Below are 288,358 nucleotides of genomic sequence, written 5' to 3' on the forward strand. Positions count from 1 at the left end.
TTCCGGCTCCATCAACTCTGGCTCCAATTAACTTCCTTTTGAAAAAACTGTGGCCCTTCTCTCTGTAACTGCTGCTGTCAGACTCGTCATTTTGGTCTTAAAATGTTCGTATTAACCCGCTCTACATGATCCTGGTGTTTTTATTTCACTATTGTGTCCGTAAATGAAGACATGAACATTAATAAGAGACAAATCAGGTGCCTTCTTTCTCTGAGGTTGCTCCCGCTATCGTTAGCAACAGACTGACAGCGTTGCTAAGTGCCTAAAATCTGCTAAACCAGCGATACGGGCGGGAAGGGGCGTGACCGTAGTCCACTTCTTTATACAGCCTTTGGTTCACTAGTGCACAGGTTTACTATCACTACAAGGCAGACTGCTGACTATACTACTTCATTGGTTGATTTCAGTTCAGTTTTTCCTATCGGCTTCATTTTCATAAAATGTAAGATCTAAAAGGTGAATATTTAAATGTTGAAGCTGATTGTTTCGATCACACAGTCACTAACTCACTGTACTACAACAAATCAGCAGTTTAACCCTACTGATTTTAGCTGACCTCATCTGTATTCAAAACTATGGGTCTGTGGAATGTTGTGATGTCACCAGAAAACACAGGACTTTGCCTAAATATCAAAAGTACTTCTTAAGTTCATATACAGCTGTTATGAGGCTAAAGGTTACAGCACTAAGGGTCCATTACTTTGTATTGTGATTTTAATGTAATGTATTTGTTCTGTTTATTACTATTTGTATTATTATTTCTATAGCACATTTAAAACCCTTCAGCTGACCAAAACGCTTCACATAAAAGTAAAAATGTCTGTCTGTAAAGTACTTAAACACTTAAACAAGTCATTTTAGCCTCCCTCGTCAGGTTTTATAGTGCTGTGATTAAAATATGCTTTAGGATGCGGCTGCAAAGGGTTAACCTCTACTAATGAAAGTAAACTACAGTCTGATCACTCCCACAACATATTGTCTATTACCAGCAGTGGAATGTAAAAAAGTAAAAGCAGTAAAGTACTGTATATACTTAATTTATACTTAAGAATACATTTTAGGTATCTGTACTTTATTTATATACATTTTAAAGTGGATATGTTTTACTTTTTATTCACTATATTTTAAAGCAGTTTCTGTACTTTCTACTCCACTACATTTTTTAACTGGACTGAAAAGTAAAAGTATTTTTTTATTATTGTCTGAGACCTGCTGAAAAGGCTGAGGGTTTATTTTTAACATAATTCGATCAAACAAAAATATACAAATAAAAACAGATAGAAAAACTACACAATTCAGCTCAAACCTTTATCAAAATCACAACATTTGAAGGTTTATAAGACTCAAAATCTGCAGAAATACTTTTACTTGTACACTTTAAGTACATTTTAAACAACTACTTTAAAACTGATGTAGATTTTTATGTGATACTTTTACTTTTATCTGAGTATTTTTCTTTGCTCTGGTATCTGTACTTTAGTTAAGTGACAGAACTGAGTACTTCCTCCACCACTGCAGACTACTCTTACCTAACTGTAACAAACACATTGTTGGTAAATGATGATTGATATCACAGTTTGAGGATAATATTTAAACTCAAAGGCTTCATAATCTCCTGCTTGGATGTTTTATAGAACATTTTATACAAAGGATACTTAAGATTTAACTTTAGCTCAGACTTTGAATATTTCCTTCAGTAAAAAAACAAACGTCACTGACAAAATGGAGCCAGATTAGAGCCGCTGCAGCTTCAATAAACGAGTGGATTTAAACCAAACATGCGACCTCATCTGGCTCCCATCCCCCCACCACAAAACCACCAACAAGAATCAACCATAAGGACGCTAAAATATAAAAATAAAACTTAATGCAAACCTATGACTCATGCTTTTACGTGATGAATAATTTGGCTGGTCGTAAAATGGACTGAAAGACGCAATAAATCACTGGTATTTTCCCAAAACGTTTTAGCAGATTAAAATACGTAACTTTCACTTTAATAAACTAAAATATAATGCAGATTAATATGACAAAATGATAGGATTGTATTAGTTAAGGGTTGGGTGCAAAGTAAAGTTGGTTTGCATGTGTTTTGTTAGTGAATATTGTGCAAAAAGTGCGTAAAAGGCGCTGGTACTCACATGTTTAGCGCGGATGTTGCAGATTATAATCCAGATAAGCAGATTCAGTGATGGAGCAGAGATAGAGGAGGAAGAGGAGGAGGAGGAGGGATGGAGGGATGAAACACAAGGATGAGAGAGAGAGAGAGAGGCCACGCCCACACGAACCACCGAGCAGTGAGGCTGCCATAGGTTCAACAGTTGTATGTCTTTTTAGATGAAATATATGATTATTTAGCCTATGTTTTTTAATGATTTAAGTTTAAAACTTTGCTTGTTTGTTTGTTTGCTTGTTCTGTATGTATTAATTTGTGTACAAATTGTGTTGTTCTTATGAAAATATCGTATAACTATTGATTAACTTTGCTATTAGATTATTGTTGGGTTTCAGCTGACATCACCACATTGTATAGGCCATCCATCCATCCATTTTCTTCCGCTTATCCAGGGCCGGGTTGCGGGGATAGCAGTCTAAGCAGGGACTCCCAGACTTCCCTCACCCCAGACACGTCCTCCAGCTCCTCTGGTGGGACCCTAAGACCTTCACAGGCCAGCCGAGAGACATAGTCCCTCGGGAGGGGTCCAAGAGGCATCCTGAGCAGATGCCTGAGCCACCTCAACTGGTTCGTCTCAACGTGTAGGAGCAGCGGCTCTACTCCGAGCTCCTCCCGTGTGACCAGGCTCCTCACTCTATCTCTGTGGGTGTGCCAGGCCATCCTACGGAGGAAACCCATTTCGGTCTCTTGTTTGTGCGATCTTGTCCTTTTGGTCATTACTCAAATCTCATGACCATAGGTAAGGATAGGAACATAGATTGAGCGGTAATCGAGTTTTGCCTTTCGATTCAGCTCTGTCTTTACCACAACATTTTGGTGGTGAGTTTCTGCCTCAAGTAGAGGAGTTCAAGTATCTCGGGGTCTTGTTTAGGTCAATAATACCTAATGCATGCAATATTGTTAAACTCTGATTTTCTTTGTAATACAGTGAGGTCTTGGGTCTAGTCACTGATAGAAATGATCAAGTTCAACATTTGTGAGTTTACTTTTTGAATATCGCACAGCAAAATACAGTGTAATCAATAGGGAAGTCTGGCTCTTGCCCCAACCGTACTCTGACAGTACGACAACATCACATTCAAGAATCTGAAAACCACCAGTAACATTACACCTGTCCCTGCAGTTTGAAGGGTACTCTGACCTCTCTCACCCCCAGACCCTCTCAGTCCCAGACCCACAGACCTGCCGTCCTGTCTCTGATATATGGTGTGCTGTGGACGAGTTTGTTCCTCGTCACTGAATCTGCTGTGGTGGTTAATTTATTCACTGCTGTGTCAGAGGAACACACAGGAACACACGGGAACAGAGGGAGGAGGGCCAAAACAAGAGGGAAAGACACAATGATAGTATTTATCTGTAGGAGCAGGAATCACACCACTAACCTGTGGGTCAACGGACAAACACCCAACTGTGCTACTGATTTATATTTTGGGCTTTAAAACAATATAGTATATTTGAAAACTACTTGTACTTCTACTACTTCTAATTCCATGCACTTGGAGTCTCTTCATTGAGAATCTTTTTTTTTTTTTTTTGAAAAAAGAAATGAAAGAAAACAGCGAGATTTTGTAAAACCTTTTATTAAATGTAGCTTAAACTTACAGCAGCACAAGAACTTGAAATAAATGTTACAAATCAGATGAATACAGACCGTTCCCTTGGGCCAACTGTTATAACGTCACATTCAGAGCATATGGCTAACTGCTTTACATAGACCTATAATTGTTTTATATATGGACAATTTAGCATGTCCAATATAGTTGCAATTAAAATAATTCAGTTTGTCATAATATTACATTGGCATTTAACAGCATACACCTTTGTCTACTTAACAAGATCAACATTTTTCAAACCAGTCTCTACAAATTGTCAATGAGGACGATAAGATGCAGCAGTAATAATCCATAACAAACACTTTTGAAAATATAAAGAAAAAAAGGATGTTTAAAATACTTATTCAAGAGTAGCCTACAGCCTATTGTCCATTTTAATTACAACCTGTTGTATCTATAGGTTTCAGAAAGATGAAAAGTTAGAACAGTTGCCATAGTGATTAACAATTTAAAACAAAATCCCACAAAGAGGTTTACCTCTACAACTCTAAGCATGAGACGAGTTTTCAACAAAAATGTATTTACAAATGATTCACTGGCATCAAACATATTGGCGAAATGTGTAGCTAACAGCTCATATACAGTATTTACAAGAATTTAACAGCTATGTACATAATAATAATCTATATTATCAACAGGACGTTACATTCATCTGACACTGACCATTCTTTAAATGATAATATATAAAAAAAATATATATATATATTTTTTAAATTTCAATTTTCCTTCCAAATGGGGCAGTTGTCTCTGTCGACAACAGCAGCCGTCTAGTTCCATTCAGAGGGACAGTCGGCATGACCATGACCTTTGTAATGTAATGTTTATGAATTTTTTGCTGAATCTTGCTAAAATGAATAAATATTTGAAGCTCAGGCAGTGGACAGGGAGCAGCAGGTGGGTTACGGGTCAGAGGTCAGAGGTTAGGGGGTTAGGGTCAGACAGTGGACAGGGAGCTGCAGGTGGATGTCACTGACAACATGTTGAACACTACACAAACAAAATAAATACTTCACTAGAGACACTTCTGAGTTTACAAAGAGACATGTTTGTGTCTCAATGCTAATGCTAATGCTAATTTTGAGGCATAATAAATATTAAAACACGACACACTGAAGTTTTCTACATATAAAAATAATCAAAATGTGTAGCTAACAGCTACAATTAAATGTTTTATTTTAATTCATTTGAATTTTAATGGGTTGTTTATTTTATGTTTTCTGATTTTAATAAAAGTGACTGTTAGCTTTGAGACACAGTGAGCTAGCTAGCGTGCTACTGTGCACAGAGCCTACACTACGACTCAAAAATCTCAAAAATACCTCACAATTGTTTTTAATGTCCCTTTAGTAAATAAATGTAAACCAGGACTATTATATATATATATATTTTTTTTTTTAAATCCTCACCTATAGACTGGCAGCAGCTAATTTAATGTAATGGCATATAGTACATTTGAAAACTACTTCTACTGTCAAACTTAACTTATATTTTGTGCCCATAACTTCATGCACTGGCGTCTCTTCACTGAGAATAAGGCAAGTCAACTCTCCAGCTTATTATAACTGCTGTACAAAAATAAATACATTTATTTAATATGGCAAGCATTTGTACTATGAACTTAATTTAAATTTGCCCTTTCAGTACTATAATGTGCAAAATTATTCTTGTGCAAATTATTTGTTTTATAACCTGTTTTTAAGCAGTAAAAGCAGATAAAACGGCTTTATCAAGAACTGTGTGCAAAATAGAATTAACTTTTTGTGTTAAATCTTACATGCAAAAAAATCAAGTATTTCTCCATCGATTCAAGTTTAGGAAAGGAAATTTAGAAGTATTTGCAGCATTTGGCCACAGGAGGGTGCTTCATAGCTCTACAGTAGGTCTTGAAAATGCCCTTTAACCTTACCTATAATCATTTCTATCTAAGTATTTGAAAGTATCTGTACATAAATATATCTTTAAAGACTTAAGTTGCAAAATTAATATGTTGAAATTATAACTAGATTTCATATCAACCACTGTGCACATTTACATTGGATTGTGTTATATTGAGTATTATAATTTGGTGGTTATTAATTTGACTTGGGACAGACTGGCAAAAGTGTGGCTGTCGATCTGCACAAGGGATGCACCGATACCGATTCTGGTATCAGATATCAGCACCGATTCAGGTTCAGTCGATATCCTGGTTGGGTCTTTAATTTGATGTAACAAGACTAATTACTGTCTGATGTAGGCCTACGACGTCTCATAATGACATTTATTCATCCAAAGCTGTTCAGTAGTTCAAGATAAATTGCAGTTACATACCATAGTTGAATTGGAATAATTTTGTAATAAGTTCACTCTGTTTCTTTGGGGAAAAGGTCTTTCTCAGTCTCTACACTGGTATCATTGATATCGGGAATTGGCAGATACTCAAAGTAAAAGTATCGATATTGGTATCAAAGCTGAAAACACTAGGTCGGTGCATCCCTAATCTGCACCTAGGACCCCTCCAACCACAACACAAACAGTACATTTTTACATAGGTAAGGTGGGCGAATTGTCTTGCCCAATGGCACAATCAGATATTGTCATACTACTCTTTACTTTTACCTTAATCAAGACATTTAGAGGTATGTTTTAGTACATTTATGCAAAAATAGGATTTGATTATTTGGAGAATTTAAATATTTTAAGGATTTATCATTGTCAATTTTGCCAGGTCCCATTGTAAACTGTTGCAGTGTAGCACCATTAAACAAGAGGAGTAACTCAAACAGGGTCTGTCCTGTTGAGAGTTTAAAAGTTTAAAATGTGTTTAGATAGTTAATAATAATAAACACATAAATAAAAGTCTAAGTGCTTTGTTGGAGCTTTTGGACATACTTCAATGATGAACGTTAAAGATACTCATTAGGCAGTGCTAGGGTTTCCTCCAGGCCAGAGGAGGCGCGTCACTGTTGCCTTCACACATACAGTCACTGTTTGGTGAGTCCTCATCGGGAGGTTTCTTCTTCTCTCTGTTGTCTGTGTCAGAGTCTTCAGTCGTGGCCAGGAGGACCATGGACGGGGACTTCCTGTGGCAAAAGGAAACTGGATCAAAACAGGGTCAAATGTCGCCTGTTTTTTTCAGCTCCTCCAGTTTATGTTGACAAAATGTGAACGTTCTAAAGGCTGGTTCTGGATGGACTGGTTCATAGCTTATTGCACCACAATAAAACATTAAAATGGCATTAAACACCTAAACTCTGCCCACAACCACTTTTCAAATAGAGCTGCTAAACTGGGCCTGGAGGACTAAAGGGGAGAGTAAGGGGGGAGGAGGGACGGGGCCTGGAGGTAAAAAGAACAGTGTAATTGGTTTAACAGGTACCCACACTTCAAACTCTGCTCCTGCAGCCTGGTGTTTGTTATTCAAAAACCCCTAGACTCCGCTCACTAAACCAATCAGAGCTCTCTGCTTTCTCTCATTGCGCCCAGAGATTATAGATATAAATATAAAACAATAGTCATTTCAGTGAAACAGTACTACTTAAAAGTAAAAGTATAAAATGTCTGACCTGTTCCCAGTCTGAGTGATGAGCCTCCTACAGGTCTCCATCTGCACGTCCAGGCCTCGCTTCATGGAGCACATCTCCATGTACTCGTGAAGGTGTCGGTTCATATCGCTCTTCGCTGTCGCCAACTCCAACTGAGACAGAGAGAGGGAGGGGTTTATTATAATGAAAGAACTCCAAATGATACAGAGAAAGAGTTTATTATAATGATACAGAGAGGGAGGAGTTTATTATGATGAAATAAGTCCAAATGAGACTCATAGATTGATTTATTATAATGAAATCTGCGTCTCACCTCGATCTGGTCTATAGTCTCCTGATATTCTTTCTCTCTAGATTGAAACAAAGACTCAGTGTCGTTGATCACTTTCTCAATGGACTCTTCCGACTGCTGCAGCTGAACACACAAAACAAACACCACCATTTAATGAATGGAGTTGTACTGTATATCAATATAAAACTCATATTTCTTATACACAGGGTTGTGCAATTGTGGTAAAAATAAAAATTTTGCCATATATGTCTAAAAAGAAGTTTACATTTTCTGAGTGCATAATGTAAACAACTCCAGGAGGGTTCACATATTACAGAAGATTGAAATATGAACTGATAAACTAATGCAAGTATACGCCCCATGGACTGGTTTGTAAAAGTGCTGGAGGTACACTACGATTTTTCTATAAAGACAAGATATTTTGTGACTGCAGCTTTTGTAATAACTCAAATTGTGATTTTGATTCTATTGCCATATTTACCATATTGTGTACAAATAAAGTCAGGACTCCTCACCTCTGCCTGAGTATCGGCCAGTGAGTACCCTGGAAAATCCTCCCACAGCAGCAGAGTCTCCTCAGTTTCCTCCCAGGCCAAACTGTCACAGTCGTCCTCAAAATCACACTCCCTCCTGAAACAAAGACACATGTCTAAGGTTCCACAGCTCAAAACAGTCTTATGTATTTATACCAATGTGTTTACTAACTACTATAAACACACATACACAGAGGGTTATCCAGAAATATCACCTCAGTAAAACAATACACTACTTAAATCTGCACTAATTCTCAGGTGACTTGTTTGCCTCCATGGAGATGTTAGTGATGTTCCGCAGTATGGCATTAAACTTATCTATTGTGCATTTCTTCAATTACAGTTGTTCTTACAGTGAGCAGGGTTGCTTCTCCACAGATATGACCTGTAACTTGTCACAGACTCTCTACCAGAAACGTTACAATGTGCACATTTAAAGTAACTACAAGCAATTACTTCTACTGCTACTAGTACTACTACCAAAAATAATATTAATGCAACTACTACTAATATTACTAGTTTTTTGGTTTTGGTTTAGTAAAAGGCTTTACGTACAGTTGGTTGAGCATCCTGTGCACCTGCTCGTTGATCTGATTGGCGGAAGTGCTGGACTCCTCGTCTTTGGCCCCACCTCCCTCGCTCTCTGATAGGCTGCTGACTTCATCCCCATCGCTGCCCGTCTTCACTGATTGGCCGCTCAACTTCCGGGTTCGACGGGTGAGAGTGGAGGGAGGGGTGGACACCTGACAAGTGAGACAAAATAATTCTGTAATTTAGAATAAGGTGGTTAGACTCCTGATCTCTCTGAGTGGAGTGTGTTTGTCCTCTCTGTTACTGTGGCAAAGTGGTTAACCTGTCTCCTCCCGTTCACCAGGAGGTTGGGGGTTAGACTCTTGCTCTCTTGTACTGGCAGAGTGGTTAGCGTGTGCACACACCTGAAACATAGAGCTCATGTCTTCGCTGTTTCTCTGCTGAGCGACGTCGCACAGTTTGGCCGTGATGTCGATCCGTCTGCAGATGTCCATGTCCACCTTCATGGCCTTCTCCTGGATCTTACTGTCCAAGTCTGACAGATTCTGGAGAGAAAAAACATATATAATCATCAACTCAATATTCTTTTTAGTACAATGTGATTCTGTGTTTTTGAATTTCTATATGCATGAATAACGCCTCTCTCCGACAGCACCCGGTCCAGCTGCCACTCCAGTGTCAGAGCGTTTTTTGTGGTGTGAGACACTCAGAGCGGTGCCCTGCTGTTGTGTCACAGCCTTTTAAGTGGACCACGTGTTCATACCATAACTATCCAGCATCCAACAAAAATAGGCTCTCAATGGAAATAATCGCCAGTACTACTTTTAATAATACGGAAACTTGCAGCCTGGCCTGGGGTTACTCACAAAATAAATAAAACTAAGGCAGTTGGTTAGTTGGTTTCTGCCAGCTAATGTAACTTGGGGCAGTTACCGCAGATATCAGAGCATTCAGCACCAATCATCTTTTCCATGGCTTCATGTGGACATTAAATGGGAGAGAGACAGTTCAGTTTTCAGTATTAAATGAGCCTGCAGGTCAGAGTAAGGGTCTCACTTACATTACTGACCAGTCCTTTAAACAGGACGAGCTCGGCCTTCAGATGTTTCACTGTGAGAGACAGTTTGTCCTGAACCACCTCACTCTCCTGCAGCTCCTGGACAAACAAAACAAAACATTTATTATGGTGAAAACACAGGTCTGGGAAATTATTACAAATACTAGAAAGATACAGTGTATTTTTAGTGTGTTAGAGATAATCTTTTTTTTGTAGGATTAAAGTGGAGCTAAGGACTAAATCAACTTTTTATACTAAACTGTATAGAATTATCTACTGTTCCTAGTCATTTTTTTTCCACAATTTCAGTGCAAACTCGATATATCTGAAAACTTTCTGGTCAAAAATAGTTGAGTGTGTGCTGCCTCCACTAGCCGTTGCAATTACAAGTACTATGTGACATCACACAGCACTGCACTGATTACAGCAAGGGGTTTCTGATTCCAAACACCTGGCTCCAGAAGCCGGAGTTTGAAGTGCGGATACTTGTTAAACCAATCGGGCTGTTCCTTATACCCCCAGACCCCGCCCCTCCCCCTCCCCTCTCACTCTCCCCTTTAGTCCTCCAGGCCCAGATTAGAAGCTCTATTTGAAATGTGGTTGTGGGCGGAGTTTATGTGTTTAGTCCCACTTTAACAAACCCAGGCATCTAGCCACAACCTCGTCAAGGAGTGATAACCAACCACACTACCAGGGAAATTACTTTTTACAGTCTGTGGATATTACTATTGTGTGAAGTGTGAATTTTGTCAGTCTAAATTCTGCATAAACAACATAATGTTACATAAAACATACAGGACATGTATTAACTGGGTTTTGCAGATGTACATATTTTTCTTTTTGACTCTTACATCGTCGAGTTCTGCCACTTTGTCCTGCAGGTCCATTCTGGCCGTGTACTCCTCCTCCCATCTGAAACACATGAGATCCAGTAACTCAAACACATTAAAATGAATCAACCCTCCGTCGGATCTTTAAATATAAATGCCATTATAATTCATGAACTTGCAGCGGTGGATTATGTGGGACTATATTTGTGAGATAAATGGTGGTTTCTATTCTTGCTGCGGCTCCTCTGTCCTTCACTGTGGGTTACGTAACAGAGACACAGACTCAGAGGAGAGACAGAGCCATAGATTATACAGTCTATGGACGCGACTCTAGAGCAGATCACCGTCTATGAGCCTCATGTGTCTCATTAGAAGTACATCAGGCTAAAATTTCAAACTCCATTTCGATATTAAGGAATCGACTCCATACATGATACCAATTCTGATACCATGATGATAATAAAAACACTATTTCTTTAGACAATAGAATGAGATTTCAATATTAGTATTAATACCTGCAAAAAATCTATCTAGTATCTAGTTTCGTTACTAGTTTTAGTATTAATTAGTATCTGATTGTCGATACTTTTGAACAATTAAACAATACTAGAGACAAAAGAGCATCTCTGGTGTGAAATTTTTTGGGTAAAGAAATTCATAAAGCGCATTCATCTAGTGGAGGGTTCTACCACCTGCTTGTCTCCCTGGAAATGTAATTGCTTTGCCTGGAATGTTCCACTCTATGGCATTAAATTAATTTTCAAACACTGACCTTGAAAAACATATACTTTTACTGTGAGTGGATGACCTCTCCACAGATCTGACTTGAAGACTGATGATTACACTGGGTTACAAAAAAAAACATTTTTGAAAGTTGTCTGTGTTTTTTCAACTGAATTAGGACCATTTAGCACCGCTGAATCCAAAAATGATATCCATTTTTCTCAGTCAGGTCAGGTTTTTATGCTAATTTGATTTTGAAAAATCCGATCTTCTGACTAAATTGATTACAATTTTGTGACATTATCAGTTGATTTTCTTTAATATTTCTCATCCAAAAAATAGATAAAAAGAGATAAAAAATAGTTTTCTAACAGAATGTGTTAATTAAATGTTACGTTATGTTAATTGATAAAGGTAAGTACATGTAAATTGGAACGTTACGTTATCATTGTGCAAAATTCAGGACATGAACTTCTGTTTCTATGAACCCCTTGAATGCTCAGCAGCAGGGATGTCTCTCTTCAGAGTCCAACAGTAATCAGCCATCATGACTGCATCCCAGCGTCCCTGATACCTGGTCTCCATCTCTTTTATGTTCTGATGGAATCGCTCCACCTGCTCATCACTCAGTGATCCCAGATTCTCAGGAAACCTGAAAATTTAGCTCCTTTTGGGGAAAAGGATGTGGAGCATCATCATTAAAACCACACTGGAGGAATCTTTGTCACTGATGTCAGGAACTTCTACAAAGACAGGTACTGGAATTTCATCACAGTGAGCTACAGGACGACGTGCTGATTCACGGTCAGGATACTTGAGGCTGCTTCGGTTCTTTCTGTTGATCCCAGTCACATCAATAGCCCAGAAGTAGCTATTGATGTCGGCTCCCTCCAAACCATGGGAATTCCAAACTTCAGACAACTCTTCTTGCCTTTAGTCCACTGACGCAGATACTCGGTGCATGAGTTGCATGCCATGTGTGGCACCCAAGCTTCATCTTGGTCACCAAGTTTAATACCAAAATAAGCATGGTAAGCACGCTTTATGAAACTTGTGACTTGATTCCTGTTAGGAACATTGGTGTATTCACCGCAGATGTAGCAGAATATGTCAGGCTTATTTTTGCAAGATCTTCTAGTCGAAGCCATTTCATTCACTTGTAATATAAAAAAAAAACAATTAGTCATAAGTTGGCACATGCAAAATCTTCAGAATTTGTTTATTGCGAGAAATATAACAGAATTTTGCATCATATGACATGAAAATACTCATACATGTAAACAAAATCGTCCAAAAACAAATATGTAGCTTAGTTCAGAACGTTGACCTGATTGAGCAAAACCAATGTGATTTTTGGATTCAGCACATCAAAATTATCATAAATCACCTAAAAAATCTTAGACAATAAATTTAGTGTTGACCAGTGTTATTTATGTTTTGATTTGTTGTATTGTGATTTTAATGTTTGTCTTATTCTGTAAAACACTTAAATTACTATAAACTGTGTTATACAAATACATTTGCCTTGTCTTTAATGAGCATGTATTTTATTGTTAACTTGCACTGATTAAAAAGTCTACAAACAATAACAACACTTGTAAATGAATTAAATGAGAAAGAAAAGTTTAATGCCATACTGTGGAAAATTTCAGGCAGTGTAAAAACCTCCTGAAAAGTTCCACATTGCCCCTTTAAACATCATAGCATCATTTGGTCATCTTTCCATGTTATATTAGATTTGCAATTAACATTTCAAAGTGTTTCTTGCATCTTTTGTTTGTAATTCAAAACTCCAGTCTGAGTCTTTAAACCAGGAGTGGATCAATCAATCGATATATAAATCCAGAATTTCATATTTCCAGGAATCCAGCCTCTCAAATCCGGTCTGGACATGGGAAGTTTTGTGATCACATTTCTATCTGATCCTAAAATCAAACATCAGAAGAGTTTTAAAGATTACACAGCAGAAACAATGGGCTGTGATGTAAATATTGACGTCATCGTGACGCAGCAGAGGCTCATGGGAAGTGTAGGATTACAAAGACGAAGAGGAGATTTTATAAAAAGGTACAAAGGGAGGAGTGACAATGAAGTGACATCAGCGCGGGACAAGAGGGCTGTGTGTGGCGCAATGCAGTGACGAGAGAGAGAGAAAGACAGAGGGGGAGAAGAGAGACAGAGGGGAGGAAAGAGAGGGAGGGAGAGAAGGGAGAGAAGAAGAGGGGAGGGCGAGGGAGGGAGAGAGAGAGGATGAAAGAGAGAGCAAAGGGGAGGGGTGAGAGAGGAGGAGGAGGAGAGCAGGAGAGGGGGAAATGGGGAAGGAGGAGAGGAAATAAAGACAGGGAGAGGGAGAGAGAAGGAGAGGAAAGGATAGGGGAAAGGGAAGAATGAGAAGAGAGGTATGGGAAGAGGGAGGGAAAGGAAAGGAGGAGAGAGGGAGAGATGAGCAAAAAGAGAGAAGGGAGAGATGAGAGAGAGAAGAAGAGACAGAGGAGGAGAAAAGAGAGAAGAGAGGGGAAGAAGCGAGAGGAGAGGGGGGAAGAGAGCAAGGGAGAGGGGAGGAGAGAGTGAGTAAGGAGGGAAGAGGGAGGAAAGAGAGAGATAGGGAAGGAGATTAAAGAGGGCAGGAGAGAGGAAGAGCGGAAAGAAGAATTGATTAGTTATTTTAACATCGCCAAATGAACTAAGGAACTGTCTGTATCCTGACTCTTACAGTTTGAAAAAAGCTGCTGCTCTCCACCCTCCCATCTGCCCCTGTGTGTCCAGAGTCTTCACCTGCAGATAGAGACACATACGACTGTGTCTCATTCTCAGTTTATGGACAGGCCTCATGTGAAAGAACCTCCAGAACTCACTCACTAAGCTGCAAAGGCTGCACTAGCACTGAGTCATGAGGCTGCAGGTGCTGGGGTTTAGGTAGTGACCATTCAGATCAGAGAGAGGCATTTTAGGTTTAAACCAACTGGATTTAGACACTGGAACTGGTAAACCAAATGAGAGTCATGTGAGGCTCATTCTGCTTTCTAATTGGATAAAAGTCTGGGACCATTATAACAAACAACCATGTCCAATGTTTTTCTAATTAAAAATAAATCAGCGTTACAGTTGTTAACAGTAAAAGTCATATTTAATTTGAACATGTCTACCTTGTAACTCGGGACACAAGATCATGAAATTTGAAATCAAACTCTTACATAAGGTTCATTTGAAAGGTAGAGATTAACCTATATAAAAGTCATTCAATGCATGCACTCTCAGGACAACACCATCATGTGTCTAAGAATAAACGCCATTGAAAAGTATCAGTAGAACTGAAGCTGGAGCCGAGTCCTGACTCCACAGACTAAGAGCTGGAGCCGAGTCCTGACTCCACAGACTAAGAGCTGGAGCCGAGTCCTGACTCCACAGACTAAGAGCTGGAGCCGAGTCCTGAACACTAAATCACTCCTTCAGAATAGCTGTGACTCCAGTGGCTGACATGAACGAGCTCATAAAGACGTGAGAGTTTAATTCACTACAGACGGAGGCCGCAGATAATCAAGGAACATGAAGTCTAAGATTATTACTCAGAATGGAGCATCATCCCATAAATCCAAACCCCAATCTATACTGTTACTGAGCAAGACATTGCATAAACTTTGTCTTTATAAACTGTTTCATTGATATTTATCCTTGTCTGCCTGACAAATCCAGACTGATATCTCTCTGTGTTTTTATACAGTTTGATATCAGTCTGGTCCCCAGATTTTATATCATATTTTAGTGGCAAAACTTTTCTCAAATTCTCCATTGAAATGAATGGGATTCCTGCTTAACCGGACGTCCCACCATGAAGAAAGTGCAGTTTAGTCACATTTAGAGACAAATGAGGGCGGAATAAGGTCAATAATGGTTCTTCTTTTTTAAAGCTTATTTTAAAATGGCTGCTTATGTTGTTTGGTTTATATTGTGATTTTAAAGCATCTTCGCTTTTGTTCTGTAAAGCATTTTGAATTACTTTGTGTATGGACTGTGCTCTATAATAAACCCGCCTTGCCAAAGGTTAAAGGGCCCATATTACCCTGTTTTTTTTGTTTGTTTGTTTTTTATCTCTTTTCTAATGTTGTTCCCTCATCACAACAACAGATCTGGAGTTGTGTTTTGTTTCATTCACACATGTTTAACACACAAACTTGCATATTTAGGCTGAGTTCTCAAATGGAAAACACATGTGGTATGATATCATGTGGTAATACAGGAAGTGCTCCCATGTGTTTTTGAATTCCACACACCTTCAATAGAATCATTTGGAACATTTCAGCCCTGGAATTGTCAAGCTCTACTGAATTAAAGGTAAAAGGAGCTGTTGACTTGAAAAATACCACTTCATGACATCACCAGGTGGAACAGAGCATTTTGAGTTGTGGAGATGTAGACAAACTAACAATAAAGTATATGAATAAGACAAAACAGGTATGTTTTTGAGGAACATAACATTATAATATGGCTAAAAACTGACTAGAGTCAACTCTCTGTAATATAGGACCTTTAAAAGTTTAAAATCTCATAATTTAAAGGCCCTGTGTCCAGTTATTTCCCATGTATTTAAGCAAAATTTGTCACCAGTACAGATATATTGTATAGTAGTTCTTGAGGTCAAAATAAGCATTCTAGTTGTTATTAGCTTTACTGTCACGACAAAACTCCACTCTGGTCTCAGAGTTGTGAAAAGCACTTAGAAACTCATCATGGTGAATAATTAGAATGCTCTGAATGCATAAGGTAAATGAGGAATAACTTTGGACCAATGTAAACTGTTTAAAATGAACTAGTTCTGTTTTTCATGATTTTAAGACGGTAAAAATCATGTACAGACTTTAACCTTATCTCATAGTATAGTTGCTCCTTGTTGTACCGCTCTCTGCCCTGTCTCTCCACCCCCTCTCTCCTCCTCCCCTCTCCCTCTCTCCTGGGTGTGATCCATTGATCCATGTGAAGGTTAGACTCAGCGTTTCGGAGCTCAGGGCCATGTGCATAAATCTGTACACCACTGTGATACTGTGATAATGGTTTATCTCAGGCGCTAAAACATCGATGACAAGGTTCAGGGGGGAAAACGCCACATCTGTGTACTACTGTGCTACTGCGAAATAAATGTACACAAGTAGAAGTACAGGTGTTGTTTTTAGAATATACAGAGATAAAGGAATACGGATCTCAGTATACCTTTATCTCTGTATATTTACGGCTTTAGCTTTGATTACGGCACACATTCACTGTGGTTTCAATAAGCTTCTGTAATGTCAAAAGATTTATTTCCATCCAGTGTTGCATAAATCTTTCTGACGCTGCACAAAGCTTCTCCAGCACATCCCAAAGATTCTCAATGGGGTTAAGGTCTGGACTCTGTGGTGGACAATCCATGTGTGAAAATGATGTCTCATGCTCCTGAACCACTCTGTCACAATTTGAGCCCGATGAATCCTGGCATTGTCATCTTGGAATATGCCCGTGACATCAGGGAAGAAAAAATCCACTGATGGAATAACCTGGTCATTCAGTATATTCAGGTGTCAGCTGACCTCATTGTTTGAGCACAGACTGTTGCTGAACCGAGTACTTATTTGCTTAGTTAAATCCAGGTGGCAACTTTTTTTTTGGCCAGGCTGTGTATTTTTGCAAGAAACTCACATGAAATCACACAATTTTTTGAGAGTAAAAGTAGGGCTTTGCAGTAATCAAATTTTAATTCTAGCACATTTAATTTCTATCAGTCAATGATCAGCTTGAGTGTTTTTAATGGAGAGGCTCAGAGCCAATCCAAAAAGCATGTGCTGTGGGGCACAATTTTTGCTTTAAATTACAATAATAAAATATTTTAAAAGAATAGGAACATAATAGGGAATAGGAAAGTAAAATGTTTAATTCTGATTGACTGATATGAGAAAAAATGTCTTCATTTATTAAAAAAACTGAGCCCCCTCTCTCTGTAACTGCTGCAACAAGCCTCGTCATTTTGGTCTTAAAATGTTCATATTAACCCACTCTACATGATCCTAGTATTTTTATTTTGCTGTTGTTTCTGTAAATTACAATATGGACATTAATAACAAACAAATCAGGTGCCTTCTTTCCAAGGATGCTCCCACTAATGTTAACAACAGGTCTGACTGACAGCATTTGCTAAGCACCCGCTCCCTGCTAAACCAGCGGTGCGGGTGGGAAGGGGTGTTACTTTCAACAGCCTCTCTCTGTATTGGCTCTTTGGTTCCTATGATACTTGTGCTCACAATTTGAAACATGGAACTTGGCTCCAAATTCACCCCTTTAATTGCTAGCAACAATCAGCTTCATTTGACTGGAGCCTAATGCTGTGGGTGACATCACACTCACTTAGTCCACTTCTTTATATAGACTATTAAGATTAAGAGTCAAATACCTAGTTAAAAGAAAGTCTGTAGTAACATTCTACTTCTGCACATAGAGAAGGCAACTGTAAAAAAAATGTAAAATTGCAATAAATATCAGAATATCTAATCTAAATGGAAAATAGTCACATTTTTATATAGTGTTTTTCCGCGTTCAAGTCACTCACAGCGCTTTACATCAAGGAACCACTCACCCGTTCACACACACACACACACACATTCACACACCAGTGCACACAGACACTGGAGGTGAGGTGGGTTAAGTGTCTTGCCCAAGGACACAATGACAATATTCATCTGTTATAGCTGGAATCACACCGCCAACCTGTGGGTCAGTGGATATGACCGCTCAACCAATGATATTTTTTTATGTTCAGAATGGGATTTGAACTGCCAACCTTTGGGTCAGTGGGCAAACACTGAGCTACTCCTATAGGTTTAGGTAAACCTCTCCCTGACAGTTTTCTTGCAGGCTCCACATCTCAGAGGAAAATAGATCCACAAAACCATAACCGCGGCTCTAATGGGCCTGGGCCAAAAGTCAATATGAAGATTGATCAGATTACAGAGACGCCACAGAGTGAGCAGAGCCCAGTGATGTTTCTATCAAAGACATACAAACTGTACGGCTATTTCAGGACCAGGGGTTTGTCTGCTCATCTCTTTAATATTATCATTTCATCTGGACATGGTCCAAGATCTAAATTTGAACTAGGCTTAAAGACAAACCCATTTAAAGTGGCACTATGTAACTTTTCTGATTCAGGGATTGCCACCTGATTGATTCAATACAGATGTTCCACATTAAACTTATTCATCTTGAAGGGGACAAGCGAGTGTCATCACCAGGCCAAGTTACATGCCATATCTGTGGAGAGGAGAGATCCCTTCTCATAGTAAACTATCCATGTTTTTCAATGTATTGCCATGATGTTCCACAGTAAGGCATTAAACATATCAATGATTTACTCAACTACAGGTGTTTTACTGCTAAAAAAAAGAAGAAAGAAACATTGAAAAACAAGCATTCTTATCGACAGTGGGCTTGCCTCTCCACAGATAGAGACAAGCAGGACTATTCATCAGAAAAGTTACATAGTGCAACTTTAATGATCTATTATTTAAAATATATACATAATTAAAACATCCAAATTCTTACCTTTTCTTGTATTCATCCCTCTCTCTTTTCACTTTGGCGAGCACATTGTACAGTGCCCTGATCTCCGGCGTGATGGTGTCTATCTGCACCCCCACTCCATCGGGACAGGCCCAGGGAAGCCCAGACCCAAGACCAAGTCCAGACCCCGAAATCCCGGTCGAGTCCCTGCTGAACCTCCTACTATGATTAAATGACCACATAGTCCCGGGCAAGAACCGCGGAGGAGGGGGTAGGGGACACTTCTCATTCATGTTACTACCAGGACTTTGCAACGGGCTTGTGATATTTAAATTACTGTCAGTAGATAAGTATCGATTTGATTCTAGCAAAGGTGGAGGGTTCAAAGTTGGAGACAGGATGCCCCCGGGTAAGTAGGCGGGGTTGTTGGCGTTTTGTAGCGGGATGTACCCTGGGCGCGTTTGGATAGGGCTAATAAAACCAGTTTGAACGCCCATATCTTTAGTAAGCAACTTCTGCATGTTTTCAATCTTGTTATTGTCTAGCGCCTGTTGCAACTGCTTCTCCAACTGTTTATTTCGACGCTCCAATTCGTGTACTTTGGCCAAGAAACATCTAAAACGTAAATTTAATGTTTTGAGAACACTAATATTGGAACCTAAGTCGTTTCGTAGCGCGGTGGCAGCAGGGGGCGCTCTATGCAAAGGATTGTTAAAATGCAGATAGGCCAAACCGGATGGAGGAAGCGAGTTCAAATCTAGACCGGATAAGTATTCAGGGGCAAAGCTAGAGCTGTCCCCTAAAAAGTAGCTTGGATCTGGGCTAGAGTCGGGTGGTCCTGGTAGGGAGTGGTGGTGCAACGGAGGTGGAGGGGTGAAAAAGTTGCTCTCCCCCAAAATAGGATTCATATTTGAGTAGGAAAATCGGAAGTGCTCAAAATCCGGCATGAACCCTGACGATTGTGTATTCTGCTCCTAAGGTAAAAATTGTATTGGGAATTCTATTTAGAATAGTGAAAAAAAAAAAAAAAAGGGGATTGTTCAGCAGCTTTCTGAAGTTGTAGAGACGAGACTTTGGTGAGTTGCTCGTTTGAAGATCTAAAAACAAGAAGACAACATTGAGTTATTTTATATGTGGTAGAGTACGCTCAGACCCTCACCTCTGCATCTTCTACTCCTCTGACCCTCTCCTCTGAATCCTCTGCACCATTTGACCCTCTCCTCTGCATCTCCTGCTCCATCTGACCTTTTCTTCTGCATCATCTGCTCTGCCTACATTCACCGTCCCTCTTCTGTACCATAGATTCACTCTCCTACCTCTGTACCTAAACTCAAACATCACATTTCATTAAATTAATACTTAACACCTGTTTTAGCAAAGCAATGCATTTCCAAACTACATTTAAGCCAGGTTAAACCCCAGCTCGTATTCCTACTGAGTCACCTCCTCTTCCCTCTTTACAGTTCCATTCAAATTATGACTTTCTTTTATTACCAATAAAACAGCCTCTCTATCCATTAGCCATGCACTCAAGAACCCTGAGCATTTTTACGTTGTCTCTACACTTAAAAATATGAGATACTTCACTGTCACTGCATTTTATAATGAAAAAAAAAAAATGCAAACACTGATGTATAGACCCGTTTATGTTAAAGATGCATGGTGATGTGAGCCAAAATGTTTAGACTTGGATCTTTCACAGTAGATATCACGAAATCAGACACTTGTGTAGGACAGAATGCACTATTTTTGCAACACGAGATTCCACATGATAATCAATATTTGTGCAATAGTGGGCTACTTTGAATAACTCTGCAGCAGCCTGTTCTCTTCAGGATAAGCCAAGCCATTTCTGTGCACACGCTATTTAAGACTACTTTTATGCATATTATAGTGGGGCAAAACAAAATACATTTAGGTGTTTCGTGTTTGCATAAATCTGCCTTAGAATAAATGCAGATGTAAATAACTAACGCAAAAGATCACGTCATTTCAATAGGCTTCCTCAAGGTGACTTCATAAAACCACATCAGCATTTTGTCTGCGGTTTTGTGCACTGAAACGTGAGTCGTATTTGTAAAGAAAAATTCAAAATGAGAAGTTTACCTGTGAGTTTTTGCAAAAAGGCTGAAGTTGTGCGGGAGAAACGTGACGCTCTGTGGGCCTGCGGAGTCCAGCAGCAGTGCAGCAGTGAGGCATAAACACTGCGGCTTTTGAGTTACCGCAATGACCAGAGAAGAGGCGCACTCACTTTAGAGCCGTAATGAACAAAGGAAAGGCGCATTTAGATCTTGGAGAGTTTGCACCAGAACAGGCTTTAGATCCCCGAATGTTTAAAATTGTACTTAAAACTTCAATCCATTTTCCATTGCCATTTTTGAAGCATTGTTATTATTCTACTAATCCAGCCATTCCTAAAGTCTGCTGTGCCATGGCCCCCTATGAATGCAAAGACCACAAGGGGACCCTCTAATAATTTTCACACTATATATATATATATATATATTTAAAAAAAATGTACATGTTAAAACAATATATTCATATGGGCTTAAAACTAATGTAAAGAAATATAAACAAATGTAAGCTTTGAGACCCCTCCAGTGTTCACCAGGGAAATACTGCACTAGTTTAACTGCACTGTATTCTACTTATCTTTATTTTTGTGTCGTAAACTATTCAAAGTTTTTCCTGATATTCTAGTTCTAGGTGATTGATCGAATCAGTCATTCATCTAAAATTTTGCTTGCCCATTTTTGTCCTGTTGGAGCTGAAACACTGGAATTTCCTCATTGTGGTTCAAATAAAGTGCTCTTATCAAATTGTCCAGGGACTGATGTAGTTTCTGCTTAAAAAAAAAGGCAATTTCCAGTTTTCCATTCCTTTCAAAATATTAAGACCAATCTGAAAATGAGAAAAATGTGAATCAACTTTTAATTTAAATAAGCACTAATATGAAATGTATTGAAGATTTTTGGGTTATTATTCTCTCCATTTGATCCATCCTTCAATGCCACTGGGAAAACCAATCAGGAGCAGTCTCCATCTCCAGATCTTGAACTCAACTTGGTCAGGACTACCTCAGCTTGAAGATTTTAAGTTCATAGGGAGGCAGAGGGAGAGCACGCACCTGAGTTGTGTTTTGTTTTTAGTTGAACTTTATTTAAGTGCAAATCTACATAGTAGTTTTAGACTCTGGAACGTTACAGTAGACAGCATGAACTCTAAAGTTAATTGCTTTAATTTGAATTCTTGAACAGCAAACACAGATCTGAAGGTTTTTTTTTTTTTTTCACTCCTTTGATGACATGTACTGCAGCAGGTCACACACACGGTTACTGTAGCCAAACTCGTTATCGTACCTGTGAAGAAATAAAACTAAAATCAGTCTGGATCCAATTTGTACATTTATTAGATCATTTAAAATTTAGTTTTCAAATGCAGTACCATGAGACGAGTTTGACAAAGTTGTCGTTGAGGGCGATTCCAGCTCCAGCATCAAAGGTTGAGGAGTGAGGATCACTGTTGAAGTCTGTGGACACAACCTAAAACAGAAAGACCAAGTTTAATCATGTAGTCGGTTTTAAAAGAGTAGTACAGCGGTCCTTCGCTATATTGCAGTTCAGCTTTTGCGGTCTTGCAGATTTTTTTGATGCAATTTTGCATGCTTTTAGAGCGTATGAATGCGCATTGTGTTCTACGTCCTGATTGACAATGGTCTACAGTCCCTTAGCCAATCTCCGTGCAGTGTTTCCTGTACAGTAGAGAATGCCTTTAGCTTGTTGAATTTACGTAAATGTTCCATCAGCGCCAGGACGAAGAGGCACGGTCATAGGCACTGAAATGCGAACAAGTCACTATTAAACAAGAGAAATGTGAGAAAATGTTAATGCCTGTCTGAGAAAAGTGTATAAAGTGTGTGGTGAGGGGTTTTACAGCCTTAAAACAATTGTAAAAAATAAAGCGGACTACTTTGGATTATTTTTAGAACGTAACCCCCACAATAAACGAGGGACCACTGAACAGTATTGTTGAAACTGTAAGAGCAGATATTACAGTGAAGGCTTCAGCCACACTCATTTTTATATTCTACTTTTCAAACTAACAAATGTTACATACAACCTCCAGACCTGGTGCCCAAAGGTTTCCAGGGGTTCTTAAAAAGTGTTTAAAAAGTTATAATTTAACATGCCATCATTTCATTATACTTGATGGAAGCAATTATCATTGCTAAAGAGTGAAAATGATAAGACCCACTCTCCAATAAAGGTTCATCTGGTCTTCTGATCATTTAAATATTTTTCCAGACCGAGGTTTAATGGGGGTTTTTTTTTTTTTTTCATACCTGACAGTTTGGACTGCTCACTAGAGCTCTTCCTCAGGGTGGTCCGGTGTCCGAGCAACCGATTTAAACAGGTTTTGGCACCATCTGCAGTAACTTCATGACAGTGTCCCAGGTATGAGTGAGCAAAAAGGCCCCCCTTGTCCTGGTTTAAAGTCACACACACGGGATACTGTCCCAGTCAAACTGCAGATGGCGCCGTCATCCTGCCTCCACTAGTAGAAAGACAGTGCCAAAACCTGTTTTAAATCAGACTACCGGACACGTCACAGCAACATCGCGTTCTGAGGAAGAGCGCTAGTGAGCAGTGTAAACTGTCAGATTGTTTTGTTTGTTTTCATACGCATTAACATAATTCAGGACCCACAGACTACTGAAGAGGCTACAGTAAAGTCAGTCAAAAGTCTTAGTTACTGAACAAACCTCTACTCTCAAATGTTTCCATCTAAGAAAAAAGGTAGAAAATGTACCAAGCCCCTACAGACCTGTTCCTCTGTGTATCCCAGGATTCCCTTCATGGGGCCCTCAGAGGCGGCCTTCATTACCCTCTTAATGTCGTCATACTTGGCCTGAAAATGGGAGAATTTATAAGAAACCAAAAAGTCTCCAAAATGATCATATTAATTTGATCCTCACCGGCTTCTCCAGGCGCACAGTGAGATCGACCACAGACACATTGGGAGTGGGGACACGGAAAGCCATTCCAGTCAGTTTACTGTGAGAAGCACATTCCAGGTTTAGCACAAATGCTACAATTCTCATCCCTCTAGATTTGTTATTAACCATTATGAAATACTGGACGAAGTGTTTTGAGTGAAGGAAATCTGGGAATCCCTGCTTAGACTGCTGCCCCCGAGACCCAACCCCGGATAAGGGAGGGGGCGGGGAACTTTAAGTGGCAGTTAATATCATTAATAACTGTCATTTAAAGTTTCATATTATTTTTATTAAGAGGAACTTTAAATGATAACATAAAACATTTCATGATGGTTCACGTGTGGGATTACACATTCTAGTTAATAGAACCTTTATGTCTTGGGAGCATATGAAGCTCAACAGTGCCCATGTTTACACACACCCACCAAAATCGATTTAAATCTTGGGAGGTCCAGAAATCGGATTATAGTCAAATGCAACCCACAAAATCTGATGCGATTAATCAGAGGCATCATTATCAGAAAAATTATTAAAATGACATGTAAAGGGCAAAAAAATGTGTTGAAAGAACAGATTAGAGCATTGGAATGTTTAAAAAGGTCCTATATGGCACTAAATTGACTGAGCTTTGTTCTAATGCTGTTACCTCCTCAAAAACATACCTGGTGTTTCGTTTCATTCACAAATGTTTGAGTAACCCTACATTAGTCTGTCTACATCTTCAAAGCTCAAAACACTGTTCCAATAGAGATTGGATGATTTCAGCCCTGAAATTGTCAAATGATTCTAGTGAAGGTGTATGGAGTTTAACGGTAGGCACTTCCTGTATTACCACATGACATCACAAGGTGGAAGAGACGGTTTTCTACTTAAGAACTCAACCTAAATATGTAGGGTTTGAGAGTTAAACACGCCAAAAAAACCCAGGAATGTTTGTGATGAGAAAACAGATCAGAAAACTAATACGGGCCCTTTAACCCTTTAAGGACTGAGCACACTATGGGTCACCTAGACTTTTATATTTTTGTTAGCCATAAAAATCATATTAAAGGAAGTATCAGAATTTACTGCATTTTTTCACACATCTACTTCTATTTTACACTTTCACGCATCGAATAAATGACTGGGAAAATCCCCGCTGCACCCGCGCTCTCTTTCGTCACCTTCGGAGCAACAGAGGCAGATTACTGCAACTCACGGAAAAATATTTAAATAGCCCCGTGCCTCCGCTTTGAGACGCCGTTTGAATTTACATGAGCACAACTAGTTGTGGAGTTGCGCTGCTGGAAAGTCCGCATCCGCGCGCTATCGCCGACGATAGGATCCAACGCTATAGGGTTAAGCCTCATTCATTGATATTGTGAGGCCTCATACCCGTTGAGTTCTGGGATGACTTTGCCCACAGCTTTGGCGGCTCCAGTTGAAGCAGGGATAATGTTCTGAGCGGCTCCTCGTCCGTCTCTCCACATTTTGCCGGAAGGCCCGTCCACTGTCTTCTGCGTGGCTGTAACTGCGTGCACCGTGCTCTGACACAAGAAACATCAACAATTCAGTCTCATCGTTTAGCATCTATATTTTCTTCACCCACATATCTTACTTCAAAATGTATCATCGTGACAGGCCACACACTTAATACAGAATCAGTATTTTCAAAATGCTTTTTCCACTCACCATGAGTCCCTCCACGATGCCGAAGTTGTCGTTGATGACTTTGGCGATAGGAGCCAGGCAGTTGGTCGTACAGGAGGCGTTACTATGGAAACCAGAGGAAAGTATAATTGTTTAAATGTTTTTTTAAAATACCTTTTTATTAAATGACCCTGATAAAAATAAGCATTCAGACTAGATGGCAAATGAAATAAAATAAAACAGCCCATCTACAATTTAAAAAACACATTTGAGTCTCACCTGACGATTTTCATGGAGGGGTCGTACTTTTCGTGGTTCACTCCCATCACAAACATGGGAGCGTCAGCGCTGGGGGCAGAGATCACCACATGCTTAGCGCCGCCCTTCAGGTGAGCCTAGGAAACAAATGGTTATGCATTTTAAGTGTCAAAGCATTTACAGGATTGAATTGTAAAATAATTTTGAGTGCAATAAGACTTCAAGTGTTTTATAATAACCTTAAATGAATGACATTTTCGTTGCGTCATAACAAAGTGCTAGAATATAACAAAAGCATAAACATGCTCCTACAATGATATCCGGCCTTACAGACTTACAGAGGCCTTCTCGATGGTGGTGAAAACTCCAGTTGACTCCACCACGTACTCTGCTCCAGCCTCGCCCCATTTAATGTTTGCTGGGTCCCTCCTGTGGAAGAGGTGAAGCACTGCATGTAGGTTTATGGTAGATATGCCAAAGTTCTAATCAGAGGTGGGTGGAGTGGACAGCCCAAAAGATCATACTTGAGAGCAACTCGACATCAAAATATTTTGTTTGGATAAACAGTACTCTTGAACACAGTGAGAATAACAAGCGTTTACTCGAAAGTAGGCCTATCATGATAAATTTTGAATCTCGTCACATCGCTGCAGAGAAGAACCAATTTATGCCTCTAATAATTAATATAAAACAGGATAATCCCAGCAAAAGCAGTGAGCTGAAACCAATAGAAAACCTATAATTGGCCATTGAAGTGACTTACTCAACTCCATAGCTGAAATCTTTTTGTATTACAACAACTACAAAAATCTCACGTTTGCAAAGAAAATGTTCCCACGATAAATACTGAGCCCCAAAATATCGACTTGTTCAATAAATGAAAGCTGGAACAATATATAGTAATTATCATTACAGGCCTAAGTACTGCAATGTTTACTTGAATAAACTTTTACAGAAATTCTGAGTATTAAACTTACTCTTGGAAGACCGTGATGGTCATGTCTCCAATGATGAGTTTACCATTCTCTGCCTTCACCTCTCCTTTCCACCTTCCGTGAGTGGAGTCGAATTTGAACATGTACACCTAAGAAACAAGGGTAAAAGTCATTAAAACAATTGCACATTAGCTCAAACGTTTCAAGTTTTCAGCAATTTTGAACCACCATTTTGCAAATATACAATTTGTTACGTTTCCTCATCAGGAAAGAGGAAAAAAAAACATTTTCTTTCATTCACAAGCCCTGCATATTTACACAGAGTTCTTCTCAAGCTAAAAAACATTCTCTTTCTATATTACATGACATCACAAGGTGGAAGTGCTCCACTATGTTTAAACTTTATACACCTTCACCCAAAGTATTTGAAATTTCAACCCTGGAATTGCCAGGTTATACCGAACAAAAGGTAAAAGGATCTGTTAACTTGAATACACAAGTTAACAGATCACAAAAATGGAACAGAGCATTTTGAGTTGGAGATTTAGACAAAGAGTTACTCAAACGGGTGTGAACGAAACAAAAACTCCAGGTATGTTTTCAAAAGGAGGTAACATTATAACCTGGCTTAAAGCTCACAATAGTCAATTTAGCATAATATCGGACCTTTGTAGACAACTCGGATTTCTCAAAATGGTTGTCAAATTCAGCACAGCAGGAGTGTGTAGAAACCATTTAGTGAGCAGAATACAGGATTTACTCAAACATGTATGAATCAACTGAAACAGGACAATGATCTGACCAGTTAAACTCTAAACAAATTGTAATTTTAGAGGATTCTAAAACTTTCCAGTATCACTTTTTTATGCAGCATTTAATCTGACGCTGAGCCCATCCTCACCATGTAGTCCAGGCTGATGAAGGGGTCGTTGATGGCCACCACTGTAACCTTCTTATTTTGGGCAGCAGCCCGGGTCACCAGGCGCCCGATGCGACCAAAACTGAAACACATATGGAATTAAAACTATACATATTAAAAGGCCATAGAAGTCACATTAAAACAACTGCAATTTGAATCAAAATTGTGATTTTTTTTTTCAAAGTACCACCATTTTCTCCAGTTTTTTTTTTTTAATTTTAACCATGAAAAACAAACTGCCAACCCTCTAGTTTATTGAAGTTCAATATATTTCAGTAAATATACACAATGATTATATTGAAACTCATTTTGCATTTTTGTCAGTGGCACAAATTAAATATTTCAGTCATTAGTGTGAAACTAAGGTTTAAGCTGTAAAAGGTTGAATAAATGACTTGTATGACTCATTATATAGCCAAAAATCTCCCAGTCGTGCAAAGAAAATATAACGAGAAATATTGACCCCAAAAACATTGTTCCAACTTTTAGATAGAAAGATAAGTCTATGTGTCAAAACTAGGCCAGTCATGTGACTGGAAATGTTGCGTAGTAATTATTGTAACAATTTCATTCACGTCATTATGTAAATGACTTGAGTGAAGGTGCCAGGACAAGTGTCTGGACATCCCCAAATTATGTATCCAACCACATTATATACAAGCAGTACTGCAGAATGTCCACCAGATGGCAGTATATGATCACATTCCCTCCTGTCTGCTACAGCACATCCACAGAGTCCATAGAAGGTCTGACAGGGAACAGTGTCTAGCAGTAGTGTCCAACCCAAATACGGACCAGGACTTACAAGGAGCACAAGACATTTAGAGGGCTTTGGGAAGAGGTCATGTGGAGCTGGAACAAAATTTAGTAAGTGATTGAAATGTAAAAGGATGTGAGGGGAATGGTCTCTGGGCTTAAAAAAAAAACAAAAAAAAATTAAATTAATCACATCTAGAAATTTTATGTAAGAGTTACTGTAGCAACAAGTCACTTTGGGTGCACTTCCTGCCAAAGTCTTCCGTGACTTCCTAGTTCTTCCTGAAATTAAGCCCCTCCTCCTTCTATTGTTCTGTTTGAGGCAGAGCCTGAGGCCTCCAGGTCAGACATGCGCAAAAATGTTCCAAGTGTATCCAAGTTTTTTTTTCCTGTGTGCAACTAGTATAGACAAACACCATGGCTTTATTTAAAAAGGTGACAGTCCATCAGCAGCCACTCCTCAAACTGAACAGTGCACATGTATTAGCCATTATAGAGCATAAGGCATTTCAAAATACAACTTTTTTACTTTTAATACAAAAAAAAAAAAAAAATGTAGTGAATGGTATTCACTTCATTGTGACAAGCCTAGGCTAGCCACCACAAACACTATATGGACTTGTACCATCTGTCATGTGTTGAGTGATAACTTGGGGAATCTCTTTATACCATTAGAGATTTTAGCTGTAGAAAGTTTAATTATGACCCATGATGTCTGCGGCCAAATCTCCTGGTCAAAGCCTGAACTCTTCACATCTCAGAAGCTAAACAGAGCCGGGCCTGTTCAGTAACTGTATGGGAGACCGCTGGGAATTTCAGGTGCTACAGGGCCAGTGTTGTAAAGAGACCGTCTGGAAAAGCACTATACAATTTAAGGAGGCATTATAACCCAGTTATTGGCATCAGTACTGGTAGTTTCCAAGTAGTGCATTCTGTCATTTATTGCAGCTTTTTAAATATTGTACATTTAGACTAGTCTTTGGGGATAATTCTGTTTTTGTTTCATTCTTATCGTTTCTCACCTATATTCAGCAATATATTGCACTTCAAAATTTGTCATCGTGACAGGCCTATGCAAGACATTTTCTATAGCCACAGCTGCCCTGGGGAAGACTGGTGGAAGAGAGGCTCTGACTATACAGTATACTTCCAAACCACTACCAATCGCTTCCACCCAACCTCATTCATACAGAGGCAAAGTGGGTGAAGTGTCTGACCAACGACAAAAAAGGTGCACTGGTCTGAGCGAGATTCAAACCACAGACTTTAGGGTTTGCACATGTACATCCTTTGACCTTGATTGACCTTGCCTGTAATCTGCAACTTTGAAGCAGTAGTTGGCCTAAACCTGGCCTCTTCTAAAGTTAAAATGTTTGGATCAAAACCAATTTGCGGCTCAATGTTAATCTTGGGTTTTGAAATGGAAACTTAAACTAGACCAAAATTCTCAACTCATGTCCTCCTCATGCCTGGTGTCTCAGCTGATGGTTCTGAGAGCAAAGATCTAAAACTCTTAAAACAGCTGTTTAACCTCTGCATATGGCCCCAGCCGTGGACCATCTGACCATTCAAAGTGTCTCTTCAGCTGCCACATTCCTCTTGAGTAAAAATAGAACAGAACAAGAGGGTCAAGGGGTGTCATAACATAGAAATCTGAATATACAAGACACTTTGTACAAAATGATGATCCTCACTGTACAGTGGGTAAAACTTGGCCTGTATCCAAACATCAGTGTCATCTTGAAAACTGATGGTGAAAAAGTGAAGACCTGAGACTAAAGCCTGTTCTGTAGGCCGCTGCAGAGGTCAAACTGGGGAATGCATTTTAATTATCACCAAATATGTTTAATATGTTAATACATTTTAAAAGGTCGAGAGAAAAGAAGCATTCTTACTTTTTAAATTCATAAAATGTATGTAGCAGTTTAAAAATGCAATGACTTTAGCAATACGTTAGTCGACTGGTCCATTCCTAGAACGTAATATTGGATGGGTCAAATGCAGTGGAGTCATTAAATCTGCTGCCCAACACTCTAGTTTTGCTGGGACAACATTTCAGAAGCAGCAGACCCATGTCCAGATCTTGTGGTAGGATTAGACACATGAACCTTGGCTACAGGACTGGCCCATTGTGCACATTTTGGACTGATTTAGTACCGCGAATGTATAACCTCTAAAGCTTCAAGTCTTCAAGTCTCATTGCAAACACTGCTTTTCATCAGTTGCTTAATTAAAATTTTCTAAAAGTCACAGAAGGTCAAATCAGTTTCACACAAATTCTTGACATTTAAATACTCAACTTTCACAATAAATATTTTGATTTAGGAACAGGGTAAGACAGCAGCGTCCAACCCAAATATGGACCAGGGCTCTGAATGGGACTCAGGGTTACGAGGAGCGGAGGACGGGGACATTTATAGGGCTTTAGGAATGGGTTGTGTGGAGATGGAATAAAACTTTGTAAACCATAGAGAAGAATGGTCTTCCCAGGGGTTGAAAATATACAATTCTAGGAGATAACATTGTGTTACTGTATGAACATGTCGCTTTTAGGTTTAAATTATGCAAAATACTTTTCTTTGAACTAAGGAAAACCAGTACATTTTTGTAGCATGTCGACACTGAGCTGTCCAGGATTACATTTACAATTAAGGATAGTAATTAACTTAAGGGCTTCACTGATGCATTTTTCGCAGCTCATGGCACATTCACAATATACTTCGTCAATTTGGAAGGAGGATACAGGGATCCTTCTGGTTTAGGGTTTGTTGACTCATACTGAAGGTAAACCACTTTCTTCCACTGACTCATCAAGACTTCGAGAGACAGGGCTCTGCTATGAATCGCATTTTAGTCACAGCGACTACGTGCAGAGCAGCGCACAAGCCAGCTCGCTCAGTCTCAAAGCCAACAGACACTTTTATTAAAATCATAAAAAACAAACAACCTATTCAAATTCTAATTAAAATAAACTATACCCAACTATTTGGATAGGTAAAACACTTCAGTCTGTGGCATTTTAATATTTATCCTGTCTCTACATTAGCATTGGACAGGAGGTAGTGATGCAAACAGTGAGGTTGACAGCTGCTGATGTTCACAAAGCTTTGATCCACATGACTCATTTTAAACTTGCTGTGGAACTGAAGTCACGCAGGAATAAATAATTTAAAATGTGATCGCTGACTCAATTACAATAAGAATGGTGTTCAGTTTCAAATTGGCCCAATCTTGGTAACACTTTCCACTACCCTGCCCCACCGAGTTAACACTGTTTGACTCCTGATTTCCCATAACATTAATTTGGTTCTTTTTAAAAAAAAAAAAGATTTTTAGTTAAATCTTTCCTAATTTTCCATAGCTTGGCAATTTTGGTTTATAATCCTGCTTCCTCATTGGCGCTATAGATGTGAAGAAACCTGGAAACCATTTCATTCATTGTGTACACAAGGATTAGACATTAACAAACACTTCAATGCTAACGAAATTTACAGAATAGCAACGCAACATATTAAAAACCTTATGCATTTTAATATTTGAACTGATAGAAAATGTTTTTGCCTGATATAAACAGGAAATCCCACTTCCTGTGTCATCAAGTTTTATAGAATGCAACTTCCTGGATTATTCAACTTGGCGTTTTCCAAATGTTCTTCACAAACTGTCACCAATTTGGCAACACAAAACTAATCTTCATTTTAACCAAGGACAACTGCCACCAAATTAGCAAGACCTGAAAACTATATGCACGTTTTTAGCAAGGTTTTCTGCAAGTGGAAAAATACAAGCTAGCTATTCAGAATGATGAACAGTTAGGACCGTTGCCATAGCGATCAACAATTTAAAAGTAAATATTCTGATGCATTTTTTGAAAAAGAAACGGTCCAGAAAAACGTTATAACGGGCAACAGAAACCCATAAATACAAACTTTGTACGGACTTAAAGTTTGAATAGGCACCTTTACTAGCATCTCTTAATACAAAATATGGCAAAAAAATTACTTTACGCTTTACTCACCCATTGATTCCGACTTTCACCATTTTGTCAGATGAGTTTTAATCTGTAAAAAACAAAAACAAAATCCCTTTATCCTTTCAGACAAATTCTTTTCAAAACCCGGAAATTGAGTAGATGCAAAAGCACGAGGCTTCAATGAATCTTCATCTGTTGCATAGAAACTTCATGCGTAATTTCACGTTACGCACGTTACGCACGGAGCTTTTACTTCTGTCCAACTTTACCCAAACATTAAAAGTAGGAAAAAAAGTGCTAAAGTACCGTGTTGTGGAGGCACGTCGACACGCTGGTCCTGTCCGGAGGAGGAGACGCGAGAGCAGGGGAAGAGCCGAGCAGAGGCTGGGTTTTATCGCTTTGGAGTCGGACACGGCACGCCCATCGCCCCGCGCTCAAGGTCGGAGGAGCTGCTGCCACCAAGTTAAGGAAGAGGCATAACAACATGATTAAAATAGGTTTAATCATCTATAAATGTAATATTGAGCAACATAAAGTGCTTTTAACGGTAGAAAACATATTGTAATTTATGAAAAAAACTTTTTTTTTTTTGCTTTCTGTAGGCTTTTTGTCTCTATATCCATATGAGCGCGCCTCCTGGTGATGGTGGAGTGGTAGTGCGGATGCCCTTCCTAAACGCAGCCATCTTCACGTCTCCAGGTTTGGCCCATATTTTGATCAGCTCTTCTGAACCATGTGATTCGTTTATCCAAAAAAAAAAAAAAAAAAAGTTTTTTTTTTTTTTTTGTTTTTTTGTTTTTTTAGCAAACACTGTAATTAACTAAATGCAATATTGATAAGCGTAATGCCATACCACGGAACATTCCAAGCAAAGCAATACCAAACGGCAGACCTTCTACCAGAAATGTTACACCATGCAGCTTTAATATTTGCTGTTGTTGGATTGTGTAATGTTGTGGGATAGTGTGAATCCAGTCTGAATAAATGTAGAATAATACAGTTGTTTTTGTCTAAAAGATGTAAAATAAGCCACTCTGTGTACTGTTAAATATATGCTCTGCAGACAATTTTCCCATTTTCCTATTGTAAAACACCTACTGTTGTTGTACATTGGGTCATAGTATATTTAGTCATCAATAGAACCTTCTTCATTCATTTTATATGGAGCCTGGAGCCTACAGTTTTTGTTGAATGAGTGGCACTCAGTCCATGTTGTTCCTGGTCATTTTTCCACAGTCTCCATGGAGCAGATTAGATAAAAACCCCTCTTTTGTGTGAATTTGTGTGTGTTATGGTGAAACTCGCATCCAGACTGAACGGTGCATGCTCTATCAGACTCAGCAGAGATATGCAAGCCACTGTATTCGCTCCAGTGTTTATTTAAATATTACATAACAGGTGTAGAGCAGTTTATTGAGTTAAATTGTGAAAATCCTTTTGATTAATACAAACTAAGTTTAGAATTAGACAAAACCGTGAACAGTTGTTTGATGTTTTGATTTTATTACATTAAAAGAAAGTGTCCATGCATGTCATTGCTATCCCTGGAATGTTCCACCGTACAGCAACAAATGTATCTATTTCCATGGAGACAGGAAAGTGACAGCCAAGTTACAAGTTAGCTCTGGGAGAGGTGAGTCTGCTTATTGTAAGAATACATGTTTTCAAGGTAAAAACAACAAAATAACAGATCCATCTATTTTCTTCTGCCTATCCAAGGCCAGGTTGCTGAGGCAACAGTCTAAGCAGACTCCCAGACTTCCCACACCCCAGATACTTCCTTTAACTCCTCCGGTGGGACTCCAAGGCGTTCCCAGGCCAGCTGAAAGACATAGTCCCTTCAGCGTGTCCTGGGTCTTCCCCAGGGCCTCCTCCTGGTGAGCCATGCCTGGAATAGATGGCCAACCTCCTCCTGGCTTCTCACAACATGGAGGAGCAGAGCAACTTATTTAAATGCTTGTATTGGCGATCTTGTCCTTTTGGTCATTGTCCAAAGTTCATGACCATAAGTGAGGGTAGGAATGTAGACTGACCTGTAAATCGAGAGCTTTTCCTTTGGACTCAGCTCCTTCTTTACCACAATGGTCCAATACAGCGACATTGCAGACATTGCACTGATCCACCTGTCAATCTCACTTCATCCTCGTGAACAAGACCCCGAGAAACTTCAACTCCTCCACTTGAGCCAAGCCACCTTTTTTCCCGGTTGAGAACCATGGTGAAAATTAATAAATGCAAGATTAAGATGTCTGTTTAATGCAGTACTGTGGACCAAAGCAATGACATTCTCATATGAAAAACTACAGAGAGTACCTATAACTGCACACCTTGTTTACCTTGTTGCTATGGAATCAGGATCTGTCTGGCAGAGCTAAAGTCTGTGGCATTTCTGCCTTCAGCTCCATCTGCAGCGTCTGTGATGAGGCAGAAGGTTGTACAGAGACTGGTGTCAAAGGTCAAGAGAGGATTTAACTGAAAAAGGTGAGGAGAAAGAGGTTTATCAAAGCTCAGATTTAGGATTTCAGGGTAAAATCTATTCATGGAATATATGAAAGACTTTATGGTCAGTTGCAAAATTGGTTCTCAAAAATGATAAGAATAATAAGTATAGTGTAAAGTGTAAGGCATCTGGACCAGGCTCTGGAGGTGGCACCTGCATGATTCTATGGAAACAGAGTTAAAGCCATACTTTCTCCATGGAGACACCATAGAAAGTGGACGATGTCCCTCTTTCAGGCCAAATAAGAGTCAGGTCTGTGGAGATGCATGCCCGCTCGCAGGAAAGACACTTCTACATTCTACATTTTTCAGTACAATAAACATGCTTTTACTTTAGTCTATTTTTGTCTAAAAAGTTGCATACTGTGGCTTTAAGATGTGTTTAACTTTCATCCAGGACTTTCTGTCCCAGCGAGTCTCGACAGGTTCAGCATACGCCCAATTGAACAATCAGAGCTATGTGGTAGTAAAAATGCAGAAGAGAACACAGCAACTACTTTACAAAAGAATGTACCATCATTATAGAGTGAACAGCATGAGACTGCAGTTTGTGGTATGATCCAATGTGTGAACAGGCAAATAACATAATGTACAATATACAACACAGTGTTATGGCGTCCTCTAGTGGGGAGCAGATGAGAATACTGAAAACGTCACGATAACAGCTTATGGTAAATGGGTCACATTTTTCATATAGTGCTTTTCAACCTTCAAGGCACTCAAAACTCTTTACATCAAGGAACTACTCACCCATTCACACAGCAATGTACGCAGACACTGGGGGCGAGGTGGGTTAAATATCTTGCCCAAAGACACAATGACAGTATTCATCCGTGGAGCTAGAATCACACTGCTAACTTGTGGGCCAATGGATCTGACCCCTCAACTAATTATGTTTTATGTCCAAAGCAGGACTCAAACCTCCAACCTTTGTATCAGTGGACAAACATTCTACCAACTGAGCCACTGTCGCTTATCAACATTATGCCTAATACAAAGCTTTCCGTGATTCTCTTTACATTTCATTTATAGGCCATAAGGTGGATGATAATATGGTTCTGACATATGGAGTGCAGTTTTGCTTATTTTTGCTTTAGTTCTTCTGGACTGTGGCTTGATTTTATTTTAGTCAGATACACTGTTCTATGATGAGATGGTGCTGGACTGAACACAATTCTATACACAGCAATGACAATGATAGTTTACAAAACACATTTCTCAAACCACTAATTTGCACTTGTACTTGAGCAATATTTCTTTAAAGGTCCTATATTATGGCTTTAAACCATGCTATCTGTTACCTCCATAAAAACAGACCTGGAGTTGTGTTTTGTTTCATTCACACATATTTGGGTAACACTTTATTGTCAGTCTGTCTGCATCCTCAAACCTCAAAATGCTCTGTTCCACCTTGTGATGTCATGAAGTGGTAGTTTTCAAGTGAACAGCTCCTTTTACCTTTAGTTCAGTAGATATTGGTAATTCCAGGGCTGAAATTATCCAAATGATTCTAGTGAAGGTGTATGGAGTTTAAAAAACACAGTGGAGCACTTCCTGTATCACCACATGACATCACAAGGTGGAACAGAGTGTTTTCAGTTTGAGAGAAGAACTCAACCTAAATGTCAGGGTTTGTGTGTTAAACAAAACACAACTCCAGGTATGCTTGTGATGAGGGAACAACATTAGAACAGAGATCAGAACATAGTGTAATATGGGCCCTCTATGAGTACTCTTAATTTTGGATACTTAAAATATATAGACTATTGAACTGATGTATTTTATATTTAAAGCTGACATGCCTTCCCTCCTCTCTCCTCACCTCTCATTGTGATTGTGGCTTTTTTTTTTTTGTCCGAAGGGGGAGCCTTGTTCTTTCCTCTGGGACCCACTGGCCTCCACAGCCACAGCAAAGCATCATGGGAGATCTGGCAAGGGCGATCAGGTGAGTCTATGGGAGAGATGAGAACAGAGACAGAAACTGAGGGGGGCCAGTCCATTCATAATTCATGTGCTCTGACGCCCTTTCATTCAGGAGAGGTTTAAAAACACAGTCAGGGATCAGTTGTGATATTCTTAAAATAATAGAAACTAGGGTTGTTAAAAGTATCAAAAATTAGATATTAATCAATAATCATTTTTCACAGGTATTAGCACTAAACAAGTCTCATTCACAGGACAGAAATGAACCTTTCCTGAATATCTTTAGAATGATGTTGAGCTGTATCTTTCACAAGTATAAGACACATAGACTAGTATACACCCATGGACCACTATGAACCTACTGGACACTGAGGGATTACACAGATATAAGACACATGGGAATAGAAAAGAAAGAACTGCCATTTAATGGGGAAAATCACATTATATTGTCTAAAGAAAGTGTTTTATTATCACCGCGTTATCAGAATCGGTATTGAGTATCGAGTCTATTCCTTAGTATCGAAATCCATCCATCCATTTTCTTCCGCTTATCCAGAGCCGGGTCTAAGCAGGGACTCCCAAACTTCGCTTACCCCAGACACGTCCTCCAGCTCCTCCGGTGGGATCCCAAGGCGTTCCCAGGCCAGCCGAGAGACATAGTCCCTCCAGCGTGTCCTGGGTCTTCCCCGGGGCCTCCTCCTGGTGGGACATGACCAGAACACCTCCCTAGGGAGGCGCCCAGGAGGCATCCTGAGCAGATGCCTGAGCCACTGTGTAGGAGCAGTGGCTCTACTCCGAGCTCCTCCCGTGTGACTGAGCTCCTCACCCTATCCCTAAGGGTGCGCCTGGCCACTTTGCGGAGGAAACCCATTTCAGCCGTTGTATCCGCGAGTTTGTCCTTTCGGTCATTACCCAGCGCTCATGACCATAGGTGAGGGTAGGAACGTAGATTGACCGGTAAATCGAGAGCTTCGCCTTCCGGCTCAGCTCAACTGAACGCCAGCAGATTCAACTCACCACCAGGTAGTGATCGGTTGACAGCTCAGCCCCTCTCTTCACCCGAGTGTCCAAGACACGTGGTCGGAGATCAGATGACACGACAACAAAGTCGACCATCGACCTCCGACCTAGAGTGTCCTGGTGCCATGTGTACCGATGGACACCCTTGTGCTCGAACATGGTGTTCGTTATGGACAAACTGTGACTAGCACAGAAGTCCAATAACAAAACATCACTCCCAATCACGCCCCTCCAGGTGTCACTGTCGTTACCCACATGGGCGTTGAAGTCTGCCAGGAGAACAACGGAGTCCCCAGTCGGTGCACTGTCTAGTACCCTTCCCAGGGACTCCAAGAAGGCCGGGTACTCCGCACTGCTGCTTGGCCCGTAGGCCGACACAACAGTGAGAGACCTGTCCCCGACCCGAAGGCGCAGGGACGCGACCTTCTCGTTCACCGGAGTGAACCCCAACACGAAGCGGCTGAGCTGTGGGGCAATGGGCAAGCCCACACCAGCTCGCCGCCGCTCCCCGCGGGCAACGCCAGAGAAATGGAGAGTCCAACCCCTCTGTCCCCAGAGCTAGTCTCCATGTCCAGAGATCCGGTCGTCGAGGCCCCCACCTTCGACTGCCACCCAGATCTTCATGCACCGGCCCCTTACGGATCCTCTTGGGGGTGGTGGGTCCACATGAGGACGGCCCCACGTCACTCCTTCGGGCTGAGCCCGGCCGGGCCCTGTGGGGAAAAGCCTGGCCACCCCAGACCTTCATAAGGGGCTTCTGAACCGCTCTTCGTCTGACCCGTCCCCCTGGACCTGTTTGCCATGGGTGACCCTACCAGGGGCATGAAGCCCCCAACAACATAGCTCCCAGGATCATTCAGGCACTCAAACCCCTCCACCACGTTAAGGTGGCGGTTCAGGGAGGGGGTATCGAAATCGAATTTGAAATTGTCTCCATGGAGATGTTTATGTTTTGCCTGGAATGTTACACAATGTGGCATTTAACATGGCATTTCCCAGTGAGACAAGCAGGTGACGCCATGAGGCCAAGTTACAGGAAAAGCAGGAACACAGCAAGAATGCACAATTTGAAGAAGCCGTTATGTCAACAAAAATGTGTATTTGGATGCATGGTCGAGAATGCCATACTGTGGAACATTTCTGGCAAAGAAATATCATCTCGATAGCGGCAAGCGGGTGGTAGAAAAGTGACACAGTGCAAGGGATGTTTTACTTCTATGGGGTATTAACTGCTAACTCATAATATATTTAGATCACCATGTTTCCTTTTATTGTTTTGAAAATGATAAATGATAAAATAACGTATTAACATGTTTCGCTCTGAGTCCCCCCCTCCCTTTGCTCTCCGTGCTAAGTCACTCCTCCTTCAGAGTGCTATCACATCACAATCAGCTGCATCCCACTAATGAAACTACTGCACATCACAAGCTATAAGGAGGGTTTGCATAGGGCCCGGGAGAGTTTGCTACATTACTCAGACATGCATGGATGACATTTAAAACCACTTCAGACATGTTTTTGATCAGGGAACAATGTTAAAACGTGGGAGAAAGCTTCAAAAAGTTGATTTTCCATAAGACCCCCTCCCCTCTTTTAAGGCCCACAGATGTTAGGATACCCTCTATATAAAACAACAGCCTTGTCCTATTATCTGAATGTACTCTCCTCTCCATCATTTCTCTGTGTTCTTGGCAGAGTAATGCTGAAACACATAAGTCTTAAAAATAAAACTGGCCCCAAAGACCGGAGGAGAAGAGAGGAGAGAAGGAGGGATGAGGAAAAGAAAGTCTGAGTCATGAGCCAAGCAAATTTATGGGGATAGGACATAGCCGAGGAGGAATAAAAGGTATTAGTATGCAGCCCGCAAGGAAGGAAGCAAGGAGGGAGGAGAGGAGACGAGGAGGAGAGGAGACGAGGAGAGGATCTGACAGAGGGAGGAAAGGTGCGTGGACATATGGAGAGACAGGAACTATTTTTATCCCTGAGTGAAGGATAAAACTGGAGACTACATGGTTTGAGGGTCAGGTTTAGTTGTTCAAAATGATGATGAACAGGGGATATGGGGCTGTTAGTGGTAGAAATAATGACATCACGAGGTGGAACAGGTGAAGTGTTGAAGAACTCAGCCTAAATGCAGGGCTTGTGTGTTAAACGTGTGTGAATGAAACAAAACCCAACTCCAGGTCTGTTTGTGATGAGGAAATTATAACATAAATCAAATGATTGTAATAGGATCTATAAATGCACTTTCACATGAATCTGTTGCTTGTACCAGGGGAGTCAACAGGGGTGGACAAAGGGGTCTGTTGGGGCCCAAAATTGGACCCTCTTTCTATTAATTTATATTAGAGGGGGGCCCATGTGAGGTTTCTTGCTCCAGACTCCCACAATTCTGTCAATGAACCTGCTTGTAACAATACTTGTGAGAAAAAGTAAATTAAATTGATTTTATTATTAATGTCCAAGTTTGGAAACGGCTTAAACTTGTACTATGTAACTTTTCTGGTTAGCACTTATCTTTTGCATGTGCTCAACCCATATATAAGGCTGTGCACTATATCAAAACGATATCGAATTAAGATCCATTCATTTCTAATTGTCAATGATCAGTTTGGGTGTTTTCAATAGAGAGGCTGTACCAATCCTTTGTCAGTAAAAACATGTGGTTTAGAGCAGAGATCAGACTTTAGGGAATACGTTTGTCTGTTTATTGTGCTTAATGACATTGAATAAACCTCTGTCTTAAGATTCATTTTATTTAGTTTAAATAAGAAAATAAAACTGGGATTGATCATTGCATGGAAGAAAAAACATGTATTTTTGCTACATTGCCTAGCGCTTATTACTCGGTGAACAAAGGAGATGCTACATCCAGTTTTGTTTTGTCTTTTGTGTCAACGCTTTAAACACATGGGTCTTTTCCATTTCAGCGGGAAAAGGGCAGAAAAAACAAACATCGATCTGACGGAGTTCAGTCGATAAAGATGACATTTACTCTGGGTCCATACACTACACCCCCACTACAAAGAGAGGCTAACCACTCTGCCACAGGCACACAGGGAGAACATGCACACTCCACTCAGAGGAATCAGGAGTCTAACCCACAATCGTCTGGTGAGAGGGAGAAGACAGGACAACCACTCTGCCACATTAATGCAAACATTCTAACACGTATATCTGATTTGTGATGTAATTTTCCCTGGGTTTCGTCCCTCAGGCTCCTCCTGTGCTGTGAACTCTGAACACATGACTCACATTCACAGGAGCTGACAGCGTTTTACTGTTTAGAACCACTTAAACCTTCAGCAGAGGCTTAAAATAACCCCGGAATATTGGAATATTTTAGCATTTGCACATTTGAGTTCCCAAAAGCTGTTGCGCTCAAATCAGGATGTGTGCGTTTTGTGAAAGCAACAGCCGCCAACCTGTTAAAAGCTCCGTTCTGCTGAAGTGTCCCCATGTGACTCCTCTCATTCAGGCTTTAGAGGTGCTGCTTGTCACCATGAAGATGTTATTGCTTTGTCTAAAATGTTCCGTAGCATGGCCTTAAACTTGCCTATCTGTGGGTTTCAGAGTGGTGAGAAATCAGGACTGTTGCTATATTAATTCATTTATTATATCTTTTGAATGGGGAAAAGCACTAGTCTCTGCAAGTTGTGAAAAGCGCTTATAAACTCAATGTGGTGAATCATGAAGCAGTTCTGTTTGTCATGTTTTTAAGACAGTAAAAATCAGATATAGGTGTGAATGTAACTGAGTACCTCTCACTTCTGCTAACCGTTAACAGCTCCTTTTACATTTGTGAGCACATTAAAGCATAAATAAAAGTGTAATTCAGTCAGGAACACTGCGATCTCTGTTGCACACTTGGGTTCACCTCCATCTTGTATCTTATCTGAACATAATGTAAAAACGCTTCTCAAAATCTCTAAATGTTCTACATCCAATCACATTCTCATCTATATTCATGGTCTATTTGACGCTGTCCTTGAGAAAAAGCAGCGGTTCTTGTCATAACAGACAGCCTCCACAACACGGAATAAACAGACAGTAATGCATGCGGCCGGGTTGGGGTTTTCTGAGCTCTGACAGACGCAAACGCCAAAACACACCAAGTTTACAATGCTGGAGAAATATACAAGCATTTCATATCAAATACTGCAACTGTGTGATTAGTGCACATTTTAAATACATCCAGGTAGGCTTGTCAAAAGTATCAAAAATCAGATATTAATCCATACCGAAACTACTACAAGTATTGAAACTAGATACTCATCAATATATCAATATTTAAAAAGTCATATTTACAAGACAGAAATTAACCTTTCCTGAATATATTTAGAATAATCTTTAGCTGTATCAGAACAAGTATAAGACATACAGACTGCTACTTCTACTACTACTGCTACTCATACTACTGCTACTACTACATAGACTAGTATACTCCCATGGACCATTATGAAACCTATCTGGACCACTGAGGGATTACACAGATATAAGGAAACATGGGAATAAAAAACAAAGTACTACCATTTATTTGATTACTTGTGTTTTATGGCTAAAGAGATAACTTGAAAAACATGCATTCTTACTGTGAGCATGGTCGCCTCTCCACAGATCTGACTCACTGTCACTCGCCTGATGACGTCTCATACTTACATGGCAACTGATATCTTTAATGCCATGCTGAGAAACATTACAGGGAGGTGGTGGGGCCTGACCCTGAAAGGTTACACAGTGAGCCTTTAAATGTGACTTTAGTTTTGCTTTCTGTCTCAGCTCTCCGCTCCCATTAGTATTGTGGACTTGAGGAGGACTCTCAATCATGTAAAGTGGAGATGCTTTGGTCCCGGAGTGGAGAGTGAGTAATGCTTTTGAGTCTGACGTCACATCTGAGCCGCGCCGCAAAATGTCACAAATTATGGATTTAGTTTTTATTACTGGTGACACTGCATTTTCAGCCCCTTCAGGACTGACAGGAAAACAAGCTAAAAAAGATATTGGTACTTTGCTGCAAAATCACGCTGGTGGTGTACTACGTGGATGTCTATGGCAAAATGTTTAGCAGTTACCATGTTGACACAATGCACACAATAGCAAACATAAAAAAAAGTTTCAAGATGGTCTGAAAACCTACCAAAAATGACAAAATGGATTTATACAACACATTCTCAAGAGCCTGTGATCAATACGAGCGCTGAAACTGAAACACTGTCGGCTAATGCTATCTAGCTTGTGCCTGTAATGCTCATTATTAGAGAGGGACTTGTTTAGCAGCACACATCAGCTCACCTGTTGGAGTTCAGCTAAGTCAGTTCTCTCTGGTCAGATTGCGTTAAGTAAAAGCTCAGATTAATTAAAGCTCTAACAAGCCTCAGACAGAGCAGTGCCCATAGTTAGCATCACACCCCCAGGGAATGTTGATGACATCATTTGCAAAGTATCAATACGACAAAAAAGTACTTTCTGTTTTAAAGTGCATATGACTTTGACAAATGATTTTTTATGTTTTTCTAATTCTGATTTTGTTTTGTGGAGCCTGTGGAAAATATTTATCATAGTTTTACATCAGTGAAGTTCAAAAGTTAAAAATCCAGGAAGTAGCTCTGAGTTGCTCTGTCTACTGTATGTCCTCAGTACTCAAAAGTGGATCCTAAACCCAGTGACAATTTACGCACAAGGAACACATTTTTCTGACAGATTATACATTGATTTAACAAAATAAAGATGCTGTCGTACACTTTTATTTGTCAGATCATAACTATTGTGTAATTTAGACATGTTTTGACCCTGTGTTAACACGACAGCTGCTACGTGGGTCTTTGCTGGCTCAGTCTACTTAGCCTAAAACATCAAAATCATCTTAATGGCATCCTTAAAGAGTGTGGTGAAATGGTTGGCACACAGCTGAACAACCTTATGGACACTTTTAACTCAAGGTCGTTAAAAAAAACAAAAGACCCCACACATCCACTGCATGAGGTGTTTAAGCCCCGCCCCTCAGGCTGTAGACAAAAAGTGTGGTGTAGGACAAAAAGACTAAAGAACTCGTTTGTCTCTACTGTTATTGCATTTAAATAAACTATTAAGGGAGTGACATCCTGCTGCACCATATTATCCCATTGCACTTTAACTAACTTTAACTAAAAATGTAACTTAAAACATCAATTATCTTTTTACCACGTACCTTTTGTTTGTATTCTTATGTTCTAGTCCATAGACTATGTAAAGAAGTCATATAAAGTGAGTGTGACGTCACCCACAGAGTTCAGCTCCAGACAAATGAAGCTCATCAAGGTTAGAGCAGTTGTAGGGGCCAATTTGGAGCCGAGTTCCATATTTGGAATTCCGACTGCGAGTATCATAGCAACCAAAGAGCCAATCAGGAGCGAGGCTGCTGATGGTAACGCCCCTTCACACCTGCACCATTGGTTTAGCAGGGGGGCGGGCGCTTAAACCTCGGGGAAAGAAGGCACCTGATTTGACTGTTATTAATGTTCATATTTTGATTTATGGACACAATAGTGAAGTTACAGAGAGTGATGGCAGTTCTTCAATGTAAAGTGAATTGGGGCCAGAGTCGATGAAGCCAGAAGTGCGCCCATGATCACTTCCTGTTGCGGCGAGCAGGTTAGCTATGTCCATTTATATGTAGTGCATGGTGGGGACCTAATAAAGTGGTGAAGTTGAAGCTGAGGGTAACAGTTTTGGAATTACACCACATCTGCTGCCCATGTCCAACCAGGAAGTACAATTATAGACTTTACAATATTGTCAAAACTGAGCATTTTTCTTTCTTTTATCCGTCACAGTGGCTCAGGTGGTAGAGTGGCTATTGTCTCTCATGATGGAGGCTCAGCGCTGCAACCAGAGAATGTTGTTGTTGTGTCCTTTGGCAAGACACTTCACACGCCAAACCAAAGTAGCTATATGGTCCTTGTGTTCTCACATTAAACAGTGACCTTGAACGGTTCCGAGTGTGTCCTGTTTCTTTTTAAATAACTGCGTTTTTAGTCTAATCGATTTCATAGAGGTCAGTACATTCATCACGCTGTTTCCATTTCACACAGGTATAATGGCGCCTATAAGAAACGTCCCGTACAGATATTTCAAGGTTGTGAACAATTTATTCACTTTGGCATTCAGAGAGAGAGAGAGAGAGAGAGCAGGAGTCTAACCCACAACCTCCTGGTGAGAAGAGAAAAAGGATAATCACTTAAAAGGGAGGTTAAAGGTCACTTATTACACTATTTTATGATCTCTGTTATAGTGTTGTTTCCTCATCACAAACAGACCTGGAGTTTTGTTTTGTTTCATTCACATGTTTAACACACAAACACTGCATATTTGGACTTCTTTCAGACGGAAAACACTCTGTTCCACCTTGTGATGTCATCATGTGGTAATACAGGAAGTGCTCCACTGTGTTTTTAAACTCAATACACCTTCAATAGGATAATTTTAGCCCTGGAATTCCCAGTCTCTACTGAACTGAAAATAAAAGGTAACTGTTAACTTGAAACTACCACTTCATGACATCACAAGGTGGAACAGACCATTTTGAGCTTTGGAGATGTAGACAGACTAATAATAAAGTGTTACTCAAACATGTGTGAATGAAACAAAACACAACTCCAGGTCGGTTTTTGAGGAGTAACATGGCTTTATATTATGACTTTAAGCTCACAAGAGTCAGTTTAATGTAGACAGACAGACATGGGACTAAAATGTTAAGAGTAGGACCCACTTTCTTTGAGGATAGAACTTCCATGTAGGTTTCCCTGGATAAGTTGGCTTCACTTCTTAATAGCCATCGACCAGAATTAACTTTGCAATCTGAAGTGACACAAAAATGCATAACTCATAACTTGAACCTTATGTTATTGATTGACACACCACTAAACCAGCGCTGGTGGAGAGAGACATGAGGTCGCGCGCGCATTGGAGGAGAGAGACAGAGAATAGGGCGGGGATGCTCCTGCCTCTCCTCCTCTCCGCGCGTATCCACCGCCGACAACCTCACAGCGCGAAACCGCCACACCAGCGACCGACACGGAGCTCACGGAGCCCACGGCACCGGGGACACGGCACCGGGGACACGGCCGGGAGGAGGAGGAGACACCGCTGTACCCAAATATGCCCCGACGCGGGGACAGTATTCGCCCCGAGCTTTGCCAGTGTTTGTGAGAGACGACATGGGCTGCATAGGATCCCGAACCATCAGTAAGTCACTGCTGTAATGTTCCACCATGTGCTTTTTCATTTGCAACAACCTACATTTGACGCACGGGCGGAGGGCAGCGCGATAACGATTATTTTAGTAACCGACTAGTCTGCAAGTATTTTTTGGATTAGTCAACTAGTCAATTTATTTATTTTGCATATTGAGATTTTTGATACATTTAGAGCCAAGTAAAGGTTGAATTATGGGACTGGAGGCTCCTGCATAGAGAACATTTACAATTAAACTATTAAACTATTAAAGAAATAAATCCAGGTTCATTTTGACGTTTTGATCTAATAATGCCACCGTCTTGTTATAAACCGTCTCTTGGCACGTGTTTTAGAGTCTGTTTAATCCAGATAACGACTAACGATTATTAAAACAACCAACGATTATTGTAACAGTGAGTGATTAGTCACGTTTATTCCAATTAATCGTTACAGTTCTTAGTGGAAGGTCCCTGTCGCTTGTCGTACGGTGCTGCGTTTCTGTTTTAATGACAAAATGACTGTGGATCTTGACAGCTTGTGCGGGTGAGTGGAGACATGAGCCCGGCACAGGAGCGACTGGAGCGAGCGGAGCGCACAGGGATGGCGCTGGATACGAGGCGAAAACGTGGAGACGGGGGCGAATTGACACACGCCTTTTGACTTAAAACCTAAGGTCATTGGTGCCGGAGAATCTCCCCTCCATCTTCTCCTCTCGTGTCTGTCTCCCGTGCGTCACGCCGCGACGTAATAAATTGGGAATGCGCGAGGCACACGCCGGTTTCACACATGCGTTATGATAACACGTAAATTGAACAGGGACGTGTAGGCTATTTAGAGCGGGATCTGCGCTAAAACAAGGACAGAACGGCGTGCATAGACTGTCAGGACTAGAAAAGAATAACTTAAATCTCGTTAAATGCAGTGAAGACATTTTGGACATTATTGGACTAGTAAATATCCGGATGACTTTGCGCGTATAAAGCAACCAGCAGGAAATAGGGCAAAATGCGCACTATTTTAAGACATGCAAACCAATTTTCGTGCTCTTGGCTTACTGGTCTAAATATATAACAACAGGGGGTTCCACCAAGGACGTTGTAGCCGCGCAAACAGCGAGGAATGACCTTAAGGAGAGTAGGACTACCCCAGTTAAAGAATCATGTGGAGGAACATATGGATTATTGGGACTGACGGGGCAGAATGACACAGGAGTAGATGGAGGGAGATTTGGATAACGTGCTTTATGTTTGTCAAGACGTTTTTGGGCAGAATTAATTAAATTTACAATCAACAAATGGGCCAATAATTTAAATTAGAAAGAGTAACAAATTGCATTCAATGTTTAGGTTAGCAGCTTATAAAAGTTGGAACAACTTCATCCATATGTTTCTGCAGTTTTGGCCTAAATATCAAAGTAAATAGGAGGAAAATACTACTGGAAGTCTGCTTGGATGGGACTGAAGGCAGCATAGGACTATCTACGTATATATGCACATTTTTCTTATCCTATCTTAATTTGTACTGTGTTAAAGAGATTTTGCTTAGACAGTGCATTACTAAAAGAGCATGATTAACGTATAGTAGATTCTTATGGTTAATTGGCATTAAAGTGTCATTTTATAACTTTAAGATCCTCGCACTTGCGTTTACTCTTCTCTGATTGGTCGCTAGGCTCACTGATTGTTGAAGTACGTCCTTGGTTAAAAAGACCTTGACCCTCCCATTACCTCATTAGCCCTCCACTTGATTGGCTATATTTAGAACAATGTGACTGGATGTTTCATATATGGATGCATGTTCTCCCTGTGTCACTGTGGCAGAGTGGTTATCCTGTGTTCTCCTCTCAGTCAGGAGGTTGTTTGGTTCGACTCCTCATCAATTCGTACCATCTTTGTCCTTGGGAGATTACATAATTATGGAGTACTTTTACTTCAGTACTTCAGTGTTTTGATTACTTCTTTGCCAGAGCTGTAGTCCTTTTGTCCTTAAATCGATTTACGTCCAGTCAATAGTGTTTTAGATTAACCAAAATTTGTATTAATCTGATACATGGAGAGATTAAGTTTGAGGACGTCTAGCTTTTCTCTTATTAACGTCTCTGTACCTGATTTTCACTGTTTTAAAAAGGTGAAAAACAGGACTATATCATTTAAAACAGTTTGCAGTGGTCCAAAGTTATTCCTCATTTACCTTATGCATTCAGAGCATCCTAATTACTCACCATGATGAGTTTATAAGCACTTTTCACTACTTCCAGAGACCAGAGCAGAGTTTTGCTGTGACTTTAAAGCAAACAACACCTAGCAGGTCCTCATTATCAGACTTTAAAACACTTTATAATTAGATGCAGACAAAGCACAGTCAATTTATTTTGACCTCAAGATCTGTTTATGCAATACACAAGACACATTTTGGTCAAATACATGGAGAAAAATCAGGTACAGGAACAGACTCGATATGCGATATTGATTTCAATACCATGATGATAATCTTTCTTTAGACAATATACTGTGATTTTCCACATTAAATGGTAGTACTTTGTGTTCTTTTCTCATGTGTCCTTATATCAGTGTCCAGTAGGTTCATAGTGGTCCATGTGTGTATACTAGTCTATGTGTTTTGATACAGCTCAAGATCATTCTAAAGAGATTCAGGAAAGGTTCATTTCTGTTCTATCAATGGGACTTTTTTAGTATCGATACCTGTGAAAAAATGTGTATCTAGTTTCGATATTAGTTTTAGTTTTGATTTGCATCTGATTGTCGATACTGTTAACAAGGACTGATTTGGACAAGAGCGAATGACATATGCTAATGCTAAAAGTGCTAAAAGTGCCTTATAAGACAAAGAAATGTTACAATAAAACATTTAAGTATTTCTCTAACTGTGCAGTGAGTGAATGAAGTGAGGAGCCCGGAGGCAAGGGAGGGAAGAGAGAGGAGGAGAGAGGAGAGGGAGGAGAAGGGCAGAGAAAGGGACGGAGAGAGGAGAGAGGGCGAAGAGGAGCAAGTTAGAGAAGGGGGTAGAGGAGAGAAAGGGATGGAAAGAGAAGAGAGAGAGGGAGTTTAGATGAGAGAAGAGGAGCTGTGGGGAGGGGGTAGAGAAGAGAGGGAAGGAGCGGGAGAGAGAGGAGAAGGGCAGAGAAAAGGAAGGAGAGAGGATGAAAAGGAGAAGGGTAGAAAAGGGGATAGAGGAGAGAGAGGGATGGAGAGGGGAGAAGAGGGGAGAGAGAGGAGAAGGGGAGGGGGTATAGGAGAAAGAGGGATGGAGAGAGGATTGTTTGTTTATTATTTAATGAAGGGACAATGCATATTAAGAACAGAGGCATGGGGAACGAATCCCACACCTGTAAATATGCAGGATTATAGCCAGTGCTAATTTTCATCCTTTGTCCCTTATTACAAAAATTGGAGATTGGAGGAGGAGAGAGATGGGAGAAAGAGAGGGAGAGGAGAGACAACAGATTGAGAGAGAGGAGAAGGGGAGAGAGGACAGGAGAGAAAGAGATGATGCGAAATAGGGAACGGGAGGGGAGAAAAGAGGATCGGGAGAGAAGAGAGGGAGTGTTGGAGAGAAAGTGCAAATAGAGAGAAGAGGAGAGAAAGAAATAGAGGAGGAGGAATGAGGGAGAGAAACTAGGAATAGGGAAAAGAGAAGGAGAGGAGGGGAGAGAGGAGGAGCAAGGGAGTGGAAGGGAGAGATGGAGGGGAAAGGGAGCTGAGAAAGAAAGAATGGAGGGAACATGGGATGAGAGAGGGGTAAAGGGGGTAGGACAAAAGGAAGTGAGACAAGAGAGCAGGGATAGAGAGAAAGAGATGGAGGAGGAGAGAGAGAGGAGTGAAAGAGGAGAGGAAGGGACGAGAGAGAGAAGTGGGGGAGGGTAAGAGAGGGAAGGGAAAGAGTAAACAGTGGGAGAGAGAGGAGTGGGAAAGGAAGGGGAGGAGGATGGAAAGAAAACAGGAGAGAGAGCAAAAAAAGGAGAAAAAAGAAAGAGAGGAGAGAGATAAAAGAAGGAAGAAGAGTGATGGAGTTAGAGACAGGAGAGAGGAATGGAGAAGAGAAGAGAGGAGGAAAAAGATTGAGGGAGGGTGAGGAGGAGAGGGACAGATGAGAAGAAGGGAGGAGAGAAAGACAGAGGGGAGAGGAAAGAGAGACATGAGGTACAGTTGGGAGAGTGTAAAGGTTTTCTGACTGGCCATAGTGATACTGAGTCATGTGTGTGTTGTTTTAATGATTTTATTTACATAATTTAGACTGAGCCTTAATAAATTTTGAAGTATTGCCAGTTGAATAAAAGTATTACCTGATATAAAAAGTCCTATTTAAAAACAGCGCCATAATGTGTTAGAATATTGTAAAATAAAGTGTTAAACTGGTCCACAGCTGCTCAGAGACATGAGTGAGGGTTGAGCCTCTGTTTATAAAGACATTGTTTTTTCCATACTCTTCATGTTTGAGGCCTGTAAAAGACACTTCACATATTTAAACATGTTAGCACGTTTAGCTCTGCTCTTCCTCCCATTTGTCCAAAGTTTGATTTTCACGTTAAGGGTGACATCTGCGTGTGGAAGAAGCTATAGCTATATCATCCTGATCTATTCTCCAAATACTATGTGCTACGTTACTCCCCCTTCAGAGCGCTATCACATCACAATCAGCATGCATCCCACTAATGAAACTACTGCAGTTTTGTATCATGTTTTTGTATATTTATGGAGAATTGTCGTGTGGGAGCATGAGTGACATAGGCTTGTGGGCGGAGTGATCACTCAGTAGAGATCTCTAGATTACTCAAACATGCCTGAATGACATCTAAAACCTCTTCAGACATGTTTTTGATGAGGGAACAACATTATAACATAGGCTCTTGTATTTGTCCCTTACCCCGTCCTCTCTCTCTCCCTGTCTTCTCTCTCTCTCGCTTTCTCTCTCCTCTCCCACTTCTCTTCTCTCTCTTCCTCCCTCCTCTGTCTGTCTCTCTCTCTCTCTGTGTCTCTCTCTTTCTCTCTCCTCTCTTTCTCCTTTCTTTCCCCTCGATCACGTTTTTATGAAGACAAATGTTCAGAGACCCGATCTAAACCAGGAAGCAGAACGCGTGACCTCTGCGTGACCTTGAGCCTGCAGACGGTCAGCGAGGACAGAGCAGAGCAGAGGAGAGAAGGGCAAAGATGACATCACCGTTAGCAACAGGAAAAGGGCGTGTCCTCGGGATAATGTCAGGAGATGGTCATGTGATGTCAGAGGGCAGAAGTCTATCCACGGACTTCACCTTCCCGTTTGTAGGCGACATTTTGAGGACTTTTACCCAGGGCTCAACCATTTAGGGAAAATATCAAATTATGATTTTTTTCTGACAAGCATTTCGATTAAATTTGTGTTTTATGTTTTAATAGTGAGATTCTGTTCCAAATTCACATTTTAAACAAGTCCAGAAGAAGTGACAAAAAGACTGAAATCTGAAATGACAAATTAAAACAAGAAACACAGTTCAGAACATGGCAGAACATGAGCTAAACTACAGGGAGGGCATCTGACACACAGGGAGGGCATCTGACTCACAGGACATTTCAGAACATATTTGTACAGCTCTAAACAATTTTTGTGGAGGAACTTATTTTACTTCAAAAACTGCAGCGTTTGCGTTTTGCTAATCGTGTTCATTCATACTTCATTTTGATTCAGTTTTGATTATTCTTGCAGTTGCACTTTTACCCAAAATTCAACCAAATTCAAAAGATGTATTTTCATTCTTTGCTAATCGCTATGGCAATGGTGCAATGGTGCTATATTTTCCTCACTCTGCAGCCCCTGGATACAGTAGACGTGGCTGTCTGGCTCTCACAATGCAGATGTTTCACTTGGTTTATGCTGTGCGTTAATTTAAAACTAAATCATGAATGTGGTCGTCACGGTCATGATCAAAATGCTTATTATGTAAAACTGATCTATATGTAACGTCACTACAGAGGAAGACTACACTTTCTTTGTTATAATATTTTATGCTCTAGAGGCTTTGTTCCAGGCTTTAAAGGACAGAACAACAGTCCATATATCCACAGCAGAACACTACACTAGCTAGAGACAAATGTATCAACTCTAAACTTTAAAGCTGTCTGCCCAAAAGAAAACCAATGTAACTGTTGTAAATGAAGACAAGGTGTACGTTTCCGAAGTAGAAAGCTGCACTGTGGAACTTTTCTGTCACGAGAATCACTACTTTATATCGACTCGTTCAATAAATGAAGCTGGGACAATATATTTGGGGCTCTATATTAACACTGAGTACTTTTTCTTTGTAAAAGTGAGGACATTTTTTGTTATTTTAGTTGTAATGAGATAAGATTTGAGCTGTAGAGGGGTGAATAAGTTTCTTCTATGGTTAATTTAGCTTCTTTCTGCTTTTCATCTGTTGCAGCTCAGGCCTTTTAATGACACTGTTGATTTGAAAAGTGTTCACTGGGATGATTCTGCTTTATTTTAATTGTGTCATGAGCAAAAAGTATTTTCAATATTATGGTTTATTGTGATATTTACCTGTAGTGATATATCGAGCTTCGGAATGTGACAGGTCTACCCATGCTTGTCTCCATGGAGATGTTATTGGTTTGTCTAGAATGTTCCGCACACAGAATGGCGATAATCGTATCTATATCGATGGAGGGTCAGACTTGTAGAAAAGCGATTCTGCTCATAGAAAATAAGAAAATGAGAAAATGCTTTGTTTTTAAAGGCATTTTTGAGCAATAAAAATACATGTAATTCAATAAATGCAAGATTTTGTTTAATGCCATACTGTGGAATATTCCAGTCAAAGCAATAACATGGAGACAGATGGTGAACCCTCCACTGGAAAAGTTGGCTGTGCACTTTTAAGATTAAGATATAGAATAAAACACATGAATATTGAACTGATAGTGACAGATTAATAAAATAATGAATTATTTTATTTATTTGGGTTTTTTTTGGGAATCTTTTTCCAGACTAAGGTTTAGTTTGTTTTCATCCCTGACAGTTTGGACTAGCGCCTCAAAGTGGGTATGTGATGTTGTGACGTGTCTGGTCAGCTGGTTTAAACAGGTTTTGGCGCCGTCTTCTTACCAGTTGAGGCAGGGGAGGGCATCCAGTACACGGAAAAAAAACATAGGACAGAATGTGAAAAGGAAACAGCGAAGGCTGCACATGAGCAACAAAACAGCGCAGAACCAGAGCACCTCAAACTTAACTCAACTCAGCCATTTCTGACCACTGCATTACGGACTGGGACAAGCAAACATCATTGGGACAAAAGACGACAAACATCATCGCTGGATTAAATCTCCTGTACAAACACAACAACACACAAAATAGACTCTTGTGAGCATTAAGCCATGTTATAATGTTGTGACCTCCTCAAAAACAGACCTGGAGTTGTGTTTTGTTTCATTTCCACCTTGTGATGTCATGAAGTGGTAGTTTTCAAGTTAACAGCTCCTTTTACCTTTAGTTCAGTAGAGATTGACGATTCCAGATCTGAAACTATCCAGATGATTCTAGTGAAGGTGTGTGGAGTTTAAAAAGACAGTGGAGCACTTCCTGTATTACCTGTATTATTATCACAAGGTGGAGTTTTCTTTTCAAGAGAAGAACTCTTAAACATGCGGGGTTGTGTGTTAAACACGTATGAATGATACACAACACCAGGTCTGTTTGTGATGAGTAAATTACATTACAACTTAGATCAGAAAATAACGTAATATGGGCCTTTTAAGGAGGCAATCGAAACACAGAAACATGCCAATGAGACTTTAAACCGGGATGCGGGGGCCTCTTTACTCTCGCACACCTGGGATACTGTCCTGAAGAAATTAGACTGCAGATAGTGCCAAAACCTGTTTAAATCAGCTGACCAATCTCGGCACAGCAACATCACATGACCACTCTGAGGAAGAGCGCTGGTGAGCAGTCCAAACTTTCAGAGATGAAAACAAACTAAACCTTGGTCTGAACAAAGACCCTATTAGAATAAATGCTCAGACGACCAGATGAACCTCACTGGACTAATGTGATTCTCTGATTTGTCATATTGCTCGGTCGTGCCTGTTGTCAAAGCAGTGTTCTTGTATTTTTCCTATTAGCTCAAATGCTGATCTTGTCCCCTTTAAATACTTGTCCATGTGGATGAAACAGGAAGAGTACAGTTAGCATGATAGTTGTTGTTAGCATTATTGCTCTAGTGTCTGAGTGTTGTGAAAAATGCTTATAAATTCATCACTGTGAATAATTAGGATGCTCTGAATGTATAAGGTAAACAATAAAGTGAGGAATAACTTTGGGCCACTGTTTAAAATGGACTACTTCTGTTTTTCACACTTTTAGGACAGTAGGTAGAGAGCCTTTAAATTCATAGATGAAAACATTCTATTTCACCACTACTGTGTACACTGTCCCCATTTATGATAAACCCTTGAATTATTAAAACTTGAGTGTGTAGCCTGTAGCTTGAAGTTAGCTCACTCTCAAATTCATAGAAGTCAAGTGCATTTTGAGTAATTTTGAGGAGGTGTTGTTGAAGCAGTGAGCTGGGTCTAGACTCTATAAAATATGAAGTTGCTGCAGGAAAGGTTTTCAAAATGAGAAATTGATGATACACCAGAGCAGTTTTACCACAGCTGTTTGAGATTGTGTCTTTGTTTTGGTTATTTTAGGCACGTTTTGGTTGGACATTTATAAAACCAGACTTACAAATGCTTCTTATTGTGATGGAAAACAAAGACAATATTAGTAAAATGGAAGTTAGTGTTGTCCAAAGAATCGAAAAAGTCAAATCCTAATTGATACTAAAACTATATAGAAAATAGTCATTGTTCACTGGTATCGATACTAAAAAGTCCCATTGACAGGACAGAAATGAATCTTTCCTGAATATCTTTAGAATGACCTTGAGCTGGATCTTTCACAAGTATAAGACACAGACTATACACCCATGGACCACTATGAACCTACTGGACACTGAGGGATTACACAGATATAAGACACATTGGAATAGAAAAGAAAGTACGAACATTTAACGAAAATCACATTCTATTGTATTAAAAAAAAGAGTGTTTTTATTCTTATCCTGGTATCGAGTCTATTCCTTAGTATCAAATTGAGTTTGAAGTGTTAGTATCGTCACAACACTAGTGGAAGCAGTAGTAGACGAAATTATGACAGTAAATGCACTATAGAAGTTTAAAGGTCCACTATGTACCTTTTCTGGTTAGGATCTGCCACCTGTTTGTCTCTATGGAGATATTATTGCTTTGCGTGGAGTCTTCTGCAGTATAGTAACTTGTTTATCAGAGACAGCAGGTGGCACCACCAGGGGATGTTACAGGTCAGCCCTGTGGAGAGGAGAGCCTGCTCTTAGTAAGGATGTATGTTTTTCAGGGTATTTTCCAGTAATAAAAAACCCTGTTATTGAATAAATGTAATAAATGTATTAAATGGACATGCTTAATTTCATATTGTGGAACATTTTAAGCAAAGCAATAACATAACATCTGTATGGAGACGAGCAGGTGGTGGACCCATCAGCAAAGTTAGGATGCACTGGTTGGAGTAGATTGCAGCTGCCTCTAACCCGAAGATTGCTGGTTCAGTTCCATTTGGACATGTTGTGTTCTTATTGGATCATATTTCAGTCTAATGACCTTGGATGTGTTTACAGCTCGCTCTGTGAACAAATAGAAGAAGCAAACATCAGACTGTCAGAAGAATTGCTACATTAGTAAAGGAGTAGTTTTTGAACAGATTACCACAATAAGAAAAGAAAAAAAAAATAAATAAATAATAATAATCATTACAGTAAAGTAAGTAGATTTAGTAGTATTGTTTTTCTTAAGCCTACTTTTCAGCGAGTGAAGATTTGAGCATTTCTTCAACTTCTCATATTTGTAATTTGAAATCCTTAAACATCTTCATACTAAAATGTGAGAGTCCAGTTTAGTTCAAGTCTGGATTCTGGTCAGATCCAAGTCTCAGTCCAACGTGGACCCTGTAGAAACCAGCTGGATCTAAAAATAGAGCTGAGACATGGAGGTCAATGAGGAGAGAGAGAGTTACAGTAAATATGGGCCACTGCTTCAAACTTCAGCTCAATAAAAGTACTGCTCAGCTGTGTCTAAAGCTCCTACACATGCAGTGATCTGAAAGGAATGCCAGTGTATGAAAGATCACTGCAGTAGATCTGTGCAGGTCTAGTGTTTAAAGTCATTATTTCAAGTCTTTTCATTAGTGATGCACTGATACTCAAATATTAGCTGGACCAGATATCGGCTTCAAAGTATCGTTTCAGTTGATATCCCGGTTTGACACATACATCTATTTAATTAGACTATTCACTGGTCGTAGTTGGTCCAAAAGGTCTCAGAATGTTTGAACTTTTATTTATACAAAGTTGTTCTGTCATTACCTCAGAGATAAGTAACAGCTCTGTAACACATTTGGATCAGTTTTGTTTTATTTTATTTCAGTTTAAAGGAAATAAATGCTCTTTTCAGGCTCTGCTCTGGTATCGGTTGATGGTATCAGAATCGGAACTGAAAAAGCTGGATCAGCGCTAATTGAATTCTCTGATGCATTCAGGGTTGTTGGATTTCCCTATTCTACCCGTATAGACTAGTGCTTCTATAGTCTTATATTACTGAATACTGTGATGTGTTCATTATTGTCAGGAGCAGTGGGACTTCCCAGTGCTACCCTATAGTTCTTCTATAGTCATATTATTGAATACTGTGATGTGTTCAGGGTTGTAGGATTTCCCCGCACTGGCCTATAGTATAGTCTTATATTATTGAATACTGTGATGCGTTCGGGTTGTAGGATTTCTCAGTACTAGCCTATAGTACTTCTAGTCTCTTATTATTGACTACTGTTATGTGTTCAGGGTTGTAGGATTTCCCAAAACTGGCCTGTTTTTTTTCCCGTTAATCTGATTTTGCTGCAGAGACATTTATCTCCAGCAGGACGACACATGATTGTCCTCCATTACAGAGACGCCGCGGTCAATACAGTCCACTTACAAATGTCCAGGGACTGACCCAGAAACAAGGCTAACGAGGAAGTGAAATATGAACTCATCATTACTGAAGGCACCAGGATCTCACACATATGATGGACTGATGAGGTTTACCCAGGACTTTAATATGTTTTACGGGGCTTAGAAAGAGACAGGATTTACAAAAGTTTACAAATTTAAAGGTAGTGAATAAACCCGAAACTAAACCAGGACCAAAACAGGACCAGAACAGGACTAGAACTAGGACTAGGACTAAAACAGGACTAGGCCAGGACTGACGAAAGTTTATATCAGGATAATATTGGGTTCAATCCAGGGCCAATCCAGGGCCAAACCAGTGTGAAGGCATGCTAACCGGCGTGCTAATCAGTGTGCCAATCAGCGTGCTAATCGGCGTGAGTTCTGCTAATGAAACTACTGAACATCGCATCAGGTTTGTGTAGTTGTAGTGTATTGTTTTGCATCCTGTTTTTGTATATCTATGGAGAATTGTTGTGTCGGAGCATGGACGTAGAGAGGGTTTGAATAGGACCAATGAGACCAATGAGAGATCGCTAGATTACTCAAACATGAATGGATTAGGGATGCACCGATCCTGCTTTTTTAGTTTCAATATCAATTTCGATGCTATAGATTTAAGTATCTGCCAGTACCAGAAACTGAAATTAAACTAAAACTAAATAAGCCAGAACTAATCCTAATGTGTTGTAGCTGTTACTATCTCTGAATTAACGACAGAACAACCTCGTATACACAAAAATTCAAACATTAAGAGAGTTTATGGGCCAAATATGATCAGTAAATCGTCTTATTACATCAATGTCCAATCCGGATATTGACTGAACCGATATTTGGAGGTCAATATACGTATCGATGCCTCCCATGCAGGATGACACCTCAAACCTCTGCATGTTTTTGATGAATGAATCTGTGTGTGAATGGGGGAGTGGTTCCTTGGTGTAAAGTGCTTTGAGTGTCTTGAAAGTGGACATATACAAAAAAAAGCTCCAAAAGCTCCATTTTGCAGAATCCCCACTCTTTAAGTAAAGCACAAGCTGATGTTTTGTCAGATATGTCCTTCCTGACCCTGAAGGCGTCTCAGATGGTCAGTATATAGACGAGTCCATCTGCACATTTCTCTGCTGTTCGTCCAACCGGTTCAATATTTGAAGTGAGGATGGCTCCACTGTGGGAGGCCTTTTTCAATCATCTCCTAGAGTGACCTATATCCACGAGCAGAGCAGCGAACTGAGCAGAGAGCCGAACAGCGAGACGAGCAGGGAGCCGAACAGGGAGCCGAGCAGGGAGCCGAGCAGGGAGCCGAGCAGGGAGCCGAGCAGGGAGCGGAACAGGGAGCAGGGAGCCGAGCAGGGAGCCAAACAGGGAGCCGAGCACGGAGCCGAGCAAGGAGCCGAGCACGGAGCCGAACAGGGAGCCGAGCAGGGAGCCGAGCAGGGAGCCGAGCAGGGAGCCGAGCAGGGAGCCGAGCAGGGAGCCGAGCGAGAGCTGTCCATGCTCACCTCGGGTCCTCTGGGACTGCAGGACACCTCAAGGAGTCACACACATGGAAATAAACCACACCCAATATAACATTGTGAATTATAGATGTGACTAGAACAGCTCTGGACGCCATGTTTGGAAGGAAGAGTCAAATGGAAGTGAATCTCACTGCTAACTTTAGTAAAACGCTGATGACACAGAAACTAAACTATATTTTAACAGGCCCATTACAATGTATTCAGGATTTATCAACTATTTTGACCTACAGACAAATGTATGAAGGATTTTATTGCTTTGCCTGGAATGCCTCACAATGTGGCATTAAAACTGCAAATCTCCATGGACACAAGCAAACAGCACCAGGTTACAGGTCAGATCTGTGAAAAGGTGACCCAACTCACAGAAAGAATACATGTTTTTCAAGCTTTTTGAGCATTAACAACATGTGTAGTTAGAATAAATAAATTGAATAAGTGTAATGCTATACTATGGAACATCCCAGGCAAAGCAATAACATCCTTCATACATTTGTCATGGAAACAAACAGCAAATAGAAGCAAAATACAAATTAGAATTAAAGTATGAATTAAATTTAAAATTGAAATTACTCTGTGAAAAACAAAAGGGGATGTCACAGTTCCTGAGTGTAGAGACATTTTAACACCTGGTATGGTTAGAATATGTTCCACACTATGACATTATATTGCTCCATCACCATGGAGACAAACAGTGACATCACAAGGTTACCAAGTCACGGGTCATATCTGTGGAGAAGCAACTTTGCTTTCAGTAAGACTGCACATATTTGAGCAATAAAAACACCTGTGATTAAATAAATGCAAGACTGAGTTTAAAGCCATACTGCGGAACATTTCTGGCAAAGCCACTGAAATAACATCTCAGTGGAGGCAAGTGTTTAATAGACTCTCCAACAGAAAAGCTTCACACTGCTCCATTAAATTTCAAGTTCATTCAAATATTGAAAGCGTTTGTTTGTCAGATTTTATGACCTTTCCTACCACAAGTGTTTTATGTGGTTCAAAATCAGAACTTTCTTTTAAATATATTTCATTCAACAGGTCTGAATGTGAAATTCATTTTGTATGTTTGAGACTAGAACATGACAGACTCTTTTCAATCTGACTGGATGTAATAGGCCTGTGCACTTCCCTTTCACCGCTGTGCTTCCTGACAGCTGAGGAGGGCGCTCAAAAGCAGAGCGTCTATTTAAAACACTTTCTTAAATAATGAGAGAAAGTCTAAAGGGCCCAGGTGAAATGAACGGGGATTTTAGTCAATGTTTCTTTCACCGTTTGGACCAAAGCTTTTTTAAAACAAATTTTTAGCAACTAAATGCTCATTAAATGAAGGAGACAGCTCAACATGGGAAGAAAAGATTATTGTTCTTTCAAGTTTGCATAAATATTTGTCAAATCCTGTTTCTTACAATAAAAAAACCCAGTTTTTTACATTTTTACTTATTGATACTTTGCAGTGACATCACAAAGGGGTGCTCTGCATGTATGTCTATGGCCGAATGTTCAGCAGTTACCATGGTGACACGACGCACACATTAGCAAACACTTTTAGATTTTCTGAAAACTCAAGAAAAACATTAAAAAGCATATTTTCAGGAGCCTTTGATCAATCCAAGCGTTCATGGTCCTGTTTAGGTGTTTAATTTTCAACAAAAATGTGAGAGCGACTAACTGAAAAACTGCTGGCTAATGCTAGCTAGGTTATGACTGATGTTATTTGAGATAGATTTGTTTAACTGCACAAATCAGCTCACCTGTTGTAGTTCCACCTAAGTCAGTTCTTTATGATCAGATTGTGTTAAATTAAAACTCACATTAAAGTCTAACACAGCCTCAGACAGAGCACTGCCTCCAGTTAGCATCACACACCAAGGAATGTTGATGACATCGGCTGTAAAGTATCAATAGGCTACTAGGTTATGTGGTTCAATCTTATATTTTTGCCATTCATTCACTATTCCCCACACTTAAAGGCAGCCAGATACTACAGGGGCTGCTCATCTGTGCAGTGTCTTGCCCAAGGACACAACAACAGTAGACACTGGTTGGATTTGAGCTAGAACCGGCAACTTTTTAGCAGTAAGACCTGAACTATAGTTGGCCTAAGTAATAGAAGCCTGTAGCAGATTGTGACATATGAGATGTAATATGATTTTAAATGGAGTATCTGTTTGTCTTTGTTTTGACCAGAGGAAACAATAGAATGCACTGGAAACATGACACAGTGTATCACATGAACTCATATCTCACTCATGTTTACATCTTTCATTGTATATCTGTAAACAAAACAGTTAAAGCTGCACTACATAACTTTTTCTAGCAGAGGGTACGCCACCTGTTCGGCTTCATGCAGATGGTCATACTTTGCCTTGAATGCTCCATGTTATGGCGTTGAATGTATCGATCTCCATGGAGACAAGTTAAGCCACCGGGTCAAGTTACAGTGTTGGATTTTAGGAAAAAGGGTGACCCTGCTCATTGTATTTTTGAACAATAAAAACATGCATGATGGATACGTTTAATGCCACACTGTTGAGCATTTCAGGAAAAGCAGTCACATCTCCATGGAAACAGATCCCCATTAGGAAAAGTTACATAGTGCACCTTTAAGGGCCTATATATTACACTATTTTTCTGATAAATTCAGACCTAGAATTTCCAAACAAAAGTAAAAGGAGCTGTTAACTTGAAAACTACCACTTCATGACATCACAAGGTGGAACAGAGCATTTTGAGCTTTGGAAATGTAGACAGACTAATAAAAAAAAGTCACTTAAAAATGTGTGAATGAAACAAAACACAACTCCAGGTCTGTTTTTGAGGAGGAAACAACATTATAACATGTTTTAAAGCTCACAAGGACCTTTAAAACACAAATATAAGGAGCAATGTAGGTTATATTGGTAAAGATTCAATTATGAACACAATGCAACTGTTGAATATTGTCAAAGGTATTATCTGTAAAACTTAAGTAGCAGTTTTGTCTTTAGGGGGCGCTGTGCTCTTTTATGCCTCTTCATATAGTAGACCACTGACCACAAAACCAAAACTGTCCGGTCGTCTGCCTCTAAACCTGTAATAATCTCATCAGTATTATTTCTGTTCATGTCGCATTAGCTGCTCCACCTTTGTGTCTCCAGATCTGAGTCTGACACATCGGCTCTCCGGGGGGTCGAGGGGGCTGCGTGGGGGGGTGGGGTGGAAATTGGCTTTATATAATTCCCTATTGAACGGTGAGTAGCTCTTAGTCCACAGATTACACTCATTTAAACTAAAACCATAATGATGCAGGGATGAGTCAGTGTGGTTTTGGTCGAGCTCTCTATATTTCTGCATAAATGTGGTATTTTGGATTTACTGTAAGCTACGGCTGCAGCTAACCACTATGCTAGCGGTATAGCGATTACATTTTGGACAAGTAGTTCATTGACAAGTCAAATGATTATTTGTGTTGTGAATGTAGATTTTCAAAACACATTTTTAACAGATTTAACAGAGAATATTTTGAAATACCGGCAATAGAGGGCGACTGGCTCAGTTGGTAGAGCGTTTGTCCACTGATCCAAAGGCTAGACCTATCACTATATCGACTTGTCCTTCTATACATTAAAGATTTTTGGGATCAATGTTTAAATGTTACATTTTCTTTGCACTACTGGTAATTTTTGGGTAATTCTTGGCTATATGTTAAGATTTAAGTCATAAAAGGTTGAATTAATAACTGGTATGACTCATTACAGATGCAAACTAACAACTAAAGTGTTTCATTCTGCTATTTATATAATGCAGATCATGATTTTTAACAATATTGTAGATTTAGAATAGTTTTTGTGGTTTAAATCTGCTCTTGGGTTTTTGTGTCAGTGGCATAAATTAGTTTCAATATTATTGTTTATCATCTATATTTACTCCAGCGATATATCTAACTTCAGAATGTGTTATTGTGACAGGCCGAGTGAGTTCTGTATTTGTTTTTAGTGGACTTTTATGTGACGCTCTTTGGCCAGATGACGTTGTTTTAAATGTGCTATAGGAATAAACTTGAACTGAAAATTGGCACCAAACAAACATTCCAAGTCCTTACGGTGCCAGTTTTTAACGACTTGGAGCTGAATTTCGGTGCCCAGCTCTAGATTGGAGTGGCCATTGGTGCAGATTGACAGCCACGTCTCTGTCAGTCAGCCCCAGGGCAGCTGTGTGCAATTTAGAAGCCACAATGTAGATCAGTGCAATCGATCAAAATTTGAATCAAGATTAAGATTTAGTTTTATCTGATTGTCAAAGATGGAGATTTTAATGGAGTTTCCAGTCTTTGTCAGTAAAAACATTTGGTTTGAAGCAGATGGGAGACTTTACAAAATGGCACTGATTAAACATGTGTGCTGTTTGTGTTTATTTTGATTTATTTTTGACTCAACAAAATGAAAATTGAGATGGATCAATATGAGGAAAATAATCTTATATTTATATATAATGATATTGCACAGCCCTGCAGCCAGGCTCTCACTGCTCACCCTTTTATCCCACACGTCCCGCATTTGTTTTATCAGGATCATACCTGTGTTAGCTCTGTAAACCTGCAAAAATAATACAAAAAAAAAAATACCAGAATGGGTTATTTACCACTTCTAGCTTCTTATCTTCTTGCCATTTGCCATCATCTTTTCCCAGCAGCCTTTGCAGTTCCTCTTCCTCTTTGTGGGTTTGATATTTCATGTTTTCAGATTTCAATGACGTCGGGTTTTGAAGTGAAGTCTTCCTCAGATCTGCTCAAGTGGTAAAGATAGTATTGAAAAGGTGGCAGAGTCGTTAGTGCATCTCTAAGTGAGGAGGTTGTGGGTTAGACTCCTGATCTCTGACTGAAGTGTGCATGTTCTCCCTGGGTTACTGTGGCAGAGTGGTTATCTTGCCTCCTCCCTCTCACCAGGAGGTTGTGAGTTAGACTCCTGAAATCTGTTTGTCTCTGACTGACTGAAACTGTTTGATCAGCAGCTTGTTTCGATTCATTTTTGTTTTGAGGTTTGTCCAAAGTCTTTTTACAGTGAGGAAAATATAGCTCGATGGACAAAGCCAGACGCAGAGTGACCCTTAGCTTTAGCATCTGGTGCAAAATATGCTCCTCACACAAATCAGCACATGATTTATAACACGATCAAACCTCAAGCCTGGTTTTTCACAACGTTGATGTAAGACTGACTTTTCCAGTGTGTTCCGTCCAGTTTATGTTGAATAAAAGAGATTCAATCAGACGAGACGGATGTGTACGTTTTAATATGGGGCTATTAAAACATACACATTTCTCCTCTGCTCCATCTGACTTTCTCCTCTACATCCTCTGCTCCTCTGACCCTCTTCTCTGCCTCCTCTGCTCCATCTGACCCTCTCCTCTGGATTCTCTGCTCCTCTGACCCTCTTCTCTGCCTCCTCTGCTCCATCTGACCCTCTCCTCTGGATTCTCTGCTCCATCTGACCCTCTCCTCTGCATCCTCTGCTCCATCTGGCAAAAACAAACCTCAGTCTGGTTAAATGTGTGTGGATTTTCAGACCAGAGATGTGCTAAAATATCTAAAACAGTGCTATATGACAGAATATCATGCTGCTGTGTATGTGTGAGTGTCCCCATAATAAGTGTGGTATGATGTCATTTTAAAGCTTCCCTGACACATGTGAGGCTATGAAAGGGTTAACACAGCGCTGAACTGTCTCTTAGCGCCTTGCTGGAGGTCACATGGGAGCTGGACTTTTATCATAAATCTCACTTTGTCTCTGCGGCGACGGTGTCCTCTGACCCAACACTTAAAAAATCAATATCTAAAAATATCGGTCAGATCTGCGCCCGTTTCCCTGGCAACACAAGGCCATCGCTCATAAGTGTAATGTGACACTCAAGGACCCGGCGCTGTCACAATATTGAGTACAACAGAGTACTCAAACACTACAATACACATACAACTAAACGTAGGTCTTAAATAGGTTATTGGACACAGTGGCTTAGTGGTTAGAATGTTCGCCCACAAACCCAAAGGTTGTTAGTTCTATTCCAGTTCTCACTACACTGTCATGTTTTTGGGTTTGGGGCGGCAAGACTAATCTGAATCGAATCAAAATTTGAATAGACTGAATTAGCAAATCGCAGATACTGCAGTTTTTCAGTACCATCATTTCCCCCACAAACAACAAAATGTCCTGTTTTATTCTTCATGAAAACTGTTCACCCTGTAGTTTAGATCTGTACAAACATGTTTTGAAATGTCCCTGTGCGTCAGATGCCCTTCCCTGTGTCAGGTGCTCTCCCCGTGTCTCCATGGAGTCTTATAAAAACTGTTAAGCCTGTAGTTTAGACCTGTACAAACATGTTCTGAAATGAATTAGTTTAGTTTATTAAGACTAAACTAAAGTGTTTTTGTATTAGTTTGATTTCAGTATTCAGTAGATTTCAGTATTTTTGTCAGTTCTTCTGTACGTGTTTAAAACATGAACTCTGGACACAGTCCTAAAGATATTACATATTTTTCCCAAATGGTTCAGCTGTGGGTAAAAGTCCTCAAAATGTCGCCCATAAACCGAAAGCTGAGACCCACAGATCTGTGCCCTGCCCTGCAGTGTAATGTGACACTCAGGGAGCAGACGCTGTCACAATATAGAATCCACACAAAGCACTCACTCTACAGCGCACACAAAACACACCTCTGATACAAAGAGGCTGCAAATAACGATTATTTTAGTAGTCGACGAGGCAGACATTATGTTTGTACTAGTCAAACAATGAATTTGATTTTGAAATGAGATTTTCAGAACACAGTCTTAACCAGTCAGAAGTACAGTGACTGAGGCTTATAACGCAACAATATTTACAAATAAAGTATAGGATTATTAGGGATGCACCGATCCAGCTTTTTCGAGTCTTTCACTTAGTATCGATACCAACAGTTACCAGTGCAGGGACGGAAAATGGCTCTAATTTCCTTAAAAAACAATTCATTTATTACATTTATTTCATTTATTCTCATCACGACTCAACAGTTTTCTATGAAGAACAGTTCAAACATGAGACGTTCTATAGGATAAAATCAGTCTGTAAATATTATTACATTCAATTAAAGGCCCAACCAGAATCGACTTAACTGATATCATTGAATTGAGCCAGTATTGACGCCAATATTCAATGCTCGTATCAACATCGGTCCATCCCTAATTATTAGTGTTATCACAGAGAAGTACTAGCGAACAGTGTATTTATGTAAAAAATGGCAGATTAAACTTCACAACCAATGTCCATCCGGTCTACTCTCTACTGTTGTTCCACATAAACCTTTATAATCTAAATAAAATAACCAGTAGATTAATGCAAGTTTCAGTCGACTATAACACCATTGACCGATTAATTGAATAGACAGTAAAATATCGACAGCCCAAATCTGAAAACTGAACAAATGAACAAACGTTTGGGTTACGTTTTCAGATTGAGTGAAATACAGAGGCATGAAACTGCCAAAATAAGCAGCCCCAGATGGAAAAGTAAAGTGTTCTGAATGATTCAACCAAGGGAAATTGCTACTATAAAAATATAGTAGGTACTTTCAGAAGGGTGTAGTATCTGGAGGATGTACTTTCTGAAGGGTGTACTATCTGGAGGATGTACTTTCTGAAGGGTGTACCTTCTGAAAAATGTACTATCTGCAGGAGGTACTTTCTGCAGGTTTATTTTTGTTTGATACTGCAGTAGGGACAAGCAAACAGAAGAAAGACAAGACACTTCTCCCAGCTCGTGTGACTGTAGTGAGTGAGTGGTTGCCATGTTTGAGTCTGCAGAAGGAAACTACTTCACCTTACACAGACTGAAGACTTATTGAAGAATCGACGGTTGTGCTGTGAGAGTCATAATCACAACTGCAGCATGTTTTAAAAGTGACCAATGTGACTCATAGTAAGAATGCATGTTTTAACTATTAAAAACCCTGTAATTGAAATAAGATTGACATGTTTAATGCCATCTATCCATTTTCTTCAACTTATCCGGAGCCAGGTCGCTGGGGCAGCAGTCTAAGCCGGGACTTCCACACTCCCCTCACCCCAGACACTTCATCCAACCAGGACTAAACCAGGACTAGACCAGGACTAAACCAGTACTTAACCAGGGGCCATAGGTCAAGGTAGGAATGTAGATTGTTTAATGCGGAATATTCCAGACAAATCAAAATATCTCTTTGGAGAAAAGCAGGTGACAAAACTGCCACCACAAAAATTACATAGAGCCCCTTTCAATTCCACTTTTTACCAAAACCATTCAGCCCTCCACCTCTTTTCCACAGACTGTGCCCTTAAACGCTTGTTTTTAACCTGCATCGTCTTATTAATATAGATCTGATTTCATGTCCGCTCTGAAGTGAAATTATTTTTAGCCCGAGCTCCTTTGCGAAGCAGCAGGAGATATTGACGTAAGAGAAAATGCAATACATTAGAATGAGATGAGCTGTGTCTGTCACTCTGCACATGAGAACAACCCCTGAGCTGATGCACGCTGCCGTCAGCCCCAGCTCCTGACGTCTGGAGCTTTACCCAGACAAGACAGGACAAGGAAACAAAGAGAGGCCAAAGAAACAAGGAGAGGCCAAAGAAACAAAGAGAGGCCAAAGAAACAAGGAGAGGCCAAAGAAACAGCATTTGGTCTGATGTTTGGATTCTACTCAGTGTTTAGCCCATAGACTCTATATATAAATGGACATAGCTAACCTGCTAGCATTCCAAACAGGAAGTGAGCATGTGCGCACTTCCAGCTCCATCGACTCTGGCTCCAATTCACTTTCTATTGAAAAACCGTCACCCCTCTCACTGTAACCATTTTTTTGTTTTTAAAATGTTCATATTAAGCTGCTCTACATGATCGTGGTGTTTTTATTTCGCTATTGTGTGCGTGTGTGTTCTCAGAGACAGCCCCCCTCCTCCACCTTTTATCATTTTATTATGATATTCACATTAATATATACAAAATGAATCATTGCATTTATCTCCGCCTTGGACTAAATACTGTTATATTTTTTATTTGTTTTTTGCAGGATTTACTGTTGAATGTGAACTACACTACACTATTACAACACAGCCAGATAATACTATTGATTACATGTATTTTTTATTTTTAAACTGATACACTGATTATTACTCTGTTACAAAATAAAAAAGCTAAAATATAAAAGGTAATACGGCACAATGAAACCTACAATACAACACTGAAAAGTCTTGACACTGACCAGACTCACAGCAGATATATATTGATATAGATACCACAATGATTATTTTTAGACAAGAGATTTTCAACTCTAAAAACTACTACTACTACTTTCTTTATGGTATCATGTGTTTTTATGTAAATATAGCTCAGTATCTTTCTAAAACTGTCCAAGTTTTGTCTTGTTATGTCATTGTTTAGCATTGATACCTGCTCAAATGAATATCTAGTTTCAATTCTAGCTTTAGTATCAGTTAGTATCTGATCATCGATACTTTTGACAACTCCACTGTGATGTGAGGCAAACTGTATGTATGTTATGGTGAGTATACAGAACGCAGCAGTCAGAGAAGTTAAGCCTTTACCTGAGAATCTGATCTGTCTAATCCAGTTCTATCGTCACATGTGGATATAAACACACATGAAACCACAGGACTCATGACTGTGTTGCTGCGAGCGTTTGATTGGCTGGAGTAAAAGTCCACATTATCAGAGCGGCCGCTGTATCTGAGTGAGATATAAGGTTATAATTAGAGTGTTTGGACCTGTCTGAGCCCAAAGGTTAGCATCACTGGAAACATTGTTAAGTGGAAACGCAGTACCACATCTATCTGCACAACTTATACCAGGTGTGACACTGGAAGAATGAGCCAATATTTCTGTCAGTTTATATATTTTTAGTTTCAATAGTTTCAATCTTTTTCAGTGACATGTTGACGACCCTAACCCCCATTGCAAAACAAACAAAAAACAAATAAAAAACAAAAACCTGGCAACCTAAAGACCCTCATACAACATTTTGATAGTTAAATCCCCAATGTCTAACTTTTTAGCTAAATAATAAATGCTTTTTTAATTTTGGATGTTTTTATTGCACTGAAAAACATGCATGTTTTCTTTGAGCAGGCTTGCATCTCCACAGATCTTATTTGACCTGGAGGAGGGCTTCCTGCTGCTTGTTTCCATTGAAATGTTGTTCCTTTGGCTATTATTTTCCACAGTATGGCATTAAAATGTATCTATCACAATGGAAAATGTTCTGAAGTATGGTTTTGACTTTCTATGTCCTTGGAATCATGCAGGTGATCTGCCACCTCCAGAAAGTTTCACAGTGTTGCTTTAAAAGTATGCAGTATAAAAACCACTTGGGTTGCCAAATTGAACATGATTATTAGTTTTAAGTGCAGTATTCCTCTGCTATCCATGGGTTTAAGAATGATTAAAAAAAAATGAGGTCAGTTGCCATAGTGATTAACAACTAAAACTATCACAGTAGTTATGACTTTTGAATGTGAAAAAGTCCTGAAAATATAAACAAGAAGCTGAAAACTATGAGGAGCTGCTGCCAGTAAATACAGGACAAATCCACCTTAGACCTGCCCCTGTGTAGAGACCTGAGCGTGTGAGTGTAGGTGTGTGGGGGTGTGTCTGTGTGTGTGTGTGAATGAGTGACTGTGTGTGAGTGTGTGTGTGTAGGGGTGTGTGTGTGTGAGTGTAAGTGAGTGTGAGCGTGTGTGTGTGTAAGTGAGTAAGTGGGGGTGTGTTTGAGTGTGTGTGAGCATGTGAATGTGTGTGTGTGTAAGTGTGTGAGCATGTGAATGTGTGTGTGTAAGTGTGTGAGCATGTGAGTGAGTTTGTGATGATGTCGTCTGTTCATGCTTCATTAAGCGCAGTAGAGGGAGGAGGGGCGCAGAGACAGGGTGACACTTTGATTGACAGGTGTCCGTATCCCACAGCTCTTTTCAGCACCAGCCCGTCCACTCTCACATCGCGGCTCCATATTAGAATTTTATTATGTGGACTGGAACACACAATTATACCTTTGGAACAAAATTTAGGAGTGATTGCAGAATGTTTTTTTCCTAGTTGGTCCTACAGGGTTTGAGGCCTGATTTTGTGACTGTGCAGCTTTTGCAGAGGTGGGTCTACCAGCTGCCTGTCTCCATGGAGATGTTCTTGGTTTGCCTGAAATGTTGCACAGTGTTAAAAGGCCTGAGCTGCAACAAATAATCCAATATAATAATTATTGTGACAAGCCTATTAAAGGTCCCTGACTCTTGTGAGCTTTTACCTGTGTGAAAACAGACCTGGAGTGGTGTTTTGTTTCATTCACACATGTTTGAGTAACACTTTATTATTAGTTTGTAACATCTCCAAAACTCAAAATGCTCTGTTCCACCTTGTGATGTCATTCAATTCAATTCAATTCATTTTATTTTTGTAACGCCCAAAATCACAACAACAGTTGTCTCGAAGGACGTCATGAAGTGGTAGTTTTCAAGTTCACAGCTCCTTTTACCTTTAGTTCAGTAGATTGAAACTCCAAGTCTGAAATGATCCAAATGATTCTAGTGAAGGTGTGTGGAGTTTAAAAACACACTGGAGCCGTGGAAGATATTAGGATAAAGCAATACCTTTCCAGGAGATGAAAAGTTACTCAGTGTAGCTTTTAAATTAGACTGATTTTCAAGGTCAAATCCAAGGAGATTTTTTTAAATGTAACTCCCTCCATGTTTCTACTGCATTGACCTCTGTGTGGGCCGGCCCGTGTGAGCTGGCCCATGCGTTTATGTCGTGTCATCAGTTTGGGCGTATTTTAGGAGCGCTGGTCATGTGACTTCTCTCCCGTGTCCTCGCCTCCCGCAGATAATTAATCTAATTTTAGAACACAGTCTGAGTGAGTGAGAAAGAGAGGGAGGGAGACAGAGGGAGAGAGAGAGGGAAAGTTGGCGAGAGGGGGGCGTGGGAGGAGGAGATGGAGAGAAAGAGAGAGAAAGGAAGGGGTTATAAAATGGGAGGGAGGAAGAGAGAGAGAAAAGGGAAGGGGAAAAGAAAGAGAGGGATGGATGAGAGAGAGATGAGGGAGGGATGGAGTGAGTGCGAGGGATTAAGGGAGAGGGGGAGAAGGAGAGTGGAAGGAGTGAGAGATATAGAGAAGGAGAGAGATGTGGGACAGAGAGAGAGAGGGAGGATGGGGGATGAGAATGGAGAGAAAGGAAGAGGTTAGAAAATGAGAGTGAGGAAGAGAGAGAGGGAAGCAGAACTGTAGAGAAGTGATTTTTGCTCTGACAGCTCGACATAACACCACCATCATTAAATGGAGCCAGTTCACCCTGTTACTGTACATGCTGACAGTATTTGGGGTTTAAGACACTATTTGTGGTATATCGATTTTAGCCAGGAGAGATGGAAAGAAATGTACCTGAAAATCTGGAAGGGCATCTGACTCTCTCTGTAACTGCTGCTGTCAAACTTGTCACTTGTTTTTTATTAACCTGTTCTACATGATCGTGGTATTTTTATTTCACTATTGTGTGCGTAAATCAAAACATGAGGATTAATAACAGACAAATCAGATTCCTTCTTTCCCCAAAGTCGCTCCTGCTACAGGAGTAACAGTGACAGGTTTAATTGACAGTGTTGCTAAGTGCCTAATCCCTGTTAAACCAGAGGTGCAGGCGAAAAGGGATGTTACCTTCAACAGCTTCACTCCAGATTGGCTCGTTGGTTAGCTCCAGATTCACCCCTTTAACTGCTCTAGCCTCGATGAGCTTCATTTCACTGTGGGTGATGTCACACTCAGTCCACTTTTCTATACTATCTATGGACTAGACTAGAACTATATTTAAAACTAAAATTAAACTAGAGCAGGACTAGACCAGGACAAAAACAAGACCAAAAAATAAATCTACATCAGGACTAAAGTGGGCTCAAAGTAGGATCAAAGCAGAAGTTTGAATGCACCCTTTGGTAAAATAACAATTTGTTCTTCTCTTGTTTTGCAGCGGCCGACGCGGTGCCTGTGCGGAAAGACGGGGATCAGGTAAAATCACTTTAAATAACTACTCTATATATATACACCACTGGTTTTTGACATGATTTTAGAGAAACACTTTAACACAGAGAGCAGTGTCCTTGTGAAATCGGATGAGACAGAAGTTTGTGGGGTCAAACTGGACATTTTCTGAAAAGAGTCAGAGGCAGAGCAGCGTTTACAGAAGTTTACAGGTTTGGCCACTTCACAAATCACAATTTTTATATTTGGGGCCTTGAAGTGAATTGGTTTGAACCTTGTAGTCAGTGTTTTGGCTCTGGGTGGAAGTACCTGCAGGTGAAAGACTTGACCCTTTCAGACTAAAAGTTTGAATGTTTGAAAGAAAAGTGAATGTAGAATGTTTATTATGTTGTGTTTAGTAGTAATGGTAATGGTAGTAGTAGTATTAGTAGAAGTAGGAGTAGTAATATTAGTAGTAGCAGTAGTAGTAGTAGTGGTGGTAGCAGCAATAGCAGCAGTGCCATACCACTGGTATTCCAGATGTGTGTAGTAGTAGTAGTAGTAGTAGTAGTAGTAGTAGTAGTAGTAGTAGTAGTAGTAGTAGTAGTAGTGACCTCGTTGAGGGAGTTTTAAGAATACAAACCTCTAACTTTCAGTTAGTTGTGATTAATGTATTAATAGTATAGTCTCTTAAAGCTGCACTGTGTAATTTTTTTTGGAGGGGCAGCCATGTATTGTCTCCAAGGAGATGTTATTGCTTTGCCTGGAATGTTCCACAGTATGGCATTAAACCTATCCATTGCTATTATTTATTTCTTGAAAATGCCTTGTAAAACATGTAGGGTCACCACTTCACATTAAGAATCAAGGTTGTAACTTGTCAATGCCTTTTAATGCTATATTGTGAAACATTCTAGAGTAGACAAAGCAATAGTGCATAAAGGTTATAGCAGTTGAAGCGTGATTCAAGGCGAAATCATAGACCGTATATATAAATGGACACAGCTAATCTGCTAACCTGATCATGGGCATGCTTCCGGCTCAATCAACTCTAACTGCTGCTTTCAGACTCGTCATTTTGGTCTTAAAATGTTCGTATTAACCCGCTCTACACAATCCTGGTATTTTTATTTCCCTATTGTGTCTGTAAATCAATGAACATTAATTAGAGACAAATCAGCTGCCTTCTTTCTCTGAGGTTGCTCCTGCAACACTTAGTCCACTTCTCTATACAGTCTATGGGCGAAACAGAGGAGTAAAAATACACAGTCCTTCCTACACATCTCCAGTTCAGAGGAGCCCCTGTTCTGTTTCTCCCTCTGAGTTGAATCCCATTCGGTTGAGTTCACTTCCACATTCTGAGCTGCCAGTCAACATCATGTCAAATGTTTTCACTGTCTCATCAGTTACATAAGGCACAAGTCCTCAACAATTCTAATTAGAATCGCATTACAAAGAGAACACTTTGACACTTTGGCAGTTGTAGGTTTTAAAATTGGGTAACAGTGGGTAGGTCTGTCATGATAACACATTATGACGAGCAATATATTGCTGAAGTAAACGTAGACGATAAAAATATATATATGTATATATATATTTAAACCAAACCATAAAGCAGAAATATCCCCCAAAAATCTACAAAACTGTAAAAAAAAGTATTAGCAATAAGCAATAAATAAATAATAAAACGCAACACTTAAATAGTTAGTTTGTGTTTATCATAAATCATACCAGTTCATAAGTCATATTTCTACAGCTCAAATCTAATCGCAGAACAGAAAACCAAATATTTCCCACTTGTGAAAAAAAAGTGCCAATGATGAATATTGACCGCAAAAAATGATTGTTCCAAAACAGCAGGTCTTTTTACTGATTAAAAAATACCTTGGAAAAAATGCATTCTTTCTATGCGCTGATCTGACTTATAACCCTAACACTTGGTCTGGTGATTTGTCCATATGAAGATATGTTTAAGGGCAAATAGTGGTACATTCCTGACAACATCTCCATGGAGACAAAGAGAAAAGTATTGCGCTGGTTACTCTGGTGCGTCCCGAATGGACTGGTTACTCTGGTGTGATTGTTTTGAACGGACAAACTGACGGGTGTTTCTGTGTCTGTGTCAGATTCAGGGCTTTTCTGGAGCAAAGGCTTTTTAGTGAAACTGATCTGTGTGATCGATACTGAGCCGCTCTAATGTCCAGTATGAGCAGGGAGGGCCATACTTTACTATTCGATCGAGACAGCCCCCACAAACAAACAACACTCATTTATATCTGATGCTCTCACAGACAAGAAACACAATACAACTCAAACTATTATACAGCTTTGTCACTTCTACACTTTGACTTTGGTGGTTTTCAGATTCACTGCGATGATGTCATACATTGTCATTACATTGTATTCTCATAAAATTCTTCACACATTATGAACCTGATCACACACCCAGAGCTGTGCACAAGATCAGTCCAAAGTCTGAACTCACCTTCTCATTCAGTGCTTCATGTTTATGACTTTCTACACTAAAGATCTTGAATACATCAAATATACAGTGGGGCAAAAAAGCATTTAGTCAACCACCAATTGTGCAAGTTCTCCCACTTAAAAAGATGAGAGAGGCCTGTAATTTTCATCATTGGTACTATGAGAGTCAAAATGAGAAAAAAAAAATTCCAGAAAATCACATTGTCTGATTTTTAAAGAATTTATTTGCAAATTATGGTGGAAAATATGTGGTCAATAACAAAAGTTCATCCCTTTGTTGGCAATGACAGAGGTCAAACGTTTTCTGTAAGTCTCCACAAGGTTTTCACACACTGTTGCTGGTAGTTTGGCCCATTCCTCCTGCAGATCTTCTCTAGAGCAGTGATGTTTTGGGGCTGTCGCTGGGCAACAAGGACTTTCAACTCCCTCCAAAGAGTTTCTATGGGGTTGAGATCTGGAGACTGGCTAGGCCACTCCAGGACCTTGAAATGATTCTTACAAAGCCACTCCTTCATTGCCTGGGTGGTGTGTCTGGGATCATTGTCATGCTGAAAGACCCAGCCACGTTTCATTTTCAATGCCCTTGCTGATAGAAGGAGGTTTTCAGTCAAAATCTCACAATACATGGCCCCATTCATTCCTTCCTTTACACGGATCAGTCGTCCTGGTCCCTTTGTAGAAAAACAGCCCCAAAGCATGATGTTTCCACCCCTATGCTTCACAGTAGGTATGGTGTTCTTTGAATGCAACTCAGCATTCTTTCTCCTCCAAACACAACAACTTGAGTTTTTACCAAAAAATTCTATGATGGTTTCATCTGACCATATGAAATTCTCCGAATCCTCTTCTGGATCATCCAAATGTTCTCTAGCTAATTTCAGATGGGCCTAGACATGTACTGGCTTAAGCAGGGGGACACGTCTGGCACTGCAGGATTTGTGTCCCTGGCGGTGTAGTGTTACTGATCTATGGCAGAATGTTCAGCGGCTACCAGGGTGACACAATGAACACATTAATGAAACACAGCCTGATAAGTTTTAAGATCTAGTCTAAAAACTCAAGAAAAATACTAAATGAATTTAAACAACACATCAGGGGCCTGTGATCAATATGCGTGTTCGTGGTTCCATTTAGATAGATTTTCAACAAAAAGCTGAGAGTGACCAACTAAAAAACTGTTGGCTAATGCTAGCTAGCTTGTGACTGTAATAGTAAAAGAAAAATTCTAATCTGTCAACTGGACAAAAAATTTTAGAGTGAAGATGTTTCGCTGCTCATCCAAGCCACTCCTTCAGAATCAATTACACTGAAACTAAAAACACCTGTTTGTTTACAATTTCTGTTGGTTGGCTAGGTCTAATGAGCTAAGTGTGAACTGTGCCTGAGTCATGTTTTGATTATCGTTCAGGTCCCTAATGGGTGCTTTTACAGCTATTAGCATACTGGCTAACCCTATTGTTTTCCTTGTTTATATTTAGGTCTGAGGATGGAGGCATAAATAGGAGATAGATAATGTCTAAGATCCTCATTCCTGTTCAAAGATGGATTGTCTTTCTTAACAAAAATAGCTTCTTTAATTCCCTTCTCAAACCTTTTATTTTCTTTGGCCAAGATCTGTACCTCACTATCTTCAAAGGCGTGGTTAGTGGCTTTGAGATGGAGATGTACGGTGGACTGGGATCCCAAGGATCTCTTGCGATGGTGTTGGTACATTCTCTGTGACTGTAATGTCACTTGAGAGTAACTTGTTTAACTGCTTAAGCCAACTCAACTGTTGTAGTTCAGCTAAGTCATTTCTTTCTGGTCAGACTGAGCTAAAATAATGATCAGATTAAAGTCTAACTTGAGTAACAGAGCTTCAGACAGAGCAGAGCCCCCTAGGATGTTGATGATCAGCTGCACAGTATCAATAGAGGCTACACGTTAATCCTCCCTGTTGATTTTTCACTCTGAATATTGAGTCTGTTATTTCCCCTCCAAACTGGAGTCCGATTTGGTGCAGATTTGAGTCAGTTTGAATTGAGAGTGGAGGGAGCGTGTGTGCTCCTCTGCTTCATTAGGCTCAGATTAAATAAAACCGTTTGTATTAGTTCAGTTGAGTTCTCCTGTCAGCTCCAGACCGATGAGAGCGAGTGATGAAAGCGGGGATGAGAGGAAGAGGGTCTGTAGAGAACGACAGAATCAAATATAAAAGGCCACATAAGGGCAAAAGCATTAGGTTTGACATCATTGTTTTGTGCCCCTCTGTAGAAACTGCTAAAGGAATAAAGATGGTTAGATAAACTGCACTGGAAAATGGAAAAGTGATGAATTCTATCTAGTTCCTGATTGGTTGTTTTTGTCTTGTATGAGGTCATGTCTGAAGTGGAGCTGAACAACTATGGGCCTTAGGCGGAAGACTCACATAGGTTCACACATTCAATTTGATTTTGGAAGTTTCATTCTGCTAGAATAACCTGATCACAAACATAACTGTAGTTCTGTTTTGTTCATGTAAAAGTGAATAATCGTATTTAGTCCTTCTCAGCTCAATGTTATCGCTTTATCTTCATCTGACACATTCGGACAGTGTTACCACTAACAGGAACATACTTCACAACAGTTATATATATATATATATATATATATATATATATATATATATATATATATATATATATATATATATATATATATATATATATATATATATATATATATATATATATATATATTGAATTCATCTTAAATTAGTATACTTTTTTTTCAATTTGAACTGCTCCTCAGTGCACCAGCAGGTGGTGTAGCTGTGCCTTTGTGTTTTGTTTACTGAGAGTTACTACAGTCACACGGGAGGAGCTCGGTGTAGAGCCACTGCTCCTACACGTCGAGAGGAACCAGTTGAGGTGGCTCAGGCATCTGCTCAGGATGCCTCCTGGACGCCTCCCTAGGGAGGTGTTCTGGGCATGTCCCACTGGGAGGAGGCCCCGGGGAAGACCCAGGACACGCTGGAGGGACTATGTCTCTCGGCTGGCCTGGGAACGCCTTGGGGTCCCACCGGAGGAGCTGGAGGACATGTCCGGGGTGAGGGAAGTCTGGCAGTCCCTGCTTAGACTGCTGCCCCCGCGACCCGGCCCCGGATAAGTGGAAGAAAATGGATGGATGGATGGATGGAGTTACTATGGGAGATGCTTTGACTTGTCTGACTGCATGCGATGCCCCAGTGCAACTTAAAAAGGTGGAATGAAACTGGAATGAACCAAGTCTAAATAGGACAATAGGCCGACATCCAGACTGAAATACTGAAAAACAGAACTAGTCCATTTAAATGTTACTGTGATGGTTCATTCCATCCTAATTATTCATCGCGATGAGTTTATAAATGCTTTTCACAACTTTCAGAGACCATATCAGTGTTTTGCCACAATGGTAAAGCTAACAACAACTTGCATGCTAACAGTGCACTTCCTTATTATCGGACACTAAAACAGTAGATGCAGGCTGCACTGGGATCAATTTTACACAAATGTATGGGAAAAAATCAGGTACATGGCCTTAAACTGGGATAAGTACAAACTTTATATCTAATTAATTATATGTGCTAATGATCTATTCCCAAAAGTAAAAGGGCTAACCACTCTGCCACTGCACCTTCCATAATGAGCAGACCTCCCTGTGTTCCCTCTGTCTCTGATGAATCTATGTGTCTGAAATCTGACGTTATGGGTGTTGTTTTGTCTGCTCCATCAGTTCTGCTTATTAGCATGTTTATAACTGTGGGTATGAATCACTGTGTGACCTCCTCCACCCACTCACACAAGCACTGGATTTATTTGGAGTTTTTTTGTTTTTGTTTTTTTTTTGCTTTTTCTTCTGTTTTTTTAAATGTGCTGGTGTCTCAGATCTTCATGTTTTGGGTTCTTTTCTAAGGCAGGATCGTGCATCATATTTAAATGGCTGCACACAGTAAAAATAAATATCAACGAGACAAAAAGATATATTTTTAAACTGCAGTAATATTTAGATTGTTATATACTAGTAATAGGTTTAGCTGTAGAAGTGTTGGAAGGCTACAACAGGGTATTTAAAGTTGGGAAATTGATTTCATGATTTGTAGAAAAAACTCGGGGTATTGGTTTGAGCATAATAGTAGTTGTAGTTGTAGTTGTAGTAGTAGCTGTGGTAGTAGGAGTTGTAGTAGTAATCATAGCAGTAGTACTGGTTGTAGTAGTAGTAGTTGTAGTAGTAGTAGTAGTAGTAGTAGTAATACACAAAACATGTTACAACTAAAGTCCAGTTATCCAGTTACAGATTAGATTTTTCTTTTACTATGGATCATACCGGGACAACTGAGGGATTACACAGACTTTTACGAAAAGTTTAAGTAAAAGATAATATTGTAAAAGTGAAGTTAGAAAGTTTAGAACACAGAGCACTACCACAGAAAAATCAAAAGGATTTTTTTTTAGCTTCAGAGAGTGGTGGCATCACTCAAACCCAAAGACGTGAATGCCGTCAGTTGAAAGGACCTTAAACCATAAGCTTGTGGATTCAGTTTCAAACAAATTCAGAAATCTCCCAGAGTTATAAAGGTCTCTGTACTTTATCTGTATACCATCAAACTCTAAAATGTGACTCCACCTCCAGTTCTCCACCTTGTTTTTCAGGGGCTCTACAAAACGTGCATTAAATAAGGATCCAGTCAAAGTTCTGATATTTGGGCCCAAAGTCCAAAAACCTTTAGTGACTGAAGCATGTGTCAGGTCTGAGTCACCTCTGATAACGCGTGAACATGAACCCGCTTTGAGCTAGAGATGCAAATTAACCACATCATTAGACCAGCATCGCCACAGCAACAGAGGCGGTCGCCATGGGTTACACAAACAACCTTCATCCCGGGAAAACACTCAAAATGAACATGTGACCACTTAAAGATGTATTGTTTTTCAAATATCCAAATCACTGAAGTATCATTGTAGACAGGGCAGATAATGTCAATGTCATATTCAAACGCACAAAACCAGCTCTCACTACAGCAAAAACTGAAAGGGTGAAAAACTGCCACTAAACTATGAAAGCCAACGGCTGGAACTAAACCTGAAATTGACCAGAACAAACCAGGACTAGAACGTGACCGGCATCAGAGCTAAACTGGGCCCAAACCAGGACTCAACAAAGACAAGTAAGAAGTACTAATGTGGACAATTAGCAGAACCCCAAAAAGGTATAAAGAAAAGTCTAAAAACACACTTGGGATATTAATGCTTTCCCACAAATGTTCCGCAGTATGGCATTAAATGTATCTATTTGTCATCTCTTCAGTTAGCAGTATTCCCCCCCAAAAATAATGCTTGAAAAACATTGTTTCTATGAGTAGGTTTGACTCTCCACAGATCTGACCTGCAATTTTGCCTAGGGGGGTCATCTGCTTGTCTCCACAGAGAAGGATGTATATTGTGGAACATTTCCGGCAAAGAAATAACATATCCACAGGGTCAAGCAGGTAGTTTGCCTAGTTGCCAGAATCAGGAAAAAAGTTGTATAAAAGTTTTATAAAATGAGGAACTTGTTTTGGCAGTGGAATAAAAACTATATATGAGCAAAAGGTACATATTTGAAAAAGTAACAGAACCACTTAAAAGTTGGCCAGTTTTAATTGAGAAAGTAGACATTTCTTCAAACTATTAAAGCTGCCAATCATAAGTTTATTACATTTTTTGTTACCAACATATGTCAAATGTGAAACCTGCCCCCCCCACCCACCCCAGGCCCCTCCCTCCTCACCTCACCTGGCACCTCCCTTCACGTGGCCCATCCCTTTCCCCCTCACCTGACATGCCTCCTGACTCCTCCCCCCTTCCCTTCCCTGACCCCTCTCCTGACATGGCCCCTATCACCTTCACTCACTTAGCCCCTCCCTCTTTCTCTCACCTGGCCTGTCTCCCCTCGCCTTACCTGGCCCCCTTCCCTCACTTGGCCCCTCCCCTCACCTGGCCTCTCCCCTGTGCTTTATTCAGAGTCACCTGTGCTCTCTCGCCTTCTTCTGTCAAGCCAAATCTAGTACTTAGAGACAGCAGTAACATAGATAGCCTCTAGTGATCAAGTGAGAGAATACAAAAGGACGATAGGAAAATGTCATTACAATCTAATTTCAAATGGCAGTTTTAAGAGTAAGTGAAGAGACAGTCACCGCCAAGTGTCCACCTAAAAACTGAACAGCAGCTGAAGCCTTGAATAGTTTTAAGCTGATAGTTGATATACTTCAGAAAATCCACCATCTCTCCTTGCCTTTTGTTAACCCCTCTCTTTCTCTCCTGTCCCTCTCTCTCTTTCTCTCCCCCTCTGTCCCTCCCTCTCTTCTATCTAAAGCATGGCCGTGCTGAGTTTTCCTGGGAAGGCATCAATGTAAGTCTTTGTTTAATTCTCTTTGTCTCCCATCCCATTATCCCTCGCTCCTCATTGCACCTTTGACCATTTCAATCAATTTCTATGTAAATTTCAGCACAGGAAAACAATCTAAAGATAGACGTCCTTTCTATAGGCTTCATGCTTGCTCCTGTCTGCTCTTTCTTATCTCTCCTTCACACTCCTATGTCCCCATATGTTTTATTGGCCCTTTCCTTCATTTCCTCTTTGGGCACCTGCTAATCTACTGTACACTATCCACAGATAAACTGTTTGTAAGAGGCTTAGCTCGCTGCTGGACTCGGGTGTTGCACATTTTAAAGAGCTCTTCTACAAAAAGGTGAAAATATTTCTCAGTAGAGTGAGTTTGAGGAAAATTGAATTATCTCAAAATGGCAGGTGAATGGGATTAACTGAGTCTAATTGAAGGACTTTAACAAGGTGCAGTGCAGGTGGAATCTGGTACTTTTTCACATATTGTACAAATCTCCTATATAACTTAACCAATACTTATATTACTACAATTTTTGCTACTGCTTATAAAACTACTAGTACTACTACTACTACTGTTACTTCTACTACCTGTTACTTTTTGACATATACAAATCTCCTGTATACGTTAACCAATAGCTATATTACTGCTACTTTTTCCACTGTTCTTCTACTACGACCACTACTACTACTACTGTTACTTCTTCCTAACTACTACTACCTATTACTTTTTAATATGCTGTACAAATCTACTATATAAGTTTTCCAACACTCATATTACTACTACTTTTGCTGCTGCTTATACTACTACCACCACCACTACTACTACTGCATTACTTTCTGTGTATTTCTAGGTGCACAGGTCAAAACCTGTTTCATAATGTGTACACTAGTATTAACACAGCACTTTTTGAATGACTTCCACAGCAATGCATCATCTCTGCTTTCATTTTGGTCTGAGTCTTGTTGCTGTTGATGACAAATGAAATTACTATTAATATTTGAAAAAACGTTTTCAATATTAATTTGTAAAGATTTCTATAGCTTCATGTTTTGTACTGTATTTTTCTTATCATTTGTTTCATTGTCTCCCTGGTCTGGCTGTAGTTATCTCCTCAGTCCAGTGTAACTCAGAGTGGTAATGAGTCCCTCTCTTCTGTCTGCATCAGGGCTGTGGTTACTTATGCTGTAATTACTTGATTTCTGGACCTCATTAGGAGCTGGGTCTGCCTGAAGTTCATTTGTTTTGTGTTGAGACAAAACACTGGCTCCACAAACTGATGAACGAACGCAGCTCCCACCTGGAAACACAAAAGTCATTAAACACCTGGAAAAAGCCACACAAAACATAATTACACAGGATCAGATCTGCTTCTCTTAGATCTGCTTCTTCTGGAGATTGTGCTTAGAGTGAATCAGCACAGACAATCTGGGCCGGGTTGTATCATTTTTAAATAGCTTTGACTGATATGAAATGAACAAGATCAAATTCATTATTGAATTTACTGATTACATCATAATCTTGATTTATTCACTTTTTTTTTTTACAAGATTTGAAAGAGTGTTTACATTTTGTGTTTTGGTTCTTATCTAATCAGAAAGCAGAACAAGCTTATCACGCATTTAATGGTGCATTATGAAATTTTTTCTGGTGGAGGGTCTGCCTCCTGCTTGTCTTCATGTTAATGCTTTGCCAAGAATGTTCCACAGTATAGCATTAAACTTCATGTTACTGATTGCTTTTTTTTTTTTTTTTTACAATCTAAACAAAGTCTACAGATAAATTTAATTCCATACTGTGGAACAATCTAGGCAAAGCAATAATATCTCCATGGAGACAAGCAGATGACCCTCCACCAGAAAAGTTAAATAGTGCAGTTTTCATTCTTTATTACAGCTAAATTTGCTCTTATAACTGCTAGCCTCGATGAGCTTCATTTGACTGGAGCCAAACACCATGGGTGAAGTCACACTCCCTTATTCCACTTCTTTAAACAGTCTGTGGTTTAAAACATTCCTCCTTCATGTTCCCTCTGTTACCTCCTTAACTCTCTGTCTGTCCCTGCAGTTGTCGATGGAGGACACGACTTCGATCCTGCCACGTCTGAAGAGGAAGTCCGCTAACTCTTATGGCATCGGGGCGCTGGCTAAGTCCTCTCTGACAGGTGTGTCAGGTGTGTGTCGTGGTGTCGGTAAAGTCCCCATGCTGCCTCTACTGCTCTAGGCTCCATGACGACCAGAGGGGGCGCTGCTGTGGAGACAGGAACCAGAAACCAGGAACTGTGGAAGATAGTACTGTGGTCACATGGGAAGGTTTGGTGAAGAGGCAGTGTGCACATGTAATGGTGAAAAATTAGAAAAGTAACAAAATAAAAGACCTAATACTTAAAGAGTTATAACTAACTAAAGAACTAAAAACAGACTTGAATCATCAAAATATATATATCTTTTTTTATTCAAACATATGACCAAAATGTGAGGAAAAGTAATGTTTCTTTTGTACAGGTTTAGTATCTGAAGGAAGTAAAGAAGATTGAGGCTAAAGCTTCAAAACTAGTTAGTTAAAGCCCCACCCTAAAACGTTTTAGCGAGAAAAAAAGAAATTATCCTCATGGGCTTGCATTTCCACAAACATGACTCTTACTTGGCCTGGAGGTGGGCCTTCCTCCGCTTGTCTCCACAGAAATGTTGTTCCTTTGGCTATAATATTCCACAGTATGACATAAAGCTGAACTGTTTCCATGGTGAATGCCATAAAGTTTGGTTTTAACTTCATAGAATCATGCAGGTAATATGCCAACTTCAGAAAGTTACACAATGTTGCTTTAAGATGATCACTGTGGCCATTAGTATCTGCATTCAACACATACTATATAGAGCTAATGTATTAAATTTGTTTCATCTTCCTCACAAAACAACAACAACAAAAAACCTAAAATACATTTCCAAAAAAGTAAACTCTAAGCACTTCATCTCAAACCATTATGACGTGTTATTCTTGTTGTGGCTCAGTGGTAGAGCTGCAGCTCCTCTACCAGCCTCTGCGAGCCAGAGCCCCCTCTCTCCTCATTCGCTCCCTCATTTCTTGCTGTCCAGTCTAATAAAGCCGACAAGCTAAAAATGTCCCTAAAAATGAGATTTCCAGAGCTGTTTTCTAATTCCCGAGTTGCGCTGGTTAAATTCTAAATAAAATCCACAGACGAACCAAACATAATTCTTCCGTGCTTAGCTTCACCACAAAACACCACACATGTGAGCTCTTTCCAGGTAATTTCATCTGTGTCATTTCCACATCAATGCATTACTGACAGTTTAATAAAAATGCCCCAACAAAGAAACACACACTAAAGCCAAGTGAACCTGTTTTAATTTGAAAAAGCAACATTTCGATGGTTGTGTTTTGAAAATCCAATTTTCAAATAATTACAGCCAGTTTGATTATCATAATTATGTGAAGCAGCCTAAACGTTTCAGTAATCTTTTCAATCGCCGTGGCATCTGTGGCTCTTTTTATTGCCAACAATTCCCTCCAAAGAACAAAGAGGACAGGGGTTAAAACACTCATTGAAATAACTTTACTGCAGATAAACAAGGACATTTGGAGCTAATGGTTTTGTTCAAATGGATCATGAATGTTGTTTAGAGGCTGAAGATGTACTGCGCTTCGCCTTGCACATGATGTCATAGTAGTACTAGCTCTGTATTAGTATTAGGGCTGTACATTATGTGATAACTATGGAAATAATAATAATAGTGCTATAGAGATTTAATTTTATATAATTTTTATGCTGAAGGATTAGGAAAAAAATCTCTAAGCAACAAAGATGGTGAAACAGCTGGTCATTATTGGTGCATATTTAGTATATTGCACACAATTTAATCTATATATTGTGTAGGGTGGATGGTCAGAAATATACTCTTTCCTCTAATTCAACGGTTTATAAATTTGTGTTTTATTTATTTGATTTCTTTAGGGCAGTGGTCTTCACAGTGGGGTCACAGATAAATGGCTAATAGACCTTGGGATATTACTTTCAAGGAGGCTTTAGAACCCCAACCCGTGCTTTATGGGAATTGCAAGAGACACACATCAGCACACAAAAAATAATTACAAACTGCATAAAGGCATGAATTTTCCTGTTTGACAATGATATTCTAAAGCTCAATGTCTTATTCATTTGCGCACTGTCTCTCTACCAAATCATTTCACCATTAAAAACAATGATTATCTTTGGCCCTGAGTTTATAAAGTGGACCAAACCCACACGCAGCTTCAGTCTGGGGTCAGAGGAGACGACGAGCGTGGATCCAACATGGCTGCCCCTCCCCTGTGGGTGCCCCCCCCTCACCCCCCCTCCTCCATCCAGTCAACCGACGTCAATGAACGAACCACGAAGTCATTGATGGATTCGATCAGATTTGATTTGGAGCTAAAGTAAGCAAGCGGGCTTACTTTAAGAGGCCCCGAGCATCTCACAGGCGTGTTGGGACGTGCTGTTAACCGTGCAGTGCAGTATTGTGATTCTGTTGTGATTCTGTTGTGATTCTATTGTGATAATGTGTGATCGTTTGTGATCATAATAGAGTGGTGTGATGGTGTCTTGTGTAGTGCGGTGTTGTGCTTTGAGCTCTGTGCTTCGTCAGTGCAGAAAGAGTTGTTTATTTTTTGTGCTAAGATTAGTTTAAGTTTCTTTGCTATAGGATATCTCTGCAAAGCACATAAGCATGGAAAATAATGACACAAGTACAGTCGCTATGGTAACGGTACAAAATTTAAAAAGTTGGTGAATTTAGGCTATCAAATACGTCAGCCCGTAACTCCTCTTCTTTAGTTATACTATATTCACATGTTTCAGATTCCTGTTATAGAATACATTTTGAGGAATAGGATATTTAGTTTTAACTTGTAAATTGCTATAGTAAAGGTAAAAAATAAGAAGAAAAAGTCATCATTCTGAAGTCCATGGGTAGATTTTATTACTGTCCTTTTTACTTTTACTACAACAATCCATGCTACAGACTGTATAAAGAAGTGGACTAAGAGAGTGTGACGTCAACCACAGTGTTCAGCTCCAGTCAAATGAAGCTCATCGAGGCTAGAGCAGTTATAGGGGCAAATCCAGAGCCAAGTTCCACATTTGGAACTGCAAGTATCATAGCAACCAAAGAGCCAATCAGGAGCAAGGCTGTTGAAGGTAATGCCCTTTCCCGCCTGTACCGCTGGTTTACCAGGGAGCAGGTGTTTAGCAGTGCTGTTTAAAACAATGCTGTTTTTTATTAATTTTTTTTATATAAAGCGAATTGGAGCCAGAGTCGATGGAGCTGGAAGCGTGCCATGATCACTTCCTATTTGGAATGCAGTGGCTAGCGCATTATCTGGTTCCATTTATATGTACAATCTATGGTCCATGCTGTTTAAAATACTATAACAGAAGCTCTCTTGTCACTTAACACATAACATATTTGGGCAGTCTAAAATAATTTACATATTCAACTAAAACAGTGTTGTAAGGTTGTATTCTTTCACACAACAATCTTATATTTATTGTCATTTTGGCTTCATAAACTGGGGTTACACATGTGGCTAATTCACTGATAAAGACTGGAATAAGATGAAGGGAGCTTGGTTTGCATTAAAAATGACAAAACGAAATAAAACAAACTTACTCACATGAGCCACTTTAAGTCTATCAACAAATATATAGTAATAAGTAGAAAATAAATTGTAGTATTTACCATGTTAAAGTGCTTTGCAGAGACATCACAGACAGAGTAGAATTCTTCTGCTGTGTTTTTTTTGTTTGTTTTTTTGTTGAGCCTCTAATCGCTCAGACCCCAACACACCCCTCCATCCCTCACCTCACATCTTTGTCCATCCAACTCAGCGGGGAGCGTTCGATTTTAACACCAGCTTAGCCTCTGTCTCTTCCTGCTTTAAGATAAACTCCCTCTGTTAGCGTCTCCTTTGTTCATCCACAGCATAGACACACAATTAGAAGATGCTGCGCTATCCACCACATAGCAATTTAGCTAGTCTGGGAAGATTTTACAACTCTGGAGCCAGTATTTATTTTTTTTCCTATAGGCATTAGCGTTAACCCACAAAAATCACAAGTTATGAATAATACAGGGGGATAAAAATCACTGTTGAGTGTGTTGAGAGTGTTTTATTTCAGATAATAATTTGCGATAATAAGCAATATTAGATCATATTAGCAAAAGTCACATCAGAGCTAATTTCAGATATCCGACTTTCAGATGAGTTTTCTGAATTTTCGTGCTTTTGGTAAACATCTAGTGACACTAAACCTCCTCTTTTACATGTTAATGGTGAGGAACTCAGATAAATGACAGAAATATGAAATAAGCGCTATATACTTTAACATGGGGATTGGATTGGCCATTCATTCAATTTTATGTAATTCCGAGTAGCATCGGCGCCAAATGAGTTTTAGCAACGGGCAGAGATAGATTAGTCTATGATTTTAATAAATTTTTTATTGATCTTTCGGGACGGCTCTTGACTCCCTGAATATGGCTCTGATTTGAATATTTGCATCTTAATTGGGCCGAGGTTTGGCTCTGTTTACACTCAGTGATTACTTTCTATTTGTCTCTCGCATTCTGCTGTAACAAGGTTTTAATTACATAATGCTAATGAGCCTCATTTATTATGTTTACCAGCAGCAATGAGCAATGCCTCCAAACATTAATCTTTTGACTAATTATGAGAAATGTTATTTGGTTTAGGCCTTGCCATTGTCCAAGACCTTTTAAAGAGATTACTCATAGTGTTGGAGCAGTTGTTTGCACGCTCGCACTTCTTAGGTGGGAGACAGGACCAACTAATCTTTGGCTGAAATGAGGCCATTGGAGTTTCCTTTTTGGTCTGAGGAGGAAGTTTCCAGAAGATCTATTGCTGAGAATGTTCCATATTTGGTTTCATAGTAATTTAAGATGTGAACTGGGCTCTGCAAAGTTTGGGGTAGACTAAATAAGAAAGTGAATGTACCATCACTGTGAAAAATGTATTAAGAGCAGTTGTACTAGTTCATTTGGTGTTAGCGCAAATACTGTAGATAAGCCCATATTAAACCTCAGAAAGAGTAGCAGCTTTTTAAAGGGGATAGATAACAGAATGGATATAGTTATTTAATCAATGTCCATACAAAACTGTAAATGATATTCTAGTTTTATATGGATATGGATCATTTATGGATCTATATAACATTTATTCAGTTACAGGAGGGTTTTTTTTTTGCTCAAAAAGAGTACCTTAAAAAACATACATTCTTAATATGAATGGGCTTGGTATCACCTGGTTGTCATGATGGTAGGACATAAAACGAATGTTATACTGTGTTGAAACAAGCTGGTATCAAACCCTCCAACCTAGACCGAACCTTAAGCCTTTTTTGTTGTTTGTTGAGTAGTTCATGAATAGCATTGGCAATAGTTTTCAAAATATAAGACTCCATTGACTTTCTGTGTGGGTTCTTGCTCTGGTTTCCTCCATAAACCTAAAACATGCACAATAGACTAATCCTCCAGCTAGTTACTCCCGACCTCAGCCCTCGCTCAAAATGTCACTGCACCGGTGACCAATCCTCCAGACTGGTTGCCCCGAGCAACACCGAAAGAGGATCAAATAAACTGAACAAACTAGGAAGGTGCTGACAATGACCAACTATAGAAAAAACAACAACATACGTATCTCAAGAATTATTCTCACAAATCACTGTTCTACATACCAAGAAAAGAACATGCAGTATAATGGTAGTAAATCATCAGCATTACAGTTAACATGCCATAGCCCTATGTTTACACTGTGTTACATTCCTCAATACATAAATCAGAGTCCTTTCACCCAAGCTACAACCATTGCAAACTCTATATCAAATCCCTGTCACATTCATCTCAACAGCATTTCTACCCACATTCTCCCTCATCGTCTGCATCTGTCTGTACCATCTCCTCTCCTCGCCTCGCTGCCCCAGGACCTGAGAGCTTTTCATGTTTTGACTATATTTTGTGTTAACGGTCGGCTGCACAGGTGTGACCAGGTCTATGAAGGATAAGGTGACCAAGCCCACGGCCATGGCACAGGGGAGGGTGGCGCACATGATAGAATGGCAGAGCTGGAGCACGCCCTCCGCTGGACCGCTGGGGAAATCGAACGTCCAGAGAGAAAAGCAGAGACGACTGGAGAACGATGCCTACAGTGACCTGAGCGATGGGGAGAAGGAGGCGAGGTTTGCGGCAGGTAATTTCAACGGAGGGAATCTGCATGTATGTGTGTGGTGGAATGTTCAGCAGTTACCATGGTGACACAAGGCATGTATTAAGAAACAGCCTGATCAGTTTTTAGATTATCTCAAGAAAAAATAGATTTAAACAACCCATTTTCAAGAGTCTTTCATCGAAACGAGCGTCCATGGTCCTGTTTAAATGTTTGATTTTCAACAAAAAGGTGAGAGTGATTAACTGAAAAACTGTTGGCTAGTGCTAGCTAGTGGCCGTAATGTTATTTGAGAGGGACTTATTTAACAGCACTAATCAGCTCACCTGTTGTAGTCAGTTGTTTATGGTTAGATTGTGTTAAAATAAAACTCAGATTAAAGTCTAACAAAGCCTCAGACAGAGCAGTGCCCACAGTTAGCATCACACCCCCAGAGAATGTTGATGACATCAGCTGCAAATTATCAATAATACAATAGCAGAAAAATGTGTTGTGTGTCGCCCAGTTTTTCAATTCTAGATGATATCGCTTTCTCAAATGGGAAGCCAGTATTTTTGTATTGATTAATGTGGTATTTCAGTTTCTTTTTGTAAAACCCTGAATCACAAAACAGCAGCCGCCTCACATTTTTTTCACAAAATTGTCGATTTAACAAACAAAATCAAACAGTGAACCAGTAAGATTAACCAACATCCATAGGAAACAAGCAATGAGTTTATAAGCGCTTTTCACAACTTTAAGAGCCCAGAGTGGAGCTGTTACATAAAACTAACAACAACTAGCATGCTAACCGTACACTCGGGCAATAAAACACTTTACAATTAGATGCAGACAGTACACATCGGACTTATTTTGACCTCACGTTTTACTATATTTGACATAGTTGACATATTTTGTTTAATTTTATCCCTGTGCATAAACAAATAACTTAATCTTTTGGTGATTCTGTTTAGACCTATTCCAGCATTTAACATAACTATCTCTTTATATTACTTTTTTCTGTTCTGCTTCTGCTCTGACAGGAATCATGCAGCAGTTTGCGATCTCCGAGGCCACTCTGTTTGGCTGGAACTCTCTGGACGGGGATAGTGTGGGGGCGGAGTCAAACCACGGCAGTGTGGCCCATCTGAGTGAAGTCAACCAGGAGAGCATCACCAGCAGAGGTAACACAGACTAAGGTCACATGCACACCAAAAATATGAGCGCTATCAGATTTCCAAGTAATCAGATTATGGAAATGTCATGTAAACAGTACATCTGATGTGAGTAATCTGATTTCTGTGTGCTCTGTGTGCTGACTGCTCACACATGTGCAGGTTTTGGAAAGGAAAATGATGGAAAAAGGGCAAACTACAAAAACGAAAGAGAAAATGTTAAATATTGAAAGAGCTATTTTAAAAGTCAGTTAACACCATCCACAGATTCACTGACACGTGTCACCAGGTGCTGTGTAAACACACACCAATAATCACATGATTATTAACGATAATATCACGATAATGATTTAAGTTCCTGACAGTTTAAAAATGTTAAGGATATGAATAATTATACTTTTAATGTTATGAATAAGTTCCATGTTTAAACTTTAAACTTTTATATAATTGTACTTTGTTATAAGTGCAAACAACTTAAATCTAGCAGATCTCATCAGGGAGAAGTAGGTTTGTTCTGCACATTGATATAAAGGTGTTTATTTTTGTCACTGTTTATCACAATTATTTAAAATGTCCCACAAACGAGTCAACCATTTTTATCATGATAAACCATATTTCTGTTTACTGTCTCATCCCTAGTTCTCAGTTTTCTGTTGTCCATTTTCTGCTCTTGTAAAATGTACCCACTGACAGCACCATAGAGCTTAGCCTGGGTTTTTAATGGACCGATAATAGTGGGTTATATATATTATTTGATCAAAAACATCTGCTGTTGTATTTTATATTTACAAATGTGAAATTTGCTAAATTACATTGACATATGTACTGGAAATAGGTTACTTTGCTTTACACCCTCTCAGTATATTTAGACTCTAGTAGCGTGTCTGACTTAACGTACAAGATTGTGTGTAATGTCTTGGCTGTTTTATTGAGGTTTAGATATATAGATATATTTTTTGTAATCTGCATCACTAACATAAAGTGTACTTACTGTTAGGATCTGCTAATCTTCCCTCTGACCTTCTGTTCATCTGGGCTGTGTATCTTATTAACCCTTATCCATGCCTTATTGATGCTGTGGTCACGCTTTATCATGCGGGTTATAATGTTTCCCCCACTATCCCCCGAGGAGCTCTGAAGAAGCATCTTAGATTAATTTAACCACAGAACACACAGTACAGTGTTCATAAATATGTCTCAGGCTGGGGCTCTGTTGTGGTGTTGGGTGAGTCTGGGTGTTTCTTTTGTGGTGCTGGGTGGTTCTGTTGTGGGGCTGTGTGGTTCTGTGGTGGTGCTGGGGTCTATTGTGGTTCTGTGGTGGTGCTGGGTGGTTCTATTGAGGTTCTGGGTGGTTTTGTGTGGTTCAAAAAGGGTTCTTTTGTAGAGCTGGGGGGTTCTGGGTGGTTCTGTTGTGAAGCTGGTTGTGGTGCCTGCTGGTTCTGGGTGTTTCTGTAGAGCAGGGTGGTTTTGTTTTGGTACTAGGTGGTTCTGATGTGGCCCTAGGTCGTTCTGTGGTGAGGCTGGTTGTGGTGCTGGCTGGTTCTGGGTGTTTCTGTAGCGTTGGGCGGTTCTGTTGTGCTTACAGTGGAGGTTTGTGAATATTAGAGTCTTGTTTGCAGCTAAAAATAGCCGTGTCAGTTATGGAGGCGACCGGCTAGAAAGGACTTTTGGAGGACGGCCACCGATCGCAGCTGGGTTCACTGCCACGAGGCAGAAAAAACAATATCTCAAAAACAATAAGAGAGTTCTATGGGGAATAAATAATGTAAAGTGCGTCTTATGAAAGCACTGACCTCTTCATATAAATGTTTTAACAGATGAAACAGCAAGGTTACTGATGGTAAATGAATGTAGAGGGAACTGGTTTTGAAATGAGAAGTGAAAGCTGTAGGAAGTGTCTAGGGTGATGAAAGACTTGACATGAGTGCTTTAATACATTTTCATTTAATTGCTTGACTAGTGCTTCATACTTTTCTAAAGCTGTTGTTGTGTCCTGAGTGATTGGTAGTGGTCAGAGGGGCCAAATGTGCAAATTGACACCCTCACCTCTGTCAATCTGCCCCAGGGCAGCTGTGGCTACAATAGTAACTTACCATCACTGTACATCATTGTAAAGTGATTTTGAGCATCTGGAAAAACACTATAAAAGACTAATGCATTCTTATTTTTATTATTATTTTCTGTTTTAATACCTCCACCATGAGGTGCATTAAACAAACGTCCAGGCCAATCACAGCCGCGTAGCTGTTTATTTGTGCTCTGTGGTATTTTATTTTATTTTTGTTACTCGTCAGACAGCCACCACATTTCAGGAACGGACCATGTGTTTTTCTGACTGGTTAATAAACCTGTCAGTTATGGCTAGTGGAACTAATGGGGACAAGGGACAAGATACGGTTCCAAATGTCTTTGTAAAGATTTGTAAAAGCGTGTGATTTTGACTGGCCAGACAATCTCAACATGTTCAGCTGTGCTCCTCTCTAATACTCAGTGACAGTGCCCATTAACCATAGTGTAACTGGGGACATGCCGTTTTTAGTAACACCCTGGATTCTGTTGTTGTTTTGCAGCCTCAGGTGAGATGTGGGTGCTTGTTTAAGCTGCTCAGTGAATGATAAAACACAATGAAAGCACCAATTTGTAGAGACAAGATTAGACCACACTGTCTGACCCCAGTAGCACCAGAACACCAGGCACTGCTTCTGTTCAGCTTTGCACGAATCCTATCTGTACACCACAGGCTCCTGCTGAGGTGGAAGTGCAGCAAACACTTTTGTGCAGATAAACAAACACAGAGCTGCCCTTGTCGGTACAACTCAAGGACTTCTCTCATCTGGGGAAACACTGCTGCCGTTATTTTGGCCACTGCTCAAACAGTTGCCTGGCAAGTCCAGAATAATCTCACTGTTTGTTTTATATACAGACAGAGAGAGACGTCAGTCTGGTCACCACTCCCTCCATCATTCCTGAGCATAACAAGTCCCCTACATTAACTAGATCTACATTATACTAAAACAGACATAATCATGAACTTAAATAGACTTCAGACTATCTTCTCCTGGTTATTTATGATGCGATAGACCTAAATTATGAATAAAAAATAAATCCAGTGAAATAATGAGCCCATCCTTATGGTATTTACGGGTTTGTGAAGACCTGTTCCCATTCAAAAGGTAACATTGTTTTGAATAGAATTATTTCTATAATGACGACCATCACCAAATGCTTCAAATCTTGAAGGAATCCTTCTGGCTGAAACTCATGAAATGATACTCTCACACTTAATACCATGATATACTTTAGTACCAGTTATCGTCCCGTACATGAGAGCAAATTGTACACAAAACCCAAAAAATAATATGTAAAATACAACACTGTCCCTACAAATAAATCAATAAATAAATACAAAATCTATAGATACCTCAACCACCCCGCTCTGGTTACGCACTCCCCTCTCTCCTGGTTACTCACCTCCCTCTCATCCCTTTCTCCTAGTTACTCACCTCCCTCTCTCCTGGTTACTCACTTCCCTCTCATCCCTCTCTCCTCCTTCAGATCAGATCCTGCATCACTCGTCCGCAGATGTGTGGCCTCACTCGTACGTGTCCCAGGGCCTGTACTGTCTGTCCTCCTCCGATGCTTGGGACCCCATCACCAGCCAGCCTTCAGGCATGGCCTCCCCCGCAGCCAGCTCCTATATCATGGCCGGAGGTACGCACTGCTCGCTGGAGGAGACAAGTGCAGAAATGACATTAGATTATGACTGGGGTTTCAATCTTTAAGTATCTGATGTGTTGTTAAATATATGTCATAGATTTAAAGATAGAATATGTAACTTTCTTGATAGAATTAAACTTTATCTGGTATTTATTCAAATACAAATGTTTTTCTTGCTCAAAAATACCTTGCAAATGAATGAGGGATGCCTCTTTGCAGATCTGCTTGTCTCCATGGAGCCAGACAAGTTTAAAGCCAATAACTTCTCCATGGAGACAAGCAGGTGGCATATCTCTATCCCTAAAGTTACATAGTGTGGCTTTAGCAATAGATTTTAACAGAAGTATGTAATGGTTTGCTTAATAGTACTGATGTCTTGATGGGCTCAGTGTATGAGATTTACACCATATTTCAAAATTTCTTCCTACTGTTCTCAGGAGGCAGTGGAGCGTGTGGGACTCCGGGCGACGGCTTCGAGGGGACGGTCAACAGTTTCCTGGCTCAACATCAGGCTCAGCTCGTCCTCCAGCAGCAAACGCAGCTCCAACAACTCCAACAGCTGCACCAATACCAACAACAACAGTTTCTACTACAGCAACTACAGCAGCAACAGGTCACTCTATAATCTATATATCTTTATAACCATAACACAGATCACTCTAGAATATTTATGTCTAACATAACACAGGCCACTCTATAAGCTTTATATATTTCTAAGCATAACACAGGCCACGGTATGTGTCTATATATGTCTATAAAAACATAATTCACAACTCCAGCTGCTTAGATACCAAAAACAGCAGTTACTACAGCAAAAACAGCAGCAACAGGTCACTATAATTTATATATGACTATAATTATAACACATGTCACTCTATATGTCTATATATATGTCTATAATCATAACATAACAAGTCACTCTATAATCTGCATATCAATAACCATAACATAACTGGTATAAAATTACTATCTACAGCAGAAAAAGGTGACAAACGGGAAAAAAATCACTTCATATTTTCCCCTTCATATTTTGATTTGATTTATTCTAATAAAAAATTCTTATGTTAAGCATAACATACAGACTTTTAATAATAGCCATTTCAATAAAATAAAACAAAGGCAAAATTATTTCTCCAAAGTCTCCCGTCTGTTCCAAGCCACATCTTTTTGCTGACAATGTGATCTGATGTAAAAACAATATACCCACATACACCGACATACCGCAGTAAAGTAGGTTTAAAATGTCCCATCCAATTCAAAACCAAAATTGATTTTAATACACAAATGTTTTATAACTTCTGCTGTAGAATGACATTCCATAAAACAATGATTACATGAGAGTAGATATGAAATAAAACCTGGTACAAATCCATACACATCGAGACAGATACACATACAGGACAGATGACACAAGATCTATACTGTGTTTAAAAAGCCTTCTGTCTCTCCCAGCCCCGTTCTGTTGTGAGCTGCCACTGCTTTTGTTATTACACTCATCTTTCACCTTATGTCACAAACCCACTACAGCTGTATCGATCACGTTTCTGTGACAAATGATTTAATATGCCCTCCTCCGTCTTTTATTCATACACAAGAGAGATTCCTAGAAACGTTGAGTGTGTTTCAATCCCGCCTTGGTCTTAATATGCAGACGGTGTAGTATAAATCATTAGCGGGAGGATTTTTGTACAAATGAATGAAGTCTGGATGAACTGTGACACAGGGAGAGACGGAGGTTTGGTCTGACGCTGAGCTCGTTAAATACAGCAGGCTTATGAAATAATAACTGCAAAAGGTCAACCACAGTGTCTCCGGGAAGGGGCCGTGGTGCAAATGAGAACTACAACAGCGCACTATGCATTGTGGGTAATATATTTTTCATTCTGTCTTCTATTCAGTGGGTTTTAAAGTGTACATGACAGGGTTCATGTTTTCTAATTATGACTTGGTTTGGTGGGATAGTACCTGCACTAGATATTTAACATAGTTTTACATGAGTTAAGTGGCAGTTTGTGGGGAAAAAAGTTGAGAAGAAAAGCATAAAAATACAATACTCATGTATGGTGAGCTGTAAAACAGAATACTGCTACCCTGTCATGAACACAAAAAATTGCAACCAAAATACAGGGACAACTAACACACAAGGAAGTCATTTTTCTGACAGTTTAAACCTTCATTTAACAAAATAGAGGTATTTTCATCCATTTTCATTAGTCTAATCATAACTACTGTGTAATTTAGGCGTGTTTTGGCCCTTACGGGCTGCTACCAGTAGGAAGTAAATTTTTTAAAATCAATTCAATACACTCCGTCACCTGCTTGTCTCCATGAAGATGCTATTGCTTATAATTTTCCACAGTATGGCATTAAACTTAACAATCTCCATGGAGACAAGCAGGTAGTGTCAAGTCGAGGCCAAGTTACTGTATGTCAGACTGCTAACAGTAAGAATGTTTGTTCTTCAAGGTATTTTATAGCAGGAAAAACATTTGCAATGAAATGAATGGAAGATAAATAAGTTGAATGGAATACTGTGGAACATTCTAGGCAAAACAATAACATCTCCATGGAGACAAACCAGTGTCAGCTGCAACCCCACCAGAAGAGTTACATAAGGCACATAGTTAAATGACCTAAAGTAACTGCAGTTTTCGAGGTATTTTCCAGGCTGCTAAGCCAATATTGAAGAAACAACATACATTTCCCAGAGTAGGACCTTCCCTGAATAGTTTCAGAATGGTCTTAATGCTTATCAGAACTAGTATACATCAATGAAATTGAATAAATGATGTGTAGTATGGGTTGAATATTTCATATAAGTCTGACATTTTAGTACGATGACAACAATAGAACCAGTATATCTTTAGAATTCAGTAAGCTCTTGTGAGTTAGTGGCATAGCTGGCCGCACATTGGACAGTTACAATGGCTTTGTGTGTGTCATTGTTTTGGCAGCAGGAGATGTATTTTCTGCTCCTTATTGAGAATGAAAATGTCAGGAGCCCAGGGGAAGATATTGTTGAGCAAAGCTCCAGTGGGTGGTGTGTTTTAATAGGAACATTTTCAAAGCAAGAAGCACTTGAGTAGTTCTGTAGACGAATCATTTCACCAGACTCTGAGACAAGGGACTCAAAGCAACAGGAAAAATAACCACCTTTTCCTTGTTAACACATTAGTAATAGTCTTTGTATTAAGATAATAGTTTTACTGTGACTCATTTTATTTAATAGATCCAATAAAAAGTTTTTTTTTTTTTTTTACAATGTCTTGGAATTTCTGATGCTATTTCAATTAATATGTCAAATCACCAACTCATGCTAATCCATGGGTAAAGATGAATTAAAATGAAAAAAGGCTATATACCATCTCTTAATTAGCCTTAATAAAGTATGAACAAAGACTTAAGAAGAAACTTTTTATTAAGAATGATTGAGGCTAATTACTTAATTAAGACGTTAACTTCAAACCCCGTAAAGGATCCATATCATGCCATTTTCTGATCTATGTTTTTTCCTCATCACAAACATACCTGTGTTTTGTTTCATTCACACACATTTACTCACAAACCCTCTTCTTCTTTCAAATGGAGAATACTCTGTTTGACCTTGTGATGTCATCTTTATTTTATTTATCTTTATTTATACAGGAGGACCCAATGAGAGCACTTGGGCTCTCTTCTTCATGGGTGCCCTGTTTAAAATACAACACAAACTGAAAAAACAATCAAAACAAATAAGTCCATAAAAAACATCAATAACAAGTGCAGGTGTGTGTATGGACATGTGATAATACAGAGAGTGCTCCACTGTGTTTTAACTCCATACAGCCTTGTAACTGCCAATCTCTACTGAACTGAGGGTAAAAAAGTAGACGTTAACTTGAAAACTACCGCTTCATGATTACTCAAACGTGTGAAACAAAACACAACTCCAGGTATAGTTTGTTGATGGAACAACATTATAACATGGCTTGAAGCTCATAAGAGTCCATTTTGTGTAATATAGGACCTTTAATTAAGTAGTTACTAACTCGAAACATTCTTAATAAACCCTTTGTTCATTATTCAGCAGCTGTAAATAGTGCAAAAAAGTTCATAAGAAAATTATATTGAAAATGTATTATGTCTAAATCCATAACATTAAAACATGCCAATATAACCCAGATAACATGGTATTATAAATAGCTGCGCTCTAGACCTTGAACTTTGAATCTGGAGGTAGTATGTAGAGTCTATAATATAAAAAGTGGGTCGTTCTATTTATCTCCATCCAGTGCTAATGCTGCGGTTCAACAGTTTGAGGAATGTCTCCGCAACCTCCCTGTTTCTGCTGGATACTGGGTCACAAAGTGGGCTGGGCAATATAGGAAAAGAAGAATAATCTAAACAAAAGATTATTTTTCCCATATTGATCGATCTGGATTTTCGTTTCGATCTTCCATCTTATTAAAACATCGACAGGTGAACTTCAGGTACAGAGAGCAGGGTGTCAGGATCATTACTGTTTTATTTCGTGTTGATAGGACCAGTTATTCTAGAGAAATCCACATTGTACAACACATTAAGTCTAAAAGCATGTGCAAACACGTGTCAAGTCCTGCACTAAATTAGGTCTTAAGTTTGAATCATAAACAGTGAGAAAACAGCCCTTCACTTTCTGTAAGTTGGATTATAATGATGAGAAGCACCAGAGGAGAGAAAGAGGAGAAAAGGTGAGGAGCTGGATCAGAGAGAGGGAGAAGGAGCAGGGGAGACAGCACCGCACACACAGAGACAGAGACACACAGAGAGCCACATACACACAGAGATACACACAGAGACACACACAGAGGCAGAGACACACAGAGACACACACAGAGGCAGAGACACACAGAGGCAGAGACACACAGAGGCACACACAGACAGAGACACACAGAGGCAGAGACACACGGAGGCACACACAGACAGAGACACACAGAGGCAGAGACACACGGAGGCACACACAGAGACAGAGACACACAGAGGCAGAGACACACAGAGAGGCAGAGACACACAGAGAGGCAGATACACACAGAAGCACATGCAGAGACAGAGACACACAGAGAAGCACTCACAGAGACAGAGACACACACAGGGGCAGAGACACACACGGAGGCAGAGACACACAGAGGCAGAGACACACAGAGGCACACACAGACAGAGACACACAGAGGCAGAGACACACGGAGGCACACACAGAGACAGAGACACACAGAGGCAGAGACACACAGAGAGGCAGAGACACACAGAGAGGCAGATACACACAGAAGCACATGCAGAGACAGAGACACACACAGGGGCAGAGACACACACGGAGGCAGAGACACACAGAGGCAGAGACACACAGAGGCACACACAGAGACAGAGACACACAGAGGCAGAGACACACAGAGAGGCACTCACAGAGACAGGGACACACAAAGAGACAGAGACACACACAGGGGCAGAGACAAACAGTGAGGTAGAGACACACAGGGGCTGAGGGAAGGAGACTGGACTTTAAGTCAAACTGTGCAGATTTAAATCAAAACTTAACACAGACACAATAAACTGTGTCTGACTCAGAGCTTTCACCTAAACAAGAGAGCAGCTCTGCTGCAGGATTGGCTGTAAACCAAAATGCACTTGCCTTATCACTGAGATCACCCAAAGTTTGGATAGCGATCTATCAAACTTTTTATTTCTGGCAAAGCCCTATGTGTGTGTGCATGTTGATGGTGGTTGGAGGGGTTGATGACACAGATTGGCAGTCTCACTTCCGTCAGTCTGCCCCAGGGCAGTGCTTTAAGAAGCTTTGACGAGCCTGTAAAGAGCATTACAAGTGTAGGTCTAAGACTAATCTAAAAACATTTCTTGACAAGTGGTCTACTACAGTAATTGTTGCAGCTCCACACTGTGCTATACGACCTTACCGCCAAGTCATTTTGCAGCGCTACAGAACTGATGTTTACTAATAAAAGTTTCCCTGTGTTTTTCTGTAGATGCACAGTGCCTCTGCCTCACTGCAGGCCACGCCCAACAGCACCATCCACAGCCTGGGCCCGCCCACGCACCCGCGCCTCGCTGACCTGTGGGGGGCAGCGCAGGTCGAGCCGCATCAGGTGAGGGCATCTGAAACAAGGGGCAAGTAGGGATGGGGCAAGGTTTCATATCAGGGTGAGCACCACAGTGGCATCTTTAGGGAGAGAAAGAAAGTCAAGATATATATAGTTTTTTCTAATACTTTGGAATGCATTTTTGTCAAGTGTTAGGTGATTGTTAAAAGGCTTTTCATGTAATAAAGTAAAATAATAAAAACGTTTTGTTGTTTTAAAATAAGGACAGTGCATGCTCCATATATTAATAGATTTTTAGTTCACAACAGCCCCCAGTCCATATCCATTACTGAGAGCAGACATTAAATTAGATTATAGATGTTGTAGGTAATCCTCTCCTTCTCCATCTCTTTGTAATGACAGTATTACCACACCTTTAATACAGCCACGATGATCATAAATTACTGCCTATCCGCTCTGATCCCTCCTTGAGTCTCTTCTCAGCTCGGTTTCACAGAAAAGCCCCTTTTACCATAGAAATAACAGTGCTCGTGTACCTCTGCTTTGTATCTCACGGCCTTGGGCTCACAGCAGCGGACATATGTAGCGCACATCAGTTGGAGGAGGACAGGTAGGAGGATGGAGGTGCATGGAGCGCCCCCTGGAGTGTGCATGGGACACTGCCTGGAGAGGAGTAGGTGCTTGTGGGACAAAGATAAAACATAAGGGTCTATGAGAATGCAGAGGATTTTGTTGATGTTTTTCTAATCCAGTAACTCAGCAGATGGTTTTATATATACAGCATGTCCATTGAAAAAGCATGAAACCAAGGCATTTGGGTTCAATATTGATAGTTTCACTGTTCAAATGAGGGGAATAAAGATGGAATTGTTTATTACTTGTAGATAGTTAAAGTGGAACTAAACACTAAACCACCTTTTTTGCTACTAAACTGTGTATATGGTGTTATAAAAGAGTTAGTTTTTTGGCACCTCTTGCACAAACTAGATAAATTTGCAGCTTTCTGGTCAAAAAAGCCTATATCTAAGTGTTTGCTGCCTCCACTGGTCACCGCAATTTCAAGTACTATATGACATCACACAGCACTGCCCTGATTACAGCCAGGACCCACCCTTTCTCCCCCCTCACTCTCGCCTTGAGTCTTCTAGACCCCAACCATCCCTCCCCCCTCTTTCTCCTCTTTAGTCCTCCAGGTACTGCCCAGTTTAGCAGCTCTACTTGTAATGTGCTTGTGGGCAGAGTTTATGTGTTTAGTCCCACTTTAATGTTTATGTTTGAAAGACCATTTGAATAGATTTTCTTTAGTATTTTTCTGGTTAACAAATAATGAAACTAATGTGATTGCACCACAGCATGTCCACTGGAGAAGCATGGAACTAAAGCATTTGAACTTAACAAGAGCAGCTTGAGAGTCTTTTAGAGCCAACACGGTATTTTTATGCCTCTTTCTTCTACAAGTTTTTGTTGGATAAAGTCTTAAACAGTTTCAGACCCCTGGAGCGGCTGTAGAGAAACGATATGAGGACAATTTACACTTTGAGTAATGACTTAAAGGAGACATATTATGCAAATTCAACTTTAATGAGCTTTTAAACTTGTTAAACTTGCCTCCTCATCATTAGCTCACTCAAAGTTGTATTCTGATTGATTCATGAAAGTTTGAGTAATCCTGTAATTGTCCTGTATTTGAGGCTTGATGCTCAGAAAATTCCTATTTTCACTTACCCCCTGTCCACGCCCACAGCTCTGTACTTTGTTATCTGTCAGTTAGCTATCAGTTATTTGAAATACCAATATTACAGTTTATAATGAATAAAAAGTTAAATCTACTGATCTACTTATGTTATAGTCACATACTTAAGTACTCAAAAACAGCAAAATATGTCTTCTTTAATATTTGTCTTGTCATATAATTAAAGCAGACCATGACTGAATGCATCTTGTAAAGCATGTCTCCTGTGAATGATAAAACATGATGGAGTTGTTCTTAAAGGTCCTACATTACACGAAGTTGACTCTTGTGAGTCATGTTCTAATGCTGTTAGCTCTTCAAAAACAAACCTGGAGTTGTGTTTTGTTTCATTCACATGTTTGAGTAACACTTTATTATTCATCTGTCTACATCTCCAAAACCCAAAATGCTCTGTTCCATCTTGTGATGTCATGAAGTGGTAGTTTTAAGTGAACAGCTCCTTTTACCTTTAGTTCAGTAGAGATTGGCAATTCCTGGGCTGAAATTATCCAAATGATTCTAGTGAAGGTGTATGGAGTTTAAAAACATAGTGGAGCACTTCCTGTATCACCACATGACATCACAAGGTGGAAAAAGTGTTTTCTGTTTTAGAGAAGAACTCTAAGAATATGCAGGGTTTGGGTGTTAAACATGTGTGAAAGAAACAAAACACAACCCCAGGTCTGTTTGTGATGAGGAAACAACATTATAACATAGATCAGACAATAGTGTAATATGGGTCCTTTAAAATTCTCACCTGTGTGCAATAGCATGTTAAAGGTCCCGTCAGTGATTATTATTTATATAGTATTTGAGCAGAATTTTTCTTGCCCAGTACAGATATATCTGTGCTGTCTGCATCTAATTATTAAGCGTTTTCTTGTCTGAGAATCAGGAAGTGTGTCGTTAGCATGGTAGTTTTTGTTAGAAAACCTCCGCTCTGGCCTCTGAAAGCTGTGAAAATTGCTTATAAAATCACCGTGAATAATTAAGATGCTTAGAATGCATAAGGTCAGTGAGGAATAACTTCAGACCACTGCAAACCGTTTAAAATGAACTACTTATGTTTTTTTTGTTAAAAATCAAGTACAGTGCCTTTAAATGGAACAAAATAATACAGTGCTCTGAAGCCAGCATGTTTTATAAGAGGCCTGACCCAACCTGGTAATGACAAACATGAGTGCAGTGCGCTACATTTGAACAAAGGAACAACCTTGTGCACACTCAAATGTATTCGGGCTGAGAGAGTGAATAGTGGAAACACAGGGGTTTACAGCACCTGCTCTTACTGTTTATTCTGAAAAATCCGCAACCCAGAGAGATCTTAGCTTAGTTTTGTAACACTCATTTTAATGTTGTCTATTTTGGGCTGAGAAAACAAAGTGGTCCTACAGCTCATTAACTGTATTACATTACACAGATGACCTTTGGTTCAGCAGAGACGACTCTAATACAACTCCCACACACTGTAAGCATGCGAGCGCCAACAAGCCACTGATTTCAATTTGCACAAAGCACTAAAGGCAACAGACAAAGCCAAACCACCTACGCATCCATACAGTCTATCTATATCTGCATAATTCAATGTAGGATTATAGCTTGTGTGGTTGTGGTAAGTGAAGATAGTAACGCACCCTCTACTCGATCAATTTTTGAATTATTTAGTTGATATAGACATAGTAATTAACAACACAATAGGAGATGTGTTTGTCTTGTTGACATCAACTGTATCTATTGTATTGTCTGAAAAAAAGAACCCAAGTTGTTAATGCTAAGAATAATAATTGCATTCAATGAACCAGATGTATTGTTTTTATAGCAAAATATGATCATTTCCAACACCTGTTTATAGGAGGCGTTCAGAGCAGTTCTGACAGTATACAAAATTTTAAATTAGCTTAAATAGGTGTATTACATTATTAATAACTAGCAGTAGCAAATAGCATTAACAGTCCATTCCAGTAGACTTTAAAATAATATCACTCCACTAAGTTTGAGTAGTTTTAAGCAAATTACCACATAACATCAAATATTAATAATCATAATTAAATACTGTCATAGTACTATAGAACTGGGTATTGAATATCTAAACATTCAGAGAGATACATCTGCCAAAATTCAATTCTGTCAGGGGACAAAAAGGTTTTTGAGTGAAGACGTTTGGCTGGTCATCCAAGTTGCTTCTATTGTTCTGATGAGATAACTGGTGGACACTGCCTTATATATATCTGAACTAGACTGAAAACTAACACACCTTTTTGCTTACAGTTTCTGTTTGTTGGCTAGTTTTAATGAGCTACAGTAAGTGTGAACTGTGTCTGAGTCATATTTTGCATAATTGTTCAAGCCCCTAATGGTTGCTCTCACACCTATTAGCATACTGGCTAGCACTATTGTTTTCCTTGTTTAGATTTAGGTCTGAGGATGGAATTTAGTCCAAAATATGACTCAGGCACAGCTCTCAGTGTAGTGTGGTGTAGTTTATTATTGATCATACTTGACTGAGGGATTACACATCTGCAAAATAATGTTAAAAAGAGCAGTGGAATAACCCAATGCACACGCTACATTTAGTATTTAGTGTCTCCATCGCTTTAACATTGGACTAAATGAAAATTCCAAGATGAATGACACAATCACAAGCTTAATACAGTTTCTTTTTCATTACAGAGAAAGCATACGTTTCCATCATTAACTCAGTTTCAGTACTTAATAGTTTGTTTGTTTGTTTGTTTTTTAATAAAGGTAAAGATAAAAATACAACTAGCCCTCAAGCCTTTTTTTTCTCAGCCCTCAGGCATTACTGTTGCCTTGGATTTAAAATGCACACTTCTCCAATACTTTATGAAGATATGAGTCCGGTCACCATGGAATCTCCCTGAGTTCAGATGGGCATGACTGGACAGGTGGATTAGCAGGGACTCGCATGGTCTGTCTGTATCAAAACAACTATGGCTGCTTATAAGAGAAAAATAAAGGAAAAAAAAATCCCAGAGGACTGAAAAACATGTTTGGTTCTGTCTCGAGACGTGACAGAGCGAGTGGGGACCAGACTGATAATCCTGTGTATAAAAAAATAGAGAGATATATCAGCCTGAACAAACATTACTATATCTCTGCCACTCCAGGGCTGTGTTTGTGAATGCAGATGAGGCCACAGTGGTGATGCTGACTCCTCCATACCTTTGATAACACTGAGCTTCCTTATTGATGTTTGTTACTTGTTTCAGGCGGAGATTGTGGGGCAGCTGAGTGGACAGATGGTTGATTTGGTCGGAGGGATGGTGGAGACCGTTGGAGAGGAGCCAGAGCCAGAGTCTGAGGGATTCACCGAACCACACGAAGAGGACGAGGAGCTGACCAAGGTACTGAAAACACAAGCGCATGACAATCAAACAGCAGCAAGTCAATTCAAAACAAAACAACAGAGCTAGTTTAAATGGATGATAGTAGCTCATTTAGTGAAGTGCTTGTCATGCTCTGAAGGTTGGTGGTTCAAATCCCACTCCAGGCATAAGTGCTGTTAATAGGGTGTCAGATCGCCTGGTTTATAGGTTTTCAGTGCAATTCCAGTTCCCACAAATGAATATTATTGTTGTCTCCCCAGGCAAGACACTTAAACCGCTGTACCCCGAGTGTGTGAATGTGTATGTGAATGTGTAGAGGTTCTTTGATGTAAAGCGCTTCGACTGCCTTGAAGGTAGAAAAGGGCTATATAAATATGACTAGTTACCATTAAATCCAAACTGACAGAACTAGAGGCCATACCTTATTCACTCGCTCTTGGTTCTTTCCATTCTTTTGCTGTTTTAACTCTACCTCCTGACCTTGAAAATGAGAATCTGTATATGATTTTCAAGGTTGCGTAAATGTTAATTAACAAAAGAAATCATGGCAATTCCCCTCCCCGAACCGCCACCTTAACGTGGTGGAGGGGTTTGAGCACCCGAATGATCCTGGGAGCTATGTTGTCGGGGGCTTCATGCCCCTGGTAGGGTCACCCATGGCAAACAGGTCCTCGGAGACGGGTCTGACTAAGAGCGGTTCAGAAGCCCTTCATGAATAGAGTAACAACGAGGCCAGTTACGTCGCCCGGACTGGCGTTACCGGGGCCCCACCCTGGAGCCAGGCCTGGGGTGGGTGCTCGGCAGCGAGCGCCTGGTGGCCGGGCCTTTCCCCACGGGGCCCGGTCGGGCCCAGCCCGAAGAAACGACGTGGGGCCGTCCTCCCGTGGACCCACCACCTGCGGGAGGAGCCATGAGGGGCGGGTGCAGCAGTCGAAGGCAGGGACCTCGACGACCGGATCTCCGGACATGGAGACTAGCTCTGGGGACATGGAATGTCACCTCGCTGGGGGGGAAGGAGCCTGAGCTTGTGCGGGAGGTTGAGCGTTACCGGCTAGATATAGTCGGCCTCACCTCCACGCACAGCTTGGGCTCTGGAACCCAACTTCTTGAGAGGGGTTTGACTCTCCATTTCTCTGGCGTTGCCCGCGGGGAGCGGCGGCGAGCTGGTGTGGGCTTGCTCATTGCCCCACAGCTCAGCCGCTGCGTGTTGGGGTTCACTCCGGTGAACGAGAGGGTCGCGTCCCTGCGCCTTCGGGTCGGGGACAGGTCTCTCACTGTTGTGTCGGCCTACGGGCCAAACAGCAGTGCAGAGTACCCGGCCTTCTTGGAGTCCCTGGGAGGGGTACTAGACAGTGCACCAACCGGGGACTCCGTTGTTCTCCTGGGGGACTTCAACGCCCATGTGGGTAACGACAGTGACACTTGGAGGGGCGTGATTGGGAGGAACGGCCTCCCCGATCTGAACCCGAGCGGTGTTTTGTTATTGGACTTCTGTGCTAGTCACAGCTTGTCCATAACAAACACCATGTTCGAGCACAAGGGTGTCCATCGGTGCACATGGCACCAGGACACTCTAGGTCGGAGGTCGATGATCGACTTTGTTGTCGTGTCATCTGACCTTCGACCACGTGTCTTGGACACTCGGGTGAAGAGAGGGGCTGAGCTGTCAACTGATCACCACCTGGTGGTGAGTTGGATCCGCTGGCGGAGGAGGAAGCCAGACAGACCTGGCAGGCCCAAGCGCATTGTGAGGGTCTGCTGGGAACGTCTGGCGGAGCCCTCTGTCAGGGGGGTCTTCAACTCCCACCTCCGGGAGAGCTTCTCCCTGATCCCGGGGGAGGTTGGAGACATGGACTCCGAGTGGTCCATGTTCTCCACCTCTATTGCCGATGTGGCTGCTCGTAGCTGTGGTCGTAAGGTCTGTGGTGCTTGTCGCGGCGGCAATCCCCGAACCCGGTGGTGGACACCGGAAGTAAGGGATGCCGTCAAGCTGAAGAAGGAGTCCTATCGAGCCTTGTTGGCTCGTGGGACTCCTGAGGCAGCTGATGAGTACAGGCGGGCCAAGCGTGCCGCGGCTCGGGCAGTCACAGAGGCAAAAACTCGGGGTTGGGAGGAGTTCGGGGAGGCCATGGAGGAGGACTATCGGACGGCCTCAAAGAGATTCTGGCAAACCGTCCGACGCCTCAGGAGGGGAAAGCAGTGCTTCACCAACACTGTTTACAGTGCGGGTGGAGAGCTGCTGACTTCGACTGGGGATGTTGTCGGGCGGTGGAAGGAATACTTTGAGGATCTCCTCAATCCCACTGTCACGTCTTCCGAGGAGGAAGCAGAAACTGGGGACCCAGAGGCGGACTCGTCCATCACCCTGGCTGAAGTCACTGAGGTGGTTGGCAAGCTCCTCGGTGGCAAGGCTCCGGGGGTGGACGAGATCCGTCCTGAGTACCTCAAGTCTCTGGATGTTGTGGGACTGTCTTGGCTGACACGTCTCTGCAACATCGCGTGGCGGTCGGGGACAGTACCTGTGGAATGGCAGACCGGGGTGGTGGTCCCTCTGTATAAGAAGGGGGACCGGAGGGTGTGTTCCAATTACAGGGGAATCACACTCCTCAGCCTTCCCGGTAAGGTCTATTCCAGGGTACTGGAGAGGAGAATCCGACCGATAGTCGAACCTCGGATTCAGGAGGAGCAGTGTGGTTTTCGTCCTGGTCGTGGAACACTGGACCAGCTCTATACTCTTCATCGGGTCCTCGAGGGTTCATGGGAGTTTGCCCAACCAGTCCACATGTGTTTTGTGGATTTGGAGAAGGCATTCGACCGTGTCCCTCGTGGTGTCCTTTGGGGGGTGCTCTGGGAGTATGGGGTCCGGGGCTCTTTGCTAAGGGCTGTCCGGTCCCTGTATGACCGGAGCAGGAGCTGTGTTCGCATTGCCGGCAGTAAGTCAGACCTGTTCCCGGTGCATGTTGGACTCCGCCAGGGCTGCCCTTTGTCACCGGTTCTGTTCATTATATTTATGGACAGAATTTCTAGGCGCAGCCAGGGGCCGGAGGGGGTCTGGTTTGGGAACCACAGGATTTCATCTCTGCTGTTTGCAGATGATGTTGTCCTGATGGCTTCTTCGAGCCAGGACCTGCAGCAGGCACTGGGGCGGTTTGCAGCCGAGTGTGAAGCGGCTGGGATGAGAATCAGCTCCTCCAAATCCGAGGCCATGGTTCTCGACCGGAAAAAGGTGGTTTGCTCTCTCCGGGTGGGTGGTGAGTCTCTGCCCCAAGTGGAGGAGTTCAAGTATCTCGGGGTCTTGTTCACGAGTGAGGGAAGGATGGAGCGGGAGATTGACAGGCGGATCGGTGCAGCGTCTGCAGTGATGCGGTCGCTGTATCGGTCCGTTGTGGTAAAGAAGGAGCTGAGCCGGAAGGCGAAGCTCTCGATTTACCGGTCAATCTACGTTCCTACCCTCACCTATGGTCATGAGCTTTGGGTAATGACCGAAAGGACAAGATCGCGGATACAAGCGGCTGAAATGGGCTTCCTCCGCAGAGTGGCCGGGCGCACCCTTAGGGATAGGGTGAGGAGCTCGGTCACACGGGAGGAGCTCGGAGTAGAGCCGCTGCTCCTACACGTTGAGAGGAACCAGCTGAGGTGGCTCGGGCATCTGCTCAGGATGCCTCCTGGACGCCTCCCTAGGGAGGTGTTCTGGGCATGTCCCACCGGGAGGAGGCCCCGGGGAAGACCCAGGACACGCTGGAGGGACTATGTCTCTCGGCTGGCCTGGGAACGCCTTGGGGTCCCACCGGAGGAGCTGGAGGACGTGTCCGGGGTGAGGGAAGTCTGGGAGTCCCTGCTTAGACTGCTGCCCCCGTGACCCGGCCCCGGATAAGCGGAAGAAAATGGATGGATGGATGGATCATGGCAATTCGTTAAGCTTCATTAATTAGAGTTTATTTAACGATTATTGTATATCTGTTACTAAATCACTAGACTCATTTAAGGCAATGTCAGAGTTACTTTTTTAAATGACCAAGCTGTTTTGTGTGGAATTTACATGGTCTTGACTTATTTATTTATGTGTATATTAAAGGCCCCATATTACATTATTTTCTAATGTTGTTTCCTCATCACAAACAGACCTGGAGTTGTGTTTTGTTTAAATCACACACATTTAACACACAAACCCTGCATATTTAGGCTGAGTTCTTCTCTCAAATGAAAAATCATCTGTTCCACTTTGTGATGTCATGTGATAATACAATTTTAAACACAATTTTAAACATTTCAATTTCAGCCCTAGGATTGCCAACTCTCTACTGAATTAAAGGTAAAAAGTAGCAGCTAAAACTACCACTTCATGACATCACAATGTATAATGGAACATTTTGAGCTTTGACGATGTAGACAAACTAATAATAGAGTCAGTTTTTACAACAAATATTAAGCTATACTACTATATTTATTGCTAAAGTGTGGGTTTATACTTGTTAATGGTAAAAGTCTTTAAATCCCATTGTTCCCTCTCGTTCTGTGGAGGTGCAGCAGATGTAGGAGGACAGATGGCTGTAGGATGGACGGAGCAGATTTACATATTTATGGAAATGTGGCCCGACTTTTGAACGAGTCCCAAAACATTATCTCAGTGTTTTTATTTTCTTTTGTTACATGATTTTTTTTGTAATGACATGATAAAGGTTAAATAACAATAAAAGGAATGATACAATTCTGTGATTGTACTGGACTGGGCTGAACGATTTGGGAAAAATATAGAACATTTAAGTGTTTCTGACTGGCATTGCGATTACGATTAGATTGGTGATTTATGTTTTAATAAAAGAATTCTGTTTAAAGTTCACATTTTAAATACGTTCAGAAAAAATAACAAAGACTGAAATAGCAATTGACAAACTAATACAAGAATCACATTTCAGAACATGTTTGTCTGACACCAAAGTGTGTATTTTGTTTATGACAGAAATATTAGTACTTCTTAAATTACAGCATTTGTGATTTGCTAATTGTGTCCATTCCACATGCGATTTGAATGCGACTAATCTTGCAGCCCTGGTACTAGAGGTGTTAAGGCTGTGAGACATTTCTAAAGAGATTCAGAAAAGCCTAAAGCAGAATCCAGTGATGGATACTGACAAGCAGCACTGTCAACCTGTCAACTGTTCTGAAACTGCTAATTAGGAGCTCATCATCGACGTGACACGTTTTGGCAGCACAAAATCTTACTTTGAGGTGCAGATGTTGTGGGAAAATAACCAAAACTGTAACACTGCATTGCACAGTAGAAAATATGCTGGTATGAGATAAATGTGTGGTATGTTTTAGACCACTGCATTGTGAGGATGCTGATTTGTTCTATTTGTGGAGGGTCTGTTCTGTCTGCTGGACACATTTCTGCATGAATATAGTGGCAAAACACATTCACTGTCAAAAATGATTATTGTACATTTGACAGAATTCATCCATCTATTCAATACAGCTCAAGTTTATTAATATAGCACATTAAAACAACTTGACCAAAATGCTTCATAGAAAAGCAATTGCTCTATGTGTTCGGCATTTGTCTATAGGGTTGTTAAGTGTGCATCAGCTGATTGAACATAATAAATTATAACTACATGATTTACTTGATGAATAAAGAACAAAAACTAAGCTAAAAATTGCTATGAAGTTGCTGGTGACATCATTACTTACTAATCCAATACCATAATATTAAACTGTATTATTTGCTTCCTCTCCCTGAAGACCCCATGAACCTCAGAGTTAAATAACCTATTAAGCATCCATTCTGCAGTTATTCCACCATGTTGAATTTGCCACAATACAAAACAGGAAAGAAATGAGCCGTGAATCAACTCCCGAAAATGCTGTGTCACTGTTGTTGAATTTTTGAGATGGTACTAATCAAGCTAAAGCTAAACTCCAGATGTTTCTCTATAAAAACAAAAAAACACAAACACAAGGTTATTATGGTGATTCAAATTAGGGCTGTTTGATTCATCTCAGTTGGCAGATGTCACAGGCTGCAGTTTGATCATTCTTAGAAACAAGGAGGTATAGTCCCTCATTCGTCCAGGACTGGTTCAAGTCACAAGTCTAGACAGTATCTACAGACTGAAATTGACTCCTGGTGGAGATTGAAACATCTTGATTTCAGCAACATTGTCCAGATGACTCTGTTTGAAACCTTTATTACCATAGACCAGGAGTTCCCAACCTTTTCAGATTTAAACCCCCAAATAACTGACTGACTCACGACCCCCACAGCAGAATGAAACTTACAGCAGTAATTTGACAAAAAGTGTTCACTCTGGTTCAAGATTGTTTGTTTGAACGGTTTAGTGTGGTATTTGATGTAACTTCACCGAAATATACTGATTTAAATCAAATATTAGACCGCATGCAGTATCATATTTTTTCTGAATTATATCTTGAAATCATCTTGCAAACCACAGATAAGTGCTTTGCAACACCCCAGAGGGTCCTGACTCCTGACTGTTGGGAACCACTGCCATATATAATTTAATACCCTCTGCAAAGAACAAAATACACTGTCTATATGGAGTTTTCTTACATAACCAGCTGCACCCGAACTTTCACCCTCTATCGACATGTTCTGAAGTCTATAATTTATTGTTTTTTTAAGTTTAGCAGTTCATATTTCTTTGTACTTTTAAATGTTAATGCTCCTGGATAGAGCTGCAAAATTGATTGCAACTGAATCGAGTCAAGCTGTTTTTGAAGTACCATAATTTCCTCTACAAACAACAAAATATCCAGTCTTATTTTGCATCAAATCCTGTAGTTTAGGTCTGTACAAACATGTTTGAAATGACATTCTTGTGTTTGTCAGTTCAGATTTCAGATGTTTTGTCAGTTCTTCTAGATGTGTTTAAAATGTGAACTTGGAGAAGAATCATATATAAAACATAAATAAAAAATCCAATGCTTGTCAGTTAGATATTTTGTCCCAAATCGCTCAGTCCTGCTCCTGAACAGGTTTTAAAATGTGCACTGTCCAATCACAACTGCAATAGCATATTTTCTACATTGATCCATCACAATTGTAACTCCACCTGCTTTACGTCTATCTCAGGTGGAGGAGGTGACTTTGGCGTTGGAGCCAGAGCCCTGCTCCTTGACCCCTTCGCCGCTGAGGGAAGACTTGCCTTCAACACGCGGCTCTAGCCCAGGACTTTCCAATCAGAGCGCAGAGACAGGTGGGACTATCCAATCAGAGCGCTCGCCTTTTGAACCTGTGCCGTGTGTCGTCCAATCGCTGGAGGAGAAGGACGAGGAGGCGGGAGATGGTTCGATTGTGGTTGTTGTGACTAACTAACTCAAAAATACAAACTCAACAAACTCAATGGAAATACATCAATAACCAATCAAGGTATTCTATTACAAACCTGAATCCTCCCAAGTATTTACCACCTGGAGCGAGTGAGAAGGCATTTTTGTTTTTTCGCTTAAGGATTATTGTTGGATTATGAGGACAATACTTTGCTACTGCTGCAAACGAGGATGTACAAAAATCTGGACCAAAGAGAATCGAACCCATGGACAAAAGACGCAGGTGGATTCTCAAAAAATGGACAGAGAAAATGGACGGGGCCTATAGTTATAACTAAATTCAGTGCAATACAACTTACAACCACTATGTACACAACTGGATGAGAGTCTAACAGCATCTGCAAATCACTGTGAGTGCTCAGACCAGCAGCTTTGAGTGTCAGGAAATTTAAGATCAAATTAAATATAAGATAAGGGTGATTGTTAATATTGTTACTCAACTGTCGGTGCGATATATTTTACACACTTTAATCAAATTGAAAATCTCATCAAAGATTATGTGACATTTCTAATTCCTGATTTTAGGCTTGTGCTAACTAGAACTTGCTTACATGTTAATTTTGTCCATTGGTTAAAATCTTCTAGGTCAGTTATTATAAATTAAAGTGGGACTAAACACCTAAACTCTGCCCAAGACCACATTTCAAATACAGCTGCTAAATTGGTCAACACCTGGAGGACTAAAGGGGAGAGTGAGGAGTGAGGAGGGGCAGGGTCTGTACATATAAGGAACAGTGTGATTGGTCTAACAGGTATCCACACTTGAAAAATCCGCCTCTGCAGCTAGCTGTTTGTAATCAGAAACACCTGGCTGTAATCAAGGCAGTCCTATGTGATGTCACATAGTACCTACTTAAAACTAGGTAAATTTGCCAAAAAAGGAATAGAAACACAAGATAAAGCTATTTAAACACCATATACACAGTTTATACGCAGCCAAAAGTTCATTTAGTGTTTAGCTCCACTTTAAAATGACTATCTGCGTAATCCATCAGTTGCCCAGGTGTGATCCATAGTAAAAGAAAAAATCAATTCTGTCAACTGGACAAAAAGTTTTAATTGAACAGTGCCAATGCTTTTAAAAGCAATCAGAAAATACTTTGCAGATATGAATCATTTATTTTCCAATTTTGGTGGGCATATCAGGGACAGATTAAAATCCAGGGTTTAGATGGTACAGTACAAGAACTACTTAAGACACTATGGTCTCTCAGTAGAATTTCATTATGTCTTTAGTTAGGGGTTAGGGGTTAGGGGTGAGGGGTGAGGGGTGAGGGGTTATGGTTAGGGATTAGGAGGGTTTCTTCTTTTGTCCAGATGAATGTTTTTATGTGCATTGTCTTTGACCACCACCAACACTCAGACACACCACACATTCATACACAGGCAATGTGGGTTAAGTGCCTTGCCTAAGGACACAACAACGATATTTTGCCCCTGGTGCCCCACTGTGGCACCTGATATTACCAGTGGTCTCCCACTACTACTGGTACTAACCAGGCCCAGCTCTGCTTAGCTTCTGAGATCTGATGAGACCAGGATTTGACCAGTGTTTGACCAGGTTTGTTTGATATAAACAAAACAATGAGGCAATACATTTAGAAATTGTATTGTTTAACCATTGTAAGGCTTAATCGGTGTTACCATGGTCCCAGTTCACTTTTAAATCTGATAACCTTTTGTCTGTCCATAGATGTTCAAAGCATTAGTTATTTGTTTTAGATGAAGCTAATCCCTCTTAACAGTAGTTCATATGTTCACCTATTGCCATGGTGATGCTCACAGCGTAGTGATATAGCGCAGTGATTAACGGTTGCCAGAACTACCTGTGCAGTTATACAAAAATAATGCACAGCAGTTAGCATTAGAATTCTCATTGACCATGGTATAATTTAAGATGTATCAAGGCTCTACATACTGTAGAATACATATAATCCACAGTGTTGTACCTGGATTCTAATGATGTCTCCTCTGATATCTGACACTCAGAGCTACAGCACTCGCACTCATTTGCAAAACCTTCTTTCTGGACACAACCAAAAGAAAGTGCATGCTCTGACAGTGACCCTCACAATATAACACAGTATACAAAGTAATAATATCACATTTCTTTTATAATAAAAGGAAAAGCCGATAAACAACCTGTATTTGTATGGCTGTAGGGCTGACTGGGTCTGTATAGAGTGTATGTTTGAATGAATGTAGCTCTGTTTGTCTCTTAAATATATATATTCTGGAAAAAACACTTGTCTTGGTGCTCTTCTGTTCCAATGACAAATACAGACATAAACAAGGCAGGTCATTAAAACACACACACACACACACAAAAACTAAGTAATAATCAGCTTTGTGGGAACTACGACAAGACCTGTAATTGTATTTAAAATCTATTTCTTATTTTATTATTTTTATTTTATATGAATCTTGTGTTTTAAGCATGTTTTTGAACTTAAAACGATCATGTACAGTCAGCATGTAGTTAGCTGACTATAGCTCTGGTTAGCCTCCACAATGCCTTTCAGCTATTAATATTTAAATTTTTCAAAAAGTCTATAGGAAAAATGAATGGAAAATGTACTTTTAGAACCAGAGCGAAGTGGGTGGGACTGTTGCGCTCCATGAAGTTAATGTCGTACCGTGAGTCCATGTTGGTAAGTATAGCATAGATCAAATGTAGTATTTTCCAATAATGTGGCGTGACATCCTCTAAACCATTCAATGCCCTTTTACAACAACAGAATCAGTCTAGCTTGACCATGATGAGTGAGGCTGTTTAAAGTGCTCTAGCCTCTCTGCTGTACAGCGTTTTGTGAAGGTTAAAGACTTTAGTTCAAATGATGTCTAGTTTCTTTGTAGTCATCAGTTTGGCCCAGAACACAACCCTCTGAAAAACCCCTCTCATTTATTAAACTGGGCCGAGGCTTCATCACTGCCTGAAGAGCCCTTGTTCGCTCCAGGGTTGTTATCCTTAAGAGCTCTGTGAAAACTTAAGATAAGGAGTCAGTGTCTGTCCTGTGTGTGATGGGGTGAGATTTTAAGGGCTATTTAAGGACTAATGAATCCTGTTTTGTGATGTAGGGTTCATGTTTTTTATCCCTCAGCGGCCAAATAAAATTCACTTGCCGAAAACATTTGGAAAATATTATTGTTAATTTGCACTAAACCGCTACCAGCTACAGAAACTGAACATCTGGGTATTACTCTTTGTTTAATGCACTGATTTCCAACCAATGCTCCCGACTTACCTTGAATAAGATGTAATTAAATTATTAACAAATATATCTGTGTAGACCCTCAGTTGTCCAGGTCTGATCCATAGCAAAACTGGACATCTAAAGCCTTTAACCTTCACAAAAAGCTGTGTGGCAGAGAATAGCAGAGGCTAGAGCACTTTAAACAGCTATTTTAAATAAGATGGGTTAAAATTACACCCTTGCAAACCCATTATGTTTATACGATTTCAACTTTGTTTGTGTGTAAGTAAGCAGAGGCAGTTAAGAGTGAAGAGTTTTGTGAATCTCGACTCATCAGCGGCTCATCAGATTAATGTGACTAATGACTTGAGTCATCAATACATCATAAGTACTCATGTATTTATTTTGTCATTATCATTGATTATATTGGCATTATAATACCAAATTAATCAAAAATAATGACAAATGTAATATATTTATATGGCCAAAAAAATAAAATCTCTTTTTAATTATTATTTTTTTTTTGCAAACAGAGACACAAAGTCAAAGCAGGGACCTGGCCTTTGTTCTGGCTCACCTGTGCTCCCTGGTTTTCTTCTGTCAGGCTTAAGCTGGCACACTATCAGCCTGTAGTGATGTAGACAGCATCTAATGGTAATATGTGAGGATAAAACAGGGCTGGGTCAGCCAGTCTAACTACAGAAGGTTTAAAGGGCCTGCACCTGATTTTAAAACACAACTCAGGGAAATGTTTTACTTTGAACTGTTAGCCCCGCCCACTCAATCCTTTCTGCTTCTGTGATATTGCACCATGACCAGAAACAACTGTCTGCTATAGTGTCATGTGGTTGGTTTTCCATGTTTCTAAGTAACAATCTGCCTGATTGGATGAAAAAAGAGACCCTGTAGCTTCTGTGTTAATTATTATCATTATTGCATCAGAAAATGCAAAGTAAAAGGAATAGGTTACATTTTACAGTCTCTTTTTTTCTTTTTTCTTGCTTTTTCTACATAAAACATGATGTAAAGAACATTTATCTTGACATGAATAAATTAAAGGCACAGGTCCTTTATAGAGTGATAGAGATCTGTCCTCTGTGTGTCCTCTCCACATCACACCTGATCATCAGGGCCAAGGGACTACAACTATTAGATCATTAAAATGTGCATATGCACTGGAGGCACTGGTTGGTTTAGACATTCCTATGGGAAAAACTTTGAAATATTCAGGATTCAGACAAAATAACTTTATTTAGCTGCATAGTTCACAGTTTGATAACAATACATTTCAAAATGCATTGATAAGTATCTAAACTGGAGCAAGAACATAGAAATACTAAAGGTTTAAAGACTTTTAAGGTGGCACCTGAGAAAGCTAACAAAAAACCCCAACACATTTTCAAGACACCCCCAACCCTGGATCCGCTAGTAAAACAAGGATAGAATTTTAAAATAAGTTTAGGTAGTTTCATAATTACTCTACCGGCCTAATGTGAGACATGAGATGGGGAAAGTAAAAATATATACATGAATAATGTGTGTGTATCACATGGAACATAATGATCTTGTGGCTTATGTCATGAGCTTTTGCTTCTTGATGAATGAAAATTGTTCAAAGCTCAAAAGATTTCAGTCTTTGTCATGGCTTTGGAGATTTGAGGGTAAGATTTGGAATAAGAATATCATTATCTATTGAATTACAAAATCATTTTCCTAAATACATAGTTTTTTGTTATATATTTCTCAATTTAAAAGCAGCCAGGATAAAATTACTTTTTAAAAATCAGGCTGGACTTGAAGCACTAAAGCCTTTTCAGTGCATTTAGAGAAAACGCAGCATTTCTCCAAGACAATTAACTCCACTTTACACCTATAATACTGTATAAGATTTGGAAATTTCATATAAAATTTAATTTTAATATTTTATTTTACAGTGCAGCTTTAAGTAAATCCTCTCAACCTATATTATATATATATTGTAATTTTCATTTAGACAAACTTGATATGTCTTTTGTCCCACAATAAGAAACAAAAACATGTTTATAATAAATATAAAATAACTATAAAAAACAGGAGACATCACATATTGGAGTCAGACTTGTGTTGTTTCGTCGTCGCTATCTCCCTCCTCTCTCACAAACAGTCTCTGCAGTGACCGGGGCATAGGCGAGGGCGGGGAGGAGGAGGCGGAGGAGGGGATGAAGAGTGGTGGAGGACGGACAAGTGGAGGAGAGGGCGGTGTACTACTATCGCTACTACTACTATTACTTCTACTTCTACTATAGTCTGCTACTATAGACTCTCTTTCTATCCACACCTCTGCTTCGTTCTCAGAGCTGTGGGGTTGGTGGTCCGGAGGAGAGGGGGTTGATAGTGGGGGTTGTGGGGGCACAGGGGGACAGGGGAAGGTGGTAGTGGCAGTGTTGGAGGAGGGGGAGTTGGGGCCAGAAGAAGAGGTGGAGCCCGGGTGGGATTTGGGGGCAGATTTGTGGCTCACGTCCCTGAAACTGGCCAGAGGAGGACGGAGGCGCACGCCAGAGCGAGTGGAGCCTTCGATGGCCTTCTGAAGCTACAGGATTGGGCAGGTGGAGGAGGGAGAGAGGGAGGGAGGAGCAGGTAGAGGAGGGAGAGAGGAAGGTAGGGTGGGAGCACGTGGAGGAGGGAGAAATGGAGGGAGGAAAAGATGGAGGGTTAGGGCAGGTGGAAGAGAGAGAAACGAAGAGAGGGTGGGGGCAGGCGAAGGAGGCAGAGGGGGAGGAAGGGTGGTGACAGGCAGAGGGAGTGTGGGGGCAAGTCGAAGAGGGAGTGAGGGAGGGTGGGGGCAGGGTAGAGGAGGGAGAGGGAGCAAGGGAGGAAGGCAGGCGGAGGAGGGAACGAGGGAGAGAGGGAGGGTGAGGGCAGGTGGAGGAGGAAAAGAGGGAAGGAGGGAGTGAAAAAGATAAGGAGTCAAAGAAGTGCACAGTGTAAAAGCAGATGGGAGAAGTGTAATCAAAAGAGAACAACGTAGACTCTACAGAGTGGAGCAGATTATCGAAATTCTGACATTTTGTGAACGTTGTTTTGAAGATATATATATAGTTTGTAATAAAACTGCTGCTAAAAGAGCTTTAAGTTGAAATCACAATTAATTCTACTGCCACAAATGTAGAAAAAGCAGAGACCAATGATTTGTGACACTTTAAATGGAAGTGGCTTTACTCCAGTTTTGTACGGTTGAACAGCTGCACACATCACTTTGAACACAAGTTAATTAATTGTATTTTCAAAGACAACATTTTTGTAACTGACTAGAGCATGTGATCATGATTCTCACTTTGATTAACCGCTCAGCCTTAAGTGATAGCAGAGGTTGGTACTTTCTTCTTACGTAAATGCTACTCTCAAAAGACTCTTTGTTAGACTTACTTCACAAGTGTCCCTTACCTCTTTCAGAGCGACCACTCCCACTAGTTTGCCGATACTGGTGACGTAGGCGTTGCTTAGTCCCAGCAGAGAGAACAGAGTGTGGGTCTGTAAACAGGAGGAATGTAAGAGTTTAACACAGCCTGACTCTAACTCAGAATTTAACATGAGATAAACAGCCTGACTTTAACCCAGAGCTTACAGGCTGAGCTCAGGTTAAACAAACTCCAAACTCTGAGTCACACAGATAATTGGCTTGGGGGCAGCAGGTGAAGCAGCAGTCTGAGCTGATGATGACGCAGAGGGACGTCAGCACAGAAATATAAAACTTCTCAAATTAGACAGTTTAGATATAACTAGCAAAACTAACTTCTGGTATTATTTTCTCAGTACAACAAGAAAATTATATTCTAGGTAATGGATATCAAGTTTAAAATACCTTTCAACTAGAGCCTAAGCCAAGATATTATAGGGATTACTGTATCTGAAGGGGACATATTAAGTGAAATTTCCTTATATGAGCTTTTTATTATGTTATGACAGAGTTACATCATTATCTTACTCAAAGTTTTATTTCAGTTGATTCATGCATGTTTGATCACACATCCCCACATACTGCTCTGTATTTACTTATTCATAAAATTCAGCCTCCACGTCATACATGTAGGTAAAAAAATCACATAACCGTTTTTAAACAATAAAAACATGTAAGTGAAGATCTGCTGCTTACTACAGTGTGAAATGCAACTATGGAGAGGTGGGGCTGTCAGTTCTGCAGTTTTGAACGGGATTCAAATGGTCCCATTTCTATTATTAAGCTGTTTTAAATCAATAGTGCCCTTTTGGCATAATCCTGATCTGTGTATGCTATGTTTTAATACTTAACACTGCCCAAAATACATAATACATCTTCTTGAAATTACTACTCTGAAAAGCAGAAGTTCTCTGAGTTTTGCAGTAAAACAGTTTTATCGGGTGTCTGTTAATTGTAACCTTGTGCAGCGACGTCCGCTCCACGAGCTGGAAAGGTGAAGGGTCCACTCGAATCTCATCGATTTCCATGGGCTTGTCCATCTCGGCCTCTTCCCACGCTTTTATCTGCAACAGAAGAACCAAGGTCACACACAGAAAACAACACAACACAATACAGCCCAAGCAGAAACTATGGACGACACCAGGGGCAGAATGCAGACAGTTTGAAAAGAAAGCATATGATTACATTTACATGATTTCAGCCTAAAGCAAAAGCTATTTATAGAATCCATTTGAATTTTCCATACAGTGTCAAGGCAGATGGCTTCAAGAGACAGAAGCAAAAATGGTAATACTGTTTATAATTAAGCTAACACTTCATTTTACACTACAGTTCTTTACACTTCATTACGTTAACTGCAACTATAATAAAATGTCACCCTAGTAACATGTAATAACACACTATAACAGGCCGTTACATAGCCCACTTTACAGATGATGTCACAACCTTAGACAAACAAACCGTTACATTACATTTTACATTTAAACATTGGAAAAACGAAATGTATATGAAAATGTTGACTGTAAATGAAAACATTACAAAATGTTAGAACTGGACAGGAGAAGGTTGTTTTGACAGGGGAGGATATACTGGCTTTATTTTAGCATTTATTTGTCTAAGGGTGTATCCCATAATACTTTGTGACGTGATGTCACAGTCTATATTTAGCAACGGTGAAAAGTGTTAGACTACCACCAAGGCATTAGTTTGACTTTTCAAAAGGATACATGTGGCCATACTGGAAAAAACAGAAACTACAAATTAGATTTATTTTACAAATGTCTTCTTCCATTTTTAACTTGAATGAACATTATTTAAGCTAAAGGACTAACCCACCATAAAACTATCCTTTTTTTTTTAAATACCCCCTTGAATTCTAAACAAAATAATTATAATGCTTAACATGTATTAAAAACAATTACTTTGCTGTCTTAGATACAGTTTGGTAAAACACAGTGTCCTTGATGGTTGCTCTTGTCCTGTGCAGACTTAAAATATCTGACACTTTTACCTCTTCATGAATTTTAGTGCTAAGCCTCGGTCCAAAGGCAAACGTCCAGAGCAATTTACAGAGAAATGCAACAGGCAACCGAGAAGCCGTCCAGGACAGACCAAAGACATTACACCATGGAGGACTTTGGGGTTTAAACTTATTTTACTCAGCAAAATTGAAACTACAACCAATGTTTATGAGATCATTTTCATTTTAGTGATTAAGAATGCCTAATTGACTCCAGGAGAAGTATGAAGTATTGATAACCTCAGCTTCTTTACTTGGGCTTCATGCCAAAAGTTTTGTTATAAACGACTGACCTCTTCTGGAGTCATGGTGTCGGCCAGAGGAGGAGGACTTGGCTCCTGGAGAAACAGACAGAAGACTGGTGTTATGATGTATACAACAGTACATATTAACATAACACATTTTAAGATAAACATATAGTTTACCTCAAAATATGAAATTCATTTTAAAATCAAAATTTAGCTTTCTGCATTTGGCTCAGTTATCCCGACTGATGAGCGAGTGCATATTACAAAAACTGCATTTTCAGGAACTAATTGGACAATGTTTTGTGACTTAAATGTCGTCAGATTTCAGCATTGTCTTCCTTTATTTAGGTCTAGATTTGAACATATTCTTTACAAATAATTTAAGGCATTTTTATTTTACCTCAACTTTCCCAACACTGAAGATAGTTGTTGAATATCACTTTTCTTTCCATTGAATATGTCATTATTTTCTCATATCAGCCACATGGCCCAGTGGGTAGATTACAGTATAACTGCTTATCATTTACTAAAACTTTTCTGTGCTTAAATAAGACATCTGCCTAATTGGAAACCAGCCCAGGCAGCTGTAGAACAGATATAGATGAACACACACAGAATGAACAAGTGTGAATCAATATTTGGGAACAGAATAACATTGCTGGCATCCTACAGATTTAATCTAATCTCAAAACTGACAAGGAATTGTTTGACCACAAATGGGAAGGTCAATGTCTCGTATCTGTATCTAGCTTTTTAAGCAGCGGGTGGTGTATTCCTCCCCAGCGTCTAGTTGATATGCAGCTTTATCAGATGTAAGAGCCGTGCTGCAAAACCAATCTCCAGACAGATGGGAACGAACTGAAAATATAATACAAAATCTATGAGTTGTGCAGGATTGGGCACTTGTATAACAGTAATCCTTTTTTTTACAATATGTTTCCAATGCCACTTGTCTACATATATTTTGCACCTTTATGTTTCACCAGTTGTGTGAATTTGCAGATCTGATAAGTTAGTATTTGTCCAAACAGAAAACCACAAAAAAAAAGAGTTGGCCCAGTACAAAATCATGGATAAATTTGATATCCTTCTTGTGAGTGGGACGGAGGTGGCTGTGTGAAACAGAGTGGGAGAATTATTAGCATCTGAATGAATCATGACACCAAGGAAAATGACTTGGTTACTCCAACAAAACCAGGTCTCACAGAGCAGAGAGAGGCTGTTTACAAAGACGTCACAATAGGGACAGGGAAGAGGAGTGTATACAACATCAATATTTTTTAAAAGGGTTGGATAGTTTACATAATTTCAAAATGACAGAACAAGAAGACATAAAATCAATAAGTATAAGTATAGAGATAAACTACATTTTCCTATGGACCAACTGTTCCAATGCTGCAAAAGATGTTATACATACACACACACACAAAAAACATCATTATTTATGGGTAGTTTACCTTTTTGAACAGAAACTATGTAGTGGTATTAGTCAGAGCAGCAATTGAACTCCCAACCCTCAGGTGAGTGGGCTGCCTACTCCACCACCTGTGCCATTGTTGTGCTTTGTAGTGTGAAACCTCATCTGTTACTTTATACTTGAAACCACAACCACAATTACATTAGATGGATTCAATTGAGCAAACAGCTTTTCTCATGTTGTGCTTTGAATATTTCTACATTCATTGTGCTGTTTCCTAAAGCAAAACCAAAGACTATAAATTCATTCAAAGCAACAACCAACAACAGATGCCTCATATTTGATCAGGACCAGACCTCCAAATACATGAACATATGCTTTGCTTGTGCCTGTTAAATCCTCTGATAAAATACCAAAGATGAGTGTTTGCTGAAGTGCTGGGCTGTTGGGCCCTTAAAAATCTTGTTGGGCCCTTAAAAATCATGAAATACAAAAGTACACAACCTAAACTCACAAGCGGTCACACGTCGGGTTTCAATGGTTTTTGGGGGGATTACATTGACTTGCATTTATTTCCAGGAGACTGAGCCTAACCATAACCATATTTTTTTATTCCCCACAATGTGATAAATACTTGCCTGCACTTGACGACAAACTAAAAAAAAAACTATTCCAGAGACTAAACTTGAACTATACCAAATTAAACCAGGACTAGAACAGGACAAATGTAGAAAGGTATGACAAATTAGAATATAAGGTCTATGGAAAACTGTAAAAGGAGTGAAAACGGATAAACCAGCCAAGTAGTCTTTTAAGCATGTAAGAGTAATATTTCTGCATTTTAGTTTTTGATTTTCCTCTCTCATTTTGGTGCAGAACAAGAACAAGTTTTTAGTGGACTGCAGAAAATATAATCTGATTATTATTGACGAGAGGACTTGTGCTACAGTGCTGTCAAAAGCCTCGATAAAACACGCCCCAGATGCCCAGTATAAAGTATAGAAGCCTATTTTTATCCTCCCTGGTGCCTGGTGCAGAGATGTAAATGTAGAGAGTCTCACACACCTGGGACTGGCCCTCGGTCTGTTTGGGTCTAGAGGCAAAGACACTGCTCAGCGCACTCCTCATCGACTGCAGAGGGCCCGTGTCTGAAACAGAGAGACAACAACACAACCCACAATAAGGATCAGTAAGAATAATATGCAATCTTGTATTTTTTATTTTTAAGCAAATTTAAATATTTTATTTCTGTTCTAATCATTTTTTGTGAATTGAAAAATTTTGATTATCCAAATTAGGGGCAATTTTGTCAAAACTGTGTAGCTGCCTATTTTTGGGAAGATAATGTTAATAAAAATATGATGCAACAAAGACGATATTTTTGAAATACTTGTAAATGTAAGTGTCTTCGTTGAGTTTAGTATTACACGAATATGACTGGAGAATTTGACACAGAAGTATAGAAATGTCACTTTGTACCCGTTTTAAATTCAAAGTGACTTATTCGTCCCTGAGGAAATTCATCGTGGACTCACAGGCTGCTACACAGACACTGAAAAAGGCAGACATTAAACTAATACAGTAATGAATCAGATCACACAGCAAGATTCTGTTCTTTTTACAATCAAGTTTTGGCATTTTGACAGTGTTCATTTTTCTGACAATATATTTGATATTCTAATTATAATCCTAAAAATGTTGATATGTATAAATACTATATTGCCAACTTCTACCCAACATAACTGTATTACTATATATATTCCAATGTTTCCCATTAATACAGGAGACTATGGTGGCCCCCCAAAGTCTAAAATTCTTCCCCATAGTCTAACAAACGTGGATGACACTGGCATAACAAAACTACACTTTGCTGCTCACTGATCAAACTGACAAAGACAAAATACAGGCAGTAAGTTAAATTTATACTACACAAATTGAATTATAAAAAACACTCGAGTCATTAGTTTGTTTCAGCCATGCAAATATCCAAAGGCGTGGTTTAAGACAGCTAATACTTAACTGTCATCTTTTGTTGCCTGGAAACAATTTTAATAGAGACGTACACACCATCTGCTTCAGAGAAAAGAATATTTATGCCAATCGTTCCTCCCCTCAGTAATCACAGCCCAGACCAGAGCTTGTTTTGGAGGAGATATGTGCAATTACGCTCAGACAACACCCGGTTTGAAAGAATAAAATGCAGTTGTCTGAAAGTGGGAGTCAAGGATAAGAGCAGAGCTGCAGGGTACAGACACGATGCTATTCCTGGCATAAATACAATACAGCATGACAATGTGGTTTCAAATGGAAAAGGCACCTTGGATGGTTAATTCTGACTTTTAAATATAACTTACCATCCTGTTTCAGAAGTCGGATTGTGTTTTGTTGAACCCCAGAGTCGTAGTCTACTTTCATTTGCAGAGCACAGGAGTCTGACGCTCTGATTGACAGTTTTATTCATTCATGTTTTGTTTTATTAATGTCTGCACCTTATAGTTTATTTTGGCAACATCACAGTAGCTTTTGCACCTCTGAAGATGTGAACCCTCTGCTTGTGTCTGTACTGTCTATGGTTGTATCTACTGAACTGACACTGACAGATATGACACTGCACTGTATGTTTTGCTCATATTGTTGCACTGGTTGTGAATGGTTGTGTATTCTTACTCTACAGTTACTCTACTGAATAGTTGAAACCCAAGATGGAGCACAATACACTTTATAAATGCCTTTTGTAGCTATAAATATTTATAAAGAGACTAGTTTTGTTACTCATGTTGTAATAATGTGAGAAATTGTGTACATTTATGCATTGACCAGACCAAATATTAGATTTGCAAAATGTGGATATTTAGGAAAAACTGACAACAATTACTCAATAGTTTTTAAAAGCTCTACATATATATATATATATACATATATATATATATATATATATATATATACATATATATATATATATATATATATATATATATATATATATATATATATATATATATATATATATATATATATATATATATATATCTCAACCCTTAAAGAAATGGACAAAAATACAAAAAAGTTGCTCAGTAATGCAGTTTAATCATTACAACTTCATACTTTAAGATGCTCAAGGTCACTGCTCAATGTGATGTACTTTATACTTCAGAACACATCTGCTGCACAGTCCATAGATCTGGCAAATGTTCTAAGAAGTAGTTAGTGCCAAACTCCTGTTGTTATAGTTGCCAAGTTTGTCTCTCTGTATTGACTTTCAAACATAATATCATTGAAGAAAGTACAGAAAAGTATATGACATTACATTTTTAAATTGAATCTTGAAGTCTTTTATTTTAATTCTTCCATCTACTTTGGAAACTTTCTTTGTATGTCATTAAAATATAATATAAATCGTGGAATAAATCATAAACTTAATTTGGTCCCTGGCTCCTTTTCCTAATTTAAAATTTTCTTGTTGAGAGGCCAAATTACTTTTGTGTTCATTTTAAAAACAAGCAATAGATTCAACTCTGTCTTGATTGGTCACAGTGAGTTACATCAGTTTTAGTTACCGTAAATTTCGGATTATAAGCCGCTACTTTTTTTCCACGCTTTGAACCCTGCGGCTTTTACAGCAGTGCGGCTTATATATGGAATTTTACTGGATAACGGCCCCTGGGGGGCGCTCTCTAGCTGTAAACGTAAAAGTGAGACAGACGTGGGGAAAGATTCTGCTCTGAAGAATTCACTAGTTTTGATTTTGAACGATCATTTTGCGCATCATGAAATGGATATGATGCAGTTTTTAAGATAAAGAAACAGAAAGGAAACAGAGCAGGGGTCGGCCTTTAACACGCAAAGAGCCATTTGGACCCACTTTCCACATAAAATAAAACACTGGGAGCCGCAAATACTTTTTGACATCTAAAATGAAGATAACACTGTATAATAACAATAATGTAACGGAATAATGTAGGTTTTACTTTCACGGACAAGCCTTCTACACGTGGAAGATAAATATGGCAAAAACAACTTAAGTGCATTAAAAAAATACAACTCACCAAACCGCTGCATCATGCATCGCGCTGATTATGTGATTATGTCTACTCTACTCCGCAGTTTCTTTAAAAAAACAACAACAAAAAAACTCGTAGCGTATCGTTTAATCCCAGGTGCTTATTCTCCATGTGCCTAAGCAGTTTTGAAGGTTTCATTGCCGTATTTGCTTTTCCCGTATGTTACGTAGAGCGGACTCTGTGCGTGAGAGTCACCTGTAGCGACAAACCCAGATTTTAAGTAGGCATTGTCTGTTAAATTTATCTTTCTTTTTCTTGGAGGTCGTAGTCTCCTCTTCTGGCTCCTCAGTTGTCCTTTTCCCCTTTGTTAAAAAGATCTCCAAAGACTTTTGTTTTGGCTCATTTTCACTCGCTTGTGGCTCTACTTTTGTGCGTCGTGTCTGATGTGTTATACGTGATACGTCACCGCGGAGACAAGAGCAGATAATATACTTGCTACTACATCAAATAGATTTCTGTGGCGATTTCCAGCAGGATTTTCATGATTCATCTACGGACGAGCTTATTAGTGTGTCATTAGGGACGGGCCAAAGTTGCTCCTGACCCCTGTGCGCACAACGTCTGAAAATCAGGGCTCTTTACGCAGGACTGTGAGCTGTGTCTGTGTTAGTTCCCAAGCCACGCAGAGCCGCAGTATAAGGCTGAAAGAGGCGCATACGGCTCCGGAGCCGCGAGTTGCCGACCCCTGAAATAGAGCCACTGCACGTGAGCTCGACATCAATGAATCCAACTTGGTCAATGTAAAAAGACGACAAAAGTTTTCAGAGGAAATAAAAGCAGATTTTCCGTGTTGGTGCAGCTTTATTTTCTAAACCTGCAGATGTGTTCATCCCGTGTTGTTGTCGTGTTGGTTCCAATTTTCAGGCACAGTTTAAAAAAAGCGTGTCGGTGCACCGTCTTTCTGTGTAAATATCTCATGTTACAATATGAAAACCTGCGGCTTTTATTCAGGTGCGGCTTATATATGTACAAAATTGATTTTCTCTTCAAATTTAGCTGGTGCGGCTTATATCAAGGTGCGCTCTGTAGTCCGAAATTTACGGTAAGTTAAAATAACCAAATATGTTCAACTTGAAAACCCTTGAATATTATCTGTAAAACTAATGACCAGGAATCTACAAGTCACATCAAGTTATCCCATTTCAAGAAACTATTAGTATTAAAATGAACAACTCCTCACTGATTTATACATGACATCTTTTTCAAAATGTACTGGTGAAAAAGTTTAATACCTGTTACTTTCTAACTCTATGAAAATACTGATAGTAGTATACTAAAGTTTTTCTTCTCTGTCACAAACGCGTATGTTTTGAGCACTTATGGATTGTTCAGGTTGGTGTGGGGAATGTAAAAAGCCTTATATAGTTGGGCAATGTCTGGGCAATATGGGGGATTTTTCTCCTTGTATTGATCAATCACATTTTTTAAAAATGTATTTAATATGACAGATTAGACTAAAACCTAGCTAACATAATTATACTGAAGATTTTACTAAATACAAGGATTTCCACTGCATTAAAAAAGTATTATGTGCATAGCCTTAACAATAAATGTCTCAAACGTGTAAGCTTGTAACCTCTTCATGTCCTGTGCATGTGCGTGTGTTGGGACTGAGGGCAGTGAAGAATAACTGGTCTCACTGTGGAGCAGCTTCTGTCTGAGGACGTTTGTGTCACTATGACAACCTCACAAGACCCTGATGCCGCGTTGCACCGAATCTGCAGCTGAAACTGACTGAAACAGCTAGTGCTTTTACTGGGTTGATCTGTGTTTTTGTGGTGAACAGGTCTTTTTAGTCTTCATACTCTGCACAAGATGATGTGCTCTCACCTGTGGTGCTCGGTCTGTGGTCTGATGGATCTGGAGGTTTCGCTGGAGGTAGGGGCCCATTTCTCTCCTCTAGAATGTCCTGTACACAATGTGCATGATTAACTTAGTTTACAAACAATGTATTTAATTATCCTTAATATCCAACCATAAATAGGTCAGAATCATATCAGTAAATTCATACTTTAGTTACAGAATCTGACTGCACTTGTTTTTTCCATATCAGTGTTTCTAAAGCTAATTTTCAAAATACTTTATAATTCAAATCCTGCACTGGTTGTTACATGTTTGAGTAGTCTTGGCTTAAACTTGGTTTGGTTCTAGTTTAATCCAGTTTTAGGCATTGTCTTCTTCTGATGTAGTTCATTTCTCATGAAAGAATGAATGAAGAGCTGTATCAAACTTTTGTCTGGTTCTGTATTCAGACAGACACAGGCTGAATAGGTTTATGTCACCTTCTCTTTATCCTCCTCTTCTTCATCGACAAAGGCCAGAGTCTCCCAGTTGTGTCTTTGGCCCTGGCTCTGCTCCTGCAAACAGTCGCCCTGGAAAAACACAAGCTTTTACACCTCCAAGAAAATAAATGTGTTCTTAAAATATTTGTACTTGCATGAGCTAAAACTACTTTTATACAAACTGCTACTGTCCAATTAATCTACCTCTGCCTTCATCGTCATGTTGTTGTGTTACTGCCATAAGTACCTCAGTAGTGTATATGTTTACACTCTGAGTATTTGCACTTTATGAATTGAACTCATATTGTCTTGCACTACAGCCACACTTACTGTTTAATGCTCTGAATGTAATTTCGTTATTACAAGGACAATAAATCCTTGAATCCTACAACAATATTATGCAGATCAGATGGAGAGATATTATACTATGCAGACACAGGGAGAACATGCAAACTCCACAGAAAGCATATGTTTGGTCCAGGAAAGAAACCCAAGAGCACCTTGCTGCGAGAGTCTTAACCACTACACCGCTGTATCACTCTTATTTCATAAACAGTATCACTCACTTGCATTAGCAGCCGCCTCTCTGGGGACAGCCACCAATCACAGAGCGCCAAAAGCTCCACTCTATCGATGCTGCCCAGAAGAATCATAGAATCTGAAGAGACACAAGTTAAATAATGAAAGGATTAATGCTCTGGTTCAACAGTTATATTACCAGGAGCTGTGTGCATCAACACAACACATTTTCATTTAGAAACATCAAATTAAACTGATAAATAATGAGAACTTTGAATATTTAAGAGTTAATGGCTTTGACTGGAATGTTCCAAATCTGGCATTAAATCTATCTCCATGGAGGCAAGCAGGTCAAGTCAGATCTGCGGAGTTGAATGCCATACTGGACATTCAATATATCGAAGAAACAATATCTCCATGGAGACTCCTCAGCAAAAAAGTTAGTGCACCTTTAAGAAGACAAGGATTGACACAAAAGAGAACTGGATTATCATGCACATTTTTAAAGATGATTGTAAAGACCATTTTTGTCTCTACTAAGCATAAATGCCAACATCGTGACAAAAATGTTATGTTTTTGTAAGACGTGCAGTAGTTTTAAATGCTGTTGTTTTTGTTGTTTACCTTTTGAGTCGACCAGAGGTATTGTTTTCAGAGAGGTGGAGTCCAGCAGATGTTTGACCTCTCTGTATGTCGAATGAGAGGAGATAAACTTCACTTTTCTCACCATGATGTCTTCCACAAAGATATTGTACTGGCTGTGGGTGAAACACACACATTACCCTCAGAGTAATAATAGAAATCCACCCAGTTCTATTTAAATGTGAGCAGTTCAAGATGTCAAACGACTCGACTGGAGCCTCAGTCTGAGTGAATTACCTGGCGGCACTGAGCTGCAGTTTAATGACAGGTTTAAGATTTATGTGACAGAGCAGAGGGGCACGGCTCTCGGCTCAAACCACACAGCCATTTTTCACTTTAAATTCGGTTTAATTTTCTGTTATCAATCTTTTTTTTTTTTTTTTTTTTCAATAAAAGTTTGAGCATTTGTCATCATGCAGGGAGACAACATGTATGTCAAAGGTGGAATGTTTTGCAGTTACTATGGTGACACAATGAACACATTAACAAACACAGCCTGATATTCTGTTTTAGATTGTCTGAAACTCAAGAAAAAAAATACAAAATGGATTTAAACAACACATTTTCAGGGGTGTGTGATCAATACATTCATCGTCCCGTTTAGATGTTTGATTTTCAACACAAACGTGAGTGGCTGTGTGTCTGAATGTCCACACTATTCCCTACTTAGGCCACTATTTAGGGGTCGGGCCCTTTTTAGTGGTGTCCGAATGGCCAGTTGGTGAAAAATAGTGCGCTCAAAATGTCCTACAATGCACCAATGTATCAGCGGTCACTAGAGTGATAAATAAAGGCCGCAATGCATTGCAAGAGTCGGAAAAACAACGGCAGACAGTGACAACTCTTTAACTGGACACAACATGACTGAATGAAGCAGATAGAAGCGCTATTGATCACTGATTATGAATAAAACACTCATAAATAAACTGCTGCTGTGTAAAGTTGCCGGCGTTAGACACTTACAAACTCTCCTACACTCTGCTATCAATGTGAGCCAGTTCTGTAAGAGAGGTATCAAACTCTGCAAAACCATACAAACCTAATATGTCCAAAGCCAAGCTCGGGCAGGTAGGGCAGCTTCTTGACCTGGATGATGGAGTCGTAGAGGGACGGCTGCAGGCCCTGAGCCACCATGTTGGCCAAGATCACTGCTACCATCATGGGCAGGATGTGGGAGATCTGTCCTGTCAGCTCGAAGCAGATCACCGCAGTGGAGACGGTGTGCGTCACGGCTCCGGTCATAGCTGCTGCTCCTGGAACAGGGACAAGGGTGAAGGGGTGAGGGGTAGTGAGTGAGAGGAGGGGGACAGGAGGAGGAGAGTAAATGTTGAACCAAGCATAATAACTTTTTAACTACAAGTAAAATGATAGAATTAATATGTTCGTCTAATGTACTGTAAGAATACCCAATACTCAAAATAACACTTATCAATTATATATAGTTATTGTGGAGGAGAGAGACTAAGCATTTGGTCAAGAACCCCCACTTTCTCACAGATGGACTAAAGGAATCTATATCAAAAGGATTCTGTGTATTCTCAACAGGGCAGATGACACCCTGAAGCTGAATGCCCATTTTCCTTTTTCAGTACACCGCAGCTTCTTTTTCTTTGCATCCAAAATATTTTATTGCTGTGCTTTTTTAAACCTCTAATTACTTTTCTTTTGCTAAAGAAAGCGCGAGTAAACAATTTTGAGGGTTGCTCTCAAAGTGAAGTAAATTCCCTCTTAATTGCAGGCAGCCAGCCTTTCAACTCGCCGAAGACTGGAGCTGGGACCAAAGTGCCGTGACCGCAACCAGTTACAATTTACCCTTCATATTGAGAGGATGAATAGGTTTAATTCTTATAGTTTTGTTTTGAATTCATAGGAATTCTGATGCCCCACATTCATTAAAGTCACTATATTGAAAACCATTAAGTACTTGTCACAACCAAATCTGCAATTCTACAATAGACACACTGCATTATATAATCATTTTCACTGGAAAACACTGAACAAAAATATAACAAGTTAATAAAGGGCCATTGATACAGTAGTTTAAATCAAATATGAATGATTTGGGTTTGCCTTCTGGTCTCCATGGAGATGTTACTGCTTTGTCTGGAATGTTCCACAGTATGTTATTAAATCTCCATCTATCCATTTCCATGGAGACAAGGAGGCGAAATCACCAGGCCAAGTTACATGTCAGATCTCTGGACAGCACAATCCTGAAGAACAAGAATGGATATTTTTCACAATATTTTTTATTTTAGCAACACATCTAATTGAATACATGCAACACAGATATGTCTTTAATGCCAAACTGTGAAATATTCCAGGCAAAGCAAAAACATCTTCATGCAAAACAGCAAGTGGCGAACCCTCCAAAAGAAAATGTACATATTGAACTTTTAAAGAAATGTAAATATCAAGTGAATACGCAGTAAAAGGTCTCAACACTATGACTTATTAGATTATGAATTATTATGTTTTCAATATATTTTAATTCCCATTGATTACACATTTTACATGGCTACTGTTGAGTGTACATTATATCTCTGTACTGTGAAAATTCCTTTAGTCACATGGAGTCCTGAAAGCTCCTTGTGCCCACACAGATGAAAGAAAAGACAAGAAATCTCACAGAATGGAGGACAGAAATGGAAGACCAAAGTGATGTGGAGGAGGGAGAGAGGAATGGAGGGATAAAGGAGCAGAGGGAGGAAAAGATGGATGGGCTTTGTACAACGACATGAGAGGCACGGAGGGCGGCCATGTTTGTGGGTCAACGCCTGGGACAGTGAAGACGAGCCACATTGACATTTCACTGTCAGAGACGCAACTGAACTCTACAGGCTACAGCTGAGAGGGAGAGAGAAGTAATAGAGGAGAGGAGAGGGGGAGGGAAACGATGGAAAGAGGAGGGAGAGAGGGGCTACAGCTGAGAGAGGGGGAGAAGGAGGAGGAGAGCGGGAAGGAAAAGACCGGGAAAGGAGAGAGAAGCTACAGCTGAGGGGGGGTGGAGAAGGATGAGGGGGAGAAGACGGGGAGAGGAGGGAGAGAGGGGCTATAGCTGGGGGGGAGACGAGGGAAGAGAGGAGAGATAGGGGCTACAACTGAAGGAAGGAGAGAGAAGGAGGAGAGAAAGGAGAGCAAGCTACAGCTGAGCAAAAGAGAAAAAGGGAGAGGGGGGAGAGCTGATGGGGACAGAGAGAGGAAAGGGAGGATAGAGTTGTGGACGAGACAAAACAAGGAGAGGGGGAGAGAGGGGCTACAGCTGATGAGAGAAAGGGGGGAAAAGAAGAGGGAGGATAAGAGGGAATGAGCTACAGCTGAGAAGGGGAGAAACAGAGGAGGAGAGGAAAGGAAAGAGTGGGGGAGGCAGGAGAGGGAAGGGAGAAGGAGGAGAGGGAGCTACAGTTGAGAGCGAGAAAGAGAGAGTAGGGGAGAGATGGGATAGAAAAGAAAGAGAGGTCTACAGCTGAGGAAGAGACAAAGTAGAGGAAGGAGGGAGTGGAGAGATAGAGAGAGAAGGAGGGAGGTGAGAGAGAGCAGGTAGTGAAGAGAAGATGTGAAGGAGAGGGACAAGGAGGAGGCTGGCTTGACCACTATGACTCGAAAAAAGTTTGGAAAGTCACCACAGGTCACAGAGTATAAAGCCCAAAAAAGCAGGGATCACACTCAGTAAAGTTTGTACTTTTTACACTGAAGAATAGTCAGCTGCTTTGAAATAACTTCTCAATAGTTTTATTAATAATATTTTGGAGTAAATTGTAATATTTTCCTATTAAGACTTTAGCCAAATCATTACAGCTTCTTTACTTTTTTTGCTGGACGGCATCGTGTTGGATTTTGTGGAATAAGATAACACTTTGCCAGCACCATGAATAAATGTGAAATAGTGGACTAATTCTCAGAGTCATCCATGCAGTTTTCATTTTTTGTCTAGTATTTAGGCTGTGCGATAATCGAATTTTGATTGAGATCGAGTCATTTCTAATTGTCAATCATAATGAAGATGCTTGGGTCTATTCAATCGAGAGAAAGCGACAGAAAGAAAGCGATTCCTCTGTTTTATAAATATTCATATGTGTTAAACAAGTTGAGACTGAAGTGTGAAGTGTAGAGGAAGGGACTGACCAATGACTGCGTACCCTCCAGGGATGATCCGGTACAGTATCCCATCAAACACAATGCCGTGAGGAAACAGAGAGGCCATGATCTCTCCCACCAGGCGCCCAAACGCAGCCCCTTCACAGAAAAAAAAAGTACAGAACGAATATGCATATCTTGTGGTTGTGTTCTAGAGTTTGATGTGATGATGATCAATGATGGAGCCTACTGGTACTTTGCAGTGACAACACGCAGGGATGTAATGCATATATGTCTGTGGTGGAATGTTCAGCAGTTATCACGGTGGCATAAGGCAAACATTAGCAAACATAGCCAAAAAAGTTTTAAGATTGTCTGAAAATATCAAGTTTTCATGGTCCTGTTTAGGAGTTGTTGTGACTAATCAGCTCGACTTTTGTAATTCCAACTAACTCAGTTCTTTATGGTCAGATTGTGTTAAAAACAAAGCTCAGATTAAAGTCTAATTTGAGTAACAAAGCTTCAGACATCAGCTTCAAAGTATCAGTATAACTCTATGGGAGAATCACTGTTTTTGATTAACCTTGTTTGTTTGGCTTCTGGCTTCACAAATTTGTCATATTAATCTTAATGTTTAGTCCTTCCAACTGACAACAGTCATGTCTTTGAGGTTGAATAATGGCAGTCCTGTTTCATGTGGATAAGCCTAGTAATCACAGAAATATTTACCTTAAACCAGGTCAGCAAAAAAAAAAACTAACCAACATTAGGAACTGTAGACTGTTGTGTTTTCAGGTGAACATAACCTATTGCAATTACACAGCTCATTGGAAACATTTTCCTCTAAACAGTATGCAAATGAAAGTCTCATAATTCTAGATAAATTCAGCGAGTGGTCAAATTATAAGTCACAAAGCAGCAGTTGAAATGAAAACATGGTGAATATTTTAACTCAAAGCTCTGTAAAGGTCACGCTCCAAAACCAAAACAAGATGAAATGAACGCAGCAGCAGTAACAATGATTTATACACTGTTATGTGATCTTGTAATGAGGACATAAATTACCACTGGAGGTTGGGATGAATTATGCAAGAGTCTGTGTCCACAATATCAGTAACAAGAGTCTTCTATTAATTGAATTGAATTAAAATTTAGACTTTATTAAATTTATCAAGTATGGACTAACCGAGTATAAAGACAGGCATGAAGGCTCCTGAGGGAATGGGCATGGTGGTGGCCACTGCAGACATCCAGAACTAAAGAAAAAGAAAGATGAAAGAAGAATTAGCTGAAATGCATATTGGCACCATAGACTGTATAAAAAGTGGACTGAGTGAGTGTGATGTCATCCATAGCATTCAGCTCCAATCAAACGGATTTCATCAAGCCTAACAGTTATACGGGCAAATTTGGAGCCAAGTTTCATGTTAGGAATTCCAACCGTGAGTATCATAGCAACCAAAGTTGAATCCGCTCCCTGCTAAACTTGCACCGGTTAATAAAAACATCCTAAAACCAAAATTACAGGCTTGACAGCAACAGTTACACAGAGAGGGGCAACAGTTTTCCAGTGTGAAGTGAATTGGAGCGAGAGTCAATGGTGCTGGAAGCGCATGATCACTTCCTATTTGGAACATGGCGGCTAGCAGGTTAGCTATGTCCATTTATATCTACTTTGTTTATAAAAAGTGCCATAGAAATAAGGTGAACTGGATTATTGTATTTTCATATATAGCCTATATCAAAAGTCTTGCGACACAATTTTGTAATGTTGATTGAATTGTGTGGTAAGTACATTGTTTTCTTTGAGGTAACGTAAGGGTAAAGATAAGTAGACCGTGGTCCTAAAAAAATCTGCCTTCAACGTCTGTACTACAGTCTGACCTAGCATTTAAACAGATTGATAAGCATTTTCATAGTACAAAGGACCTCCCTGCAATACTGGTTAATAAGTTATAATATTTATAAAACATGAATGAATTAAATGTACATATTTTGACTTTTTATTTAATTCAGATATTTTGCAGAGCCCCTTGAGGTGCCCCTCATCTCTTTTTCAAGGGGGGTTTATATAATAACTTCTGATTAAAATGTATTCATTTCCAAAACAGGGTCCAGGTGACGACTTTCAACCCCTTTCTATCACCTTGACTTTGGAAATTCTAAATAGTCAACAACATTAGATAGGGATGGGAAATACCTTGGGAGCAATGTTGTGGGCAGATTTTAGTTTAAAGTTATACTGTAGCTGTAAATTCTGTTTTAAACTACAGGTTACGAGGTTTGTAAAATGCACCTTACAAAAGCAACAGGTGTTGCATTCAAGTGTCAAATGCTCTCAGTTTCATAACTTATTTGCATATTCAGTTACATTTGTTTTTCATTGGTTTCGTAGATGTGCAGAGGATCTGGATCATGGCTCTCAGTGTTTACAGTGGCCTCCTCCATGTTTCTGTCAGTCCTGGCTCCGCTCAGAGATTCGACTCTGGATCTAATGTCATGTGAGAATGTGTCAAAATCTACTGCTGCCAAAGCACGCCACAGCTGCAGAAACAAACATGTAAACACAGATACACAAGTGTTCATGTTTATGAAAAGGCATTAGACACTAAACTAAGAAGGAGAAGAATACCTGTCTTTGTTAATACAGAAACAGGTGATGTTGGAAACTAAATAAAACAGACAAATGGACATCCCTATCTTGTAATCGGATTAATACTTGATCACAACAACATGTAACTACTGCACTATATCAGGGCTGATTAGGGATAATGATGGTGATGGGACAGAAGGCTGCACTGCAGTTTGATGGATGGTCAATTCAAATGCCAGATGTCTGTCACAGCCTCAGACTGACAGTGGAGTAATGGCAACAGCATTGCTTACGATTTATCATTAAAAGTATCATGTGTTACATATTGATACCTGCAGATGGTCAAACCCTGATCTATAATTGTGATATTAAATTCAAGGTTATCCATTGCTCCGTGTCACCAGAGGAGCAAGTGTCAGAGCGGGTCAGGAGGAATTTGGTGTTCTCATCCTCCAAATCTGCGCGGCTGCGGGAGCCTACCCCCCTAATACTAATTAGATGGCTGCCAAGATGTAGCGTTGCATAGCAACAGAGCAGTGTAGTCCCGGTGCCCAGGGCTCTGTCTGCTTTTGAGAGGAACTGTGTTTGGTCACAGCTCGATGAGTCAGAGCGGGGAACACTGTGGGGGAGGAACCATCAGCCCGGGACGTCCTTGAGCAAGGCACTTCATCAGCCGCTGGTGAGTGGGGGGGGGGGGGGGGGGGGGGGGGGGTCCAGGTGGAGCAGACATGAGTCAACAGGTTCAGTAAAGTTTGAAAAGAAATAAAGATATGACTCATACTCTCAGGCACAAAACATACCATTTCTGAATCAGTTTTATTCAAGGTTTATTTTCAGAGATGCATAACCCTCTATTTGGGCTAGAGGCCAAGATTATAGCTTATCAATAGCATTTTACATAAACTGTCCCACTACAATCAGTAACACATTTTCAGTATGAATTCATGTTTTTTAAGCGCATGTGTCCATTCTTTTAATGTTAAAGTGACTTGTAAAAGTGTTTGTTATATAGACTCCATGTTGTAGAGTACAAACAGCTTTAATAACAGCCCCTGCTCCTGACTCTCTATCAGTCGTAATGATCACCTATGCAAACGATAGAGCCTCAGACTGAGATGCACTCTGTGTTTGTGCTCTGATTGGAGAAGAACGCTGTGACCACATTACTATTCTGTGCATCGCCTTCCTCATCGCTGTAAAGTTAATTACTGTGGTACAAGATAAAAACTCATTAGCACGTCTCTCTCTGGGTGGCTCTGCACTGAGGACAGAGCCAGGACGCTACACACTGTCTGCACCCTTTAACACTGACAGCCGCTCCACTCGCACCAAACAAACTGTAATCTATACACTGCTAATATAAATATACAGCAAAGGCCAAAATTCTGAGACAATCTTCAGACTGAACCAGAACCAGGTATAGACTACTCTATGCATAATTCAATTATTTTATTAGGCAGCTTTAATGATTATTTGGTTGGCCTGTAACTGGCACATGCCCCAACAACCACTTTTCTTCCTATATTCTTCCATCATTTCTTGTCAGTTCTCTGCTCTGTCTTGAGCAGACACAGAGCAGGAGGCACCAGCAGCTTGTGACTCTTTTTAGCTCCAAACTCAAACAAAAGTCTTGAGTTGGAGACTGTGGTCACACTGTTTCTGAGGCGGACAGATTGACAGAGGAGAACTCACAGGATCTGGCTGTGAAGTTTAATAATAGACAGGCCAGAAACAGATATATGTGTTTGAGTTTTGAGTAATGTAAGTTACGGATTTTTCTAAAGTCAAGGCACATGTGCTACTGTGTATAGGTGAATTGTATTGGCTGCACTGAACCCTATCAAGCATGAAACACCAATGAAGCACATATAGTCAAGTTTGTGCGGTAATTTTTAGACTAATGCTGTGTTCCAGTCGCCCCCAGAGGTCGAAATTTGGATTTTGGAAAGATGGAACCTCTGAGTAAATATTAGATGCGTTCCAGTTGTCAAGTTGGACAGTAGCTGTCTATATTACAGTAAAGTCTTGGACATTGTTACAGCATTAACAGTCAAAAGAGCAACATTTGTGAGCGAATTTCTGCTTTTGTGGATATTAGCTCTGTGTATACATTAGGAGGCCTGTAATGATAATCACTATATCAACCGTATAGGAAAGATAGAACAATATTGTTCTTTTTCTTTGCAAAAGTGTGGATATTTTGGGTATTTTTCTTGTAATATGATACTTTCGATAGGGGTGATTTAGTCTCTTCTATCGCTAATTATTGGTACATTTTGCAGTTTGTTGCAGCTCATGTCATTAATGAAACATCTATTCTATTTAAAAATGTTTTATTGGGATTATATTGCATTATTTAAATCTTAATTACTGACATAAAGTAGATTCAATATTATTGTTTATCGTAATATTTCTCCATATAGATATATCGTGCTTCAGAATTTGTTATTGTGACAGGTTTACACATTAGCAACATTATCTTAACAGAGCGTAAAGGTGCATTTATAACTGCAGAGGCTCAACAGCTGTGCAGGAGCAGGTTTACAGACAGCTGGTGGACAGTAGGGAACAACTAAAGGGAAAATAACACAAGAGCTATCAATATTTTAACTGTTGGGTTTTTAATTTTCACCAAACACAGGGTGCAGCCATGTTGGATTTTCTAACTCGAGCTCTGAAATGTTCTTTGACCCTCCAAGTAGGTATTCCAAAATTGCAAGGCATTCCAGAAAATCCGACCTCTGAGGATGATACAGTACTTCTCTATAAAACATATAAAAGGTAACTAAGCTGTTAAAATGACTGGTTAAAGATCAAATTGAGCCTTGAGGCCTTTAACTAAAACCTTTAATATGAATTACCACCATAGTCTCTCACAGTCCCTGTAGGGAAAACATTTGAGACTTTATGACCCAAAGACCTAGTTAGATTTTTCACATTTTTGACCTTCAGAGCTCTCCTCATGACTGTACTGGGGAAAACGATACACGTTTTCACCATATGAATCATTGCACAGCTTATTCATAAACATCTGTTAAAAATGCAATGCAATTTGTCAACTGTGCTAACTTAAATGTAAGGCAGCGGCGTTAGATAGATTGTTATTCCTTCCTATGGCTGAACTAGAGAATATTGTGTTTTCTGCTCATAAATTATTGAACAAGAAGTGACTCAGAGAAAGCCATATCTCTCCAAGGTGCACAGTCTGAGCTCTGTAGAAGAATACGATGAGGGGCTGGAGCCGCTGCCTGCGTGCCCATGAGCAGTGACCTTGGCTCATAAGAAGATGCGGGGGCAGGCGCAGATGTCCCTGCGGCTCACACAGGACATGAGTGACCAGAGGTAAATGTCCCTAACGAAGAAGGCTGACATCAGGGAGGGGCCACTGACACACATTCAGGCACTTTCACAATAAAGGTTAAGGGTTACCCTTATAGTACTTCAAAATAAGATACAGTATTAATATTGCTTGTAATAGGTATATTTATATTAGTATATCTTCTAATAAGGTTCAAGTTATATTGACATAAATTCTATTATATAAAGGTGCATCTTTTCTGTAACTTTTCTGGTGAAGGGTCTGCAACCAGCTGGTCTCCAAAGAGATGGTTTCTTTGCCTACATTATTATGCTTATGTCTGCTCTATAGTTATAATCAATGACACCCATGAATAATTATTTTATACCATGCACATTTTAAATCACAATAATAAACTAAAACAACTTAATATAAAAAACAACAGAAAACTGCGGTGCTTAATCGGGGCCCCTCCTATGAATAGCTGCAACACACTAGTGAGTGGAGTGAATTTTTCATTTATACCAAAATGAGTGTGCCGCTGCCTACGCATATCGCCCATTAAGAAAATAAACCTGGAGAACAGAGTGAAGAGCAGTGGGTGTATAGAGGTTTTGCACTGACATACTTTTATCTGAAAAATGCTCCTCAACATTCTGAGTGACAGAGCCAGAACTATGAGCAGAACAACAGACAAAATGTGTTTCTTTGCCGTTTTTGGCGTAATTTTTGTCCACGGAGCGATTATTTATTTATTTTTGAGCTCAAATTAGCTTTATACAGCAAAATCGACAAGTAGTTTCTCTGTTGTTGCTGTGAATGTGCACAGCTTAACTAGCTTGTTAGCTAACGATAGGAGGACATAAAGGCCACTTCAACTCACCTCACAACAATGAATCTCCGCAGTACGCAGACACAAACTCATGTTCTTTAAGGAAAGAAAGGTCCAGTTCAAGTGTGTCTGACCCAGAGTCTGTATCGGTGATAAGTGTGAGTGTGTCTGCAAGGTGATTTACCTCTTCACTGGTTTTCTTCTGGTGACTTTATTTTCTTGTTTTAGAGTCTGGTACAAACTAAATATTTAGCGTTGTAGACTTTTATATTTGTTATTAAACTAGCTATTTCACATTTTAGATTTAGCATTTTGAGCTTCTGTATTGGTGGCGATGAAAGTTGAAGAGAGTTGATCATCGAAATGTTGTCTTGAAAATGAGTAAAATAACGCATTACTCAAAACATGCACAAATCACTCCAAATACAACTTTGGGTGAGTAAATTGCACGTCAAAGCAACTATAACATGGTTAAAAGCTCTGAAAAGTCAATTTTGCAGAATAGGTCTGTCTTAACATGTTAACCTGGATTTAATATATTTTTCTCACCTGTGGGCTGAAGAAAAACACACATAAAATAAGACAGAGAAGTGTATTCCACTGGCAGATAATTCTACTTGGGGTAAGTAATAAAACATATTGAGCTGTCTGGCTATAAAAAGTCTAAAAAAGACCAGACTGTGAGAGCAGAAATAGTGATTCATCTTCTCTGGTTTGTCTCGAAGCAAATACATGTAAACCTAAGTCCTTTAAAAAAATAAAAATCTATTCATTTTGTGTTCTCACATTAATATGAAATGAAATCTAAGGATTTTTCGAAATAATACTTGCAGCTTTTCATAATAATTTACTCACCTTGATGAAAAGCAGGATGAAGAAAACACTCACATCACAAAGGCCCACTCAGTCACAACCCTTCACAATAAAACTAAATCCTTTCTAAATAAGAGTCCTCCTGTGTTGTGCCTACCTTCATAATGAAAAACAGGAGCAGGATGATGAAAACGCTGACGTCAGGGTGTAACCAGGCTCTAGACAGGTCCAGAGCAGAGGGAGGAGAAGAGCGTGACAGCTTCGACCATGTGTAGTTGTCAAACAGGGAGTTGATGCACTGCCTGGGCATAAGCTGCAAACACGGAGGTCATGTTAAGGTTAATACTGAATGGAAAGAGAAAGACTCATCCAGGCAAATTTGTCTGTTTAACACAATTTGTACATAAGTAATTCAAAGTGATTTACAGAATAAGAAAGACATTAAAATGACAATACAAACAAATCAAAACATAAATAATGGTCATAAAATTAATTTTAAAAGAGAAGAGTGCAGATTAAAAACTGGATTTAAACATGGTCAAAGTAGAGCCCTGTCTCACACCTTGAGGAAGACTGTTCCAGGTTTTAGATGCATAAAACTGAAACGCTGATTCCCCATGTTTAGTCCTGACTCTGGGCATACATATGTTTATAGGTGATATAATTATGCTTTATTTAGAGGATTAAGATGAACTGAACTTTTTCAGCTTTTAACCTCAATGTTGTACCTTCCTTAAAACACTGCTGGATTAGTATTTTGTTTATTTTACAAAAAGAAAAAAACAAAAAAAACGTATTTTTCCTTGAGACAAATTTCTTCAAAAATTAGAACAATGTATATCTCTGTTCCTCATCCATCCGCCAACAATCAATCTACCCAAAAGTATCCAAAGTAAACTCCATTTTCTGCTGTGTGTACGTCATTCAAAAAGAGGCAGCTTGTTCACAAAAGTTCCAGCTTGATTATTAGGCCGGCAGTACTTTTGCAGCGTATGAAAAACACTTGAGAGCAGCAGAGACGCGAGCAGAGCCCAGAGAAAAGCACAGGGAGGGCTGAGATGAGGGAGGGCTGACTGGAGAGCAGACTGCAGAGAGTGGGCGAGTGAGAAGACTCTGAGCCCAAATGAAAGACGTGATACACAAGTGAAGGAACAGAGTGAAATAAACAGATCAGACCTGGACCAGACGACACAGGGTTAACACACAACATATTTAGATGATTCATAGAAGCCCAATATACTTCAATAAGTCAGTTCTTAACAACTTTGAAGAATGAAATGACCCATATTATGCTACACTTTGCACTAAAATGTCCAAAAAGGACTAGGAAGACAAACTAGGTACATTTGAAGCTTTGTGGTCAAAAATATCTAGCATCTGGGCTGTCTCCAGTGGTCACTGCAATTTCTAGTAGTTGATGACATCACGCAGGCCTGCCCTGATTACAGCCAGGTGATTCTGATTACAAACACCTGGCTGCAGGGGCGGAGTTTTAAGTGTGAATACCTGTCAGACCAAACACACTGCTCCTTATACCCCGCCCCTCCTCCCCCTTCACTCTCCCCTTTAGACCTTCAGGTCCCGCCCCTCCTCCCATTTCACTAACCCTTTTAGCCCAAACTTCGTTCCTCCTCCCCTTTCCCTATCCCCTTTAGTCCTCCAGGTATTGCCCAGTTTAGTAGCTCTATTTGAAATGTGGTTGTGGATGAAGTTTAGATGTTTAGAGATCATTGTGTCTATACAAAGGGGTGTAAATGTTCATATAACCATTCTTATTTCTCTGTTGCATTCCTTCTATTAGCATAAGGTGTTCTCATAACCAAATTGGATATGTATATGTAAGTACTGACACATGTCCTCTGCAGTAGACTGGTGTTGGTGTGCATGTCACATACTGGTATCAGTTTTGGAGACAGGGTCAGCTCTGAGTGGAGTGGTATCAGTAGCAGAGAGGCCTCAGAGGAGATGGGCTGAGTAATAGGCTTTCCTGTTCCTTTTTGAAGTAGTCGGTTCATGTCTGGTTCAGCGCCCGCACAGCATTAAATCCCCTCTCTGCCTCTGTCAGTGCTCAGAGCCGGAGGACACCAGGCGAGCGCTTCCACAAAAGCCTACAGAGCCTTTAACTGTAAACAATGTGGTTCTGTTTGAAAGCCAGGGTGCCATCAATTCAGAAGATATTAGTATATATATTTTTCATATAATCTAATATAATGTAACATAATATAATATTTTAATATCAATATTTACATGTTTAGACAAGTGTTTTATGCTTAAACAACATACTACTTCAAACTACATAGGGTTACTTTGTTATGGCTCAGAGGGTAGAGACACAACAGCTGGTAGTTGCTTGAACACAACCGTCTGTTGGGTAACACGCAACCTTGCCCAGGTATGAATGTGATATGTTGGTGATTTCTGGAGGTGATTTGATGATTACTTATCTGTACATGTAGATTGGCAGCCACACTTCCATCAGTCTACCCCAGGGTGGTGTAATGTACCTTACAGTATGGTGACTGGATCAAGACATGTATTATTATTATTACCAGTTGTCTTGCAAAACGATTGGCAAAACACTTCTTTTGTCACTGAAATTAAGTGTCAAAACATCTTTGAAATTGGCACATAGTAGTCAGAAGCAGTCTTTACTTTTGAATAGATTATAATTATATCCTAGCTAAAATCATGGTTGTTAAATTGACTGCTTTGTGTAAAAGTGTGAGCAGAAGAACTGAGGGCACAGACAGTGTGAGGTGTTACAGTCTGATTCTGCTGAATGTGATGAAGACCTGAGTTCACAGGAGCTATTTTAGGACATAAAACGCGTCATATGTTTACAGCTCTGATCAGTGGCCTGGGAGAGTTTAAAGGGTTAAACAAAAAAATGTCTGTTTAACAGGCTGGACTTCAATGTTATTTGAGAGGGACATGTTAACAGCACATATCATGTCACCTATTGTAGTTCCAGCTAAGTCAGTTAAAATAAAGCTTGAATTAAAGTCTAATTTGGGTAACAGAGCTTCAGATAGAAAAGTGCCTCCAGTTACCTCACCCCCCATTGGTGTTACTGATTGTATTTGTTTATGTTTTTTAATTCTTTGTTCAGTGTCCTTGACCTTGAGTGTCCAATTATTTTGTTGAAAGGTGTTTTATGAACTGCCTAATTTCTAGTAATGAAATGTCAAGGAAACCACTGAATCATAACAAGCCATTTGGGCGTTTGTGTAAAATATGGGGACAACACAAGAGAAGAAAGACTCAGTACAGTGAAAGAGAATAGAAACATGTGGACCTACTACATAATCTGATATAGAATATATTGTATTATAAAAAAGACTATTCTTTTACTTGTTTGTTCAATGCAAGTTTTAGTTAAATGTTCTCAGCATGTTGTCAACAGCTCCTCAGCTCCTCTGTGTGAGCCTGGGGACGTCTTGAAGTTCATGGAAGAATGATGAATAATCTGCTCAGACAACTCACCTTATGCAAGTTACTTAAGGCAAATATATAAGTGAGTCACATCTCCATAAGAATGACTTGTTTAAATATAAGAGTTATCAAAGAAATTCTTCATATTTAGGTGTATTATTCATTCACTTTTCAGTCAAACAACTAGAAACATAACAGGAAGGAGAAGTGCCATACCCAAGGACACTAAACACAGCAGTTCACAATGAGGAAATGAACCACCAACCTTGTTGTCAGTGGGAGTATAGCTCTACCCTGTGAACTCATAACCATTAACTTTCATAACTGTATTGCTAAATTGAAGCCTTGCATTTATACAGTGCCTTTCAAGACACTCAAAGCACTTACAGTACATTATTCATTCACTCCTCTTCCTTGGTGTAGATAAGGCAAAGTGGGTGAAGTAACCAATGAGTCACTGTCTCTACCATCACATAGTCTCAGGTCTTCTATTTGAAACATAATTGTTCATTGAATGATATCAGAGTTGAAAAAGGGACATGATCTATATAGGTTTAAACTTCTTACATGATTTTACCTACTTCTTTACAAATATTCTTTTTTTTTAAACGTACTGTTCTTTTAAAGGTGCTGTACATGATTTGTACTGTCTTAAAAATGTGAAAAACATAACTAGTTGAGTGTAAAAAATTTGCAGTGGTCTAAACTTAGCCCTCTCTTACCTTATGCATTCTGAGCATTCTAATTATTCACCGTAATGTGTTTAAGAGGGCTTTTCACAACTCTCAGTGATCAGAGCTGAGTTTTGCCATCATGGTAAAGCTAACAACTAGCATGCTAACACACACATTTTGATTATAGTACAATAGAATGCTTTCTAGACAGCATGCAACAGACTTGTTTTGATCTGAGGAGCTGCTTACAAAATAAATCTATAATGTGGCAAGTCAAATTTATCTTAAATAAATGGGAAGTAAACAGGTGCAGGCCCTTTAGCTTGGCATTTTTTATTTGCTATATAAAAAAATATGTGGAATAAAAACTTCAATCAAACCCCATAGTCTTCCCTGAACTAACTATCTAAATAATATTCATATAAGTCAGGAAATAGTACTGAAATTCCCAGTGAGAGTGGTCACTGTGTTTGATTTTGCCTGATTTTGTGCAGATTTCAATGATACATTCCCAACCACCACATAACATCACTAACCAGGACTGCTCTGTTTCAAAGACCAGTGACACTAAATGCTTTTGCAGAGTCCAGCTCTGGCTCTGGCTCTGGGTCCTCTGATAACACACTCTGATATGGTGATTCACTCGCCCAGAGGAGAGATAAGGACACCATGCCTTTGTTCCTGTTTCCAGTCAGGTGCAGGTTTTTCAGATCCTCCATGCTGAGATTTTAAACATGTAAATTTGTGACTGCTGTTCTGATCTGTTGGAGGGCACTTTTTGCAGGCTGTTGATTATAGCACACAGAGACTGATAGACTGACTGAGGTACATTGTGTTCAGGGGTTTAAGGTTTAAGGAGGGAGTAGGGCTCTTACCTCTCCTGCCATGAACTGCCCAAAACCAGGAGGGAAGGTCAGGGAGGCGATGACCAGAGTGACCACAGCTGGGAACAGCAGACGACTGACAAAGACAAGTGTACAAAAATAATCTCGCTATTTGGGCCATTGGTTATGATACAATTTCAAAATAATTCAGTGTGGAGTATGTACAACAAATGACTCAATATGTCCATAATGTTTTATGTAGAGGTGACAGTACACACAGTATATCATTATGTCATTCAGATGTCGTCACAGAATTCTATTGTAGAGGGAGAGATGGGGGAAAGGGAAACAGAAGAGAACTCGTGGTTGGATAAATATAATAAAAAGGATCAGCTTCAACAACTGTGTATATTCCACCGGGATATTTATTATGAGAACATAAATCCATACAGTAATTAGGGAAGAGCAAAAAATATCACAACTGATCAATCTTAATAAGATTTAAGGTTACGGTTTCCTATGGTAAATATGCTGTTTAATTTCAGAATAAACCTTTTTTAAACAAACCACTAGTGGTTTTAACACACACGATCATAATATTCTTATCTGAACTCTGCTGCAAAGAACAGGGTTTTACCACCACAGAATGGGCTTCAGAACTGTTGTTTAAACACATCAAGCCAATAACTGTGATCTGCAAATGATAAGAGCTTGATTAAAGTGTGATTAATTGCCCAGTCCTAACGGGAATACAGATCATAGGAATACTGACTAATGCCCCCATCTGGAACAGGGGCATCTCCACATACTGCAATCTGAATACAGACAACTGCATTTTACCTTTTACTTTAATAACACATCTTATGCATTACAAAAATACAAGTGTGCCAAAAAAATCTATATAATGTTTGGTTTAGCCCTTGAATCGAAAGACTTTTGAGGGGGTCATTCAAGGTCATTCAAGGTGTTTTAATTCAATAGACCAATTTTATTTCAGAGACTTACTGTTTGGTCAGGAAGCGCGTCATGGCGTTGGGTCGTCTCATGAACAGAACAACTTGTCTGTTTAGATACACAAAGAAAGCCCCCAGGAATCCACAGAAAATCCTATACAGAAATACATTTTTTTAATATTTTAGAATGCAAAGAGAAGAGTTCAATTCAAAAAGCACAAGAGAGCAGCTGACTAATGGTTTCAGTGGGGAATGTTTTGAAATGAACCCCAAGAAACCATGACTCATATTATAAATTAGCTCAGTATTAGGTCAGCTCTACTCTCTCCCTCCGGGAGCACTCTCAAGTAACAAATTGGATTTTCCAGATTTGAAATGCTACATTTGCATAAAATTGGACTTTTTAAAGACGATAAGTCATTATTTTAAAACGTCTAGATGTAGATGTGAAAGGAGAGATTTAACATTTTACCCAATTATGGCAAAGGCAGGCAGCTCCTGGAGGTCGAAAGGGAAATCCATCCGAAAGTTTGTCCTGAACAGAGCAGTAATCGTCACTGTAGGAAAATGATAGATTATAAATAAAATTAAATAAATACTTTCAAGAGCAGATAAAAAGGCAGGCATGTTTGCTGTGCTAAGGGCACCATCTAGTGAAGGGTCTCTGTAAATACGATAGAGGAATTACCAATGATATTTTTTATATTAAGTATTCTTACAGTACAGCTGTTTGAAAAACACAAAAATAAAGCTAAACAAAATCATGTACATTATAAGTGTCACTATTTTGAAGTTTGGAGCATTTACCTGCATCTTTATTGAAGACTGATAAGACTCTAAAGATGAATGCACTGAAAGTAGCAGCAAAGTATCCTCTCCAGTAGTTTCTGACTGCAAAATATGTGGACGTCACCTCAATACTGAACAGCACGCCTGGACAAGGACAAGATATAAAACATTTAATATATAGACATTCAGCCCAGTCTAACAAATGTGTCCAATCCTATATGCTATTAAGAAGTTACAGAAGAGTGTTTTTACCTCCAAGTGGCGTCCCGAAGCAGCAACCCACTCCCACAGCACAGCCCACAGTCAGGATGTCCGTGTAACAGTACGGGTTCTACTGACCCACACAGGAGAAGGTGTTAAGAAGGACATAGAGAATGAACAGCATTTGACTGAGTTGGATTCATGTTCTGAAGTAAACATTTCAGATTTAGGACAGAGGAGATATTAAACGTTGTTTCATACAGTGCAAGTAGGTCATGTTTTCATGTTTTTCTAATTATTCCTTGGTTTGATGGGATAGGACCTATGGTAAATATTTATCACAGTTTACATCAGTTAAGTGGTGATTTTTGAAAAACATGAGAAGAAAAGTACAAAAATACAGGAATCTAAAATAGAATACCTCTATGTCATCAACATAGAAAACTCCATCCAAAATACACAAACAATTTATGTACAAGGAAGGCATTTTTCTGGCTGTTAAAACCAATAAAGGTATTGCTACTTATTTTTTATTTCTTTTGTAACTAATCATAACGGTTTATCTTAGTAATTAAGTTAACTGTGTTTTAATAAAATTAGTAGTCTAACCTGTCATATGCACTAAATAAAAGTTAAGTTAAGCTGTTAAATTTTAATATTCAACATAAAATTACCTGGTAAACTCCCGAGAAGAATGACATGAAGCGACTAAGGACAGCAGCACAGATGCTGGCAATGTGCACAAATGGGCCCTGGAGGAAAGAGAATACAGTGTACACATACATTAGTTATCTGGTTGAGGGTCCGCCACCTGCTGTCTCGGGGTTGCAATCATTTTCTAGGACTTTTCCAGGATATTTTAGTTATGTAATCACAACATCTACAAAAAGATGTAAAGCTATACCTAAAGGCCACTGCAAACACACTATAGTTAGTTATGTAAAACACCCCAAACATTTTTGTGGAACTCAAATTAGACGGAGAACACTAGTACGTAATGATGTGTGGACGACTCATTCTCCTCATTTGAATGGTACTTGTGAGTCTAGTGTTGTAGTAGAAAATATGAGATGCCTGCATTTTGGTGGATTTTGAGGAGTTTTATCAAATACTCAACTGCCTTAATAGGTGGCTGTAAAAGTCTTTGATATCCAATAATCTAGTAAAGCACAGTGTGGATACACAAGGACATAATATATATTTTCAGGACATTTGGCATTTTTCTCATTTACATGTATTTTTCATGTTTGGAAAACAGGTATTTTTCAGATTTTTGAGAATTTTCAGAACGTGTGGGAACCCTGTTCTCTTTACTCCTTTGAGAAGAAAGTATTGCAAAAAATTAAAGTCTTATCCCACACTATGGAGCATTTCAGACAGTTATAACAACACGTATATGAGGAGATGACAAACCCTCTAACATAAAAGTTACATCTTTAACTAAATTATAAATGAAATAATAAAACCCACCTCTTTTCCCACAGGCATACCGCTGCCCAGAGCCATCGTAAGACCAATAACTTTGGCCACAAAAGCCTTTAGTGTGAGATATTCCTTAAGCACCACTCCTCTGAGGATGGTCTTCAGCTCTGGGATACCAGACCCTAAGAAGAGACATGCAAAAGACAAATATATATAACAGATGCATGAGAATATGGCTTCATTTATAGATTCAGGTCACAGTTTTGGGAGTGCTTTGTGAATTACACACCGATGGCTTGAGGAGAGACGAGATGACAGAAGAGGGAGGAGAACAGGATAAAGAGTAGAGGATACGAGACCCAAGCCACATACTGCAGAACGATGTGTCCTTTCAGCTCTCCATAGATCCAATTATAGGCTGAGTGACAGAGACCAGAGAGACAGGGGAATGTAGGAAATAGTAAAAAAAAAGATAATAGGCAGATAATAAAAAAGTTGTTTACATTTGAGGAGTATTTGATTAATTAGGGGTGGGAGATATTGACAAAAATGTATATGGGACATATTTTTGGGAGCATCCCGATAATGATAGTACCGGTATTATGCCATCCAACATGTTAAAACAGGTCTCATTATTTGAGGTATAAGCATTCATACAAATGTGAAATTTATCCACACAAGTCATTTAAAGTTATTTTAAAACAACATACATATTAAAATGTTATGTATTTTCAAAACATCATTCCCAGTATTAACAATATTTCAATAATGTGCCAATGGTTGACATAATGGTTGATTTGAAGTCAGTCATATCCACAAATGCTGAACTTGTTCAAATTAGTGTCACTGTGAATAAAAGTCTTCATCACACAGCTGTACCTTGCAGGCTCTTGGCACTGGCGTAGTCCATGGACCAGCTCACCAGGGCCATAGTGATTCCCAGAAGAACCAGGAAGATCCAGTCCTCTCCGAGCCGCGTCACCAGGAAACGCTGCACCCGGCAAACGCAGTCTGACAAAACCAAACACTGCAACTCACAGAGGGGAATAATATAGCCTCATGTGCGCTGTCTGTCCCCACCAGATTAAGACCTAAATATTTTTGAGCTTACTCTTAACTATAGGCTCAAAGTAACAGCATTCTGTTTAGGTTTCAGTATTCATGGCTGTGTAATCCCTCAGTTGTCCAGGTCTGATCCATAGTAAAAGCAAAAGTTATATCTGTCAACTGGACAGAGCGTTGTAGGGAGATAGTGTAGTGTAGTTAGCTCCTCCCTTCAGACAGATATAAGGCAGTGTCCACCAGCAATCTGACCAGAACTGAAGAACCAGCTTGGATGAGCAGTCAAACGTCTTCACTCCCACAACGTTCTGTCCAGTTGACAGATTTAACTTTTGCTTTTATTATTTCAGGATTAAATTCTTTACTACTGCACAAGTCAGCATTGTCAGGTCATCATCGTAAATTTCCTTGGCTCTCAATGGTTTACCTGATTTTAGAAAAAAGTTGTAAATGCAATTGTAAATAAGGTACAAGTACAATTACTGCTACACTTACAAGCTACACTTTGTCCAATTTTTGTTGGCACGCAGGTTTTCTGCATAATCAGACAATACTGCCATGCCATATTCTGTATATATGTTACTTCAAATATAATATCAACATAACCTTAATAAACATATTGATGTGGGGGAGACCTCATATTCAGCTTGAATGAAGGATCCACAGTAAAACTAGTTCAAAATGATTCACAAGATTGACTCCCGGAACAAAATGTCCCAAAGGCATTTTATAATTTTCTGTTTTGATAGGTCAAAATATATCAGCACCCATCTGTGGTCCTTCACAGCATTATCAGGAGTATACAGCCCTCAAAAAAAGTTTTGACACTCCTGAAATAAAGCTTATTTGGTATAAAACTACAGTTAAACAGAGGTGTAGTTGTAAAGAATGTGAATGTCCAGCCTGACTCACCTGGACATTTGGAGATGGAGCGTTGTTTCTTCAAGGAGGAGGGGAGCTCTGGTTCGGGCTGCTCCTCGGATGGGGGCCCCTCCATGTTGGACTGCCTGCGGCTCCTGTAGCGGCTGTAGCGGCTCCCATTCTGCCCAAGACTCCGTCGACCCGACCCATGTTTACGGCTGAGTCCGTGACCTCCATGTTTCTTGATCTGCCTCTCTGTCAGGAGCCGGGTGGCCTCGCGTCGTCCTGAGCCTCCCTGGTGCTCCTGGTACTCCCCATAGAGCTGTGGATGAAACAGAAAGAGAGAGAATAAAAAAACATCCACCATTAACATTATTCAAGTACTAAACCATTTATAAATGTATAAAGGTACAGTAGATTTCCTGAAATTTTCTCAGTGAAGCATTCTCTGAACCTTGAACTAGCTAGCTAGCATGGTCAGGAGTACCTAGGAAGGATTATAGATACCCAGTACCCAGAAAGAATACAGTGACTGATTGAATAATTGGGAGATTGGAGGAGTAGACATTTCTCTCTTTTTAGGTAATTTTAATGGTTTTAGTTAGAGACGACATACTTGATAGACTAACTATGTTTATTTCCAAAGCAACCATTTCAATATGATCAGTTTTTCAATATATCTCACCCCTCTACATAAGAGCAAAAATACCTTTTGACTTTGCAATTGAAAAAAACAATTAAAGACAATTGAAGAAAATAATGGCTTACACTTGTAATGCGCTTTTCAAAGCCTCTCAATGTGCTACACTATAGTCATTATTCATTCATTTCCACACTTGGTGATGGTAAGCTACTATTGTAGCCACAGCTGCCCTGGGGCAGACTGACGGATATATATATATATATATATATATATATATATATATATATATATATATATATATATATATATATATATATATATATATATATATATATATATATATATATAATTATTATTATTATTATTATCATGCTTGAAAATCATGCAAACTCCATATGGTCCTGGTACAAAGTGCGTCAGTTTCCCTGTATATCATCAATAGAACAAATGGTTTCAAACAGTAGTATTTCTATGAATGGGTAAACAATGGTTTGCAGGTTTCAGGGTTATGTAACAGTCCTATTCTAACCACACTCATTGATTGTGTCTAAGGACAGGTATTCTCTGTGTGGTGGCAGAGGGCAGTTGTAGTACTCTGCTGTTGGCACAGAAGAGTCTCAGTAAAAATAGACTGCACCACGTGTCGACCCAAACAGCTCAAATGAAACGGAAACGTGGACTCGGCTCCAGATTTATCACCTCAAGACCCACTCCACTGGACCAGCAGCTGCGGAAGACATTAATTCTGCCTCTATCCAAGACCTTAATAGATGCAATAACTGGACAGGCTGCTATAGACAAAGGGAATAACAACAAGGAATAACTACAATAAGTACAAAATGGTATTATTGCACAAAGGTAAAAATGGAAAATATTCAGAAGTTCCAAGTAATGAATTTACCATTAACAAAGGAGACCAGGGTGGTCCCTATAAAAGAGACTAAGCATTACATTTCTTTATCTTCATAAACATAAAGACGTCTGTAATGTTCAAAGAGAACAGGTTAAAGATTAAATAAAGGCAAGAAGTAATTTTACTAAAGATACAGTACAAAATACACCTGTGCATTCATGGTCTTAGCAGAAACTGAATATATCTGATTCAATGTATTTCTTTGTGGTGTCCAGGAAAACAACTCTGTTCTGGCAGGAGTGTAAAATGCATATAGACAATCAATAAATGTGGGGTGATAATAGTAAAATATTAACTATAAATTTAACAAAATTTGGGGGTGTTTTTCTGCACATGGGACAGGACGACTGCACTGTATTAAGCAGAGGATGACCTGGGCCATGTATTGCGAGATTTTGGGGAACAACCTCCTTCCCTCAGTTAGAGCATTGAAGATGGGTCATGGCTGTTGAGGACTTGATGAAGTCCTGATGCAGTTTTGTGACACAGTGGCCCCTGAGCAGCTGCAGATGTGCTCTTTCCAGGGACATGTTTAGACATGTGCAACAGACAGAAGCCACCAAACGCCATGGACACAGCTGAATCGTCAACTTCATTTGGTGGTTGCATATTGCAGTCTTTTGGGCTTGCTCCTGAGGGACACTTTCACATCATAAAAACAAATAATTTTTATGATTTAGTTTTAAAGCTAAAAAAGATATCCTGTTAAAAATCTGCGCATATCTCATTTAGCTAGTTGCGTATTTTCTCTGCTTATTTTTGAGGCGTTTGGGTTGATTGTTTTGAGCTTTTTTAAAAGGTTTGCCCACTTATTGCTGTCTGAAATCTGGCAACCCTGAAGCTGAACTCTCTACACTCCACTATAATTAACCACAACACAAACAAACAGCAGCTAGTGTAGTATTGTGTGAGTTCACTAAATGGTGAGAAGTTCAAAGTCATTTGAGGACAGGAAGGTAAGTGTGGACCTGCTCTAGACCAACAAGAGACCAGCTAATCCAATCCATGTGCATTACTACCACAAGACACACTGTATTTTATAAATGCTTAAAATAATAAATCCAATATTTATTTTGTTTCAAGTTACAAGAGTAGACTGAATAAATGATTAGAACAAGTTCAACCCAGAGTAGCTAAAATCACTTTGTTTCAAGGGTTAGATGGTGAAATGTATTGGCACGTTTTAATCAAAATCCGCTTTTTTGATATAGCACATTCTCGATTCAGCTCTATAAGTTGTTGAGATATTTAAATGAATCAGATATGCATTTATTATAAAAATATACATAGCTGAGTTGTGTGCAGAGGACATCATGGTGCCTACAACAGTACTCACGTTAAACTTTTTATTCATATTTTATATACATTTATTCTTCATTTCTTCATTACGTAATTTTTTGTCCTCCATACGCAACATTTATTAAAGTCACAACATTCACTAAGCTCTTAACTCTTTAACTTCTTATTCTGTGCCATTCTTTTCACATGAATCTCTTGTATCCCCAGTTACCTTCTGCCTTACTCCCACCTCTGTCTGTTTGCGCTGAAATACAACTCGACGCTAAAATTAGACCCAGTGAGATCAAGTATTTCTTATTACACTATCCCACACCTCTCTCTTACTCTACGGCTGCACTCAACTATTCAAATCACTCTATACAATCTCACATGGACACTGGTGTTAATTTGGATACATTTTCATTTAGTCTTATTTGGATTAAAATGCTACAAAGTCCATTTTTGTATTTTTTATTTTATTTTATCTTTTGTTAATTTATATAATTGCGAATCAATCAAATGTAATGCAAATGTAATATATTAAGCCTTTGCTATATCTAAGTTAACCCATTCTTTAACATTATATTTGTCATGCTCTATGGGTCTTTTACTTCTATATTGAATGAAACATATGTTATTTATAGGCCGGTCATGATAACATATTTTGAAGTTGGATGTATCGCTGAAGTAAATATAGACGATAAACGATAATATTGAAACTAATTTATGTCACTGACACAAAAACCCAAGAGCAGATTTAAACCACAAAAACTCTTCTAAATCTACAATATTGTTAACTGCAATAGATAAACAGCAGAATTAAACACTTTAGCTGTTAGTTTGAATCTGTAATGAGTCATACAAGTTATCAATTCATTTTTTACAGCATAAATAACCAAAAATGGCCAGTAGTGCAAAGAAAATGTACACAAAATGCACAAAATACTACTCCAGCTTTCATGTACTGAATGGTAAGTCGATATAGTCATTATATTGACAGGCCTAGTTATTTAGCAGATGGGAACTTGGATCATGTAATGTATGGTTCTTGCTCCTTGTTAGGTTCTTGCCCCTTACATTAAACACAACCTCAATAAGAATCAAAACACAGGGATTAAATGGCACAACATCGGCCAAAACCACATATGTGAAGCAGGATTAAATGTAACTGTTGAATTCTATAGGCTGCAGTTATAAGCGGCCCGTGCATACCAGGACATCAACACCACGAGATCCAGCCACTGCTCACACAAGTCTTTAGAGCCCACCTTTAACCCCACAAGACTGCAATAACAAGGCAGGCAAATGCAGGGATGAGGGAAGGTAATCGCATCACATGGAACAACAGTTTTTTAAAAAGTACAGTGGCCCGGTATAATCAGTATAGGCTCAATACAATCTGTAATGCAATCTTTACGTTCAGCTAATTTGGAGAATTTCTGATGAGACCAATCCAAACAATCACACCCTGAGGTCAAATATTGACAGGAGGAACTAAAAAAGAGAAAGACGAAATGTAAAACAACATACGATACCATGTTACAGAAGTATAATGTTCCCGTTTCATAAAAGTCACAAATTCACAATACGATTATGAAATAACGCAGAAGTTGCCTTTGCATTCCCTCTGTAAATGTTACATATCAAAAGCTGTAATCTTGAGTTTTCTATTCGACCAGAAAGCATTTTAAATCTCAACTGAGAGGCTTCATCAAATTATTCTTCATTAAGAGACAACATGCCTTCAGCTCAAAACCTCATTTATGACTATTTCAAACCTTCTGTTTCAAATTTCATTTGATAACTGGATGATGGTTGTACCAGTTTAAACCTCTGAATAAAGCCTCTCTTTTCACTCTCATGTTTTTTTCACACGTTCGAATAACAAAAAAGAACCTTGAAAAATACTAACGTGTAGATAGAATATTATATGAAGGCATACCATAGTATTCAGTATTTCTAATGCTACTTATCCATGACCCAGGTCAGTTTTTAGTAATATCCACCTTTGGTTTAAAGCTGCACTACGTAACTTATGTGATGGAGGGTCCGCCACTTGCTTATCTTCATGGTGGTATTATTGCTGAATTATTGTCCTGGAATGTAGCATTGTAGGAATATAGCATTAGATATATCTACATGGCAACAAGGACATGACACCAGACAATGTTACAGGTCAGATCTGTGGAGAAGAAACCCCACTCACAATAGAAATGCTTTGTTTTTCCAGTATTTGAATAAATACAATATAAATAAGTTGAATGTCACACTGTGGAGCATTGTAGGCAAAGCAAAAATATCTCCATGGACACAAGCAGGTTGCAGACCTACCACCAGAAAAAAAAAAAATGTTGCAACGCTGCCTCAGAAATTGTAATTGTATTCCATAACCATCCAAAACCTATTTAAAACATCTTTATAGGAGGACATACATTTGCACATCAATTAGCAGTCATGCCCCAAACATCTGAAAGTGTTTGACACAGACATGGAGGGACACTTGACATTTAACATCTACCAACAATGTCTCTGCACTTTGTCACTTCCAAATAACCTGACCTCCAATGAGAAAGAAGTCAACAGGGACGTGCTAAGACAGAGCGCTGCCAAAGGAATGAGCTGAAGAAAGCGGAGCAAAGCAGGGGCCGGTGGAAACGCAGGAAGTGTGTGCATGTTAAGAGTGAGCACGCGAAGCGTGTGCACGAGGAGCCTGCACGGCAAGCACGGGGTGAAGGGGGTGCACCCAGAAAAGCACCTGTCATGACCCCGTTGTTTAACATCCTCTAATAGGTCTTTATCATGTCGACAGCATACGTAAGGACAGTCCAAAACACAGGACAAAATTAGCACTATGCATTTCACTGTTCCCAACAACCAATTGGCTTTAAGTAACTAAAGGAGGAGTAGAGCTAGAAATATCTGCCACGTAATAAACTCAAATACTGCAGAAGTTAAGGAGCAGAATAAAGAGGACTAACCAGAGTTTGCTTGTACCTCAGAGCCTTCCTTTCCGATGCATCTGCGGCCATTGACACGCTGTCACTAACCCAAAAATAACCAACCGGCCGTAGGTCTCAGCGTTACCCCACACACAGAGCAGCGCACACGTAAACTGTCCATCCACACAAACAAATATGATCCGTCTGCAACCTGCAACACTCCAGCCACAGGTCTCCTCTCACAGGGGGGTTCCACAGCAGCAGTACAGAGCCATTTAAAGTGCACCAGACAGAGTTTTATGTTTTTATACTTATTATTAATAATTAAGTTGTCTTGCCTCTTAAGTTGTTCTTAAAATGACTTGTGGGAGAATATAAAAGTAAATATGGTGTTTAATAATAGCTTCATATCAGTGACGTAATGTGCCCTTCCCTAAATGCACTGACAGGACGAAAGGCTCCGTATGAAACCTGAGTGAAACCACTGCTCACTTTTGAGGTGTGTCCCGAGTAACAGGTAGCAGCTCAGGTCAAAGGTCATCACTATTCAAAGTGTTTGACCACACGTCTTAAAGTCAACACTGATACAGTCTTCAATGAGCTGCCAGTGTCACCTCTGTTCACACTTCAGCCCACAATATGAACCACTTTATGTCGCACAACTTTACTGATCCAACAGAAAAACACACTTCTGCGTGACTCCCACTGTAACCATGGGCTGAATCGCTGATTTAGCTACAACACAAAGTGGGGAAATGAATCATACTTTATTTTCTCAATAAAAATATTCAGACAATATTTTATCAGTGCATTGGGAATCTGTCAGATTGTGCCTTGGCTGATATTAAAGGGACAAAACATGAATGGACCATAGCATTGATGAAAAAGGTGCAGAAATAACACATTAAAGATTATGGCCTTTTTTTAGTTGTTTTTTTTTATTTAAATATTTTTTAAGTACATTCTGAATTACATTTTTGCTGTATTTTTTAAAATAGTTTTAATTGCATGATATTAAAATATGGTATATGAAAGATGTATTTTCTATAACTGATGTAATCTAGAAAGTTTACAAGTTTTAAGTTATCTTGTAAATTATGAAAGTAAACAGTTGTGGTGGAAAAAGTAATCAATTGAGTAAAAGCAAAGAAATGCAAAAATTCAAATTAAAATAAGTGAAAGCATGACATGAAAAAATATACTTAAGAAAATGCACTGACCTGTAAAGTTAAGTATTAAAGTATTTCTAGTCATTTTTATTTATATATTTCTCTTTGCTCAAATTTCTTAGACAGAATGTGAAAGAAAACATGTCGAGAGAGAGAGAGAGAGAGAGAGAGAGAGAGAGAGAGAGAGAGAGAGAGAGAGAGAGAGAGAGAGAGAGAGAGAGAGAGAGAGAGAGAGAGAGAGAGAGTCCTGTGTGTCCTTCCCATACTGGTTGAGCCTAATGAACCTCACTGATGTTTATGCAGGTGGAAACTGACAGTGTGACAGTGTAAACTCTAACGCTGTGGGTGTGGCCAACCTGAGACGTGACATAAATACACAAGGAGCAGCACAGAACAACAGAACAATAGTGTGGTATCTCACAAATGCATCTGCAGAGAATATTGGAAGGACTGAGACCAGGAGAGCCTGGACGGTGGAGTTTTGTTGACAGTCTTGGGCTTTGCTAAAAGGAATTAGATGTTTTGGCCATATAGAAGTGGGGCAACTAAACAGACATCATTACAAGGTAAGATTTAAGTTTAAAAGCTTGTCATGAAATTGTACTTTGAGTAACTTTAAAATGTATTTATTTTGAAATCTGTGACTTAATAAAACATACTTGTGTAATATAGTACGTACAGGCAAATGTAAAGAAGAACATTATATTATAACAACATTTTAATAATAACAACAGTGAATGTTTTTGTTTATTATATTCACAAACAAATATATTTTTGATATTTTTAGCGCTTTTCCCTTGAATTATTATTGGTTCCTTCGTACATAAACCAATAATGGCCTTTTTTCACTCCCACCAGAATATAGTTTTCTCATTTGATTCACGCCATATGGGTTACACACAATATTCCATTTAGTTAAAAATGTAAAGGATTTGTCACTATTACTACAACGAAGAATATTATGAGTGAATTAAATGTTTTAAAAAAAGATTTTCAGCTAAAGCAATTAAGCCCTTCACATTGACAGCGTCTTTATATATTTTGTTGGTTTAACCCTTAGTCCTACTTTAAACAGGTGACATATGTTGTGGGTTGGCGAGGCTGTGTTTTGCCTGTAGCTGTGTGCTGCTGGGACATTCTCATAGCTCTAAATGTGACAGTGAAATGTGGTCAGGCTGGTTTAGTGACATGGATCAAGTCAATAGGACAGAGCATGTGGCAGCACTATGTCCTAATAATACAAGCCACACTCCACTGTTGTGTCCAGGAATCTCTTTCGAGGACGCGGGGGTAAAAATCAAGCATATTTAGAAAATGTATATTGTCATATTTCTTTATATATTATTTTTGTCTTATTACAAGAAAACACAAGTTAAAATCCCAAAAACTTTTAAGGAACAATAACAACATATCATCTTAAATATATGGAAGAGAACATGTATTATTATTATTATTATTATTATTATTTTTATTATTGCATATGTGACTATTGTAGCCACAGGAAACGAAAATATAACTCTGTCAACTGGACAAACACTTGAGTGAATATTTTGCCACTCACCCAAATGACTAGAAAACTGCTGACCCACTGCCTCATAGCTGAGTGATGGAGGAGCTGTGTAAAAGGACGATTTTAAATATTATATTATTACTATCCAACTATTTTAAGCAGCAACATAATCTGTTATGTTTATGTTATAAAATGTCACATAACAGTTAATATTAACCAGTCAAGTATAATATAAAATAATGTCATTGCCACTGGATGTTTTACACAACCATGGCAACAGTTTTAACAGTCAAATGTCCATGTATGTTCACCTCCATAAATTGCAGAAGGCTGAAAATCTAACATTGTTGCCATAGAAATTAACGATCCAATCCAAAATATTTGATCTTTTGAATGGGCTGAAGTCCTACAAACAGAATGATCATAATTTTTTCTACCAGCCTTTCATTTGTTGTGTTGGTGTTGTATCAAGTGAGTCCTGTTGTGTAGCCCTGTATGTTCTGGAAATCATGTCATTTTTGTATTAGTTTAACAGTTCGTGTTTCAGGGTTTATAATACTAAAAAAATCACAGCTCTAAAAAAAGTACATTTGTTTCAAAGAAGTCACCGTGAGACAGCAGTTTCTTTGTGAGTTTGTAGAGGCTCTGATTGGCTGAGAGTGTGAACATTACAGTCAGGGGCATTGACAGGGCTTTCACGTCAAGTTGATGTAGTCACACTTTGCAAATGTCAACTTGGCACTTAACAAACACTTAAGATGAAAGAGGGAGAAAAGAGATAGGAAGAACAAGATTTTAATCACCTACTCACATGTGTTTGAAAGTGAAATTTGGATTATTTCCACTACTTTTACAGTTATGTACTAAAGAATAAATATTAACCTGCACTTAGAACGTAACCAGTGGTGGAAAAAGTACTGCAAATTTGTACTCAAGTAAAAGTACAGTTACATGCCTAAAAGAGTACTCAATTATGTATTTATAATGTCAAGCATGTGTGCTGGTTTAGAAAGGAGCAGATACAGTGGTGAGGCCGTGGATTAGAACGACTGAGATTTGTGCTGTACACAGTGATTTTAAATGTAACTAATTACAATTACAGGGTTAGAATTATACTTAATTACAAGTAGAGGTTTTAACATGAGCACTTGTAATTAGTTACTTTCCACCCCTGACCATAGCAATAGCAGCAGTAGGGGTACTTTATGTGATCCTGGAGTATCAATATTACTTTTGCAAACTATACTTTATTAAACTAATGCCACATATTTGTAGACAGAAAATGTATTAAGCATTTAAACTAAATTAATCTAGTTTAAATGTTTAATGTTGTTCTGCTCCACCTGCCAGGAGAGGACTCATAACAAGGAAGCTGAATGATTTTTAATTAACCAAACAGATATAGACAACTTAGAAAGATTGACTTGTCTTTGTACAATTATATTCAGAATCTCTGTGCCATTGAAAAAAAGGTCTGTGCTCTATGCTGTTTATCACCTAAAGCCTGACTACATTTGTTAAACAAATCAAACACAGAGGACTTCAGTTCACAAATCCCGACGTGACAAAAACAAATAAGACCCATGAGCTCAAATGAACAGCAACAATGAAGTTTACCACCAGCAGCAGTTCAGGCGTTTGCATACGACACTGAAACTCTCATTGTCATGTCACTGGTTTCATTTCACTCAGATTCGAGTTACAGTGAATATTCTTATACAAATGAGATGTAAAAGTCAAAAAGAGTGTTAGAATTATGTCAATAGGTCAGGCATGTGTGATCAGGGTAATTTCAGTTCTAAGTGGAAATGTAATTAAGCAATCTGGCAGTTACTCAACTCACTTTTAACTAGTAACAAAAGCTATTTAAAATAATCGCTCAGGCCAGCAGTAAAACTCATGACTCAGAATTCCAACTTATTTTATGTTTACACTAAAAACTAACACTAAATCTAACAGCATAATTAACTCACAACAAAAGCTATCTAAAGTAATGGCTCAATGCTCCAGTGAATCAGCCAGCCTAAACTAATGACTAAGAATCTACAAGGAAGTTCAACTTAATTTCAACTTATTTTTTATAATAAATAAAGTGTTTGTTTGTATGTTTGAAATATGCTGAATACACTTGGAATTACAGTTGATAAGAAATTAAAATACTGCAAATAATGATTATGGTTTAACAGAAAAATCCAAATGCAAAACTTAAGTGATTTAATAAGCTATGATTCTTATAATACTAAGTTAATAATTTATCTTTTGTATGTTAATCCTGATCATAAAACATTGGCCTATATAATTCCATAACACAGCATGTTTTGTACTAACACTTTTTTAAGACGTACCTTGGCCCTAGGGCATACACTGACAACAAAACATTGGACAGTGCACATTTTCTTTTAAGGCTTATAAGTTTTCAGTGTTTTCAAAGCTGTTTAACTGTTTGATTTTCAAACTGCTTCAGTTGGTTACACTTTGTGAAGCCCTGTGTGGCGACTGCTGTTAAGATTTTAAACAAAAATATATTCTTCTCTTCATGACGTCCCTCTGAGACATCAGGTATATGGCAGATCAGAGACGGTAGTGGAGTTTTCTGTTCTGTCAGTGATGGGTTTAAAGGCTTCGGGCTGTGCTGAGCAGAGGTAATGCTGAGCTCTAGTTTAACTGTGTGACTTATGTTGATCTGCTCTTCATTTACAGCATGTCATCCAACACCACTGAAAAGTGCGCCCCTGACGACCAGCTCTGCAGTAAGAACACCCATTTTGTTCTCTACAACAAGAGTCTATTAAAAAGAAACCTATTAACTACGATGCAATCAAATCACTCAGGATACGACGTTCCAACAGAACTAAAGGCATTTCAGTAAAAATATCAGTTGCAGCTATTTAAAGTAGAATATTCTTATGAATTAAAAGTTTCCAAGTGCAACATAAAAAATAATAAAAAATAATATTCTCTTATATAAATTCAATCTGAATATTAATTTGAATTCTTTCATTTCTTTCCTAAATATTATGTACATATTTCATCAAACTGTCCTGGATAAATTTTCAGTTAGGTGAGAGAGCTGTTTTAATTAATACATTTGAATAATATTGATTTGAATAGTTGATTTTCACATAAATAAAATGAATAAACAGGCCTACTTTAAAACACTTCTAAATTTACTTGTTCTAATTAGCAGGTATGCTCTCATTTAAATAGTACTACTAGTCAATATGGAGTGCAGTTCTAATTTGTTCTTTGTGCGCAGATACCAGAGCATGAGAAAACAGTTACCTAATATTAATTCAACAATATTTTCATGACAGAATTCAGTCACATTTCCTCTATGCAAATCTGAAGCAAAGAGGAATTTAAGCTTTAACTGTCAGAGCAGCTCAACTTCAAAATTAGTTTTAAAATGAGTTATTGGTTAAACTGTATAATTGCCACACCTAAGAATGTACCTCTACAGGAAATGTTTGGCCAGTAGAATAGTTTTGTACACATTCAGTTTGGTCTCTGTCACACAAGCTATTGAACAGGCAAGACAGAAACCGGTGAATGTAGTGTGTGTACATGGGTTGGGTTACAAGAGCTGCCTCACAAGAAAATATTATTAGACCAATAAAAACAAAGCACCTCCCTGTTCTCATTGTCATACCTGCAGAAATGCATGTACTTGAATGTACAGTACTTAGATGACATCATAATAGTGTAGAGGACAAGGTTTAACACACAGGGCAGGTTAAACTGTTAAAATCTGTCTGTCTGGAGATGGTTCAATGTTGAGCCACTGTTCTTTTGTTTAAGGCAGCTCTATGCTAAAACACAGACATACGCTGTTCCCCAACCACTCCAGTTGTTGCTCAGTGTGAGAGAGTGATAGGCAGATATAACTAATATAAAGTAAGGCATAAACACATCAAAACAGTGGCAGAAAAAACATGTGATATGATTTTTGTACATGTTCTATACAAAAATAAAGTTTGGGTTGAGTTCAACAGCAGTTTAATGACAGCTCACTCGCTTATGACATAATAAAAATATTTGTTGTATGCAATTACAGATTCTTAATAATTTGTTTATAAAAAATACACATGTTAATACATTTTTTTGTTTTTGTTTATGACCAAAGAGCTGCAAACCAAATTGCCCTTTTAGGACAGCAGTTAGGAAGCTGTTTGCTGCATTCATTGATTGATTGTAACAATTAATAAAATGACTAAGAGAATGACTTATTGAAGGAAACTTGTTTCAGTAGTTGTTGGTCAAATTTAGACCAACCTCATTTTTAACTCTCAAATTCACATGAATGTCACTGTTAAAACTTTTTCAAATTGTTTTAAATGGATGTGCTCTCTTGTGTTTCAGTTGTTAAAGAGTACGAGGTGGAGGTGATCGTCGTCCCGACCATCCTGTTATTTTTATTTGTTATTTTTCTATTGTGTCTAGTTCTGCTGAGATTTTGCAATAAAAAGAAATCCTCACAAAGCCCTTTGATCAACAACTACAAACATTATCAAATAAATCAGCCACTCAACCATCAGAATCACCATCACAACCATCACCATGACAACAACCACCCCAACCATCACGCCAACTATCACCATGACAACAGGCAAACCAATCATCACAGACAGCATCAGAACAGCTCCCCGCAAAGAAGCAACAGGCACCGGAGTCATCTACAAGGCATAGACGGTGAGTAAAACGACATATCTTTGCTCACTATTTCAAAATTCAACCAAATATTAAATTAGACATGATGGTCTAAAATTTAGTCATTTTCTTTGGCAACATATTTTCATCACAAGCTGAGGATTTTTTTTTCAAGTTTTGTCTTATAAAATTGTTTAAAATGCATGCCTTAAAACGTTAATTTATTATAGAGGGGGTTTTATGCAAAATCCTTTTTTTTAGCTTTCTTCCAGACATCAGTTATCTCCTATTTATATCTCCATCCTCAGCTCTAGATCAAAACAAGGAAAACAATAGTGCTAGCCAGTGTGCTAATAGGTGTGAGAAAACCACTTAGAGGCCTGAATGATAGCTTCTCCCTTCAGACTGAAAGAAGACAGTGTCCACCAGTAATCTGAAATGGCTTGAGTGAGCAGTCAAACGTCTTTACTCTAAAACTTTTGTCCAGTTGACAGAATTGAATTTTCTTTGTTTGCTTTCATGTCATCATGCTATTGTCATGTTGTTCCCTCATCAAAAACATGCCTAAAGAGCTTGTTTCAGTATTTTAACAATCTCTCCCAGGCCTTATTCAAAACTTCCTTTAGGTTAGCTGTAAGATTCTGAGCTCAGCCCACAAGCCCACATCACCCATGATCCCACATGACAATTCCCCATAAATATACAAATGATACAAAACTGTACACAGTAACTTGACAAACCTGACGTGATGAGCAGTAGTTTCATTAGCAGGATGCACACTGACTATAACGTGATAGCGCTCTGAAGGGGGAGTGACTTAATGTAAGGGGACACTCAGAGCATTAAAAAAAAAGTGAAGCTTATAAAACATGTTAATACAATAATAACAATAAAAGGAAACGTGGTGATCTAAATATATTATGTGTTAGCAGTTAATACCCCATAGAAGTAAAATACCTCCTCTTTAATATAACTATTTTGTATTATTTGTTTAGTTTGGTTTTGATTAAAATCTAAACTTAAAAAAATGCCTAATGTTAGTGTGAGGTGTTTTGCTGCACTGTTGGTTCTATTTTTACTAAGAAAATGTAACTAAATATAACATTATAGTTACCTTATAATGATACTTACCAAACATATTCATATATAATTCTTCTTTTTTTCCTTTGTAGCTCCAGCTGGCATAAACCCTCTTGAACATGAGGAGGTGCCGATGACAGTTCAGAACTCTGCACAAACAAATGCCAAGCCTAATATGTCTGCAGTACCACGCACAGCCACAGAGAGGCAGCACAGAGGCTTCAGTGAGGTCACAGCGCTGCCTCAGACTTTCTTCATGAAACCAGACAACTCTGTATCTCTGTACCGGGCGCAGATGGAGCAAAAAGATGTCATCCTAAGAGTACTCAAAGGTACGTTTAATTTAAAGCATTTCTGTATATTTATTTGCTTATATGTTAAATCATTGATTATACACTTTTTATTTCTACTTGAGTGGTATTATTTTGAAATAATCGTATGCTTTTTGTCTATTACACACCAACTATAGCTAAGTATTTGTTGGGATTTTTTTTTTTATATTGGTTTGATTTTTGGAAGATTTAATAGTGTTTTTAGAATGTTTCTTTTTTTTTTCAAATTATGTTCAGATCCGGTGACAGAGGCAGACAAGCATCAGTTTATGGGTTTCACCTCGTTCCTCTCTGGTCTGGGCCCTCACCCGTTCGTCCCGGCTCTACTCGGAGTGGTCACAGTGCAGCCTCCGTTCATGATGGTCACAGAGGAGCTACACCACAGGGACCTGCTCAGCTTCCTCTGGAAATGCAGACAGGTACATGATAGATTTTGTTTTATTCATATAAAAAGACACAGCCTACAGAAATGTACAGAATCAATATACAGGTATTAATGGGTTTCAGTTCAATTAATGTAATAAAAACATTGACAAAATTTACGGTGTATCTATTACTGATGAGGTTGTTGTTTTGAAGCCGCTTCACTTTTTAAGATACATTTTTAACATGTTAGCAGACTCTTGGGGATGCACTACAGGTGCTGCATTTAATATAGTGAAACTCTTTGCTATAAAAATCATAGATAAAATAAAAGCATGTTTTTTGTGACTCTTTTATGGCCTGAAAGAGGATTTCCTGCTGATTGAATGTTGAATGTTCATTTGGCTATAATATTCCATAATATGGCATAAACCATCTCTGTCTCCATTGAGAATGTTCTAAATGTTCTAATGACTTTCTATTTCCATGCAATCATGCAGGTGATGTTCTGCCTCCATAAAAGTGTATAAACTACCTTGTTTTTCCCATAGGATAACGCTGAACCTGGATGTGACATGACTGAAAAAAGAGTCTACACCATGGCTCGACAAGTGGCCTCAGCTCTGGTCAGTCATTTTGATTCTATAGTTTGACTTGAAAATGCACATTGTGTTGTTTAATTCCATACTAACATTACCCATGTCATGTAGGACTACCTCCACTCTCAGCAGTGCGTCCATGGGAACGTGGCAGCCCGTAGTGTCCTGGTGGGGCGTGATCTGACCGTGAAGCTGTGGGGTTTGGGATCGGCGTATCGCAGGAGTGAGAGGGGGGCCGGGGAGGCCGAGGAGGCCATGGAGCTCCGGAAGTGGCAGGCACCGGAAGTACTGGCCCGGAATGGAGTCACTAAGAACAGTGATGTGTGAGTGTCACTTCTATAATTCGAGTGCCTAGAACAGGTTTTTGTATGTGTCTATTTCTGACTCAGATAGTGGTAATATTTATCATAGTTTTACATCTGTCAAGAGGCAAGAGGTTTTTGAAGAAAAAACAGAAAAAAATGTTCTAAAACAATGCTGATCACACTACACTAGGGACACACAAAATTCCATCCAGCCAAGGAAGCACTTTTCTCTAGCCCTTTTTAACAAAGTTGAAGTATTGTCATATATTTTAATTTGTCAAATGCCGATTTTGTAAATTAGACAAGCTTTGCCCCAAAATATATAATGGCTGGTAGTTGCTAGGTAACACTGATATAATTACCTGGTGTAATGTCAGAATAGGAACAGGAAATAAAATTACAAGCCGCAAAAAAAATAAATACGATTTTTTTTTTAATTGTGGCTTAAGTGGTCACGTGAAATGAGCAGTATAATTTGTCTCTAATGTTATTTTAATCAGTATTAAATTTAATTCAGATTTTTGGCTTCTCTCCACAGATGGTCTTTAGGCATTCTGCTCTATGAAATGATCACATTAGGTGAGTATCTGCAGCTTGAAGTGATTTTGACCTGATAAAGTAGACTATCTTTTGGCACTACACCTGTATTATCTTTTTTTAGGAGACCCACCGTTCCCTCAGCTCTTGGCCACAGAACTGCTGCAGTATCTTCAGAGAGGAAAGTTTATGAAGAAACCAGCCTCCTGCTCCAATGCACTGTAAGACACACTTTTAAACAACAATTATTAGATTATTCACTTCTGAACAACTTTACCCTTAAACCTCAGCCTTTAGAGTAGCAGTAGTAGGAGTAGTTGCAGTAGTTTACTAGTAAATTAATATACATTTTCCAATACCTAATGGTTCACAACAAAATATAAGTTTATTTATGACAATTGGACAAAGTTTTCTGACAGAATTCAACCTCCTTTTGCTCTAACAACAAGTAAATATATTCCATTTTGTCTGAAAAGTTATTTTAATTTAAGTAGAACTAACTTAGCTAATGTTCATAAAAACCGTTAACGATAATTAACTACCAATTAACCAATTTAAGACATTGATATCGATTTGTAATATTGGAACAACAACAACAAAGCTACAAAATTATCAAAAAAAAAACTGTTAGCCGAACTTAATTAGATAGCTAGCGGTTAATTAAGGTTGGTCCAATCTTTCTCTGGCTAAATTATAATCTCATTGCCTTTATTTTTTAACAGATATTCACTCATAAAATCGTGCTGCCAGTGGAGTCCCCAGCAGCGGGTCTCTGTGCCTGAACTCATCCGTAAGTTGGAGTCTGGAGAGAGGACAGCGAATGGGAGCACGGTCCTGCGAGTCCCGGAGCCGCTGGATGTGGGAAAGTACTTACGAGAGGCGGGCTACGGGGAGGCCTACAACTATGCAGTGTTCTGATTGGCTTTAAAGACTGTCAATCAAAATATGAAGGCGGATGATGTGTTTTGATTGGCTTAAATAACTGTCAATCTAAGCATCAAGGCGGAATGTTGTCTTCCGATTGGTTCAAAGGACTGTCAATCACAAACTGTCTTGAAACAACCACTGCAACTTTCGAAGGATTTTACACAAAACTTGAAGAAATTATTATTTGTATGAAATGTTTGCTGCTGGAACTTAAAGAGATTTATTTTGTATTTCAAAATAATATAGGTTTTGTAAATATAATATCCCAATTTAATGCACTTTATGAGGAAAAATAAGCCGTTGTGCAATTTGTTCACTATTAAAATTTATTATCGACTCAGGGACTGACATTAACAAAAATTTGCATTTTTTTGTTTGCAATTTTGGTCATTTTTTATCAATTCACCTTGGATGTACTAAAATTCCATAATAAAACATTAAGTATCCACTTTAGCCAGTTCAATTGCATATAACCTTATTCTACTCTACTATAGGCTACTTTATTGGGTCCAGAGGTTACCATTGATTTTGTAGGAACTATAGACAGCACAAATAATTTTTATTTGAATTAGAAATTCCAATTTAATTCATTGAATATCAATGTTGTTTATTATAACATACAGTACCAGTCAAGTTTAAGTGTTTTTCACATTATTTGTTATTATAGCAGTAGTATATAGTCAACTGGACAATAGTTTTAGAGGGGGAGCTAGCTACACTGAAACTTAACACATCTGTTTGTATGCAGTTTCTGTTTGTGTAGACCTAGCTAACAAAGTACAAACTGTGCCAGAGTCATATTTTGCATAATCGTTCAGGCCCTTAATGGGTCCTCTCACACCTATTGGGATACTGGCTAGCACTACTGTTTTTCTTGTTTTGATTTAGATCTGAGATCTATGGAAGCCCGTTTCCGCCATGGAAAAAAAAGCCCCACAGAAAGTCGAAATTACGAGTTTTAAACTCGTAATTATTATTATTATTATTTTAAAACTACTGATTATGAGTTTCAAAGTCTTGATTGAGCTTGTAGCACATTGCAACTAAGTGTACAGAGCAGGGGAGACAGGAGGAGGACTGTTGTGTTTATCATCTACGTACTTTTATAAATGAATAAATTAAGCTCCAGTAAAGTTTCTGGCATCTTGAACAAATCATTTGGCCCTGAGTGCTGTTCTGACCACTGTTTTGTGCCGTGAGCGCTTTTCTGACCACTCATGAGCTCTGGTCTGGGTCTGTGAGCGCTCGTCCTCCTGGTCTGAGCAGAGTGCTCGCTTGTCACAACCCCTGCTGGTTTATTGAGGAAATTATTAAAATACCAAATACATTTAATCAAAATTGATAAGGTTCACATTTTGTAAATGTTACATTCCCCAAATTACAAATTTTAAACTAATAATTAGTAGTGTTAAAAGTCCTAATTACGAGTTTTAAACTCATAATTACGAGTTTAAAACTAATAATTACGAGTTTAAAACTCGTAATTTCGACTTTCTGTGGCGGGCTTCCATAGAGATCCCCATTTTTTCTTTTTTTGGACTACTTTCTACATTTAATATACATACAGAAGACAGACAAATATATGAAGTAAGAAAGATATATGGAATTTTATATATATATATATATATGGAATTTTATATATATATGGAATTTTATATATATATATGGAATTTTATATATATATATGGAATTTTATATATATATATATGGAATTTTATATATATATATATATATATATATATATATATATATATATATATATATATATATATATATATCTGAGTACCTCGCAGTAAAGAGACCAAGCTCACACTGATATTGAAGTATTCAGATCTTTTTTTTTTTTTATCGATTTTTTATTTATTTATTTTTTTTTTTTTAGCTTGATTTTTAGTAGTTACTTAACTTTTTTCTTTGCTACATAATTTCATACATCTTGCCTCATATATTTGATATATTTATGTACATAAAATGTAGAAAGTAGTAAAAATAAAGAAAAAAAATATGAATGAGAGATTGTGATTGGTAGTGTACGTCATCCTCATTATAAAGCAATAGGCAACAGCGTGTAATGTTGTTATGCAAATGTCTAGTGCATGTTGTTTTTAGAGCGTGGTTGTCTCATAGTCTCCTCTCTACTAATGATCTCTGGACTTTACATCTATAGAATTGCTTTTAGCATAATATAGCTTGAAGCCAGATGTATATAGCCTATAATACAAATACACCAACATATACTGTAACTGCAGCTACTTAAATTCCTACTTTTGTGTGTTTGCACTCCATTCACTTGAGTGTAAAGTAATAGTGTCATGTTTTGGTGTTTGCATAAAATCATATACAAAAGGTAACTTCTTGTTGCATTTTTGTACAAAGAACAACATACAAATTTAAAACAGTTGCTTGATTATTTATTTGCAAGATTTCGCTGTTAACCCCTTCCCAAAACAGTCCCTAGAATATTGTACAGTTTCTGATTATCTCAAAAATGTTAAACAGTTTCCAAATTCAACTGAAATTGTGATTATTACACAGTTGCATGTGTGTTGCGTTTCAGATTTGGCTTCATGTAAAGACTTAAAAATTGTAATACAATGAAATCTTAAATTGGGTTCAAAATATAAATACACGACTACCAAAGATTATTGTTTTTGAAAATACTGCCACATTCACTAACATTATAGGCAATGTATCTAGGTAAATAGTTCTTTGTAATGCTATGGAGCGCTAAGAGGAAGACAGAAGAGGAGAGGTTTCTTATGAATGTACAGCTACTATTCAGTGAATGCGAAAAAGGCAACAGTTTGAAAAAAGTAAAAAAGTTAGCGTTACTAATATAAAAAGATATGATATGAAAAGCATTTTAAAAACACAATCGTTTTTCTAGACCTATCTGAAACTTGAAAAGGCCACACAAAATTACAGCAATAGAAGAACATGAGAAAATGTCTACAGCTTAAAACAAGGCAGTCCAGCAACAACATGTGCATTTAAATACAAAAGGCAAATATTACAATTATTACAGTTTATTAATGACAACACGTTCACTCTTCCATTCATACAATGAGGATGTCCACGAGGTGTGTTCAGAAAGCAGTGATACTCAAGATAAAAAAAATCAATAAAAAAAAAAAAAAATCAATAAAAAACAAACAAACAAAAGGTCTGAATACTTCAATATCAGTGTGAGCTTAGTCTCTTTACTGCGAGGTACTCAGATTCAAGACATTTTGCTAAAGATTTGTGCAAAATTTTGTTCAATAGAAACAACAGATTTTTTTTTGCTGTTTTTATTTCTGTTTTTGTTAAATTATAAACATGTTAAAAATAAACCCTTCACACTTTTCAGCAGATGTCACATAACACTAAAAATACTTTTACTTTTCAGTCCTGTTCAAAATGTAGTGGAGTAGAAAGTACAGATATTTGTTCTCAAATGTAGTAAAGTAAAAGTGAAAAGTATCCAATTTAAAATGTATGTAAATGTAATATAAGTAAAGTACAGATACCTACAATTCAAACTTTCAGTACAGATTAGATCTACTAGAGCAGATTTTTTGTAAGATTTTAAATATAATTGATAACTTTGTTGAAATAACAAGTAATCTAACCTAGGTCTGTCACGATAATTACAATATCATCATATCGTTGAACATATGATACTGTATCTTTTGGGGCTCAGTATATTTATCACGTGTGCAATTTCTTTGCAATAGTCAGGAGATTTTGGTTATTGATGTTCATATCTTGAATCATAGAAAAAATAGTGAAATAAAAACTCCAGGATCATGCAGAGTGGGTTAATACAAACATTTTAAGACCAAATTACAGCGAGGGGTGACAGGTTTTTAATAGAAAGTGAACTGGAGATAGAGTCGATGCAGCAGGAAGTGCGCACATGCTTACTTCCTGTTTGGAATGTTATTACTTACTCATTATTTTAGTTTGGAGATGGGTAGTTACTGTTTTTGAAATTCTGTACTTCACAGGGTCAGATTAAACTTGTTTATATCTGATGGTACTTGGGAAGTCAAATATTTTCTTAGACTTTTTGAGCGGGTATTTTCGTTCATTTACCCACCATGGGAGCAAGGTCCAGAGTCCAGAGCAAGATACAAGCCTAATAATGATATTAATAAGGATATTTAGTGTTAAAATGTCAGTATCGTTACCTTCTGAACACACCTCATAGTAAACCCATAGGTCCACATAAGGCTGCCACAAAGAACATTATAAAAGGCAGCTAAACATGTTTTCAAATAAGTATAATTCCCTTCATGTAACTACATTTTTACTCACTTCATCAAAACAAACTCAACAGAGACAAGCAGCCATTTAAACATGATTACATAAATACAATTGAACATATTTCAAACTTAACGGAAATGTGTCTTGAAAATGATGATGTCTTTAGTATTATTTAACCCTCTTGACTCTCTGGACTGGATTGTTTCTGGGTGGCTTGAACAAAGCCATTACCCTGTTCTCCCCCTGTACCCTGTTAATGTAGGCAAAATTAAATAGGATATTCAAAATAAAAGTGCAAACTAAATGCTAAGTGGAGTGTTGTTTCAAATGCTTTAGGCGGGGTATGTGTGCTAGGAACAAAAGGCAGGAGAAGGGAAGATTTAAAATAAAGCACAGCTTTGATGAAGCTTTTAAATAACCAGTTAGAGTAGATAGATTAATCTAGGTTCTGAAATTTAAGTATTTTGTAAACGGTCGTCAAAAGGCGACAGTGAACTCTCCCAGCACACGCCCAGTTTGCAGAGGACAGAATCAGTGTACTGCAAGTAATGCTTTGATTGGCTGTGTTCAGACAGAGCACCTCACTATACGAGTCCATGTACAGAAAATACTTTGTTTTGAAATTAAAGTTGCATTATGTAACTTTTCCAGTGTCCTCCAGATGTGTTTATTACTATATCATGGAGTATTCCACATTCTACATCCAAATTATACCCAACATGTACAAATCCACCAATACTGTAATACTATAGTTTGACAATTTGAGCAAAACAAACACAACTTATTTGGGAAAGATAAAATTCTGTTGTATGAAGAATACAAAAAACTTTTTTTCCTTTATAAATTTTATATTATCTACAAATATATTAAATGACAAATGGATTAAAATGATGACTAAAGTCTCGGATCAATATACTACAACTACGGGAAAGAGACTTTTAGCTGTTTTGCATCACAAAAAGGGTACACACTCCAAGGAAAAGCTAAACTGGACACATTAGTGACACAATCACAATCTAATAATCAGAGAGCAAACGTTTATCCGCACACCTGCTCCTGTTTTTAATGTTTTAAATGGACTTGTATACTTGTTTGTTTTGTTTGTTTTTCTGCTTCTATTGTATTTTAAACAGAGTCCCCCTGAAAATGAGAGCCCAAGTGCTCTCATTGGGTCCCCTTGTATAAATAAAGAGAAATAAATAAAGATTATAAAGCAGTACACAGATTCTTCTCTTGCTCCTCCCAAACTTCACTATATGAAAACATGTGCCATTAAAGCTACCATCTGAAAGCTTATTAAGAGTTTTTTACCAGTAGACATCGCATAGCATCTAGTGGTGTTGTGTGAGAATACAACAGGGGTGTGTCAGCCAATCTAATTACAAATGGTAGCTTTAACTAACAACATTTACAAAATATTCAACTCGGCTTATAATGGACAGAAGCTTAAACGTGATTTAGCTTATAAAACACTATGGCTCATAACTGGTGAAACTGAGAACTATGTGCAGCTTTCATATCAAAATACTTCAGACACATGGTAGTTTCAAATATTATGAACGAAATGAAGCTGGGGCAGCTTATTCTCATTTATTAACTGCAATACTTCTTTCTATTGAACACACGAACACATGGATTAATGTTTTTGGTGACGTTTCAGTCTCTGAGGCTGTAACTACAAAATAATAAATAAATAAAAATGTTGAGCTATGGAGGGACTTCTCAAAACACTGTTGGTAAATGAGTTTAACATGAAGATAACTAATTAGTGAACAGCGAATTAATCAAAGTAAAACAAAAACATAAATAAAAGGCTGAACTGTGAATCAACGTCCCACAAATGGTGTCAATATTGACCTGAAATACTTCACTTTTAACGTTTTCTATGGACTCTCTCACCCCTGTGTCTTTGAGTGACATCTAATAGCTGATAAAAATCAAACAAAATAACACAAAAAACATAACTAAAAAGTTGAGCTGTGAAATTACTTCCAAAACAATTGTGCCAATATTGACCAGGATTACTACTTACTTTTTCTATGCACTCTCTCCCACCTGTCTCTTCATGTATGGGTTGACTGGTTTTATTTGGTGATAATTCAGTCTCTCAAGTAAGTTAAAAAAAAAAAAAAAAAAAACATAAATAAAAGGCTGAGTTGTGTAATAACTTCCCCAGACTTCCTCATGCCAGTACTGATGATGAGGAATACTTCTCTCGGCCCCTGTCCCACCTGTGTTTGGGAGTGTGGTTTGAGTAGCTTCAGTCTCTCAGGTTGTTGATGTGGGCGCAGATCTTCAGAGCTGGGCCCAGTTTCATGTTCATAGTGGACATGAGGTGCTCCTCCTTCAGCAGCAGCAGAGCCTGTCCATCAATCTCCTGAGAGAGGAACTGAGACGCTAGATCCTCACAACCTGGACCACAACAGAGAGCACTTCAGAAACACTGGTAACACGTATAACAGCAAAAATATTTGGAATACGGATGGAGAATAAGGCTTTGGTACAAAGCACGCACTGTTTTGTGGTAAAGATCTTGTTTTAAGTACTAGGTTAAAAGTTAGAAAAGTAGCCACTACTTTCTTTGTAAATGCAGTAATTATAACCAGGCTAATGCAGTGGTGGAACATAACAAAGTAAGCGTAGTAACTTTAAGTATTTGAGGTGGATAATTTTTACTTTTATTTCACTATATTTTAGAGCAAGTATCTGTACTTTCTACTCCACTACATTTTCGAACAGAATTGAACAGTAAACATATTTTTTATTATTGTCTGAGACCTGTTGAAAAGTCTGAGGGTTTATTTTTAACACATTCATAATTTGAGCAAAACAAAAATAGATTTAATTCAGTTCAGTTGTTTCTGTTGAATAAAATTCAGCACAAATCTTTATCAAAATCACAACATTTTAAGACCTGAAACCTATGCAAAACACTTTTTACTCTTAAAGTACATTTTTAAACAGGAACTTTAATACTTTCACTTAAGTAGTTTTTTCATAGGATACTTTTACTTTAACTTGAGTATTTCTTTGCTCCAGTATCTGTACTTTTACTTAGTAACAAAACTCAGTGCTTCTTCAACTGCTGCTCCTAACACAAGATTGATTTACGTAGCACTCTGAGCTCAACACATTTCTCAGTCTGAAATGGCTCTCACTAAAAGCATTCTTGAAAAGGCAGATCATCATAACAAATACTTGAATCTGATTGGTCGAAGTGTCATAACAGCGCAACAAGCCAAACCAAACTTTTGTTAAATCCAGTTGAGAGAAGCACAGACATCTTCCTAGTCCACAAAGGCACACAGCCCTAACCATGTTTTTCACAATCAATATCGTCTTGGTCTCTGTCCCTAAAATAAGACTAGAAATCTAGGGGTAATAATGGAATTCAGACTTGAACTTTAACAGCCACATCAAATTAATAACATCTGCAGCTTTTTACCATAAAAAACATGCAAAAATCAAAGGTTTACTGTCAAAACCAGACTTAGAGAGACTTATCCATCCATTTGTCTCCAGTAGGTTAAACTACTGTAACGTCCTGTTCACTGGCCTCTTCAAACGAGCCTTACGACAATTGCAGTACATCCAGAACACTGCTGCTCAGGTCCTGACTAGAACCAGGAAGTACTTCACACATGTCCTCTGTTCAGGTCTCTGCACTGGCTCCTGTGGCTCAGAGAATAGACTTTAAAGCAGCTCTGCTTGTGAACAAGTCTCTCCACGGAAAGTACATGTCCGACATGTTAGTGCCATATGAACCATCTCACACTCTGAGGACTTCAGGGACCGGCCTCCTGCTGGTGCCCAGAGTCAGATTCTGTAAAGCACTTTGAATTACTTTGTGTACGAATTCTTGCCTTGCTTTTGTATTTCAGTTAAACTAGATTGAGGCTAAAATGGTCTGAAGCTAGAACAGGCTCTCTACAGCCCACATCTTTAACCTGACTGGATTCCACACATAGGCCTCAGTACCTTGCAGTGAAGAGATGAACTGTGAGACTTCTTGGACGCTCCACTGTGCAGGACTGGACAAGGGGCAGGTGGGCGGGGATGGCTGATTCTGGGCAGGGGGAGGGGCCTGTGGCTGAGGGGGTGGGGCCTGTGGAAGAGGGGGCGGGGGTTGATGACAGGAAGCGGAGGAAGCGGGGGAGAGGGACATGGGGTCGTCTTCATCCTCCTCTGCACTGGATTCCTCCTCTGACCGGCTGGATTCAGACCCACACTAAGATAAGAAGAGGATGTTGTGTTATTTTTAACCACGAAAAAAATGCTAAAATAAATATGAGTTTGTTTTTTGTTTTTTTGTTTTTTTTTAAAGAATTTAAGTTTTGCTAAATTGTTTTTCAGATTTGGTTTGCAGTAGGGAGGTAAGAATTTGAGCTCAGATAAAACCATTCCTTCAGTATCAATTTGACTTGACCTATAAAAATTACAATTTATACTGTATATTTGCATTTGGATAGGATGACATGGAATACTAACTATATCACAGTAGATAAATACAGCTTCCATTTAAAGGTGGACTATGTAACTTCTGGTGGCTTGTCTCTATGGAGATGTTATTGTCTGTGAAGAGGCAACCCCCGTTTACAGTAAGAAAAACGTTTTTAAAAAAGTATTTATGAGCAATAAAAACACCTGTAATTGAATAAATGCAAAATGGATGAGTTCAATGCCATGCTGTGCAACATTTCCCCCTCACCCCTGAACAGAAAAGTTACATGGTGCATCTTTAAGTTATTTAGATAAAAGTTTTAAGTATTTTTTAAGAATCTAAACATATATGACATAATATTGCTGAACCTTGTCTTGTGCGGCTCGTCCTGCGATCTTGGCACTGGCGATTTCAGAGCTGGTTCTCCTCGGGACCCTCCTCCGGACTGTTCCCCTCTCGTCCTCCGAGTTAGACCTCTCTCCCCGATCACGATCCCGGTTCCGGTCTCGATCCCGGTCTCGGTCCTGGTCCTTGGTCCGGTCCTGATTTTGGGTGTGGCTCTGTCTGGAGAAGGGCTGCCTGAAGCTGACGTTGTACCTGGGGAACCAGTACATACTGTATCGTAGACAAAGAGTGACTTATTCTGCACTGAACGGGATGAGCACAAACACCAGCGTCTTTAGCCCTATTCACTTTATAATAATAAAGTAAATGTGATGGGCAAAGAGACCGGAAAACACACAAAATGAAAATATATCTAAAATATGTGAGATGTACTTTGTTTAGGCCAGTTATTCCCAAGGTGATGTCATCATTTCCAAATAAAAAGTTAAATTATAAAGCACAAAAATGGCCAAACTTGGGACTTTGGTAAAAAATATATTTTAGTATAAACTTAAATACAATCATCCTTTTAATTACATGCGTTTAAGTAAAATTAACTGTCCAACTTGTTATAAGAAAAAGTCTACTACATCCAGGGTATGTATATTTCATCTTATAGATTTGAATTAAATGTTAAATAAAAATATCCTCAAACCATTTTGGACCACTAGGAGGTCCCTGGACTGCACTTTGGGAAGCACTGGTTTAGACAACAGAATGATGTAGTGTACTTTAGAAATAATAACAAAAAAATTAAAGCCGCAAGCGGCGATGATGGCCCTCGCCCCCCGCGCGACCGCCCCCCCATGCGACCGCCCGGGGCCGGCCACCGCCCCCACGCACCATTTTCCCCGCCCGGCCACCCCACGGCCGCAATCCGCCCCCCTTCAAACAGTTTCTATATAAATATGTGTGACCAACACATTACAATGGCTGTGCAAGGCGTTGAACCGGCAACCGCGTACATAATACAGGTATGGTGTATTTGACTTTTTCGCCCCTTTTAATGCCCAAAATTATCTCCCCAAGTTTCATGCCAATCGGACAAAGTTGAGAATTTTACCAATACTGTAGGGGGCGCTATAGTGTTCATTTAGATGACAATTAATAGTGCATTCTTTTAATACCCTGATATCACATGTGTGATGAGAATTTCAGCTGTCTATAACCATGTATGTGCGTGTAAGAAATTTTTTAATGATTTTTTTTTTTTGTATTTGCGCCCCTGGTGGCCAACCGTGGAAAATGACTCATGGCCATAATGTAATTTTTTGTTTCTTCTGATGCCACCAATTTACTCCCCGAATTTCCAAGGAATCCGATAATGTCGGCGATTCACCCCTATGGTAGGGGGCGCTATAGTGTTCATTTTTATTACAATTAATATTGCATTCCATTCATGCCCCAATCTCGCATATGTGATGTGAATGTGAGCTCTGTAGGGCAACGCCTGTGGTCGTGAGAGGACATCAAAAAAACAGGAAACGAAGGCGTTTTTCGGTGGCAGCGTACGGGCGAACCGTGTGGAATTCGGAGAAAACGTGGATAAGTTCTGAAAACCCATGTGTCTGGATGTGGCATGTGAAATCTGAGCTCATTTGGACCAAAAACCTGAGACTAGTAGCGTTTTGAAAACACGCTGCGAATGAAGTGGCGAATTTTTGACCCAATATGGCCGATTTCCAGTCCGTCATAGAGCGGTGCTTCAATTCATTTTTATGCTTGTCCGATGGTGCTCTATCACTGTTCTGATTTTTGTGCATGTATTCCAAAATTAAACAGGCTCCTCTCCCATAGGGGTGAAATTTTAGGTGGCGCTGTCGAGTCAGGGGGCATGGGACATTTTCCCGAAACCAATTTTATGAAATTTTTCACAAAGCCGGTCGATCCTATACCCCCATGTGAGACTTTTCGTGAATGTTCAGGGGGTGAAAAATGCGATTGTTTTGGCGGAAAAACGAAGAACAATGTTAATATGCTGTGTGGCCCTGAGCTGTGTGGCTCTGACTCTATATGAGAGGGGTCTGTGGCTTTGCACCGGCAACCACGTACATAATACAGGTATGGTGTAATTGACTTTTTTGACCCTTTTAATGCCCCCAATTATCTCCCCAAGTTTCATGCCAATCGGACAAAGTTGTGTATTTTACCAATACTGTAGGGGGCGCTATAATGTTCATTTTGATTAAAATTAATATTGCATTCCATTCATGCCCCAATCTCACATATGTGATGTGAATGTGAGCTCTGTAGGGCAATGCCTGTGGTCGTGAGAGGACATCGAAAAAACAGGAAACGAAGGCATTTTTTGGTGGCGGCGTACGGGCGAACCGTGTGGAATTCGGAGAAAACGTGGATAACTTCTGAAAACCCATGTGTCTGGATGTGGCATGTGAAATTTGAGCTCATTTGGACCAAAAACCTGAGACTAGTAGCGTTTTGAAAATACGCAACGAAAAATTTGGCAAATTTTCGATTCAATATAGCCGACTTCCTGTCCATCCTAGGGCCGCACTATGATTGGCTTTTTTGCTTGTCTCCATGAGCTCTATCACTGGTGTCAATTTCGTCGAGCTAGGGCGAAAAATGCGTGTCGGCTCCCAATTCATTTTAAAATTTTGAATATTCTAGGTGGCGCTGTCGACCCGGTGTGCTTCGAACATTGTCCCGACGCCAATTTTATGAAATTTTTCGCAGAGCCGGTCGATCCTATACCCCCATGTGAGACTTTTCGTGAATGTTCAGGGGGTGAAAAATGCGATTGTTTTGGCGGAAAAACGAAGAACAATGTTAATATGCAGTGTGGCCCTGAGCTGTGTGGCCCTGACTCTATATGAGAGGGGTCTGTGGCTTTGCACCGGCAACTACGTACATAATACAGGTATAGTGTAATTGACTTTTTTGCCCCTTTTAATGCCCACAATTATCTCCCCAAGTTTCATGCCAATCGGACAAAGTTGTGTATTTTACCAATACTGTAGGGGGCGCTATAGTGTTCATTTAGATACTAATTAATAGTGCATTCTATTAATACCCTCACATCACACGTGTGATGTGAATTTGAGCTGTGTAGGGCAATGCATGTGCGTGTCAGACATTTTTCAATGATTTTATTTGGAGTCTTTGCGCCCCTGGTGGCCAACCGTGGAAAATGACTCATGGCCATAATGTAATTTTTTGTTTCTTCTGATGCCCCTGATTTATTCCCCGAATTTTGTAGGAATCCGATAATATTGGCGTTTCACCCCTATGATAGGGGGCGCTATAGTGTTCATTTTTATTACAATTAATAATCAATTTTATTAATACCCTCATATCACACGTGTGATGTGAATTTGAGCTGTGTAGACCAATGCATGTGCGTGTCAGACATTTTTAAATGATTTTTTTTGGAGTCTTTGCGCCCCTGGTGGCCAAGTGTGAAAAATGACCTATGCCCGTAATATTATTTTTTGGTCCACGTCATGCCCCCAATTTATTCCCTGAATTTCGTAGGAATCCGATAATGTTGGTGTTTCACCCCTATGGTAGGGGGCGCTATAGTGTTCATTTTGATTAAAATTAATATTGCATTCCATTCATGCCCCAATCTCGCATATGTGATGTGAATGTGAGCTCTGTAGGGCAATGCCTGTGGTCGTGAGAGGACATCGAAAAAACAGGAAACGAAGGCATATTTCGGCGGCGGCGTACGGGCGAACCGTGTGGAATTTGGAGAAAACGTGGATAACTTTTGAAAACCCATGTGTCTGGATGTGGCATGTGAAATCTGAGCTCATTTGGACCAAAAACCTGAGACTAGTAGGGTTTTGAAAATACGCAGCGAAAAATTTGGCAAATTTTCGATTCAATATAGCCGACTTCCTGTCCGTCCTAGGGCCGCACTATGATTGGCTTTTTTGCTTGTCTCCATGAGCTCTATCACTGGTGTCAATTTCGTCGAGCTAGGGCGAAAAATGCGTGTCGGCTCCCAATTCATTTTAAAATTTTGAATTTTCTAGGTGGCGCTGTCGAGCCAGTGTGTGTGGGTCATTTTCGTGATGCATATTTTCTTGAATTTTTTGCCAAGCCGGTCGATTTGATACCCCCATGTGAGACTTTTCGTCGACGTTCAGGGGGTGAAAATTGCGATCCCAGGGGGAGAAAAAAAATAATAATAATAAGAAGAAGAAACCCAGGAAGAACAATGCCCCTCGCCATCACTTCGTGAGTGGCGAGGGCCAATAAATTTCACAAAATACAGAAAGCTGAAATGAGGAAAGATATAAAGGCCACACAGAATTACATAAAAATGTAGAAATGTATTTTTAGCTTTAAATTTTCCACAACATTGTAAAATTTAATCTAACCTTGGGGCTGGGAGGATAATTTGGTTAATGGATAATTATGATTAAAAGTTGTGATTAATGATTATTGAATATGATTTATCAGTTCACAGAATCAGGTGAATTTTAGAAGCAAAATTAAGTCTTAAATTTGAATTTAATCTATTCTCTAAAAAGCCTATATGTAAAGTGTTTGGTTTGCTTATGTCACATTAACTTTATTTTTTTCACATCTGAAAACAGTAGTATTGCTGTTGGCAGTATAATCTGATAATATTTAATTCCTCCTTAAAATTATATTGTTGCTTCTGATTTATTTTTAATTTTGTGATATGATGACATGCAAAACGAAGTACCTCTTTGCACAGGACATGGAGCAGAAGCGCTTGGTGCCTCTGAACTGACTCTCAGGGGCAAAGTTCTTACAGTATTCACACTTCAGCACTGCAACAGGAAAGACAAAATACAACATTTACTACATGGACAAAAGTATCTCAGTTGGTAGAGTGTTTTTCCACTATTCTGAAGGTTGCCGGTTCGAATTCCGCTCTCGACGTAAACACCATTGGTAGAATTAACCGCTCTACTGACCCACAGGTTGGCAGTGTGATTCCAGCTCTCATAGATAATTGCTGTTGTTGTGTCCTTGAGCAAGACACTTAACCACCCAGTGTCTGTGTACACTGGTGTATGAGTGTGTGTGAATGGGGGAGTGGTTCCTTCATGTAAAGCTCTTTGAGTGCCTTGAAGGTGGAAAAGTGCTATAACAATGTGACCATTGACCATTTACAAGACCTTCATATTATCACATCAACTTTTATGAGCTTTATTACAATGTTATAACAGTGTGCCATTGCTGTTTAATTCAATTGATTCATGCACGTTTGACCAATCTGGTATTGTCCTTCATTTGAGGCTTGGGTGCTCACTTTCTTGTACTTACCTGCAATTATTTAAACAATTTAGATTCTGGTTCATACATGAAGGATTCAAAAATGTCACAGCCATTTTTCCACAATAAAAATTATTTAAAATCTAGTACACGTCAGGGTGTGGGCTGAGGTTTGGATGAGATTGTGTTGCTAACCATAAGGAGGGTTCGAATAGGGCCCCTCGTGGCCTAGCGGTTTTGCAGTTTTAAACAGGAGGTCAATGAGCCTGTTTCTATTATTAAGCCATTTAGATCAATATTGCAGTTTACAATTAATAAAATGTAAAATAATGACCTATGTATGCTATACATTTATTATTATTATTATTATTGTTATTATTATTATTATAATTTGATATTAAATACCTGCCAAGAGTAAAATATGTTTTCTTTAAGTAACAGAGGTATGCGAGTTATTTGAAACGTGTCCATTTCACAGCTTGCACGTCTTTAGTTGTTGTGTTCCAGTGACACTTGGAGGACTTCACCTCTGTAATTACAGCACATTCCTATGGCTCATTCACTCACACACAGAAGTAAACACTGTGGTTTCTTCAGTTGTTTTGAGCACATTGCCTTGTACGACTGAGATGGAATTGTTATGATAAAGTTTGTGTGCTAAATAGTCATATTGTTTCCATTCAGTGTCTAATGTTTCAATGTCTGTGTAATCACTCAGTTGTCTAGTTATGACCCTTAGCAAAAGAAAAAAATTATTTTGTCAACTGTACAAAAGAAGACATTTCACTGCTAATCCAAGCCACTTCTTCAGTTCTGGTCAGATTGCTGCTGGACACTGACTTATATCTGTCTGAAGGGAGGGGCTAACTACACTGAAACTAACACACTTGTTTGTTTACCGATTCTGCTTGTTGGCTCGGTCTAATGAGCTACACAAAGTGTGAACTGTGCCTGAGCCATATTTAGCATAATCATTCAGGCCCCTAATGGTTGCCCACACCTATTAGCATACTGGCTAGCCCTATTGTTTTCATTGTTTTAATATAGGTCTGAGAATGGAGCTATAAATATGGATGATGTTTAAGCCTTCCATTCCTGTTCAAATACAGACTGTCTTTCCTAGCAAAAAATTGCCTCTTTAAGTCCCCTTTCAGACCATTTCTTTTCTTTGGTTAAGAGCTTTAAACCTGGCTAGTAGCCGCTTGATTAAGGACGTATATGTGCGAAAGTCAGTGCTACCTGGTGCCGGAGTTTCTGATTGGTTGTTTTCAAGACTGTCATTAACAAGCTCCTCCCCCGAAGAGTCTTTCACTGGCCCACACACCTGTCAATCAAACACAACACCATTTACAGTTTAACTCGCGAATAGCAATTTATTACATATAAACTGCATCAGGATTATTAAAGGTGCACTATGTAACTTTTCTAGTTTAATGTCCACCTCCACCTGCTTGTCTCCGTGGAGATGTTATTGCTTTGGAAAGAATGTTTCGCATATGACAACTTTTCGATATCATGCCATGTTGTTGCATTCCAGGCAATGTCACAGCATCTCCATGGAGACAAGCCAGTAGCAGACCCCCGCCCAGAAAAGTTACACGCTGCGGCTTTCAATCTCTACCTCACTCACAGGGAAAGGCTCCGCTCCCTCCTGGATGACGAAGCCTTCGATGAGGTGCGTGAGGACGTTGGGTTTGACCACAGCCTGAGGAGGAGGGCCGCGCTCTGATTGGACAGAACCGCGAGACACCGACAGGACGGGGGACACAGAGGAGGGGCGAGGGGGGGAGGCGGAGGCTGAGGGGAGAAGAAGCAATGGATGAAGTAGAGAGTAGAAAGATGATTATAAAATGGAATACCACCTTAAAAAGTATATACTGGGTTTGTTTCATTATTAGTAAAGCAGATCTTGAGGTAAAAATGAGACTGCTGTGTACATCTGCATCTACTTAAAACACGTTTTTTTTTCCTTTGTGAACCAGAAAGTGCGCTGTTAGCATTCTAGCTGTTGGTCACTAAAAGATGTGAAAAGCACTCATACCACTTCAGCACTTCACTACATTAATGAATTAGATGAATTCAGTGAAGAAGAAGTTTGGGCTGCTGCAAACTGTTTAAAATGAACTAGTTCTGTTTCTCACATTTTTAGGACATGGGGTATAACACCTTTAAATTTTTTGTCATTCTCAAACTAATATGACAAAAAATATGCAAAAAAAAGAGTAAATTGAAATAAAATAAAATCAGCCAAAACTTGGACAAAACAGGAACTATAACAAGGTAATCTAATTAGTAGTAGTAATAGTAGTAGTAGCAGTAGTACAAACCTGTTTCATTCTGATTGGTTGGGAGTGTCGAGTTGTGGTCTCTGATTGGCTGGAGTCGTGGAGGGGAGGGTCCATCTTCATCATGAGCTGAATTAGAGTCAGATTTTCTTTTGAGGGAACTGGCCAACTGCTTTCCCTAAAACCAAACAGGTTTGGGAAAAAATCTTTACAATATTACTACCATATGCGAAAATCCCATCTATATAAGGTTTTTATTAGATAGAACTGTACACAGCAACGATATGAAGTGCATACCACAGATGGCTGCCGGCACTGTGCAAATATTGAATCAACAGAGGCAAAAATGTGACTATTTCAGCACTATTTCAACTCGGTCTCTAACACAAAAAAAAGTGAGAAATTACTTGAAAACTTCATAATTACTACACTTTAATTAGTATGATTAAGTATGGTTCAGGCTTAGTAACTTTTAATACCCCAACTAACCCTGTAAGTACTTACTGAGCCTGAAACATTCTTCATACATAATTTGTTTATTATGAATTAAGTCTTTCATACTATTTTATTAATGCTATAAATAATGTAGTTATTGTACAGTGTTATCATAATATCCATATCTTCAGGCCCGACAACAGAAATTTGGGGTACTTTGTTAAGAAAACTCACATTGGCCCCCCCGTAATATCAGTGAATAAGAAGTGGGTCTGATTCTGGGCTCCTAAAACGCTGGGGCCTGGGACAACAGACCCCTTTGTGCCCCCTTTTTGACTCCCCTGTATATCTTATCGGCCTGTAACACTTAGTCATTGGGGGGTTCAGAGGGCGCTTCCACTAGCCTCGCTCCAGATTGGCCCTTTGGTTGCTATGATACTCGTGGTCGGAATTCCAAATATGGAACTTGGCCCTAAATTTGCCACTAGCCTTGATGAGCTTCATTTGACTGGAGCCAAACACTATGGATGAGGTCACACTCCCTTATTCCACTTCTTTATATAGTTTATGGTGTAAATCCAGTAACTAGTAAATTGCCAAGTATAACAGTTATATATTTATTTTTGTTTTGAATATACTGGTGTCCAAAATTATCCTACACAAACACTATTAAAGATGTAAAATATACTACATTTTAACCCAAAATCTGTAATTAAACCCAAGCATATTACCTGTGTTGCATTGCTTCTCGCTGACTCCCCATTGGTCACTGCTCGTTGATCGTCCGCGGTCCCTGACAACCGTGACGATGGAGACGAGTTACACTTCTGTGAGGCAGGGGTGGGACTTGGGGTCACATGTCCATTCTGTCCCGCGCTCTGATTGGTCTGCGGATGCACCTGCGACACCTGGGCTAATGGGGGAGCCTCGTTTGGGGACTGGAGTGTCTTTAGTCCCACCCCTCGTCCCACCACTCCGCTTTCTCTGGATGCTATCGACGCTACCATCGTCAACAAGCTAGAGGAGCTACTCAAAACTGATGACCCGTCTTGGTTGCAGTTGTTTCTGGCCAGAGCTAATGCCTGGGTGTTGCCTAAAGTGCTAGGTCGTGCTCCTACGATTTGGACGGGGATGTGAGGGGTCTGGTGGGAGGAGCTTGTGGAGGTGGGTGGAGCCGGTAGGATTGGGGGAGGATTGCGGGTGGGTAGTTGCAGCGGGAGTCTCAGTCCCTGCAAGGTCTTGGGTTGGATTGGGACAGGACCGTTGCCAGATTTATCCGAACCCAAAGCACCTTTCTGTAGTGGCTGACGGGAGTGGAGCTGAGCGGAGAGAAGGTGGGGCCCATCACCTGTAGAAAGAAAGAACTCAGTCAGATCATATTATAGCCATAGCCATTCGGGATCTAAACCAATCTCTGTTATAACCTGTCTGCCCCTTGGGTTCTGTAACTGACACTGAAGAAGATGTCACCATTTCTTGCTGTACCAAAAATTCTACCAACCTGTTGTGTGGTCATCAATAAACGATTCTGATTCTTCTACTAAGATAAAATTAGTGTTTGATGGTCTAACGAATCGGGCTCGTCCTCTCCTTGGCATTTAATACTAGCTAGACAGGATATCTTGGTGTTTTATTGTATTTTTCCTATGTACCATGTTATCTGTACATTTGTTTTTTTGTTGAGCTTATGTGGAGCGCTTTGGTCAGCTGAATGTGTTTCAAATGTGCTACAGAAATAAACTTATTTCCAGTTATACAACATAATGTTACATGTTTGTGAGTTCTGTACCCGACTTCTCCGCACCGAGGGAGCTCTTCTGTAGTGGCTGCACCACCAGCGTTTGGGCGTTGACGGCTGGTTTGATAGTGGCGGTGTAGCCGTGGGTTTGAGAGGTGGAGGTCTGGACCAGGATGTGAGCCGCAGTGGGGGCAGAGGAGGTGAGGGTCCTGGGGCCGTGGAGCAGGAGCTGGGACAGGGGGATGGAGGAGGTGGAGGAGGAGCCCGAAGAGGAGGAGGCAGTCTGGGCTTTGAGGCTGTTTGGAGCGGGGTAGGTGGGGATCTTTATGTGGGACTGAACAGGTTTGGATGGGGACTGGGGGGTCGACTGGTGGGACGGCTGCACCAGGGAAAAGGGAGCTGGAAGAGGAGAGAAAAAATAAAGATTGGATTTTCTACCTACTGTTTTGTATCAGCTCAAGCAATTCAACCCATAGCTTGATAAATCATTCAACTGATACTTTTCAGTGATATCACGCTGGGGTGTTCCACATGTATGTCTATGGCGGATTCCATTCTAATGACTTTACATAGTAAAAGAAAAATTTAAATCTGTCAACTAGACAAAAAGTTGTAGCTAATGCCTTTACATCCTTTCAACTGACAACAATTACATCTTTTAGGTTGAATAACACACCACTTTCTGAAGATAAATTTGAAAAAACAAGTTTATTTACGCTGACAGAAAGATGTATTGTGAAATGCAACCTATTTAATTAAAATATTGTCAATATATTTCTTCTCTCACCAGAGTCACTCCTGTCCGGTGCTTCAGTCTTGACTCCAACAGTTTTTGGAGTAGGTGTACTTCGGATGGCTAAATTTTGAGCCTGTAAAATGAGACAAAAATTAAAAAAAAAAAAGTTTAAAAGATAGAACTGCGCTAAATACATTCCATATTATATGAATGAATCAAGATAAATAGATAAATTTTATATCTATATAATAGTTAATTTCCTTACCTGCTCATTGTCTTGTGCACCGCCGGATGCGTTTACTTCCTGGTTCTGTTGCTGAGGCGGCGGTTGCTGGGTGACAGTTGCCACAGCAGCGGTTGCCGTGGAGCTGGGCATGAAGATGAGCTGAGGGGAGATGGGTGTACGCAGCGACCTGTTCACCTGGAGCACAGGGAAGTATTGTATAGAATACACGTCCGTACACAGGTTTGACAATTATAACAAATTAAGACTGTTGCCATAGCGATTGATAATTCAACCTAAATACTGTATCTTTTGAATGCCGGAAAAATGTTCTCAAAATGTTGCACATAAAAGTAAAATGAAACCCATGAATAACTGTTAAATTTATTGTAATATATAATTTACAAGTTTTCACATTGGTATAGAAATTTGGATCGAATGTCAAAATACAAATGTTACAGGGAAAATCCTTCATGTTGTTTGTGAACCAGCATGCAAAATGTCCCTAAAGATGCACTGGTCAAGACGATATTTAAAAAGTAAACAAAAGACTATAGTGTCAGAATATTTTTGAATGAAGGAAGAATGAACTTTGTACTAACTCTCCATTGGTTTAACATTAGGCCAACTGAAAACTCTAAGGCAGGCATGTCCAAACTGCGGCCCGGGGGCCAAATGCGGCCCGGGGGCCAAATGCGGCCCTCGGGCCAATTTTTCTTGGCCCTCAAGTTTCCAGGTGAATTGGCCAATTTTACTTTAAACAGTACTTTTTACTATATATTTCTGAAAATCTACTTTAACAAGCCCTTATCAAATATTTAATGTGTTCCATTGAGGATGTAAACATGAATAAAGGTCTAGTGGTTCAGTCTAACTTGTAATAATAACACAGATTTGAACTATTCACTGTACTGGCGACCAGTCTATGGCCCTCAATCGGCCCTCGGCTTTGTCTGTGATTTTATATGTGGCCCTTCATGAGAAAAGTTTGGACACCCCTGCTCTAAGGTATCTCAACACAATGGTTTGAAGAAGATAAATTGGCTCTGTCCCAAGAGGGTAAAAAAACTGAAAACTGTGTGTTTAGGGCTGTCTATGCTTATCTTTAGTATATGTCCCTGTTCTCCCTATGTCCCATTTCTTCCTGTATCCCAATTCACCCTGTGTCTCTAGGTCCCTGCGTCCTTATGTCCCTGTTCTCTCTATGTCCCTGTTCTCCCTACTGTTTTCTGTTCTTCCCATGTCCCTGTTCGCCCTGCTGTTCCCTGTTCTCCCTATGTCCCAGTTCTCCCTGCTGTTTCTTGTTTGTGCTCAGTGTGGCGTCTGTGTCGTGCTGTCACAGGGACCACTTGTCTCTGCCACAGCACTCAGCCCCCATTAGCGGCTGAGTCAGGACCCCTGCGCTACTCATCATCGCACAAAACTAAAACAAAAACAATAAAAGTGGATCAGGCCGTGAGCTGGGCAAATAATCATATTTTAATTGAGATGGAGATTAAGTGATTTCTAATGGTCTTTTTAATGGAGAGGTCCACAGCCAATCCTTTGTCAATAAAAGCACGTGGTTTGAAGGAGATGAGACTTTGGAGGAAGAAATTAAATAAAAGACTGTATTTATTATGTTCAGATAATTATTAGTTTTAAAATCAAATTGATTGATTGGTATGGGAATTATTATTATTTTTTTAATCATATTACACAGTCCTCGTTTGACCACAGGGTTCTGCAGTTAGTCAGTTAAACGTATGAAATTCACTCTGAATAGTTGAGAGATATTTAAATGGAGATATATATATTTCAAATAACGATTTATAGGATTTACCCTTAAGTACATTTGCCCTTGTCCTCCAGCCGCTCCACTGAACAGCACTGATTGGCTGATGGTGGAAGCTGTGGAGGCGTTGATTGGTCGACTGCTGCTGGGGGCGGAGCTAGATCCAGAAGTGGCACTGGCCTAAAAACAAATAAATCAAGATCAGATCAAAGATGCTTGCAAATGGTATTGCTTAAATTAAAAATGTAAATAAAAAGGAGACATACAGATGTGGTGCTGGTGGTCTGAGTGGCACTGCTGCTGGACGGACTTGACTGGCGACTCGCAGCTAAAGTGGCCTGGAAGAGAAATTAGAATTTTTGCTTTATAGCTGATTCATCCATCAACCTGTCAGGAGCATAGACTGTATAAAGAAGTGGACTAAGTGTGTGACGTCACCTATAGTGTTCAGCTCCAGTTAAATGAAGCTCATCGAGGCTAGGAGTTACAAGGACGAATTTGGAGCTTGGAATTTCGCAGAAAGCAGGCTCTTAGCTACACTGTCAATCAAACCTGTTGCTAATGCTAGCCAGAGCGACATTGGAGAAAGAAAGCACCTGATTTGTCTGTTATTAATGTTCATATCTTGGTTTATGGACAAAATAGCAAAATAAAAACACCAGGATCATGTAGAGTGGGTTGATATGAACATTTTAAGACCAAAATGACGAGTCTGACAGCAGTAATTACAGGGAGGGGTGACTGTTTTTCAATAGAAAGTGAATTGGAGACAGAGTTGATGGAGCTGGAAGCACGTCCATGCTCACTTCCTATTTGAATTGTGGCGGCTAGCAGCTTATCTATGTCCATTTATATATACAGTTTATGATCAGGAGCAGTGGGCAACTACAATTAAGCATCTAGGGTGCCATCTCTAGATGTTTGGCTGGTTCATGGTCTGTACATAGCTGAAGGAATAGCACAGTGTGAAACTGTATGTTATGGCTTGCCCTCGCTTCCCTGTATTAGTTTTCATGTTTTACTGTTTGCACCATCTCGGTGCGCAGCAACTGCTCTGTACTTATTTTGTTCTGTACTTGTAGTATTTGGCAGCGTTGCGTAGTCATTTTGGTACAAATGAAAAAAATCCACTGCTCACTAGTGAGATGTGCAGCTATCCATAGGGAGAGGCCGGCAGCATGCGGCGCTTTGTTGTGATGACGTTTACGGTAATGTCAGCTCCCATTGGACACCGCAGTTTTTGAACGCAGAAGTCAGCTGATTTGTTTCTTTTATTATGTTGTTTAAAATTAATATCATGATTTAAAATGCCCAAATTATAAAATAATAAGATGAGATTATAACTATTGAGCAGACACAAGCAGAGGTCTTGTTTAAAGACACTTACTTTACCTTACGGTAATAAGATGGTAATAACATGCAAATAATATAGAAAGGTAATTTTTTGGCAATTATTTTATTTTTGTCCAAAATTTGTTGTGCGTTTGACCCATCCTTGAATTCTGGAGGGCGCACAATCCAAAGGGAAAGTCTTTCACAATTTCACATAATTCATTGTGAATGTAGGTTAAAGACCATGTAAACCCCCAGTTCCCCCTCTCTCATTCCCCCCTCTCATTTCTCCTCTCTCAATCCCCCTCTCTCCTTCCCCTCTGCCTCTCCTCCCCCTCTCTTACCTTCACCTGCTGCACGGCTGCCAGGTTCTGTAGCTGTGCGTTGTTGATTTGCTGTTGGAGCATGAGCTGCTGGAAATACTGCGCTGCGTTGGGCTGTCGTTGTAAAGCCTGGAGAGCCTGGAGAGAAGGAGAAACACTGTTATTCTATATGTAGTTTATGTGTGTGTTTCCATGTAAAGCCTGGAGAGAAGGAGAAACACTGTTATTCTATATGTAGTTTATGTGTGTGTTTCCATGTAAAGCCTGGAGAGAAGGTGAAACACTGTTATTCTATATGTAATGAGGAACAGTAGTTTGTGTGTGTGTGTTTCCATGTAAAATGAATGCCTGAGAGAAATGAGAGAAATATACACTCCCAATCAAAGGTTCGCTCATTCAATTTTTTTTTTACTACTTTCTACATTTTATATACCTAAAAAAACTATATATAGAAGATGTAAAATATAATATGTTATGTAGCATGGAAAAGATTTTAAAAAACTCTAATTTTGTTTTTATATTTTATAATCAAATCCTCAAAGTAGCCACCCTTTGCTTTGTAGAAAAATATAATATCTTTCTTCATATATTTGACGTGTTCTGTTTGTATATAAAATACAAAACACAAACCTGGATCAGTGAATCTCTACTTTTTCAACATTGCTCATCAGTAACTGCAGCCATGGTGTTTTGTCTGCTCAGAAATCAGTGCCGAATGAGTTTTTATCTGTTTTTCATAAAGTATTAAATGTGGAAGTTGAATAGAATAGACAATAGAACAATATACAGAAGCTGAAAATCCAGAAAAGAAATGTAATCTCCATATGTGAGTGAGCCTGAAGAGCCGAAGACAAACAGGGAAATGCAGTTATATTGTGTGTGTGCGTGCATACTGTGTGTTCATAAGATCTACAGAGCCTCAGTCTACAGCTCAGTAAAATCGTGCATTTGTGAGTCAGTTTGAAGGATGAGCTGCCACAGGAAGCACGAATGGAGCAAGAAATCAAAAAGAAACATGAGAGAATGAGGACTGTGGGGAAACCATCAACACAAGACAGCTTTATAACTCCATACACTAAAACGTTATATTCTTAGTTTCATTAAAAAGCAAATGAGACCTGCTTTCTGCACTATGCTCCAAACCAAATGCTTTTACACAGGATTGGCTGTGGGCCTCTCCATTAAAAAGACCCAAACTGATCATTGACTAGAGACTGGTTGATCACTAATATATTGAGCTGATATTTGCAATTTTTTCAGCTTTATATCTCGTGCAGAGGCTGATATTTGGTTTGGACTCACCGATCGCTGCATAACGGTTTATTTTAACACTTTAATGTGATAACTTCATCACAAAAGCTGATTACACAGTTCCATTATGGGCAAGTAAAAAAACAGGGCTGTGGATCATACATGTATCTATTGAGATTATCTTCGTTTATTAGAAGTTAATTATGCAGAGCAGTAAAAAGTATAGACAATATTTATATTCGTTGTAATTTGAAATTATATATTTTTGGGGAAAATTATCAAAATCGATCCTAGATCTCGGCAAAAAAAAATTTTTAATGTTTAAAAATCGGCAGAGCTGATTAGCCATCGGTTCCTCTGTTTTCTAAACACGCAGTATCCACATTGGCCATGAAAAAACCCATAATGTGTTCTGGGTTGGTCTCCATAATGGTTTCTAGAAATAGAGATGTGGCCTAATTCTCACATCTCCCAATTCGATATTTAATGCAATATTTTGTGGAGGCTACAAAAGTGTGAATATGCCTTTTTTTCCTTTTAAAACACCGTGACAAGCTTTTGGTTCTGTCATAGTCCAAAGAATTAAGATATTAAGATCATTTACATTAATTTATGTCTGCACTGAAACAGAGCAAAGGATCACGGTCTATGTAGTTCCCTCGGTTTTTTACCTGTTGCTGCACCAAAACAATGAATTTAAGCAAAGAGACTGTGATTCGATACTGTAACGGCACACAATATAATCGAGAGACTTTTGACGATAAGATATGTCAGTTTTTTGGTTTTTGTTATATCCCTCATTAGATACAACTGAATCTCGGTCTTAATCAAGATTTGAATAATTGCACAGCCCTAGGAGACAGTAGCAGATTTACACACCCCAGTGCAGAGAAAGATGGAGGGAGGGGCTGTGTGTTTGAGTGGGAGCGCTCCTGTTGGCTCCTGTCTGCACCTGTCTGCTCCTGATATATGAGATACGCCTGTCGCTGTAATAAGTTTAAGCAGAGGAGCAGAGGAGGGCTGCGTTAGAGAGAGAGGAGCAGACAGTGACGAATGGCCCTGAGGAACAGCTCCAATGGATCCGACGATAAACTACAGGAGACTGTCAGGAGAGCTGCCAAAGAGAGGTTAAATCAGGGCTGGGCGTAAATATTTCAGCAAGTGCTATCAGTGTTAGGGCTGTTCTGATACTGATACTGGTATCGGCAAAAGTTTCAATACAACACATTTTTCAGGTATCAGTATCGGCGAGTACTCTGACCAAATCACCGATCCCATACCACTCCATGTTTTCCAGAATGAGGACCTGTAGATGCGAGCACTGCCGCTGTTGACGTCTGTGGCTAATAGCAAAAGACGAAGTTTAAATCTGTCAACTGGACAAATCTTGGTAGGAGTGAAGACGTTTCACTGCTCATCCAAGCCACTTCTTCAGTTCTGAACTGTTAGAACTGAAGAAGTGGCTTGGATGAACAGTGAAACGTCTTCACTCCTACAAAGATTTGTCCAGTTGACAGATTTAAACTTCGTCTTTTGCTACGGATCAGACCTGGACGACTGAGGGATTACACAGGCGTCTGTGGATAATGCTAACACTAATGCTAAGAGCAGGTTAAATGCAGACTGTGGAGGCTCTGCAGACACTTAAAACACGCTAATAATGACAGAAAAAAAAGTGTTAGCTCTTTAATACTTAAATTTAGCCTTTGGAGTGGACGCTGAACTTAATAAACTAACTACGGCAAGTGCAGCCCAACAACAGCGTGAGCATGATAACAGTGCTAACATGACATGGCAAAAGCACTAACGTGACAATGGTGCTCCATCCAGTAAAAAGCATGCATGTGAATACTAGTGATGTGCCAAGAGGTTTGTGAGTGCGAGGGACTAAACTAAACCATCAGGTATGACAGCTTTAATATTATTGGACGGTTAAAGGGATGGTATTATGTAAAGTGGACTTTTAACCATGTGATATCTTCCCTCATTAATTAGCTGACTCAAAGTTGCATTTGGAGTGATTCATTTATGTTTGAGTAATCCTGTACTGTCCAGCATTTGAGTTGAGTGCTCAGAAAATGTCTGTTTTGACCTACGCCCTATCCCCACCCACATCTCTGTATTTACTTGGGATTATTTAAAAAATGCAATTAAGCAATCAGTTCGACACTCAAACATGAAGTCACTGGACCGTTTTCTATTACTTTAGATCAATATGGTGGTTTATAATGAACTTTGAAATGTATAATAATGATGTACTTAAAATAGTTTAATCCCAAATACCCCAAAAACATAAGAAGTCATGAGTCTTCTTTAAAGAAGAGAATTAACTTCTATGTTTAACACAGATAAGGAGCAATCAAACCAAACGACTCTGACCAAAGAGCACAAATGTTAGTTACAAACACAATAATAAGTCTCCCTCTGACATAGTGATGTGTATAGCGCTCACCTGTACGGCCTGCCTCTCATACAGACTCATGGAGTTCATAGCAGAGGGGCGTGAGCTTGTGCCTGACGCTGCGCTCCCATTTGTTGAGGCCCTCTGCTGGTCCCCGTCCGTCTCCATGGCTGCAGAGAAGAAAAAGAGGTCATAGGTCACACTCAGGGTCAAAGTCAAGGTCAAACTCAGGGTCAGATGTGGGTGTTATACAGAACAGTAGGTCAGAGCGAGAGGCAGAGTCCATTAATCAGAAGACATGTCTTTAAAAGTAACAGGGCTGCTAAAATGTAATGGAAAAACTGGGACAGTAAAGACTGACAGTACACAGATCTACTGCAGAATGTACTGTTTAAAATCATCATAATAATAAATCCATATTGTGCTTTACTGGCTTACTTGCATAATGCCACACTATAGCCAATATTCACTGAATTCATGCTCTGTAATAATAAGCTGCTTCTGCTCTGGGGCAGCTGTGGCTACAAACCGACGCAATCAAGACTGCCAGTCTGCGCCATCGGCCCCTCCGACCACCATCAACACTCACACACACCACATTCATACTAGGCAAGGTGGGTGAACTGTCTTGTCCAAGGAAACAATGACTACTGATTGGAGCCTTCAGGTTGGTGCACTCAAGCTCTAACCTCTAAGAAAAATGTGATTTTGATGAGTCTAGCACACTCTAATATATAATATAAAACTCAGTTTAGATTCAAGATATTTTTTCTTCTTTATGTTTTACTGTAAGTACAGACTAAAAACTAAAACCCTCACAATGATAGTCATAAACATTGCCAGTTGTCTTATACAATACAAAGACGTCAGAATGTGAGTGTTTCATTGTAGGTGGATAATACACAGTTATAGTCACTGAACAACCCACACCAACCCAAACTAGAAACATTAACTACAGCCAGACAGACTCCAGCCCACTCAGCCCGACAGCAGTGTGTGTAAAGTAGAATTTACCAAAACAAACAATACGGGACCAACCCAGCTCTTTTATCCTTTGTAAAAAAAAGATTAGACAAGATTCATACAGTTAAAATGCACGATTCATATGCTCCTTCTAGAAGTTTCAAAGTGGTTGTCAACATTATACTAAAACTAGAATCGAAAATAGATACTCTTTTGAGCAGGTATCAACACTAAAATGTCCAATTGAGAGGACAGAAATGAACCTTTCCTGAATATCTTTAGAATGATCTTTAGCTGTATCTTTCACAAGTATAAGACACATAGACTAGTATACACCCATGGACCACTATGAACCTACTGGACACTGAGGGATTACACAGATATAAGACACATGGGAATAGAAAAGAAAGTACGACCATTTAATGTGGAAAATCACATTCTATTGTCTAAAGCAAGAGTGTTTTTTATTATCAATATGGTATTGGAATCAGTATCAAGTATTGACTCTATTTGAGTTTGGAATTTTAGTATCATGACAACACCATTTCCAAATACTTAAGGTTTTGTGTTTTTCCGCATCTACCTTATTTCAAACTCAAATTACACCAAAGCAGGATGGAGCAATATAAACAAAAAAAAATCCATTATATTGACAAATCCCAATTTTCATTTAACCTTTTTTTTTTTTTTCAATTATCGCATTATTACAGAAAAGACCATCCAGTTTCTTCCTTTTAAGTCTGAACTCCAAACACATGCTTTTGCTGACAGAGGATTAGCTGGAGTCGACTTCTTGGCTCAAGTGAATGCAAAAATCTGCTGCATTATTTTTATGACCCAAATGCAGCCAAAGCCTTAATGGACGATATCAGTGGGAGTATATTTGACCTAGATAAGGACGGGGATACCTCCTCCTAGATTCCACTACTACAGCCTTGACTTGACAACAATAAAATGTTTAGTTTTCAAAGATTTAATTAAACTGGTATTAAGCCAATGTAACACATTTTATATATGCACGAATAAGTTCAAGTCATTTTTCTATTTTCTAGATTTAAGATGTTCACCAAAAACCTTACTAATTCTATTCTAATAATGCAATTTGAGAGCTACATCAATGTAATTTTGATTTGAGGACAGGGCAGTTGGCCAGAAGGGGGGGCAAAGGAGTGCTGTCCCGGGCTCCAGGGTCAACGTAAAGACCTTAGAGGCCCAGAATTGGACCTTTGTCCAGTTAATTTATATTAGAGGGGGAGCCCATGTGAGTCTTCTTGCCCCGGGCCCGCAAATTTCTGTCAACGGGCTTGTTTGAGGATCAATGGTGTGTTTTATATCTACAAAGGGACAACAGTTCATAGTGAATATAACCTAAATGATGCGGTTTGCTTTATCTACTTGTAATTTTCATATATTTATTAATAAAGATTGCCAAAGCTTAAGTGGGCATTCGCATTTGTCCTGGTTTGGTCCTGGTTTGGTCCTGGTTGAGCCCAAATATAGACTTTGTTTGGTCCTGTTCTAGTCCTGGTTTAGTTGTGGTCTAGTCTTGGTTTAGTTCCGAGATTAATTTAGTCCCAAATTTAATATGGCAATTGCACAAGTGTGAAAGGCACCCCAAAAAACAAACCAAAAATCAATATCAAATAAACACGTTCATACTAATAAGAATAGATGAAGAAAGCCCACTGTATTAGCTCCAGTTCACATGTAATAAAACCATGCTGTGAGCTTTAATTACTTTAAAAAGTGCTGGCCTGTTGCCCATAGACCAATTAGACCAATCCAGTCTCTCTTTATCATATTAATGAAGACAGTGTGCGTCTATACACGTGTTGCAAAATATTACTATTATTATCTGGAGCTACAACCACTGTACTGTATTAATCCCAGTCTTGATAAGCCTGTTCTATATGAGCCTTATTGTTTATTACACGCTTGCAGTATTTGGGCCACAGAAAGCCAATCTCCTGCGTAAAAACCAGGTAACGCACACATTTCCGTCCTCCCTCGATCCTTTTAAACCCTAAACAGCCACCATCTGCTCCGGTTTGCTTTTCCTAGCCGTGTTTTTTGTTCTTTTATTATGGTTACGTGCTAATCTAAAATCCAAATCTCCGCAGTGGGTCATTATTTCGACTCCTCCTCCGTGCGCCCGGAACGAACCAGCGCACCGAGCGAGCCATCCCTCCCTCCCCGGCCTTACCTTCACCTCCCCCGGCCTCCAAAGAGCACCAAACCCCCCTCCAAACACGGACCCCCCAGTAACAGCCTGTTAGCATTAGCCACATCCCCCTATATAGCCAATGATATAGCCTCTTTAGCAGACAGCGGATCCATGCTAACACCGAGGTTTGCTCCGAGCTCTTACCGACGTTGGGGCTCCTCTCCTCGCGTCGGGGCGGTCCGGGGGCTCCCTCTCCACGGTTCCGCCTCCGCTCGGGTCTCCGTTCCGCGGGATAGGGCCTGGTGTTGCGGGGGTTTTAGCTCCACGGGACGGATCGTAGCATAAACGGTTGGTGCTTCAGTGTTTTGCATAAATTTGCAGCTGATGCGGGATACGCCTCCTGGTGGTCATCTGCCTTTTCCGGCGCGACGGGATGACGAGTGCCCCCCTCCGCGTGCGCCCCTCTCCCATAATAAATACTCCACCATCATAAAACATCTACTAACACAAGTAGGACAGCTCCCGCAGGGAGGAGACGTATGAACCTGCAGTGTGTGATTTATACTGGAGAAAGAAACACGACTTAATCAGAGAGAAGTAACTGAATACATTTACCCAAAATATACAAGATATTCATTCAGAATACTCATCTACAGAATGCAGTTACTTTACTAAATTAAAATTAATACATAATGGTACTTCATCATTATTTTTTTTTTGTTTCTAATTAGACATACTGTACATTAATGCATAATAAAAATAAAGCTTTTTGTAATTATGTCATGTTTTTACACTATAATATAAAACAGCTGATGTAAAAGTATTCAGAGTATTCAGAACGCAGTACTCTGATTGGCCCGTGTAATGAGGTACGTTACAAAATACATTTTAATTTGGTTATTCAGTATTTTGAACTGAACTTAATAGAAAACGACATTGCAACTGCCACAGGTCATTTAAATAACCAAATCAATGGATGCAGAGAAATAAACGTTGGAAAAAATAAAACTGACTTCAATTAAATGTATAAATTAAATGAATAAATATGCAAATAGTATAAAGAGTAAAAAGCACATATACAAACACACAAGTGTCAGTAATAAGTTAATAATTGAAATTTAAATAAACTTTAGTTCATTTGAATGGTCATGTGCTGAATAGTTAACAGAACAGTAAAACACACCAAACCCTTGTCATAATAATCTGATTTCTGGAGTGATCAGATTATGTAAATGACGTGTGAACAATGTAAGTCTTTTGTGAGTAATCTGATTTCTTTCTGGCAGTTTAAATCTGTGCAGGTTTTGTCATCAAAATATATACAAAAGCTCATCTTTGTGCTGACCCACTTCTTTTAAAGGCGCACTATGTAAGTGGAGGGTCTGACACCTGTTAGTCTCCATAGAAATGTTCTTACTTTGTTAAAAAATATTCACATTATAATATTAAACATACTATCTCACTATAGGCAAAGTCACAGGTCAGATCTGTGGACAGGCGACGCTGCTCACAAAATAAGACGGCATGTTTTTCAAGGTATAATTGAATCAGCGGTAAATAGACATGTTTAATACTATTCTGTGGAACATGCCTGGCAAAACAATTACATCTCCATGGAGACAAGCAGGAGCAGTACCCTTCACCAGAAAATGTTCATAGTGTATCTTTAATGATAAACTGAAAGTGTTGACAAACCATTACTTTGCCTGTGTGTTACAACATGATAATTATTTTATTATATAAAATACAAAACATCTGGGGCTCACATTTGCACATAAACCAGACATGTGCCCCAGATGCTCTCTCTCACTCTCACTTTCTCTCACTCTCTCTCTTTGTCTCTCTCTTTCTTTCTCTTGCTCTCTTACTCTCTCATTCTTTCTTTGCTTCTCTCTCACTCTCCCTTTCTCTATATCACTTTCCCTCTCTCTCTCTCACTCTTTCTCTCACTCTCTTGTTCTGTCTCTCGCTTTCTCTTTGTCTCTCTTTCTCCCACGTGCTCTCTCTCCCTCTCTCACTTGTGTGCTCTCTCTCTCCCTCTCTCACTCGCATGCTCTCTCTCCCTCTCTCACTCTTGCTCTCTCTCCCTCTCTCTTTCTCTCACTCTTTCTCTCTCTCTCTCACTCTTGCTCTCTCTCCCTCGCATGCTCTCTCCCTCCCTCACTTTCCCTCTCTCTTGCATGCTCTCTCTGCCTCTCTCTTTCTCTCACTCGTTCTCTCTCTCTCTCTCTCACTCTTGCTCTCTCTCCCTCTCTCACTCGCATGCTCTCTCCTTCCCTCTCTTTCCCTCTCTCTCTTGCATGCTCTCTCTGCCTCTCTCTCTTTTTCTCTCTCCCGCTCTCACGTGCACTCTCTCTCTCTCTCTTTCTGTCTCTCCCTCTACGTCTCTCTTTCTCTCTGTCACTCTCTCTCTCTTTCTCTCTCTGTCTCTTATTTTCTCTGTACTTCAGACACTCTTGTTACACATTTTTTCAGATTTATTACCTAATTTCAGAATCTTACAAAGAAGCATGTGGACATTTGTGACAGGACTTTCAAACAGTCAAATATAGAGTGAAGTGATGGTGTGAGCAGTACACTGAAGCTAACAGTCATAGAGGTGTGCTTATAGCCTCAGACAGCAGACCACAGGCTAAAACACAATACAAAACACACCATTTCAAAACACTCACGTAGCAGTTAACAGGTGGACACAATGCAAGTGGATTTCACGCGATTTTTAACGTCACCCAATCACATACAACGATATTGATCTGTCAACTGTTGCTAGGCAGATATCAGAGATTTTATGAATAGACCCTAGAATCTATAAATGAGTAAAATAGCATCAGTTTGACATGAAGTAGATCTAGTTTCATCTGAATATTTTCATTTTAAAATAGCCTTTTTTAATCTTGGAGCTGATTTTGCATAACTAAGATTTTTTTTATTTTAAAATTTTAGTAACCAAATGTTACAGAAATAAGGGTAAATTATTTTTGCTAATTTCTTTTTGTAACAGTAACTTTAAAGAAATTTGTATAGAAATAACCATTTTATGGAACTAATGTCAAGACACAACCAATTAATTTCACACGATATGTTTAGGCCATAGACTGTGTAAAGTATCGTTTTTATAGTATTTATATATACAGTCTGTGGTTCAGACTGTCTCTGGGTTTCAGGCGACATCACAACATTTTATTCATCGGTTTCAGCTTCCCATTAAATAAAACAATTTGATGACTTTTTTCCATTCAAAAGATATATTTTGTTTTTAATCGCTATGACAACAGTTTTAGATTCTCATCATTCTGAAACCCAAGGATAGGCCAGTGATATTTAATACAGATGAGGGCCAGCTAAAATATTGTTAAAATCCACATAACTGTTTTTGTTGTAATACAGTGAGGTCTTGGGTCTCGTCATTAATAGAAATGATCAGGTTCAACATTTGTGAATTTACCTTTCGGCTATTTTCAATGAAATTACCATGTGACCCAGGAAGGAAAACTGAGAGTATGACATCATCACATTCTAGAATCTGAACAGCCAATAGGCACGCTGGAACTTGTTTATGAATGAAACAAAAGTGTGCTAAGGAAAAGCAGGTTGAAATAAACTTTTACTATAAATCTGATGTGCACCCCAAATAAGAACACACATGCGTCAACACAGACTTCTGTTTCAAAAATACTCATTATTTACACAATCACTGATCTATCCCTTTACACTACAGTGTCTACAGAGGCTGGCTGTGGTGAGGAGCAGAGTGTGCTGAGACTCAAATCTAATCAGGTAATGTTTTTACACCAAAATTCCTTTTCAACATTATAGACTTATTTTAGGCGATGGTACAGGAAGCAGCGGAAGAATGTTAAAGTTGCACTATGGAACATTTCTGCTTGTTTCCATGGAGATGTGATTGCTTTGCCTGGAATGTTTCGCTGTATGACAGTGTAGTCAAGAATGTGACGCAACCAGAACAAGTTACTGGCTAGATCTGTGAAGAGGTGAGCCCACTAAAGGATGCACCAAGAACGACCCAGTGCGTGTTTGTCTCCATGGAGATGTGGTTGCTTTGCCTGTAATGTTTCGCAGTATGGCATTAATCTTATCAGTCTCTGTGGAGTCAAGACGGTGACACAACTAGGGCAAGTTACTGATCAGATCTGTGGAGAGGCAAACATGGATGTTTTTCAAGGTATATATGTTAGTAAGATTGATAACATTAATGCCACACTGTGAAACATTACACGCAAAGCAATATAATTTCCATAGAAACAAAGAGGTGATGGAGCATTCTCGGTGTATTCTTTAGCAGGCTCGCCTTTCCACAGATCTGACCTGTAATCTGTCCTGGCTGTGTCAAACTCATTACTAGCTTAATGTTATACTGTGCAACATCCAGGTAAAGCATTTACATCTCCATGGAAACAAGCAGAAAGGTTGCATAGTGCAGCTTCAAGCTTGGCAGGAAAAATAGCAGAAATACACTTTTATTCCAACTTGAACACATCACTGTAGAGCACAAAATACAGAGACGACAAAGCCAGCAGTGTCTGTCCATCTCAGCTATGGTACAATAAATATATTTTTCACAACATCTGGGGAAATTGTCTTTAAAATTTGTGAATTAATGTGAAATAAATGTGCAAATATCTTCATACACATTACACACAGCACTGTTTGTACACAGAAAACAGACAGGAGCCGCAAACACAGTGAGCATATGAGCTGTACCGTTTTGAGTTTAATGCCATTTACATAGAAGTTAAAAGCATGAAATTAAAACAAAAACTAGATATTTACCTTTTTTTTTTCTTCAATTAATCCAAATAGTAGCAAACCAACTATGGGCTAACTCATTAAAAACAAAAACGTTCCATGAGTGCGAATGAAAAGGCAAATGTCTTAAACCAAATCCAAATGCAAGCTACTTATCAACAGCGTAAAGAAGTGGCCCAAGTGAGTGCGACGTCACCAGCTCCAGTCAAATGAAGCTCATCGAGGCTAGCAGATATAGGGCGAAAGTGGAGTCGAGTTTCCATATTTGGAATTACGACCATGAGTATCACAGCAACCAAAGAGCCAATCCAAAGCAGGACTATTTAAGATGACACCCCTTCCCTTAGCAACGCTGTCAATCAAACCTGTTACTAACCCTAGCAGGAGCATTTGTCTGTTATTACTGTTCATATCGTGATTTACGGACAGGACAGCAAAATAAAAATGTCAGGATCATGGAGAGCGGTTTAATACGAACATTTTATGACCAAAATGATGAGTCCCATGATCACTTCCTGTTTGGAACGCAGCAGCTAGCAGGTTAGCTATGTCGATTTATATATACAGTCTATGGTGCCACTTTATAATAACTATCCCTTAATTAGCCTTGAACAAAGAGTTTATTAAGAATGATTCAGGTTTAGTTACTACACAATTAGGAGATTAGGGTTAGGAGCAGGCCTGTCATGATAACACACAAGTTTGATATATCGCTGAAGTAAATATAGACGAGAAATGATAATATTGAAACTTATTTAGGCCACTGGCACAAAAAATAAACAACAGAATGAAAACTTAAGACTTTGAATCTATAACGAGTCATACAAGTAATTCATTCAAACTTTTATGACTTAAATCTTATCATATAGTCAAAAAATAGCCCAACATGTCCCAGAAGTGCAAAGAAAAGTACACATGATAAATACTGACCCCAAACATATAGTCCCAGTTTTCACATATGGAACATTAAGTGGATCTAGTGTTTATCATGACAGGCCTAGTTCGGAGTTAGTTCTGCTTTAGGTAGGCTTTGGTTGAATAAAAGCATTTCAATGTCCAAATCTCCCTCCTCTAAAACCACTGGTGACTGGTTTAAAATAAAATAGTGTTCAGTGTGTTTGGGCTTTTGAACAGACATTTTTCAAATACATCAACATCACCAAAACAACAACATTACACCAGTTTCTTCTTCAATAAAATAAATGAAACTAATAAGATACTCAGTCAACATAGTTCAAGGTCCCCTGTCCAGCATTTGAACCAATAAACAAACACTTATGACCCTCCCCCTTTAGGCCAAGGCTGCTCTGATTGGCCACTCGTCTCATCCACTTTGTTGTGATTGGTTAATTTCTCAGATGGCTTAGATGTACAGTACAATGATTTAACATCAAAGGTAAGGTTTAAATATACAATCATTAAGGGATAGGTTTAAGACACGAGGTGGGTAGTTTTTACCTAAGTACCCTCTCAGAGTATTTTTAGACACTTTTACTCCTACTTGAGTGATGCATTTTACAGTGTAACAATACTCTTACTTAAGTAATAGTTTTGATTCCTCTTCCCACTGTGAGTAAATCTAAAGTGACAAAAGCTTTATGTTGACAATATAAAATGATTTGAACTTGTGTGTTTCTTGCAGCTCCTTCAGATATGATTTAGTCTGGCTCATTTTTGTGTCTGTTTGAAAATACCAGATTTTAAGCATTATTTAATATTTCAGATTACATGAAATTATTTAAGTTAGATGCTACGTCCTGTTACAATTACTCTTAGCTGAATTGTAGTTTCTCCACTCTTACTTGAGTAATTACTTGGACTACTTTGTACTTCTACTTGAGTATTGTTATTTTGAAGTAACAGTACTCTTACTTAAGTACATTTTTGCATACTCTACCCACATCTGCGTAAGACACAAGAGGGACCTATAAACTAACGCATTTGGTTTTGTAACCTGTTCATTAACCTGTTCATTAACCTGTTCATTAACCTCGGTTCTCTGACTCTGAGTTAGACAAACCTGACCAACATACAATCGTTTAAAAGGGAGAGTTCAACATTTTGTAAATAAACAAAATACACAAAAAATATGAAAAAAAAATCACCTTGAACCATCACAAATAGAACTTTCTTTTTTAGAAATAGGTAAAAGTATTTATGTCCAATAGCATATATGGATACTTTGCAACTGATATCATCAACATTCTCTGGGGGGCTGAGGCTAACTAGAGGCACTGCTCTGTCTGAAGCCCTTTTACTCAAGTTAGGCTTTATTTTAACACAATCTGAACCAGACAGAGTTGACTTATTTGGAACTACAACAGGTGAGCTAGTTTGGGAAGTTCAACAAGTCTCCCACACATAACTTTACAGTCACATGCTAGCTAGCATTAGCCAACAGTTTTTAAGTTAGTCACTCTGACCTTTTTGTTGAAAATCAAGCTCTTAAACAGGACCATGAATGCTCGGGTTGATCACAGGCTCCTGTTTGAATCTGTCTGTCTGTTTTGTTTTTTTTTTGTTTTTTTTCTTGAGTTTAACTTTTTTGGTGTTTTTTGGCATTGTGTCACCATGGTAACTGCTGACCATTACTCCAAAGACACACATGCAGAACACCCCCAGAGTGATGTCACTGCAAAGTATCAATATTCTTTCGAGTATACATTTCTCTGTAGAATCATTGCACTTTGTCTCCTGAAATGGCTTGGGGCTGACACAAAGGAGTAGCATCAGTAGTCTGTTATAGTTAGTTTTGTCCTACAGTTTCTGACCTAAAGTTCATGTAAAAAAATATTAATATATATTTTCTAGTGTTTTGACAAATTAAAGCAGAAATAAAATCATCTGAAGTAGATAAACACATTGCACTATGCTCGGGTTACCACTCACCACTGCTTTGATTGTGCAGTGTGGCAGAGTGGTTAGCTGTCCTGCACATAAACAGGAGTATACTGACACTTTGCAGCTGATGTCATCAACATTCCCTGGGGGTGTGATGCTAAGTGTAGGTACTGCTCTGTCTAAGTCTCTGTTAGACTTTAATCTGAGCTTTATTTGAACACAATTTAGTTGAAACTACAACAGGTGAGCTGATTTGTGCTGGTAATATCTCACACATTAAATTACAGACACAAGTTAGCATTAGCCAACAGCTTTTCAGTTAGTCAACCTCCTAAACAGGACCATCAACGCTCGGATTGATCACAGGATCCTGAAAATGTTTAAATCACTTTGGTATTTTTTCTTGAGTTTTCAGACTATCTTAAAAGTTTTTGGCTGTGTTTGCTAATGTGTGCTTTGTGTCACCTGCTGAAAAATCCGCCAATAGACATATATGTAGAACACCCCCAGTGCGATGTCACTGCAAAGTATCAATATAAGAAGATAGTTTGTTATATTAAATTGTGCCTGTATATATTTCAGAATAATAGTCCTTAGTAGTAGGACTAGTAATAGGCCATGATTTTTAAGTATTTAAAACGAGAGCCTCAAACTGTAAAATACAATGCCATTTATACAGACTGAAACATATTTTGATTATATTTCTTTTTAAAGGTGTACTATGTAACTTTTCTACAGTGTTCCACAGTATGGCATTAACCTTATCAGTCTCCATGGAAACAAAAATGGCATCATACAGGTCTGGTTTGTGGAGAAGAGACATGTTTAATGCCATACAGAGGAACAGTTCAGTCAAAGCAATAATATCTCCAGAGTAACAAGCAGATAGCGTCCCCAAAAAGTGACATAGTGCTCCTTTACCTATAATGTCAACGGTGTGTTGTTTTGTTTGAGAATAAATAGTCAGTTTTACTTTGAAATGTTTGATTTAAGCGATAATTACCTCTTTAAATATATATTTTTTGAAACAATTCTTCCGTTTTGTTAAGATTATGTTTTATTTGAACTGGTATTGCATATGAGCGTTTGCAGTGCCCCCACCTGGACAAAATGCATCATTGCACAAAAACCATTGTTACTTGTGTTGTGTTGTGGAACTTTGGCTTTAAATGTCCCTTATTTGTCCTGTATTTGACACGAAATTCTCAATATAAATAAATATGATACAAATGTTATATTGCACAAAAAGTGACAGTAGTGACAATGTCTAATAAATGTGTGGATCCTAAATAAATCATTTCTGAAATACTGCTCTATTATTAATATATTTTACTAATCTAAAATCTAGAGGCCTAAATCTTTAGCTTCAGAAATGCTGCAGTGACATTATAATTTTCTTTATTCTTAGGCCTGGAAATAGTTAAATAAATAAATACATATGTTTAATAGAATCTGAATACATACTTTTTCATTATTCTCAAAAAACCAATGCACTTTCTAATATAAAGTACTGTGTATCTTTGCTGTGGCTCCACATGAGTCTGTCTCACCCTTTCACAATAAAAGTCTTCAGGAATGTTTGAGTTGAATCTCTAGTTCTGCGCAGTAAAAGCTTGGGTTTAAAATATGGAGAGTCTGAAGCAGTTGTATAAGTTAGTGTGGAAATGCTTTAAACTGCCACTGTTCTGTCTATCAAAATAAGTCAGTGTTTCCCAGAGTCATCTTAGACTTATTTTCTTATTTTGAAATATGTTGTGAAAGAGGAGAGGTTATTTATGACCAATGTTGGGACACTTTATTATTATAATTATTATTATCAATTAAATATGGTTGTTGTTACTAACACGGTTTAGCTCTTGTGTAAAAATTAGAATGATATTTTGATCTGAAGTATCCAAAAATCTGTAGTAAGGTTTGATTTTTGATGAAGAATTTGCCACATATTTTACATTTATAAGTATTATTCTCTGTCTGAAAGAATTATGAAATTATATTCTTATTCTCTTCATTATATTCTTCTTTCATTTCTACAGATTTTAAGAAATATTTCTCAACTTTTTTGGTCTTTTGCAACTTTTTGGAAACAATTATCATCATCCATCCACCAAACTTACTGTAATTTCCTATGTTTGTCAAGTTAATGCCATTCTCAACTCCCTTTTCGAACCTCAGACTACAATTTTCAAACTGCTGACTTAAGCTGCATTCATGTTTTGGTAGTTCCTTCTTTAAAAATACCTACATCTTTAAAACATAAACTTCCTACACGCTCTCTTGAACTGTAGCGTTACTCTTATCGTCTAGCGGTGTTGTTTCGGAAGCAGTAGTTTGATTTTTGGCAGTGTCGACCAATGGGACTTTCTCTTTGTCCGCGGAGGGGGCGTCGATGGTGAGCGAGGTGGTGCCCTCTGTTGGTGCATCTGCGGGGGCAGAGGTGGACTCAGAAGTAGGGGGAGGAGCTCCGCTGAAACCACGGGCGATTTCATCAAATGTTTTTCCTTTGGTCTCAGGGACTTTGATGAATGTGAAGATGAAGAAGAGGATGAGGAAGGCAGTGAAGATGAGGAAGACCCAAGGGCCACACAGCTCCTACAGAGAGAGAGAGGAGATAGGTAGACTGTTTAATAGACAATACACTTACAACCCTCCCTCTCCTCTGTCTCTTCTGCTCCATCTGGCCCTCTCCTCTGCATCCTCTGCTCCTCTGACCTTCTCCTCTGCTCCGCTGACCTTCTCCTCTGACCTTCTCCTCTGCATCCTCTGCTCCTCTGACCTTCTCCTCTGCATCTTCTGCTCCATCTGACCCTCTCCTCTTTATTCTCTGCTCCGTGTGACCCCCTCCTCTGCATCCTCTGCTCCTCTGACTCTTTCCTCTACATCCTATGCTCCTCTGACCCTCTCTTCTGCATCCTTTCATATATCCTCTTTAGTATTCCTCTTGGCCTGTATACAACTATACATTATGGTTTCAATAATAAATCCACACATCTGATCTGATCATGACCTGGTGGTAACTTGTCTCCATGAAAACTATTAATGCCATACTTAACATTCCAGGAAACACAATGATATCACCATGGAGACAAGGAGCACAAGAAAGGTTACATTGCATGGGAAATATAAGCACTGAAAAAGCTTGATTAATCTAGCTGAGTATTGTAACATCACTGTTGTTTCCAGAATTGGTTGATTTGAACTCACCACTAGTTTGGGGAAGCTCATGCCGACCAGGAAGTTGGCGGTCCAATTGCAGCAGCCGGCCACAGCCATAGCAGCGGGACGAGGGCCCTGAGAGAAGAGCTCTGCCACGATGAACCAGGGAATAGGACCAGGCCCCAACTCAAACATGGCCACGAATAACATCACAGCCAGGATCGCAATGTAGCTCATCACTGACACGTGTTTCTGTGCAGAGGGACAGATGGAAGGAGGAAGATAGATTAAACTTTGAGAATTTTGGTTCAGAATGTTGTATATAGTCACAGTCACATTTGATCATACTACACTGATAGGACAAAATAATACAAAAAACAAGTCAAACACATAGACTGACCAGGAGCAGAGAGATGGTCATGAGCAGAGCGCTGACTGCCATTCCTCCTAAACCGAGGAGGTGCAGAGTGCGACGTCCTGCTTTCTCCACCAGGAACAACTGAAGAAGAAACAGAGACACAGGGAATTAGAATACATCTGTCTGTTATAGGCTAAACTAAACATTTTTGAAAAATTCCAGTCTGGCTTCAGGACACGACACAGCACCGAATCTGTACTGCTCAAAGTGCAGAATGACATTCTTTTATCCCTTGATGCGAAAAAACCTGTACTGCTAGTCATGTTGGACCTTACTGCAGCGGTTGACACCGTGGACCATTCGGTCCTCCTAACACATCTGGGCCCAAAAGGTCGGCCTTCAAGGACCTGTGTTGCAGTGGTTTAGATCATATTTAACAGATAGGACATTCTCTGTTATGATTGGTGACCTCTCCTCCTCCTCAGCCCTTTTGATCTCTGTTGTGCCACAGGGATCCATTTTGGGCCCTGTTTTATTTTCTCTGTACATGTTGCCCTTAGACACAGTTATTTCAAATCACAATGTGTCCTTCCATCTGTATGCAGATGATTTACAAATCTACCTGCCAGTTGTTCCTGATTCCTCTGACAGTCTGGAATCCATCAACAGATGTCTAGATGATATTAAACTGTGGCTGTGCTTGAATGAGGAGAAAACAGAATGCATTGTGTTTGGACTTTAATCATGTTGTCAAAAACCTGGGGGTGAAATTGAATAGCGGTCTAAAATTTGACAAACAAATAGATTCTGTGGTCGAGAAAAAGAGAAAATGTAATTTAAACAGCATATTTTCAGGATCCTATGATCAATACGAGCGTTCATGGTTTGATTTTTAACAAAAAGGTGAATGTGACTAACTGAAAAACTTTTGGCTATTGCTAGCTTGTGACTGTAATGTTATCTGAGACGGACTTATTTACGAGTACAAATCAGCTCACCTGTTGTTCCAGCTAATCCATCTCTTTCTGATCAGATTGTGTTAAAACAAAGCTCAGACGTTTAAAGTCTAACGAACCTCAGACAGAGCAGGGCTTACAGTTAGCATCACACCGCCGGGGAATGGGAGCTGTGTATTGTTAAGTGTGTGTTAAAATCATACATATACAGTAATGTCACTCACAGAGACAATGGTGAAGATGACATTGACGATTCCGGCTCCGATTGTGGCGTAGATTGGCTGTTTCACCCCGGCAGATTCGAAAATACCAGTGGAGTAATAGAAGACCTAAAACAAGGAAGGAAACACTTTTTGTATTTTATAGAGTGATTTAGACCTAAAGAGGCAGGTCTGAAATCAGAGCTGTGGATGTTGTTATGGAGATACCAGAGACGTGCAAGTCTACAGACCAAATATCACATGTAACTTTATTATCAGACAAATAAGACACGATAAAAAGGTGTGGCATTTTTGTGGAAAGGCTTCATAAAACAGGCAGTTTGCATGTCTTCATATCAGGGCACAGGGGAATAGACCTGGAAACTTGCTTGTTTTCGACCTTATGGTAATAAAACTGCCTGAATGGATCAAGGCAAATGGGACTTTAAGGCAATTTCTGTCTAAAAAAAGAAATGTGTTAAGAGAGAACAGGGTTTATTATAGAGCGACACAAATACATGCTGTTGTTACATAATAACAGCAGGGTTATTATTTTTAGCAGCAGATGTAGAGTAGTATTTGTGATTTGTGTATTAGTACATGTACAGCATTAATTTAAGACTAGTTGGACAGTAGAAGTAGGACAGCAACAGCAGCAGTAGTAGTAGTAACAGTATTAGTATTAGTGATTGTAGTAGTAGTACTAGTATTTTTTATCTCAACTTTGATCCCAGACAGCTGCTGTGACAGTTGCAGTAGTTATAGTCGTAGTAGTAGTAGTAGTAGTAGTAGTAGTAGAAGTAGTAATAGTACTCACAGCGTTGATCCCAGACAGCTGCTGGGACAGCTGCAGCATCACTGCGATGAGCAGAGGTTGTCTGTAGGCTGCAGACCTGAACAGCTCTGGGATGGTGACCTTCTTCTCCAGAGCCATCTTTGCACTCTCCTCCTTCATCTCCTGCAGGTCTTTACTCACATCCTCTGTGCCACGCAAACGCACCAGAGCTGAGGAAACAGAGACTCAGAGATCCAGTCATCATTATCGTCATTCGTCATTAGTTATTACAAATTAGTGTTGTCACGATACTAAAATTTCAAACAAGATTGAGATATCAAGGAAAAGACAATGATAACACAATGACAATAAAAACACTCTTTCTTTAGACAATGGAATGTGATTTTCCACATTAAATGATAGTACTTTCTTTTCTATTCTCATGTGGCCTTTTATCACTCAGTGTCCAGTAGGTTCCATAGTGGTCCATGGGTGTATACTAGTCTATGCGTCTTATACTTGTTCTGATACCGCTCAACATCATTCCAAAGCTATTAAGGAAAGGTTCATTTCTGGCCTGTAAATGGGACTCTTTTGTATCGATACCTGCTCAAATAAGTATCTAGTTTTAGTATCGATTAGTATCTGATTTTTGATACTTTTGACAAGCCTATTAGAAAATATAAGGAATTCTACAGCAATTTGTTAATATTCTATTACCTGAAGCTCCAGCAATAGCGATATCAGTATCAAAATAATAACTTTATTGGACAGACAGTAACTGTTTTTTTTTTTTAAGTTAAATATATAAAGGCAGATTTTATTCATGATTTTCTCGAGTCCATTTTTAGCCTTGGACTGTGTAGCTCAAATTTGAGGTGTGAGGAGTAAAATATTGTTACAAAGACTTGTAGGGACAATATTGTTTACTCTGTTTGAACTAAATGAACATGGGGGTGTACATGACAACAACCCCCCAAAAAAAGGTTTAGTAGCATGTTTACTTTCTGAAGAACAATAAAAAAGTGGTACCACTGATGACCACTAGATGTCACTCTAGTAGACTGGTATCGTAATCTCTTATAGGAAAGATATTAGAGCCTTGTTTAATTTATTTGTATTTCTTTTGTAATGATTAAAGCTACACTTCCAGGAATAGGTTAAAAAAAATCCAATTCCAGACTCACACAGTATGTACTGGTATAATAGTGGCTAATTGTGAATGTACGTACCCTTGCGTGCCTGCTCCTCCTGTTTGAGGTTGATTAGCAGAAACCGTGGGCTCTCAGGACAGAACGGGAGCAGGATGCACTGCACCACGGCTGGAACCACCGTCAGAGCCAAAAGAAGAGGCCACAGCTTCTCTGATCCCAGCAAACTCTCCAAACCGAAAATCTGAGAACAGAGAGAGGAGGTTAGTTTGTGTTTGATGGTGCACTTCAAGACACAACAGTCAAAACAGAGGCTAAAACATTCGAGAAGTGGTAATGGTTTGGCATTTTTTAGGATGGAGATGTTGTTGCTTTGACTGGAATGTTCCATATTATAGCATTAAACTAATCTACCTCCATGAACACAAGGTACTGACACCACTATACACCACATTACAGGTCAGATACGTGAAGTGGTGACTCTATTCAGTTTTTTATAATATCTGTGGGCAATAAAAACACCTTTAATTGAATAAATGTTAGACAGATACGATTTAATGTTATACTGTGGAACATTTCAAGTAAAGCAATAACATCTCTATTTATTATTATTATTATTATTATTGTTATTATTATGTAGATAAAAGTGTGTTACCTGTGCAATGAGGATGCCCACCACCACCCCGAGCTGGTGCAAGGTCCCAAAGGCTCCTCGGAGGGGGGTGGGTGACACCTCTCCCACGTACATAGGTGTGAGTCCGGTGAAGAATCCACAAAACAGCCCAATGACCAGACGTCCAGCGATCACCATCTCATAGGAGGAGCAGATGGTGGAGAAGCCCATGAGAAGGCCCCCGATCACGGCCAGGACGTTCACCAGAAACATGGACCTGCGCCTGGAGGGACAGACACAGGTATTTTAAATCAAAGGTTAAGGCACACTTTATTGTCCTGCAGGTAAAGGTAAGGGGCATTGTTGTTTTAGATATATGCAAAAGCAGAATAATATGATTTTAGTCTATAAAAAAGGTCCTATATTCCACAAAATTGAAATTTAAGCCATGTTATAATGTTGTTAGCTCCTCAAAAACATACCTGAAGTTTTGTTTTGTTTCATATGAGTAACCCTCCATTATTAGTTTGTCTACATTTCCAAAGCTCAAAATGCTCTGTTCCACCTTGTGATGTCATGAAGCAGTAGTTTTCAAGTTAATGGCTACCTTTAACCCTTTGTTCAGCAGAGATGTGGCAATTCCAGAGCTAGAATCATCCAAATGATTCTAGTGAAAGTGTATGGAGTTTAAAAAACAAAGTGGAGCACTTCCTGTATTACCACATAACATCACAAGGTGGAACAGAGTGTTTTCAGTTTGAGAGAAGAACTCAGCCTAAATATACAGAGTTTGTGTGTTAAACGTGTGAATGAAACAAAACACAACTCCAGGTCTGTTTGTGATGAGGAAACATTATAAGACAGATCAGAAAATAGAGTAATATGGGCCCTTTAAGGAAAGTGACAAGTTAAAGTTTTATATTTTTTGCTTACTTTCACAAACTCAGCTCAGAGATGGCCTAATATACACACAACATAATGAACTGTGCCCACTTTAAATTTGAAATGACAACGAGATGAGATGAGTCACTAATGGCTTTGTGTGGACTTTAAAGAGAGCCACAGTTTTATAACATCCATTAGACTAAAGCTGACAAAACAAACAGGAAACACAGCAGTCAGAGTTAGAGCTGTACCTCCCAAAGCGGTTGGCCATGACTCCCACACTGAAGGAGCCCACCATCCCACCCACGCTGAAGATGGCCACAGAGACGCTCCACACGATGGTGCACATGCCCTGGCTGATGGGCTCACCGTATCGCTCCATCCACGTGGAGTTAAAGAAAGAACGCAGCTTCTACACAGGGGAAAACAGGGTGGAGAATGGTGATTAATATACTTTTGGTTTGGGAAGATAATTATATGAAACATGCAGGAGAAATAAAAATCATTTTAATCTAAAGCTATGACTCAAAGCTGTGATTTTTGGATGATGTAATGTTCAACTTAAACTGGACTAAAACTAAAAATCCTTTATGTCAAAAGACTAAAACTAAAATCTCTTGTCAGAATTCACATTGGCGTTGTGTTTGAGGCCCACCTGCTCTGGAGCATTGATGACTCCAGTGTTGTATCCAAACTGCAGGGAGCCGATCACCGCTGTGGCCAGAGAGAAAAGAAGGTACCCCGTCACCTGCTTCTGCTACACAGAAAAACACAAAACAAACAACAGGTAGACATTTAGTTTAAGAAAAAGTTTTTAAAGTATATTGGAGAACTGGTAATGTAGTTGACAAATGCTAAGAACAACTACCCTTTAATTAGCCTTAATAAAGCATGAACAAAGACTTAATTCAAAATGAACAAATGGTTTTACTAAGAATGTTCAGGAGTTATGGTTAAGTAGTTACTCAGCCTGAAATTCTCACTATTCCTGTTTCAAATCGAATGTATTTAGAGCACATTTAAAACAGCCAAAGCTTATCAGAGTGTTTACTGTTTTATATAGTCACAAAAACTACTTACAATCATTTATCACGGGGCGTTCACTTGTACTGGCCCAGTTTAAGTACTAATGTGTAGTTTAGTCCTGGTCTAGTCTTCATTACGGTCCAGTTTTAGTATTTGTTTAGTATCAATTTTAATATAATAACTGAGCAATGCAACCTAAGATGACTATATCATTTTTGGGAACATTTTGTAGAGTCTACCAAAACACCACAATAACCGAGAGCCCAGAGAAGGTCATAATGGGATTTGAAATGACTTATATATTTGAGATGTACCTGACGGGCAGGTCAGTGACACAGAGAGAGTGGACATCAATATCACATGAGGCTATATCCTTTATGAAAGAAAAACTCTCCATTTCTACAATTGGCTTTAGGCTCAGTGCTGTAGACAGAGCCCCAGCCCTCAACACTGGATTAAGTTTTAATCTAAATCAGATCTTTCAAATGGCTGATGGTCCCAGAGGTGCTGCTGCTGCTCAGTTAATCAAATACATGTATCACTGTAATGAAATCTACAGAAGGGAAACACACAGCGGGCTCGTAAACAAAGAGATGTGTAGATGTGTCATGGGGAGTGGGAGGGGCAAAGGGAAAGGGGAGTTTACTATTATAATTGCAATTGCAAATGTGTAAAGTTGTCCAATAGAAATATAAACTGCTAAACAGAGGTGGGTAGTACTCAGTTACATTTATTTGAGAAATTTAAAATACATTTTTCAGAGTACTTTTCTAGCAGCATACTTTTACTCCTACTGAGTAATATTTTTATTAAAGTGACAGTATTCTTACTTGAGTAAAGATTGTGGTTCCTCTTTCCACTGTGAGAAAGTCTAAAGTGACAAAAGCTTTATGTCGACAATATGAAATAATTTGAACATTTGTGTCTCTTTCAACTCCTTCAGATATGATTTTTTTTCAAACTTTTGTGTCTATCTTTTTGTGCTTGTGTCTACTCTGTAGTCTGTTATAATCTGCACATATCACAATAATCATCTAAAACAAGTTAATAAAAGAAACAAGTCTGCTGACTTCTGCGTTAGAAAACTGGTGCTCAAGAGGAGCTGACGTCATCACAACAAAGCACTGCATGCTGTTGATGCCCCCTATGGATAGTTGCACATCACACTAGCAAGGAGCCCATTTTTTTTTCATTTATACCAAAATGACTACATGACAGTGCCAAATCCTACGAGTATCACCGATTAAGAAATAAAACTGGAAGTGCGTATGTCACAGTGGGCGTGTACGTCACAGTGGCTGTGTACTGGTGGAGGTGAAATCAGGAATTGATCAGGAAAATAAGCAATTAAATATTACTCAAACATGAATCACTCCAAATACAACTTCAGAGGCTCAATGAGAAGAAACGGCTAGAACATGATTAAAAGTTCTGAAAAGTCCATTTCGTATAATAGGTCTGCTTTAATGTTTTGTCCTAAATTATAAATTTGATGTTACCTCCGGACAGTTACTCTTTACTTACAATTTTTGGATTCTTTACCGACCTCTCCTGCTGAACTAACACAGAAAGTTAAACTAGACTATAAGACCCTAGGGAAATGGAATATTGTGTTATTTATTTTCACATGAAAGTGCAGGTTTTGGCATAGAATGTTTGAAAATAGTTGTACACATGATGATAAATGATCACTTATTAATATAGTTTTCATATTTAAGCAGTCTTTTTTGAATAGTATAGTTACTTTACAATTATTATGCCAATGAAATAAACAGCAAAGTCCCTATGTTATGCAATGAGGATATCATGATCAGAGGTGAAAGGTCAAGAGAAAAAAAACAAAAACATATATATATACATTTGGTCAGATACTCAAATGTAAGCAAAAAGTGAAATATTTTTGACATTTTGATGGAGTGTAAACCTTAAAATAAATGTAATTGCAGACTTATAAGATTAAAAAGGAACCAAACGATCCCATATTGGTGCCATTCTGAAGTTAAATCCGCATGTCTCTGCTGTGTGAACGTGCCAAGGTCGCGCCGGGACACCGTTTTGGGTTCATCCGACGTCACGAGGCCTGACTCAGCTCAGCCTTGTGATGTTATTCGAGATGGGCATCAGGTGACCCACTGCCCTTCATTCAACCAACAAACACACGCACACATAGAGATACAATGGGACGTCTCTGGACCAATCACAGCGCGGGAAACAGTGGCATGAGTCTAATATGGTGTGAAAGAATGGTCTCAGAGATGGATGTTGGGACAGAAAATAGAGAGATGAGAGGGGGGTTTAAATGTGATACTGATGCTGTGTCCCCAGGGGTGGCACCAACTATAGAGAAATAATGGACTCAGAAAACTCAGTTATACTAATATTATATGATATGAAATGGAAGCATGAATGTGAAGTAAGTTTATATACGGTATAATACTTTATTTTATGCATGCCTTTGTTTGACCACATATCTTACCTTACTATTTTTTTGTTGTTATGGTAAATAGTGTTTTTTTTATATTGCGCTTTTCCATGTTCAAGACACTCAAAGCACTACACCACCCCCCATTCACACACATCATTCATACACCAGTGTACACAGACACTGGGGGGTGGGTTAAGTGTCTTCCCCCAAGGACACAACGACATCATTCATCTATGGGAGCTGAAATTGCACCAGTTGTGTGACCCCTCTACCAACGATGTTTATGTCGAGAGCGGGATTCAAACTGCCAACCTTTGGATCAGCAAAAACGCTACCAACTGAGCTACTGTCACTCATTATTCATTGTTTTATATGTTACCATAGCGACGAAGCATATTCCTAGTGAATTTAGTTTAGTTCATTGGTTTATTTTAACAGGGATCATTTGCAAACATATTAATCTCATAAAAGAAGAGATGCTTTATATCAGATTTGCCTAAAGCTAGTTTCACTGACAATAGCAATACAAATTTTTCTGATTCTTATAAGGAATAGGGCGGGGGCACATACAGTTTAATAGTTGTCACACTACACACATAATGTACTATATTTGAATGCTTTGTACTTGTCTAAAAATTATTTCAAATGCATCTTCCAAATTTGAGACACTCTGAGCCAATCATCTAACATAACAGTAACTAAATCTTTGTCACGGTTCCTGCTCTGCTCTCCCTGTGTCCTCGTCTTCCCCCCTCCCTCACCTGTCTGTCTCCGGAGCTGGGCGGAATCCGGACTCCTCCCACGCGCACCTGCTCCCCATCAGCGCAATCAACGCCACCTGCCGTGGATAAGAGGGGTTCGGACGAGTCACTCGGCGCCGGAACGTCCGCGTGTTTCACGTGATTATGCTCATGGCTTAGTACTTTGATTCATGCTTGTCTATTTTGTCTCATTGGAACCTTTTTGTCCTGCTCCAGATCTCCGCCCCAGAACCAGCTCCGGACTTCCCCAGCACCCGCACCTCCGCCCTGGTATGTCTTGTGTCTTCACTGCCGTGCACTGTGTCTCTCTGCGCTCACGGACCCGCACCCACGCTCCCCAGCTACTTTGGATTAATGAACTGTGTAATACCAGATACTACGCTATGAAGCTGCCTCGTTTCCCCGGTCCTGTGGATATATGAACTTTTGTTTCTATGAACACTTATTACTGAGCTTTGGTTTCTATGAACACTTATTGTGAATAAAGACATTGTAAAAGCTCGTGAGTCTCGCAGCTTTTGGTCCCTACGCCCCGCTGGTTACGACAATCTTACTCAAATACATCAAATACACAGGAACTCTTTACTCCCCAATCTCAGTAGTAATGTTAACCTATTTATATTTAGAGCTGCTAATGTTGTCAAAATACTAACATCCTTTAGACAATAGAATGAGATTTTCCACTTTAAATGGTAGTACTTTCTACTTTCTACTTTCTACGTTCTTTTCTATTCCCATGTGTCCTTATATCCGTGTAATCCCTCAGTGTCCAGTAGGTTCATAGTGGTCCATGGGTGTATACTAGTCTATGTGTTTTATACTTGTGACATACAGCTCAACATCATTCCAAAACTATTCAGGAAAGATTAATTTCTGTCCTGTCAATGGGACTTTTCTAGTATCAGTACTAGTTCAAATGAGAATCTAGTTTCGATACTCATTTTAGTATCGATTAGCATCTGAATTTTGATACTTTTGACAGCCCTGCTCCATACCCATTTCTGTTCCTCGCAGTCCCCCCCGTGTCTCTGCAGCTCTAAGGGATTATAATGTGTTTAGTCTAAGTCCAACCGCTGTCTCCCGTTCCCTGTTGTTTACGTTTCACCTGGTCGGGGCAACATTTGTGTAGCAGATAAATGCATTTAAAAGCCTGTGTCCTCTGGGTCTGTGCAAATGGACGAGGATTATAGGTCTATCGGTGAAGAGGAAAAAAACAAACGTAAATGGAGCATGTGAAATAAGGTGAGATACACTGAAGGAGAATTAACACTGCAATTATAGTCTAGGAAAAGTGAACTGAATGCACTGCTACTGCTACTACTACTACTACTACTGCTACTACATCTGCTAGTACTACTACCACTACTACTACTATGCCTAGTACTATGACTACTTCTACTACTACTACTGTTCATTCTGGTATTTCTAGTACTGGTCTTACTATATGCACTCTTACAATACACCTTTGCAAACAAAGCCCAAAAATATAACAATTACTTAAGTTAAAAAAGAACGACTAAAAGGTGTACTCAGTATGTTTCAATACGTATTTTCAAAGTTAACTGTCCCTAAAATTATACTTAGAAGAAGTACTTACACCTAAATATATCAAATTACTGAGAGTTGAATGGATAGAGGGCTATTTACATAATCAATGAACTAATTAGCAATGTTTTGGAAGGAACATAAGGGGTTTTGTCAAAAATATTCACATTTCACTGTCAAAAATAACACAACGGAAGTGTTCTGTTTACATTACCGGTAGTTGAAGCCTGGGGAAATGTAGCACTGACCACCTGCGGTATAATCCTCATACATTTGAAGAGAGAGAACCTGACAAAGTCTAAAAGCTTTTTTGCCACTAATAGACATAAGATATTTATTAAAAGCAGTGAATGTATTTTATTGACAGAAACATTAAACAACATTGTGTGAGAATTGGCAGCTCACGTGGAAGCACATTAAGCCACATGCAATATTAATGCCATCTCTGCGGTTGTTAATCTGAGACACTGACCTCCTTTAACTACACAAAGGGTCAATAGGGACAATACAGAGGTCCAACAACATCCAACAACATTTAAATATTCTAAATGAACATATATATAAACAGAGCATTTTAAAATCTACATGATTAGCTTCTTAAACCCGCAATATAATGGAATGAAAAGGGTATATTTTATTTCTATCAAACATATTTGCCTGGAAACAACAAATGTAATTACTTTTGTTATCTTTAAGCAAATTCAACATGGTAAAACTATAATTGGTAATTAATGTGATTTATTTATTTTTTTAATTTTCATCATGTGTTTTTTTTTTTTTTTTTAATATTGTAATGTGATCTTATACCAGTTCTGATATAGATATAGATCCATACCATCATAAAACCATCCAAGAAGAATTTACATTTTAAAAGCTGCTTAAATTACCATGTACCGGTAGTTAAATAATTATTCACTAGTTCTGTGTATATTTTTTGGACAACAATAAATTGTAGTTACAATTATTAAAATGCAGAATGCAATAGAAAATGTGAGTGAAATATTCCCCCCTTCTCGTGTCCCTGGGGTGGTCTTGTCCTCCCCCTCGTGTCCCTAGGGTGGTCGTGTCCTCCCCCCTCGTGTCCCTGGGGTGTGGTCCTGGCCAGTCGTGTTAATCCTCCTGATCATTTGCTCCACATATTGATTCTTTCTTTACCCTCACGCTCCTACGTGCAGTGTATGTACTACATCAATATACACTCATTAACCCTCAAATCGCTTGATGCATAGATTTTACATCACCTGGTCTCACGTGATTGGCTGATGCACGCTTGTATGAGATTGGATTAGTGAGTCATGTAGGCTCAAGCAGATGTAGGTCACCGTGGACAGCTGATTGCATCATGCTAATGCTAAATGCTACGTGCAGATGGACGCGTGCTTTCGCTGATTACTTATTGTAGGTATTTCTAAACTGTAATGTTACCTTATATTGTTTTGTAATATTTTTTAAGTGTCAAAAGAAGTAGTAAAATAAATTTAATGAGTACTCTACAACAGATGTAACATAAAACTATTACATCAGTAGAAATAATGAATATTAGCAATAGCAGTAGTTACAGTCATAACTTATAAACCTAAAAAGAATTACTTTTCATTTATCTTTTAGTAAAGTAAAATAGAAATTTAAACTATAACTGTGATGTTGAAATGTGGTAAAAGTGGTTAAAGAGGCGGTATTACACTTTGGAGTATTGCTAAAATATAGCAAAACATATTTATATCACATTTTATTGTTTTGAAAATGCTATATTTGCTGAAAATTACATTTTAAAATGTGTTACAGTTGTTTGGGCTCGTAGGCTTGTGAGCTGAGAATTGGATAGAATCATACTGCTAACCATACTATAGTCACTAAATGACTGAAACATGCATGGATGAAATCTCAAACCTCTTAAAGCATGTTTTTGATGAGGAAACAACGTTATAACAGGGTAGGAAGCTCCAAAAAGTAAATTTCCATAATACTCCCTCTGTAAGATTTTTCAAGCAGAAGGTTGAGTAAAAATACTTTTATTGCAATAATTAAGCAAATAACCACATTTAGGTATGTGCAGTAGTATACATAATTATTGAGGTATTCTTTTACTTCTGCTTCAAAAAAAGGCTATGGGCAAATGTAGGTCACGCACACAGTATTGGCTACAGCAGCTAGCTTTATTGCACCATGCTAAGATGCTAAAGCTAATGGTTAGTTGCATACGTGCAGACAGGAGTGTGCCTTCATCCTGTGTAAACAAAAGTCCGTCACCTTCAGCCTGTTGCCATAGAGACTGACTGAAGGAGCGCGAGGAGTGAGATAGAGAGAATAAGTGAGTCAAGATAGAGAGACAGAAAGAGAGAGGCAGACAGAGGAGGAGGTGGAAGCTTTGGGGAATGGGTGAATGGGCTGTTATAATGAGAAAATAGAAGAAAGGGAGTGATAGAGACGATTAGGTCACACAACTCCCAGAAACTGAAGTATTTGGTCTAGTAAATGCTTCTAGCTTGAATGAACAACTAACTCCAGATCCACACATGTATTCAACTATGGTTTAAAGTTATAAAAACAGAGATTGAATGATGCGGGTTTATAAATGGCTGACACAATAATGATCTTTATGGTTGTATCGGCCCGAAAAGTGGAGAGGATTTTGATCATTTTCCCCAAATTATGCAATGTGAATTTATATTAATATAGTATAGCTTCTGATTGGCCAAACGTCTTCAAAATGGCGCAGAAAAAGCAGGAAACTGAAACCCATGAATAATTTCTTGAGCACATATGTAGCAGTTTGGTCTCTAGTTTGTGCTCTCTGGTCTTAATTTTACTCTACCCCCATCCCTGCTGTTGTGTTGACTTGTTGCATGGGTGAAAGCACTAATCACCCATTGTTATGCTGTTGCCATAGTGACGCAGCATCTGTTCAGGAAGTGCTGTCCATCACTATGTTATTATCACACAACTAGAAGCCGCCGTATGCCTCTCATCGTGTGGTTTGTGTTACATAATCAAGGGAGGAGTTTCCACTAAATCAGAGCAAACAGTGAAAACAGATACTGAATTTAAATGTAAAGACATATTATGGGCTGACACACCTGCTGGGTAAAATTAGAAGTTGTAGTAGTAGGAGCAGTAGTATAAGTGGTAGCATTTGCAGTGGAGGTAGCAATAGTGGTAGTAGTAGCTAAAATCAGTACACTATAGTAGGAGTAGAAGTAGACTAGTTGTGGTGGTAGTAGTAGGCCTGTAGTTATTGTGGTGATAACAGTAATAGACTAGTAGCAGCAGTAATAGTAGTAGCAACAGTAACAGTAGTAGTAGCAGTAATACTAGTCGCAGCAGTAACAGTAGTAGTAACAGTAATAGTAGTAGTACAAGAACTAGTTGTAGCAAAAGTAGAGCAGTAGTACTAGTAATGTTTGTTGTATCTAAACTGCAGTATCATAAGTATGTGTGTATATAATGAAAACCATGTTTGCTCCTGAGCGGTGATGTGTGACTAAACACAGTCTGACAGGACATATTGTGTGTGCTGTTGTGTTCATCGTCTAAATGAGCCAAGTGCAGATGAGACTCCGCCCTGCAGCCGGCTTTGGACCAAACACACTTTAAATATTCTAAGGGGGTGATATTAGAGGCGGTTAGCACTTTGGACTTTCTAACCTCGAGCCAACTGCCTAAGATGTGAGATCTTTGAGTGTTTCTCTAGGCTTTCTTGGCTCAAAATTGCTTTTCGGAAAAATACTGAGTCAATAGTATAGAACGGAAGATCGATGATGCAGTACATTTATAGACCTGGATTGGTTCTCGATTAGACCTGGAATAGTCCTGTTATAGACCTGGTTTAGATCTGGTGATACTCAGAAAGTCAAATCTTTTCTTTGCTGGTACTTGGTGTGAAGTGTGGAGCCACTGGTCTAATGTGTATGTGAGTATAGTAAATTGCACAGTGCTAAAATCTCTATACAAACAATTAAAAGGATTTAGGCTCACAAAACACAGCCCTCCATCTATTTCAGATGCAGTCAGTGCCTTGTTTTCTCCTGAGTCATTGTGACAAAGGGAAATGGATCCAGAGGAGGCCAAAGAGGAGGAAGGATGGACTTAAATAACACTGATACAATGGACTGACCTGTCAATGTGTCTGTGCTGTCGCCCTCTCAAAACATTACGGACCATTACATTTTGAAAGTTAATTACAGTCCTAATTACAAATTTTTACTGGAGTTTTAAGTGTAACTGAGGTGATGTAGGCAGCCACAGTATATATGGATCAACAATATACCTTTCTTCTATCTGATCGACGCTTCTATCTGATCTTTGTTGTAAAATTTTGTTATGATAAAAAAGGCATTGAAAACAACAAAAGACAAAATTTAAATCTGTCAACTGAACAAATCTTTGTAGCTGCCTTATATTTCTCTGAAGGGAGGAGCTAACTACTCTGAAACTGTAAACAGCTATTGTCCCCAGCTATTGTGTCTGAAACTGGAGACAACAGCTTTTGACAGAACTGAAGAAGGGGCTTGAATGATCAACAAAACATCTTTACTCCTACAACGATTTATCCAGTTGACAGATTTAAATTTCGTCTTTTGCTATGGATCAGACCTGGACGACTGAGGGTTTACACAGACATCAAAGCACTGAAAAGTTAATAGCCTGATTGAAATGTGTTGTGCATCTGTAGTAGTATATATATATATATATATATATATATATATATATATATATATATATATATATATATATATATATATGTTCAAATAAAAGGCTAGAGAGGCTATATAGGTGAACAAAGTGAATCTGTGTCTAGGGCTGGGGAATTAATGGAAAGATTTCATGTTAAAATGCACAGTTTAAAAGTCCGATATGACGCAAAATGGACTCTTGTGAGCTTTAAGCCATATTATAATGTTCTTACCTCATCACAAACAAACCTGGATTTGTGTTTTGTTTCGTTCACACATGTCTGAGTAATCTTGTATTATTAGTCTGTCTAAATCTGCAAACTAAATACTCTATTCCACCTTGTGATGTCATGCAGTAGTTTTCAAGTTAATAGGTACCTTTTACCTTTTGTTCAACAGAAAAGGGCAATTCCAAGGCTGAAATGATCCAAATGATTCTTGTGAAGTGGAGCACTTGTGAGCACTGTGGAGCACTTCCTGTATTACCACATGATGACATCACAAGGTCAAACAGAGTGCCCAATATGCAGGGTTTGTGTGTGTGTGTGAATGAAAGAAAACGCAACTCCCGGTACGTATGTGATGAGAAAACAACATTATAACGAAGATCAGAATATGGGGGTATGGGGCCCTTTAAGAGTCCACACTGTTTATTTTCAGGAAATCAATATAAAATCAATACAAGAGACATTTTAACTTGTTCTTGAAAAGACTCAATATAATGGAGATTGATCAATATGACAAAAAAAGGTGATTCATTTTTTTCCCATATCACCCAAATGTAGCTGTATCTAAAGGCTAAAGAATAACAGTTTTTCAACAAGCAACACTGCAATAGTATTAACTGCAATGCCTTTATTCAAGTAGGACAATATAATGTATAATGCATAAATGTAATGGGTTGTGTTCTCTGTGAGGGAACTGTGGGGAAGCTGGCCCGAGTGATCAAAATAGGAGGCAGACTCAAAAGAAGTCCCATTAAACACAATTTATTCCCGTGTAGTGGTACACCGTGAACACAAAAATAATCCATATTTACAAAAATTAACGGTGCTCAACGAAAACTAAGCAACCAAATTTAAACAACTGAGACAAAAGCCACGAGTACCCTGGCTACACTAGTGTTTCTCATCTGTCTAATTACCCAGACTAAAATACTTTCCTGTACCGGAAGCTCCGCCCCCGGTATACTCCATCTCTTGTCCAGGGGGCGGTGGGAGTAACATAAGCACTATGTTCCATAAAAACATCTCTCGGGCCCAAGTCCCTTTACTAAAAGTGTTTAACTAAATAAACTATAAACACTTAGTTCATGAAATGAAAATACACAAGACATTAAGACAAAGAAATAAACAAACTTAAGCCAGTTTTTCCCCCTCCACATGGTCCGGCCCACGACCCCACTCAAGCCTATAAAATGGCCGACATAGGGCACACCCCCTCTTTGACTGGACCATGTGGAGATGCAGGTAAGATGATTATTGGATTGAACTGAATAGAAACATTTAACTAAATAAAATATATTTAACTAACAAATGTGTGGTGATTTAACTGATTACAACTAAACAAAACAAACCCGGGATAGTTCTATTGAAGTTATTGAAAATGAACAGACATGTGCAAAACCAAATCATAATACTATTAAAAGGGACAAAGGCCCACTTTGTCACAGGAACAAAGAGGGATTTGCTATAAAATGCGTTCTGGAATAATTGCCCCTAAAACTACTACAGAGGACAAAATACTTTTCACATATAAAACATTACAACAATTTAAACCTCAAACCCTAAATCCACATGAGAACCAAATGTACTGGTATCACGAGGTGGCACTTTTTTCAACATTTCTCAAAAGAACATTTTGTCCCTGATCCAAAATGATCTACTGCCAACTGCTTCAAAATGTCACTGAGCTCTGAGCCAATACAGGGAACGCACTGCTCTGTTTGTTTTTTATTACATCAGGTGGGCCGAGTACTACCATCCCTGACATTTGGTGCTGGTTTTCGGTTTAAATGCACAGCACTCTGGGAAGCCATAGTGAGTCAATGTAATCAGGTTTACAAATGACACCCACTCAGTCTAAACCACGCCACAATGACAAACAGCTTCTGCTAACAGTGCAACTATCAGCAAATAGAAATGTATTATGACTCAGCTTACTCTGCATAATCTTTGTGTCAACTTAAAGAACCTGTATCTGATTTTCTTTCATGTATTTGAGAAAAATGTGTTTAGCCCCAGTACAGATATTTTGTATAAGCAGCTCTTGAGGTCAAAATAATAAGTATAATTAATTCTTTAATTCTAAGGCAAAGGATTATCATGGGTTTGACACACATTTTTAAAAACTCTATAGAGATTCTCTAGTTTTACCCATTAAACAAATAGTAAACCTGTCTATCCAACAAAGCATTGTGCCATCAGCATGGAAATCAGCTGTGGTTACGCCTTTTTTTAAGACTGGAAACAAACATGAAATGGCTAATTACTGACCAATCAGCATTCTCCCTGTAATTTCTAAAGTTGTAGAGAAATGGGTGGCCAAACAAGTGAATTTGTTTCTGAACATTTGCAGCACACCCTTACATCCAATGCAGTTTGGATTTCGAAATAATCACTCCACAGAATCTGCAAATTGTCTTTTTATTGAAAAAGTTAAAGGCCTTCTTGACAACAGTAATTGTGTAGGTGCTGTCTTTTTAGATCTCAAGAAGGCCTTTGACACAGTCAATCACAACATTCTTATGTCCAAATTAACAAATTCTAACTTTTCACAAACAACCTTGAAATGGTTTGAATCATATTTATGTAATAGAAAACAGTGTCTCACTTTCTGGAATTAAATCGCCATTCCTTTTGTGTCCAGCAGGGGTCCCCCAAGGCAGTATTCTTCGCCCATTGACTCAATGTTGACGCTGACATGCTAGCAACAACAAATATGCATGTCCCATGCCTATGGCATTGGTTGCTAGGATACAGGAGTCTGTGCAAGGTGCTTCGCCCATGCACTCATCGTTGCGGAAGCAATAGGCCCTACGCCCTGTATGGGCTCGGGCCTTTGCTATAATCTGGCATCTGTTTACAGATGTTCATTAATATGCGCTGTCCCTATCAAATAAATAAAGTCAGCTGTGTGCTGTCTGTGTCTAATTATACATGAAAAGTGCTTATAAACTCACCGTGGTGAATAATTAGGATGCTCTGAATGCATAAAGTAAATGAGGAAAGCTTTGGACCATTGTAAACTGTTTTAAATGAACTAGTTCCGTTTTTCATTTTTTCAACAGAGTAAAAATCAGGTACAGCACATTTAATCATTAATTTAGATATCAAATGGGTTGTATTTGGAAAAGCTATGGCAGAAAATTAAATTAAGAAAATGTGATGAAATAGCTGACAATATATTTAAACTGCAATTAGTTCGGTCAATATTTAGATTGCCTCTGTCACCGGCGCTGGGCTAGCTCACTGTTATCATTCCAATTTCCTCTCGGGGCAGTTGCTCTAAATACTTAATACTTAATAAATACTTAAAGATCACAATTAGATATAACAATTGGGGTGCAGTAACACTTTTGTACAGACCATATCCAAACTGGGACTATATTTGGACTAAAGAAAATATATGACCACAAGACAACAAAAATAAAGTACTATTTTTATATTTTGGTTGAAAATTACAGTATGTTGTCTAAAAAAGTGTTTTTGTGATTATAATTATAATTGTGTTACCAAAATCTGTATTGAGCCTATTCCTTAGTACTGAAATGGAGTTTTAAATTCTAGTATGGTGAAAACACTAATTACAGCCAGATCCATATAAATGTAAGTAGAAAATAGTAAATATGATGCAGTATCTTTTTTCTATCCCTGCTCCTGATGTAAATGACCCAGAACACTTCAACCTAAATGTGGCTAAAACTCTCCCCTCAGCATCTTTCTCTTTGCTAAACAAACACAAGACAAACACCATCGCACATCTCCAAAATCTAACCCAAGCTGTGCCATTATCTCTGCAATATTGACTGATCAGCTTTTCTTTACCCAAATCTGCAATAGTTTTGGTTTGAAATAGTCAGAGATCAAAACCTAGTTACAACATGTATTATTATTTTATTAAGTGTTTTTGTTTTTAACCTCCTGAGACCTGGCGTCCTCATATGTGGACAACACGTTTTTGGCTTGTCTAGGCCACAGTGCAAATTATTAGATGAAGAATAACAGCATACAAGAACAGCAACAATGTAAATATATTATATATATATTAATTTTTAACAGTTTAGAATGTTTAGAATATTTTATTTTAATTTTTTTTCCTGCTCCTGTCAGCAGCTCTTCACATGAGACACATTGTTCCAAGAGGCACAATTGTTGTTTCTCATTTTGTTTTTACATTCAGGACAAATGCTGCTGTGTTCAGGGTCTTAATAGTTTTTGCAAGTCATTATTTAAATGTTTTATCAAAATGAGTAAAATGTCCACATATGAGGACATTTGATTTACATATTTTTTTTCTCAGAAACTACATAATGTAAAAAGATAATTCTTTGTATTTAGACTCATCAGGTCCCAGTCAGCCCAAATAACAAAGAGAAATTAATAAAGCATGTGATGCAAGAGCTCGGGTCTCAGGAGGTTAACGTAATAAATCGCACATTATGATAAATACACAGAAATATGGTATAAAAGGTTAGAGCGACTATGCAACCAACCAGTGACAACTTAGACTGCATTATAAAGATTTGTATATTTTAAAGTAATGGAGCAAAAAGAAGTAGACTATGCGTTTTAAGCAACTCAAAAGACAAGTTTGTATCTATGTAAACACAAACTGTCCTTTAAAAAGAATTTAAATATTGCATGGGCTATATTATAATTCTAATTCTAAACCTGTAGATGTGTGTATTGTTTCGTTCATCGCTCACTAACCTCTCCTTCCATGTTTAAAGTTGAGTCGTGCTGATTTTCCAAAAAACAGTGATCCTCAGGTGGTGGTTTGGTTCAGTTGAGGCGAGGGTCCTCCCGGTCGCGCTGGACGCTGTGAAAAAAAACCGCACCGTTATACAGCAGCTGTCCATGGTCCTGACCGGCACGACCTCGCTTTTCTCCCAAAGCAAGGCATTATCCGTTATGAAAATTGGTTAAATGAGCTTACGGACACGTGCCAAAGTAAATATTTGCGCAGAAGAGAGATTGCACAGCGTTGGTTTTGTTATATTTATACATTTGATGAAATTAGCCCAACGCTACCTCATCGCAAACCCAAATAAACGTCCTTAAGTGACCCAAATGTAGAAAAAAAACATTGCTTCTTACCTGTCGTGCCTACAGCAGCAGATCCCTCAAGACTACACCACGCGTCCTCGGGTTTTGGCGTCTCCCCTTTGAGATGGAGACAGTTTGGCGCACGTAACCCACGTAGCCGCGGCGGTGGCGTTTTTATTATTTATTTTACGTCGTTCCCTTCCAGAGTCAGAGGAGGAGAGGGGGATGCTCGGAAGCCCCGCCTCTATGGGGTCTTTTTGTGTGTGTGTTAGTCGGTCAAAGGGTTTGTACGCATGCGCAAGAGAAAGTCATGCGCCTCGGCAACGCAAACGGAGTGACCTTCAAATACAGATGCCGAGGGAGGAGGATGATGATGGCGCATAAAACTAGGATGTGTTATGGTAAATAAAGTAATAAAAACGTAGAATAAATAGTGTAATTAAATGTAAAGTAGATTATATAAATGGACAGACTTTTGTGCCTATCCTGGTGGCGTGCTTTGGCTTCCATTGTGATGCTGGAGAATGACACAGCCACAGTCAGCTGATGGTGCGTCATGCAGATAAGCTTAAAACGTAGCCTACAATTATATAACATATTTTCTCCCACTTTGAAGAGGCCTGCACCTCTCTCAGCTGAAGGGTTGCATCTACAGCTTGGATTTGTTATCAAGAACCACAATATCAGTGATGTTATTGTGGTTTCAATAGTCTTATAGTTAGTTTAGACCTGGATTAGACCTGGTTTAGTACTAGTATCTTGTTGATCAGTCTGGTTTAGATCTAGACTAGTTTAGGGCTGCTTCTGGTCAAGACATGTTTTAGTTCATTTAAAGCTAAAAAAATCACAACTAGATTTTGTTTAGACTTAAGATCTTCAAAAACTCTAGGATTTTGTAGTCCTGTTTCAATCTAGTTCATTGTGTCAGTGACTGTGTGTGTCCTGTTTCAGAAGTAATAGACTTTCCAAAAAAATGTATAGACCTATCAAAAATTTGAAACTCAGGCCTAATCAGCTCTGTGGTCACTCATGACCACAAGACCCGTCATTTTACTTAAAATTTGTTCTGTTTAAAATCTGAAACTTTATAAATTGCTGTTATTAAAACATTTCGCTGAATCTTGTGTTTTAAATGTGTATCTGGTCTTAAATCAATGACATTATGATATTAATTAGCACAGTTAAAGCACAAGGATGGAAGAATGACCCATTACACATATTAATCACATTTAACACTTTATTTTTCCCATTCTTGTAAGAGGAAGTTCAATACCACATAGTGATTTCATAATTTAGATGTGTTTTGCCACACAGACGATATATTGAACACTTTTTAAAGCATCCGTCAGTCAAGCACCAGTCTGAAGTATCTGTGCGTTTTTCATTTACAGTAAATATACAATAGGAGACAATAATAATAATAAATATGTTGTAACTTTGATTATATTTTTCCAGCAAAGTTTCCATTGTCCACTTGCTCATCCCATTTACTGACCTGCAGTGAGAGAGGAGGTTTAAGGTTAAGAGTTTGGTTTCTGTTTACTTCTATTTTAGGGGAGTGGTGAGACTAAAACAATAAATAAATAATAAATAAAATGTTCTTTGGTTTACAAATGTCCTGAATAGAGTAGGCATGATGATCAGCCACTAGTGGGGGCTAGCTAAATGGAGACTAGCAATCTTGTATAGTTCTACTATAGCAATCTTTATGCATTCCTTATGAACTCAATACAGATAATTCATGTCATTTGAACAGTGAGCACGTTTACATGACCAATGAAAAGTTAAAGCGGTAACTAGAATAATCTGATAATCCAATAATTATGTTTTATTCTTGGTGTGTTTACATGCCCAAGATAAATCTGATTATCAAAACAACAGTTTACTTTTTTCATGTCAAAACTTTCACAGATGTGTGCAAGCACAAAGAAATCAGAATACTCAGTTAAGCAGCAGTGGCAACACTGTCATTGTGTCTTTAAGCAAGACACTTTTCCCACATGAAGTATGAATGCGGTGTGTGTGAGTGTTGGTGGTGGTACTTCCATCAGTCTGTCCCAGGGCAGCTGTGGCTACAATAGTAGTTACCACAGAGTGTGGAGTGAATAATAATAATAATAATAATAATAATAATAATATACTTACAGATGTAACTGTTTACATGACATTTCTATAATTGCATAAAGTTCAGATTTTTGTTGACTTTAAACAGTCAGTGCAAGATTTGTGTCATGTCATCAAAACTCTGTAATATTACTTTATAAAACAGAATAAAATAAGTAAGGGTGTTGTATAAATGTCGTATAATGTGAGAGTGACTTACCCAGCTGTTGGGGCAAAGGCTCTTGTAGACTTTCTGGTACCACTCACACAGAGCAGTGTCCTGGTCTTTGGCTGACAAAGCCTTGTTACATCTGTGGAAGTCTGAACCAACAATAACACAACATTCATAAACTTAACTCTTAAACTCTTAATGTGCATGTTAAAAATGAAAACCATCTGTCTAAGCTAAAATGTTTTGTTTTTTTTAATTCACTAGTACATGGCAATAAATCAGACAGACACAACATTTTAGAAATACATTTTAAGTAATAGATTGTAATATAGTTTGATGTTAATTCGATTTCTGGGGTTCATAGCATAGACTATTACACAGTAGACACAGACTTGAACTCCATGTTAACTTAATAAAACTGATATTATATAATATGAGTCAGTGCTGTCTTTTACCGAGGTAGTTCTGGAAACAGTTGCGTGTCTGGTTGGTGTTGGGGAAGCGAGCGTCGAATGGAGCTGTGCTATAGGATTTGGTCTTTTCTTCAGTGTTGTCAGACATTTTGAGATTTATGGACTATATCTACAAAGAGATGCAAAGAGATGAATGTTGAGAACAAATGGACTGATCAAAAGATGAACAGACTGTTGTATTATGTCAAAAACTGGACACTGTCAAATGACATGGCATCTACAGCTTGAATAAAGGCAGGGCCCATATTACGCTATTTGCTGGTGTTACAATGTTTATCCTCATCAAAAACATATCCAGAGTTGTGTTTTGTTTCATTCACGCATGTTTGAACACACAAACCCTGCATCTTTGAATTCTTCCCTCAAACTGAAAACACTGTATTCCACCTTGTGATGTCATGTAGTAATACAGGAAGTGTTCTCCTGTGTTGGTAAGGTATGGTGTGCTTTTATTTTACAGTGCACAACAATACATTGACCTTAAAAAACAGGAAAGATGTATGGTGCCAGGTTATAGCAAAAGTACTAGTTTCCATCTGTAGTCCCTGGACAGGCTGATGTTTGGTGTAGATGGATAAAATACCTGTAAACATATGGTACATACATCTAGTGCAACACAACTTGCCCCTCAAATATGCCATTTAAAAACATTCAGTTGACACACACACACAACCATAACAATTTATTCTCACACAGACCCCCCCCCCCCATTTGGATAATTCCAGCTCTCGAATTGCCAATATCTACTGAACTAAAGGTAAAGGGTAGCTGTTAACTTGAAAACGACCACTTCATGACATCACAAGGTAGAACAGAGCATTTTGAGCTTTGGAAATGTTACAGACTAATAATAAAGAGTTACTCAAACATGTGTGAATGAAACAAAAGACAACTCCAGGTCTATTTTTGAGCAGGTAACATCATTAGAACATGGATTAAAACTCACAAGAGTCAATTATGTGTAACAAAGGACCTTTAAGCATTAACAAGTATGACTACAGATACTTAACCATTAATACGAATATATTTTAAAACAAAAGGGTAGTTCCCCAACATAAAAGGAGACAGGATGTAGGCTAATAAAATAAACGGAAAATACAGACATTAGATATGAAACATATATACATATTTTCGGTTAGTTGTTTTTTTTTTTATGTGTGTACAGTAAATCATATTAATTTCATATGCGGTAAAACGTAGACACAAATGGTTAAAAACTGCAACTTGTAAAGTTTTACTGATTTAACGTAAACTATAGCATTAGCTAACGTTAATCTGGCACACTTCACTCATTTTAAGGGATTTATAGTTTAAACAAAGCTTAAAACGACAGAAAAAACTATAACTTGACCCATACAATATTAAACTAAATACTAAATGTATATGAGAGGACGAAGAAAATGAAAATACCTGAAATAACAGAAGTTTTAGCTCACCTTTTGACCGGGACAGTTTAATCTCAGCTGCGTTTATCCCCGCGGTGCACGATGGGAAATGTAGTGCAGAGGATTAAACTCACTGAAGACTGCACGGGAAAGCACTGACATCTGCTGGAGAAAATGAAGACGTGCAACTATCAAAGTATGATATATTAAAAAAAAAAAGAAAAAAAAAAAGAAAAGAAAAGAAATATGATCAACTCTTTATTATTAATCTTGTAATTTTACATTGAATTACCTTTCAATCATGTATTTAAAAAGCCAGTGTATCATAACTGTGACACCTTTTTATCATAGTATTAGGCGAGTGTTTTGTGTTCACACCAAGCGCCACCAAAAAAATAAATAAATAAATAAAAGATTTGCTATTTCCAGATTTAAACCAGGTCTATAACCACTTCACTTCACTTCCACTTTAGTTCTAAGTAAGAAATTACCCAAAGGAGGACAAAAAGTGAATAAAATCAACTCTAAATAAACTCAAAAGTTTGGACCCACCCTCTCTTTAAGTGTTTTTCTCTTTAGTTTTACTACTTTCAACATCTTATATACACACAGAAGACATCAAATATATGAAGTAAGATATATGGAATTATTTAAAAAAGTAAATAACTCTACAGCTTTTTTTGTATTTTATATTCAAATAATCAAAGTATCCACCCAGAGTTATCTGTTCCACCTTGTGATGTCATCATGTAGTAATACAGGAAGTGCTCCACTGTGTTTTTAAACTCTATACACCTTCACTGGAATCATCTGGATTATTTCAGGTCTGAAATGGCCAATCTCTACTGAACTAAAGGTAAAAAGTTAACTTGAAAACTACCACTACATGACATCACAAGGTAGAACAGAGCATTTTGAGCTGTAGATGGTCTAATAATAAAGAGTTTCTCAAACATATGTGAATGAAACAAAACACAACTCCAGGTCTGTTTTTGAGGAGGTAACAGCTTTATAACATGACTTAAAGCTCACAAGAGTAAGTTTTGTGTAATATGGGACCTTTAAACAAAAGATTAGTTCATTTCTTAATAATGAAAGGAAGAATGAATAAATAAGTCGGGAGCCTAAATATATTTTAAAATAATTACAGTATTGAACCTATGTAATTATCTTTGCTCTTTTAATGAAACCTCAAGGTGACTGCTGCAATGCTACGTCAAACACTGGTATAAAGACTTCACAAAAACCAACCCACCATTTTCACCGTCCGTCTCCCATGGCAACAGCTCAATATAAAGAAATGTTATGAAGAGAGAAACCAGAGAGGCAGAGGGAATATATTTATAAAGGATAGTGCTAATCCTCTAAGTGTGTGTGTCTAGTGAAGATACTGAGGAATGAAAGAGTGAGCGGTGGTTTGGTTTGAAAGAGAGAGAGAAAGAGAGAGAGAGGGGGGTGCAGAGTGGGGGGGGGGGGTGAGAGATGAGAGAGAGAGAGATGAAGGAGGGAGAAGAAGAAAGAGAAGAGAGAGAAAGGATAAAGTGAGAGGGAGAGTAGGGGTAGAGAGGGAGAACAGAGAGCGATAAAGATGAGAGCAAAGAGATAGAGGAAGAAAGAGCAGATGTGGAGAGGAAAGAGGAGAGAGAGAACAGAGAGAGAGAAAGATGGGAGTGGAGAAAGAGGAAGAAAGAGAGACCAGAGAGGATAGTGCGAGAGAGATAGAGAGAGAGAAAGAGAGAGATAGAGAGAGTTTGAAAGTAGAGTGGGAGAGAGAGAAAGGGGTTCAAAGCAGAGTAAGAGAGAATGAGAGAGAGTGAGAGAGAGAAAGAGAGAGAGAGTGTGTGTGTTACAGAGAGAGAGAGAGAGAGAGAATTTTAATGTACAGATCCAAAGTCCAGGAAAAGTTTTATTTCTTTTATTGAAAACTGACATATGAAGGACATTGAACATATTAAAGTGTATGGAACTCTTTCAAGTTTTATACGGTCATATTTTGGCTGGAGAAACTGTAATACATAATTTACAGCCAAAGACACAGTAGGACAACTATGTAACTGTTAATGTGCGCAAAAGGCAACGAATAAGCAAGTATCTGACATGTATGTGTTATACTTCAGAATGTCTACGCAGAGGTTACAAAACACTGAAAAAACATCATCATCTTAAAAACATGTCAGTTTCAGTCCTACAGTATAGACATCATGGAAATGCATTTGGCCCACTAGCAGCAGAAGAAAACTCCTCTTGGCATTTCAGTCAATGAAACAGAAGAATCATCGACATCACAGGCCCTGTTCAGATCTGAACGCTGAGGGACTTTTTCAGAAGCAGAGAGAAGGCCTACAAAAACAAACTGCACCTAGCAGTAAAAATACATGTTATTATCAGGTCTGAACAGGGCCAAAAACATAATTCAGAGCTAAAACCTCCACTCCCAGAGTGGTTACTGTACAAAGTATAAAGTGGGTCACAAAAGTGCTATGTTCATATTTACATATTGACATGTGCAAAGGTAGTTCAAAAAACTGCTATTTACACCAGTATAAACTTTTGCATTATATATAGGTAAAAATGCATAATGTACAAAGAATCATGGAGAGAGCTTAAACCCAGGTCCCGAGTCTCCGACAGGAATAGCAGGATCAGGTATTCCCAGGTAAATCCTGTCTAAACCTTGTTAGCGTAGCGTTAGCATTAGCTTGGCAACACGTTGAGTTTAGACTTGGTCAGGTGCCTCGTGCTTTCTAGTCTCTTACGTAACAGTGTTTTAAAGAAGTATCCACTCACACCTCAGCATCAACAAAACCAATGTCTGTCCCACATCAGGAGTCCATGTAATATAAAGAAAATATTCTGAATAAATATAGTACAGAAGCATGTTTAAACATGTGCTCGTCTGTCTCCTTCTCACTTAAAACCAAAATGTTAGGGCCCCCCTTCACACAGATTATAGCAGACAGGTGTCTTACAAAGACTACTTTACAGTATAAACTTTAGTTATCATATATATTTTTGGTGTCATCTTCTGTTGATCCAGGTAGCAACAGTTCTATAGATCCACACCAAACGTCTGAGCCAGCTGGACTCTGTAAAGTGTAATCCGGTGTGTTTAAGCTCCTCATTGTCTCCTTGACTTCGTGTCGTAATGTTGATGTTAAACATTAGCCTGTGAACTGGGCTCAGCGCTGCAGAGTCATGTCCTTATGGGACTAAAGCTTCTTAAATGACAACACACTTCTGTCCTCCTGCAGGTGCAGCCGACATGTGAGCGCTGGGAGCAACTACATGAAACTCCACGTTCAAGCTCACGCTGAGCTCTGCGGACTGGGTAGGCTCCTATAATGATATAATCCTATATGGTTGGTCCATGCTCCACAGTAACCCTCAGCAGGACTCAGTGGCAGAGTTCATGTTGGAGCTCGGCCAGTCCTCCATGCAGCTCCACCTCCTCCTGGGTCCAGGACAAGACGTCCCCCTCCAGGTGCCCCGAACATGTGGCCTGGCTCTGGATCTCTGCAGGGGTCAGGACTCTGGACCAGAGATGCAGGCCTGACATTTGTCCCATAAAAGACTGAGTGACGTCAAAATGCCCCCCAACATCATCCTGTGGAAAAGAGAAGGTCATGAGGAAACACAGGTCACAGGTGATGAGGAGGTATACTTACAGTCACTGTCCCCTCTAAACTGCGCGCGTGCGCGCGTGCACACTGCTGACACGGTCTCTGCGCACAGAAAGTCTGTGCTGCGCACGAAAAAATCGAACCGGAATTGAAAACAAAATAAACACACAACAATTCATTCTGCGCTATTTTTCAGTGTGAGTCAGTGAGTGTGACCGGGGACGAGCTGCTCCAGACAATTATGTGACACACATACGTATCTGCGCAGTTTATCCACGTCATTGACAGGCGTCCTCATGTCCTTATGTCCTCATGTCCCGCTCCCAGAGTTTTAGCCGATGTGGACTGAAGACTCGCTAATGATGCTAATGATGCTAAGTGTTTAACCCCTTAATGTTCCGACGGCCCGCCCTCGGGCGCACTGTTTTGCAGCGGTTTTGCGTTTTAAACATGACGAAACGGACAAAACAAAGGAAGTACGCGACCGAGGACACTGTGGATGTTTGTACAAGTTAAACTAGAGCCATCTCGGACCCGGAGCGGTTCGTGGAACCGAGTGAAGATCTCATGGTGGACTGAGGAGCAGAGGACCTTATGATTGGATGGACTGGATGCTGTTCCTGATCGGTAAGCGTGGTTTATTCTGCTACTGACTTAATTGTGGGTCAAATATATCACGCGTAATCATTAGCATTAGTTAATGCCAATCTGCGCCTCTGTCACAGAATGACTGTCACACTGCCACATGTACAATGTGTTCTTAGTTTCCAGTGTGTGTTTGTTTACATTTTGAAGTGTGTGTGTGTGTGTGTGTGTGTATTTGTTCACTGTTTGCAGTGTGTGGTTTGTAAATATATATTTATTTTGACCCATACCACTTGTTTTGAATATATTTTATATACAAATATACATTATATATTGTGTTTCGATATGATATATAAATGAACAGTAATAGAGCAGCTGTGCAGATACAGATTCCTCTCAGTGTGTATTGGTCATTGATACTGTCACTAGTTTATGAGTTGTAAAAAATCAAATGATCGTGTCATTTACTGAAAAAGAGTTACCGGGCTGTCTCCCAGACACAGTAGCACAATCTCACTCAGTGCACAGCAAAAGCTTCACACAATGGCTTTTACTCATAATACAAGTCAGAGCTTTATCATAAAAATGTTAAGTGTGTTTTCAACATTGGAGTTTACAGTTGTCTTGGTTTGGTTGGAAGCTCATGTTTTGCCATAGTTAAAATTAAATATTTATACTTCCAATAGCATTAACATACTACACAGGTCATGAGCAAGATTTTTGTCATTTTCATTGTATAAGTGGCTAAAGCACTTAATTAAAAGTCTTATAACAGAAATGTAAATGCGGTAATTTGGATCTTTTAATAAACCATTTAACTTGGATGGATGCGATGCAGCATGACCACAGTGTGCACGTCTGATGTTGCTCACAGTGGTCCATGGGACCACTCAGGGAGTTTGTGTGTTTGCTCAGACTCATGAAAAATTAGAGGGAACATTGCTTACAGTATACCTACATACTTACATACAGAGTAAATTTGACATGCAGTTTGTAATGTCTAATTTAAACATCATTTTTGGTACCAATAGTGCAGTCCGCAGTTGTATAGTCCATACCTGTTCCTGTCCCAAGATGAAGACCCCTCCCGGTCTCACTGCTTCCCAAGGCGACAGGTCCCGGCCCGCGCCCCTCTTCTGTCCGTCCTGGAACACCTCCCAGACTCCGTCACGCGTGGCCCAAGTCACACACACGTGATGCCATTTACCATCAGACAGAGAGAGGGGCAGAGACACCGCCTGGACAGACATGACAACATGTTATGTAAAGTATTTATCCGGAGTGACACCTCCATCCAGGAAAGCTACAATGACCCTTTAATTGTTTAATTGGTGCATCGGAAGCCTGTGTCCTACAGGAAACAAAGGTGACACTTGGATCCTGCTCTGAAGGCACATCCACACATCATTAGAGCAATCCTTTAAGACAATCAGAGTAGGGCTGTGTTTGTTTGTAGAGATCTAAAGCGACACAGGCCTTTGTCATTAGAAGAGACATGTGATCAGATTTTCCACGAATCTGACAGAATGAGATCAATGGAATAGATACATCATTCATCATTCATTAAAAGCCAACAAATATAAGTCATAAGTTCACCAATCCAAAGAGATCTATGAAGTCTCTTTAGGATGTCCCTCTCATCTTACCCAACCTCCAACAGACTCTCTAAAGACGTGATGGTGATACTGGCTTTTTACATTAGTTATAGGTCTAAGTCTAGGCCAATTACTGCCTATCTCACAAATACGTTAAAATTCAGATAAATTAATTCTCTACAAAGAACATCATGAACCCCATTGGTGGCCACACTCGCCTTGTCATTGATGAGCAGTTGCATTGGGTTGCTGCCCCACTCGATGAGCACCAGTTCGTTGGTTTGTCCTGGGATGGCATAGGAGAAGGGAGTCCCGAGGCCAGGCCCTGCCCCTGGTTTGATCCACAGACACACGGTCAGAGCAAAGAGCTCATGGACCACAGAGCGCTTCATTCGTCCATACATATAGTTAGTCCTTAGGGGGAAGTCCAGCAGAAACGCACTAGGACTCTGCAGCTTTGGAAGTGGGTCTCCTGAGACAAACACAGAGGGAGAGACGGTGTAAGATCACAAGCCATCAGACTTGCTCCTAAAAGATAAATAATAATAATAATGATAGTCTTACCGTGGTCAGTGTCTTCATGGTGCAGGTGGTTCAGTACAGCCTCCAGTTTTCTGTGACCTGAGTGATGGTCTTTGGCTTGGTCTTTATCGGTATGGTCTTTGTCAACGTTGTTGTGATCATCATGGTGATTGTCATGGTCATCCTCACGGTGATCACTGCGGTGGTCCTTGTGATATTCGAAATAGTGGTCTCTATAATGATGGTCGTTTCGGTGATCATTGTGGCGGTCATAATGGTGATCGCCATGGTGACTGTACTGATGATTGCTGTGGCGGTTGCCATGGTGACTGTTATGGCGGTTGCCATGGTAATCATAGTGGTGATTGTCATGGTGACCATCATGGTGACCATCATGGTGATCATAGTGGTGGCTGTCATGGTGGTTGTCATGGTGACTGTCATGGTGGTTGTCATGGTGATTGTCATGGTGATCGTCATGGTGATCATCATGGTGCCGACTGTGGGAGTTGTGATGTCGGCCATGACTCTCATGGGGAGTGTCGTGACGTCCATGATGGCTGTTGTAGTGACTGTATCGGTGGTTTTCATGGTGGTCGTCATGGTGGTTATCGTGGGGACCGCTGTGATGGTCGTCATGGTGACCACTGTGATGGTTGTCATCGCGACCCCTGTGGCTGGTGTAGTGGCCAAAACCATGGTTTGTGTCATGGCGGTCGCTGTGATGAGTGTCGTGATGATTGTCATAATGATGGTCATCGTGGTGACCGTTATGATGGGTGTCATAGTGATGGTCATCATAGTGACTGTTATGATGGTTGTCATGATAACCAGTGTGATGGTCATGGTAACTATCGTGATGGTCGTCATGGTGATCATGGTAGTACTCGTGCAACTGTTCCTCCAAAGCGTGGATCTTCCTCTGGAGCAGGTCCCTCAGGGAGCTGGAGTACAAGCTGCTCGAATTACGTGCCTGAGACAGATATACAAAACACATCAATGTCATACTAATATACTACTACTTTATAATACTATAGAAATACTGCAGAGAGCTGACACAGAGAAGACATAATCGTGACTGTACTACGAATAATGTGCACACACACTGCATTACAACTACTGCCTTTGCAGTATTTACTAATGTGAGTAACAAGTGTTCACTGCTCAATGAAAAGAACACCTTTACACCTTGAACTAGGGACATGATAATCAGGGGCACACTGTTTAAAATAAATACGTTTCTCTCTTCTGCATTGCTGCCTCCTCAGATCTGACTAAATCTGACTGTGTTCGATGCCAGAGGAGAGCATGGTCCCATCAGGGCAGATGAACCTAATGGAAACTGATTGGCTGATGCCGTGGTGCCTTCTGTCAGAACATTAGAGCCTTTGTTTTGACTCTTCAAAACAGATCTGGGGGATTTCACTGTGTCAGTACTCTGTGCACTCAGATTAGAGAGAGAATATAGAGAGATAAATGAGGCACATGTAGAGCTATGGACCTGCTTGGATATGTCCCACTATCATTGTGTTATTATTTTTATTGTAGTTTCTTTGTTTTTTGTTTTTTTTTTGTATTGCAAAGCTCTATTTATCCCTAGAACAAAAAGAAATGGGGAAGACTTTTGTGGACAGGAAAGATAGGCTATGCCAAACCACTGAATGTCCCTTCTCTTTTAACACCATTTCAACTGGAATCATCCAGATGTTGTCGGTTGTGGTGACTGTTGCTAATCACAAACTTCCTCTTTCTTGAGGCGATTCTCTCAAAGCTGTGATCTTTTCTGACGTGGGGATTAACTTTAATTAAGTTCAGCTCTGGACAGACAGATTAAGCCCAGCCCTGGACAGCCCAGAGCCTCAGAGCCTCACATCCTCAGAGCCTCAGACTTTCAGACCCTCAGTCCAGAGTCTCAGAGTCTCAGAGTCTCAGAGTCTCAGAGTCTCAGAGTCTCAGAGTCTCAGAGTCTCAGAGTCTCAGAGTCTCAGAGTCTCAGAGCCTCAGAGCCTCAGAGCCTCAGAATGTCAGTCTGAAGTAAGTCTTGGGAATAAACAGCCTTATCTTGTTAGCTCTGTGTTTCTGGATGATGTATGTAGCTTGTTAGCTCTGTGCTCGTGGGTGGTGTATGTAGCTTGTTAGCTCTGTGTCCGTGGGTGGTGTATGTAGCTTGTTAGCTCTGTGTTTGTGGGTGATGTATGTAGCTTGTTAGCTCTGTGCTCGTGGGTGGTGTATGTAGCTTGTTAGCTCTGTGTCCGTGGGTGGTGTATGTAGCTTGTTAGCTCTGTGTATGTGGGTGATGTATGTAGCTTGTTAGCTCTGTGCTCGTGGGTGGTGTATGTAGCTTGTTAGCTCTGTGTCCGTGGGTGGTGTATGTAGCTTGTTAGCTCTGTGTCCGTGGGTGGTGTATGTAGCTTGTTAGCTCTGTGTTTGTGGGTGGTGTATGTAGCCTGTTAGCTCTGTGTTCGTGGGTGGTGTATGTAGCTTGTTAGCTCTGTGTCCGTGGGTGGTGTATGTAGCTTGTTAGCTCTGTGTTCGTGGGTGGTGTATGTAGCCTGTTAGCTCTGTGTTTGTGCGTAGTGTATGTAGATTGTTAGCTCTGTGTTCATGGGTGATGTATGTAGCTTGTTAGCTCTGTGTTTGTGGGTGGTGTATGTAGCTTGTAAGCTCTGTGCATGTGTGTATGGTATATGATTATCCTATTAGCTCTACGTTTATATGTGGTGCATGGGTAGTGTTATATCATACATGGTGTGATTGGCCTGTTAGTTCTATTAACATGGTACCTGCAGACTCTCGAGTCGCTCCTTCAGTGTCTGCAGAGTTTTGCTTGTTTGTTCTGGGGAAAAGTTAGTGAACTTTGAGCTGGTCCGGTAGTTGCCATGGTAATAGTGATGATCACCGCTATGGTAACCCGAGGGACCATGGTGATTGTCGTGATTGTTGCTGTGGTGGTTGTCATGGTGACTGTCATGATGGTTGTCGTGACGGTCATCATGGTGACTTCCATGATGTTCGTCATGGTGACTGCTGTGATGGTCATCATGGCGACTGTCATGATGGTTGCTGTGGTGCGTGTAATGGTGGTTGTCCTGGTAACCGCCTTCGCACCGTGTTAGCTTAGCCGTTAGCTCTCGAATGGTTTCCCTTTGGTCCAGAATGGTCTCTTTCTGACGCACCAGACTCTCGCGCAGATGCAGAATGGTGGATTTGGCCTCCTCCGACATGAAGCTGCTCCAACCACTGCTGGAGCTACTCCCCGAGCCACCACCAGGGGGCACAGAGGGAGGAGAGTAGCAGCTCGGGTCAGCCTCAGGAGGGATCGGGGTGCACACAAACTTAGGGCTGATGCCATAGTCCATGGAGACCCCTGTGGCACTCGATAGGAAGTAGAAGAAGATCAGAGATCGTAGAGGACAGAGAGAGGAAGCTCCCAGCTTTTGGTGCCTCAGGAACAGAGGCATGAGGCTCAGAGGACACAGGTCTCTGGCCATAACTGTTCATCTGAAACTCTCCCCCACAAACAGAAGCCAAACTCAGACTGGGCTGGAGCATGAATGGTACTCATTGGCTTTGAGAGGGACGCAGATCAAGTAGCGCATGTCACAGATGACAGCATTATAACTGACAGGATCTGGGCAGTCCTCCACTCACAGTGTGCTTTGCAGCGCTACAGGTATGTGAGTTCTTCACAGGTTTGTGTCTGGGACAAAGCTGGGCCCTGCCAGCCTCTGGCTCTGCTCCTCCTCTCAGCAGCAGCCAAATGTAATCTCTTTAACTCGGGCTCCTACTCACTGCTCTGAGCTCCACCTGAAACACGGAGACAGAGAAATCAGAGAAGTCAGTGAACTGCTCCTGTCCAGCTTTTTACTATATTTACTTTCACCTGCAGTGTCCCTATTTTCTAAACAAAATACTTTAAGGTAGTCTGCATGGATAAATGGTAAATCACAGTCACATTTTTAAAGAGTGCTTTTGCACTTTGAAAGCACTCAAAGTGCTTTATTTCAAGGAACTAGTCACCCATTCACACATTCATACGCCAGTGTACGTAGACACTAGGGGTAAGGCAGATTAAGTGTCTTGCCCAAGGGCACAACAACAGCAATAATCTGCGTGAGCTGGAATCATACCACCACCTGTGGGTCTGTGGATCTGACTACTCAGCCAATGATGTTTTATGTTGAGGGCAGGATTCGAACCTCCAATCTTCAGATCAGTGGATAAACACTCAACTGAGCTTTTGAGTTCTTCTTAGTTGCTGCTATTGTGTTGTTGGGCTACACACTTTCCTCACTGTAACACCACTCTGTCACTGCCTCAAGTGCACTCTGTTTGACCTTGTGCAGTGGTTCATTCCCTTTAATCTGAGTCTGGACTTAAAGACAACACTGAGGCTTCAGACACTTCCAGACACGTGTCTCTCTTCCTCTGTCACACACACAGACAGAAGAAGGGTGGGAAGGGGCTACTGTGAGGCAGGGGGTTGGCAGTTCATCCGTAACTGTGTAACTGTCACTTTTCAGTTGTGGCTACACAATTAGCTAACCATTATGGAAAATCAGTGAATAAAGGTCCACTAGTACTCCTCTGCACCTCTCCTTCACTCCACCTCCCCTCCTCGCTTCCTCTCCTCCTCGCTTCCTCTCCTCCTCGCTTCCTCTCCTCCTTGCTTCTCCTCTCCTCCCCTCTTCTTCCATCTGCTATATTTTTTCCAGCAGGGGAATACAAACGTTCAGTTGTCCAGATTAAAACAGAACTAAGGACATTCAAAACTTTTTTAAAAAAATAAATTAATAAACAGGTGTTTAAAACAATAAAGGTCAAGTGTTTCACTATCTCTTCTTCCCCTGGCCATTGTGGCTGAGGTGCTCCTTCTGACCTCCACTCCCTCTCTCCTCTGGTCCTCTCCACCTTTCTTTTCTCACGCCTCCTTTCCTTCTCCTCTGGTTCTCTTCTCTCCCCTCTGTCTCTTCTCCTGTCCTTCTCTCTTCTCTCCTCTTTCCTTTCATTCTCTTTCTCTCCTCCTTCCCTCCCATCTTCTCCTCCTCTTCTCCTCCCCTCCTCCTCCTTCCCTCCTCTCCTCCTCTCTCCCCTGACTTCTCTCCTGTCTCCCCTCCTCCTCTTCTTCCTCCTCTCCTCTCCTTCTCCGTGGTCCTCTTAATGGGATCGGGGCCTTATCACTCTTAGCCTCTGACCCACTAAGTCAGTGTTGTCACATGTGTTCAAGCGTGTGCTTTGTTGACATTAATTGGTGTTTAAATTCACTCCTGCACTGAGGGCTCAGAGTTACCTCTGTTACTGCAGTACACATTATAATCAACACTTGGGTTGTGATTTATCATTCTGGTCATTTATGGATCCAGCAGTTATTCTTTTGATTAATAGAGTTGTTGTTTCATTTGAGAAAAATCCACAAATATGTCATTTTGACTCAATTTGACCCAGGTAAAGCTCATCGATTAGCTCAATCTGACTAACAGCTTTCTGTAGCGTCTTCTCACACATGATTTTTGCCTCCTGACTTTTTCATTCTAAATATCTTTTTAACAAAACTATATCTATGCAACCAAAGCTGGTAATGTCATCAAGCCAAGTTACATGTTATATATAGGCTAAGGATTGCCCATCTGTGACTAGGCGATCCCGCTCATGAATTTTTTCATGTTTTTTTAGCAATAAAAATGCCTGTAATTGAATAAATGATTTATGGATAAGTTTAACGCCATTATGTGGAACATTCTAGGAAACCTCTCGTGGAAATCAGTAAATCTATTGTAACCCACAATAGATGCTAACCTCCAACTGAACCTGACTCAGCAGCTCAGCCCTTAGAGACTTCTGACCTATGCTAAGCATTATGGGAACATTTTGGTCACAAAAGAACACAGTGACAGAGAACCATCACAACTGTTATCAAAAACAAAACAAAAACCCCCCCAAAAAAACAGCTGAGCCCTGGTTCACTCTTCATTAGATTAAATATGGGTCATGTGTTTTTAAAAATCCAAAGTTGGGTTTTCATTGTACTTCCTCATTCTTCAGTATTTCTGAGCTTCAGACAACATCACAACATTCTGCAGGCTCAGTGGTAGTTTTCAGGAATAATGCGATGATGTCATACTCCCAGATGGAGGCAAAAGACAGGTTTTCCTACTGATTACACTGTACATTCCTATGAAACATTCAAAAGGTAAATAGACAAATGTTGACCCTGAGGATTTCTATTAGTGACTAGACCCAAGACATCATTGTATTATGACACAGATCTACATTTTATCAATATTAGTCTTACCTGCCCCGTCTGTTTTAAATGTTGTACGCCTATAGGATGTTGTGATGCCATCTGAAACTCTGCAATTATATTTCAATTCAGATGTCTATATTAAATAATAAAACCCAAAAAACAACGTTATCGTGTGTCTGCCATAGGGTTGCGATTGAGTTTACAGGTCAAACGCAGAGGCCAGTCCCACTTGAGCTGCACGTGGCGCCAATCTCATCAACAAAGCAAGGAGAACACGGGGGCTAATTTAAAGATACACCATGTAACGTGTCAGCTCGTCTCTATGGAGATGCGTTTGTTTACAGAAGGACTCGGCACTACTACCTGCATTTTTGTACTGTTCTTCTCATCTTTTTCTCCACGAACTGACACTTAACTGATGTAAAACTATGATAAACATTGACCACAGGTACTTTCCCAACTTCCCGAGTTAGAATTAGAAAAACATAAAAACCTGCCATATGCCCTTGATAGTAACGCACTCGCCTAAATCCGAGCTAACTTACTCATGATGGTACTAAAGGCTTGACAGTTTCAACAACTGTGTGACTCTTCTCTCAATATAACCGTAAAACTACAAGGTTCAAACCATAATGTAAACCACAGTGACTTTGTAAAGAAAAGCTTGTCATAACTGGACTCTTGTTACTCAGTTTAACACACCTGGTTTGAAGAAAGCTGCAGCTATGGATTATTTGATGTCATACAAGTTTCAACATTTATAAAACTATGACACAATATTTCTCATAAACTTAAATACAACAGTCAAAAGGTTTTCAATGTGTTGCGTCTTGAATCTGCAGGAGCCTACAGCCCAATCTTGTGCCCAACATATAGGCCTATTTAACATGTTTATCTATACTTTAATGGACTTTTAAAATATATGGAATTATAGCAATGACGAAAAAGTAAAAAAACAGAATTAAAGGTGCACTATATCTTTTTCTGGCAGGGGGGTCTGCTATCTGCTTGTGCCTGGAATGTTCCAGACTATGGCATTTCGCTTATCTATGTTGCATGATTCAATGACTTTACTGTTTTTATTGTTCAAAAATATCAACATGCATTCTCACCTCTCCACAGATCTGAGCTGTAACATGATCTTGTGGCGTCATTTTCTTTGCTACATGTCAATAGAAAAGTTTGATGCAAAGAAATAACCATAGAGACAAGCAGTTCGTTCACCCTCTACCAGACAGGTTACATAAAAAGTCAATTTACAGAAGACAGAGAGTCTCAAACTTTCAAACAGGCCTATTCCAGGTCTAATCTAGGGCTACACCAGGGCTAAAAGTGGATTACATCATTTCCACTGTGGTTCTAAACAAAAAATGATCCAAAGCAGGACAAAAAGTGGATAAAATGAATTCTAAATGAGGCAAACCCACAAACTGAAGACCTGAAGGAGCTTATGCACCACAGTTTGAGAAACACTGATCTGTACTTTACCAACAGAGAACTCCATTGCCAACTATCAAACAAAACACTACCAAAACTCACCAATTTCACCCACACTGGCCCTGAAACATCATAATATTCCATTGAAAATGAATCTCTCTCCACAGGACAGTGCAGAGCCGTGGTCCTGCTCCGCTCGGCTCTGCTCCTCACTGATCTGCTCAGAGGATTGGGCTTTGGAGGATAATTTTAACCAGCATTAACCACAGCATTAGCCACAGACACTCCTCTGTGAGGCCTCCACTCTGCTGCAACACAACACCAAGCAAAGAGGGACTTAAGGCCCACGCATTTTTAAGAAATATCATTTCATTTAAATATATTATTGGTGTGGTTAAGGTTTACAGATGTATTCCTAATACTATTTCTAATACTACTATGTCTATAGGCCACTAGTAGTCTGTAGCCAGTGCCATGTAGCCCCCCCAAAAGGCCCACAGTTGGGGTGGTTCAGTCTACTGAATGACTGAGCACTAAAATATCTTAATCATGATAAATCTTCATTTTTGATTTCTAGAGTAAAATCATGAAATATCAATGTGATCCCACTCTCAGATTCGGTGACCCATTGGCTGAGTGCTTAGCACTCTCGTCTCACAGCAAGAAGGTTCTGAAGTTTGCAGGTTTCTTCCTGTGCCTTGGTGGGTTTCCCCCATCAACCCAAAACATACACAATACGTATAATCCTCCAGGTAATCCTGACTAAGACTCAAACATCTAGAGATGGGTCCACTGCTCCTCACCAGTGGCCCCAGCGGTATTGAAGGATGGGTCAAATGCAAAGGACAGTTTTCCCTATGGAGACAATAAAGTGTACTTTGACCATGGCCTCTTCCTGTATGGATTATGTGGTATTTTCATAAGAATAACGATCATGTTGACATGGTCCTGCTAATGGTTCTGCTCATTTTCCAACCACACCTTAGAATTAACATTGAAACAAGACTCTTTTTGCCCTCCTCCAGAGGACACTGTGATTTCATCTGAACGCCATAGTGCCATACTGTTAGACATAGGCTAAACCTTAAAGGAGGGAGGAGGAGGAGGGGCGAGGAGAAGAGAGAAGAGGGAGAGAAGGAGGAGTTCTCTGGCATCAGCTGCAGAATTAATTGAGGGTTAAGAGGCTGAAGGAGGAAGTTTACACAGGAGGGAGATTCCCACAAAGGGAACTTCAATAATGTGTAACAATTTGCAGCACTTCTCTGGTTTAGTCCTCACTTGGAGTGATACACTAATATACACTAATATACACAACACTAACTAAAACTAGACTAACCCAAGGTTAGTCTAGTTTTAGTTAGTGTATCACCTCTTGTCAAGAAAAGAAAGACATTAATAAAATGTATTTAAAAGAATGCTAGTTGGCCTGTCAGAAATCCTATTTATTCTTAATAAATAAAGAAGTGCACATTGGTACCTGGCATAAAAATTACTTATTTCAAGACAAAGAAAATATAACTGAAGAACAGAGCCCTGTGGCACGGCTTTGGAAAAGGCCAATTGCACAAATTGTAATCGATTTGACAGATAAATTCTGCCAGTTTACCTGTTTGAGGCTTGGTCAGAGATGCCATGTTGCATTCTGCCTTAAGCAAGGCACAATACACATGTTGATTGATGATTATTTTATGTAAACATGTAAAATACAATCAGTGTCATTGTTATTTTAAGTGAAAATAGAGAGATAATACACTGAGGAAATACACAGAATTACTTTGGCCTGATCATGTTTGCACTAAAGCACTAAAAAAATAACAAAAAATGTCTTATATTGATATAGCTCCTTTAGAAACACCCAAATATGATTTACAGTGCAATATTTATTCACCTCACACTTGTTGATGGTAAGGTATTGTAGCCACAGCTGCCCTGGGGTAGACTGATAGAAGTGAGGATGCCAATATGTCATTGGCTCCTCCAACTACCACCAGCAACTCACTCACAAACCTTATTCATACAATGCCTGTCGTTGTGTCTTGCCCAAGGATACAACGGCAGAAGCCTCCTATTTTTGTGCTATGTGTCTGTGATTGGATCTGCAAAAGACGTTTGTTAGCTGCTCCCCCAGAGTGCGTGCGACCGCCATTACTATGAGCTCTAATTTGATGTCGTGAGAAAGAGAGGACTCACCTTACGCCTCATTCTTCTAATGTTTCATAATCTCACACTGTGACCTCTTGACCCCTGTAAATCTGACTCTGCCCACTCCACTAGACGAGTTACACCACAACTTCACCTCAGCACAGGGTCAGACCAGGGATTCTACAAAGAATGGGCTATGTGAGGGATTGACCTGGGATACAAAAAGTATTATGTGTGGATGTACCAAATCACTAAAGATCACTATAAACCAGTGGCTCTCCACCAAAGGAAAGATTTGGCTTTCCAAGTACCACCAGATCTAAACCAGGTCCATAACAGGCCTATTCCAGGTGTAATCTATGGCCAAACCAAGTCTAAAAGTTGACTACACAACTTCCACTGTAGTTGCAAACAAGACATTATCCAAAAGAGAACAGAATTAACTCTAAATTAAGTAAACTCTCAAACTGAAGAGCTGTCCAAGTACCACTTGAGGGATCTTAGCATATATAGGTTTCAGTGTCCTGTTTATAGGTGTCATTCTGAGGACTTTTGACCATTCAAAAGGGGTAATATTTTGATTTGAATTGCTACTTTCTATGGGAACAGTCACATTTTTTATCATCCCACAAACAGTGCATAAGATAAGCGGGTGAACTGTTTGGAACTGGGGTAGAACTGTTAAACTCTGTACGGGCAAACTGTCGAGCAGTGTTATAATTTTGTCATATTGTTTGAATCCCTGAAGTGTACACAGTGATGGATTATATTCCTGGTCTTGTTTACTGTAGTCTAATTTATCTTTCACCTGAGATCATTTCTGAGCAGAGATTCACCTGTCACAAAGTCCTGTCAGCTCTTTAGCTTTAGCAAACAAATACAAAAGCCTTTAAGTTTGTAAGCCTCTAGTCCCAAAAATCCCAGACTGAGTTATAAAACAAGGTCATTATATAAGAAATGATTCTCCGTCTCAAACTATTTTGGTGCACAACAAGATCCACAGCTATTTGAAATCCCTGTTCTTTTTATTGTTTCATACACAAATTATGTTTTACTGCACGATCCTGGTGTTTTTATTTCACTATAGTGTCTGTAAATCAAGATATGAACATTAATAGCAGACAAATCAGGCGCCTTCTACACAAGTTTGACTGACAGTGTTGCTGAGATTGAAAGGGCGTTATGTCCAACAGCCTCGGTCAGATTCGCTCTTGGGTTGCTATGATCGGCTGGAATTCCAAATATGGAACTCAGCTACAAATTCGCCTGTAAAACTGCTGCCCTCGATGAGCTTTATTTGACCGGAGCCGAACGCTTTGAGTCACGTCGCACTCACTTAGTCCACTTCTCTAAACAGTGTATGGTTGCAGTACAGATATTAAAATGACCCTTAAGTATTGGCCACTGCTTGCAGGACAACGCAACATTTCTTTAATTTTAAACAAGGTGTACGTGTAGAAGCAAGTACTGAAGATCCAACCGCTTAATATTACTCCAACCACACTGAGGCACTTTCAAACAAAATCCACCCATTTTCCAAGACAATTGAGTTTGTGAGATGTGATAGAGCAGACAGATTATATTCAGTCCCAAATGAATTGAAGCCAAAGTGAGACAAAGCTGTTCATGTAAAAGGCCTGGGTGGAATAATGCATGCACAAAAACAAGTGCTTCACATTAGAGCTGAAGAGACAGAGCCAGACTATGAATATGATTAAACTGAAAGAAGAGTAAATATGAAGTGAGTTTGGTACTGGAGCTTTGATGGGACATTTGTTCTGCCATGTTTTGCAAGAAGCAACCAGAGCAAAGACAGGGCCCTTCTCCAGACCCTGAAGCATTCATTCGTTGAGTGTGTCTTGCTCAAGGAAACAACAATATGGGTGAAAGTGGTCAATTAACCAACCACTTTAAGGGCCATAGTTGTTAAAGTGAATTGGAGATGTAGACAGATTAATAATAAAGTGTTACTCAAACATGTGTGAATGAAACAAAACACAACTCCAGGTCTGTTTGTGGAGGTAACAGCTTTATAAAATGGTTTAAAGCTCATGTAACACAGAACCTTTATAGAAACTGTATGTACGATTTTGGTTTTAAATTTCAAAAATACAAGGTAAATATGTCCAAATCAAATATGGCTTTTACTGACATGATGTGCCATTTATTTGGTGTTTTGGTTCAAGACGATTATCCAGTCATAAAGCAGATTGAGCCTCACACGAGTCTCAGATTTGGGTTACCAGGTTTGATGCTGAAAAATCCAGTTGGTTTGAAGCTAAAATGCCTCTATCTGATCTGACTCATCACTACCTAAACCCCAGCACCTGCAGACAATCATGAATCAGTGCTGGTGCAACCTCTGCAGCTCAGTGAGTGAATTCTGGAGTTTCGGAGCTTTCAATCAGACCATTGTGTCCTTTCTGCAGCTCTGAAGTATTTTATCAAATGTGATCTGAAAGAAAAAGCTGTTAGAGTCACAAAGCGTTAGGACCAAGCATTAGGAACAAGTCAGATAGATTTAAATAACTATTTTGTTCCTGAGCAATGTATTTACCTCCTCAGCTCTGGTGTTAGCTTTAACTTTAGTGTTGAACAGAGCCAATAGATGTGCACATGTTCACACTAATTATTCATAGATTCAACTTTTCTGGATTTAGCACAAGTTTGAAATACAGTCTGTTATAAATGGATTTATTATGAAGTATGACACAAAGAGGATAATACTTGTACAGGAGCTTATTGAGACTAATGCTATAATACAGTATCTGTGTCCTCAGACAGCCTGCGGGTCACATGACTCAGGGGTCAGAGGTCATTTTCCTTATGGTTTTTGTCAGCGGTCACTCTAGAAATGGAAATCTACAGAAATGGCCCCATCAAAAGCCAAACGTTTAAATGCTAGAACATCCCTTTTTATGACTAAACCAGGTCTGAAACTAAACACAAACATCTTAGTGTTATTGTGGCGCTCTCTCCAGGCTCAAGTTGTGGGTGTGATTTTGCAATATGACGCGGTTTGGAGAATGGACCAATCACAAAGCAGAATGGTGGCTTGGGCGGAGCCAAAGGTGAAACATAAAAATGAAACTAAACAACCATGACAACGTTGTTCTCTCGGCTGGATTTAACCAAAGTTTGAGCTTTTGGCTTGTTCTGCTTCGACCAATCAAATTCATGTATTTAAAATGATGATCTGCTTTGCCCCGATCCTGTCACTCCTGTGTTCTGTTTCAGGTTAAGGTTGTGGATTCGATTCCCCTGTCCTTTTGTTACTGCATCTCAGGCTGAGGTTATGGCTTTGATTCTCCCTGTCCTCCCTGCGTTACTGTGTCTCAGGCTGAGGTTGTGGGTTCAATTCTCCTGTTCTCCCTGCGTCACTGTGTCTCAGGCTGAGGTTGTGGGTTCGATTACCCTGTCATCCATGTGATACTGTGTCTCAGGCTGAGGTTGTGGGTCCCATTCCCCATGTCCTCTCTATGTTACTGTGTTGCAGGCTGTGGGTTCGATTCCCCTGTCCTCTCTGTGTTACTGTGTCTCAGGCTGAGGTTGTGGGTTCAATTCTCCTGTCCTCCCTGCGTCACTGTGTCTCAGGCTGAGGTTGTGGGTTTGATTCCCCTATCCTCTCTGCATTACTGTGTCTCTGGCTGAGGTTGTAGGTTTGATTCTCTTGCCCCCCTGTGTTACTCTGGTCTGGCCTTAGAGTCTGTACATCGCTCTGAAATCCTCTTTGGTCTAATCCCATCAGAGCTCACTCTTTGGACTAAGTTCAAGGTTCAGCCTAAGAATCCTCTCTTCCCTCTCTCCTCTACTCACTACTGCCATCCAGAGGCGTGGCATTGCACGGTCTGGAAATACTGGACAATGCTGAAGAACAACGCACGGTTTTGATCACTTGTAGAAGAATTTGGCTCTTGCTCATTGTTGTTAGCATTACAGTGTTACTTTTGTTAAAAAAAAAACAAAACAACAACATTATTAAAGCCTTGCAATATAGGTACACTTCTCCAGCTAAGGTAGACCTGACGAGTCCTGTCGAGTGTCAAGATTCAGTTTTGGAGCTTTTTGCTACTTCCTGCATTTATCAACTTTTGTTTTCTACTTTTCTTCACAAACTGCCACTTAACTGTTGTAATACTGTGATAAATATTTGCCTCTACTATCCTACCAAACCAAGTCAGAATTAGAAAAATATATGGATCTGTCAAATGCACTTTAACTGGTCTTTGGAGCTTAGACTTGAAAAGAACACTGGGAGCAGCTGACTCTGGGTATCATTGTCCTTCAGAAACAGAGACATAGGCACATTTACCTCACTGCAAACCTGACCTACAGCCAGGGACAGTCCAAGCGCAAAAAACGATTATAAAACCTGACAGAGGGAGGCGCTACTGAACAAAGGAACCCACTTTTACTTTGTACTCTAAGCTGAAAATAAGCAGAGCAAGCATAATGGTCCTGTACTTAATACCAGGGGCAGTTTTCACCCAGTCAGTTTTTAGTTTTACATTTTCAGGATTTTTTGGAACATGTGTGAATGAAACAAAACACACTTTTGTTTTTTTTGTTTTTTTTATGGAAAATAACTTCTTAACACGTTTATAAAATTCAATCTTTAAGTGTGGGTAATGGTGCTTTACGATGGAACAAAAATAAATACAATCTGCTTATCTATGGGTTTCAGACTGATGAAAAATGAGCGCCGTTGCCATAGTAACGGGCGACAGTGGCTCAGTTGGTAGAGTGTTTGTCCATTGAGCTAAAGGTTGGCGGTTCAAATCCTGCTCTCAACATGTAAAACATCATTGGTTGAGCGGTTAGATCCACTGATCCACAGGTTGGCGGTGCGATTCCAGCTCCCACAGATGAATACTGCCGTCGTGTCCTTTGGCAAAACACTTAACCCCCCTTGTCCCCAGTGTGTGTTAATGAGTGGGTGGTTCCTTAATGTAAATCACTTCGGGTGCTTTGAAGGATAAGTTGTTGTTTGCACAGATGAATATAATGATAACTTGCATGAGAATCTGTGACTTCAAACAAACAAAAATCCCCATTCATAGTTATTTAGTCTAATATAAAACCCGTGCAGCTCTTATATTTGTCAGGGCATCCGGTTTTATAATGGAGGAGACAGCATGGAATCAGCAGATAACTCATCGCTCCTCAGTTTGAAACAACGTGAGCAGAATTTGAACTGCGCTCCTCTCCAACTGTGTCCACACATATATTTACCTCTCCTCTCTTACTCTCTCTCTATCCTCCTCTCCCTCTGTCTCTCCTTCCTCTCTCATCTCCTCTTTTATTTTAACTAAGCCCTACTGTGTCCACACATATATTTACCTTTCCCTTATCACTTTTACTCTCTGTCTCGCTCTTTCTTCTCCTGTATATAGTTCTACTCACTCCATTCCTACCTCTCTCTTTGTCATAAGCCTCCCCCCCTCCTATTTCTCTCTCCTTTCTCTCCCACCCTCTTTTCATTCCCCATATCTCCTTCCTGCTATCTTCCTCTCCTGCAGTTGGTCCACACATTCTGATGCTGGACACATCTGAGTGCAGTGTTATGGTTCAGACTAAAGTGATTTTTTCTGGTTTTGTACTCGATGACCTTTGGTTCTTTTTTGTGATAAAAACATTTACATTAGACCCACACATAAACCGACAGGCTACTCCTCCAGCTGGGTACTCCTGACCATGATCTGATCTACAGAAGGGAACCCAGGCGCTGCATTTACACCGAAGGATGGGTCAAATGGAGAGTGTCCCATAGAGAAATCTGTCGTTTGGTAACTGAACCCAGGACCTTCTGAAAAAAATGTAGGGGAAAAAACCCCCAAAAAATACAACAACATAAACAACATAAACGTCATCACAACAAAGCTCTGCATACTGTTGGCGCCCCCTATGGATAGCTGCACATCACACCCGCAAGCAGCCTGTTGTTGCATCAAAATGACAACATGACGCTGCCGAAGACTACGAGTATCCCAGATTAAGAAAATAAAACTGGAGAAGTAAGTGTGTACGTCACAGTGGGCGTGTACTGGGGACGGTGGAAACGGGTAGATCGGCAAAAATGGCGTCTTGAAAATAAGCGATTAAAGATTACTCAAACATGAATCACTCCAAATAAATATTTTAGAGGCTCAATGAGAAGAAATTACTAGAAAGATCTGAAAAATCCAGTTTGCACAATAGAACTGATTCTTTAAATGTGGTATTAAGTAGATATTAAGTAGTGTTTTTGATCATAGTTAATTATTCCTGTTTAATTAAGTCTTTATTCATTGTTTATTAAGACTAAATAATAATTATAGAACAGTGTTTTCAGTTTGAGAGAAGAACTCAGCCTAAATGTGGGGGTTTGTGTGTTAAACATGTGTGAATGAAACAAAACACAACTCCAGGTCTGTTTGTGACGAGGAAACGACATACAACATAGATTAGAAAATTGTGTAATACGGGCATTTAACTTTTAGTTCAACTGTATTTTGACTTTTTATTGTGAACTTAAGGAGCAGACATGATTTTTCCTCTGTACTGTGTGTGTCTATATTTACATTGTGGCTTTCAAACACATGTGCTCTCTTCTCTTTGTAAACGTGTGAGTGATGAGATGAAAACTGCTGGCACGCTCAGCCTCCTCTTCATCACGGCTCACTTTGAAATGAGACTCCCAGATCTGTCTATTTAAATGTTTACAGCCCTGTGGAGGAGTATCAAATCACGGCTTTGAACCTCCCCCTTCACTGTGGCTCAGGAGTAGTCGGAATATTCAGTTTAAAGATGTACTATGGAACTTTTTCTGTATTGCATTCCACCAAATTCTTGTGTCAATGTCCATCTGGCGTTATTCAATTACAAGTGTTTTATTGTTAAAAAATTGCTTGGAAAAAAAACATTCTTACAGTTAGTGCGGGGATCACCTTTCCAGAGATCTGACATGTAACTTGGCCTGCACATATCACCTGCTTGTTTCCTGGGAGATAGCTATGATTTAATGCCATACTGTGCAATAACATCTACATGGAGACGAGCAAATATACCCTCCTCCAGAAAAGTTATAGTGCACCTTTAAATACTGAATAAAAAATAATAATAATTAAATTTTATTTATTTATTTTTATGATCACCATGACAACAACCTTCCAGTCATGGTGGTACCTGCCTAAGAGAACATTAAACTAGGTCCAGGAATTGAACCCTGTACCTTCTCGCTGTGAGGCAGTGGTGCAAAACATCAAACCACTGGTCACTATAGGCATTATACTATATTGCCCTGTAACCAGCAGGCCACAGGTTCAATGCCTGGGCCTGCTTCCTCCCTGTGTCTGGAAAATTTGAAATGCTTGAGATAACTACTCACAGGTTTATCTTGGTAGCACTGAATGATTTCTTTTTTTTACTGGGTTATTAAAATACCTTAACTTCAACCCAGGCTCCCCATTTTATTTATTTACAAATGACTTTAAACTGATTTGATCTGCTTTAGACTGCTGGTTCTGTGCATATCTCATACACATTCGATTGTCAGAGTTCTGGAGTAATACAAAATGGCGGCGTATGCATCACCTGAGCCTGATACAGATCCTGGTTCAGATGAACAGATTATAGATCCACAGATACATGAGACGCTTCACATGGCTGCAGTTCCCCCGCTGACCACCGCTCTGTGTAATGGTGCTGTTATATGAGCTGATAAGACTCTTTTATTATTGTTTACTCTGCAGAATCCAGGATGTTACACTGAAGAGAAGGCACAAAAGCTTTTTATTATCCATTCATTCTGTTGTTCTACTGACTTATTTTACCATACTGAATTAAAGCCATAGTATGTAACTTTTTACACCAAAAATAGACTAAAATCAAGGCTTCAAAAAAAATTGGATTGTTTCCTGCTTGTTTCTATGGACATCTAGGTTGTACATGTCCTTTTCCCTCTCTCCTCCCTCCTTCTTTCTCTTCCCTTCACCACCTCTCCTCTATTCTGACTCCCTCTCTCCTCCCCTCCTTCCCTCCTCCCCTCTTTCCTCTCTCTTCCCATCTCTCCTCTCCTCTCTCCCCCATCCCCCTTTCTCCCTGTCTCCTGTCCTCTCTCCTCCTCCTCCTCTTTTGACCTTGCTTTGGAGTGCGTTGTATATTTGAATAAATAAATGAAATAAAAGACAATAAGATAAAAAAAAGACATATTATACAAATGTCTGCATCTGTCTGCAGTGTTTTATAAAGAGACGATTCAGGCTTTTAACAATACAGGCTCCCGACAGACAAAACTGAGACTAACACTAGAGTAAAACAGGACTAAATGAGGACTAAACCAGGACTAGACCAGGACTAGACCAGGACTAAACCAAGACTACACCAGGACTAAACCAGGACTAGACCAGGACTAGACCAGGACTAGACCAGGACTAGACCAGGACTAGACCAGGACTAGACCAGGACTAGACCAGGACTAAACGAGGACTAAACGAGGACTAAACGAGGACTAAACCAGGACTAAACCAGGACTAAACCAGGACTAAACCAGGGCTAGAGCAGGACTAAAACAGGACTAAACCAGGACTAAACCAGGACTAAACCCGGACTAGCACAGAGCCAAAGCAAGTCTACATCAGGGCTAAACTGGGCTCAAACCAGGACTATACTGAGAGCCATATTGTCTGAAGTATAAACATGAAAATGAAATGCTCATCGCTCTTTTGTTTGTCTGTGGCAAAGGTCCCAGGCCTGGAGCAGCTGTAGATTCCAGAGTAAAGTGGAGAAAGTGAGACAGTGAGAGAGAGAGAGAGAGGGATAAGGATCTGATGAGAGGTGTGCTATCCTGCACATGCTCCGCAGCTCTACCATTGAGCCACTGCACTCACAGGAATGTGACTGTTTTACATTAGGCAACACAAACACAATCATCTACACTACATGGCTTCTCTTCCTCTCTCCCTCGCTCTGTCTCCCGCTCCCTTCTTCCCTCTCTCTCCCACCTCTCTCATTGTCTCTCTCTTCCTCTATCTCTTTCTGTCTTTCCTGCCTCCATTCCCCCTTTCCCTTTCTCTCTCTTTTTCCCTCTCTTCCTCTCCCTCTCTCACTCTATAAACCCCTCTCTCTTAGTCTCTTTCCCCTCCTCCCTCTTTCTCCCTCTCTCTTTTGCCTGTCTCTCTGCCTCTCAGACCCCCCATCTCTTCCTTTTCCATCTCTGCCTTTCTCTCCCTCCCTCTCTCTGTCCTCATCCTCCCTCCATCTCTCCTTCTCCCTTCTCTTCTCTCTCTTTGAATAGTCTTTACTCGTCTGTCTGCAGGTCTTTGTCAAGTGCAGCCTCTGGTTTTAAAGGTGTTGAGTCCTCAGTTCCCTCTTCTGTCCACACCCCCCTCCTCTCCCCTCTTTTCTCACCCCCTTCTCTACCTTTGGCTCTCCTCCTCCTCCCTTTCTCCCCACTGACTCCCCCCTTTTCTGTCCCCTCTCCTCTCCTCGGTCCTGCCCTTCGTCCCACTTCCCTCCGTCCCACTCCCCCTTTCTCCCTCTCTCCTCCCCCTCTCTCTCCCCCTCTCCTCCCCTTTCTCCCTCTCTTCTCTCCTTTCCCTCCCTCTCTCCCTCTCTCTCGTCTCTTGGGACTAAACGGCTTTAATGTCATTAACAGGTGTGCTTTATAAATAGCCCTGAGCTGTGGTGCGTTCACTGTCGTCTGTACGTTCTGGCGCTCGGGGTGAGGAACAGGGTGGAGGGGGAGAGAGGGGGAGAGGGGAGAAGAGCAGAAAGGAAAGAAAGGGGTGAGAGGAGGGGAGAGGAAAGAGAGAGGGGAGAGGGGGGATGAGAGGAGAGGTGAAGAAAAGTGGAGAAAGGGTGAGTGAGAAAGAGGGGGAGAGGGAGAGGAGAGAGTCAGTAGAGAGGAAAAGAGACAAGGAGAGAGAGGAGAAGAGGGGGGGAGAGGAAAAAGCGAGCGTACGTGAGTGTAAACAAACAGATAAACTTACAGTTGGTCAGATGCAGGCTCCATACAAGACTGGATAGCCACAAGATGTCACTGCTGTGTGTGTGCAGTGTGTGTGTGTGGGTGGGTGTGTGTGTGTGTGTGTGTGTGTAGGGGTGTGTTTGTATGCAGTGTGTGTGTGCAATGTGTGTGTGTGTGCAATGTGTGTGTGTGCACGTGTGCGGTGTGTGTGTGCAGTGTGTGTGTGTGCAGTGTGTGTATGTGTGCGGGGTGTGTGTGTGTGCAGTGTGTGGGCAGTGTGTGTGTACGAGTGCAGTGTGTATGTGTGTGTGTGCAGTATGTGTGTGTGGTGGGGGGGTGGGGGTGGAGGTGTGCATTATGTGGAGGTGTGTGTGGTGGGGAGGTGGGGGCTTGTACATTCTCTATGAATGGACTAATCAAACTCTAATGTGCAAACATCATTCACTCTTGTTCAGAATATCAAGGGCATAAAAGTTCTGTTTAGCTGCCACATTCAAACCAGTTTGCCCTACTGCAGCTGCTGAAATAAAAAAAATAAGTTATTTCTGTAACACATTTAAAATAAACTTGAGCTGAACCAAAGCATTTCACATAAGTCAACAAAAAACAAATATACAGATAACACAATACATAGGAACAGAACAATAACACACCTGTATACTCTGTCTAGTGTTAAATGCCAGGGAGAAGAGGTGGGTTTTCAGTCAAGTCTTAAACTGTGTTATAGACAGAGAGGATCTGACAGGCAGAGGGCGCTGTTCCATGGTCTGGGCGCTGCCACAGAAAAGACTCTGTCACCTCTGGTCTTGAGTCTGGCTTTGGGCACAGCAGCAGGAGCTGGTCAGCTGACCTCTGACCTCAGGACTCTGGGTGGAGTAGAGAGCTGCAGTAACTCCCTCAGATAAAGAGGACCCATAGAGCGCACACATTTAAACACAATCAGGAACATTCTGAATATGACATGAAACAGGAGCCAGAGCTGCACAGGCCTGATGTGTCTGGTCTTAGTTTTTGTGTCAGACGAGCTGCAGTGTTCTGGACGTCCTGTGAGCGCTGCAGGGAGCCCTGGTCCAGACCCACACACAAAGAATCACAATAATCAAGACACCATGTTACAAATGTGTGGATTGCTTTTGTACATTGCTCCCAGTTATGTTTTGTTCAGAAAATAATCTCAGTGTGTGAGGTTATGTCACTCAGCAAATCCTGATTAGTGTGAAGTGCACAAAACTGAAAACCATGAGCGTGTGTAGGTGTTTTTTTCTAACCCTCTCACCCCGGTTAGGTCCTGTTGGCCTACTGTACACCCCCGTATACGCCCAGACTGTAACCCCACTCCCCCGTCTCCCCCTTCCCCCTCCTCCCCTCTCCCCACCCCCCTCTCTCCTTAACACCTGCCCTGCTTGTTCGGTGCCACTGTGCACAAAAAGCAGGTTGCCGGCTTGTTAATCTCATTGTTGTGATGTTTGTGGAGCGGTGTTGGGACAGACGCACGTGCTAAAGTGAGAAAAAATAAAGAAGCACAGGTCTAATTTAAACCCGGGTGTGTTTAGTGCTGTGGGGGTAGGGTGGTGGTGGTGGGGGGGATGGGGGCAACTCAAACGGGAGCGCGTATAACTCCTAAACTTTCTCTGCTGGACTGGACTTATTTTTGGATCTGGAGATAGAAGAGACTTGGAGACGCTGCAGGAGGGTCTCGTAGTGGTCTTTTACTTCAGTTTGGACTGTAATAAGGAGTTACATACATGCTCTTTGGAAGGACTAAGGGTTCACTTTAAGGTAAACAGCACTAATGTTTATATGTAATATTTTAATTATAGAACCCAAAATAAGTCTGCAAATATATATATAAAAAAATCTCTCTTTTTTATTTTTCATGTATTTGATAAATGCATTATTTAAAGATTTTGCATAGAAGTTTTATAGTGCTGTTCAAAAGAGCTTTATGCTAACTTGATACTAGTCAGATCTTCTCAATGTCTTTACAAAGTCCACCTCTGTTTAATCATGGAACATATTCATTTTATTGGCTGCATTATCACAATATAATTTAAAATATAGAAGTAATATTTTAATGACATAATTTGCCTGTCAATCATGATTAGCAGCTGCCATGCCCTACGTTCACACTTGCACAATTAAAATCAAACTGGGACTAAATCTGAGACTAAACCTGGACTACACTCGGACTAAACCTGGACTAAAAGGATCAACCAAAGACTACACCAGGACCAAACTGGGTCCAAACCAGGATCAAATGGAGCAAGTGTGAATGCAACCTTATGAGAACAACATTAGCTAACTGCATATTTTGTTATGTACAATGATGGCACACTAGATAAGATTCCTGCCTCGTTACTGTAAGGTATGGGGTTAGATTCCTTGAGTGTATTGCTCATACGATACCCAGTGCTGGTTTGTCGCTGGTCTCTGGTAACAGGGGCAGAGGGTTGGTTTTCTCACTTCTGTAGACTCAGCATCAGGTTAGGCTCATGAGGATCTAGGAAGAAGCACGTTAAAGACTAAGATTATATAACCCGTCTAAAACTGTACCAATGGTAATAATATTTAAGGTAAAGCTCTATTGTGTATTTGTCTCTATTGTCTATTTGGATGTTTTTATCGAACTGAAAAACATAGAAAAAATATGTCTTTACTCTGAGTAGGCTTGCGTGTCCATGGACCTGACTCTTACTTGGCCTGGATGAGGGCTATGTCCTGCTTGTTTCCAAATGTTGTTTCTTTCTCTATAATCTACAATATGGGATTAAACTCAGATATCTTCACTGGGACTAAAACTGAAACTAAACCTGGACTACACAGGGACTTAATCAGGACTAGATCAGGACCAACCAAAGTCTACACCAGGATTAAACTGGGACTAAAGCTGAGACTAAACTTGAACTACACTCGGACTGAACCAGGACTAGATCAGGAACAATCAAAGCCTACACCAGGATTAAACTGGGACTAAAACTGAGACTAAACCATGCAACTGACTTGCCACATCCAGAAAGTTCCGCAGTGTTGCATCAATAGTTAAAGTTGCTGGGGTGAGCCACTTGCTTGTTTCCATGGAGATGTTGCTTCGCTTGGCTTGCCTCTGCAGTTTGAATGATGAAATGTAGCGCTCTTGCATTTATTTCCCTTATAAACATGGATTATTGTGTGAGTGGGCTGGACTTGGTGGTGCTGTTGCTAATGTTATTTCTACTAATGAACAGATTTGAATTTGAATGTTTCTTCAGTCGAGGCCTTCACTGATCCAAATATGACACAGACCTATTTGCACATGGTGGTTACTATTGCTCACTTGTGTTGTATAGAGATTTAAGGCATTCCTCACACACATCAGTCAAAGGTGTCATTCAGTGTTTTTGTCCTTCACATTTACTACTTTCTACATTTTTTTATACATCAATATAGCAAAGAAAACAGTGAAATAACAACTAAATATTTTTCGATAAAACAAAGGGGGATACTTTGAGCATTTAAATATAAAATATAAAGAAGAGGTAGAGTAATTTTTTTGTTTCTTTACTGCATAATTCCATATATCTTACCTCATATATTTGATGTCTTTGTATGTATAGAAAATAGAGAAAGTAGTGAAAATAAATAAATAAATAAAAAAAAAACACCATGAGAGGGTGTGTTAAAACTTTTAACTGGTGGTGTGTGTGGTTATTATTGTGATCTCTACCCTCACTCTCCCCATTACTGTCCTGTTTAATAAAGCCAGTGGTTTATAGCATAGACTGTATATATAAATGGACATAGCTAACCTGCTAGCCGCCACTTTCCAAATAGAATGAGCATGGACGTGCTTCCGGCTACATCGACTCCAATTCACTTTCTATTGAAAAACTGTGGCCCTTCTCTCTGTAACTGCTATTGTCAGACTTGTCTTTTTGGTCTTAAATTAACCCGCTCTACATGATCACCCACTGCCTGATAAACCAGCGGTATGGGCATGAATGGGCGTTACCTTCAACAACCTGGCTCCGGATTGGTTCTTTGGTTGCTATGATACTCACAGTCAGAACTTGACTCCAAATTGGCCCCTATAACCGCTAGCCTCGATGACTGGAGCAGAACGCTATGGATGATGTCATACTTAGTCCACTTCTTTATAGACATTACTTTAATCAGTATTTTGCTGTTCAGCTCCTGTATGTGATATAGCGGTAATCTAATTCTCTGCTTGTAACTTCACAAATATTCCATGCATGCCTTTCAGCCTGACAGAGCTTACTCTTCTAGCCCCGTGAAATCCATACAGCTTTACCCATGTTACCTGTTGACATCTTCTCAAAGCGCTCTTAGCCCAGCAGCAGTGAGAGAGCAGTGAGAGCAGACTTATATGTGTGTGTGAGGGCTCTATCAGCTCTGTTGCGGTGCAGGGCTCTTGTCATCACATTGTTTTAGTTGGAGCGCAGGGACAGCTGCTCATTCAGATACTCCACAGTCCAGAGCCAGTCCAGACTCAGTCTACACCATCATGACGCAAGTGTGTCCATAGTGCACTATCAAAGTGAGTTATTGCACAGTGGAATTAAGTGTTATATTGAGCTCTGTCTATAATGCAACAACATTCACAATGCCTTTAGGGCTGCTGACCAAATGATACATATATAGTCCTATAAGACGTGAGCAGCTGATACTTCAACTATTAAGTTACAACTGGAAAAACATTTTATTGTCTGAATATGCGTAGTTATCAAAATGCTCCAGTACTCCATCCATCTCCATCCATCCATTTTCTTCCACTTATCCGGAGCCCAGATACTTTCTCCAGCTCCTCCACTGGGACCCCAAAGCATTCCCAGACCAGCCAAGAGGCATAGTCCCTCCAGTGTGACCTGGGTATTCCTCGGAGCCTACTCTCGGTGGGACATGCCTGGAACAGAGGCTTGATCTATCTCAGCTACTCCTCTCAATGTGGAGGAGCAGCAGCTCTACTCCGAGCTCCTCCCGTGTGACTGAGCTCCTTGTCCTACAGCTAAGGGAGAGCCCAGCCACCCTGCGAAGGAAACTCATTTAACCACCATCTTGTCCTTTAAGTCCCATGATAGGTTCCATTTCCTCTAATTCTTTAAATCGACTTTTAACCATGTTACAAAAGTGTACGCTCACCATACTCAGATATATCAGCTATATTTGGATTGATTCATGCATGTCTGAGTAATCCTGTATTGTCCTGCATTTGAGGCTTGAGTTCCCAGAAAATTTCAGTTTTCACCTACCTCCTATCCCAGCCCACAACTCTGTAATTTCTTGCAATCTGGGTCATACAGGTTTGGTTAAAAAATGTCTCGAAGCTAATCTGATGTTTTCTACGTTGAAATACTACTCTGAGGAGGCAGGGTCTCTCAGATCTGCAGTTTTGAACAAGAAGTCAATGCACCCGTTTCTTTATTGTTTAGTATCAGGATTGCGGATTACACAAACAACGTCCCTTTAACTGTATTCACACCTCGCCCCCAGTGTGTGTGTACACTGGTGTATGAACGTGTGTGTGAATGGGTGAGTGGTTCCTTGTACTTTGAGCCTTGAAGGTGGAAAAGTGCTATGTAAAAGTGTGACCATTATTATTACTAAATATTCTGTATTTTCAGGTAAATGAGTATGACTTTCTAGCTAATTTTGTAACTTTATAAACTTGTCACATATCTTCATTAATGGCTTCTTCTTCTCCACAGGTTCTTCTTGGTCACCAGATGAAGCTGGATTTCTAGTTCCTCAGTTTTCCAAAATATACTTTATACAATTTTCAGTGGTTTGAATCATGACGCATTTCTCAAACTCTCTGTCGTCCAAACCTCCGTTTATCCTCTGGCCTTTCAGAGACTGTCTCTGAGCGTATCAACTAAAAATCAGCCAATATCATGAACTTTTGATTTTTCTGTTCAGTTTGGATATACTGTTTTTCTATATCTTATCTCCATCGACTTTCTACAGGCCTCAGGACTGAACTGAAGACATCTGGTTGAGGTTTCACTTGGATCATGTGGTCAACATTCTTTGTGACTGATGAGGAGGGTAGACCCGTGGGTGGTCCTGGGGGAGGGGGGGTCCAGGTGGGGGGGATGCCCCTAGCAGGGGGCCCAGCTCAGGGTCCAGTGGGTCTGAACAATTTGATGACTGGACGCAGCACTTTCGGAGGAGGAAGCAAGAGACGAAGGACCACCTCAGGAGCACAGGCCATGAGCGAGGCCCAAGAGGGGAAGGTGAGAGAGAGAGAGAGAGAGAGAGAGAGAGAGAGAGAGAGAGAGAGAGAGAGAGAGAGAGAGAGAGAGAGAGAGAGAGAGAGAGAGAGAGAGAGAGAGAGAGAGAGAGAGAGAGAGAGAGAGAGAGAGAGAGAGAGAGAGAGAGAGAGAGAGAGAGAGAGAGAGAGAGAGAGAGAGAGAGAGAGAGAGAGAGAGAGAGAGAGAGAGAGAGAGAGAGAGAGAGAGAGAGAGAGAGAGAGAGAGAGAGAGAGAGAGAGAGAGAGAGAGAGAGAGAGAGAGAGAGAGAGAGAGAGAGAGAGAGAGAGAGAGAGAGAGAGAGAGAGAGAGAGAGAGAGAGAGAGAGAGAGAGAGAGAGAGAGAGAGAGAGAGAGAGAGAGAGAGAGAGAGAGAGAGAGAGAGAGAGAGAGAGAGAGAGAGAGAGAGAGAGAGAGAGAGAGAGAGAGAGAGAGAGAGTCATTAGTTTACTAAGAGTTGTATTTTGATTGATCTATGCTTAGAGTGAGCACTATCTCAAGGAAAAAAGGCACAAGTTATTGAATGTGATGTGACCATAGACTGTATATATAAATAGACACAACGCTAAACTGCTAGCCACCACATTCCAAATAGGAAGCGAGAATGGGCACAGTTCCACCTCCATTAACTCTGGCTCCAATTCACTTTACACTGAAAAACTGTGGCCTCTCTCTGCTACGGTGAGCCTCATCATTTTGGTCTTAAAATGTTTGTTACATGATCCTCTTTTTATTTTGCCACTATGTCTGTAAATCAAGATATGAACATTAATAACAGACAAATCAGGCACGCTCTTCCCGCTCTCGCTAGCATTAGCAAAAGGATTGATTGAGCATTGCTAAGCACCTGCTCCCTGCTAAAACCAGCAGTACAGGCAGAAAGGGGCATCACTCTCAACAGCCTCGCTCCAGATTGGCCCTGTGGTTGCTCTGATACTCGTGGTCGGAATTCCAAATATGAAACTTGGCTCTAAAATTGGTCCCTATAACTGCTAGATTGACAAAATGTAAATAGTGATCTATGTATATGCTACAGTTTATAATGTGAATGTGTTAATAATTGCGTAGCATGTCTTTAAGTGTCACAAGCTAAGGTTATGATTATAGATATTATATATATTAACTTTAACTGTTGATATTTGCAGATTAAGTTGGCATTCTTCGTTGCCATTGTGGGCGTGGTGCTGACGGTCCTTGGTGTTGGGACAGAGTTCTGGGTGGAACTATCTCCTCCAAAGCACTTTTACAACAATCAGGTACAACGTAAACAAATAGATACGTACTGTCATACCTATGGCACTGTTTTTCAAACTGCGCTACATGTCCTGGTGGTACATGGGACATTTAACTGAGGATGTTTTATATAAAGGCAAATATTTTCATGTTTTTGCCAAATCATAATTTTTTAGGCTTTATGATTCGTTCCTTCCATAGACTGTATATATAAATGGACGTAGCTAACCTGCTAGCCACTTCAACAGCTTTGCTCTGAATTGGCTCTTTGGTTGCTATGATACTCGCAGTTGGAAAATATGGAACTCTACTCCAAATTGGACCTTATAATTGCTCTAGCCTTGGTGAGCTTCATTTGACTGAAACCAAATGCTATGGGTGATGTAACAGTCCCTTAGTCCACTTCTTCATTCAGTCTATGGTTCACACTTGTCCTGGTTTAGGCCCAGTTTGACTTCTAATGTAGATTTTGATCATTCTGTTCTAGTCCTGGTCTAGTCCTGGTCTAGTACTGGTCTAGTCCTGGTCTAGTCCTGGTCTAGTCCTGGTCTAGTCCTGGTCTAGTCCTGGTCTAGTACTGGTCTAGTCCTGGTTTAGTACTGGTCTAGTCTAGGTTTACTTCCAGATATCCAACCTGATATAGTCCAGGTTTAGATCTGGTTGTACTTGAAAAAGTCTAATATGATCTTTGGTGGTGCTTGGTGAGAACCACGGCGCTGTGATATATCAAATGTGTCTCACACTGTCTATTCTAGTGCTGTGGTTCTCAAACATTTCACACCCAGAACCACAAGAAAATATTTTGCCTTCCAAGTGCCACTGGATCTAAACCAGGTCTATAAAGGACTATACCAGGTCTAAAATAAGACTACATCAAGTCCTAAACATGAATGAAGAAAAAAATGTGGATCAAAATGACTCAAAATAAGTTAACTGTAAACAGAAAGGGAAGTCCACATACCACAGGCTTGTGTATCTCCAGTCAGAGGAGTTGACAGGGGGTCTGTTGTCCCAAAATTGGACCGTCTTGCTATTAATTTAGATTGAGGTTGAATGGGTCCCACAGTTTATAACCACTGTTTTGGTTGATCCTCTTCATATGTGTGTGTTGTAGACGTGTCTGACGGCTCACCTGGGCCTGTGGAAGGGCTGCACCAAGACCCTGTGGGTGGCAGACATTGACCCCGAGAGAGAGACATGTGGCCCGGCCGAACTGCCCGGAGGTAGCCCCAACATCCACACATGCTAATGCTAATGCTAACCTGGTCATACACTCAAGTAGAAGTACAAAGAAGAATAGAAAAAAAAAAAACTGGAAAAGTAAGATTTTTTTAAAGTAGCTTGTTAAAGACACTGTACCTGATTTTGACCGTCTTAAAAATGTAAAAAAAACAACAACAAAAAAAAAAAAAACAGAACTGCAGTGGCCCAAAGTTATTCCTCACTTACCTTATGCATCCGAGGGTTCAAATTATTCACCCTGATGAGTTTATAAGCACTTTTCACAACTCTCATGGACCAGGGTGGAGTTTTGCTTTGATGATAATGCTAACAACAACTATCAAGCTAACACGCACTTCCTGATTGTCGGACAATAAAACAGTTTCTAATTAGACGCAGACAGCACACAGCAGACCTATTTTGACCTCAAGAGCTGCTTATACAATATGTCTGTACTGGGGCGAGACCATAGACTATGTAAAGAAGTGGACTAAGTGAGCCATAGCGTTTGGCTCCAGTCGAATGAAGCTCATCAAGGCTAGAGCAGTTATAGGGGGGGATTTTGAGTTGAGTTCCACATTTGGAATTCCGATCGTGAGTATCATAGCAACCAAAGAGTCAATCTGGAGTGAGGCTGTTGAAGATAATGGCCATTCCCGCCCGCACCGCTGATTTAGCAGGGAGCGAGCACTTAGTAATGCGATCTATCAAACCTGTTGCTAACGCTAGCAGGAGGACCTGGGGAAAGAAAGATTTTATTTGTTATTAATGTTCATATCTTGTTTAAAATAAAAACACCTGGATCATGTAGAGTGAGTTAATATGCACATTTTAAGACCAAAATGACGAGTCTGACAGCAGAAGTTACAGAGAGAGGGGCCAGTTTTTCAATGTAAAGTGAACTGGAACCAGAGTTGATGGAGCTGGAAGTGCACCCATGCTCACTTCCTCTTTGGAACACAGCGACTAGCACATTAGATATGTCCATTTATATATACAGTCTATGGATAAGATTTTGCACAGTCACAACTTGGGTACAGAGCCCATTTCTGCTACTCTGCAGTCCCACGGCGTTCATATAGTGTCTGGAACAAACTACTTTTTGTCAGAGTAGTTGGGTGGTGTCCGCTGAGGGCTGTAGAGGAGGAGGTGTCTGAGGAAGGCTGTGTAGGAGGTGTCCACTAAGGGCTGTGGAGGAGGAGGTGTCTGACACTAAGAGCTCCTCCAAGTGCTGCTCATCTATTTTAATACAATGGAAACAGTCTATAAAAATAATCCACACACTACAGGGACTGTGCCAACGCTCATAAAGACAATATTAGTGTTCTAATGGGAAGACATAAGGTTTCATTTTATGGTTTCAAATATAACAGCTACAAACAAATAACAGAGCAAATAACAAAAGTGTTCCAAATGGACAAAATGGCTGCTGTAACTTGGAAAACTACCAAAATCTACCAATTATCATTTCTATAAAGGTGCAGTTTTCTAGTGTTAGATCCTATACTCCATGGGGATATCAATGCTTTACTGAGAATGTTCCAATGTTTGGCTTTAAACATATATATACCTTGCATTTATTCAATTATATTTTTTATAGTTGTAAAAAATACATTGAAAACATGCATTCTTTCTTTAAGCAGGCTCATCTCTCCACAGATCTAACATGTAATGTTGGTCTCTTTGGTGGTATCACGTGCTTGTCTAAACTGGAGATAGGCAAGTTTATTAATGCCATACTGTGGAACATTCCAGGCAAAACCGATATCATCTCTGTGGAGACAAGACGATGATGGATGATATGATGCAGCTTTAACTCTGTTTATAAAACCCTAGAATAAAACACTGATAGAGGAATGCTAGACGTCAACAGTTTTTTGGATTTTCACCTTGATATAATTCCTATATTTCCTACATTTGTATTTGTGGAGTGACAGTGTCCTTGGGCAAAACCCTTCACCCATTTTGCCTGTATTATAGTTTTTAAACTCTGCCAGTCAAAAGTTTGGACACACCCTCTCCTTCAATGTTTTTTTCCTTACTTTTTACCACTTTCTAGATTTTATGCACACAGAAGATGCAAGATATACGGAATTATGTAGGAAAGGAAATTACTTTTTTTAATATTCACCCTTTGCTTTGTCGAAAAATATTTAGTAGAGTTATTTAACTTTTTTGCTACTTCAGATGTTTCATGTCGTCTGTGTGTATATAAAATGTAGAAAGTAGTAAAAAGTAAAAAAAAAAAAAAAAAAAAAACTGAATGAGAGGGTGTGTCCAAACTCTTGACTGTTAGTTGTATGTGCAGCCATGTCATTCTGTCATTTGGTCCCAGGGCAGATGTGGCAACAGAAGTAGTTTCCCATAACCAAACACGCTGAGCCAATGACTCACGGTCGCACTTAGAGAACTGTGTCAAACATATAAAGTGTAAAACAAATTCATATGTATACCAGTATTATAAAATCCACACATGAATATCTGAATATCACATGACTTCCCATCAGGCCCTGCTCTTGTTAACCATCCAGTCCTGTCTGAACTGAACACATCTGGAATATAAAGCGTTTAAGTGTGTGGGCCAGAGGACGCAAACTGGAAGTGCCTTTGATCACTTTAATAGAGAGTGAAGACTGTGAACGGATGACGGCGCAGTCTAATTACTGAACACATGAAGGGGCCGGGCACGGTCTAATTACTGGAACGGCTCTCCTTCAGGTTGTCTTTGAGGCCCCAGGAGGACTGTATTTGATGGAGAGTGAAAGGAGAACAGAGAGATGCAGAGGCAGGCTGAATGCCAATAAGACGATCAAACGTGTTTCTTATGCAATGCAGCAGAATGGGATATATAAGGTGACAACATTCAAATAATGTGGAAAAATGAGGAGAAGTAGCTCATTTAGGACAGATGTTTGCCACCGAACTGTAAGTTTTGTAGTTCAATACCCACCACTGGAGATGTAGTGATTGTGCACTTGGGCAAAACACTTCTGCAACCAAAAAGGATAAATATAATAAAAGTGAAATAAGATAGAGCAGTGGTTCTTAACCTTGTTGGAGGTACTGAACCCAACCAGTTTCATATGCACATTCACCAAACCCTTCTTTACTGAAAAATAAAATATGATTTTTTTTCAAATTCAAGACACGTATGTTTTACTGGTGCACAAAATGAATTGTGCATTAACATCACTGTGTTCAAAGAATAAAACCAATACAATGCATGAACTCACAAACAAATTACATACATACCCTTTCACAAAGACATGACCTTTTTTAATACTACCACACTGAAATGATTTTAATTTTTAACCTTATGCATTATAATAATGAACTTATTGTATTTATGCTATTTATTATTTTTAACATTTTAACACACACCGTAACTCCACAACCAATTGTGCTCTCATGTAAATTCAAATGGCATGTCAAAGCAGAGGCATGAGGCTCTTTAAATATGTTACTGTCATTACGGTAATATGCTTTCGTGGTCCCTCGATGATGTCCAATCAGAGCGCAGTTGTCGCCGGGATCCTCCCAGTCAACGCTGGGGCATCACTCTGGCCGTGTCTCAAGCTGTGTCTCAATTCACCAAAGTACAGCACATTTAAGTCGGGCGGGTACTTCGATAGGCACATCAAAGGGTGCATTTGTCAAATTGGGACACAGCCGGCTTCTTGAGACGCTCGCAGTCCGCAAATCATATGAGTCAGGTGCGTGTCTTGACCTCTGCCGAACCCCTGAGACTGACTCACCGAGCCCCTAGGGTTCGATCGAACTCAGGTTAAGAAACACTGAGTTAGAGGGATTGTGGCTGCAGATATATGGGATAAAACTGTGCTCACAATTTCTTGATTTTATAGTAGAAAAAAGTCTATTCTACTGTGTATGTCTATGGTGGAATGTTGAGCAGTTACTATGGCTATAAGCTGTATAAAGAACTGGACTAAGGTAGTGTGAGCGTCATTTGACTGGGTCTGACCCATAATGTTCAAATCCAGTCAAATGGGGCTGACCTTGGGGAAAGAAGGTGCCATCACCAGGATCATGTAGAGCGGGTTAATACAAACATTTTAAGACTGAAATGACGAGTCTGACAGCAGCAGTTACAGAGAGAGGGGTCACAGTTTTTCTATAGAAAGTAAATTGGAGCCAGAGTCATGATCACTTCCTATTTGGAACGCAGCGGCTGGCAGGTTAGCTATGTCAATTTACATATACAGTCTATGATAGTGACACAGTTCACACATTAGCAGACACAGCCCGATATGTTTTTAGATTATGTGAAAACTCAAAAATGGATTTAAACAACACATTTTGAGGAGCCTGTGACCAATATGAGGATTCAAAGTGCTGTTTAGAAATGTTATTTTACACAGAAAAGGTGAGAGTGACTAAATGAAGAACTGTTGGCTAATACTGGCTAACTTGTGACTGTAATGTTATTTAAGATGGACTTTTGGAGTTTAAAAGTACAAAATCAACTCATCTGTTGTAGTTCCAACTAAGAGTTCTTTATGGTCAGATTGTGTAAAAATAAACTTTTCATAACTCATAACTTGAGTCATGATGCTTCAGACAGAGTAGTGCCTCTGGTTAGCTTCACCCCCCATTGAATGTTTATGATATCTGGTGTAAATCTGGTGCTCTTTGGGACTCTATATTTGCCAGAAAAAAAAAAAAATCTAGGTTCAATAAATATATCAATCCACTTCTCAAATCAAAACTATTTTGGATTTAATCAATTTAAAAAGAGGATTGTATAAGAGCACCTGCTTATCGCCATGGAGATGTTATTGGTTTCCCTGTAATGTTCCACAGTATGGCATTAAATATATTTATATCTCTATGGAAACCCCAGATGAAAGCATGTTTTTGCAAGTGATAATAAAACCTGAAACTGAACAACTGCAAGATAGATGAGTTTAATGCCATGTGTGGAAAACTGCAGGTAATGCAATAGCGTATCCAGGGAAAAAAGCAGGAGTCCGAACCATCACCAGGAAAGTTACACAGTGGAGCTTTGACCATACACCGTGATACTGAATTAACAACAATCATCGTTATTCATTATTTTGTTCTTTCAGAGACAAACTGCACCTACTTCAAGTACTTCACAACGGGAGAAAACGCAGTGATGTTTCAGAAAACTACACACAAAAGTAAGTCTGAAATGTTACACTGTAGGGCTTTAACAATAAACATTCAGCCCACCTCAGTTAAACACTACAGTTATCTATACTGTATAATGCTGTGACATCCCTGTGTGTCTCTGTGTCCTCTGGCCTGCTTCTGTTATGTGTAAGATCTATTCCACCCACGATGCGTTCAAGTGCGTCGGTGAAACGGCACATCCATCAGGCATTAGGCTCTCAGAGGAGAAAGCATATATTAAAATGTCATTGTTAACAACTGGGGCAGATCGCTCTACAAGACAAGCACAATGCAAGACAAGCACAATAACAGGCAGAGAAAGGACTGAAGGCTCTGAATTATAATGAAGCTTCATATTCAGCGGCTAGTACTCTCGCCTACAGCAAGAGGGGCCGCGACCTTTCTGTATGGGGTTTGCATGTCCTCCCTATGTCTGTGTGGAGTTTGCATGTTCTAACTGCGTCTGTATGGACTTTGCCTGTTCTCCCTCTGTCTGGTTGGGTTTCCTATGGCTTTCCTTATCAATGCACCATAGGTCAAATCCTCCAGGTAAGGTAGTGCTGACCAAGACTAGCTCAAGATCTGGGATAATTCGGGTGTGGCAATGTGCCACTCACTGCTCCTGACAGGTTGTCCCAGTGTGATTGAAGGATGGGTCAAATGCAGAGGACACATTTTTCTATATGGGAACAATAAGGTGGGCTTTAATAGTGTCAGAGTGTGCTTAGGTTTTAGATCACCCATTCAGGGTTTGAACAACCATGAATAATTTGACCCAGGGACAGTTCACACCTAATGGACTTAACTAATAACAGATCAACCTTACTGTGAATAACTATGGTGTGTTAGTTTTAGACTGATATAAGGCAGTTATAGAGCCCTGTCAGAACTGAAGAAGTCTCTTGCTTGAGTGGAGAAACTTTGACAGAATTCAGTTTTCTTTTGGGATGGATGACAGACGTCTCTGAGCTCATTTTAAATGAAACCCTGTCTTTCTGTGTGTCTGTGACAGACCTGAGCATGGCGTCTGCGATGTTGGCCATGTTCAGCCTGTTCCTGATGGTGATGGGAGCCATCTGCATCACAATGTCCCTGAGCAAAGAAATCCTGTTCTTCCTCAAACCTGCATCAGTCTGCTTCATTCTCTCAGGTCAGGACACACACACACACACGCACGCACGCACAATGGATTAATACACAATGAATAGATACTTTACTTTGCAGTAACCATTACTGGGGAATTGTATGTATGTATGTATGTCTATGAAGGAATATTCAGCAGTTACCATGGTAACACAATGCACACATTCGCAAACATTACCAAATTAACTAACTGACTGAAAAACTATTGGCAAGTGTTAGCTAGCTTTTGTAATTTGAGAGAGACTTATTCAACAGCACAGATCAGCTCACCTGTTGTAGTTCCAGATAAATCAGTTCTTTATGGTCACATTGTGTTAAAACAAAGCTCAGACTAAAGTCTAAATTGAGTAACAGAGCGTCAGACAGAGCAGTGGATCGAGTTAGCTTAAAATCCCCTGAGAATGTTGATAACATCAGCTGCGAAGTATCAATTGGATTTGTTGAGTTACATCATTCCAGGTCTACTCTATGGTGAATGATAATAATAGTTTTCATGAAGATAAGGTAGTAATAGTACAAATATTCACCATAAACCCAAATATTCACCATCAAAACCTTGGCATTTTTCCATAGAATTCTGACCAGTTTCATTTTTCAAACTACAAACACATTCTGGATCAGAGAATCATTGAACCCATAATCGTGAGACTGCTTTGGATTGAAGTGGACATTTCTGTCATCGACAAAAATAAGCACAAATATTTGGTTTAAAACACGGGCAGACGAGACATGTGAAAGCAGCTCTCGTTTGGAGGAGGCCAAAGGTCAACAGCAGAGTAATGGAGTTTAATTGCTCTTGTCTGGGTCACTGAAGTGTTGTTTGAACGCTCGTTGGATGATGAGTAAAAATAAGTCTTTGAAATATGTTTGTTTTGAGAGCTTAAAGGCACAGTATGTAACTTTCTGGAGGCTGCACGGCACCTGCATGATTCCATGGAAGCAGAAAATTAAAATCATACTTCAGAACATTCTCAAGAAGATGATATTGTCATTGTTATAGAAAACCAACGACTGCATGGTTTGATGTAAAATATAAGGATGCACAATCCTGCTTTTTCAGTTCTATTCCATTTTCTTCCGCTTATCTGGGACTGTGTCGTGGGGGCAGCAGTCCAGGCAGAGACTTCCAGACTTCCCTCACCCCAGACATGTCCTCCAGCACCTCTGGTGGGACCCCAAGGCGTTCCCAGGCCAGCTGAGAGACATAGTCCATCCAGCGGTTCCTGGGTCTTCTCTGGGGCCTCCTTCTGGTGGGACATGCCCGGAACACCTCTCTAGGGAGGTGTCCAGGGGGCATCCTGAACAGATGCCTGAGCCACCTCAGCTGGCTCCACTTGAAGTGGAGGAGTAGCGGCTATACTCCGAGCTCCTCCAAAGTGACCGAGATCTCACCCTATCTCTAGTTGAGCACCAAGCCACTCTGCAGAGGAAACTCATTTTGGCCGCTTGATTCCATGTCTCCAGAGCCAGTCTCCATGCCTGGAGATCTGGTGGCTGAAGTCCCCACTTTCGACTGCCGCCAGATCTCTCTGCACTGGCCCCTCCCACAGGTGGTGTGTCCATGGGAGGATGGCCCCATGTTGCTCCTTCAGGCTGTGCCTGGCCGGGCCCCGTGGGGGAGGGTCCAGCCACCAGGTGCTCGCTGTCGAGCACCCACCCCAGGCCTGGCTCCAGGGTGGGGTAACGCCAACCCGGGCGATGTAATTGGCCTTGATTGAATACTCATCATGAAAGATTTCTGAACCGCTCTTCGTCTGACCCCACCCCCCAGGACCTGTTTGCGATGGGTGGCCCTACCAGGGGTATAGAGGCCCCAACAACATAGCTCCCAGGATCATTTGGGTGCTCAACACCTCCACCATGTTAAGGTGGCGGTTCGAGGACGGGGCATTTATTTTCTTTAAACAAAAATAAGATAAGACAAAACTAATCCAAATGTGTTATGTAGCTGTTATTTCTCCCTCAAGTAACGACAGAACAACTTTGTGTAAATAAAAATTCAAACATTCTGAGACTTTCTGGGTTGACTACGACCAGTAAATAGTCCTTTAAGATCAGTTTAAATGTCCGACCAGGATATCGAATGAACCAATATTCGAAAGCTGATATCCGATCCAACTAATTCAGTATCGGTGCAGATGTCTGATACCAGTATCAGATACATCCCTAGTGAAGTGCAACACAACAGGTGCAAGAGCCCAGCCAATAACCCCATAAATAACCCCAGTGTGAACATGAGCACAATGATGACATCAGAGCAGCACATGTGAAATAAACACAACAGAATAAAGAACAGATCAACTCAACAGAACAACAGAGCAGAACAGGACAGGACGAAACAGGGACAGTCAGATATGTGCAGTTTTAATGCCATTACGCAACAATTCTCCGTGGACAGCGATACTGTGCCATACTGTGGAAGAGTGTAGCCAAAGGAGCATTTCCATGGAAACAAGAAGGAGAAGGAAGTTTGTAGTTTAATAAACACACTTACACACACTATTAAAAATTTTTTCTTTCTATTTTTCTTATACATTTTTTCTAAAAACTCAAACATTAAGAACATAAACTTGCTTTTCTGTTCAGTGCTACTCTGTTAAATGCAGCTCTTTTCATAAACAAATGTACTTTTCCCCACACACTCTTCTGTTGGTTATTCTCTGCCACTGCTCTGACTGAGTGATGAGTCAACCAATCACAGTGAAGAAGCAGATGTCTGAGGTTACATCTTATTGGCAATGTAAAGATACTACACATGACTCATGATAAAATCTAAAGTAATCGCTTGTGAACTTTGAGCCATGTTATAAATCCTGCTGTTACCACCTCAGCAAAGGACGACAAAGACTAATTAACAAACAAAACTATTTTAAGTCAAAATAACGTCAAAAAGGCTCTTTAAATGTTTAAGGGAAAAACAAATGTGAATTTTACTGAAGATGTGAGCGGAACTGTTACTACTGTTGTCTCTTTCCCTGTGCTGACCGCTGCCCCCTGCAGGTGTGCTGGTGCTGCTGTCCCTTCTGGTCTTCCATCAGTCGGTTTTGGCGTTTCTGTCCAGTGACCACAGCGTGCCCCTTCACCACGAGCTCGCCTGGTCTGTTTCCTGTATCGGGTGTGCGGGGGCGGTGCTTATCGTTGGTGGAATCCTGTTCCTGCTTCTCGCTCTGCCCTACAGCCCCTGGCAACGCTGCCTCCCTCAGAAGAATACCAGTAGCAACAGCGGCGGCACCTAGTGGAGAGCAGGGAGTACTGCGGTTTGGAAAGTGAAAAGGGCTGAAGGTTTCCCAATGACATCAGGCTGTTTCTAACTAGTCTAACTAAAGAAAAATATTGTAAGCATTGTGTGAAATATGCGGCAAAAAGTAAGGTAAACTAGATAAATTCAAACACTCAAATTAAGTACATTTAAGGTGATCTGAGGAGATTTGAGCTTAATGAGAGCACTCAGACTCTCTCTTTCATGGTGCCCTGTTAAAAATACAGAACAATACAAACAAAAACAAGCAAAACAAATAACTGCAGAGGTCCATTTAAAACATTATAAGGAGCAGATGTGATTACAAATGTTTATTTCCAGATTATTTAAGTGCGTTAGTGGCACCAACGGATTCAGTTTTGCCTGAATGTGCAAAAGATTTGTTGTTTTTATTTAGTGTAGCGAGATGTACTTTCATATTTTGGTAAATGGTCATGTTTTTGTATAGCGCTTTTACACCCTTAAGTCAAAGCGCTTTACATCAAAGGAACCACTCACACATTCATACACCAATGTACACAGACACTGGGAGCGAGGTAGGTTAAGTGTCTTGCCCAATGACACAACTACAGAATTCATCTCTAGGAGCTGGAATCGCACTCCCAATCTGTGGATCAGTGGGCAAACACTCTACAAACTGAGCCACTATCGCCTTTTTCAAGACAAAAAGGCTTGTTCCATTGGTAGATCATTTTACTTTTCATGTGAAATTTACTCAAATCAAGATAACACTTTTTAAATTCAGGTCATTTTAACTTTTTGGAGTGTAGTGATGTGTTACCACGAATGATTCAGTGGAAACACCCACAAAGCACTTTCCATTTGTTTCTTTTCTTTTGTAGCTGTTAAACACTAAAATCACACAAAGAGCCTTTTCAGTAATAAGACAAAGTTCACAAAAAGTCAGTTGCTAAAAAGATCAAGCGCAAAGATAATACAAAATATAATGAGGGAACATGTTATCTTATTATCTTGTCAAACATAGTAGCCCCGCCTACTTAGTCATCTCTCTCTCCCTCTCTCTCTCTCTCTCTCTCTCTCTCTCTTTCTCTCTTTCTTTCTCTCTAAAGTTGTACCATGATAGACACTGGAATAGTCCCAGTCAGGCCCTTTGACAGCAATTTGGGCAAAAAGCCTCACATGGGCCCCCCTCTAATATAAATGAATATATGGTTCTCATAAAGATGCCAACTAAAAGACAAGTCATATTATGCTTTCTTTTTCCACAGTCCCGCCCACTTTTAAGTCCACTCTGGTTCATGAAGTAGATTTTCCATTCATTTTTCCCATGGACATTTTTAAAAATTCAAATATTAAGAGTTTGAAGGCATCACAGAGGCTAACCGGCTACATGGTAACTAGGATTGTACTGATACCGATATTTGTAAAAGCTCCAGTACCACACATTTTTCAGGTATCGATATCCACTCTGTATTTTCCAGAATGAGGACCCGTAGATGTGAGCAGTCGCTGTTGACATCTGCAGCTAATGCTACCGTCCAGAGCAGGTTAAATGCAGACTGTGGAGGCTCTGTACACACTTAAAACATGCTAATAATGACAGAAAAAACATGTCGACACGACAACATCAGTAACACCACAACATCAGTAACACCACAACATCAGTAACACCACAACAGCGCTAACACAGACTTTGTTTCCTCTGCATAATGATCCTTGTGCTCTGAGGATGAGGTCTTTTTCCAGGCCTCACTACTGTTTTTATCCTCGCTCTGTGGTACAAAGTGAACAAGGAGAAAAGTGAAAGTGCTTAAATCAGCACAACTCATCATCAGGAACATTTTGCATCTGACTCTGACACTTTAGTCTCAAAATTTCATTTATTCTGGAGATGTTTTTTACAGACAGACTTTTACTACAGTTATTTTGCTCATGGACTGAAACAAAACTGAGTAGCCTTAGTCACACTTACCCTATGCAATACAGGACTGGTATCAGTATCGGCGAGTACAATAAGGCCAAGTGTCAGTATCAGACCAGAGCCAAAAAAAAAATGGCAAAGGAACAAGACTAGTGCTAACAAATATCCATAATGCGGTTGTTTTAAGGCAAAAGTAAAATACAAAAATCAGTGAAATGTTTTAATAACTTGGTTTAATGTGGTTGATAAACTTTCAGATTTTAAATAAAAGTAAAGATCTTGTTGTCATGAGTTACCACATAGACGATCATCCCTGAGCTTTCAAACTTTTAATATTGTTTAGTTTTTTTGGAATGTCTATGGAAAAAATGAAATGGGAATTGGCTTCAAGAACCAGGGTTTTTTCATGAATTATAAAATTAAGAGCCTTTAATTCATAAAAATCCTCCAAAGTAAAATTGAAAGATACTGGATAACATGAGATATCAGATTAGCTCTATTCATATATGCAGAGTTTCCATCGGGGGATACGGCTCATGTGAACAGACTGGAGACTGCTACATTTAAATCCCTCTAAGTCCAGCTCAGATCCTTCAGTGACGACTTTAAACCTCCACAATGCTCACATTTAAACTCACATTTACACTCACATAAACCACGTAAAAGCACCTAAAACCACTTTAATCTGTGTAAACCCTCAACACATGTTCATCTGAAACCATGGACACTGTTTGAATTAAAGGTGCGTCATGTAACTTTTATCTTAGTCTCCATGGGGATGTTATTGCTTTGCCTTGAACGTTCCAAAATATGGCATTCATCTTTTCTATCTCCAAGGATACAACGAGGTTATAGCACCAGACAAAATTACACATGGGATGTATGGAGGGGTGGCACCAGAAAATGGATAGGGTTAATGCCATCCTGCGGAGCTTTAACATCTCAAGGGTGACCAGCAGGTGATGGGCCCTTCCCCAGAAAAGCTACATAGTGCACCTTTAAAACAGCTTGAATTATGTAACTTTTCCCATTGAGAGTTAGCTACCATATTGTCTCCATTGAGATGTTATTGCTTTGCCTAGAATATCACATCATGGTATTAAACCTATCTATCTCTCTATGGAAACAAGCAGCTGTTACAAGTTAGATCTCTGGAAAGGCAAGCTCGTTCACGTAAGAATCATGCTGTGTAAAAATAGGAATAAGAAAAGTGAGTGTGACGTCACCCACCGCATTCGGCTCCAGTCAAATGAAATCATCAAGGCTAGCAGTTATGGGAGCCAATTTGCACCAAAGTTTCATATTTGGAATTCTGAGTATCATAGCAACCAAAGAGACAATTCAGAGTGAGGCTGTTGACGGTAACGCTCCTTTCCACTCCACTGGTTTAGCAGGGAGTGGGTGCTTAGCAACACTGTCAATCAAACATGTTGATTGATCCAGAAGCACACCCACGATCACACAGCAGTGGAACACAGCAGTGAGCAGTTTAGCTATGTCTATTTATATTTACGGTCTATGGTAAAAATATATGTTTTTCAAGGTATTTTTGAGCAATAAAAGCAGTAAATGAAATAAAGACTTCAGCAGAAAAGTTACATAGTTACATAGTAACTATTAATTACTATTACATATTAATAGTATTCTATAGAGTACATTTTAGAGATCAGATTTGCCAATGGATAAAGTCATATTATACTAAAAATATCTTGTCTTAAACTCAAACTCAAACATGACAGAAGCTTAATTCCACCAATTTTAGATGTTTTAAATGAACCAGGGACATTTAGTTTTAGACATTTGTGTTTCCAAAAGCAGACAAACAAAACAAAGAACTATAGTACATAAACCAAATCATGAATTGTTGAACTTTGCTACAGACATATATGAATTTTGTTCATTTTTCAACCTCAGCGTCAACTAAACTTGTGTCCTGAGCTCAGATGTCTTTGGGATACTGCCCTGATGTCTTACTTCTTCTGAAGCAGGGTTTGGAGACTGAACACAGATGGTTCATTCTTTTATAAACTTTTATATTATTTAGATTTAGATATTTAAATTCTCTTAACTGTTTTATAATTTAATACCACATCCAGAATGAACCCGAGAGTGTCAGTCTCCTCTTGATATTTTCTTCTCAGTGATGTAAATGAAAAACAAAGCTACGTGTTGTTTATGTATTTTGTGCTTGGTCAAACACTCTGTTTTATACTGTTATGATACTTATGAATAGAATCTAACACTATGAGGTCAAAAATACTACGTTCTAAGTGGACGACCATGTTTCTGAAAACAGCCCACTGAACAGGTCTAGAGAGCTGTAGGAGTTCTTGAAGAGTCTGTTTGCTAAAATTTTTATTTTGAGTTTTTAGTGATGTTGTAATGTTGTTTCCAAATCATCATGTGTGAGTAAAACTGCATAATCTTCCCTCAGCGTACTTGGTTTTACCTTGTCACATCCAAGGTGCTGTTCCATGTTTTTTAAGTCCACACACACACCCCAACCTCATTCGGATCATTTCACCACTCTGTACCATATGTATTTCAAACTAGAAGGTAATGTTTCTGTCTTATTTACTCTGCTTTATGTACAGTTGCTTTTGTTTTTTTTCACTGTCAGCATTTATTGACAAAAAATGTGTATTAAACCTACAGTGTGTAACTTTCTAACTCTTTGGAGGAGCCACATCATCTGCATGATTTCATGGAAATAAAGTGTTAAAACTATACTTCGGAACATTCTCTGTGGAGATTGATACATTTTCAGCCATACTCTGGGATATTATAGTCAAAGGAACAACTTTCCATGGAAACAAGCAGGAAGAGGCTCTCCTCCAGGCTGGGTACGAGTCAGGTTTGTGGAGACACAAGCCCACACACAGTGAGAAAGCATGTTTTTCAAATGCAATAAACAACTAAAATGAAACAAAAACAAAAAACGAAATGAAACATAAAAAGTTACATACTGTGCCTTTATGTAATTACATTTTGCCCATGTCCAGTTGGCCCTGACTTGTAAAAGCAGTTCTTATTGACTGAAGTGTGATGGTTTTAAAGGTCTTCTTGTTCTCGTTCTATGTGGTGTGGTTATCTGTGAGTGAGCGAGAGCTGAAGTGTCTCTGCTCTCTTTGAATCTATTGAGAATAAATGAGTTGATTTTATTATTAAAAACCACATGAATATTTAACAGAGTCGGCTCTGTCTTTGTCTCATTGTTCACTCTGCACACGGCTCCTGCTCCTTCAAAGCTCCCTGCAAAAACACCATGGCTTTGATACTTTTAACCTTCAGAATATCCATGAATGATACTCACTGGGACAAAAGCTTTCAGCAAAAAACATCCCCATTTTCTGCCAATGTGAAAAGTTTCATAGTGCAGCTTAGGTCCTATATTACATAGAATTAACTCTTGTGAGATTAAAGTCATGTTCTAATGCTGTTACCTCCTCAAAAACACCTGGAGTTGTGTTTTGTTACATTCACACATTTGAGTAACACTTTATTTGTCTGTCTACATTTCCAAAGCTCAAAATGTTGCAGATCGTCCAGATGTTTGTTTGCGAACTCAATTAAATGCAGAAATGCATGGTAAAACACTCACTCACCATTTTTATTATAATGGATGGTAAATCTTTAGAACTCATCACAAAATCTTACATAAGGAGGGCGGGGTACGTTTAAACGCTTTCAGACATCTCTTGGGCACATCTCTCCCTCTCCCTCACGCTCCTCTGTCTCTGCTCCTGGTGCATTGAGCTGGATCAGATTTAAGGTGCTGTCGACAGGAGCAGACAGGAGGGAATCGTGAATGACACCTCTCTCTTCTTTGTTCCGTTCTCTCTTTCTATCCGTCTTTGGTCCAATCCCTTTTCACTGTCTTTCTCTCCGTCTCGCTCTATGCGGACTCAGCAGTTCGGCCGTCAGACTTCCATTGATTAAAGTGAATGAGGAGGTGTACAGGAGTCTTCACGGTAATGAGCGATAATGAAGACGGAACTGTAGACCGGTGCCGGGGTCAGTCTCTGTTCAACTGCATATGAGGTCAGGAATGAGGTCAGAGGCTCTAAGCAACTCATACACACTCACAGGGGATGAAATCATGATTTTACAGTTCAATTTTCCTTCAAATACAGCTCCATCTTTTAGTATTATATCTTGGAGAGTGAATAGAGAGTCACCGTTACACAAACCCATGTTGTAAACTAAATAAAAATATACTTACTAGTTACTTTTAGGGTGAGTAATTTCCATCAGTGGGACCAGTTTAAGTGCCTTAGTTTGGGAGTGGGTCATTGATTTGAACCATAAACTGTATGAAGAAGCTCATCAAGGCTAGAGTAGTTATAGCAGTCAATATGGAGCCAAGTTGCATAATAGGAATTCTGACCGTGAGTATCATAGCAACCAAAGAGCCAATCCAGAGCAAGGTTGTTGAAAGTAACGCCTCTTCCCACCTGCACCTTGGGTTTAGCAGGGAGTGGGCGCTTAGCAACACTGTCAATCAAAGCTTGGGGAAAGAAGCTGCTTGATTTGTCTGTTATTAATGTTCATATCTTGATTTGCAGACACAATAGTGAAATATAACATTTTAAGACCAAAATGAGGAGTCTCACAGCAGCAGTTTCAGAGAGAGGGGCCACAGTTTTTCAATAGAAAGTGAATTGGAGCCAGAGTCAAAGGAGCCAGAAACGCGCTCATGCTCACTTCTTATTTTGGAACGTGGTGGCTAGCAGGTTAGCTATGTCCATTTATATAAGTCTATGGTTTGAGTGCTCATCCAATGCATGGACGAGAGGGGCCAATGGAGCAGATTGGCTGCCTCACTTTGACCCTAGGGCAGCCATGACTACAATGGCTATACATTTATATGCAGATGATGCTGTTTTGTATGCAACTGCTCCTTCTGCTGATCAGGCACTTTTAAAACTGCAGCAAGATTTTAATGAAATCCAAAACTCCCTCATAAATCTTAAGCTGTTTTTGAATGCAAGTAAAACTAAGTATATGATTTTTTCTCAAGTTACAGAATGCATCTTTAATGACTGGAGACTGGACAATATGAGGGAGTTTTAGTTTACATTTGCCTTCTGAAAACTTTTTCTCTATAAAAACGCATTATTTAACTAATATTTATCAGCTGTACTACTGTGTCTTGCACTTTCTAGCAAAAACCCAATTCCACTATAACAACTTGTGCCGCCGTCCTCCTCCCACTCTCCCCTCTGTCTCTGTACTGAACAAGAGGAACTATTTTCTTTGTCAAACTTCAGCTCAAATGTGTAAAAACATGAAACCCGGAGCCTCGCTAATTAAAAGAGTTTGACAAATCATCGTCAGAGCAAACAGTGCGTCCCCTGTCAGTTCTGTGTGGGCCTAATTAGGTTCATAGCGTACAGTGAGTTGTTTTAGCTGTCACAATCATCCATATATCACTATCTTCCTCTCAAAAATGTTTATCTTAAGTATCTTAAGTTAGTAAAACACATTTCCAAAGCAGTAATTTGTAGAAAAAAATAACTGGAATAGCTGAAAATAGTTTTAATGTAGTTTGACTTTCAGAATTTGGGCAAATCAATTTAGCAGACTAAATGTATCTAGATTCAAACACCTGAGGGTTCCCAGTTCTATACTGTTGTTGCGTCCCTTAATTAATATGAAGGTGTTATTGTGGATCATTGTATAGTTTGACTTCATCTAGACACAGAAGGGGGATGTTTAGTTTGCCCAAAAAGCTGAAGGTTGCCAGTTCAATACTGTTGTGTCTTAATAGATAAGGAGCCTAAACGCCAACTTTTACACAAGAGAAAAACAAAATGCACAAAATTAAAGGTTCATTAGGTAACCTTTCTGGTGTTGGCACTACTTTTCTCCATGTCTAAATGCATTTATTCAGTTACAGGTGTTTTTTTGTTTTTTTTTATCACAAAAAGTGATCTTGAAAAACATGCATTTGTACTGTAAGCAGGCATTCCTCTCCACAAACCTGACCTGTAACTTGGCCTGGTGGTGTCACTTGCCTGTCTCCATGAATATACCCACCCAAGTCATTGCCATTCTTTGGAACAGTCTATGAAAAAGAATAGAATATAATCTTTTTGCACATTTGGGTGGGTTTCCTGGGTCTGGGTGAGTTTTTTCAGGGCAGTACGGTTTCCCTCATCAACCCACAACATGCTCCATAGATCAAATCCTCCAGTTAAGGTCGTCCTGACCAAGACCAGCTCAACTTCTGGAGATGGGTCCCCAGGCACGACACTGCGGCACCTACTACTCCTGATGAGGTGCCCTGAAGGATGGGTCAAATGCAATAAAGTGTATGCCCTAACCAAAACCATAGAGGCAATTAGGTAGCGTACATCTTTACCAGAAAAGTAACATAATATACCTTTAAATATATCCTACATAACATTGTTGCCATGGTAATAAGTATGGTACCCACAGCTCAGTTGGAGTTGTTTGCCCAATAACCAGAGGATTTTAGGTTCAATTATAAGACTACAGTGAATCAAAATGGAGCAACAACAATGACAATGATAATGATGATGATGATAATAATAATGGTGATGATAATAATGATAATAGTGATGATGATATTGATAATAATGATGATGATGATAATGATAATAATAATAATGGTGATGATAATGATAATAATAATGATAATAGTGATGATAATGATAATAATAGTGATGATAATGATACTAATGATGATAATGATATTAATGATGATAATAACCATAATGGTGATGATAATGAGGATAGTAATAATAATAATGATCATGATAATGATAATGATAATAATAATAATAATAATAATAATAATAATAATAATAATAATTATAATAATAATAATAATAATAATAATAATAATAATAATAATAATAATAATAATAATAATAATAATAGGCATGACACACAATTTCATATATAACTTTATTGAATATATCTATATATTTATAATTATATGAATATACCTTATACTGGTGTTTTTGTCCAGTGGATCAGAATAACGTATTGCTTCCTGTTTGAGCCTGTTCTATACATGTGTTGGTCTGCTGTGTGGAAATTCACCAGTTTAACACCATCAGTAGTTTAAGCACTCATTACCTTACAATGGCTTTTACTGTAGAAATATTTAGTCATTACTATAATCGTTATAATCGTTTATGAGTGCGTAGACTGCTGAGAAAACCCATAGACCACTTCACAGTTAGGTCTTTTTCGCTTAGAAACAAGAGGACGATAATATCACAAATCACCACCAAAATAAACATTAATATAAAGTCTATTGCCTACATATACATACACTACAATCCCACATTAGAAAACACAGTATTTAGGCTACGTTGGTCATGGAAAAGAAAACGTAAAAAACTCAACACATCTGGACAAAATGGTAGAACATAAAATCAACTCGAGTAAGTGCGAATACAGGAAAAAGTGCAAGAAGATCAGTTGATACTTTGCAGTGACATCATGTTGGAGGCTTCTACATGTATGTCTATGGCGGATGTTCAGCAGTTACTATGGTGACACAACGTACATATTAGCAAACACAGCCTGATATGTTTTTAGATCATCCTGAAACTGAAGAATACAAAATGAATTTAAACAACACATTTTCAGGAGCCTGTTTACATGAGTGTGACTAACTGAGACTGCTGGCTAATGCTAGTTAGCTTGTGACTGTGATGTGACATTTGAGAGGCTTGTTCACCAGCACAAATCAGCTCACATGTTGTAGTTCCAGCTAATCCAGTTTGTTCTGATCAGACTGCATTAAAACAAAGATCAGATTAAAGTTTAACAGAGCCTCAGACAAAG

General features: G+C 39.6%; 10 protein-coding genes across 14 annotated transcripts; 3 read left to right on the forward strand and 7 right to left on the reverse strand.

Annotated features, from left to right (window-relative positions):
* Window positions 1-6,679: 6,679 nt before the first annotated feature.
* On the reverse strand, window positions 6,680-19,783 carry LOC117378410 (non-homologous end joining factor IFFO1-like). The gene is made up of 9 exons (XM_055225359.1): window positions 18,846-19,783; window positions 10,578-10,638; window positions 9,730-9,825; window positions 9,074-9,214; window positions 8,694-8,881; window positions 8,121-8,235; window positions 7,627-7,719; window positions 7,335-7,465; window positions 6,680-6,851 (listed from the first exon to the last, which is right to left on the reverse strand). Exons 1-9 carry the CDS (start codon window positions 19,748-19,750, stop codon window positions 6,698-6,700), a joined length of 1,884 nt encoding a protein of 627 aa, XP_055081334.1. The 5' UTR covers window positions 19,751-19,783; the 3' UTR covers window positions 6,680-6,697.
* Window positions 19,784-21,955: 2,172 nt separating this feature from the next.
* LOC117378411 (glyceraldehyde-3-phosphate dehydrogenase-like) lies at window positions 21,956-32,705 on the reverse strand. The gene is made up of 12 exons (XM_033975005.2): window positions 32,576-32,705; window positions 32,315-32,357; window positions 27,523-27,622; window positions 26,664-26,770; window positions 26,025-26,115; window positions 25,708-25,823; window positions 25,471-25,552; window positions 25,174-25,325; window positions 23,779-23,857; window positions 23,628-23,711; window positions 22,248-22,345; window positions 21,956-22,162 (listed from the first exon to the last, which is right to left on the reverse strand). Exons 2-12 carry the CDS (start codon window positions 32,335-32,337, stop codon window positions 22,093-22,095), a joined length of 1,002 nt encoding a protein of 333 aa, XP_033830896.1. The 5' UTR covers window positions 32,338-32,357; window positions 32,576-32,705; the 3' UTR covers window positions 21,956-22,092.
* Window positions 32,706-45,871: 13,166 nt separating this feature from the next.
* Window positions 45,872-112,335, forward strand: LOC117378652 (protein FAM131B-like). Its single transcript, XM_055225358.1, has 10 exons — window positions 45,872-45,934; window positions 71,513-71,550; window positions 82,430-82,535; window positions 88,415-88,624; window positions 89,623-89,763; window positions 93,310-93,465; window positions 93,909-94,084; window positions 99,468-99,587; window positions 104,505-104,639; window positions 111,715-112,335. The coding sequence occupies exons 1-10, from the start codon at window positions 45,907-45,909 to the stop codon at window positions 111,955-111,957; spliced, it is 1,353 nt and encodes a 450-aa protein (XP_055081333.1). The 5' UTR covers window positions 45,872-45,906; the 3' UTR covers window positions 111,958-112,335.
* A 4,064-nt stretch (window positions 112,336-116,399) lies between these two features.
* On the reverse strand, window positions 116,400-157,589 carry LOC117378313 (chloride channel protein 1-like). Its single transcript, XM_033974902.2, has 24 exons — window positions 157,434-157,589; window positions 151,673-151,943; window positions 150,578-150,709; window positions 149,988-150,116; window positions 149,747-149,880; window positions 148,951-149,028; window positions 148,328-148,406; window positions 148,094-148,219; window positions 147,759-147,843; window positions 147,339-147,440; window positions 146,385-146,469; window positions 141,561-141,716; window positions 135,054-135,123; window positions 133,916-134,026; window positions 130,830-131,043; window positions 129,773-129,906; window positions 129,196-129,287; window positions 128,630-128,719; window positions 128,178-128,256; window positions 123,352-123,434; window positions 120,915-120,959; window positions 119,561-119,665; window positions 118,589-118,675; window positions 116,400-117,734 (listed from the first exon to the last, which is right to left on the reverse strand). Exons 1-24 carry the CDS (start codon window positions 157,482-157,484, stop codon window positions 117,258-117,260), a joined length of 3,015 nt encoding a protein of 1,004 aa, XP_033830793.1. The 5' UTR covers window positions 157,485-157,589; the 3' UTR covers window positions 116,400-117,257.
* A 1,372-nt stretch (window positions 157,590-158,961) lies between these two features.
* Window positions 158,962-170,232, forward strand: styk1a (serine/threonine/tyrosine kinase 1a). The gene is made up of 10 exons (XM_033975111.2): window positions 158,962-159,129; window positions 162,774-162,823; window positions 164,433-164,762; window positions 165,893-166,132; window positions 166,370-166,551; window positions 167,047-167,121; window positions 167,206-167,417; window positions 167,938-167,978; window positions 168,061-168,157; window positions 168,659-170,232. Exons 2-10 carry the CDS (start codon window positions 162,775-162,777, stop codon window positions 168,852-168,854), a joined length of 1,422 nt encoding a protein of 473 aa, XP_033831002.1. The 5' UTR covers window positions 158,962-159,129; window position 162,774; the 3' UTR covers window positions 168,855-170,232.
* Window positions 170,233-171,242: 1,010 nt separating this feature from the next.
* LOC117379075 (polyhomeotic-like protein 1) lies at window positions 171,243-199,176 on the reverse strand. Of its 5 annotated transcripts, none has more exons than XM_055225417.1 (16): window positions 198,983-199,176; window positions 195,703-195,821; window positions 192,021-192,137; window positions 190,611-190,682; window positions 190,393-190,524; window positions 188,613-188,768; window positions 188,399-188,480; window positions 187,663-188,010; window positions 186,605-187,221; window positions 185,481-185,616; window positions 184,784-184,950; window positions 184,393-184,477; window positions 182,618-182,705; window positions 177,921-178,149; window positions 177,090-177,339; window positions 171,243-175,523 (listed from the first exon to the last, which is right to left on the reverse strand). In XM_055225417.1, exons 2-16 carry the CDS (start codon window positions 195,817-195,819, stop codon window positions 175,372-175,374), a joined length of 2,748 nt encoding a protein of 915 aa, XP_055081392.1. In that variant the 5' UTR covers window positions 195,820-195,821; window positions 198,983-199,176; the 3' UTR covers window positions 171,243-175,371. The 5 variants fall into 5 exon arrangements, with proteins under 5 accessions (XP_055081392.1, XP_055081391.1, XP_055081390.1 ...); XM_055225416.1 differs by having other exon boundaries at window positions 177,921-178,167; window positions 184,775-184,950; window positions 187,678-188,010; window positions 198,983-199,170; XM_055225415.1 differs by having other exon boundaries at window positions 177,921-178,167; window positions 198,983-199,170.
* A 6,901-nt stretch (window positions 199,177-206,077) lies between these two features.
* Window positions 206,078-215,780, reverse strand: slc2a3a (solute carrier family 2 member 3a). Its single transcript, XM_055225501.1, has 10 exons — window positions 215,760-215,780; window positions 215,133-215,234; window positions 214,729-214,889; window positions 213,635-213,875; window positions 213,061-213,223; window positions 211,871-212,058; window positions 211,078-211,182; window positions 209,940-210,038; window positions 209,588-209,791; window positions 206,078-208,975 (listed from the first exon to the last, which is right to left on the reverse strand). Exons 1-10 carry the CDS (start codon window positions 215,778-215,780, stop codon window positions 208,649-208,651), a joined length of 1,611 nt encoding a protein of 536 aa, XP_055081476.1. The 3' UTR covers window positions 206,078-208,648.
* Window positions 215,781-231,576: 15,796 nt separating this feature from the next.
* LOC117378740 (cytochrome c oxidase subunit 6B1-like) lies at window positions 231,577-234,365 on the reverse strand. The gene is made up of 4 exons (XM_033975402.2): window positions 234,333-234,365; window positions 232,905-233,031; window positions 232,498-232,598; window positions 231,577-231,669 (listed from the first exon to the last, which is right to left on the reverse strand). The coding sequence occupies exons 2-4, from the start codon at window positions 233,008-233,010 to the stop codon at window positions 231,616-231,618; spliced, it is 261 nt and encodes an 86-aa protein (XP_033831293.1). The 5' UTR covers window positions 233,011-233,031; window positions 234,333-234,365; the 3' UTR covers window positions 231,577-231,615.
* Window positions 234,366-237,701: 3,336 nt separating this feature from the next.
* LOC117378314 (neuronal pentraxin-1-like) lies at window positions 237,702-244,033 on the reverse strand. Its single transcript, XM_055225502.1, has 5 exons — window positions 243,413-244,033; window positions 240,690-241,602; window positions 240,326-240,585; window positions 239,571-239,750; window positions 237,702-237,911 (listed from the first exon to the last, which is right to left on the reverse strand). Exons 1-5 carry the CDS (start codon window positions 243,986-243,988, stop codon window positions 237,702-237,704), a joined length of 2,139 nt encoding a protein of 712 aa, XP_055081477.1. The 5' UTR covers window positions 243,989-244,033.
* Window positions 244,034-262,038: 18,005 nt separating this feature from the next.
* LOC117378315 (voltage-dependent calcium channel gamma-6 subunit-like) lies at window positions 262,039-283,719 on the forward strand. Its single transcript, XM_033974904.2, has 7 exons — window positions 262,039-262,177; window positions 266,101-266,628; window positions 267,788-267,898; window positions 268,990-269,098; window positions 274,184-274,258; window positions 275,263-275,400; window positions 278,394-283,719. Exons 2-7 carry the CDS (start codon window positions 266,407-266,409, stop codon window positions 278,627-278,629), a joined length of 891 nt encoding a protein of 296 aa, XP_033830795.1. The 5' UTR covers window positions 262,039-262,177; window positions 266,101-266,406; the 3' UTR covers window positions 278,630-283,719.
* Window positions 283,720-288,358: the final 4,639 nt, after the last annotated feature.

The sequence above is a fragment of the Periophthalmus magnuspinnatus genome, chromosome 11 (assembly GCF_009829125.3).
Source record: "Periophthalmus magnuspinnatus isolate fPerMag1 chromosome 11, fPerMag1.2.pri, whole genome shotgun sequence".
Classification (NCBI taxonomy): Eukaryota; Metazoa; Chordata; class Actinopteri; order Gobiiformes; family Gobiidae; genus Periophthalmus; species Periophthalmus magnuspinnatus.

Bases quoted from the DNA above. Each gene is read 5' to 3' on its own strand.
- LOC117378652 (XM_055225358.1), top strand. From the start codon at position 45,907: ATGGGCTGCATAGGATCCCGAACCATCA. The intron at 45,935-71,512 runs GTAAGTCACTGC...CTTGTTTTGCAG, and splicing joins CATAGGATCCCGAACCATCA to CGGCCGACGCGGTGCCTGTG. The intron at 94,085-99,467 runs GTCACTCTATAA...GTTTTTCTGTAG, and splicing joins AGCAACTACAGCAGCAACAG to ATGCACAGTGCCTCTGCCTC.
- LOC117379075 (XM_055225414.1), bottom strand. From the start codon at position 195,819: ATGGAGACGGACGGGGACCAGCAGAGGGCCTCAACAAATGGGAGCGCA. The intron at 190,683-192,020 runs GTAAGAGAGGGG...TTTCTCTTCCAG, and splicing joins CAGCCGTGCAGCAGGTGAAG to GCCACTTTAGCTGCGAGTCG. The intron at 177,340-177,920 runs GTTCAGCAATAT...TTCTTATCTTAG, and splicing joins GACGAGCCGCACAAGACAAG to TGTGGGTCTGAATCCAGCCG.
- LOC117378740 (XM_033975402.2), bottom strand. From the start codon at position 233,010: ATGTCTGACAACACTGAAGAAAAGACCAAATCCTATAGCACAGCTCCA. The intron at 232,599-232,904 runs GTAAAAGACAGC...TTGTTGGTTCAG, and splicing joins CTGTTTCCAGAACTACCTCG to ACTTCCACAGATGTAACAAG. The intron at 231,670-232,497 runs GTAAGTCACTCT...CTCTCACTGCAG, and splicing joins GCCTTTGCCCCAACAGCTGG to GTCAGTAAATGGGATGAGCA.
- slc2a3a (XM_055225501.1), bottom strand. From the start codon at position 215,780: ATGACCTTCTCTGGGCTCTCG. The intron at 214,890-215,132 runs GTGGGCCTCAAA...TCCCCTGTGTAG, and splicing joins TCATCAATGCTCCAGAGCAG to AAGCTGCGTTCTTTCTTTAA. The intron at 208,976-209,587 runs GTGAGTTCAAAT...CTCTCTCTGTAG, and splicing joins TGAGCTTCCCCAAACTAGTG to GAGCTGTGTGGCCCTTGGGT.
- LOC117378314 (XM_055225502.1), bottom strand. From the start codon at position 243,988: ATGGACTATGGCATCAGCCCTAAGTTTGTGTGCACCCCGATCCCTCCT. The intron at 241,603-243,412 runs GTACCATGTTAA...TATCTGTCTCAG, and splicing joins AGCGACTCGAGAGTCTGCAG to GCACGTAATTCGAGCAGCTT. The intron at 240,586-240,689 runs ATGAAGACACTG...CCTCTGTGTTTG, and splicing joins TGTACTGAACCACCTGCACC to TCTCAGGAGACCCACTTCCA.
- LOC117378313 (XM_033974902.2), bottom strand. From the start codon at position 157,484: ATGGCCGCAGATGCATCGGAAAGGAAGGCTCTGAGGTACAAGCAAACT. The intron at 147,844-148,093 runs GTAAATGCTCCA...ATTTTCCTACAG, and splicing joins AGTCTTCAATAAAGATGCAG to TGACGATTACTGCTCTGTTC. The intron at 146,470-147,338 runs GTAAGTCTCTGA...TGTCTTTGTCAG, and splicing joins ACGCGCTTCCTGACCAAACA to TCGTCTGCTGTTCCCAGCTG.
- styk1a (XM_033975111.2), top strand. From the start codon at position 162,775: ATGTCATCCAACACCACTGAAAAGTGCGCCCCTGACGACCAGCTCTGC. The intron at 164,763-165,892 runs GTGAGTAAAACG...TTTCCTTTGTAG, and splicing joins TCATCTACAAGGCATAGACG to CTCCAGCTGGCATAAACCCT. The intron at 166,133-166,369 runs GTACGTTTAATT...AATTATGTTCAG, and splicing joins CATCCTAAGAGTACTCAAAG to ATCCGGTGACAGAGGCAGAC.
- LOC117378411 (XM_033975005.2), bottom strand. From the start codon at position 32,337: ATGGTGAAAGTCGGAATCAATGG. The intron at 25,553-25,707 runs GTGAGACTCAAA...TGGTTTCCATAG, and splicing joins CCCTCCATGAAAATCGTCAG to TAACGCCTCCTGTACGACCA. The intron at 23,858-25,173 runs GTATGAGGCCTC...TGCTTCTCACAG, and splicing joins GTCATCCCAGAACTCAACGG to TAAACTGACTGGAATGGCTT.
- LOC117378410 (XM_055225359.1), bottom strand. From the start codon at position 19,750: ATGCCGGATTTTGAGCACTTCCGATTTTCCTACTCAAATATGAATCCT. The intron at 8,882-9,073 runs GTGTGTGCACAC...CTCACTTGTCAG, and splicing joins ACATGAGCTCTATGTTTCAG to GTGTCCACCCCTCCCTCCAC. The intron at 8,236-8,693 runs GTACGTAAAGCC...TCTTTGTTTCAG, and splicing joins CACAGGATGCTCAACCAACT to GAGGGAGTGTGATTTTGAGG.
- LOC117378315 (XM_033974904.2), top strand. From the start codon at position 266,407: ATGTGGTCAACATTCTTTGTGACTGATGAGGAGGGTAGACCCGTGGGT. The intron at 267,899-268,989 runs GTACAACGTAAA...TGTGTGTTGTAG, and splicing joins AGCACTTTTACAACAATCAG to ACGTGTCTGACGGCTCACCT. The intron at 269,099-274,183 runs GTAGCCCCAACA...TTGTTCTTTCAG, and splicing joins CCCGGCCGAACTGCCCGGAG to AGACAAACTGCACCTACTTC.